Source organism: Leptodactylus fuscus, chromosome 4 (genome assembly GCF_031893055.1).
Source record: "Leptodactylus fuscus isolate aLepFus1 chromosome 4, aLepFus1.hap2, whole genome shotgun sequence".
Classification (NCBI taxonomy): Eukaryota; Metazoa; Chordata; class Amphibia; order Anura; family Leptodactylidae; genus Leptodactylus; species Leptodactylus fuscus.
In genome coordinates, this window is record NC_134268.1 from 40,132,034 (window position 1) to 40,420,391 (window position 288,358).

Below are 288,358 nucleotides of genomic sequence, written 5' to 3' on the forward strand. Positions count from 1 at the left end.
GTAGGTGCAGGGACGCTGTGATCATAGGCGTAAAGTAGGTGCAGGGACGCTGTAATCATAGGGGTAAAGTAGGTGCAGGGACGCTGCAATCATAGGCGTAAAGTAGGTGCAGGGACGCTGTAATCATAGGGGTAAAGTAGGTGCAGGGACGCTGTAATCATAGGGGTAAAGTAGGTGCAGGGACGTTGTAATCATAGGCGTAAAGTAGGTGCAGGGACGCTGTAATCATAGGGGTAAAGTAGGTGCAGGGACGCTGCAATCATAGGCATAAAGTAGGTGCAGGGACGCTGCAATCATAGGCGTAAAGTAGGTGCAGGGACGCTGCAATCATAGGCGTAAAGTAGGTGCAGGGACGCTGTAATCATAGGGGTAAAGTAGGTGCAGGGACGCTGCAATCATAGGCGTAAAGTAGTTGCAGGCACGCTGTAATCATAGGGGTAAAGTAGGTGCAGGGACGTTGTAATCATAGGCGTAAAGTAGGTGCAGGGACGCTGTAATCATAGGCGTAAAGTAGGTGCAGGCACGCTGTAATCATAGGGGTAAAGTAGGTGCAGGGACGTTGTAATCATAGGCGTAAAGTAGGTGCAGGGACGCTGTAATCATAGGGGTAAAGTAGGTGCAGGGACGCTGTAATCATAGGGGTAAAGTAGGTGCAGGGACGCTGTAATCATAGGCGTAAAGTAGGTGCAGGGACGCTGTAATCATAGGCGTAAAGTAGGTGCAGGGACAATGTAATCATAGGGGTAAAGTAGGTGCAGGGACGTTGTAATCATAGGCGTAAAGTAGGTGCAGGGACGCTGTAATCATAGGCGTAAAGTAGGTGCAGGCACGCTGTAATCATAGGGGTAAAGTAGGTGCAGGGACGTTGTAATCATAGGCGTAAAGTAGGTGCAGGGACGCTGTAATCATAGGGGTAAAGTAGGTGCAGGGACGCTGTAATCATAGGGGTAAAGTAGGTGCAGGGACGCTGTAATCATAGGCGTAAAGTAGGTGCAGGGACGCTGTAATCATAGGCGTAAAGTAGGTGCAGGGACAATGTAATCATAGGCGTAAAGTAGGTGCAGGGACGTTGTAATCATAGGCGTAAAGTAGGTGCAGGGACGCTGTGATCATAGGGGTAAAGTAGGTGCAGGGACGCTGTAATCATAGGCGTAAAGTAGGTGCAGGGACGCTGTAATCATAGGGGTAAAGTAGGTGCAGGGACGCTGTAATCATAGGGGTAAAGTATGTGCAGGGACGCTGTAATCATAGGGGTAAAGTAGGTGCAGGGACGCTGTAATCATAGGGGTAAAGTAGGTGCAGGGACGCTGTGATCATAGGGGTAAAGTAGGTGCAGGGACGCTGCAATCATAGGCGTAAAGTAGGTGCAGGGACGCTGTAATCATAGGGGTAAAGTAGGTGCAGGGACGCTATGATCATAGGCGTAAAGTAGGTGCAGGGACGCTGCAATCATAGGCGTAAAGTAGGTGCAGGGACGCTGTAATCATAGGGGTAAAGTAGGTGCAGGGACGCTGTAATCATAGGCGTAAAGTAGGTGCAGGGACGCTGTAATCATAGGGGTAAAGTAGGTGCAGGGACGCTGTAATCATAGGGGTAAAGTAGGTGCAGGGACGCTGTAATCATAGGCGTAAAGTAGGTGCAGGGACGCTGTAATCATAGGGGTAAAGTAGGTGCAGGGACGCTATGATCATAGGCGTAAAGTAGGTGCAGGGACGCTGCAATCATAGGCGTAAAGTAGGTGCAGGGACGCTGTAATCATAGGGGTAAAGTAGGTGCAGGGACGCTGTAATCATAGGCGTAAAGTAGGTGCAGGGACGCTGTAATCATAGGGGTAAAGTAGGTGCAGGGACGCTGTAATCATAGGGGTAAAGTAGGTGCAGGGACGTTGTAATCATAGGCGTAAAGTAGGTGCAGGGACGCTGTAATCATAGGGGTAAAGTAGGTGCAGGGACGCTGTAATCATAGGGGTAAAGTAGGTGCAGGGACGCTGCAATCATAGGCATAAAGTAGGTGCAGGGACGCTGCAATCATAGGCGTAAAGTAGGTGCAGGGACGCTGCAATCATAGGCGTAAAGTAGGTGCAGGGACGCTGTAATTATAGGGGTAAAGTAGGTGCAGGGACGCTGCAATCATAGGCGTAAAGTAGGTGCAGGGACGCTGTAATCATAGGGGTAAAGTAGGTGCAGGGACGCTGCAATCATAGGGGTAAAGTAGGTGCAGGGACGCTGCAATCATAGGCGTAAAGTAGGTGCAGGGACGTTGTAATCATAGGCGTAAAGTAGGTGCAGGGACGCTGTAATCATAGGCGTAAAGTAGGTGTAGGGACGCTGTAATCATAGGCGTAAAGTAGGTGCAGGCACGCTGTAATCATAGGGGTAAAGTAGGTGCAGGGACGTTGTAATCATAGGCGTAAAGTAGGTGCAGGGACGCTGTAATCATAGGGGTAAAGTAGGTGCAGGGACGCTGTAATCATAGGGGTAAAGTAGGTGCAGGGACGCTGTAATCATAGGCGTAAAGTAGGTGCAGGGACACTGTAATCATAGGCGTAAAGTAGGTGCAGGGACAATGTAATCATAGGCGTAAAATAGGTGCAGGGACGTTGTAATCATAGGCGTAAAGTAGGTGCAGGGACGCTGTGATCATAGGGGTAAAGTAGGTGCAGGGACGCTGTAATCATAGGCGTAAAGTAGGTGCAGGGACGCTGTAATCATAGGGGTAAAGTAGGTGCAGGGACGCTGTAATCATAGGGGTAAAGTATGTGCAGGGACGCTGTAATCATAGGGGTAAAGTAGGTGCAGGGACGCTGTAATCATAGGGGTAAAGTAGGTGCAGGGACGCTGCAATCATAGGGGTAAAGTAGGTGCAGGGACGCTGTGATCATAGGCGTAAAGTAGGTGCAGGGACGCTGTAATCATAGGGGTAAAGTAGGTGCAGGGACGCTGCAATCATAGGGGTAAAGTAGGTGCAGGGACGCTGTAATCATAGGCATAAAGTAGGTGCAGGGACGCTGTAATCATAGGGGTAAAGTATGTGCAGGGACGCTGTAATCATAGGGGTAAAGTAGGTGCAGGGACAATGTAATCATAGGCGTAAAGTAGGTGCAGGGACGCTGTAATCATAGGCGTAAAGTAGGTGCAGGGACGCTGTGATCATAGGGGTAAAGTAGGTGCAGGGACGCTGTGATCATAGGCATAAAGTAGGTGCAGGGACGCTGCAATCATAGGGGTAAAGTAGGTGCAGGGACGCTGTAATCATAGGGGTAAAGTAGGTGCAGGGACGCTGTAATCATAGGGGTAAAGTAGGTGCAGGGACGCTGCAATCATAGGGGTAAAGTAGGTGCAGGGACGCTGTAATCATAGGGGTAAAGTAGGTGCAGGGACGCTGTAATCATAGGGGTAAAGTAGGTGCAGGGACGCTGCAATCATAGGGGTAAAGTAGGTGCAGGGACGCTGTAATCATAGGCGTAAAGTAGGTGCAGGGACGCTGTAATCATAGGGGTAAAGTAGGTGCAGGGACGCTGTAATCATAGGCGTAAAGTAGGTGCAGGGACGCTGTAATCATAGGGGTAAAGTAGGTGCAGGGACGCTGTAATCATAGGGGTAAAGTAGGTGCAGGGACGCTGTAATCATAGGGGTAAAGTAGGTGCAGGGACGCTGCAATCATAGGGGTAAAGTAGGTGCAGGGACGCTGTAATCATAGGCGTAAAGTAGGTGCAGGGACGCTGTAATCATAGGGGTAAAGTAGGTGCAGGGACGCTGTAATCATAGGGGTAAAGTAGGTGCAGGGACGCTGTGATCATAGGCGTAAAGTAGGTGGCTGCTTCAAAAACTATCTCTACAGAATTGTTAAGTGGCACTTTATTATTTGGCACAGTGGTCACAGTGAAGATTGCAGGATATAGTACTTTTATTTAAAAAAAAATATGACATGAAATATTTTTAAACATATCAAAAATTATTTTTTACCAAAAAACTTGATTTGCAAAATAGTTGATTTTCTGGTAACACATTCCCTTTAAAAGAAGTTATATAAATTAGAAAAAAGGGATTTGCTCCTCTTCTCTTCAGAAATAGCGCCTGTTCATGGGCTGTATCTGGTATTACAGCTGAGAGCTATTTACGGTGGTTTAAGACAAGGACATGATGTGGAGGAACTCCTGTCTGGTGCGATATCATACCCAGCCCCCCAGGCAGTGCATCAGGTATAATGCTAGGAGTAGTACTATATTTATTATAAAAAAGATATGTTTTGCTATTATTCCTAGTGGAACCTCTGATGCGAATGTGAACAAAGCCCAATATACAGGTAAGAGTGAGAGTAGGACATGTGTTAGGGTGTTGCTACATTACTTTTTCTAGTCGTGCTCTTATATAGGGCCATATGGTTGATGCACTGGGGTAGAACAACTGCTTTTACAGCCCTTTTATTCAAGTGGCCACACTGAGCTAATGCAGTTTATCTTCTATTCATGTGAATGGAACTCGCACTGCAGTACCTGAGCTCAGCCACTACACAGTGTACAGAGCTGTGTGTTCCAGATCCATGCACTGCATATTTGCTGCTTATATAACCTGATTGATCGGTGTATCTCGCCCACGCTGATCTGATATTGATGACCTATCCTAAAGATAGATCATCAATATCACAATCCTGGAAAATCTTAGAATAGATTATCAATATCACAATCCTAGAAAAACCCTTCAATTTTGGAGTAGGCTCCTGGGAGTGAATATATTCTGAGACCTTGTCTGCATAGTATTTCAGCATATTTGCTCATCTCTGGGTATACACAAGAGCACACAGGTGTTTTTTTTATGGCACAGGACGTCTCTGGGAAACTGTGATGAGGAGCGATTGTCAGACCAGGGTAGAAGTTGTGCGGCACGTTTTCTACCGCTACATACTAACTATTACATAAAGCTATGTATTCCAAGGAGAGGTCATTTCACAATCTGCTATGGGGCACAGAAATGTCTATCTATGCCCCTGGCTGCCCCACAGCTCTGATTTCTAGTGGTTTACCAACTTACAGTATAATGGTTTGTATGCAATAAAGGGAGTCTGCCAGCAGAGCCCAGTATAAGATAAGATAATCCTTTAATAGTCCCACAGTGGGGAAATTTCAGCGTGTTACAGCAGCATAGTAATACAGATACAGGATAATACACAGTAATATATTACAGACGTAGACACACATATGCTGAGAAGAGAAGATATACTAGGTATTCTGCCACAGATGCATGTTAGAGAAATCTCTGAAGATGTGAGATTGTAATTCCCGTATGTAAGCTAATGGCAGATAGCAGAACGCGCTGACATTTCATTCCCTGCGTTCCCAGGTTGCATGTGGAGAGATGCAATGGAGTTGCTTCAGGTAGTTTATTTGTCTTTACCTTGAGAGATGATATGCCATACGGTCAAAACACAATTCCTTTCTCAGTTCTACAAGATGGTTGCTCAGTGGTTACAGACTGAATAACACATATCCAGGAAGAAGATGCAACAAGAAGGGAGGAGTAACAGAAACAGAGAATTATGGGAGAAAACTACTTAAAGAGCCCTTCACACATTATCAATGTCTATGCACCAGCATTGCACAAGATATGAAACACACTGTATGAAAGTCAAACAATCAAGCATGAATGATACAATATGAACAAGAATCATTACTTCAGCAATACCCCTGCTGTAACAGCATACTCCCCGTCTGAAATCCTTGGATTTCACTACTTAACATAAATGTCCATCTGGTATATTCTGGAACCCTGAAAGACAAAATGCAAAAACAAGGAAAAATAACAATAACTGTGAACATGTATTCAGGAACAGTTGAAAATATTGAATGCGTCAAATGCACGGTATATCGCTGTTCCTGGGATAGTCCAGTGACGAGTCAACTGAGTCAATGTACTTGCAATGTTCTTTGCTTGACTCATTCCTCGACAGGTAACAGGAGGACAGTCTCAGATACAGGTCTGATGAATGTCTTGGAGTCACCTTGTCGTGTGATGGTTACTTCCACCTTACGGACTCTACCATCCTCGCTGGGAAAGATTTTTGAGATGAGTCCCATAGGCCATGCATTTCTTTCCACTTTCTGGTCCTTCATCAAAACGACATCTCCCACCTGTAAGTTAGGTTTAACCTGCTGCCACTTTCTTCGTCCTTGAAGAAGAGCCAAATACTCCTTTTTCCATCTGCTCCAGAAGCAATTGGCCAGATGCTGAACGTGTTTCCACTGTTTCCGATAGATGTTTCCAGATGAAAGTTCTTCAGGTGGACTAGGAACAGATCCGAGCTTCTGAGTGAGGAGAGTCGCTGGAGTAAGAATAGCAGGAGAATCCGGGTCCACAGATACGGGAACAAGAGGTCTAGAATTGACAATAGCGGAGACCTCGGTTAGGAAGGTAGTTAAAGTCTCATGGGTGAGCCTAGAGAAGTTTGAGTCCATAAGCATACAGTCCAGTATTTTACGGGTAATGCCTATCATCCTTTCCCATGATCCGCCCATATGAGATGCATGAGGAGGGTTAAAGATCCATGTACAACCGTTGTCGGCCAAGTAGTTCTGAACTGGCTCAGAGTTGATTTGCAGTTCTCTGCAAGCTCCTGTGAAGTTGGTTCCACAGTCGGATCTCAATTGCTTTACTGGTCCTCTGATGGCAAGAAAACGTCTTAAAGCATTGATAAAACTCGAAGTGTCCATGGATTCTATAACTTCAATGTGTATGGCGCGTACACTCATGCATGTAAATAACACTGCCCATCGTTTGCTCTCAGCATGACCACCTCTGGTTCTACGAGCAGAGACTGTCCATGGCCCAAAAACATCCAGACCAACGTAGGTAAATGGTGGCTCAGTGCTGGTCCTGTCAGCTGGCAGGTCAGACATTTGCTGTTGCTGCAACTTTCCTTTAGACTTGCGACATAGCACACAGTAGTGAATTAATCGAGCAATCTGCCTTTTTGCACCTACTATCCACAGGCCTGCAGCTCTTAAAGCTCCCTCAGTGAAATGTCTGCCCTGATGCTTGACTTTCTCATGATAATGCCGTATGAGCAATGTAGTAACATGGTGGTGAGCAGGAATAATGAGAGGATTCTTTTCAAATGTCTCTAACTCGGCCTTGTTCAGGCGACCACCTACCCTTAGCATACCATGTTCGTCAATCACTGGCTTTAAGTTGACAATAGGGCTGTTTTTAGGAATGTCCAGTTTGTCACGGAGACATTTCAGTTCCATGTGAAAGGCACTCTGCTGTACATTACGTATCACTAACTTCTCACTTAGTGTAATATCTTCTGCAGAGAGGGGCTTGTGACAGATGTGCCAACCACGACATTCAGAGTTATCGTTCTTGGTGTGAAAACACTGTGCAATGTGAACTAACCTTGCGATGGTGCGTACAAGCTTCAGCCATCTAGAAAAGCGTTCAAAGCGGTGACAGTCAAGGCCGGACCTCCTTACAGACCTGGTGATGAGGGTACTCACTTCAGGACGAATCTCAGGATCATTGTCAGGATCTTGAAGATTGAAGACGTCTTGACCAGATGTTTCTTTTCCTTCGTTCAGCAAGAATTCTGGACCTGTTAACCAAGAGGATTTAGCAAAGGCACTGACCGATGATGGTCTGGTGGCACAATCTGCAGGGTTGAGATGAGATGGAACATAGTGCCACTGCTCAGGTTTAGAGGATTTCCTAATCCTTTCAACGCGGTTACTAACATAGACGTAGAAGCGTTTTGTCTGGTTGTTTATGTAACCCAGGACAACCTTGCTGTCTGTATAGAATTGAACATCGTCCACATGAATGTCCAGCTCATACTGTATAAAATCTGCGATCTCTACAGCCAGTACAGCGCCACAAAGTTCAAGCCTCGGGATCGTATGTTCAGGTTTAGGGGCTAGTTTAGCTTTCCCAAACAGAAATCCAACATGAGCTTTAGTGCGGTTGTCGATTACCTTCAAGTAGGCAACAGCTGCGATAGCCTCAGTCGATGCATCCGAGAATATGTGGACTTCCCTTCTCTGGCTTGTGGTGAGAGATGCTGGAGTGTAGCAACGTGGTATGTGAGTTCTGTCCAAGGCATGTAGGGATTCTTTCCAGGACTCCCACTTTGGCTGCTTGTCATGTGGCAGTGGAGCATCCCAGTCCTCAATCGTCTCTGAGAGCTGCCTAAGTAGGAATTTGCCCTGTACAGTCAATGGTGCTACAAATCCCAGTGGATCATACAGGCTATTCACCACTGAGAGAACTCCACGCTTAGTGAACGGCTTGTCTGCACAATTAACCTGGAAGCCAAGAGAATCGTTTAACAAGTCCCATCTCAAACCCAGACTTCTCTGCACCGGAGGATCGTCTATGCCTAGGTTTAAGTCTCTGAATTCTGTGGCATGATCGCTGGGCTGGAAAGCTTTCATGACAGCAATACTGTTGGAGGCTATTTTATGCAACCTCAGACAGGCTCTGGACAGCATACCTTGAGTCCTTCTCAGCAAGTCTATGGCTTCCTCAGCAGTGGGCAAGGACTTGAGTGCGTCGTCCACGTAGAAGTCTTTTTCAACAAAGTGACGAGCATCCTTTCCAAATTCTGATTCACCATCAGAAGCAGTCCTTCGTAGGCCATATGTTGCAACCGCAGGTGAAGGACTGTTGCCGAACACGTGCACTCTCATGCGGTATTCAATCATTTCCTTGTTGGTATCACTGTCTCTGTGCCACAGAAACCTCAGGTAATTCCGGTGGTCTTCTCGTACAATAAAACAATGGAACATTTGCTCAATGTCAGCTGTAATGGCAACTGGCTCCTTTCTGAATCTCATTAGCACCCCTACCAGGTTGTTGGTCAGGTTTGGACCCGTGAGGAGAACGTCATTCAGAGATACGCCATGATGTTTGGCACTTGAGTCGAATACCACCCTGATCTGCTTGGGTTTTCGTGGGTGATATACTCCAAAAGAAGGAAGATACCAGCATTCTTCATGCTCTTGCAGAGGTGGAGCTGGCTCTGCGTGATTGTTACGGAAAATCCTTTCCATGAATGCCACAAAGTGATCTTTCATCTCAGGCTTGTTTCTCAGCGTACGTTGCAAGGAGATGAATCTCGATAATGCTTGTTCCCGGTTGTCAGGAAGTCTGGCCCTCCCAGTCCGAAAGGGTAAAGGTGCAACCCAATGGTTAGATTGATCTTTGAAGCATTCACTGTCCATTATTTTGATAAAGTCTTTATCTTCCATGGATAAAGCTACTCTGTTGTCGTCTTGTGTTATGTGAAACACTGTGGCTCCTAAGTCGTCATAAGGTGTAGGGACGATGTCTGGTGCCCTTTTTAAGTTAGGAAGATGCTCCTTTGCCTCATAGTGATGAAGGCATGGCTTGAAGTAGGTTGTGCGTCCATTGTTGAGCACAAAGGTTTTAAAGGAGTTCACTTGAGATGACATGAGACTCTTATCCTGACATACATTGCCAATGATTACCCAACCTAAGTCAAGTCTTTGTGCATATGGGGCATCATGTGGACCATTGCATTGTTGACGTACCTTATGTACTCTGAGAATGTCTCTTCCGAGCAAGAGCAGGATGTCAGCATTCACGTCCATAGGAGGAATCTCCTTAGCCAGGTGTCTCAAGTGGGAATGATGATATGCAGCTTCCGGCGTAGGAATTTCTTCCCTATCATCAGGCATCTGGTCACATTCAATTAACGTTGGTAGGGATATGTGAATATTCCTGTTAATTGGAGAGATAACGTATCCAGTGGCTCTCCTGCCAGAAGTCTCTATGCGACCAGAACAAGTGTTAAGAGTGTATGGTATTGCTTCTCCTTCTATACCGAAGATCGTGAAGAACTTAGGCTTTGCTAGAGACCTGTTGCTTTGTTCATCTATTATGGCATACATCCTGATGGCCTTTTCAGATTGCCCTTCTGGGTAGACATTCACCAAGCACACCTTGGCACAGCACTTGGGACCGTTGTCCTTGCCACATACTTCCATGCAGGAGGAGGAGACAGTGGTAGTAGCTGAAATTTGAGCCGATGGCTCCCCGCCATGCGCAGTGACGGCTTTAGATGCTGCTTGAGGATGTGAGTTGTCAGATGAAGAGGTAGGATGCATGGCTGCGACATGTTTGTCGCTACTGCATTCAGTACACTTGATGACAGCCTTACAGTCTTTAGCAAAATGTTTTGAAGAAGCACAACACTTGTAACACACTCCTAGCTCCTTGAGCATGTCTCTGCGTTCTTGCAAAGTCTTTGCCCTAAGTCCTCTACACTCTTTCAGGGGATGAGGCCTTTTGTGGATAGGGCACGTACTATTAGGGTCTTTATCTTTAAGGACAGGAGTGTCCTGTTTGGTGGTGCAGGGTGCAGCGATTGGGACGTCTGTCTTCCTAACAGATACTGTTCCCCTTAAGTCTCTACGTTTGCTTGTTTCATACCTTGAACATGATGATGAAGCTGGTAGAGAGGATTCTGTGAAGTCAAAGCTGGGATCATTCTTTTTCTGAGCTTGGTCACTGATAAATCTGGAAAAATAAGAGAAAGGAGGGAAGGACACATTGTGGTCTCTTTTATATCTGGAACCTAGGTCGGCCCATTTTTCTTGCATGCCATATGGTAGTTTGGATACCACTGGATTAACACCATGAGATGTGTCAAGGTAACTCAGACCTGACAGACGTGGGTCCATTTTGGCTAACTCTAATTCCTTTAGTAGGTCGCTCAGATCTTGAAGCTTGCGGTTGTCCTTGTTGGTGATTTTTGGGAACATATGAAGTCTCTTAAATAAGGCACTTTCTATAGCTTCAGAACTGCCATAAGTCTGTTCAAGTCTCTCCCATGCCGCAGCAAGACCTTCCTCTGAGTGGCCCACATGAACTGCTCTCAATGTCTTTATACGTTCTGCAGAATCTGGGCCTAACCAGTTAACAAGCAAGTCAAGTTTTTCTTTGGCAGTGAGGTTAAGATCACTGATCACTGCTTCAAAGGTGGATTTCCAGGCTCTATAATTCTCAGCATGGTCATCGAACTTTGAGAGACTATTGTTTATCAGCTCCCTGCGTATCATATATCTGGCAAAGTCCGACATGTCTGATCTCCCACCTCGTGTCACCAGATTACCTTGTGATATCCCTGGGGCGTATAGATTCTCTGGCATATGGGGCCGAGATGAATCGGGGTGAAATGATGTAGCATAAGGGTTAAGCTGTGGTTTAGTTTCTGGAGGATCTGCATGTGTGATGCTGGAAATTACCTTGCTCTGGATAGGTGGCATCATCTGATGCTTCACAGGTACAGCCTTGTAGTCGGTTTGGAGTGGTGCTGGTGCATGTAACTTAGTAGGCGGTGCAGGAGATGATTGCTTCAGCACATAATTGGCAGTGCGGTCAGCTGGGTCTTCCACTTCTGCAGGGATGGAGCAGTCTAGGTCGGCGTCTTGATCTAATGCTTGTTCAAGAACCTTTAGCTTGGCTAAGGCAGCTGCTTCCTCCCTTTCCATTTGGAGAATTTTTAGTTGAGCTTCTGTCTCTGCTTCCTTCTTCGCCATTTCAGCTTTTGCCTCTGCTTGCCTTTGCGCCATTTCTGCTTCCTTCTTCGCCATTTCAGCTTTTGCCTCTGCTTGCCTTTGCGCCATTTCTGCTTCCTTCTCAGCAAAGGACCGTCTGACACTGGCCTCCTCTGCGTCAGCACGGATCTCAATAAGCTTATCGTGTAATGCTGACCTTCTGGAACGAGAGGATCTGGAGGATGACAGCGTATGTTTGGATGAAGTAGACCGATGGGACCTTACTTCTTGTAGGTGTGCGATGCGGAGTTCTGCCTTATCTCTGGCGTTTTTCACTGCGGCATCTTTCGTTTGGAATAGGTTCTCCCTCTCAGTTAGCTCTGCTATAGCATCATCAAAATCAGCGTTACTCAGGAATGTGACGTATTTTGCAGACAGTCGCTGATGGCGTTCATAGGCGGCAGATAAGCGGTTTAGTGTGGTGACCAATTTTGCTGCGTCACTGTCATGGCATGAGAGCGCTTCTATATAGTGTTCAGTTCTTCGCCATAATTCATCAAGATTATCACAGAACTCTTCTTTAGTTATTTCAAAGTTCTCTCTAATCTTTTGCGTGGGTTTACTGACACGTTTTAATCGCTCAATTTGTACATCCTGAAACATGGAGTCTGTTTCCTGCACATCTGAGTCCCTGATAGCAGGATGCACTGTCCCAGATGCAGTGACAGGGGAATCCACATAGCTCCTTGTGGACATGGTGCCTTTGTGTGGAAAATGTCAATAAAGATGGCGCTGCCCCTTATTTCACTGTGGTGAGGAGAACATGTGCTCAAGATGGAGGACAGCTTTGAGCTCACCTGCAGGCTGTGTGGCGTGCTGCAGATTATGCTGTATTCTCACTGTGCTTGCTTGCAGGCTGTCTGTAGATCCTGCAGGAGCTGCAGATATAGCTTGTTTTAACTAGAAAGTTGTGTTTTGACTATTCTGCCACAGATGCATGTTAGAGAAATCTCTGAAGATGTGAGATTGTAATTCCCGTATGTAAGCTAATGGCAGATAGCAGAACGCGCTGACATTTCATTCCCTGCGTTCCCAGGTTGCATGTGGAGAGATGCAATGGAGTTGCTTCAGGTAGTTTATTTGTCTTTACCTTGAGAGATGATATGCCATACGGTCAAAACACAATTCCTTTCTCAGTTCTACAAGATGGTTGCTCAGTGGTTACAGACTGAATAACACATATCCAGGAAGAAGATGCAACAAGAAGGGAGGAGTAACAGAAACAGAGAATTATGGGAGAAAACTACTTAAAGAGCCCTTCACACATTATCAATGTCTATGCACCAGCATTGCACAAGATATGAAACACACTGTATGAAAGTCAAACAATCAAGCATGAATGATACAATATGAACAAGAATCATTACTTCAGCAATACCCCTGCTGTAACAGCATACTAGGAGTCCATAGCAGCTAAGGAACAGAAGAGAAAGAAGGAAGACTTCATGGTCATCGTCATAATCATTAGTTCTCTGTACGGAGTGATCTTCGCTTGGTCTGATGTAGATTATACAGCCTGGTCACGGTTGGAAGGAAAGACCTGCGATAGCTCCTTCTCACACTTGGGGTGAAGCAGACGGTCACTTACAGTGCTGCCAAGTCCCATCAAGGTCTCATACATGGGGTGGGATTTGTTCTCCCGCATGGAGGTCACCACGGACAGTATCCCTCTGTCACCCACCACCTGTACTGGGTCCAGGGGGCTCCCCAGGACAGAGCTGACCCTCCTGATCAGCCTGTCAAGTCTATTTCTGTCCCTGGTTGATATACTGCTCCCCCAGCAGGCCACACCGAAAAAGATGGCTGAAGCAACCACAGAGTTGAAAAAGGCCCTAAGAAGTGTCCCCTGGACTCCGAAGGCCCTCAGCCTCCTGAGCAGGTAGAGTCTGCTGTGGCCCTTTCTGTGCAGCGCCTCCAGGTGATCAGCCCAGTCCAGCTTATTATTGAGGAGCAACCCAGATACTTATAGGTCCTGACTATCTCAATACATGTCCCTTGGATCTCCACCGAAGTCGGAGGACTTCTCCATTTACTAAAGTCCACCACCATCTCCTTGGTCTTCCCAGCATTAATCCTGAGGTGGTTCTGCTGGCACCATTCAACAAAGTCCCGGTTTAAGTCTCTGCAGATAAGGTTAGTGTCACCAAAACCCAGTATATCAACCCAGCCCTGCAGATAGATAGGTTAGGATCTGCTCTAATGGTGCTTTCTTCTTGTGAATCGCTGCCTCTGTTGTTGTTGTTGTTGTTGTTGTTGTTAAGCACAGTGAATATTCACTGCGCTTAACCCCTTGGTGTTCGGCCGCTTACACGCATTCCTATGGGATCGAGGTATTCGATCAAATACTATTCGCTCATCTCTACCTGCCATAGCTACCAGATCTACCCTGTAATATACAGCAGAAACCTGGAGCCAAAATCCCTGATCAGAGTCCATTCTTATTGCAGGCATTGCTCAGTGAGAACTACCCCAAAGTATACAAAAATTCCCCCTACCTTTGCAATAATAAGCTGGCTCCCACGTGGTGAGATCATAGGAGGCAACCTGTTCCTCTGACAGCCAGGAGCCTTATGAAGGCTCCCACGCTTTTCATCTGAATATTACTATTGAGGCTTCACTACAACCAGCCTCAATAGTTAATGTAGGGGGCTATGAAGTAGTAAAAAAAAAATTGTTTTGAAAAATATTTTTTTAAAAAAACAATACAAAAAATCCACAAAATTCTCTAGAATACACATAAAACTAAAAATACACTGTGAAACACATACACATTAGTTATCCCATGTCTGAAAATGCCCGTCTACAAGCTCATGGAAATATTTTTCCCATGTTTTTTATGTTTCTTTCCTCTCCCGGTCCACCAATCAAGCTATAATGATAGCAGCGGTAGCGGCTGTCACCGGGCCCCTAATGTCCCGGGCCCTGTGGCAGCTGCCTCTGCTGCTACGGCGGTAGTTACGCCACTGCACTTTGCTTCTATTCTATTCATTGACATATCTGCATTAAACATGAGTTCTTACTATTATAAAGAGCCGTTTTCTAACATAATGGATACATGTAAATATTGCAGCAAGACAGATGGAAATTGAATCGACTACAGACTTCTATTATCAATAACTGTGCCCGAGACGTATTTGATAGATTAGGCAGCAGCTGAAGTGTCTTTGTATAAGCTACAATTAGATTCCTGTCCCACAGCAATGCATTTGCTTATACAAGGTCATTTCTCCTTGCAGAAGTAGATAAAAGCCTTTATGTGATTGATCTTTGTTCCGCTTTGTTCATGGATTTGAAACTGTGTCATTATTTTTCAATATATACCATAGGATACATTATAATGAACATTCAGCATGCAGAACGAGTCAAGATGTAAAAGATGTGACAGCGGCACCTTCCTAGAATCGGCAAAGGATGAAAACTTTTGTGGTGTCATATTCCGGTATAGGGTTCAACTTCTGAAAGTAGCATATACAGTGCAGTCACATCTCAATACCCAGGATCCACAGTATATAACAATATTCTCACCGCATATACAGGAGGGTTCAAAAAAATAGTAGTGCGTTATAGAAATGCACACAATTATTATAATAACTTTTGTTTGCGTAGGAAATCCTATACATTCAATAATATAACACAATGTAGCCACTCTGTGATAACGCTTTACAGAAAGTTAAAAAAGGAAAGTTCTGATGTTCTCATCATTGCCATGTTGGATCATCCATTGCAAGGACATTTCTTCTTCGACATAGGGGAACATGATCTCCTCTAGTATTTTGATATATGCAGTGTTATCCATAATCCCTCATATATGATAAATGGCTCCATACCATGGTATGAGAAACATCCCCAAATCATGACTTTTGCCCCACCATTCTCTACTGTTTCCACAGCGCACCTCGGCTTGAATACAAAGCTCAGGGATTATCTGACTTACTATCTAAAGCCAAAAGACCCAAAAAGAATCATTTTGCTTTCACAATCCAAAACAATCCACAATCCATCGATCTCTTTAGGCCAGTCATTCAATTCCTATGCAAATTTTAATTTATATCAGGACATGTTTTGTTTTTTGCTTTTTGGTGGTAAGTTCTTGGTAGTAACTTACCTTCACATTGTTATCTTCTGCTTATAGCAGTACTCACTGGTAACTTCAGATCTTCTTCTGGTTGTAGAAATACTCACTGGTAACTTCAGATCTTCTTATAGCAGTACTCACTGGTAACTTCAGATCTTATTGTAGCAGTACTCACTGGTAACTTCAGATCTTCTTATAGCAGTACTCACTGGTAACTTCAGATCTTATTGTAGCAGTACTCACTAGTAACTTCAGATCTTCTTCTGCTTGTAGAAATACTCACTGGTAACTTCAGATCTTCTTATAGCAGTACTCACTGGTAACTTCAGATCTTATTGTAGCAGTACTCACTAGTAACTTCAGATCTTCTTCTGCTTGTAGAAATACTCACTGGTAACTTCAGATCTTCTTATAGCAGTACTCACTGGTAACTTCAGATCTTATTGTAGCAGTACTCACTGGTAACTTCAGATCTTCTTGTAGCAGTACTCACTGGTAACTTCAGATCTTCTTGTAGCAGTACTCACTGGTAACTTCAGATCTTCTTCTTCTTCTTGTAGCAGTACTCACTGGTAATTTCAGATCTTCTGCTTGTAGAAATACTCACTGGTAACTTCAGATCTTCTTATAGCAGTACTCACTGGTAACTTCAGATCTTATTGTAGCAGTACTCACTGGTAACTTCAGATCTTCTTGTAGCAGTACTCACTGGTAACTTCAGATCTTATTGTAGCAGTACTCACTGGTAACTTCAGATCTTATTATAGCAGTACTCACTGGTAACTTCAGATCTTATTGTAGCAGTACTCACTGGTAACTTCAGATCTTCTTGTAGCAGTACTCACTGGTAACTTCAGATCTTCTTGTAGCAGTACTCACTGGTAACTTCAGATCTTCTTGTAGCAGTACTCACTGGTAACTTCAGATCTTATTATAGCAGTACTCACTGGTAACTTCAGATCTTATTATAGCAGTACTCACTGGTAACTTCAGATCTTATTGTAGCAGTACTCACTGGTAACTTCAGATCTTCTTGTAGCAGTACTCACTGGTAACTTCAGATCTTCTTGTAGCAGTACTCACTGGTAACTTCAGATCTTCTTGTAGCAGTACTCACTGGTAACTTCAGATCTTCTTGTAGCAGTACTCACTGGTAACTTCAGATCTTCTTGTAGAAATACTCACTGGTAACTTCAGATCTTCTTCTTCTTCTTGTAGCAGTACTCACTGGTAAGTTCATATCTTCTTCTGGTTGTAGCAGTACTCACTAGTAACTTCAGATCTTCTTCTGCTTGTAGAAATACTCACTGGTAACTTCAGATCTTCTTATAGCAGTACTCACTGGTAACTTCAGATCTTCTTGTAGCAGTACTCACTGGTAACTTCAGATCTTCTTGTAGCAGTACTCACTGGTAACTTCAGATCTTCTTCTTCTTCTTGTAGCAGTACTCACTGGTAAGTTCAGATCTTCTGCTTGTAGAAATACTCACTGGTAACTTCAGATCTTCTTATAGCAGTACTCACTGGTAACTTCAGATCTTATTGTAGCAGTACTCACTGGTAACTTCAGATCTTCTTGTAGCAGTACTCACTGGTAACTTCAGATCTTATTGTAGCAGTACTCACTGGTAACTTCAGATCTTATTGTAGCAGTACTCACTGGTAACTTCAGATCTTCTTGTAGCAGTGCTCACTGGTAACTTCAGATCTTCTTGTAGCAGTACTCACTGGTAACTTCAGATCTTCTTGTAGCAGTACTCACTGGTAACTTCAGATCTTCTTGTAGCAGTACTCACTGGTAACTTCAGATCTTCTTGTAGCAGTACTCACTGGTAACTTCAGATCTTCTTCTTCTTCTTGTAGCAGTACTCACTGGTAAGTTCATATCTTCTTCTGGTTGTAGCAGTACTCACTGGTAACTTCAGATCTTCTTCTGCTTGTAGAAATACTCACTGGTAACTTCAGATCTTCTTATAGCAGTACTCACTGGTAACTTCAGATCTTATTGTAGCAGTACTCACTGGTAACTTCATATCTTCTTGTAGCAGTACTCACTGGTAACTTCAGATCTTATTGTAGCAGTACTCACTGGTAACTTCAGATCTTCTTGTAGCAGTACTCACTGGTAACTTCAGATCTTCTTGTAGCAGTACTCACTGGTAACTTCAGATCTTCTTGTAGCAGTACTCACTGGTAACTTCAGATCTTCTTGTAGCAGTACTCACTGGTAACTTCAGATCTTCTTGTAGAAATACTCACTGGTAACTTCAGATCTTCTTCTTCTTGTAGCAGTACTCACTGGTAAGTTCATATCTTCTTCTGGTTGTAGCAGTACTCACTGGTAACTTCAGATCTTCTTCTGCTTGTAGAAATACTCACTGGTAACTTCAGATCTTCTTATAGCAGTACTCACTGGTAACTTCAGATCTTCTTGTAGCAGTACTCACTGGTAACTTCAGATCTTCTTGTAGCAGTACTCACTGGTAACTTCAGATCTTCTTCTTCTTCTTGTAGCAGTACTCACTGGTAAGTTCAGATCTTCTTCTGCTTGTAGAAATACTCACTGGTAACTTCAGATCTTCTTATAGCAGTACTCACTGGTAACTTCAGATCTTATTGTAGCAGTACTCACTGGTAACTTCAGATCTTATTGTAGCAGTACTCACTGGTAACTTCAGATCTTCTTGTAGCAGTGCTCACTGGTAACTTCAGATCTTCTTGTAGCAGTACTCACTGGTAACTTCAGATCTTCTTGTAGCAGTACTCACTGGTAACTTCAGATCTTCTTGTAGCAGTACTCACTGGTAACATCAGATCTTCTTGTAGCAGTACTCACTGGTAACTTCAGATCTTCTTCTTCTTCTTGTAGCAGTACTCACTGGTAAGTTCATATCTTCTTCTGGTTGTAGCAGTACTCACTGGTAACTTCAGATCTTCTTCTGCTTGTAGAAATACTCACTGGTAACTTCAGATCTTCTTATAGCAGTACTCACTGGTAACTTCAGATCTTATTGTAGCAGTACTCACTGGTAACTTCATATCTTCTTGTAGCAGTACTCACTGGTAACTTCAGATCTTCTTCTTCTAGCAGTACTCACTAGTAACTTCATATCTTCTTCTGGTTGTAGCAGTACTCACTGGTAACTTCAGGTCTTCTTCTTCTTGTTGCAGTACTCACTGGTAACCTCAGATCTTCTTCTTCTTGTAGCAGTACTCACTAGTAACTTCAGCTCTTCTTCTGGTTGTAGAAGTACTCACTGTTAATCTCAGATCTTCTTCTTCTTGTTGCAGTACTCACTGGTAACTTCAGATCTTCTTCTAGCAGTACTCACTGGTAACCTCAGATCTTCTTCTTCTTGTTGCAGTACTCACTGGTAACTTCAGATCTTCTTCTAGCAGTACTCACTAGTAACTTCAGATCTTCTTCTTCTTGTAGCAGTACTCACTAGTAACTTCAGATCTTCTTCTGCTTGTAGCAGTACTCACTGGTAACTTCAGATCTTCTTCTGCTTGTAGCAGTACTCACTAGTAACTTCAGATCTTCTTCTTCTTGTAGCAGTACTCACTAGTAACTTCAGATCTTCTTCTTGTAGCAGTACTCACTAGTAACTTCAGATCTTCTTCTGGTTGTAGCAGTACTCACTAGTAACTTCAGATCTTCTTCTTCTTGTAGCAGTACTCACTAGTAACTTCAGATCTTCTTCTTGTAGCAGTACTCACTAGTAACTTCAGATCTTCTTCTGGTTGTAGCAGTACTCACTGGTAACCTCAGAGATCTTCTTCTTCTTGTTGTAGTACTCACTGGTAACCTCAGATCTTCTTTTATCTTTCTGGACATGAACATTGGCTGAGTATTTGTGTTCTGTGATCCATTTGAACCAGTTCCTTCTGCATCTTTCAGGTATTGGTACCACTTCAAACCATCTGAGATAATCTTAGCGGAGCAGTCTACAATTTCCTGCACTTCTCTGTATCTTTTTCTCCTTTCATCAGACCCATATATGGAACAAGCTCCTCCCCCCATTATTTAGGAAGGAAATGTACTATAATCATGTGCAATATTTACCACCCTCCTACCTTAAATATTGGTCAAAATTGACCCTTGTCATTCCACAGAAGAAGTAAATTCACATATTTAACACCTCACTGCTATTATTTTGAACAAGCCCATATCATGCATGTCCATATTATTGGCTGTATTGTTTCTCTGCTATCTACTACACTTACAAATAAATTGTTTGCTATGTAGAACTATCACTTCTAACAAAAGCATTTCTCAGGTTACTGATGTTGGACTGCTATTTTTTATGGGAAATGCGAACTTACTATACTTTTTATTAAATAGATTTTTAAAAAAAACCTTTTTGGCACCCCTAGGGCAGGTATACATAGGCAGACCATGGTTCTCCAGCTATTCTGACCTCTCCTCGCCCTTCCTTTACTACAGCAGTTAGGCGTAGCACTCATCTGCCAACCATTGTGCCCTAAGCCCTGATACATTACAGGAGCGGCAGCAGGGATGGGCAATATTCCTTGGTGTCTGAAAAGTCCTTTGCAGGAATCAGAGAAAATTGCCGATCCCGATGCCCCTGCTGTAATGTATCAAAGTTTAGAGGGGAGCTCTTCTCCTAACCACTGTTAATGTACATTCTTTGTGGGGGCATGAAGGATCACAATGTGAGTGGGTACCAATAGCTCATTACAATGTGCAGAGGCCTCTAATGGGGTATTGTATGGGCTATACTACTGCCCTATGCTCCCCACACAGTATAATAGTGGATTATGTAGATAATCTGTTTTGCCTTAGTCATAACAGCAGCACAATGTGGGGTATTTCTGCTCCCGTGTGCCAGTAGGACAAGTGGAATTTTTAATCAGCAATTAATTAATTAGCCTGACTAGGCCCTATAAGAGGGCACAGAGACTCACAGAGAACGCATGTCAATGCGCTGTTTCTTCAAGATATGAGTGATGGAATCCATAATGCCTTTAAGGAATCTTCCTGCAAAGAAGCAAAGAACCCTTAGACAAAAGAAGGGTCGTGCAGCACGGTCAAAGAAAAAGAAAAAAACTCACTATTAAATCTTTTACCCAGACAATAACATCACGGGTAGAAATGTTATCAGGAGGTGGGCCTCTGCAGGACCGGCAGCGGGCCCATTCATAGCCTGTGGCAAAAGAAAGATACTAAAATATCCAATTGTTTTTTTTTTTCTTGGTGAGAAAAAAAACTTACCATCAGGCAGGGGAGTCTTGCAATCAGTGCAGGCCTGATGTCTCCTCTTAGAGGAAGACTTCTGTCTTCTATGATCTTCCAGAGGAGGGGTAGAAGAGGACATGCTCACAGCCACTCAGTCTACGGAAAAAGAAACTCATAAGAGCCTGACCATAGGAATAAATCAATAGCAAGACCAATGTACTTACGGAAGAGGCCACCAGCGCTTAAATAGCAGAGCTGAAGTTCCACAAGAAGCTCAAGCAGTGCAGATACACCCAATGCAGGCTAATGCCAATAAGCCCCAATAGTGACTAGTAAGGCCCAGAGCTCTGGGCAAACCAGCCTCTTAAAGGCTTGACCCGGAAGAGGCGTGGCTACCCGCTGCCAAAGTACCTGCACATCAAAATATAAAGACCCAAATAAAAGACTGAGGCCCCCAAAACCCCTGCCCATAGAAAAAATCCAGGCTGAAAAAGACAGGGAATAGGAGGATACGACCCCCGCCCAGAGGGAAACGTCCAGCTAGGAGCCAGAAGTAGGCATTTAACCAAGGCCGCAGCATGGCTAGCCCAGCTGACAGGAGCTAGGCCGCATCGGAAGCGGGCATCAGCCGGAGACGGAGGCCGCGAGCACACGGCCCTAAGTAAGTAAGCGGCGGACAGGCCACAAAAACACAGCCGGCCACAGATAGGTACCCGGCACTAGGCCTCGAGCGCAGCCAGCTGTACAAGCGCGGCCAGACGCAAATTGGCGGCAGCAAGCCACAAGCGCAGTCGGCCACAGACTGGCGCCAAGTCGCGACCAGAAAGGCGGCACCGCAAGCGCAGCCAGCCTCGAGACAGGCGGCGCCAGGCCGCACTGGTGGCACCTCAGCAGGCTGCAAGGGCTGCCAGTCACCACCAGTGGCAGCCGTAAATTGGCGACACCAGGCCACTAGCATGGCCAGCCGCAACCAGCGGCCAAAGTAAAAAACGGCCGGTACAAAAACAGGCCGTAACGTAACGGCCGAGGACCTGGAGCCAGGTCGCATTCACCCCTGAAAGGACGGCAAAAGAACCATCCACTCAGGGAGAACAACTAAAACTCTATCTTCTACTCCACAGTAGAATAAAAAAGAAACAGACTGGGACCTCGTACACAGGCACGAGGAAGAGGTAAGAACCCCAAAACCCGGTTAAAGGAGGTCCTCCGCACCTGTCCTACAGACACAGGACAGAAAAAAACACACGCGGGGGAGGTCCCTGTGCCCTCTTATAGGGCCTAGTCAGGCAAATTAATTCTGCCTGTCCTACCAGCACACAGGGGCAGAAATACCCCACATTGTGCTGCTGGTATGACGACAGGGAATGATCCTTAGTGCCCACCACTATATTATATTGTATATTGTGCTCCCTCACCACATTTGACGCCCAGGGAAGGCTACACATGATGTAAACCTGGGGCGCATCTTATAGTCAGATGTATCTTAACATCCGAAAAAATATGGTGTTCAGATGTGTTCAGCTTGGACCTTCACCTCATGGTGGACCTTTATGAAAGGTAGTTGAGTACCCTTGTCCCAGGGCTTTGGGATCTGTGATAGTTTGAGAGCTCATACAATATACTACGATACTTCTGCATTGCAGTATATTGTCTATATACTAAATGTCTATGACAACAGGCCTGGGAGCTTTCAATAGGTTATATAATCGATCTGTGCCCCCTATACGACATTGCCCCCCTATCAGCCACCATGTATTGTAATAGCTGAGATGACACAGTTAAAATTGACTGCGGAATATAACCACTACCATATTGCACAGAGGATGTCCCCAAGGGGTTAACCATGCCACACTTATATCAGTAAAAGTCCCCAGAAGGTGGTAGATTTAGATTTTCCTTTTCCTTCTACATGTTATTTTTCTTGAGATTAAATGACAGCGGGATCCATATAATGCAGCGGCTTCCACAAGGTCATATCCGATGGCGAGAACAGATAAAAGCTCCCCGTGTATGTGACGGATCCTCCTAATGTCCTGGTCATATATTTCCATCTGTGTCATTACTCTTCATTACATTCCCTAGGACATATAATAAGCTACATTCAGATTTTAATGAAAATGCAACATGTAGAAAAGTGAAGATGTGACCGTGAAGTGACAGCCGCGCCTGGAGAAAGTGGCCAACGTGAAGAAGGAATAAGTAGAGAAAAATAGACAGTGCTAAAGGAAACGGCAGATAATAATAATACATGTTATTTATATAGCGCCAACATATTCCGCAGCGCTGTACAATTTGTAGGGTTCAAATACAGACAGAAAGATGCATTACAAAGATATAGTCATTTCACACAATGGGACTGAGGGCCCTGCTCGCAAGAGCTTACAATCTATGAGGTAGAGGGGGTGACACAAGAGGTAGCAGGGGCGGCATCGGAGGTAGCATTGCTTATACAGAGGTCAGACAGTTCTGTAATAGAGGTGACTGTCATTACACAAACATAAAACTTTATGAGCCGTCACCAGTTGTGTCCTGTAACATGTGGATGGTGCCTGGACATATAAAGTTATCCTGAGATGACATCATATCATGTGGGGAAATGTAGGAGCGGGGACAGAGGAGGGTTAAATTTTGGGTATTCTAATTATAGTATGGAAGGGTTTACGTTAAAAATTGTGATAGGCTTGTCTGAAAAGATGTGTCTTTAGTTTGCATTTGAAACTGTAGAAATTGGGAGTTAATCTGATTGTCCGGGGTAGAGCATTCCAGAGAAGTGGTGCAGCTCGGGAGAAGTCTTGTATACGAGCGTGGGAGGTTCTGATAATAGAGGATGTAAGTGTTAGGTCATTGAGTGAACGGAGAACACGGGTTGGGCGGTAGACAGAGATGAGGGATGAAATGTAGGGAGGTGCAGCATTATGGAGAGCCTTGTGGGTGAGAGTGATAACTTTATATTTTATTCTATAATGAATAGGCAGCCAATGTAGTGACTGGCACAGACCAGAGGCATCGCTGTAGCGTCTAGCCTGATAGATGAGCCTGGCCGCTGCATTCAGAATAGATTGTAGAGGGGAGAGTTTAGTGAGGGGAAGACCGATTAGTAAGGAGTTACAGTAGTCAAGGCGAGAATGAATCAGAGAGACAATAAGTGTCTTTAATGTATCTCTGGTGAGGAAAGGGCGTATTCTGGAGATGTTTTTGAGATGGAGGTGACATGAACGTGCGAGTGATTCAATATGAGGGGTGAAGGAAAGGTATGCGTCAAACATGACCCCGAGGCAGCGAGCATACTGCCTAGGAGTTATAGTAAGGCCTGAGACTGCAATATATCAGGGACAGATCTATTAGATGGTGGAAACAGTAGTAGTTCAGTCTTGGAGAGATTTAGTTTCAGATAGAGCGAAGACATATTAGAGACAGCAGAGAGACAGTCACTGGTGTTCTGTATGAGTGCAGGGGTGATGTCACGGGAAGATGTGTATAATTGGGTGTCATCAGCATAAAGATGGTATCGGAAGCCAAATCTGGCAATGGTTTGTCCAATGGGGGCTGTGTAGAGAGAAAAGAGCAGGGGGCCTAGGACTGAGCCCTGAGGAACCCCAACAGCAAGGGAAAGAGGGGAGGAAACAGCCTGCAAATGATACACTGAAAGTGCGGTCTGAGAGATAAGAGGAGAGCCAGGAGAGCGCAGTGTCGTTGAGGCCGACTGAGCGGAGCATAGTGAGGAGGAGTTGATGGTCAACAGTGTCAAAAGCTGCAGAGAGGTCCAGAAGAATAAGAAGAGAGAAGTCACCATTGGATTTAGCCATTAGGAGATCATTGGAGACTTTTGTGAGAGCCGTGTCAGTAGATTGCAGAGTGCGGAAACCAGATTGTAAGGGGTCAAGCAGAGAGTTAGCAGAGGGATAGTGGATTAAACAAGAATAGACCAGGCGTTCCAAGAGTTTAGAGATGAAGGGGAGGTTAGAGATGGGTTGATAGTTAACAGCACAGGATGGGTCCAGGGAGGGGTTTTTCAATAGTGGAGTTATAACAGCATTCTTGAAGGAGGATGGGAAGATTCCAGAAGAGAGAGAGAGGTTAAATATTTTAGTAAGGTAAGTCGTGACAGCAGGCGACAGAGATTGGAGAAGGTGTGAGGGGAAGGGGTCACTACTGCAGGTTGTAGGGCGAGATGAAGAAAGTAGCTGGGAGACTTCCTCTTCTGTAACAGGTTCAAAAGATGAGAATGGACAGTCTGAAGTGCGGTTGGTGAGGGGATCAGTACTATGGTAGGTGATGGGATCAATGCCACCTGGGGCTTGGGCAGTTATTTCCTGATGGATATTATCAATTCTATCATGGAAATACGTGGCCAGGTCATCAGCACTAAAGTCTGTGAATGGCGTCTGCACCTTGGGTGTGAGTAAGGAGTGAAAAGTTTCAAAAAGCCTTTTAGGGTTGCTGGAGAGAGAAGAGATGAGGGCGGTGGTCTTGTTTGACGAGGTAAAGGGCAGAACTATATGTTTTAAGCATAAACTTGAAGTGGAGGAAATCTGCAGGTGAATGTGATTTTCTCCAGAGACGTTCGGCACACCTAGAGCACCGCTGAAGAAATTGTGTCTGTGGCGTGTGCCAGGGTTGCTGCCTCCTATGTGGGACTTTACGAGTGGAGGGGGGAACCACCTCATCCAATGCATTTTTAAGGGTTTCATTATAGTGACTGGTGGCCAGATTAGGACAGGAGATTGAAGAGATGGGGGACAGAGAGGACTGTAGAGTATCTGAGAGGTGCTGGGTGTCAATAGCACGCAAATTCCTATATGTGTGATGGGTAGGGGTGATCTGAGAGAAGGAGATTATTACTGATGTCTACCTGCTGTGCAGGGTCTAGGATGGTAACATCCACCTTATCTGTATAACACAGGGAGTCAAACAGACGGAAATGCACTATCTGTGTCCATAAGTGACCAGGCAGCTCCATACATTCCTCTTACTTTATACTGCAACATTGCTTGTTCTGGTAAGACGATTAGTAAAAACAGTCACTCCCGGACCTTGAACTCCAGGGAAGGGGGGGGGGGGGTTCAAAGGTCCCTCTGTCACGTGAAATATATCACTATATCATAAAGTAGATAGGGGCCCAGTAGATTTGCAGTGGGGCCCAGAAGCTTTGAGTTAACCCTGTGCAGAGTGCCAAGGGGTCTTACAAAAATCATACCTGTAAGGTTCACATCATGTTTTTGATGTACATATACCTCACCCGTTTATCAGATCTGTTATTTTTTTAATTATAAAATGGATGCAAGCCAGTCTTCATTCACTACAAATTGGGGCAGATTTATGAAGATGGTCTTAAAGTAAAACTGACTAAGGTTAGGTTCACACTATTATTTAGGTCATGGGAAGAATATGCAAATCTGTCTTCCATGGTGAAATTAGGAAGTCAGAAGCTGCCTCGTTGTTGCAAACCAATAGAGGGCACTCACTGGAATGTGCAAGCCTGTCTTCCCTGATGTAGTTAGGATGACAGAATTCCAGTGAAATAACCCAATAAAGGTTGCTCCCTTTAGTATCATGCCCGACCTTCCAAGAGGCCTTTATTTTGCAATGACGCTGGGATTATTACCAGGTATAGTCTCTCAATCGAGGACAGCTGTTTCGATGTACTTGCATCTCATCAGCTCAATGTAGAGAGGACTATAACCTGGTAGAGGTGAGAGGCTTAGACAGGGTTAAGGGGATATTGTCACTCCTTAGGGAGAGACCACCATATAGGTGTGTGGAGATTTATTAAGCCTTTAGCACTCCACTTTGCAAGGAACCATGGGAAGCATATGCAAATCTGTCTTCCATGATGTAATTAGGAAGTCAGAAGCTGCCTCATTGTTGCAAACCAATAGAGGGTGCTCACTGGAATGTGCACGCCTGTCTTCCCTGATGTAGTTAGGATGACAGAATTCCAGTGAAATAACCCAATAAAGGCTGCTCCCTTTAGCATCATGCTCGACCTTCCAAGAGGCACTCACACTAGTATTTAGGTCAGTGAGAGAGCCGGACTACAATACAGCGGTTATACACCTTTGACTTTAAAAGGGTCCATCGAGTGTCCGCCATTTGATTTCATTACAGGAAACAATTGCATGGTAGTGCACACTTTTCCATCCAGTACAAAAAGTAAATGGAGACGCTATGTGTGCTGTGGCAAATTTAGTTCCACCCACTTGTACATTGACATCCATTTTTCCATGTCCCTCCACACAGTATAATCCTCCTACAGTCACCCTAACATTATATGGCCCCACATTATAATGTTCCCCTCTAATTGCCCCACAGTATTAAGTCCCTCTCCTCACGCCTCAGTTTAAACTGGCTGAAACTAGAGGGAGACATGAAACTGGGGCAGCTGGAGGTAGAATTTCCTCTTGCAGTTGTCCCCAGTTTAATGTGACCCTCCATCTGACTCCCCAGTTTAATGTCCACTCCTCAATCTGTCCCCAGTTTAATGTCCTCCTTCATATGCCACAAATTTGATGTCCCTCCTTCATCTTTCACCAACTTAATGCTCCCCTACATCTTCCCCCAGTTTAATTGCCCCCTCCATCTACCACCAGCTTAATGTCCCCTTTATCTTCACCAATTTAATTGCCCCCTTCATCTGCCTTCAGTTTAATTGCCCTCTACATCTACCCCCAGTTCCCCCCTCTTGCTCACACATGCTGTCTCTTCTCTCCGTACCTTCCTTCAGTCTCCGTTCTCAGCAGCTTCCTCTTTCTGACACCACATTGTCCTGTAGTATACAGAATAGCTCCTGGAAGTAACACTGACTGACCCATAGAACCACCATAATGTGGGAAGCACACTATTATCTAAAATTGTGCAGTAGATGTCGGCGATGAGTTTACAATGGTCCCAGTCCATACCAGGAGAAACACCCCCAGACCATAACTCACCTCCGCATAACTTTACTGGGTGTCCAAATACTTATTGGTAGACAGTGTATACGCATATGGCAATGTATGGATCTATACACACAAGGCACTGTATGGATCTATACACATAAGGCACTGTATGGATCTATACACACAGGGCACTGTATGGATTTATACACACAAGCCCATGTCCCTTAGTAAGCCCAGCACACAGTATTATGTCCCATAGTGGCCCCTGCACACAGTATTATGTCCCATAGTGGCCCCTGCACACAGTTTTATGTCCCATAGTGGCCCCTGCACACAGTATTATGTCCCATAGTGGCCCCTGCACACAGTATTATGTCCCATAGTGGCCCCTGCACACAGTATTATGTCCCATAGTGGCCCCTGCACACAGTATTATGTCCCATAGTGGCCCCTGCACACAGTATTATGTCCCATAGTGGCCCCTGCACACAGTATTAATCCCAATAGTGGCCCCTGCACACAGTATTAACTCAATAGTGGCCCCTGCACACAGTATTAACCCCAATAGTGGGCCCTGCACACAGTATTAACCCCAATAGTGGCCCCTGCACACAGTATTATGTCCCTCTGTGGACACCCATAAACAATTATTATACTCTGTGGTCTTTTCAGACCCCAGAGTATAATAATAGGAGACCCGGGGAATAAGAACATTAAAATAAAACACAGTTACTTACCTGTCTCCCGGCTCCTATGCTGTCGCCCGTGCTCACGTCCTTCTTTAATGACGTCGGACGTCACATGACCCGGGAAGCATGTCGGGTTCATGTGACGTCAGAAAAAGTAGGGCGGAGGCCTGGCCAGGATCGCGGAGAGGTAAGTAACAGTTTTTTTTATGTTCCCTTACCTCTCCGGTCCGCCAATCATTATACTCGGGGGTCTGCAAAGACCCCTGAGTATAATGATAGTGTTTGTGGGGCCCGCAGTGTCACTTGCCAATCCCGGCCCAGCCAGGATCGGCAAGTGAATAGGGCCCGTAACAGCCTATTGAAAAAAAAACGCAGCGGTAGCGGCTGTCACCGGGCCCCCTAATGGCCCAGGCCCTGTGGCAGCCGCCTCTGTGGTAGTTACGCCACTGCACACAAGGCACTGTATGTGTAAGGATTGGAGTCAGGGTCAGGCAGTGCAAAGTGACACAGCTGGGAAAGCAACACTGTGCAACTAATGACAAAAGGGGTCGTAGGCCCTGCAGCTATAACTGCGTTTCCTGGCGGTGGTTTAGGTCTGGTTGGACAGTTTCTCAGAATATGTCCAGGCTAGCCGCAATACAGACACAGAGCGTTTTCTAGGCGATACTTTCTCCTGGAGGCGGATGTGGACCCCAATATCATTGGTTCTTCTTCAGGAATAGAACAAGAGGTAGGGACAGCAGAAGGAGGTATAGGTTCCGAAAGGACAGAGCAGGATTTAGCTGAGGACCCAGGTTTGCTTAATTTCTCTCTACGCCTTTCCCTAAGCCTCCTATCAATAGAAATAGCCAAGGACATAAAGTCTCCTAGATTTTCAGGGACTGGATGACTTACTCGAGCATCTTTTACAGAATCAGATAAGCCTTGTCTAAAAAGGGTTAACAAAGGTCTGTCTGTCCACCCTGACTGAGAGCTCCACTGATGAAACTCCGTACAATAGTCCTCGGCAGTTCTAACTCCCTGCTGAATAGACAACAGATGGGACTCGGCCAAGGCAACTCTATTAGGGTCATCATAAATCTGACCTAATGTTTGAAAAAACTTATTTAATGAATTCCATTCAGGAGCTCCAGCAGGTAGAGCCAAGGCCCAGTCTTGTGGTGACCCTCGTAGAAGGGACACCACCAGCGCCACCTGCTCTGCTTCAGAAGAAAGGAAATTAAAACGAAAAAATAAATGGCAAGATTCCCGAAATGTTCGGAATCTGTCTGGTTTACCGTCAAAACGGTCAGGCAAGAGCATTTTAGGATCCTGACGAGTATTCAATGTGGGAAAAACTGGTGATTGAATAGAAGAACCTGCAGCGGCTGATGCTGGATCAGGCAAAGCCTCCAGACGCTGCGAGACTTGGTTAATTAACCCAGCCATGCCCTGCACCTGCCTTGACAGTTCGTCCAGTCGGTCAGTTACGGAGCGTTCGGCATCCATACTAAACCGCCGGGCAGTCTGCCTAGGGTAAGGGCCAGCCATTATGTAAGGATTGGAGTCAGGGTCAGGCAGTGCAAAGTGACACAGCTGGGAAAGCAACACTGTGCAACTAATGACAAAAGGGGTCGTAGGCCCTGCGGCTATGACTATGCTGTAGTATCTGACATGAGGCAGACCAATGCACTTCCTAATTGAAGTGCGCCTACCACGACTCCTTACACTTCTATCCCGGCGGCTAGGATAAGGGGAGAGGAGGCCCTGAAAGTCCTAGGGACTGGAGTCACGGGGTCACACCTAAACAGAAAGCACAGTGTAACTGCAATGCAAAACAAAAGACTAAACAGCATGGAACCAGGGAGGACCACAAGTCCCAGCAAGACACAGAAGAGAAGGCGAGGTCAGACGAGCAAGAGGTCAAGCCAGGAGATATAATAAAGGTACCAAATCAAAAGACAAGGGAGAGTCAAAAATACAAGCTGGGTCTAAAAACCAAGAGACATATGGAAAACAAACAGACAGGGAATCAGACTGAGCAGGGGGACCAGGAAACACAAAGTGAATGGCTGGCAAGGATCCATGCCTGGGTGGGGTTTAAATAGCAGCAGAAAAACACACCTGATGGCTAATGACATGGAGACTGAAGGCAAGGAAAAGATTAACCCTTAATGACCTAAGCACACCCAATAGAACTCCTAACACGTCTCCCAGGGAAACGCCACGCAGCAAGGAGACCGCGGCGACTCCGTATCCTGACAGTATGGATCTATACACACAAGGCACTGTATGGATCTATACACATATTTTCCATCCTCACCTCTGACCATCATTACCCATTGGTATACGAGTCTCATATTAATGTTACTTTCCTAAAAATACGTTCATTCATATCCATCCTTCTTATGTACCTAGCAGATATGGAGGTGCTGTTGTAGTTTGGTGTACTGAGGACATCTAGTGTTCATTTATAGTTACTGCATAGACATTCATTACAACAGCTGCTCCAATCACAGCAATTACATGCTGCATAGCATACGACAAAATCTATTACAAGCCATCTCTAGAATGTGTGAGTTTTCTTCCCCAGTCTACTGCACTCGCTGGTCACACACAAGCTCGGTGTTTTGGCTTTTAACACTTCTTTATGACCTATGAAAGATAAATTCAATTTTCTCCAAACTCCTCTTTGCTGCGGTGTAGAGACTGGGGGGAGAAAGGTAGAGCAGGGTCCCCCATTTCAGAGAACGTACCCTGCTGATACAGAACTCATCGCCTATCCAGTGGATAAGCCATAGTTGCCTCTGACAAGGGGGGTAATTTTTTCTTATTGCCCAGAGACTGATTTACAGACACCACCACCGCCGCCTGCTCCTCCCTCTGATCACTACAGGTCATAGAGCATGCCCACAACACTCTAGCTGAGGATCTACGTCCACCACCATGTCAAAACCCTAAGGGATAAGCGACTATGTAAATCCTGTGTGTCCATTTACTGACACGTGATGAATCCAGTGGTCGGTAAAGTGGTCCTTAGAAGTCAAGGAATATATTTCTGCCATATTTCTCTTTTGCTCAGGTGCCTGATGTAAAGAAAACCTATTCAGGTACTGCCACCCATCTTTCTCCCAACCCCCCTCCCCCCCCAGATTGCAAATGATAGAGCCCCTTTAAAGGGATAAGAGGCAGAGATTGCTTTTATTTGGTCTGTACGTCAGTTTATTGCACATACACCATATATCCTACTTGAAGGCACAATAGCTTGAGTAATGGAATATATGTTGTGACTCTACAATCCTATTATACTGAAAGATACAGTCATATAATGTATTCAAGCATGGCTTCATATACAGATCACGAAGATCAAATCTACAGTCCATGTATAGAATTAGGTTAAAAGGGACCGTTCACCACCTCCAACCATCTAACTTATTAAATCAATCAATTATTAGCCGCCCCGCCACTGATTCTGGTACAGTTGTAATTTTCCCTCTAGCTCCCACCATGACAGAGCAATCAATGCTGTTAGTTTTGGTGCCTGATGTGCTATATAGACTCTGTACTGTCAGGAGGGCGGTGTCAGGCAGGATCAGACAAGGGGTGTGATACTGAGCCCTTACTCTGGCTGCCTCTGATTGGAGCTCTGAATCACACCCCTTTGTCTACTCTGGCCTGATACCGCCCACCTGACAATACAGAGCCTAAGAAATATATCAGGCACCAAAACTAACAGCACTTATTGCTCTGGAATGGTGGGGGCTAGAGAGAAAATTCCTGCTGTATCGGGATCAGTGGAGTGGATCCTATTGACAGATGCTGAGAATTGGGGTTGGTGGCGGTGGTGAAAGGTCCTCTTTAGCTGCAGTCATTGCACAATGTATTCTGTGTGATTAAGTTGTATTAGACTCCATATTACTGTATAGGGGTGAAAACTACCATCAGGAGACTATGAGACTTGAGGGAATGGATTTTTTTGGTTTTTGTTAGCCTCTTTTTCGTTGGGTTTTTGTGGCTTTTGAAGGTCTGAACAGGGCTCTGCTTTACCATTTTCCCTAAAAACAGTTAAAATCTGAACAGGTCTCTCAGGCTTAATAGGGTCATTTGTCAAACACGTCTGGGATAGGTAACTTTATGTTTTTGGCACAATTTTGTAAAGGTGAATGTATTTGTTGGCACAGTATGATCCTGCATGATGGCAGTGCCCGGGCATGATAAGGCCGACTATAAGTGGATGTCAATGGGAGGGTCAGGGGGACATTATTGGTGAATAGAACGTTATTTCCACGTTTTCAATGGGGCAGATTTATTAATAATTTATACACTTTTGTGGTGTTAGAATATTGGGTTGGCAACTTTTCATAAGACTCTTGGCCCTTTCGGTACGGGCTCCACCACATGTATCATCATCTGAAATTTACAGCAGCTACAAGCGGGTGATTCGGTTATATTCAGCATTGAAATATATGGCGCCCCTCCATACCACAGAACCAAGGATACAACTCCCCTATTCTCCCGGTTCGATGGGAGTCTCAGCAGTTGGACCCCCACTAATCTGAGAATGATTCCCTATCCTATGGACAGGAGATCACTTCTTAAAATAGGAATACCCCTTTTAAACTAATAAAGGCCCCATAATAATGGAAACTGCCTTCTCGCTAAGGAAAAGCACCCGAGAGAGAACGCGAGTTTACCTCAGTGCAAGTACAGAATTGTGGTCCCGGACATATTCCCGTATTACACAGTGCTAGCATCTCGGATATAAGGCCGTGCAGGCAAAGTATTTGGAATCAGATCTATCTATAAACCTGAAACTGACAATATACATAACATACAATATTACAATAATCCAGTATGAGTAATAAAACAAAGGAACAGCTTGTGCACACAATATCATGGGGGTAGAAAATGGAGCTCTGGACTATAACAACCAAGCGGATGACAACGTCTGGCTTCTTAAAGCATAACTGGACTTTAGGACAACTTCTGATTTTCTGACATTTAACAATTAATAAATTCTGTAATATATTTTATTAACAGATTTTGGCTCCTTTGTGTGAAGTCCGGCATTTCTCTATTCTTACCCTTGATTCTGTATTGAGAGCTGTTCCTGTTTCTCACTGTGTACGGTATATACAGGCTCTTGTAAGGAAACTGAGTCTGGGAGGGGGGCACTTCATATAGACATATTTAGGCATTATCAAGCCTTAGAAGGAGAATCCCATCTGTCATAGGACACTAAGGTTGCAGTTCTACCTGTATTAGGTCCGGAGATATCCTTTAAAAACTGTCAGGATTGTGTGTATATATACAGTATATATATATATATATATATATATATATATATATATATACGCAGCTACAGCAGTTCCAAATCCCAACGATGCTTTCCACCCGTGATATCTCTGAAAATTATATAAGTAATGCGATCTTGGTGTCTTCTACAATATGAGAATCTCCTCTTTCATATGACACCAAAAACATTGTTGTAGGTTTTTTAATGCCCAAGATATAACTTTCTGCCCAAGCTTCCCTGCATGGCACAAGAGCCCGTCCCTCCGTACACTTAGTGAAAGCAATGTAAAGGAACTAAAAATTCCCAGAAAGGAGCCAAAATTTGTTATATTATTATATTATGAAATGCAATGGTGACAGAAAATCAAAAGTTGTCAGAAAGTTCAGTAAGTGCTTGCTGGGATTGTATCTGATAGATGTTGATTTGTCTTACAGAACCCCCAAAGATCAGCAGTTTCAACACATTGCAGAGCTTGGGTGAATTTCACTGAATACCAAGCACAGAGCCGTACATTGCACACAGGCTGTGCTTGGTATTACAGCTCATTCCCATTCAGTTGAATGGGACTGAGCTGCAACTGTACCATGTGATCTATGAATGTTACACTACATGGCCTGTGACGTTAAAGCCACACTCACCTGAACACGGCTGCCGAGTCAAGCTGCTGATCTGTGGGGTCCTAGATATTGGACCCGTATAGAAATAAAGATGGGTTATCAATATTTAGCTTCTAGAAAGCTCCTTTAAAGGGATTGTCCGGACTTAATTCTTTTTATTAGAGATGAGCGAGTACTGTTCAGATCAGCCGATCCGAACAGCACGCTCCATAGAAATGAATGGATGCACCTGGTACTTCCGCTTTGACGGCGGCCGGCCGCTTAACCCCCCGTGTGCCGGCTACGTCCATTCATTTCTATGCGAGCGTGCTGTTTGGATCGGCTGATCCGAACAGTACTCGCTCATCTCTACTTTTTATGGCCTATCCTCAAGGTAAAACCATGATTGACAACCGACTCTCGGCAACCATCCGGACTCAGTATGGAGCCGGAATCAGAAAGCTTCATCCATTGTCTGGCAGCCCAGCATCTTTACTGCAGCTCAGCTCCCATTCCCAGGTCGGACATGGGAAGTGGCTCTTTACAGCTGATCAGTCTGGGGGCCAGGTGAGGATAGGCCATAGGAAAAAATAAGCCCAGACTACCCCTTTAAAATTGGACAATGTAGTAATGTGACGGATTTTCAGGACCAACTACTCCAGTTTTCCCCTGTACTACATTTATACAGTCCGTGTAGTTATTCGGCTCTCGCTGCAGCACATTCTGGGAGTTGTAGTTCTCCCTAACCTTCACCTTTACCTTGATATCACCTCATTTTCCACTATGGATAGTGAAGGACTATAAATTGTGCAGCAGACAGTCGGAGACAGTTTAGACTCATCCCAGAATTAAGAGGGGCCTCTTGGGTTTTCCGTTTTCTGTTGGACTGTCTAGTTCAATATACGTTGAAATGATAAACCATGGGAGATGAATAAAGATCTATCCAATTACAGTCCCATATTATACACAGCATTTCCCAGATGTACTACAGATCCATCTCCGTGTCTTTCATATAATAAGCCTGTCACCGCCGATGACCCGCCAGCTCCAGTAAGGCACATTAGCTGTCATAAGAAGGATAAAAACAAGTCCGCAGGATTGTGACAGTCGGCAGATTTGGCAGATAAGTAAAACTTCTACTTGGAACTTTCTGAGGCATATTACTATAAGGAGACATTATATACAGAAGGGTATAAAGGTGTCATCTGCTGACTAAGGGCACCGTGGGGGTCTTCATTTAGTAGCGGGATCATTTGGCGGTTTTAGTTTGTATGTGCCAAAATAGGAGACAACTTGTTGTGGGACCTCGGCCAAGACGCTTTGTGCAAGGGCCTCCTTAGGAGCCTAAGACGAGAAGACAAGGAAAAGGATTTAAAGCAATGAACATAAGACAAGTGTATACACAGTGCATAGTGACCCATACAAGGACAGATAGACTCAGGCTGACCTTAAAGGGGTTGTCCAGGATAGTTTATTACTGCGGCAAGAAGCTGGGGAAGGTGGAAAAAAATTTGAAAACGTACCTGTCCCTGGGCGTCACCTGTGAAGTCCACGAGTGACGTCCCTTTCCTTAGGCTGCTGATTGGCGGTCACTTCCGCTGGAAAATCCCTGGGGCACCACAGTGGACCATACAGCGGTCAGAGACACTGAAGAATTAGGGACAGGCAAGTAACCTCCTGCCACAATGATAAAATATCCTGGACCACTCCTTTAAAAGAGTCGTCCCGTTTATGGACACTTATCCCATACCACAGGATGGCAGGACAGGTGATAAGTGTCTGATCATTGGGGGCCCCATTGCAGGGTCTACCAGTGATCAGGACGACGGGGGAGTGAAAGTATAGTCACACAAGCACAAGGAGGGCTTACAGGATCTTAGGGGTGATTGGACCCCAAAGATGGGATACTTATCCCCTTGTGCTCTGTATAGGGGATAAGTGTCCATAATGGGACAACACCTTTAAGGCTAAAGCCACAAAGTGCGGAAAAGCTCCATTTTTATTGCAGGTTTATGTTGTGTTTCCTTTATGAGTTAAGTCAAAAGTGTCCTCAAAAGGAATGGAAACGATAAAGGAAAAAAAAGTTAAAGTAAAGCGAATGAGTTTTTTTTTAATATCTTTTTTTGCATTTTCCCCATAGACTTATAGGGGAGACAAAAATGAAAATGTAGTATTACTGCAAAAAAAGCAGGAAAAAAGATGCAAGTGTATTACGGTGTTCTGTTTCTGCTTCATTTCCATAATGTATGGCCTCAGCCAAAAGATTTTTCCAGTGCATCAAAATTAGATACAAAAGGGCTACATAATATACATTACATAACACAAGGTTACTCATCTCTGCCCATCCCCCTGCTTCTGTAGTCTACATGGTCCCGAGCTCCCTGACCTGCACCATTTTCTACTGTCTCCAGACACACAGGACGTACTTGGAGATGGTCATTTGAGCCAGGTCATTGGCTGGTAAGGCTGAGAGAGAATCATGGAGCATTACCTAGGAGTCAGGAGACAGCAGGGACCTAAGTAGCAAGTAAATCAGGGCAGCAGGGGATAAGAAGAGGGGAGTAAACTTTTGTTATGTTATGTTAATGTGGCCACTAGAAAACCACTTTAAAGAGGACCTTTCCCCACCTATAACAAATCAAGCTCTTTACGTCATTTAACAGCTGTAGCTCCACTGATTCCAGAATTTTTTCTTTAGTCCCCATCATTCCTGAGCAATCAATGCTGTTAGTTTTGGTGCCTGATATACTATTTGGGCGGTGTCAGGCAGCAGCAGACAAGGGGTGTGACTCTGAGCTCTGACACTGGCTTCCTCTGATTGGAGCTCAGAGCCACGCCCCCTGCCTGACACCGCCCTTCTGACATTATAGCGCTAAATAGAACACCAGGCACCAAAACTAACTACACTTGTCGCTCAGGAATGGTAGGGGTTAGAGAGAAAGTTCCAACTGTGCTGGAATCAGTGGAGGAGAGCCTATTAATAGATGCTAAGAACTGGAGGGGGAGGTGGTGAAAGATCCTCTTTAAGAAAAATAAATAGTATTACAACCTTAATCTATTCCTTTAGCTGTCAGTGAATGAAAACCGTTTGTTCTGTATCCAGTGGCAGCAAAAAAACAGGCGCTATACTATAGAAACTGGATCCAGAAGTCAAAGATGTATCAAGATGGAAGCATTTGGTCTCACGCAGGTATTAGAGACCTTCTGGGTTTATGGAGCAGTAATATAGCACCTGATGACATGTAGGGGGTCTCTAACGTACCTGCATGATCCCCAACTTTTTTTTATTTATAACAGATTTTCCATTTCAATGAGAGTACTGAACATTGCCAAAATACAGAACTTGGTTATGTCTGGTGCTCCCATTGAAATGAATGGTGCCGAGGAGTGCATTCTGAATCAACCTCGTTCTCAGAATAGATGGGGGTCTCAATGAGTGCTCAATGATACATCATTATCGTGGTATAAACCCCTTTACATTGAATTTTGCTGCATTTTCGTTAGTAAATCTGCCTCAATGTTCAATAGAAACATGCCACCTGACATATGGCGCTGTAAAAAGCACTATACAGTAGCACACAGGGGCCCTGCCATGGGGGGATTTTGTGTCAACCCTAATATTATTTAAAAAATATATCCATATAATCTCTGTCAATATACAGACCTGTGTGAAATTCCTGAAAGGCACAAATTGTACAATGTCTCTTATGGCCGTCTCCCCACTAGGTGATCGCAGGGCTCCGTTGTCTCCATCCAAAAATTCCATGGCACTGAAGTCAGCTCCTCCAACCCCGACTATAATGATGGACATCGGGAGTTTGGCAGCGTTGACGATGGCTTGTCGAGTCTGATCCAGATCTGTTATGACCCCATCAGTTATGATCATGAGCACATAGTATTGCTGTGAAATACAGAAGGACTTATGTGTTACTTACTGAAATTTTCGAAAATCTGGTAGAATAATACAGTATGTAGATTATAGATATATGAGAAGAAGCCACCACTATAAGAGAGCATATAGAAGTACAGAAGACCCAGAATCTTCAGAATTGCCAAACCCATCTATGACCCGATAAAGACGGACACTGGCGGACCCAATTGACTATAATGGGCTCAGCCGGGGGTCCGTGCAGGACTGTTCTCTCTGTCGATATTTTCTGCAGTGGAATCTCCAACGGATGTGAACTTAGCCGAAGAGTGACATAACATACAGGGCTTATGTGAATGAATAGCGATGTTACGACACTTACCGATGCAGTCTGTTGTTGTGCGGCAGCCGCAGCAAATCTGGCCACATGGTTAATGATTGGAGAAAAGTTGGTGGGTCCGTATAGTTTTACTTGAGGGAGACATTTGCGATATGCATCTACGATTCCCTCGATACCTATGATTACAACATAAGGCAGTATAGTAAATAAAAGATGTATGAGAAGACATTATATAATGCAACATTAAAGGGAATGTGCCAGCAGAAAATGGTCTACTTCAAACAAGGTTTTATATTAAACATATTCTTAAAGGGATAGATATACGTGTTATGATAAATATATGCCTGAATAGACTTTAAAAAGGCTATACAGGTGCTGCTGTTAGTGTGTAAAAAGACCCCTCTGTTTTTGTTTCTTACCTCGTAAATCGATATGCAAATGAGCTGGATTGTGCACGGTTTCTGCTTCTGGACGCCCACCGCTCTTCCTTGTGTCTCCAAGCCCCCCTCCTCCTGCTAATTCACCGCCTCCATTGTCGGTGGTTTCTAATGAAATAACGCGCATGTGCAGTAGCTCTCCCTCCGGCGCCAGCTCGCAATGTTCTCCTTGGTAAAATGGGGCTGGTGCATGCGCAGTAGCGCACCGGAGGGAGCGCTACTGCGCACACGCGTTATTTCAATAGAAACCGCCAACGAGGGATGCGGTGAATTAACAGGAGGATGGAAGCTTGGAGGCACAAGGAAGAGCAGTGGGCATCCAGAAGCTATGATGTTAAGGGGTGCACGAAACGCCCACTGTGCACAATCAAGCTCATTTGCATATCGATTTCCAAGGTAAGAAAAAAAATGGGGGGTCTTTTTACACACTATTAGCAGCACCTGTATAGCCTTTATAAAGTCTATTCAGGCACATCTTTATCATAACACGTATATCTAGTGATAGAGCCCCTTTAAGAATTCTTGATTTTATATATATATATATATATATATATATATATATATATATATATATATATATATACTGTATATATACTCGAGTATAAGCCAAATTTGTCAGCACAGTTTTTATGCTGAAAAAGCCCCCCTCCGCTTATACTCAAGTCAAGCAAAAAAAAAAATTTTTTTTACATTTTTTTTTGGGGGGGAGGGGGGGTCTATGACCAGCCACAATAGCAATGTATAGAATCTCCCATAAAATAGTGGAAAAAAAGAAGCTTTCAAAAAAATATAATAAAAAAATAAAGTAAATAAAAGTTCTAAATCCCTCCTTTCCCTAGAATACATATAAAAGTAGAAAATGACTGTGACACACAAACACATTAGGTATCCCTGTGTCTGACAGTGCCCGGTCTACTGAATATAGGGGATCTGCAGTGCTCCTGTTTCGTCAGGAAGGGGTTAATAAAGCACTGCAGATACCGTATATTCAGCCAGGTTGAATTCCAAGTGGGAGGAGGGGGGGGAAACCTCAGTCCTCAAGCTCAGGGAAGGGGCAGACAGACAACCAAAACACCCCCTCTCCTTTCCCAGCACCCAGCAACTACTGCGCCATAAAACTCCGACCAGTTTAATTTTTGTAATTTTCCAGTAGCTGCTGCATTTCCCCCCTAGGCTTATACTCGAGTCAATAAGTTTTCCCAGTTTTTGCTTATTGCTACATGTCCATGGCGCAACGATTGTTTAATTGATGCAAATAAACTTACCATACCCTTAGCAAATTCAATGTGTGCAGCAGCATTTTTACATTATTTGCTGTTGGATCGAAGGATCCTTTCTGCTAGCACCACGCTATATATTACCCCTGAATGTGCGGCACCAATGCTTTCTATATATCTTAGGCTTATACTCGAGTCAATAAGTTTTCCTAGTTTTTTGTGGTAAAATTAGGGGCCTCAGCTTATATTTGGGTCGGCTTATACTTGAGTATATACAGTATATGTATTTTAAATGTATTTATTTATTTACATTGTCCATGTAACTTTTAAAAACAAAGTACTATACCCTGCAATTTCCACTCTGCTCTCTAAACCTAATAGTAGACTGATACTTGTCATTTCTATAGGGCTTTTCTTTTCAGCAATCACTTCATTTATATCACAGACAGTCTTACAATAGAAGATAACCTCATCTACAGATAACATCCCTGAGCTATCATTACACCCATGTCTGACTATACATAATGTTACCGTTTATCTATTCGCCCTCCCTGCACAGCTCAGTTAGCTGACTCCAGACTTTTGTCATGTCTATGTTGTAAGATGGCCAACCCCATAAAGATGTACAGAAAACAGAATAAAAAAAATAAACACATTTACAATCTGAAAATAAAAAGAGTAAATTATAACCTGATATATTTCACTTAGTAAATATATTAAAACAATGGCGACACATTCCCTTTAAAGAGGTTGTCCAGTGAAATATTTATATATTTTCCAACAGCTGAAAATTGCAAAAAACAACAATAAAAAGAGTCATAGCGACCTAATCCCTCGTCACTCTCAAGCAGACACGTTCCAGGCTCCTCACCGGTCTCTACCTGGCTCTAGCGCGGATGTGTCAACATGACATGGAACTGCAGCAGTGACCTCAGCATGTCACCACTACAGCCAGGGACGTGGCGCGGTCACATGATGTGAAGATACATCGTTACTGTGCTAGATAACACTGGTGGGGGACCAGGAAGCATTACACAAGAGAGGAAGGGGTTAATGAAGAGAATCGGACTTCAATTGCTTGGTTTTTATAGCGTTGTAAACCGTGCCATATCCCTAAAGGACGTTCTATTGTAAGATCTTACTGCAGAGCACCGCTGTGGCTATGGAGTCAGGGCCATGTTTGTATTAGCCACTAGATGGCTCCAGCAAGTGCTGACGTGGTATCGCTCATATAGGTCTTACAGTCATATGCTATATATACTGTAAGTCATATATAAGTCATATAGCCTAGGTCCTATAGGGGCAGAAGCCAAAGTTGCAAAAACCAGAATACAGTATACACTAAGAAACGTGGCCCAGTCCTGAAGTGGGTAACTAAATACAGCTTGGTTGAAGGAAAACTATACGGAGCGGCTCTTCCCCGGCAGCCATGCAGAAGCCTATGAGGGCCACATACACCCCTGGCCAACCAGTCTCCTCTAGGGTTGAGAGATCGGGTTCAGAAAAGATCGGATCCCGATCAGCGATCGAGCAAATTTCACGATCGCGATCGGCTGGAAAATGATCGGAAATTGGATTTTAAAATTGTTCCTGAAATCTCAAGATCGGCTCAAGCCTAGTCTCCACCAATGAGTGTGTAACCGTGTTTTGGATTAGCACAGACCCCATTGTACAGTCTCTTACCGGCACAGAATGGATTTGCTGGGTTAAAATTGATTGGGAATTCGTGTGAAACCTGAAATAGAAAAATACAACAAAAATATAGATAAGTAAAGGCTATCTACTCGAGAGGTAACATGCACACATCTGGGACAAACCAACAAGTACAGAGAAAACTACCATTACAAGGCTCTGCGCCCTGCCCCCGGGGGGGGGCAACTAGAGGTAACACAGGCCATATTAGTGTGGTGGGTTTTATTTAGGTTAGGGGTACTAGTGAATTTCACTTTTAAAGTCTGGTCATATGAGGAGGGGGTTTAGTATTGATACACAGGTGCAGAAAACAGATAGTGGGAACTAGAAGGTCTGCTGTATGGTAATGTCTGGCATCCAGTTGAATATTATGGGAGAAATTTGTCAACCCATCCATGCCAGATTTTGGATGTATGTGGGTGATAATGTGAATGTGGGGAGAGCAGGGCGGGGATAGCTTGGCCCAAAATATTTATAATATCTCTTTCCGGAAAACTGGTGAGCATTATATAGGAAACCTACGCCGACTTCTGAGTGGCATAGATCTCCTTTCTGGTTCGGAGACTGTCAACAGTGACTGCTTAAAATCACCAGAGGAAAAAATGCTCCAAATCCAACTTTTTTATCCAGTGGTTTTAGTTTATAAAATCAAAAATTTGACAAATTTATAGTCTTTATTGTCTAAGGGTCTGCCAGACATGTCCTCATTGCCCATAGTCAAAGGGGTCGGTGTGTCCGTTGTTCTAGTCCTCTGCCAGACCAGAACAACGGACACCCCGGCACAGATGTGAACAGAGCTCAAGTTGCTTTTCCATGTCTTGGACCATGAGGTACACTCTTCGCTTTTTGAGACAAATTGTTTCATTTTGCACCATGACCCTCACCTGTCCACTTGGTGGTATCTGAGCGCCAAAGCCAAAGGCCGGGAACATTTTATCACTAAGAACAAAAGAAAAAAAAATAATGATAAATTAGAGGATAGTCGTAGTATAAAGGTATTACTAAAACAGATGCTCTTAGGCCAGGTTCACACTAGCGCCGTGCTCTCAGTCATTCGTTTCCGATGGTGGACTCGAACAACGGAGAGCCAGACCGCTATATCTGGGGATATATCTATACACCCGTACACGTGGCTGACAAGGTTAGATGCTGTAAATGTGGGCAGGTACAGTATATATATATATATATATATATATATATATATATATACAGTACTGTAACTTAGGAAAAACGGGCAAAACGCACTTGAAAGACAGGACACAAAAACTGGTCTCCAAAGTGCTGAGAGTTGATTTTACCCAGATCTAGACTTCCTATTGACTATAAAGGAGAGCGACGGTCCATGTGCAACCACCTCTACACTGCCATAGGGGTATAATGTATAGTGTGACCCTTATACACAGTCCAGTCATATTAATGTGACCGCCGCCTACTTTTGACGTCAACGTTAAATAACCAATGGCAGAAGGCACGTGTCATCAGCCATCTGGGTACACTCATCATTGTGGAAGGCACGATGGATCAGCACAAGTATGCATCTATCCTTGTGGACCATGTTTATCCCTACATGCGAAATGGTTTTCCTCAGGATGATGGCATCTACCAGCAGGACAATGCGACGTGTCATAAAGCTCACAGTGTACGTGCGTGGTTCGAGGAGCACCAGGATCAGTTTTACCGTACTCCCTTGGCCAGCAAATTCCCAGGACTTGAACCCAATCGAGAATCTGTGGGACACCTCGATCGGGTTGTTCACGCCGTGGATGCTTAACTGCATAACCTAGCGACCTGGAGTCGGCATGGCTCAACATCCCAGAGAACATCATCACAACATCCCCTCTCTTCCTGCACGTCTCCCAGCGGTCCGCTCTGCCAAAGGGGGTTATTCTGGATTTTGAGAGGTGGTCACATTAACGTGACTGGACTGTGTATAAGGTAAAGGGTCACCGTCCATAATGTAACCACTGTCTCTCAGTTTCCGATCCCAGATCTTTAGTGATGCGGCTACCACTACGTGTGAACATATGCTTACTGACTATAATTGTTGACGCCATCATTTCTATTTCAGATCTGTCAGTAAGAATCTGGGTAGAACATCTGTTCTGGTCTGTGATAAAAGCGAGCGATTCTACAGTATCTGGGCCGTGCTATTATTTATCTCTTATGGGAACAATACGACATTGTTATGTAACTCTTGGATAGAAGTCTTTGTATCACTAAGTAGCTTTCACAGTAATATTGTTCAACATTATGCTATTTATCTCGCCCCCACACATCCTCACTTATTCCTTTACGAAAGACAAAACAAAGAAATGCAGAAGAAAGATATTCACTTACCTATCGTAATCCTGAATAACCAAGCCCACCGACCAGATGGCATGCAGGTACTCATTGACTCCATTGGGACTGATGTAGTGCAGAGAATCTGGTGACCTAGGATCTCCGTTTGAGCCCGTAAAGTCAATTCCAACCTATTGTAACCATAGTAAATATAAGTCAAAGGCCGCATGTCAGACATAACAGGGTGGAAAGCACTTAGGGACATTGAGCTACTGAACCAAAGGGCATGTGACCCCCTCTTCCCATGATTTTGGGGGTCTTAGTGATGGGACCCAAAGTGATGAGACACCCATCAGCTCTCCTGCCTAGTTGTGATTATGGGACAACCCCATTAAATTCCCCCTATATCAATAAAGTTATGATGGATTGTAAAGGAAGAGGCGAGCACATCAGACGGTCACTGGATATGAACAAAATCAGAGATTACTGGGTTACAGATTAATAACATGTAGGACTCAAGACACCCAGCACCCCACCGATCAGCTCTTCCCTGCAGTCATTAGCTGTGGAACTAATCATAGAGATTGGAGCTGAAGCTCAGCGCTGCCCCTCTGTACAGTGGCTGGACTGGGTTACTACAGCTCAGTTCCCATTCATATTTTGCTGTACAACGTTTCGAAGGCATTAAAAGTAAAGACATATAAATTTGCAGAGAACTTTTTTTTAGAAAATATTTCAAGATGGCCATGGTGTCATTCATTTCACATACTTACAACAAAGTTCATCTGACATCCTCCCATAATGTAGTCAAGGAATGTGTACTCTACTGTAATCTAAAAAAGAAAAACCAGTGCAAATTAAAGGACAAGTTACTGAGATACCTGAAGGTTAAACACTAGAGGAGAAGGTCTTTAAAGGATATGGACCGTACCTATAGTTACCTGTAGGGTCCATTCACACGGAGTAACATGCCGCGTGATGTGGCACGTAAACGGCGTGTGAGACTTTGTGTGCCGTAAAAGCTCCCATTGATTTCAATGGGAGCCTGGATCGTATACGCTGCGTTATTTTGCGGTTGTGATTTTGCGGCCGCAAAATAACGCGGCGTAAACGATCCAGGCTCACATTGAAATCAATGGGAGCTTTTACGGAGCGCAAAGTCTCACACGCCGTATACGTGCCACATCACGCAGCACGTTACTCTGTGTGAATGGACCCTTAGACTAAAAAAAAATGCATTTTCAGTTTAAAACCTGCTCCTATTTTCATGATGATTCCCATCTAGGTTTATCCCTCTACGTAATATATACTACATGTGAGGTCTGTGTGTCCAGGATGATGCGGCCTTCACTAGCTCAAATATATCTACTATATAGACAGCCCATGAGGGATCTCCTCTCTGTCAACCTGACAGACACTGATGCTGAAGAGTGAGATCCCCGACCCCTGATGAGTATGCTGTCCACTGACTATCAAGTGCCTTCCTTCTGTTTGTGTTAATCATACTGAGTTTTCTGGCGCAGATTCTGATGTGAAATTTGCGTCAGAATCCACGTAGAAAAAAAGCCTCCCATTGAAGTCAATGGAATGGACCCTTACGCATACAGCCTTGTATTTGTGGTTTTCTCCCTATATTTAGCATGTGTGATCTGCCCTCCCTGAAGACTTGGATGCTATCGAGGCTCATGGTGCAGAATTATGAAAAAGTATTTAACAAAACTGTCTTTTTTGTTCAGAGCAACCAATCACAGCACAGCTTTCATTTTTCAAAAACACTATAAGGCCGGTCTTACACGACCGTATTGAATGTACGGTCTGCAAGTTGCTGATCAGACGTCCGTGTCCTGCCGCACTCGCCCATAGAGTTCTATGGGTGAGTCCGTGCAGTGCCGCAATTCACGGTCATTACGGACATGTTGTATAAATTGCGGACCACAGTTGCGGCCCAGCCACACCACGGATAAAATATCTGGTGGTGTGAGAGGCCGCATTGAATATAATGTGTCTGCAAATGGTCCGCAATTGAAAACCCTCAATTGCGGACCATTTGCGGACTTATATTACCGCCGTGTAAGACTAGCCTAAGACTGGACAACATTCCTTTCACCCAGTTCCAAAGCTGTCAGATTTCCAGAATCCCCTGAGCTTTGCCAAGAGTCAGGGGAATTTTGTGACACAGCTAATTGTCTTCCCAAATAGATAAACCTTAATCTACCAACCTGGCAAACTTTTACACTGACTACACCTGAGTTTCTGTAGCTTTTCTTCTTCTGCTTCTTTTTTTCATTTATGCAGTCAAATTCCACCTGCAAATAAAAAAAAAAAACCCTCATGTAATTTGCATTGCATATCTACAGTTTTTTAGGAAAGCACCTGGAAGAGAAGAAAATAAAAAGAAATAACAGCTGACGCTGGGTTCACACCTGCGTTCTGGTCTCCGTTCTGTGGTTTCCATCTTCTGCATGCAAGAAGACGGAAACCACAGACCGGGTCCGGCTGTGTGCGCTGGTGAGCGTTTTATGCTCTCTGCTGCGAAACCGTTTTTTTTAAACCGGACACAAAGTACTGCATGTCAGACTCTGTATCCGGATTTTAAAAAACGGTTTCGCGGCGGAGAGCATAAAACGCTCACCGGCACTCACGGCCGGACAGCTTTCAAACCCATTCAAATGAGTTGGTGAGAAAGACTCCTGCAGGTTTCCGTCTCCTGCCTCTGTTTTGTACAGGAAACGGAAACCTGCAGAACGGAGACCGGGCGCAGATGTGAACGAGCCCTAAACTGTTTACACTAAGGTTCTGTTCACACTGTATTTGCTGTGAACTCTGTCGTTCTGGTCTGTTGTAAGAACGGAAGAACGGATTAAAGATTTAAGACAGATCCATTGAATGATGGATAATAACAGATCTCAAGGGCCTCATTGACTGTAATGGGGTCCATTGAGTATGCACTGTTTTCAGTGTTACATCTTTGGATGAAAAAATTGCACTAGCAGGACTTTTTCATCTGTGATTGTAGCTTTACCACAAACACTATTATATTAAGTTAATATAATTATTCATATTACATTACACGTGGCACTAGCACACGGGTACAGTTGAAACTTTTTCTTTAGTGCCCACCGTTCCTGAGCAATCAATGCTGTTATTATTGGTGCCTGATATATAATTTAGTCCCTGTACTGGGTCAGTGTCAGGCAGGAGCAGACAAGGGGTGTGAGTCTGAGCTCTGACACTGGCTGCCTCCGATTGGAGCTCAGAGTCACACCCCCTGCCTGTCACTGCCCTTCTGACATTATAGAGCTTACATAGCACATCAGGCACCAAAACTACCTGCACTTTTTTTTTTCAGGAACGGTGGGGGCTAGAGAGAAAATTCCTACTGCGCTGGAATCAGTGGAGCGGCGACTTTTAACAGATACTAAGAACTGGAATTAGTGGAGGAGGTGAAAGGTCCTCTTTAACAGCTAAACATATGGAGTTGTCACCTGAATACTGAGTTGACTCCAGAAAGGAGTTGTTAAAAGGGACACAAACTTTCAAAATACAATTTCAGAATTTTTTATTTTGCATTTGTTTTTTTGACCTAATCATATTGTATAACTAATATAGTATACAGACCAACATCTATATACTGTACATTAACATCACTCCAAAAAACAAAACATAAATACTAACCGGGGGGATGACTAAAGTATATAGACTAGCTGATCGCTGGGGATTACTTACTGGCATTGAGCGTTCGGCTTCCTTCAGTTTGGACATGGTAGTCTGGAAGATTCCAATGAGGTCATGGGAGCCATCATTGTCATAGTCGTAACATTCAACCTGACACACAGCAAACATCAGGAAACAAGGATTAAAGCACAAAAAAACCCCTTTACATTCTACATACATACTGTTGTACCATCATCTATATGACAATTCTAAATAGTAAATTAAACCCTAGTTAAAAAGATAGAAGTCCATATTAAAACCATCTTTTGACACATTGATCCTCATGTTCAGACCACCATGGATTCCTTAGAAGGATATTAATAGCTGAGGCCTCTTCATTGCTTACCAACCACAGTGCCGTACATTGTATAGTGGCTGTGCCTGGTACTTCAGCTCAGCCCCATTCATTCCAATGGGACTGAGCTGCAGCATAGCCATGTGATTAATGGATATAACGGCACTGGCCTGAGAAAAGAAAGAGTTTACCGATCCAATATTGTTGGCCTATCCTAAGAATAGCTTATAAATATAACAGCCCCAGGAATCCCTTTAAGAAAGCTGAATTACTTTATAGAGTACTGTATATAGTTTGAATGGATTTGGGCACCTTAAAGTTCAGGGTCAACACAGGTGTAAAGATGGCCATATTCCTTAGATAGCTGTTGGCTGAACAAATCTTACCGCCGAATCCCCTCCATACACATAGAGGCGTAACTTGAAGTTTTTTGGCTCCAATGAAAACTCTGTAATGGGGCCCCTAACTACCTTGTGTAATTTCAAAAAGTGGTATATTTTATGGGTCAGGGTTCATTGAGGTCCTTGCTGAATCCAGGGCCTGGTAAAAACTGCTACCTCAGCACTCCCTATAGCTAAATCCTTGCATACACATGCACCCTTGGCGCTAACAGATCTACGTGTGTAACGAATAGGGAGGGAATTAGGGCATGTTCACACTACTGTTGCTGTTATCCATCGTAGCCATGGACATTAATGATAGCCAAGAGACAGGCATAGATGGAGCCCCTCCATCTTTTCCCATTGACTAGAACAATGTTTCCCAACTGGGTGGCTGGAACAATCTGGGGCTACCGGGGGACATTCTTACTTGCCTAGGGGCCACTAGAGAGAACTACTACTTGTCTGAGGGCCACTAGGGATATTATTAGGTCATTATGTGTCTGAGGACCACAGGCCAGCATAACTGTGTGTTGGGCCACTGGGCAGTATACTATGGCGGGGCTACTAATGGAGCTTGGCGGTGGTAAAAGGTGAGATTTGTGTATGTGTTGAGCAGAAAGTATAGAATGCTGTAGCTTTGAGGGTGCAATTCACATGGGGAAGTTGTGATGTAGTTACAATTTCATCAAAACTGCAACACAATAATACATATAGGTTTGATGTGATTTTTGGTGAGACTTTCTATATTTACAACTGGAACAAATGTTTGTTCCTGATGTAAATTAAAAAACTAAGCTAAAAAAACATGGATGGATGACAGCAATGGACATTAATAAAGATAACTTGAACCCGCTCTTCAGACATTGCAGGAAACTTCCTTCTTATTGAAGGAACATTGGATTGGGCATGTTCAAATGTCAGGCTGCCTAACTCTGACCCAACTGAGTAATAAAATGCAGGTGAAAGAAGATTTCAGGGTCAGAAATTCACCCATAAGAATCTTAATTCAGTAACTTGGAATCTCTGGCCGTCAGCCAACATTCCTTTATGACTTTCAGTATCCACTAGGTCAAAGGTGGTCTGGAAGAGGTACTGTATCTCACTGAAAGAGGCAGAGGGGTAAGGAAACATACTTTTGCTTTTTTGGAGGCCAAGGGTAAGAAGTTGATCTGATCTGAGCTACATGCTGAAAACATCTGCCCTATTTACAATATACAAAGATGGAGTTTAGGAAACAAAAGTGATATTGCAGCACAGAGAAGACAGTATGAAAGGAGAATATTGTGTTATCTCAGCATGAAAGAAACCTATAATGTTAGTCACTACACACAGAAAACTCCTGGAACGTTCTAATATGTTTCCGTACAAACCCACATCAATATCAGATATCCAGAACAGTGGTGTAACTAGGAATGGCGAGGCCCAGTGGCAAACTTTTGACATGGGCCCCCCTCCCGACCGACACCGACGCACTCTATTATGCCCCATAGTGGCCCCTGCACACAGTATTATGTCCCTCAGTAGCCCCTCCACACAGTATTATGCCCCATAGTGGCCCCTGCACACAGTATTATCCCCCATAGTGGCCCCTCCACACAGTATTATCCCCCATAGTGGCCCCTGCACATAGTATTATCCCCCATAGTGGCCCCTGCACACAGTATTATCCCCCATAGTGGCCCCTGCACACAGTATTATCCCCCATAGTGGCCCCTGCACATAGTATTATCCCCCATAGTGGCCCCTGCACACAGTATTATCCCCCATAGTGGCCCCTGCACACAGTATTATGCCCCATAGTGGCCCCTGCACACAGTATTATCCTCCATAGTGGCCCCTGCACATAGTATTATCCCCCATAGTGGCCCCTGCACACAGTATTATCCCCCATAGTGGCCCCTGCACACAGTATTATCCCCCATAGTGGCCCCTGCACACAGTATTATCCCCCATAGTGTCCCCTGCACACAGTATTATCCCCCATAGTGGCCCCTTCACACAGTATTATCCCCCATAGTGGCCCCTGCACATAGTATTATGCCCCATAGTGGCCCCTGCACACAGTATTATGTCCCATAGTGGCCCCTGCACATAGTATTATCCCCCATAGTGGCCCCTCCACACAGTATTATCCCCCATAGTGGCCCCTTCACACAGTATTATCCCCCATAGTGGCCCCTTCACACAGTATTATCCCCCATAGTGGCCCTGCACACAGTATTTTACCCCATAGTGGCCCCTGCACACAGTATTCTACCCCATAGTGGCTCCTGCACACAGTATTATCCCCCATAGTGGCCCCTGCACACAGTATTTTACCCCATAGTGGCCCCTGCAGACAGTATTATCCCCCATAGTGGCCCCTGCACATAGTATTATCCCCCATAGTGGCCCCTGCACACAGTATTATGCCCCATAGTGGCCCCTGCACACAGTATTTTACCCCATAGTGGCCCCTGCAGACAGTATTATCCCCCATAGTGGCTCCTGCACACAGTATTATCCCCCATAGTGGCCCCTGCACACAGTACTATGTCCCACTGTGGACACCCATAAATAATTATTTTACTCTGGGGTCTTTTCAGACCCCAGAGTATAATAATCGGAGACCCAGCGGGAGAAAAACATTAAAAAATCTCTGTTACTCACTCCGAAAAGACCTCCAAGTATAATGATAGCAGCAGTAGCGGCTGTCACCAGGCCCTTGATGTCCCAGGCCCTGTGGCAGCTGCCTTTGCTGCTACGGTGGTAGTTACGCCACTGATCCAGAAGTGAAACCTGTGTCCTAACCATGTGCTGTTACTATGAGAGAAGTCTGATACACCTGCAGCATTTACCACAGATTGGCACAGGTTCAGAATTGTCCTTTTTGGAGTCACAGTTGTTGCGGGAGTTTAAGGGTACATGCACAAAATCGGGGTTTGCATGCAGGAAATCCACACCGAAATCCGCATATACAGTACTATGTAAAGGTTTTAGGAAGATGTGGAAAAAATGATGCAAAGCAGGAATGCTTTCAGAAATAGAAGGGTTAATGGTTTATTTCTGACATTTACCAAAATTAAGTGAATGAAGAAAGGAGAAATGTAAATACCATCAATATTTAGTGTGACCTCTGCCCTTCGGAGGAGGAGTCCTGGGAGTGATGGTACGGCCCCCGCAGAGCCCTGATTACAACATCATGCAGTCTGTCTGGGATTACATGAAGAGACAGAAGGATTGGAGCAAGCCTACATCCACAGAAGATCTGTGCTTAGTTCTCCAAGATGGCGGGAACATCCTCTCTGCCGAGTTCCTTCAAAACCTGTTTGTACGTACCGAGAAGAACTGATGGAAGGCAAAGGGCTAAATATTGATGGGCTTTAGATCTGTCTTTTGTTCATTTATTTTGCATTTTGTTTAAATTATTAACACTTCTACTTTTGAAAGCCTTCTTAATTTGCAGCATTGTTTCCACATCCGCCTAAAACTTGCACACCACTGTTTATGCATGGAAACCTACATGGAAAATCTACTAAAACTGGCGCAGGTTTTGGTGTAGATTTTCATACATGTATTTTAACAGGCCAATTTCCATGAGGAAAAAAGTGCATGAGAAATAGAATTTCAGACACAATAACAACATCATGGCTGGGTTACTGACAAGTCCCAGACCATAGAAAGTTCCAACATACACTGTCATATCCACCGATAACAATAATAGATTACACCGCTAAGATGGTTAGAGAAAATCTGTAAAACTCTGAAAAATTTCTCATTATTTCTATGTACAAAAATATTTCTCTTTTGTCCACAAATAACATATGGTATGTTCATGGGAAAACCCTTTAATTTCTCATCTTATAAACCGATGCTGTGTACAGTAAGATGTAATATATGGCCCACAGTTATCTACCTATTTTAGACTTGATGATCATAGTAACTCACCCGAATAGGCTTGTCCATATCCCCGTTACAGAGAGCCTGAAGTGGTATCTTGAAGGGTCTCCACACAGGATTCAGATTGTTTTTAATGACCTAGAAAATACAGAGAATATTCACATGACATGTAGGAACAGCCAATACTTCAAATGTATATTTACAGAAATACATATACCCATATATACTCGAGTATAAGCCCACCCAAATATAAGCCGAGGACCCTAATTTTACCACAAAAAACTGGGAAAACTTATTGACTCGAGTATAAGCCTGGGGGGGGGCGGGGCTGAATTCCCCACTTGGAATTCAGCCTGGCTGAATATAGGGTATCTGCAGTGCTCCTATTAACCCCTTCCCGACGGAACAGGAGCACTGCAGATCCCCTATATTCAGTAGACCGGGCACTGTCAGACACAGGGATACCTAATGTGTGTGTGTTTCACAGTCATTTTCTACTTTTATATGTATTCTAGGGAAAGGAGGGATTTAGAACTTTTATTTATTTTATTTTTTTATATTTTTTTAAAGTTTTTTTGTACTATTTTATGGGAGATTCTATACATTACTATTGTGGCTGGCACGTTGCGGAAACACAGCTTTTTTTGTTGCAGTTTTTAGAGCCAAAGTCAGGAGTGTATTGAGCAGAAGGTAGAAGTATAAGAGCTTCCTATGTATTTCCCATTCCTTTTTTAGCCACTCCTAGGTTTGGCTCAAAAAAACCACAGCAAAATCTGCAATAAAAGAAACTGCGTTTCCGCAACCTGGGGCCTTAGCCGTAGTATGTAATAGGATAGACCAAAGGCTTTATAATATACTGATCCTTACCTCCGTCCTGTGGACCATCTGCCACCTTCCATCTTCAGTTTGCCTGTGAAATTCCAAGTAAGGATCTGATTTTCCAAATAAATCCTGCAAAAGAAAACAATATATTCAAAATGATAATACTAGTTTCACACCGTCCATTGCTCTGATCCTACAGCGGACATTAAACATGCCAGATTGATGGCACTAGAGGGCAGAAGGTAAGTAAGGGAGAGGGGGGCCAGATTGCACATGTGGAAAGGGGCGGGAGGGTAACTGGGGTCACGGGTAGGTGGTGGTGAGGTAGATGTAGGAGGTGACTGTGATCTCTAAAGGGGGGGAATTGGAGGAGGGTGAGGGGTAAGGGGAGGGCCGGGGGCATGGGTGGGGGGAAAGGGGAGGGCCAGAAGTGCAGCAGTGGGGACATGGGGTCCCGGCCCTCGATGCTGTGGGAGGGCCCAGCACCGGCCGCAAGGAAAAGGCCGTGGGGGGCGATGGACCGCGCTGCAGGTGGTTCGCACAAGGGTGAGGGGACAGCGGACGAAGTCGCGGGTTATAGTTAGTTTTTAATATCTCAATATATCATATTTTTTTACTTGCTTCATTTCCACAACAAATTTGTTTCACATCCACATGTAACATTTTGGGAATGCAAATATTACCCTAAGCATTGTAAAGGGAGATATCTGCAAGGAGAATCTAGTGAAAAAATATAAGTTAATTTATATGTGTAATATTTCTGCAGCGTGTATGTGTTCTGCGACTGATAATACACTATGAATGCAGTCATTTTTACCTTCCTGCTTATTTTTATCATCATACATTGGACCCCAGTGTTAGCCAATGTCTGTAGGCAGTCAGTCAGTGTGGCTCAAGATCAGGAGACAAATGGAGACACTAACCATTACAATATCACCTCATTCACACGATGACTGTGTGCCAGCCATTGTATTAACAGCCCCATAGACATCAATGGATCTATTCATATAACAGCCCATGTGAACGATCTGAAAACAAGTAGAAGATGCTATTTCTAGGCCCGATTTTGCAGATCCCTCAATATCCCTCATACTTATAACCGTTGCAACCACACTAGGCAAACTATTCAGCTTAGCGCTGATGTCCGGGACCCTTCCCCACGTTAACTTGCATTATAATGTACTATCGCATTATTCAATACCTTATTGTCCAGTTTTCTTGCTTCAACTTCAAACTGCGCCACTCTGTTATCTTTCAATTCTTCTGCAAATATCTAGAAAGTAAGTTACAGCAGTCAGTAATGTGGTATATTTCTTATTCCATAAATTCATTGAATCTACGGTAAGGCCAGGAAGACAATGAGTGATATCACAGCGAGTTATCTGCTGTAAATTCACCTTGTTGGGCTTTACAGTTGCACATGGCAGATAGGATATAACCAAACGTTATCCACCTGCAGTGCAAAGTGGTATGAAGTAAAAACCTGATGCATGTCAACTATTGCTGCAGGTTTTACCCATAGATTTCAACCTGTGCAATGCATCATTTTGTACTAGGTAAAATGGGGTGTAATAGGGTATCCGGGAATAAAGGAGAATCAGAACTAGCAGGCACTGTACAAACTGCTTGCAGTACTTCTCATGCAGACACCACGCGGTATCGCACAGACCCCATTATAGTCTATGGGGTCCTTGTGCTTTCATTGCTCACCGGTTTTTAAAACGTTCGGTAATCCGTTCAGGGGGTCCCCGAATTGAATACCGAACGTAGATGTGAACCGGGCCGTATTGATATTGTATAATTAATTTGATAAGTAATTTGTTACATATTTACTTCCTTAGCAATTCAATCACTGGCTTTGTAATGAATTAGACAGACTGTACCGTAATGGATCCTTTTCCTGCTGGTCTCCCATTTTTCAAAACGAGAGGTTTGGTCAGTTTCTTACTGGAGACAATCTTTAAAGAAAAAAAAAACATTTTTTTTTTTTTTTTTTTAGAAAAAGGCTATAATTTTTATATTTTTCACAACAACATTAAAAATCAAAATACCAATAAATATTGTTCTATGTGCCCTGAGGACTGCCATATATGCTATAAGCTTATAGCAATGCACTGGGCCATTATACATGCAGCTAGGATTTTACTATTTTATGTCATTTTTTTATTATTTATTTATTTTCAATAGATTGTGAGCCCCGTATATCAGCATGTCTTTGTAGAATGGGGGGAAATCCACACAAACACGGGGAGAACATACAAACTCCTTGCAGATGTTGTTCCTGGCGGGATTCGAGCCCAGGACTGCAGCACTGCAGTGCTAACAACTGAGCCACCATGTTGCCCCCTATTTTATGTAATTTTTGTTAAATTTCATGTGCAAAAATTAGCAGTTTGACTAAAACTATGTTTCTAATAATGTGTGGGACTGGGAACGTTACAGAGGCTCCCTCCCCTCCCAACTCCATAAGGGTCCATTCACACAGAGATTTTTAGCGAGGAAAAAATCCGCTTCAGGAATTAGGAAATGTTTTTTTCCTCCAGCACAGTGTATGGACCTTGAAAAAAACCGCTAGCGTTTTTTCCACGAGGTTTTTGCAAATTCCGCGGCCAAATCAGCTATGAGGATTTTTCGCCTCCCATTGACGGCGTTGGTTTTTGCAGGCGAATCCGCCTGAAGGAAGCTTTTTTTTCGCTAGCATAAAAAAATCCACTAGTGGAAAAAAAAAGCTAGCAGAACCAATAGAACTCTTTTTTTCACGTCGATTCTGATAAGGATTCAGCACCAAAATCCTTTCCAAAAAACTCATGCGCGGGCATGCGCAGTCAGCTCTGCCCAGGCCCAATGCCTAAGCAGAGTGAATTCAGGGCCAGAAGAGGACGCGGGAACACTGCGCAGGGAGAAGACTTCTAAAGGTAAGAGAAGAACCAGCGTTGATTGGCAATGTATAGCATTCTGCCAATCAACGCTGGTTCTGCATCGAATCCTAACTTCGAGCAGCTAGTAGTGTTCGATCGAATACGAGTATTTCGAATACCGTAGTATTCGATCGAACACCTACTCGATTGAACACTGCTCGCTCATCTCTACTGATCACCATGATGACGTTTAGTATGGATGAAAGTGACTCACTTGTCCCAGCGTACACTCAAACTCTCCCAAGAAGTCGTCATCGCTCAGATCAATGGTTTTATTGTCAATGTCGTAGATCCCAAACTTTAGCTTCTGGACTATCTCAAAGTAGTAGTCAATTAGAAACCTTTTGCCGAACTTGGGGTTTAGACAATTCTTAATTCTTTCTGTGCGACCAACCTGTCAGAAATACCGTAAAGAGAGAGAAATCTGTAAGGTAGATATACATTATATACTACGACATGCCAATATGGGGTTAATGTATTTTCTACTATTATTCTTTTTTTCTAATTTTTTTTTATTTTTATTTTTTTGAAGAGCTAAGGGTATATTCACACCGCACAATTTGGCGTTGATTTTGAGGCGGATTCAGCCTCGAATCTGCCTCTCATTGTTTTTTAATGGAAGGCAGATCTTGAAACAGGGCGCTGAAAAAATAAGTGTCTTGCTTGATCTTGAGTCGACTCTGTGGCTAGCCCTTAGAATTATGTTTACACCAGAAAATGGCAAAATAAAGTTGCCATTTTTGGCACCCAGGCTATTAGCACCCATGTGAGGGGGCCTGGCCTCCAGGGGCCCTGCAAATTTATCCTATTTCACACCAAAAACTGGCATTAGTTCTAGCTCAGATGTATGCCAGGTATCACGTGGCAAAGATTTCATTTCGAGATGCCCAATTCATTCCCAGGCATATGCTTCATAATGAACTAGTTACATCTCACTCCCGCCGCGCACAGTATATCAGTAATATATCCCCCTGTGTATCTCTGGCGGGACAAACCATCAGACTGATAAAGCAGGAGCATGCGCTAACTATTAAACATAAAGAAATAACATCCTTGTAATAACCATATAAACAATGACTCAGAATGTACGACAAAAATCCCAGGAAGAAGATAATAAATCAACATAAAATGGATTGTCCGGCCTTGTATAAACAGCGCTCAAACCTCTCGCAAAGCAGAAGAGTTTTACAGTTTATGAAATGTTATCTTGGGGATAGATTATAAAATACATAAAAAATAGTGAAGTAAAAATATCTAGTTAAAGGAGAAGTCCATAAAAAATTATCTTCTATCAGGTAATAGATATGTTAGGAGATCACATTTGTGGAGTTCTTGAGTGCAAGCGGTAATTTGGATTGGGAGTCATTTGGGGTTACTGGAATAGCCCCCTTAGAATAAGGCCTAGTTCACATCTGCGTTCGTTAATCTACTACTACTACTGAACGCATTGACAAGCGGTCTGCAGTGAAAGCACACGGACCCCATAGACTATAATGGGGTCCGAGTCTCCGCACAAGTCATGCGGACAGGAAAGTAGATTGTGAAGTAATTTTCTGTCCGCATGTTCCGTGCGGACACTGCATGTAAAGCACACAGACCCCATTATAGTCTATGGGGTCCATGTGCTTTCACTGCTCACCGCTTGTCAATGCGCTTGTTAGTCTGTTCAGGGGGGATCCCCATGCGGACTCCCTGAATGGATTACCGAAAGCAGATGTGAACCAGGTCTAGACCCCATATAGCGGGCTGCAGAAAAAAAGCATTACAGGAAAAACCACAGTGGGTAACATATGGTGTTTTTTCCCGCACCTCTTCTCACAGAAAGTCCACAGAGGTTTCCTCTGCAGATTTTCTGCTTCCGTTATACCTATAGTGAAACCGCCGGTGATTCCGTAGGTACAATTGACATGCTGCGATTTCCAAAACTGCAATGGTTTTGGAAAACGCAGCATGTCTGCTGTGCGTATTTTTCGGCAGTGTGTGGATGGGATTACCTTGGACATTGCAACGTTATACTTTGGTCAATGAAGTCCTGATATGTCCACCACTGACCTGAAGACCACTGAGGTTACCAAGCTTTCAGACTCAATACCAAAAACATCAAATATTTCATATAGTAATGCAGTACCTCAAACCATTGCTGCCCACTTGAGTTCATGAGGAGGACACATAACGGATCTGATTTGGACCCGACATCTAAATCTAGGAGATTGTCACAGGAAATACTCAGCTCCACTTTGGTTACACATTGTGCGGCCATTTGCAATTCTGAAATAAAAGAGAAGATGGTTAGAGAGGAATATTCACTCTGCAATCTATATATACCTAGTACTGCAGTCATAGGACCCGAAACAGGCTGATAGTCTTGTGGTAGCAATCTTTTTCCTGTAAAAGTGCATCTTGGCCAGAAATGGTCGCCAACATTTGTCCAACTATTAAAAATCAAAAGACATCCACTACTGATCAGCTTACAACCTACAGTATTTACCAAGCACAGTGTCGAGAAAAAGCCTAGATTTACAAAATGAACCCAAACTTTGCAAACAAGAAAGAAATATTGTGACTTTTTCTGCCAAAAATAAGAATTTTGCAGCTTTTTCAAGAGTGGGAACCATGACATGTAGCTGAACTACAAAGAGATCGCTTTCGCCAAGTGAACCACAAATCCTGATGGACTACAGACATCCTTGTTACCTCAGATTTATAGCGAGGGGCGTTCCAAGGGAGAATAGGCGAGTGACCATCCTACAAATCATTTACCAATATACTGGAATAGAAGTCATTGTCCTGTGTAATAGTGGAACAATCTCTAAATCTCATCCACCATGTTAATAGTTAACAAGTGGTTATTAAATCCAGGGCCGCTGGGGATACATTTGGGACCACAGTTCATGATTTTACCAAGGCGTTTGGAAATTACTTGCTATTTATGGATCATTAATTTCCTCTTTAGTCTGTGAATTTTAAGGGGTTTCCCATCCCTGGAGATGTAAAGCGGCGTTCACACTACCGCTGCTGTCCGCCCGACGGTTTTCGTCGTAAACCCCGGGGGAAACTGGACAGGGGACCGCCAGCAAGCTGTCCCTTGTCTGGTTTCCCTGGGGTTTACAATGGAAACCCTGAGGCGGACAGCGGCGGTAGTGTGAACCCAATCTAAGGGGGCATTCACACGGAGTAACGCCGGGCGTGTATCACAGCCGTACACGCCGGCATTACGGCAGACTGCCGAACACTTCCCATTCACTTCAATGGGAGCGCTTGTAACAGCGGTGTTTATGAGCGCTCCCATTGAAGTGAATGGGAAGTGTTCGGCAGTCCGCCGTAGCGCCGGCGTGTATGGCTGTGATACACGCCCGGCGTTACTCCGTGTGAATGCCCCCTAAGGGTAAAAGTGCCTAAGGGCAGGTTCACATCTGCACCCGGGGTCTCCGTTTTGCAGGTTTCCATTTCCTGCCTGAAACTGGACAGGAGACGGAAACCTGCCGGCATTTTTCAAACCCACTGAAATGAATGGATTTGGATAGTGTCCGGCCGTGAGCGCCGGTGAGAGTTTAGTGCTCTCCACGGCGAAACTGTTTTTTTTTAACCGGACACAAAGTCGGACATTTGTGTCCAGTTAAAAAAAAATGGTTTCACCGCGGAGAGCATAAAAGGCTCACCGGCGCTCATGGCTGGACACTGTCTGCCAGGTTTCCATCTTCTGTCGGCAGAAGGCAGAAACCTGAAAATGGAAATTGTGCCCTGGTGTGAACCCAGCGTAATAGGTATATGTTAAAATAACAGAGGGTTATACACCCTTTGACAAAATTGCCCAGGTCTGTGTTTCGCTCCATTTTTGGTGTCCCACACAGGAAATCATCCGAGATGCCCACCTGATATGCAGGATCAGGGACCCCACCATAGGCAGTGACTGGCTGATTGAGAAACTCAAGGAAACGGAGCTCAGTGTGAACCCAGACAACCTGTGGACCAGACAAACAGGAGATTGTGGAGGTGTGCGCAACCATTTGTTATTTAATATGCCACTTCTAGGGATGGAAAACCCCTTTAACGTCTCCTTTAGGCTTCATTCAGATGGCCATATTTCAGGGTCCATATTATGGCTGCAAATCCTGTCTCGACCATGGGACTGATGAGCCAAAGGTACAGCACACTAGAGCCCTATAATGCTGCCAGTTCACACACACAGTCAGGTTTGGATATGAAGTAGTATTACGGACCCAAAAATACAGTTACATTACAGCTGTCTGAATGAGGTCTTACTAAGAGTATATATGGCTATTACTACATTTTTAATCATTGAGGTGAGCCTACATACTAGATAGATTTAGACTGAAAACGCCTTTGACTGGAGCCATCAATGTGTGATCTATTGGGGTCTGATACCTGAACCAGATCATCTGTTCCAGCAATCTCCAGAGGCTATAAGCTGCTAAGGACGAGCGGCATGTGCACCGTTGCTCATATTCAAGTAACAGGAGCGGCACAGCATAGTGGTGGTTCCAGTGAACTGAGCCATCAGTCCCATACAAATATATGATCATCTATGTAATGCATAGACATCTCTGTCCTGCCAGCTCTACATCTTGGCTCCTACAGAGTGGGGGTCTCCCATTGCAGGGATCATATGGATTAGACCAGAGGTCCTCAAACTTTTTAAATAGTGGGCCGGAGGCAGAGCAAATCGCACAGACATCGGGAGCGGTGCCCTCCAATAGATAAAGTGAAGTGCGCTCCATGGCCTGGCCCGAGCTCCCCAGGAACTTCATTATAAATGCACGCCTGCCGGCGTTGTCGGCGGGGCCAGACAGAAGTGCTTGGCGGGCTGCATGTGGCCCTCGGGCCGCAGTTTGAGGACCCCTGGATTAGACAGTCCTAAAAGAATAATAATTGGGTGTCTGACAACTGGGAATTTATCCCCTGTTGTGAATTCAATCTGACCACAGCCAGGCTGAATTTAGTCATGCCGTGCACAACTGAACACATCCATGCCACCATTTACTTCAATGGTTCAGCACTTGGCTATCTCCGACACTTCCGTTAAAGCGAATGGGAACGTGGATATGTCCCATCCTGCACAGGCACACCTACATGCAGTCAGGCTGACCCTTCGTTCACATCTGCGTTTGGTAATCCATTCGGGGAGTCCGCATGGGGACCTTCCGAACGGAATACCAAATGCAATTGCAAGAGCTGTGCAGTGAAAGCACACGGACCCAATAGACTATAATGGGGCCCGTGTGTTTGCTGCGCGCTGCCCACATGAATCGGGAGGGGAAAGTAGATTGTGAAGTACTTTCCTGTCTGCATGTTCTGTGCGGAGATCTGACGGCAAGCACATGGACCCCATTATAGTCTATGGGGTCCATGTGCTTTTACTACACACTGATTGAAATTGCATTTTATATTCCGTTTGGGGGGGCCCCCATGCGGACTCCCCGAACGGATTACCAAACGCAGATGTGAACCAACCCTGAATTGTCAATGTAGTGAAAACACCTCCTGTTCATAGGATCGATGAGGGGGTCTCAGCAGTAAGACCCCCACTAAAGAGCTGTTTCTCCTTTCTCCTATGGATAGAAGATACTTTTCATGACATAACCCCTTTAGATCTCTTACAAGGTTCTCTCTGCCTTTTTTGGGTGCTATTATGCACTAATACTGTAAGTGAAGGGCCATTTCTTTGGAAAACTGAACACTAAATTACGTATTTGCGCCCGTAGATTAAAGCACAGCTTTTGTGTAATATATCCGCACCACACCCTGTATATTGGATTGCTGCTCCATTATTATTATTGTCTGGCTGAGATAGGTTTTTCATGTCAGTACATAAAAGCATAAATCATTGCAGCGCCGCGTTCATCCATTACTATCTATTACCCTTCTCTATAATTAACACTATCGCAGCGCCACAGGCTCCAATTTTCATCTGGCAAGATATACAGGTAGTCAGGAGGAAGCGATACGGTAAGCCAAATCATTGTGCCGAAATTATAGTAAGAGCTTTGGCTCTATTCACACATCTGAGTGTCATCTGAGTATGTCGAGTGTCCTACAGTCTGATGGATGCAGTTCAGTTTAAAGGGCCAAAGTAATTGTTCCTTTGGTATTGATATGTTGTCATTGAGTTCCTTGTTGTATTCCCGATGTACGCTGCATTCTGTACAGGATTCGTTTGGTTATGTGTGATAACATAATATGGATAGAAATAATACAAAAAAGTGACCGTCCCTTTAACGTGTTTTCTGGGTATATCCATAGATGCCCATCCATAGGTACAGTTGAAATATAAGATACTATACAAAACTCCACCCGCATGCATGATTTTACTGTATTATTGTGAAATTATTGATGGCCACATGTGAGCTAGGGTTAAACCGATTGGTTAGATTGCCCCATGTAGGGATCACAATGTACTTTTTTTTGCTCCTATCAGTATGTCTTCGTAGAATGGTAGGAAATCCATGCAAACATGGAGAACATACAAACTCCTTGCAGATGTTGTTCCGGGCAGGATTCAAACCCAGGACTCGAGCGCTGCAAGGCTGCAGTGATAACCACTGAGCCACCGTGTTGCCCCTTACGCACATGTCCCTTTTTGACAGACCGTTCAATTGCTGTAAAAAAAAGCCCACATGTTCTATCACTGGGTCCATTTACACGGAGGAAGTTGGTGCTGATTCTGGCTCAAAATCTGCGTCAGAATCAGCACTGAAAAATAAGCCTCCCATTGACTTCAATGGGTTCCGTTTTCAGCACGAAACCCATTGAAATCAATGGGGGGAAAAGCCTCCCATTGATTTCAATGGATTTTGCCCGGAAAGTCAATGAAGTCAATGGGAGTCTTTTTTTTTTAGGGCTGATTCTGACGCGGATTCCAAGCCAGAATTAGCGCCAACTTCCTCCATGTGAATGGACCCTTTGTCTGCTTTGAAGGACAGAAAAGAAGTGTGAATTCATGCAAAGACGTTCATGGGTTTTGAAAGGGTCATGTGAATTTGAGCAAAAAATGGACCATACATCTGTGCACCCCCTTGTTTCCCTAGCTAGCCTGTGGACTACTAGCCATACCTAACTAACTACCCCCCACCCCACGATATGTACCTGCCTTCCTGTCCTAGGGATCACTTTCTTCTGTGTCACCGCCTCCTTCTTCACTTCACATCTGCCGCCACCTGTGCAATAGAGCCAGAGTGTCGGCAGAAGTGAAGGAAGTGACGTTTTGTGCCCAGAAGATCAGGACTTGAAGACAGGTAAGTATGATGGGCGGGGGGTAGTATCGGTGACCTTCTGATGTTTAGTTTATTGTTAAATTATCATTTTATCCCAGACAACCACTTTAATAAAAGGTAAATACTCCTCAAACGAAAACCTATGTCAGCCAGAACTCTGATATATCATATAAAACAATTATTTCAATGATATGTGCGAGGCAGACATGGTTACAACATAAAATATCTGCTAGCACATGCAGGGCCCCGTGGGATCACTGCTAGGACCCTTCACCACTACTTTATATTCTGTCCCCAGGGTAAAGCATAGTAAACCAGTAACACAGCGAGGTATGTCAGGCTCACCTGAATGGAACGCCTTTTTTCTCCTGAAAATTTGTGCACAAGCACTTTGGTACCTCTGGTCTCCCGTCCTCCTGATTACTGGGAGATCTGGCGATTGGTCATTTAAATCCCTGTCCTATGGATGGGTGATAATTGTCCACAGTGCAAATCCTTTAAGTACTACGGTCTTAAGCACACGATTGTCTAGGCCGGGGGGGAGAAAATGTACGATTTTACAGTGGAATGCATTCAGCTTATATAATCTGCACCTCACTGAACTCATTAGGGGGCGCTGTTCTCATGCCAAGGAGCAGGATAGGACCTGCTCCATAATTATTGGGATGAGGCTTCATATCGCCGCCCCAATCGGGAGAGCATCTGCCTGCACACTCGGTTGTGTGCATGCAGCTGAAGAGACAGTTACGTGAAAAAGTAGTGAATGCGCAACTTCACAGACAGCAAAGATCTGAAAAGCTAGTTCATGGGATTTTATTATGCAGACCAAGAATCCATGTAAAACAGCTGGCCCTTGTGCAGCTCGATTCTAGTCTTTTGGATTTAGGGAGTATAAATGGTTCTCTGAATAGGACCTTAGGAGGGTACAGCAGTTGGTTATTGGTACAGCAGTTGGGCGAGGGTACAGCAGTTGGATGGTGATACAATAGTTGGTCGGGGGTACAACAGTTAGTCGGGGGTACAGCAGTTGGTCATTGGTACAGTAGTTGGTCGGGGTACAGTAGTTGATCAGGGGTACAGCAGTTGGTCATTGGTACAGCAGGTGGATGGTAGTACAGCAGTTGGATGGTGATACAATAGTTGGTCGGGGGTACAGCAGTTGGTCTGGGGTACAGTAGTTGATCAGGGGTACAGCAGATGGTCATTGGTAAAGCAGTTGGTCGGGGGTACAGTAGTTGGTCATTGGTACAGCAGTTGGACGGTGGTACAGCAGTTGGATGGTGATACAATAGTTGGTTGGGGGGTACAGCAGTTGGTCTGGGGTACAGTAGTTGATCAGGGGTACAGCAGATGGTCATTGGTACAGCAGTTAGTCGGGGTACAGCATATGGTCATTGGTACAGCAGTTGGTCGGTGCTGCAGAAGTCGGTTGGTGGTGCAGCAGTTGGTCATTGGTACAACAGTTGGTCATTGGTACAACAGTTGGTCATTGGTACAGTAGTTGGCACAGTAAGAGGCAGTTTACATGAATAGGAAATAGCATGTGATCCACTTTTCCATCACCTTCTGAGCACTACTTGTTATTACACCACATGTCACAATAGTTGTGTAATAATTGTTTATAGCCGGTTACAGGGCAGGTAATCTGAGTACAATGACTTGGCTGTTACACACTGCCATCTCCTGACTAAAATGGCAACATTTTATTGCATAAAAGAAGTGGAAAAGGTGATGAAATAATTATAACATCTCAGGGCCAAATATGGAGTCAGTGATAGAGACATGCCAATAATCTATGATCATGGGCATAGAAAGAACAGTAGTTCTGTACCACAGGGGTAGCCCATTCATGAGGAGGCGGCATGGGGGACTCTGAGTCCCCGGTTCTCCTGATCACTGGGGGACCTGATGGACCCAATTCTCCAATAGTTTGTGGATAAAAGTGTCCTTAATGGCACAACCCCTTTATCATTCTGCATGCCTGGGTTTTATTTATGTGCATTATTACAAATACTCCTTGACTAAAAAAATACTCCTCAAAAATGATAAGAGGAGTATTGTTACACTGCTGGAAAAAAACTGTAATGCAACCTCTGGCCCTAAGGTATCCATGCCGCTGACATTCTACATCGTAATGCTATTGTTCTCACTGGGGTGTATAGCCTTGGTGTATGTCAAGCTATTTCTTAAAAGGTCGTTCAAGCCAAAGAAACATTCAAGTGCTAAAATGATCTCCTATAGAGGAGAGGAGTGATGTTTGACTCACCAACTGGTGCTCCGGGTATGTATGAAGAACCCCCTGTGGTCCTATCCAGAGGGCTGAACGGTACTGATGTCTTATATGATGATGAGGCAAGAGATATAGCTATAGGGAATACAGATGTACCCGGGCCCTGGTGCATGACGGGCTCCATGGCCACTCTACCACATAATACGACACCTTCTTATGACACATGCTATGTGGGGAAGCGGTGACAGACTGCAGGTCCAGAAGCTTTACCTAATACCTGTAGCTGAGAAGGTGACTAATCCTCTCCGACCACATTTCTACATAACTACGTAGGCAGATTTATAGTTAATATGATTAAGAAAAGCTGGATGAAAACTCCCCTAAGGGTAAGTCTACACAAGGCGGATTGGAAGAATCCATTCATTTCAAAGGGTCTTGCTAAAAAACGACACCACAGAAATCCACGGCACTGACAACCCTATTCAGGTGACAGCAAAAATACACCAAGTCTGCGGGGTGTGAAAATACGTTCCGAGTATGTTTACATGGAGGAATTTGGTGCATGTGAGGTGTATTCAGTAGAGATGAGCGAACACTAAAATGTTCGAGGTTCGAAATTCGATTCGAACAGCCGCTCAATGTTCGTGTGTTCGAACGGGTTTCGAACCCCATTATAGTCTATGGGGAACAGATACTCGTTAAGGGGGAAACCCAAATCCGTGTCTGGAGGGTCACCAAGTCCACTATGACACCCCAGGAAATGATGCCAACACCTCTGGAATGACACTGGGACAGCAGGGGAAGCATGCCTGGGGGCATCTAACACACCAAAGACCCTCTATTACCCCAACATCACTGCCTAACAACTACACACTTTCCACATTCAAAAAAACCTCTATCAAAGTGGGAAAATACCTGGAAACCTTCTTTACTCCCCAAATGGATGGACACAAACCCCAATTTAAGCTCAACAAACAGTAACAACCACCCCTTTAAATCACGTTCCCCATGACAACCACAAATGGAATAGGCAATGGGAATTCCAAAAGCCCTCACCCTTAACTGTCATTTTGAGTGTGTGTGTGTGTGTGTGTGTGTGTGTGTGTGTGTGTGTGTGTGTGTGTGTGTGTGTGATGTGGTAAGACCTTCCAAAATTCACTTTTCTAGCCCTTAACATGAGCCCTTCCAAACAAAGTTACATGACCTTAAGCTGAGCTACCAGCAGAGATTGAGGCCCTTGGCATGAGTAGAGCCTTGCACCAGCAGTGTTTTTGGCACTTAGGGTGAGTTGAGCCTTGTACCAGCGTGTGTCCCTTAACATCAGGCGGGCCCTAAGTTCTGCGCTTTGCACAAAAGTTCCACATTAACTAGGCTGAATGGTACAAAGATTAGTAGGCCCGAGAACCAGGAACAGGTCTTGCAATGGCTGTCGGATAACGCTTAAAGCACATTGTCCACCAGCCAGTCAGCCTCTACCTCCTCTTACCCAACAGTCTTGTCCTCCTTCCACCCAAAATTCCCAATCTTCTCAGAACAATAACCCCAACTGTCCCTGCTCCCCAGAGCTGTTCTCCCTTCCTTTGACTGTACCGCAACCTGCCCCTCCATTTCGCGATTCCACGGACCTAACAGACGAGTATCTGTGTCCAGATGCTCAAACACTAGAGTCTCCTCCATTCCATCTCCGGTCGATTTGGTGGCGGATGACCAGCAACCCACCCTCATCGACGACGATGAGACGCAGTTGCTGTCAGGGCAGCCAGTTGACATGCGCATTGTGCAGGAGGAGGAGGCGAGACAGGAGTTGGAAGAGGAGGTGGTGGACGACGAGGACACCGACCCCACCTGGACAAGGCAGATGTCAAGCTGGGAAAGTAGTGTGGATGTTGAGGCAGGTGCAGCACCAAAAAGGGTAGCTAGAGGCAGAGACATGTCCAGAGGCAGAGGTCAGCTGCTTTGCCGAAGCCAGGCCAGACCCGGAATGTCCGAAGATGTTCCCTTTTGTACCCAGCCCAGAAAAACTCCCCCATCGAGGGCACGTTTCTTGAAGGTGTAGAGTTTTTTCAAGGAATGCGCCGAGGACAGATATAGTGTCGTCTACACAATTTGCCTCTCGAAATCGAGTAGGGGCCCTGAGAAGAGCAACCTGTCCACCACTTCAATGCACCGTCATTTGGAATCCAAGCAATGGAATCAGTGGCAGGCAGCAACGGCAGGACAAACGTCGCCCGCCGTTCATGCCACTGCCTCTGCTCACAGTGCTGGCGATGCACTCCAGAGGACGAGCCAGGACATCACTTCATCTGCCTCCGCCACTTTGTTGACTTCTCCCTCATCCTCCCCTGTTTCTGTCTTATCTCCTTCTCCTGCACCATCAAAGGCACCATCAGGCGCTTCTTTACAACAACCCACCATCTCTCATACATTGGAGCGCCGGCAGAAATACACCGCTAACCACCCACCCACGCAAGCCTAGAACGCCAACATCGCTAAACTGCTGGCCCAGGAGAGGTTGGCGTTCCGGCTTGTTGAAACTCCCGCCTTCCCGGACCTGATGGCAACTGTGGCACCTCACTATGCCGTCCCTAGCCGTCTCAACTTCTCCCGGTGTGGCGTCCCCGCCTTGCACCAGCACGTGTCACTCAACATCAGGTGGGCCCTTAGTTCCGCGCTTTGCTGCAAGGTCCACTTGACCACCGACACTTGGACAAGCGCCTGTGGTCAGGGATGCTGCAGTGCTTATCTTTAATGACAGGCAGGGTGAATGTGGTGGAGTCTGTTCCCCGGGTGCAAACTGGGGTGGCCTATCTCCTCTCCCAGGCCAAAATTCATGGCAGGAGTAGACTGAAACCCTACGACGCTGCAACCTCCACCACAGCTACTAGCGGCAAACGCTAAAACACTGGTGTGGGGAGACGTCAGCAGGCGGTGCTGAAGCTCATCAGCTTGGGGGACAGACAGCACAGTGCCTCCGAGGTCAGGGATGCCATCCTGGCTGAGATGGCATTTTTTTTTCCCTGCTACACCTGGGGCCTGGCATTTTTGCGCCTGTGATAATGGCTGGAACCTGGTAGCAGATCTGGAGCTTGCCAGACTCAAACACGGTCCACGCATGGCCCACGTTTTCCAACTTGTTGGTGCCATGTTTCTTTGAAACCTACACCATTGTGCCTGATATACAGGTCAAAGTGGGGCCATTTTCGTAAGTGAGAACTAGCCTCTGCTAGGCAGAAAACATTCAGAGCACACTCCTCTCATCTTCGCACCGTTGGCTGGCGGAGGAAGACGAGGGGGTTGGAGTGGCATCTGATGTCCCTATCCCACACGAGGCTAGAGGGTGCACTTCAGTGCATCCCATTGCTTCACCACAAATGGTGTGAAGGGGAGTGGAAAATGGAGGAAATGGAGAGTGACCCTTACAGTTGGGGCCAGCAAAGGCATGCCAAGTAACACACTGGCACACATGGCTGACTTCATCTTGGGTTGCTTTTCAACACATATTTCACATCATGAAGAACAAATAATACTGGATTTTTTCAAGCCTCGAACCCCGGTCTAGGTCTAATGTCTGTTCCTTTCTTATATTAGGGGAGAGGGAAAAAAAATTACTTCAGTGATACGTTTAGCGTACATAGACTGACTATTAATGTGTATCCCACTTAGTGTTGTTAGGGTTACACACCGTCACAACCTGGCTAAAGCTTCTATAGCTGTTAATAAAGTCAACATAACTTTACGGTATCCAAAAAGACAGCTGGTACCGACAGAGAGCAAGACAAATGTCACCCAAAGCTGTGAGCTCTGAACACCCACAGTGACTTTGGCGTCATCATCATTATAAGGGAGTGGGTGGTAATAAATAACTTGGCAGTGCCTAAAACCCAAAAAGCTTATACAACTATATTTACATTAAGATACACAAATGAAACTTTTCAGTAGCATGTCATGAGACAAGCTGATAAGCTCTTCCTTTGTGCAGTGCTATTTGAAAGTTAAACGCTGCCTTTATTTTAATTCTGGAGAAGGTGCAGACATTAGATTTAGAACATGTTGTCTTCATTGTCCAAATCCTCTATATAGGTAACGCGTTTTTCGGGCCGAGCTGTCTGGGAACGAGCTGGTGCAGCACTGACAACCTGGGTGAATATGGCAAGAGCCTGAGATGTAGGGTGAATGAATCCCCAAATTATTTGTGGAATTCCCAGTGAGACAATGGCACTGTATACCAGTATTAAAAATTGTGGGTGCACATAACCCCCATATATTCTTTGAATTCCCAGTCAGACAATGGCACTATATACCAGTATTAAAAATTGTGGGTGCACATAACCCCCATATATTCTTTGAATTCCCACTCAGACAATGGCACTGTATAGCAGTATTAAAAATTGTGGGTGCACGTAACCCCCATATATTCTTTGAATTCCCAGTCAGACAATGGCACTATATACCAGTATTAAAAATTGTGGGTGCACATAACCCCCATATATTCTTTGAATTCCCAGTCAGACAATGGCACTGTATACCAGTATTAAAAATTGTGGGTGCACATAACCCCCATATATTCTTTGAATTCCCAGTCAGACAATGGCACTGTATACCAGTATTAAAAATTGTGGGTGCACGTAACCCCCATATATTCTTTGAATTCCCAGTCAGACAATGGCACTGTATAGCAGTATTAAAAATTGTGGGTGCACGTAACCCCCATATATTCTTTGAATTCCCAGTCAGACAATGGCACTGTATACCAGTATTAAAAATTGTGGGTGCACATAACCCCCATATATTCTTTGAATTCCCAGTCAGACAATGGCACTGTATACCAGTAGTAAAAATTGTGGGTGCACATAACCCCCATATATTCTTTGAATTCCCAGTCAGACAATGGCACTGTATACCAGTAGTAAAAATTGTGGGTGCACATAACCCCCATATATTCTTTGAATTCCCAGTCAGACAATGGAACTGTATAGCAGTAGCAAAAATTGTGGGTGCACGTCACCCCAATATATTCTTTGAATTCCCAGTTAGACAATGGCACTGTATACCAGTAGTAAAAATTGTGGGTGCACATAACCCCCATATATTCTTTGAATTCCCAGTCAGACAATGGCACTGTATACCAGTATTAAAAATTGTGGGTGCACATAACCCCCATATATTCTTTGAATTCCCAGTCAGACAATGGCACTGTATACCAGTATTAAAAATTGTGGGTGCACGTAACCCCCATATATTCTTTGAATTCCCAGTCAGACAATGGCACTGTATAGCAGTATTAAAAATTGTGGGTGCACGTAACCCCCATATATTCTTTGAATTCCCAGTCAGACAATGGCACTGTATACCAGTAGTAAAAATTGTGGGTGCACATAACCCCCATATATTCTTTGAATTCCCAGTCAGACAATGGAACTGTATAGCAGTAGCAAAAATTGTGGGTGCACGTCACCCCAATATATTCTTTGAATTCCCAGTTAGACAATGGCACTGTATACCAGTAGTAAAAATTGTGGGTGCACATAACCCCCATATATTCTTTGAATTCCCAGTCAGACAATGGCACTGTATACCAGTATTAAAAATTGTGGGTGCACATAACCCCCATATATTCTTTGAATTCCCAGTCAGACAATGGCACTGTATACCAGTATTAAAAATTGTGGGTGCACGTAACCCCCATATATTCTTTGAATTCCCAGTCAGACAATGGCACTGTATAGCAGTATTAAAAATTGTGGGTGCACGTAACCCCCATATATTCTTTGAATTCCCAGTCAGACAATGGCACTGTATAGCAGTATTAAAAATTGTGGGTGCACGTAACCCCCATATATTCTTTGAATTCCCAGTCAGACAATGGCACTGTATACCAGTATTAAAAATTGTGGGTGCACATAACCCCCATATATTCTTTGAATTCCCAGTCAGACAATGGCACTGTATACCAGTAGTAAAAATTGTGGGTGCACATAACCCCCATATATTCTTTGAATTCCCAGTCAGACAATGGAACTGTATAGCAGTAGCAAAAATTGTGGGTGCACGTCACCCCAATATATTCTTTGAATTCCCAGTTAGACAATGGCACTGTATACCAGTAGTAAAAATTGTGGGTGCACATAACCCCCATATATTCTTTGAATTCCCAGTCAGACAATGGCACTGTATACCAGTATTAAAAATTGTGGGTGCACATAACCCCCATATATTCTTTGAATTCCCAGTCAGACAATGGCACTGTATACCAGTATTAAAAATTGTGGGTGCACGTAACCCCCATATATTCTTTGAATTCCCAGTCAGACAATGGCACTGTATAGCAGTATTAAAAATTGTGGGTGCACGTAACCCCCATATATTCTTTGAATTCCCAGTCAGACAATGGCACTGTATACCAGTATTAAAAATTGTGGGTGCACATAACCCCCATATATTCTTTGAATTCCCAGTCAGACAATGGCACTGTATACCAGTAGTAAAAATTGTGGGTGCACATAACCCCCATATATTCTTTGAATTCCCAGTCAGACAATGGAACTGTATAGCAGTAGCAAAAATTGTGGGTGCACGTCACCCCAATATATTCTTTGAATTCCCAGTTAGACAATGGCACTGTATACCAGTAGTAAAAATTGTGGGTGCACATAACCCCCATATATTCTTTGAATTCCCAGTCAGACAATGGCACTGTATACCAGTATTAAAAATTGTGGGTGCACATAACCCCCATATATTCTTTGAATTCCCAGTCAGACAATGGCACTGTATACCAGTATTAAAAATTGTGGGTGCACATAACCCCCATATATTCTTTGAATTCCCAGTGAGACAATGGAACTGTATAGCAGTAGCAAAAATTGTGGGTGCACGTCACCCCAATATATTCTTTGAATTCCCAGTTAGACAATGGCACTGTATACCAGTAGTAAAAATTGTGGGTGCACATAACCCCCATATATTCTTTGAATTCCCAGTCAGACAATGGCACTGTATACCAGTATTAAAAATTGTGGGTGCACATAACCCCCATATATTCTTTGAATTCCCAGTCAGACAATGGCACTGTATACCAGTATTAAAAATTGTGGGTGCACGTAACCCCCATATATTCTTTGAATTCCCAGTCAGACAATGGCACTGTATACCAGTATTAAAAATTGTGGGTGCACATAACCCCCATATATTCTTTGAATTCCCAGTCAGACAATGGCACTGTATACCAGTATTAAAAATTGTGGGTGCACGTAACCCCCATATATTCTTTGAATTCCCAGTCAGACAATGGCACTATATACCAGTATTAAAAATTGTGGGTGCACATAACCCCCATATATTCTTTGAATTCCCAGTCAGACAATGGCACTGTATACCAGTATTAAAAATTGTGGGTGCACATAACCCCCATATATTCTTTGAATTCCCAGTGAGACAATGGAACTGTATAGCAGTAGCAAAAATTGTGGGTGCACGTCACCCCAATATATTCTTTGAATTCCCAGTTAGACAATGGCACTGTATACCAGTAGTAAAAATTGTGGGTGCACATAACCCCCATATATTCTTTGAATTCCCAGTCAGACAATGGCACTGTATACCAGTATTAAAAATTGTGGGTGCACATAACCCCCATATATTCTTTGAATTCCCAGTCAGACAATGGCACTGTATACCAGTATTAAAAATTGTGGGTGCACATAACCCCCATATATTCTTTGAATTCCCAGTGAGACAATGGAACTGTATAGCAGTAGCAAAAATTGTGGGTGCACGTCACCCCAATATATTCTTTGAATTCCCAGTTAGACAATGGCACTGTATACCAGTAGTAAAAATTGTGGGTGCACATAACCCCCATATATTCTTTGAATTCCCAGTCAGACAATGGCACTGTATACCAGTATTAAAAATTGTGGGTGCACATAACCCCCATATATTCTTTGAATTCCCAGTCAGACAATGGCACTGTATACCAGTATTAAAAATTGTGGGTGCACATAACCCCCATATATTCTTTGAATTCCCAGTCAGACAATGGCACTGTATACCAGTATTAAAAATTGTGGGTGCACGTAACCCCCATATATTCTTTGAATTCCCAGTCAGACAATGGCACTGTATAGCAGTATTAAAAATTGTGGGTGCACGTAACCCCCATATATTCTTTGAATTCCCAGTCAGACAATGGCACTGTATACCAGTATTAAAAATTGTGGGTGCACATAACCCCCATATATTCTTTGAATTCCCAGTCAGACAATGGCACTGTATACCAGTATTAAAAATTGTGGGTGCACATAACCCCCATATATTCTTTGAATTCCCAGTCAGACAATGGCACTGTATACCAGTATTAAAAATTGTGGGTGCACATAACCCCCATATATTCTTTGAATTCCCAGTGAGACAATGGAACTGTATAGCAGTAGCAAAAATTGTGGGTGCACGTCACCCCAATATATTCTTTGAATTCCCAGTCAGACAATGGCACTGTATACCAGTATTAAAAATTGTGGGTGCACATAACCCCCATATATTCTTTGAATTCCCAGTCAGACAATGGCACTGTATAGCAGTATTAAAAATTGTGGGTGCACGTAACCCCCATATATTCTTTGAATTCCCAGTCAGACAATGGCACTATATACCAGTATTAAAAATTGTGGGTGCACATAACCCCCATATATTCTTTGAATTCCCAGTCAGACAATGGCACTGTATAGCAGTATTAAAAATTGTGGGTGCACATAACCCCCATATATTCTTTGAATTCCCAGTGAGACAATGGCACTGTATACCAGTAGCAAAAATTGTGGGTGTATATAGCCCCAATTCTATTGCTAGGGGACTTGCAGGGTATTTCTGAGGTGAAGGTGGGGGGGCACACCGTTGGAACGGGGATTTGGGGTGTATATATGGGGTATACGGGAATACACTGTCAGTGTGTTCCATTCAGGATCCTGGGAAAGCTGGGTTGCGGCGATTGAGCCCGTCAGTGCCACGTTACACTGACAAGCTTCTCCCTGGAATTGAAGTTATATGTAAGCCCAATATATTCTTTGAATTCCCAGTGAGACAATGGCACTATATGGCAGTAGCAAAAATAGTGGGTGTATATAGCCCCAATTCTATTGCTAGGGGACTTGCAGGGTATTTCTGGGGTGAAGGTGGGGGGGCACACCGTTGGAACGGGTATCGGGGGTATATATCGGGTATACGGGAATACACTGACAGTGTATTCCATTCAGGATCCTGGGAAAGCTGGGTTGCGGCGATTGAGCCCGTCAGTGCCACGTTACACTGACAAGCTTCTCCCTGGAATTTAGCTCTTATAAGAGCTGTTGGTTGTCTTCTCCTTCCTATCCTAGCCTGTCCCTGCCTACCCAGAATCTAACCCCTAGCTAACTGGACGGAAACCTCCGTCCTCGGTGAATTGCAAGCTCAGAATGACGCGAAGCTGGGCGGCGCTGTTCTTTTAAATTAGAGGTCACATGTTTTCGGCAGCCAATGGGTTTTGCCTACTTTTTTCAACGTCACCGGTGTCGTAGTTCCTGTCCCACCTACCCTGCGCTGTTATTGGAGCAAAAAAGGCGCCAGGGAAGGTGGGAGGGGAATCGAGTAATGGCGCACTTTACCACGCGGTGTTCGATTCGATTCGAACATGCCGAACAGCCTAATATCCGATCGAACATGAGTTCGATAGAACACTGTTCGCTCATCTCTAGTATTCAGCCTCAAAATCTGCTTCAAATTATGGCTGAAAAAAGAAGCGTCCTCCTGGATCCTGTTGAGAATTCCATAGCACAAAACACAAGGTTCACATTCATTATGTACCCAATTCGCAATGGAGTGGAGTTGGGCAGTACACGCACCGCTCCATACATTCCAATGGAGTACTGTTGGCCAACCATGATGGAAGATGAAAGTCTCCATTCACTTGGTCAGTTGGGGTCTGATTGCTCATAGATAGGGGATAACTGGCCTTGGTAGGAAAACCCCTTTGCAGCGTACCTAAACTTTTAGGCAACTTGGTTTTGCTGTACTTGAATCTATTGAGTGATCCGTGAAATAGGGCGTGTTCTATTTTTGGGTGAATTTTTCACAAGTTCCAGTTTAAAAAAACAGACATATGAATAGGACCATAGGATTACATAGGAGTTTAGTGTAACTGTGTGGCGGACCATGACCTTTATTCCACCGACGTGTGAATAAGACATCAACATGTATCCTGATCACAAACGGGCAGAATGGAGGACTCGGTGCCAGCTGGTTAAACAATCACATCACGTGCACTAAATCCTGGAGATGTATCTTATAGGAGTATATAGGGGCGCACAATTGTATTACACAGTTCTATGAGAATAGTTTATTACCCCGCAGACTGAAGATCACCAACGTGTCTGCATTATCATGTATACGGGTAAAAATTTCTATGACAATGACATAGTGATATAGAAATCTGACAAGTAGGCGGCGACCTCCGCAGCACTCACATGACAATATGGACACAAATCTCCCCATGGAATAAGTGAGTCAGAATTACCCCAATACTCAGGTGGTTTTGAAACACTTTCTAAATTCCTGAAGTGAGTCACATAACTAAGTGACAGAACAACTTTCCATGAGAGCGTCACACGAGGCTCTGACTTATCGGCTACATGGTGTGTCACTACTTATTGCTTACTATACAGATGAAGGGATTACTTATGGTCACAACCCCCCCGGTGAGACCGTGGTGTGCCGTAATTTACCTTCATCAGGTTACCTTTTAATAATATGTTCACCTTTGACTACCATGTCACACTTTACATATAGAGGAGGCTTTCTGCACATGGAAAAGATGTGTGAACAGAGTCAGAATGCTACAAAACTGAAATAGATTAAGTTTCCATATCATGGAGCCGGTGTGTGCTGTCATAAGGTGAATCCATACAGAAACAAGGATTTCTTAAAGGACTTTTCAGGGCCTAGGATAGTCATCACTTGAAGACCAGTAATTGTCTGATACCTGGGACACCCGCAGACCAGTGGTAGCTTCTGCTTCACAAGACAAGTAGTGAGCCGCAGCCGAAAAACACAGCGTAGCGTCTTTCACAAAAACTCTGTAGAGTTTTCCTCTGCAGACTTTTTGCCTCCATTATACCCATACAAAAAGCACTGGAATTTCCATAGGTATAACTTCTGCGATGTACGAAAATGGGAGTGTTTTTGAAATCAGAGCATTTCCACCGCAGATTTTTTTCTGCAATTTGTGTATGGGATTAGCCTATAAAATAAATATATTACATGTACACATGTCCCAACGTATCTGAACTCTAAACATCTAATATGGTGAATGCTCTTGCGAATCCCATGCCCACTTGGCGGTAAAGACTGCAGCGCGGACACACTGCGATTTCCAAAAACAGCGAGGTTTTGGAAATCACAGCATGTCAATTATATCTACGGAAACGCCAGCGGCGTCCCCGTAGATAAATTGTAACAGAAAGTCTGCGGAGGAAAACTCCACAAACATTCTGTTTAAAGCGCTGCGGGAAGAACTGCAATGCGTTCCTGCCGCGGTTTTTCCCGCCACAGTTTTTCCCGTAATGCTTTATAGGGTCGTCCCGTAGAGGTTAATCTAATGTGTATGGGCATCTTTAGCACATATGGGTGACATCCGGTCATCACATCAGACAAAAATTGTGACAAATCTACAAATCATGATGGACAATAGTTTGGCTTATAGTGGAGGATCTGATGTGGAGGGTCCGGCAATGTGTCATGGTCTCCATTTGCAACAGAAACCAAGAAGCAGAAGTGAACAGAGTCTTGAAAGGATAAAGATTTGGATCTCTTTCATTCTTATATCAATGTAGATGTCACTATCTGAAGATTCTCGTTTCCCGATAATTGTGTTTATCTGTTTTCTGCTAAAAATTTGATTGCTCATATCCGGGCGCACTCTCACTTTGTAGTTCTCCAGGGCGTATTTTAATAGGACCAGATAAGAATGCTCACTGGGTATATTATAATGGCCTCAGGAATAGCACCAGCGAAAAATACAGCATATTCGTTTTAGCTGTGCAAGCAAGAAAAAAGCAAAATAAAATGGAGCAAAAACTCAATGAAAATTCCTGCAGGAAAAAAAACAAAATGTGTTTTTGCTGCAGTTTTTTCCATAGTGTTTTTAGCTGCATATTACTAAGTGGGGTCTAATTCTAAGGGCTGTTCACACGGGCACAGAGGGGGCAGATTATGACGTGAAATACACATCATAATCCGCCCCCTCGCAATGGTGGTCTATGGAGACCGCTAGCGTTCGTTTTTCCGCTTGTGATTTTTTTCCGCTAGCGGAAAAAAGAAGTGACATGACCTTTCCTGAGGCGGATTCCGCCTCAGGAAGTCAATACAAGTGAATGGGAGGCAGAAACCGCGTCGCAACGTGGTTTTTTACAGTCCATTCACTGTCCGAGAGGGAAAAACCGCCTGGCGTTTTCTGAAGCGTTTTTTTTTTTTTTTACCAAAAAACACCTCAAGATCCAAAAACTGCTTCCTAATTAGGAAGCGTTTTTTTCCGGACCAAATTACACCACACGGTATTCACGTGTGAACTAAGCCTTAAGGCCCCCAGTAGCTTTTGAACACTATCTAACACCTATCGCACAATATAGATCACCAGTACCTGCCGGGTGGATCCCGCACGGTTCAGATGATCTACTAGAAGCTACTGCACAGGATGGGTCCGGAAGAACCTCTGTTCCTTAGACAGGGGTCACATCTGCATCGGGAGACTCTGCCAAAAATCGGCAGAGAAAAAAATCCTGTATGGAAGTCTTCCTTCTCTGCCACTTTCAGTGTCACAATGATGGCCACTCGATGGACCCCATTATAGTCAATGGGGTTTGCGAGGCTCTGTGTATAACCTGTTTTAGTAGTCCACCTCTCCAGTGTTGTGGTCCCATGACAGACACGAACAAAAGAGGGCAAACATTAGTGTGAACCGAGCATCACCTGACTAGGAGCCGATCTGTTTGTGGACCTTTAGGGGCCAGGATCAGCTAGTCAGTGCGGGGTCCCACTGTTGGACCCCCATCGACTGCATAGTGATAATCTATCCAGTATGGAAAAAAGCCTATTGCATCTGGTAGACATTTATAGTGATAACCCTATAAATAACATATGGACGGCCACATATGACTGTAGATAATGCACGTTGGATAAACTTTGGCCCTTTACAAAGCACATCCAAACTTTGCAATTTGCTTTTTATGTAAATCCTATATAAGAAGATGTATACACAGTAACCTTACTATCAGCCTATATATATATATATAAGGACAGAGAGTGAACTTTATGGACCTGCACCTATATACAGTATAACAGTATTCTCCATGTAACTGTAATAATATGGACACAACATTCACCTGCCCATGAAAAACTTGTTTATGTGTATACAGCGAGAAGAATAGGCCAAACCTTAAGTCAACAATTCTCTAGCCAAGCCCGGTATTAAATACTGTATACATGGAATAAGTATATACATGCATACGTATATACGCCCACGTGCAAACTACAGTATGTAAGTGTAATGCTATGGCAGTATATACATTAGCCGTAGTCAGAACTTTCTCGAGCACTGGGGCCTTACCCCTTTAGCTGTACCCACCCAGATGACCATGTAGGTACCCCCCACCCTCCAACGTATGTAGCCCATGTACTGTATATAAGAGCCAGACCCGAGACAGCCAGAAGGCACCCACCTCCGTATGTCAGCGGCCACTGGGCGACGTCTCCCTCTGACTTTCTGTAATGTGTGTGATGTGTTGTGAGCTGAGGTAAATCTTCTCCTCCCTTTCTCCCTCCCTCCATATTCCCCTCCCTGCACCCTCAGGCCTATGACAGGATTTCCTACACACATAGTAGAGAGGAGGGGTAACGTGCTGTGCAGCCTGGCTGACATGACTAGCATAGGTCCGGGCTCACACAGCCTTGTATCTGGTTTGTCTGCTACAGATAATACATGTAAAACAAGGAGGCATCAAGATTGTTATCGCCTCATGTTCACATTACTGACATAGTACACAGGGTTGGCGCTGGAGTGGTGGGCATATTGGTCTTTACCACCCATAGTTTTTATTGTATTACATCTACTTCTTTGTATTATACATGGTCAGAGTAGATAGAAATGTCTGCAACAATGTAAGTGATAACTCTTATAATCCTCTGGATAAGGCCTCGGGGACAGACCTGTCCTGTCAGCACACTGGGTCCGTGTGCTATCTGCGAAAAACAAGGATAGCACACGGATCTCGCCCACGGTCATCTGCAAGGGGCTGCAATACTGCAATACTTCTGTACTGAAGTATATGGTTTTCCACCTCCGGCAACTTGTCTCAAATCCCAGAAGCAATGTAGTAGGCACAGCTACTGTATCTACTACATCGATGCACTATGCTATTAAAGCACTGAACATTAACTAGACACAATGTGATAGTATAGTGGGTCCTTGGTTTTAATCTGACCAAGACTACCGTATATACTCGAGCATAAGCCGAATTTTTCAGCTCAGTTTTTGTGCTGAACCCCCCCCCCCCCCCCCCCCACACACACACACCATACTCGAGTCAGCAAAAAAAAATATATATATATGTTTATTTTTTTTTTATTTTTTTTTTTAGGAGGGGGGGGTCTATGACCAGCCACAATATCAATGTATAGAATCTCCCATAAAATAGTGGTAAAGAAAAAAAAAAGAAGATGTAAAAAGAATAAAAGTTCTAAATCATCCCTTTCCCTAGAATACATATAAAAGTAGAAAATGACTGTGACCCACATACACATTAGGTATCCCTGTGTCTGACAGCGCCCGGTCTGCTGAATATAGGGGATCTGCAGTGCTCCTGTTCCGTCGGGAAGGGGTTAATAGGAGCACTGCAGATCCCCTATATACAGCCAGGCTGAATTCCAAGTGGGGGGAAGAAAAACCCCAGTCCTCAAGCTCAGGGAAGGGGCAGACAGACAACCAAAACACCCCCTCCCCTTCCCCAGCACCCAGCAACTACTGCACCCAAAAACTCCCACCATTTTAATTTTTGAAATTTCCCAGTAGCTGCTGCATTTCCCCCCTCGGCTTATACTCGAGTCAATAAGTTTTCCCAGTTTTTTGTGGTAAAATTAGGGGCCTCGGCTTATATTCGGGTCGGCTTATACTCAAGTATATACGGTAACAATTTAAATAGGAATCTACCACCAGGAGTAAACATCCTAAACTAGACATATAATGAGAAATCTTAGGATCTGACATTGCTTTCCTTTTCTAAATTCGGCCCTACGTTCCTAAGTAATTTGTATAAAAGTTATAATGTGAATGAGCTGTCTGCTGCACCGAGGGTGTCTCTAGTGCTCCGGGCTGCTCACGTCCCCTTCAAAGTGACTGGTTACAATGTTGCTGTAAATGGCAGAATGACTGGGCCAGGCAGAGGTTCTGAAGTCTCATCTGTCCTCGTGCTCTTGTGGCCGCGCATGGATTTTCATTATAGGCGCATGTGCAGAACCACTACTTACTCTTCAAACAGGAGCGGGAGTAGTGAGCATGCAGGGATAATGAAAATTATTGGGCCCCTCATATATCTTGAGAAAAGGGGCCCAGCGGGGTCCCTACAACCAAGTAGAGAATGAATAAATGTGCTGCTTTCTCCAGACACCTTTATGGGAATCACAGAAACCACCAAGTTCATTTTGGAAAGAAATGCGAGGCCAAGAGATGCGGCCCATATCCTTCACACATCTACGAGGTATCCTGAGGGGTAAATCACGCTGTGTCACAGATTCATTCTGCTACTTGGATTTTTGTTGCAGGTTATCATGTACAGTCCTATGAAAAAGTTTGGGCACCCCTATTAATCTTAATCATTTTTTGTTCTAAATATTTTGGTGTTTGCAACAGCCATTTCAGTTTGATATATCTAATAACTGATGGACACAGTAATATTTCAGGATTGAAATGAGGTTTATTGTACTAACAGAAGATGTGCAATATGCATTAAACCAAAATTTGACCGGTGCAAAAGTATGGGCACCCTTATCATTTTATTGATTTGAATTCCCCTAACTACTTTTTACTGACTTACTGAAGCACAAAATTGGTTTTGTAACCTCAGTGAGCTTTGAACTTCATAGCCAGATGTATCCAATCATAAGAAAAGGTATTTAAGGTGGCCAATTGCAAGTTGATCTCCTATTTGAATCTCCTCTGAAGAGTGGCATCATGGGCTACTCAAAACAACTCTCAAATGATCTGAAAACAAAGATTGTTCAACATAGTTGTTCAGGGGAAGGATACAAAAAGTTGTCTCAGAGATTGAACCTGTCAGTTTCCACTGTGAGGAACATAGTAAGGAAATGGAAGACCACAGGGACAGTTCTTGTTAAGCCCAGAAGTGGCAGGCCAAGAAAAATATCAGAAAGGCGGAGAAGAAGAATGGTGAGAACAGTCAAGGACAATCCACAGACCACCTCCAAAGAGCTGCAGCATCATCTTGCTGCAGATGGTGTCACTGTGCATCGGTCAACTATACAGCGCACTTTGCACAAATAGAAGCTGTATGGGAGAGTGATGAGAAAGAAGCCGTTTCTGCACGTACGCCACAAATAGAGTTGCCTGAGGTATGAAAAAGCACATTTGGACAAGGCAGCTTCATTTTGGAAACAAAAATTGAGTTGTTTGGTTATAAAAAAAGGCGTTATGCATGGCGTCCAAAAAGAAACAGCATTCCAAGAAAAACACATGCTACCCACTGTAAAATTTGGTGGAGGTTCCATCATGCTTTGGGGCTGTGTGGCCAATGCCGGCATCGGGAATCTTGTTAAAGTTGAGGGTCGCATGGATTCCACTCAGTATCAGCAGATTCTTGAGAATAATGTTCAAGAATCAGTGACGAAGTTGAAGTTACGCCGGGGATGGATATTTCAGCAAGACAATGATCCAAAACACCGCTCCAAATCCTCAGGCATTCATGCAGAGGAACAATTACAATGTTCTGGAATGGCCATCCCAGTCCCCAGACCTGAATATCATTGAACATCTGTGGGATGATTTGAAGCGGGCTGTCCATGCTCGGCGACCATCTACCTTAACTGAACTTGAATTGTTTGTCCAAAATACCTTTATCCAGGATCCAGGAACTGATTAAAAGCTACAGGAAGCGACTAGAGGCTGTTATCTTTGCAAAAGGAGGATCTACTAAATATTAATGTCACTTTTCTGTTGAGGTGCCCATACTTTTGCACCGGTCAAATTTTGGTTTAATGCATATTGCACATTTTCTGTTAGTACAATAAACCTCATTTCAATCCTGAAATATTACTGTGTCCATCAGTTATTAGATATATCAAACTGAAACTTTATATCAAACTGATATATCAAACTTTTTCATAGGACTGTAGATGTCAACAGAAATGTGAATTTGACACACATGCGACATTTCAACAATTTGACTTTTTTTTTATTTTTTACAGCCAACCATAAAAAAGTTGCAGGATAGTAAATCACACAAAAGTTTTAATCGCGCCAAATGTCTACAACTTCCTGTTACTGTGTGGTCTTTGCCTAAAGGTCAAGTGGCAACCAAGATGACTGATGGCCCTTTCCTGATTCTGATGTGCCAGATTGGGTGTAAAATGGGCTGCACAACAACGCAGCATGTCCTGCCCAGGTATTGTTTATGGGGGCAACACCAGCAGTGACCTCAGAAGTGATGTGACGTTTAAGGTGCATTGGTTGCAGCTTTTGTAAACCCTGCACCACTTTTCCGAAAAGGGGATGTGGCACGTGTGTAAATGATGCAGACACTACTTAAACTTAATTTTATTGCTTGTGTCACTAAGACCGTATATATTGTTTTATGTGTTTCCCCTTTTATATCGTATGTTTTGCAGCTTCCCTAAAGTTTCAGATGTTTTTCCCGGTTCATTTCATTGTGTTCTGGCTGTCATTCTGACTTAGATGACTTGGATCATCCCTGGGCAATCACTGGCCACTGGGTTAGAGGTGGAGACTGTGCCGTAACACATACGAAGGAAGCGGAGGATGGGAGTAGTTTTCTGTCCGACTTTTCAAGTGGACAGAAAAACCCGACATGTAGGTTTTTCTGTCCGCTTGAAAAATCGGACATCTTTACATGCGGACAGTGAAGGAAGGGCACGGAGTGCAAAAGAACGCACCCGATCGCCATTTAAATGAATGACAGGTGTCACGGACACAGCTAGTGTCCGTTCCTAATGTCCGTGCGAGATTTTGAACGGACACTAGGAGCGGACACTACCTGTCAGACACAGACGGTAGTGTGAACACCCCCTTAGAGAACCTGTGAGGTCAATTTGGGACAAGTGATCTAACAGGAAAATACTGCACACGGTGTTTCAAGTTCTCATTGCATTATATACAGTAATATTATATTTTGCTGACCTTAAGCCAATAATTTAGATGGAAAAATCCTTTTATGAACGGACCAAATTGTGGATAAATTGTATTCCTTCTAAAATGAATAGTGTAACATATGGAAATACCTTTAAATGGGTTGTCCAGAAAAAATGATTTTTCTCTGGAGATCGAGGAAGGTGAAAAATAAACAAAAAACATACTCCCCTATCCCTGGTGATCCGGTGTCCTCCGCTTCTGCTTCTCCCCGGGGCTTTTTCGTGGAAGCTCCTGCTGAAGTCAAACGTAGCAAAATCTGCAACAAAAAAAGCAGGTTTTCTGTAACCTGGGTTTTCCGGTAACCTGTTGTTTCCAGGATGCCAGCATGTGTTGTTCAAGGTTGATCATCAGCCATGAGATGTGGAGATAATATAATATATGTCTTCCTACAAGATAAAGATCACGCTCACAAGTCCTTCCCCATACATCAATGGCAAGTTCAACAAGTGGATCTTCGGGAACAAAAGATATCAGATAGTTGAGACAATGATTGACAGGCACATACTGTATGTACAAGCTACAGGGTGACAAAATCAGCTAAAAACACAGGGCAAGTTCTATATATATATATATATATATATATATATATATATAAAAACAACAACACCGCAGAAATCCCAGCATTACCTGAAGACATTGAGCCAGGATCATTTCCTCAAGACACTCATCACATGGACTATACCATGCAGAGAGGTGATAAGACCATCCTCATGTGGGGTAAACCGATATGACCCATAATGACACTGGTGCAACCCATAAGGGTCAGTTCACACGTGAAAACCGCCTAGCTTATTTGTGCGAGGTAAAAAACCTCGAGGAGTTTTTTTGACGCTGTTTTTTGCATTCCGCGCGGTTTTTGACGAGGTTTTTGACGCGGTTTTCGCTAGCAGTTTTCGCTAGGGTTTTTTTTTCCTATATGTGCTATAGAAACTGCAGGCGAAAACCGCGCGTTTTTTTGCAAAAAACCACGCGGTTTTTTTGCAAAAAACCACGCGGTTTTGTGTGCAAAAAACCGGTTTTTTACCGCGCGGTTTTCGCCTCCCATTCACTTCTATGCAATTCTTCAGGCGTTTTCCGCCTGAAGAAAGGTCATGTCGCTTCTTCAGGCGGAAAACGCTAGGAGGAAAAAAAAAGCTAGTGGTCTACATAGACCACCATGTTAAAGGAGAGGTTTTTGAAGCGAATTCCGCTGTCAAAAACCTCCCCTTTGCCCACGTGTGAACTAGCCCTAAGAGTGCTGAGGCCCAATTGCAAGCCCCAGAAGACATGAAGTCATTCACGACACCCAAAGACTTGCTCCAGAACCCAGATAAGGTGAGTAACATTGTTGTTATATTTAATCACCCCCCCCCCCCCAGACCTCCATCCATTGTACACTGGGGGGTGAAGTAACTTCAATGTTACATTACACTGCATGGGACATTCTTAAAGGGATTGTATAGAATTGGACAAACTCTGGAGGGGCCCAGGGTGAGAGTAAAAAATACTGACTTGTCACAGCCTGTTCGGTCCCAGACTGTGAGTCGTATCCCAAAAGTCCTGTATCCCCCAATCACCCCCTCACTCACATACGTCACTGATCCCTCTCTTGAAGTACTTTTTTTTTTTAACCACTTCATTACCAGGCCAATATTCCCGGTTCAGGACGAGGTACATTTTCGGTTTTTCCCATATATGCGGTTTTGAGGGCTATAACATTTTTTTCAGGTGGGGGGTGGAGTTGACTTTCCCTGTAACTGGGTCATATACACAGCCCTGCAGTTAGATAGGTTCGGGTCACTTCTTCTGTTGGCGAGATATCACCCTTTTGTCAATATGCAAATGAGCTCTTTGGCGCAAAGAAGGCGTTGTCATTGCTCCAAAGAGCTCATTTGCAGATTAACAAAAACAGCGATATCTCAGCAATGGAGGAAGGGGACCAAACGCTTCCTGATTTAGGTGACCCTAACCTATCTATGGTGGCGTAGGTTCTTCAAAGGCCTCAGCCACCCCCTCACAGCTGAGGGTTTGCTACAGTTGTATCTAGATTAGACAATTCCTTTGTGGACTTTATATATTGCCTGCACTCATACACATTCATATGCAGGGGACAGCTCTGTACCTCTCCCCTCTGCCTGTGAGCTGCCCTTCCTTCCTGTTCCTGCACACACTAGCTCGGGTGGGGGACACTGCTAAGTGCATGGGAGGGAAACTTTTGGGTTTAGGGAGAAATAACATGAACTTTCCTCTCTCTAGAGCGCCCTCTAGCGCCCCGGCTTCGCCACAGCCCTCCACAGCATAGCTCAGTTCCTGGAACCTGCCACGTGACCGTGACGTCACCCAAGGTCCTATAAGTCATGAGAGCAGTGTTTACCTAGCAGTGCAGGTGACAGAGCGGTGAGAGCGGGATGGCTGCAGCGGGGGCGCGGAGCTCACTACTGGCCTGGATACAGCGGCTACGGGGCGGCCATGTCACTGGGCTGAGGGGCGGGAGCGGCTCCCGGTATATCAGGTCCCATGTAAGTGCCTGGTCTGTGCCGTGTACTCTGCTTATTAGTTACATCCCTGAGCCAAACTACAACTCCCAGCGTGCCCTGAGGACCAAGCACTGCGCGGGAATGCTGGGAGTTGTAGTTTCAAGTGCAAGAGGGATATTAACCCTTTAACGTGTCAATACTCCCCAACTTATTTTACTACTATAGTTCTATGGCCATGGGGGGCTTATTCTACTTGGCACCATTTTGAGGTACATAGAGGGTTTATTGAATAATAGTAAAATAAAATTATTTTTGGACAATGTAAAGTGACCAAATTACATTTATTTGCACATTGCGGTATTTTTTATCGCCATTCGCTGTACGGGATAATTAACTATTTTTGGATCTTTCAGACTTCATGGGGAAACCTAGTATGATTCTTTTACATTATGCATTTTTTTTTTTAGATTTCTATTTACTTATTTTTAATTTTTAATTCTTTATTTATTTTAAACTTTCTTTCCATTACATTTTGATTGCAGCATCTGAGGGGTTAAGCTGTCTTTGTATTTTCTGTCATCCGGCAGCTAGACCCGGATCCCGGAGACCTAGAAGTCACGCCGCAGGCACTGCATTAACTATACGCTGTGTGTGATGTAATAGTATGGAGCAGGAAGGGGTTAATGTCATAGGGCTGCATATAGTGCATTAACTGTAGGCTGTTGGGACTTATTCCTGGGACTTGTAGTTCTGCGGTTCTTTGTCGTCTATTGCTTATGCAATATAGAAGACATTGCACGTTTCGGGAGACGGGTTGTTTCTGCAGAAATATCCATTGGACTACACAGTATACAGGTGACTTCATATGGGGAAGGGGCTGCAGGGAGACATGGCTAATGTGTTTCATATACTGTGACTCCGCATGCCACATCCTGGAGAGCCCCTCAGGCTGACAAGTCGCGCTGCCTTAGGGAGATGATGTTGCTGCGATTATCCTATAGAAACATTCCCTGTTCTGTCACATGACAGCGATGTGCCCGTGTACAGGTGTATAAACATACAGGACAGGTCAGTGCACACAGGATCAATGATGGCGACTGTGACATGTGATGATCTTTATTTCAGTTGCCTATTATTGAAAAACACGTAAGGCCCGGTACACATCTGCATCCTGGGATTCTGGTTCCCTGTCCGCATGAAAAATGCAGAGAGAAAAGTCCTGTAAGCAGCACTTTTCTCTCCGTATTTTTCGTGTGGAAACCACATAGACCCCGTTTTAGGTAACACGTACGTGTCAGAATGAGCGCCGCGTTACATCGTTGAAGTGATTGTGATCTGTAGTAACTAGGTCTGGCCATTATACAGAGAACAGAGCTGCCTGCTTCCTGCACCATTCTCTGTGTATCCGCTGCAGAGGAGAACACCAGTCTGATAGTGATAACCTATCCCTAGGACTGGTCATCACTGCTTTTATGTTGGAAAGTCCCTTAAATCCTCTGTACGGCTGAATTGTTGAGTTGTTGTCTCAGATTTTTCTGACTAGTCCCATCCAGTTTCCTACTTGCCAAGGATGTGGTAGAATATCATTCCCTTATGTGGTTATTCCCGCTGGTCTGTATACATAGTGACCAGTCAATGTGCAGTTCACTGACTTGTAGGGCATTGTACATGGCTTTTCTAGCATCGAGAAATGTAGCGCCCAAACTCATCGTAATCCATAAATCCAAACACAGGTCCAACACAGGATCAGAATCTTTAGGCTCACGGCACATGGGCAGATGTTGTGTGGAAAATTCAGACTGTCTATTGCCAACATATCACGGGTTCTGGAGTCTGGACTCCTTGCAAGATTGTAATCTTATGACCCTGGGAGTCCATTCCTGGCAGCTCTACTGTTCTGTATGGTATATAGTGTTAGAACTGCAAGGGCAGGGACTCCCAGCGTCATACACCCCTGTGATGTTTTAAAGGGGTTGTCCCATCACAAGGATCCTATCTATACTACTAGTTAATGTGGATTTAAGACTTTTCCTAAATACACTGCTTCAGCAAAACTGCTTTGTTTGTCCACTATCTTAATTTATTCACTTCATTGTTGACACTGCGTTTCTATGGCACTTGGGATTATCTGCTCAAATGAGGTAGCTGCCTGCTCTCAGGGGGGAGGGGCTAAGTGCACGGGAGCGTGCACATATATATATATTTCTGTAGGTCATAATCATCCTAATCGCCGTATAACCCAAGTGTCTTCTATTTCTTCCTGCCATAGGTTCTAAAGGAAAGCGCCTTATTGCAGAAGGGTCTCGTGTTGTCATCCTTGTCTTTACTTGCCATTGGCTCTTATAGATGGAAGAACAGACAAGCCGTAGTGTATGCCAGTATTAAAGGTGCCCCTTTCATTTATTATTGTTCTGTTATGTTCTTCATATGGGGTTATTAAAGGTGAAGTGTTTGTTTTTAATGTAGTAGCTACTTCTTTTATTTTTAATAACTTCTTGTGACGGCCATATTGGAGGCATATACTTACTCCCTGTATTGTGTGTGTGTGTGTGTTAATGGGACCTGAAGTGGATGTGAGCAGAGGTCGCACTAAGGCCTGTACAGCTGGAGGGACTATATTTAATGTATTCCTATAGACCTCAGAACAAGACTCATAGGAATACATTGAGAAACAAATTTCCCTCAGTGAATAACGCAATGTCCTGCGGCAGTAGGGTCACTATTAGTACAGCATTTACACAACTAGTAAGTGTAACCCTTACACCACCACACTCACCCAACAATGTAGAAAAGACGGAGACCAAAAAAAATGTCCTGCTTCTGAGGCCAGTCTTTACTACTTGGAGTGGGGAAGGTGATAACGTCCGGTGTCAGACACACTATATTGGGCTGTTTGTACCGCAGGCCATGATATTATCTGACTCCGAACCTGCTGTGCATTTATTCACCCAGGGGACTTATTAATCTTTAAGTGACTTGAGTGTGGGTATATTCACACTGCCGGCTTAGAAGATTTTTGAGACGTTTTCAGCCTCCTAATCTATGACAAAGGATCCCATGTAGAGAATTGCAGCTTCATAAAACGCAATGAAAACGTGCTGTGCTGTTTCTACAACGTTTTTCATTCAGTTTCTTGTTGCGTTTTTCCTTCACCTATGTAATTTTAGCTGCAGAGGTATGTGGTATAATCTTACTCTCCAATCCTTGTAGCTCAGATGTAGAGTTGAGTTTGCATGTTCATGCTAGAGTATTGAGCCAATATGTGTCACATGTATATAACCCCTTTACTATACTAGTCACATAGGCCACCAGCAGTGCGAAAGTTGTTTCTTTTACCCTCTAATAATCATGAGATGGGGGCCACACGGTGGCTCAGTGGTTAGCACTGCAGCCTTGCAGCGCTGGAGTCCTGGTGTTCAAATCCCGCCAAGGGCAAAAAACCATCTGCAAGGAGTTTGTATGTTCTCCCCGTGTTTGCATGGATTTCCATCCCATATTCCAAAGATATACTGATAGGGAAAAATGTACATTGTGAGCTCTATGTGGGGCTCACAATCTACATTTAAAAAAAAAAAAATAAAAAATAAAAAATAATAATCATGAGATTACTCCCCCAATACTGTCTCAGGGCCCCTTCACACGGCGTAAGTGCGCCGCTCATTTAGACCCGTATACATGTGTCCAAGCGCGGCGCTTCAAAACAGAGCCTATTGATTTCAATGGGAAGTGCGCGTATATCGGCATATACGCACGCTTCCCATTGAAATCAATGGGCTCTGTTTTGAAGCGCCATGCTCGGACACGTGTATACGTGTCTAAATGTTGCGGCGTGCTTACGCCTTGTCAAGGGGCCAACTGTCTGCACACTAAAGCTGACAAGCGATCTAAAGCAAAATATTAGCTTATTGCGTCTGGTGCAGTTGTCAATATAAAAGATGGAATATTTTCCGATTTTTCTGTTTCTTTTCTAAACACGGATCACACAAATGTAAAAATGTGAATAAAACATAAGCCTCATAGTAACTCTCCTCTAGGCTCACTCATACAGCTGTATTTCTGGTTTATATTTCCATCCATTGTGTACCCCCACCAAACAGGACTGGAACCCGACAATCCATGTACTTAGAACCTATTCTGTGGGTCCCAAAAATGAGACCCACTAATGTGGCCATATAAATAAGTCTCACATCTTGTCTAGGCATAATACTGTCTTATAGTGAATGAACCAATTTACCGAAGTAGCCAGGACTAATTGCAGCATACTGTCTCTTTTCTATTGAAGTTGATGACGTGAAGGAGCAAGCGGATTATCTATATGGCAGTGGAGAGACGGAGAAGTTGTATGAGTTTCTGAGCCAGTACGGGGACAGGTAATGTGGGCACCATGTCAGGATTTGTAATACTGCATCCACACCGCCAATAATATAGCAGGTGGAGAGCAGAAAGAACTAGGGCAAGAGCGATTGTGACCGTAATTCATCACCATTTTATCTGGACTACGCGCTTTTTAGCTTCTTAGAGTATTTCTTGGATGAACCTCACAAGGTTCGTGCCTGCTGGTTTCATTTTCAATCCAAAACTGCTATTATTTACTTCAAGGTCTCTTTAGACTCCAGCGTATAGTGAGTAAAGGTCGAGGGGAGGTGATAAAACATTAAAAAACAGTTTTGCTCATTTTCTCTGGGCTCCAGTGATGCTCCTGATCCTCTTTAAGCCTCCTGACCGATGCCCAGAAACACTGAGGCCTGTGATTGGGACTCAGCATTCATGTGGGCCATGCAGCATTGTGACACTTGCATCTTTGCGACATCATTCAGGAGGCCTGAAAAGGAGGAAGAAGACCAGGTCAGAGGGAGGAATTGCTGTATGTAGTGATGGTAATGTACACTATGTGATCAAAAGTATCCAGACACCCCCAAAAACATACACTTTTCATATTAGGTGCACTGTGCTGCCACCTACTGCCAGGTATTCCATAATCAGCGACCACAGTAGACATTAGACATCGTGAGAGAGCAGAATGGGGCACTCCGCTGAACTCACGGACTTCGAACGTGGTCAGGTGATTGGGTGCCACACATCACACAGGTCAATGCCAAACGACGCCTCGCTTGGTGTAAGGAGCGTAAACATTGGACGATTGAACAGTGGAAAAACGTTGTGTGGAGTGACGAATCACGGTACACAATGTGGCGATCCGATGGCAGGGTGTGGGTATGGTGAATGCCTGGTGAACGTCATCTGCCAGCGTGTGTAGTGCCAACAGTAAAATTCGGAGGTGGAGGTGTTATGGTGTGGTGGTGTTTTCATGGAGGAGGCTTGCACCCCTTGTTGTTTTGCGTGGCACTATCACAGCACAGGCCTACATTGATGTATTAAACACCTTCTTGCTTCCCACTGTTGAAGAGCAATTCGGGGATGGCGATTGCATCTTACAACACGATGGAGCACCTGTTCATACTGCACAGCCTGTGGCGGAGTGGTTACACCACAATAACATCTCTGTAATGGACTGGCCTGCACAGAGTCCTGACTTGAATCCTATAGAACACCTTTGGGATGTTTTGGAATGCCGACTTCGTGCCAGGCCTCACCGATCTACATCGCTACCTCTCCTCAGTGCAGCACTCCGTGAAGAATGGGCTGCCATTCCCCAAGAAACCTTCCAGCACCTGACTGAACGTCTGCCTGCGAGAGTGGAAGCCGTCATCAAGGCTAAGGGTGGGCCAACACCATATTGTAGCCAGCATTACCGATAGAGGGCGCCACCAACTTGTAAGTCATTTACAGCCAGGTGTCCGGATACTTTTGATCACATAGTGTATGTGTATAGCTGCTTCATACAAGTTAATGTGGGATATAGATGCAGCTGTATACATATATCTTATAGGCGTACATGGAGCATTTGTGCTAAAATACCATAATAAAGTATATTATAGAGTAGGTTTGTAGTGTGTAACCTGTATGTGAATGGATTGTAATTGATCTCCTTGGAGGATTTCTTGTTGAAATGTTTGGTCGCTTTCATTTCCATACATCATAATCTCTGTCACAGCCATGTAATAAGATACATTATCCATAACTATATCTAGACACAAGCATAGACTAATACCGCCGTCTCTGTCTTCTCAGTAATGATGCTGAAATTCTCTGGAGACTTTCCCGGGCATCTAGAGATCTAGCTCAGCTCAGCAAAACTGCCCCCGAAGACAAGAAACGATTGGTGTATGAATCTCGCGATTTGGCCAAAAAGGCCCTGGAAATAAATGAATCCTGCTTCGCTGCTCATAAGGTCGGTATGCTTGTATGGTTACAGACATGTAAAACCTATGGGAGAAGGTCAGCAAAGAGGTAAAAGATTAGGGCCTTTATAGATGGGAGTGTGTGTGTGTGGGGGGGGGGGTCCCCATATCAAGCCTCTCTCTGAGTGAGACTAGAGAAACATTATAAGGATTGACTTAAAGGGAAAGGGTATTCCTGTCACAAGTTACACCCCCCCCCCCCATATGCACAGATAAGGGGGTAATTTGCCGATGGGTGATGTCTGACCACTGGAACCCCAACAATCATGAAAATTAAAGGTGTTTTGTACCACCTCCATTCAAAATGGGGTACCAACATAATTTCTGGTGTTCAGTGAGGGCCAAAGTCATCTGACCCTATGAACAGCAAGGGTCATAAGATAGGGTTAACTTATTGTGGCTGGAATACCCCTTTAAAATGGTAGTCCAGTCAGTGCTATGTACTTTGAAACAAGTGGCAAGTTGCATTCTTGTAGAGCGAAACTCTTCACATGCTGCAGCATTGACTTGCACAAGCGTTCGTATATGTTATGGTTTTCCAGACCGGTATTATACCCCCCATGTATAACACCATTACTTCCAGATACTTGTAGCAGATTTCCTGACCAGTTTCACTGCAGAAATTTTCACTATGTTATCCAGGTCCTTAGCAGCCAAAAAAAAAAAAAAAAAAGCGCTAAGCCAGTCTGCCCTAATATTTGCATGGATGGATAGATACAAGGTGCGACTTTCTTGATCTGGTCTATATACGATTTCCTTCACAGTGGTATGCCATCTGCCTTAGTGATGTGGGAGATTACGAAGGCATGAAAGTCAAAATTGGAAATGCCTACATTATAAGGGACCACTTTCAGGTATAGTAGACCATGGGGTAGAGGTGAATCTTACTGTAAGATCTATAGCTAGATCTGGCCACAGACACTATAGAATTACTGGCCAAAAGTTGCTTGCCTTATAGTTTTTGGCCCAAATCCCTGCATGTACATATTATGTGTTTGGAGGAGGGGTGGCTTTCTGGCATCATTTAACACGAGAAGAAACCTAATATTGTCAATGTCTTTGATTACAGAGAGCCATAGAGCTGAATCCAAAAGATGCCACCACTATTCATCTTATCGGAGTTTGGTACGTAGAATAATACTCTATGGGTATCCACAGGTAATATCCTCTGTATCGGCTTACCGTGTGGGAAGGAGCATCATTTGGTGCAATAGGCCTTGGTGATTGAGGTTCAGCAGTAGACTTTAATCCCTCATCCACCAAGGACGTCCCTGGGCACGAGGGGCTGTATAGAGAGTGTTCTGGTGCTGAGCCCCCTCCATACGTGACAGATCCCAGCTGTATAAGGAAGGCTCCCATGCTTGTCAGTACTATAGTTCTATTACACACTGCCTTAGACACTGAAGATTGGGGTATCCACATATCTGTGTAGATGAGCCATCTATATACTACATGCTGTATTAACTGCCTTGTATCTTACAGGTGCTATATGTTCGCAGACTTGCCCTGGTACCAGAAAAAAATAGCCTCGGCCTTATTTGCAACTCCCCCCTCCTCAACATTTGATGAGGTAACATTACAAGTCTTATTAAGGTGCCAGGAAAATGGCGACAACCAGTAAAATATTTCTCAGTAGCTGATGTCTAGGCTTATGTTAAAGGGGCTTGTCCAGGGGCACCTGGGGCAAGTGTACCCTGAAAGAAAACCCACAAACCATTTTCTCCACCCCTCTGTTGTCCGCTACCACAGCCCATTTATCGGTTTTGTTGCCCTCCGTTGAACCTTCTCCAGCTCTAGGACGTTTTATGAGCTAAACAACATAATGCAGGTGGGGCCGCACCAATGGTGTATAATGGAGATTATATCCCTGCCCTGTGAGTCCATGCCCCTTTTCTAATACATGACAATATTCTGTTGGCCTTAAAAGCAGCTGACTGACATTACATGTAATCTATGATCTACAAGTACACCCAGATCCTTCTCCACCAGTGACTCTCCCGGCTTTACACACACCCCCCCCCCCCCCCTCCCCGACCGACATGCATTACATGGGAATTTTTACAGAGATGCTGAACTTTACATTTATCCTAATTTGCCATGTGGATGCCCAAACACTCAGTATGTCCAAGTCTGTTTATAACCTACATCCATCCTCCGTTACACTGTGTACAGCTTAGTGACATCTGCAGAATAGAGACAGTGCTATTATTCCCACTCATAACATAGGGCCCATCACTGAAGCCAGGGGTACACCACTTAAAACAGACTAGTCCTTTAATTCAATATAGCTTTATGTTATCTGAAGGGACAGAATAATATTTGTTCTCCTATACACTGGTTAAAGTGAGAGTGTGAGTAATATGCAGCTCCACTTTAACCAGTGATCTCTCTATATCTATGTTGGCTACAGACACATTCTTAGTATTTTGTCATTCTGCCCACTGTTTTTCTTAGCAGTTTATTTTCAGACTACCTGCTAAGTGTAATGTAAGTCAGTCCATGTTGTTTTGCTACATGTTGTATACCTGAGCTTGTTCCTGGGTGTCTCTACAAGAATAAAGTATAGACTAGAGATTAGAATGGATTATATGCACTAAACTCATTCACTTTTTTCTTTTTCAGGCTCTAGTATATTTTGAGATGGCTGAAGAAGGTAATGACATTGCAGCGCTGAGGGCTAGGCGTTGTTTGCATACAATAATAGTTTAAAGGGATTCTACCAATAAAAATTTTTTTTTTTAATTGTGGATCAGACGTCGAAATAGCCTTTTAGAAAGGCTATTCGTCTATTACCTTTAGACGTGGTCTCCGCTGTGCCGTTCCTTAGAAATACCGGTTTTTACCAGTATGCAAATGAGTTATCTCACAGCGATGGGGGCGTCCGCTGCCAGAGAAGAGTCTCCAGAGACGCCTCCTTCTTCATCCGCAGTGTTATCTTCAACGTCTTCTTCCGGCACAGGCTCGTAACTTCTAAGCCTCGGGCCTTGAGCAGAGCAGGCGCACAGGCCACAGGAAAATGGCAACTACCAATACTGTGCAAGCGGCCATTTTCCCGTGGCCTGTGCGCCTGCTCTGCCTGAGGCCTAGAAGTTGCGAGCCTGCACCGGAAGAGGACGCTGCGGACGAAGGAGGCCTCACTGAGACACACCTCTGCCAGCGGTGGGGATGCCCCCATCGCTGTGAGAACTCATTTGCGTACCGGTAAACCGGTATTTCTAAGGAACGGCGCAGCGGAGACCACGTCTAAAGGTAAGAGACGAATAGCCTTTCTAAAGGCTATTCCGCCGTCTTATCCACACACAAAAAAAAAAGTTTTAATGGTAGAATCCCTTTAACATATCTTTACAACTTACCTGAAAGTGTAAAATAACTCGTGTGTTCACAGCGGATGGCTATGCTGCAGACTTTAGGTTCAGACTTGCAGGAGCAAACCTCCACTGGGTTACAAGTAGCAGCTGTCATGTGAATGGGAGTGTGTAAGCAGGAAATTCTGACAGATTTGTAAGGTGGCTTCTACACTTTCCAAAGATGCCTTTTGTATTCTGCATTGCAGTTCCATTTTCACAAGTTTTAGTTGTATGTAAATTAGCTGTAAAAGGCATTAGGGGCGGTGATCTAAAGTGGAAGCGCTCACTCGATCAATGGGGTGGAGGGGGCGGTGTTTAGGGTCAGTTATATATAACAGTGAACTCAGGGAGAAGAAGAAATGTCCCTAAAGCCTTTCAGCTAATTCGCATAAGAATAAAACCCTGATATTCATGAAAATAGCGCTGCATTGCAGAATAAGACAGACTTCTTTGGAAAGTGTAGAAGCCACTCCACAAGGTACTGTCATTAGTTGGATACAGACCTTCCTGCTGACAGACTCCCTTTAACAAATGCCAACTACATCCTGCACAAAGATCAGCTGCGTGTCAAGGTTTTGCTTCAGATTTTTTTTCCCTTTATAATGTGAATCCCACAAAAATCCACATGTAACGCATGCACATGAAATTTTCTTTGAATGGCGTTCTATTTACATCCACTCCTACCACTTCATGGCCAGTTACTCTGTTCACATACACAAAGATATCTAGGGTGCATTCATCCATCCAGTATCATTTATAAGATTGCACATTTCAGCGTTTTCTTCCTAATATATATATATATTTTTCTTCCTTGGTAGTTGACCCCAATTTCTACAGCAAAAACCTCCTTTATTTAGGAAAGACGTTTCTAAAGCTGAAGAATAATGAACAGGCCTTACTGTGGCTGCACAAAGCCAAGGACTATCCTGTGCGGACAGAGGAGGATAAGGAGGTAAGGGGGAGAGGTTCTGTCGTATTGTGGGTAACATTACAACCCCCGTCCTAGCCCAATCTGATCTTTGTTCCTGATGGATGTAAACTGATAAAGTAATAGCATTACGACAAGTGGGAAGAAGGATTAAAGGGGTTTTTCAGACCTAACAATTGATGAGCGGGCCTTCTATATAATGTATAATCAATTAAATATTAGCATTTGGGCAGACGCTGCAGCCACTCCAATACTTGCCAAACACAGCGCTGTACCTTTATGTGGCTGCTGTGCTTGGTATCGCAGCTCATCCCATACAAGTCAATGGGATTATGCTATGATTTGGCCATGTGACTGATTAACGTGTCATCACAGGGTATGTGAAGCAAAAGCAGTGCTGGAACTGAGGACCCCCTCCCAAAGGTAGCTTATCAATCAAAAGGTCTCGGAAAATCTCTTTAGGCTAAAGGACCCACTCAGCAGGCTGCAGTCAGAAAGCAACTGTGGGAAAAATAATGTCCGAAACTCACAAACTCTCCAGCCTTATGTGGACTTTCTGCTTCAATTATACCTATGGAAATGCTGGTGGTTTCCCTATAGGTATAAGTGACATGCTGCGATTTCCAAAAATGTGTCGGTTTTTGAAGTCACAGGATGTCCGCTGCAGATATTTTTCTGCAATGTGCAGGTACTGTAACTTTTTTTTTTTTTTGCCACCGTGGATGCAATGTAGGGCCCCAGCCCTAAAGGGGGTTGTCTGAGATTAGAAGATCTAGAACAGCTCCGTAGGCCGTACCTAAGCCATAGTCACTTGAATTGGGGATTAGGTAGAATACCAGATAGTCTGGAAGCAACAGAGGAGCAGTTTCTGGAAGCAAAAAAATACAAGTTTTCTAATATAGGAAAATATCTTTGATGCCATCATAGTAACTTTTTTTTTTTTCAGGTTTACAAGGAGGCCACAGATATTCTGAAGTCACTGGGTGTAAAAGTCTGATGTTGTGTGCCATTAAAGTTATAGAAAGGATTCATTTTGATCTAATAGGTTTTTTTGCACATACATTTGATGTAATTAAAGCTTGACATTTTTCAATACCACAGGAGTCAACGCCTAGTGTCGCTATAGTATGGCATGAACTATAAAGTGAGATTGTTAGAAAACATGGCAGCTTCTTTATTCCTGCAGAAACTATACTACTATTGTCTATTACAGCCCCATCAACTGATGCAAAACCAGACACAGCCTATAGAGTAGCGCCATCTCTGTAGAAAGATTTTTTTTTTTTCTAGTTTAATAAAAAAAAAAAATCAATCAGATCGTTTTAGCACTACATATACATACAACATGATGGAAGAGTGTGGCTTTCCAGGAGTATGGTCCTATTCTGGAAACATCTGAGTAGGTTGTCCTACCTGTGCCTGTAGTGAGTACTGTTTCTCCAAAAATAAGACCTAGCTTGATTTTTTTTTTTGCAGGCTTGAAAAATAAGCCCTAGTTTTAGTCAGGGCCTCGTGTCACATGAAATCACGGAGATGGAGAATAGGCATACCATAGTTCTCCAGTGTTCTGGACAAGTGTCGCACTACCTCCTGCCATGGCAGGGCAAAATTAGGTCATACACTCATGGCCCGCCTCCTTCCTACCGAGCCCACTTACCAAGTGCCACTACTATACTGTGGGCTTGACTATCTACATGACCAGATACTGTCCTATGAAAAAGTTTGTGCCCCCCTATTAATCTTAATCATTTTTAGTTCTAAATATGTTGGTGTTTGCAGCAGCCATTTCAGGTTGATATATCTAATAACTGATGGACACAGTAACATTTCAGGATTGAAATGAGGTTTATTGTACTAACAAAATGTGCAATATGCATTAAACCAAAATTTGACAGGTGCAAAAGTTTTGGTACCCTTATTTTATTGATTTGAATACTCCTAACTACTTTTTACTGACTTACTGAAGCACAAAATTGGTTTTTTTAACCTCAGTGAGCTTTGAACTTCATAGCCAGGTGTATCCAATCATGAGAAAAGGTATTTAAGGTGGCCAATTGCAAGTTCTCCTATTTGAATCTCCTCTGAAGAGTGGCATCATGGGCTACTCAAAACAACTCTCAAATGATCTGAAAACAAAGATTGTTCAACATAGTTGTTCAGGGGACGGATACAAAAAGTTGTCTCAGATTTAACCTGTCAGTTTCCACTGTGAGGAACATAGTAAGGAAATGGAAGACCACAGGGACAGTTCTTGTTAAGCCCAGAAGTGGCAGGCCAAGAAAAATATCAGAAAGGCAGAGAAGAAGAATGGTGAGAAGTCAAGGACAATCCACAGAGCACCTCCAAAGAGCTGCAGCATCATCTTGCTGCAGATGGTGTCACTGTGCATCGGTCAACAATACAGCGCACTTTGCACAAGGAGAAGCTGTATGGGAGAGTGATGAGAAAAGCAGTTTCTGCAAGCACACCACAAACAGAGTCGCCTGAGGTATGTAAAAGCACATTTGGACCTTCTTGGACAAGAAGGTCCTGTGGACTGATGAAACAAAGATTGAGTTGTTTGGTCATACAAAAAGGCGACAGCATTCCAAGAAAAACACATGCTACCCACTGTAACATTTGGTGGAGGTTCCATCATGCTTTGGGGCTGTGTGGCCAATGCCGACACCGGGAATCTTGTTAAAGTTGAGGGTCGCATGGATTCCACTCAGTATCAGCAGATTCTTGAGAATAATGTTCAAGAATCAGTGACAAAGTTGAAGTTACACCGGGGATGGATATTTCAGCAAGACAATGATCCAAAACACCGCTCCAAATCGACTCAGGCATTCATGCAGAGGAACAATTACAATGTTCTGGAATGGCCATCCCAGTCCCCAGACCTGAATATCATTGAACATCTGTGGGATGATTTGAAGCGGGCTGTCCATGCTCGGCGACCATCAAACTTAACTGAACTTGAATTGTTTTGTAAAGAGGAATGGTCCAAAATACCTTCATCCAGGAACTGATTAAAAGTTACAAGAAGCGACTAGAGGCAAAAGGAGGAGCTACTAAATAGTCACTTTTCTGTTGAGGTGCCCAGACTTTTGCAGCGGTCAAATTTTGGTTTAATGCATATTGCACATTTTCTGTTAGTACAGTAAACCTCATTTCAATCCTGAAATATTACTGTGTCCATCAGTTATTAGATATATCAGACTGAAATGGCTGCTGCAAACACCAAAATATTTAGAACTAAAAATCATTAAAGATTAATAGGGGGGCACAAACTTTTTCATAGGACTGTATCATGTGCCAGCTCACTCCCACAGCTGTGTCACTGCCACAAAGTATTTCGAGAGAGTGCTAGTAAGTTTAAAACCCATTGACACTGCATCATCAATTGTGAATCTATGTTAGGGTTGCAATGCAAGACTCACCCAGAGCGAATTAGAAAAAAAAAAAAAAAATTCTGATCTCCAATGTCTGAAAAATAAGACTTACCCTGAAAATAAGAAATTTTGGAGAGGTTTTGGAGAATTTTTTTTTTTTTATATATATATATATATATATATATATATATATATATATATATATATATGACCCTGTCTTAGTTTTGAAGAAACACAGTAGTAATACAATATGTACGTAAGTACAACTTATTAAAGAGGACTATTCACCACCTCTTGGCATTCTTCAATAGGCAATACTCCAAGGATTCTGATGCAGTTGGAAATTAAACTATATATAGATAGAGATTCTGATCACATGACCTAGGGTCAAAACCTGCCCAGGTCCATCTTCAAAAAGTTGCTATTAGAGAGTTAATTTACACTTCTCAGACAACCAGTTTAATCTGTAATAACATGGGGAAAAATAATCCTATTGTATTCCTGGTAGGCTAGGTGTACATGGCTTTTTTTTTGTTAAGGGTTTTTGCGGTATTAGTGTAGCATGTCTCCACATCGCGAAAATGATTAGACGTGTCTCCACACAATGTGTACCGTAGTACAGTATGTCTCCACATCTTCTAGAAGAACCAGTGAAATCTGTCTAGTGATGACCTTTGACCCTGAACTACACATCTGCTGAGGTAAGTGAAAAAAGGCGGGAAATTTGAATTACAGTGCACAGCTTACACCAGGGGTCTCAAACTCAATTTACCCCAGGGCCACTAGAGGTAGAGTCTGGGCCGCATCAGGTTTTCCCAATTTTTTTTTTTTTCTAAAAGTCGCCATATTCTGACAGCCGTAACTTTTTTATACGTCAGTGTACGGGGATGCATAGGGCGTCTTCTTTTACGGGGCCGGTTGTACTTTTTAGTTCTACCATTTTTGGGAAATGCTATTGCATTGATCACTTGTTATTCAAATTTTTATCAGAATCAAAACAGTGGAAAAAAAAAACAAAAAACGGGGGTTTGGCACTTGTGCCTATTTTTCCCGCTACGGCATTTACCGTACAAGAAAAATATTGTTATAGATTTGTAGAGCGGGCGATTTCAGACACGGGGATACCTAACATGTATATGTTTCACAGTATTTAACTACTTTTATATGTGTTCTAGGGAAAGGGGAGTGATTTGAATTTTTTTTTTTTTTTTTTTTTTTTTTGCATTTATTAGACCCCCAGGGGTGTTGAACCCCAGGGGGTCTGATCACTAATGCAATGCATTACAATGCTAATGCATTGCAAAAAATCATTTGTTTTGCAGGCTGCATAGACCAGGCTGCAAAAGAAAGAGATTGCAGACAACCCGGGGAGCCTTGTAAAGCTTGCCGGAAAAATGGCAGCGCCCATACGCCGCCGGGAAAATGGCTCCTCCGGCGCCTTTGACTGTGGCGCCGCAGGGGTTAATGCCTCCCATCAGTCCTGGGACTGATCAGAGACATTACTGCTTTAAGCAGTAGACAACCGGCGCTAGACACCTGGCGGCTATTGTCCTGAGGGCCGCAGTTGGCCCGCGAGTTTGAGACCCTTGGCTTCCACTAGCTTTACTTCCCTGAGTGAACCTGAGGAGAAAAAGTATATTTTATTAATTTACCACACATTTTGGGCTACCATGCCGCCATGTGTCCCCCCAAGCAAGCCTGCTTTGGAGGTCCCTCATCATTCTCCACATTGCAAAAGTGCAGAGTAGGTATAAATATCAGGCTTACTAACAACGCGATACATGGCTTTGGATCCAAATATTAACGAATTCTGTGAGCTAACGTCGACTGAAGATCTAGCTATTGAATTTGTCAAGCAAAATCGATTACTTCTGTCGGATCAACAGCTTAATCAGCAACAACAACATTGTCTGCTGGGAACCCAAGGTTGCACTGGTGTGGTCTCAGCAGCAAAAAAGGCCTATGGAAATCGAGGAAAAGCATATGATGGTTTTTGGTGCTCCAAGTGTCGGAAATTTCGAGCAGTAAAAAAATGCTATTTTTTAAAAAATTATTTTTAAAGTAAAACACATTTCGAATGTAGAGACATGCTACACTAGAGCAAAAACGTGTGGAGACATGCTACACAAATACCGGTTTTTGCTACTACATAGTACTAATGATAGTGAATGGTGTTGTGCTGACCAGACAGTTGGCAGCAATCCAGTCACAATGGATTCCTACACACCCACATTGGGTAACATTAGGTGCAGTGTGACATTTATGAGCTTTATGTTGAGCAGCCAAAACTTGCCTTGTAGCCTTAGGCCACTTGCACACTACCGTGAGCAAGCTGCTGGCTGTGAATGAATGGCGCGGCTGGCGCAAGGAAGTCATCTGTGTGCTGCCCGGGCTTCATCAGCCCCATTCATTCAATAAATAGGAGCTGACTGCAAAACTGGACAGGAATAGGACTTGTCCTGAGTGTCAGCCCGCATACGAAACAGTCAGAAATGAATAGGTCAGTGCACTATAGCACATGGATGTGTGCAAGGGGCCTTCATTAGTCATTGTGACTAGGCTGTCTTCATGTGCCATACTCACCTATACCCTACAGGTTTCTCTTCAGTCTCATGCCAATGCCACATCTATGAAAGCCTCATATCAGTGGCTTCAGCTGTCACTGGAAAGGAACATGTCATATGCGAGTGACATCCGTGGTCCCTCCTTAGTGTCTCCAGTCACATGACATGTAGGACTTTTGGCAACGTGGAAAGAGACTGAACAGACAAGAGAGTGCTGAGAACAGGGGCTAGTTTGTTTTTTACCGCCATTTACAGATGTTCCCCACGTTGCTGCGACACTTCCTGGCCAACCAAGTTAGCATTGTAGTAAAAAAATATACAGGTTAACAAAAAAAAAAAAACACAACACAGCCACAAATGAGGTTAAAAAAATTTATTCAACTTTTTAAAGGTTTGCATTGTACTTTCGATATCATCCAAGACATTGCTTCCCTGTCTTGTACCTAAAAACTTCCTCGTGGCGACACACCACTTGTTCTCTCGCTAACACTTTCGACGCGAAGGCGCAAATCACGACACGTTGCAAAGCAACGCCGACCGTGATGCCGCCGCTCATATTAAAGGTTAAAGAATCGTGATAAAACTAACCCCGCGCGGCTCCACTCTCGGCCTTGGCTACTTTTTGCTCCATTCGAAATAAAAGATATTGGCTATCACACTGAAAAAAACGAACAAAAAAAAAAAAAAAACAGAACTGTGCGGGTTCTGCCATCTTATAAAGCCAGCAGCAGGTTTTTATTTTCTTGTACACTTAAAAGAAATTTTTTTTTTTTTGCAACTTTTTGTAATTTTTTTCTTCTTCTCTTATTTGGCATTAGCTTTCAACAGCTTTGTTGGCAGCCATGCAATAAACATCTGTGGATAAGATGTCGTAGTAGGTGAACAGCCATTGTTTGCGGGTTGTATTGTACGGAATAAAGCAAGTCCAGGCCTCATCAAATGGCTGTGATGTCTTATAAGACCTCAAACCCTATAAAACTAGAGTCATCGGTACGTACACATAGATATAGAAATTTTAAAATAAAGTTTTCAGTCAGCATTTAAAATTAAAAGTTTTTTCTTTTCTTTCTAGTCAGTCATTTTGGAGGAAAAAAAAATAAATAAAAATAGAAAAAGGCTAAAGTGTTTTGCATATCTATGTGGAAGAACAGAAATCTCTACGCATTAGTATCAGAAAGGTCACTGTACAGACTACACAGCTTATGTACAATTAAGAGTGTGCAATATTACTTGGCTGGGCAGAAAATAGATGTCCATAATAACTCCTCGCTCCTATCTCACACATGGCAGCCGCCATCGCTCATTCTTGGCCAAAGCCTTCTGTTTCTTCGATGGCGAAAAGCAGCTTCTCTTTCAACTGTTCGTAGCTTTTATATGGTGGTAGATCCAAGCGGTTGAAGCTGCAGAGGTGAGAGGTCATATAAAAGGTCAGGATCTATAAGCGGTATATCTGTAGACCCGTTACATTGGTGGGGGCCTGACTAATGAGAACAGGGGTCCTATAACCCCCCGCTCTGCGGGAAGAGTGACCAAACCTCCCCGTGGATGGAGACCAACCCCGTTCCCATTTGCTTCTGGCCATCTCTGTATCTAGTATCGCTGAAAAAGTGAAAAATCACAGGCCAAAATAAACAAATATAAAAAAAACAAAACGTATATACTCGAGTATAAGCCGACTTTTTCAGCACTGTTTTTATGCTGAAAAAGCCTCCCTTTACTTATACTGGAGTCAGGGTCCACAGAGCACAGAGACGCGCAAGGACCTGCATAAATTAAACGAAGGGGGGTCCTTTAGTGCTACTGCTCTGTGATTGGCTTTTCATGTAGGTCATGTGACTGTGATGCCATCAAAGGTTCTGTAGCCACTGGTATGTAACATCTGCAGATAAGTCAGTGGCCAGGATTCATTGTGTCTTATGGAAGATGTCTGTTGTATGGAGGAGAGGAAGCTCCAGTAACGTGACACACAGGGACCTTCCTTTAGTTACTCTGCCTATTAAGGTCAGGCATTTGGGGTTATTCATTTAGTTTCAGTAACTCCATGTGCCTCACATTAATAACAGTTAACTCCATCATGTCCCTCATATTAACCCCTGTGTGCCCCATATAAGTGTTACTAATATGTGAGACACATGAAGGACCTTAATTATGAAGATACCTAATTATTACCTCCATATGTCCCACATATCAGTAACTCTTATGTAAGGCACACAGGGGGTTAATGCGAGGGACATGATGGGGTTAACTGCTATTACTATGATCCCCATGGAGTCACTAAGCTGCAATGCACATGACCAGACTATCTGCAATGGTGGATCCCCCCCTCAGCTTATACTCGAGTCAATAAGCTTTCCCAGTTTTTTGTGGTAAAATTAGGAGCCTCAGCTTATATTCGGGTCGGCTTATACTCGAGTATGTAAGATATATCAAAATAGAGATTATAGATAGATAGACAGACAGACAGAGAATATATACCACAAGCATGTCCTTATGCTGTTGAGATTCAGGACTTCAAACCTGGTGACCCCTGTCCATTTGGCATGTATTATTCTGCCAGAGTGCAACTGAAACAGGGCCCCCCACCCTCTTCCTTCCCAGAGATCACAAGATCAAGCCCAGTATGTGCCCCATTTGATTGGGGGAGTTGTGTTTTCCCAGAATGGCCCTTTTCTATTTATATGGGACTGCCAGATCAATATCCTTATCCCCCCCCCCCCCCCCCCAGATTAGACAGTTACTCCTGACCCTGTGGACCTTCCTCAGACATCAGATGATCCTCACAATTTTGGCCAGACTGTATCTGATGAGTATGGGTGTGTCCCATCTCTCCCCCCTTGACCAGTACTAATCCCATTGGCTCAGGTATATGGATAGCACAACCTGCTTTAGGGTTATGGCAAGACTTCACCTACCATGTGTGACTTCTTGGCAACCATGTTTCCTTCCCAACTTTTTCAATGCAGAATTTCTGAGGACCGTTGCTTCCTGAGGTGAGGATACATTTATATATAAAGACGACATTAAAACTATAAGTCATATTATGGAGTGTTCAGCTGCGTGTCGAACACTTACCCATCAACTCTGCAAATCCACCTAGAGGTAATCTACACGTGCCGGTGACAAACTGCAGCAACCGCAAGCGCACTTCATTGTCCATCTCCTTCACAAACTGCAGGAATAAGAAGTCATTGTCTAATGTGAAAAGGAAAAACTCATGCAGTAGGGCAAGCTGGGACATACGGATTCATAGTGTGAATTACCTGCCAGAACCAGATGATCTGCTTGCTGTTTCTTGTATAGTGGCGGTAGACTGTATTCCGCTGCCAGTCTGATAGATCTACTTCTTGCATGCCGCACAGCATTACCTAAGGAACATGTGCAGGTCTTACAGATCGTGTAATAAAGGAACAAGGACAAAGTAGCTGAAACCTCTCTTTTCTATAGCTATAGCTGGAATACTGTAGTGGGCAAGCAAGTTCATTGTAAAAGTGACATGAAATTATAAGAAACGAAAGATGCAATACATTAGCCTGAACTGGATTTAAAGGGATTTATCAGGAACTACTTATGGATGGCCAGGTGGGGTACAACACCAGGCAACCCCACCGGTCAGCTGACCAAATCACCACTTATACTTTAAAAGCTAGTGACACCATGTTCATTGGTCATATGTCATATATGGGAATCCGTCCCATTCAAGTGATACCAAGCACAGTCACTAGGCAATGGGGCAGATCTATTAAAACTAGCATTTTCTATGCCAGACTTAAAGGGATTCTACCATTAAAATCACATGGGGCGTCCCCAATGCTGCAAGCCGACTGCACATGCCCACAGGCCACAAGAAAATGGCTGCTTACACATACTAAGTAGCCATGGGCATGCGCAGTCTGCTCTGCCCGAGGCCTAGAAGTTTGAACCCAGCTCCGGAAGAAGATGGAGGCGGTGCTGGAGATTTCTCTGGCAGCATTGGGGACACCCCCAGTACTGTTCGAGTGCTGAGGACCGCCCCAGTGCTGTGAGAGAACTCATTTACATACCGACGAAAACCAGGATTTCTACTGAACGGCGGCGTGGAGAAGACATCTAAAGGTAGGAGAATAGCAGCCTTTCTTAAAGAGGACCTTTCACCATATCTGGGCACATGCAGTTCTATATACTGCCAGAAAGATGACAGTGCGCTGAATTCAGCGCACTGTCGGCTTTCCCGATCTGTGCCCGGTGTGAAGAGCTTACGGTCCGGTACCGTAGCGCTTTAGTGTCAGAAGGGCGTTTATGACCATTAGCCAGGAACGCCCTTCTGCCTCGCGGCGCCTATCACGCTGTGCTGTGGAGCAGGGAGGAACGCCCCCTCCCTCCCTGATAATACTCGTCTATGGACGAGCGCTGTGAGCAGAGGGAGGGGCCGTTCCTCCCCGCTTCACAGCACAGCGTGATAGGCGCCGCGAGGCAGAAGGACATCTCTGGCTAACTGTCAGAAACGCCCTTCTGACCATAGAAGAGCTACGGTACCGGGCACAGATCGGGAAAGCCGACAGTGTGCTGAACTCAGTGCACTGTCAGCTTTCCGGCAGTATATAACACTGCATGTGCCCGGATATGGTGAAAGGTCCTCTTTAAGGTTATTCCTACGTGTGAATAAGGAAAAGAAAAAAAAAAAAAAAAAAAAAAAAAAAGTGATTTTAATGGTAGAATCCCTTTAATAAACATCGCCAACAGGCGCAGGGCTGATAGAGGAAACTTCAGCTTTTTCATACTCCGCTCCATACTCATGCGTCAATAGAGATCTCGCCAGTTGGGAACTAGCATAGATTTCTATTATGGCTCACACCAGTTTTAACGAATATGTTGGGCCGAGGAATCCGCAGCCCAGCCCTGTTTTCGCTCCACCACCACAGTGGCATGTGAGGTGCAGAATGGGGATTGTGGTACAGGTATAGGACCTTGCACCTAAAAACTGGCTTAAGTGGGTTGATAAATCCCCCAATGTGTGGTGTTGTGCTCGGCAAGCAGTGAAGAGGCTGCAGCACTAAGGACAAGCAATATTACACCCAGATTATCACAGATTACACAGATATGAGTGTACAGAAAGTTATTGGTTACAGCTCCTACAGCAGTAATACACCACTCATACTGCACGATGCATGCACACAGTGTACAGAGGGCGCATCAATGGAGCTGGGTAGCTATAGGTCTCTCACAGTAATAATACAGATATATAGGTGTACAAGCCAAACCTCTAACTCTTTTTCATCGAAATACTGCAGCCATTGTAGTGGGACTACGGCATTAAAGCCATCAAGAAATGCTTTGGTTTGTTCTTCAACACCTCGCGAAAATCTCCATTCTGCCATCAGCCTAGAAAGAAGGAATAGACATGTCCAGTCCGGAATCATGAGGTCACGTATATACTGCAGAACTAGCCGGCCTGACCGTACATTACTATGACTACAGGGTTATTAGGGCTATACCTATGGGGTGTCATGTCTAGGGTAGGCTTCAAGGGATACTGCCATCTTGATAGATACGGGTTCCTCCTCTGTCTTGAGAACAGGGCCTCAATCATGGCTGCAAGTGAATGCAAAAGGGGTGGTGTAGTCGTTCCAAAAACGGCTAAGCACAAGCGGGTCCTAGAGGAGAGATCCTATATCTATGATGCCAAGATGGGACTACCCAAACAGTATAGAGAGGTTCAATTTAACATGGGGTCAGTTTTTCACTAGTTCAGCAAATTCTGTGCCACTTTACTCCAAGAGGACGAGATGGGGCAGGATCAGATTTATCATTTTCCTCCAGTCTTCTGGGATAATGATGCCAGAAATCTATGTGGGCAAAAAGCTGGTGTGAGATTTCTGTTTAGGTGCTCGGACCCCAGAAGAAGCACCAGGTCATAAATTAGGTGCAAACCCTGGCGGTGCAGGGATCGTCAAAACCAGCCGGTCTTTATAACGCAGCCCCATGGTGTCACACACTAGAGGACATGGCATGGACAATTTTTTGGTTACTCCTGTGCCGCTCTCTTGAAAAGCGGGCATGCATGGGGCACCAGATTTACGATCGTTTGTGACAAATGATCCTTTATGCTGGATATCTATACACGTCTTGTTATATTGGAGTCACATTCTCCACCAGCAATGGATCCATGAAGACTAGCATTGGTAATGTCAGTCTTCCTGAAGATTCTGTGGGGAGGATTGTGTAGATCTGGTATTGTAAGTAATCTCAGGGACACGCCTGGTTAGGAGCTGTACACAGCCTAGTATTCCCAATTGCGCTCACTTACCCAATATATTCCTCCTTGTTCTCCTCAGTAACAAGGATATTGGATCCCCCAGGTTTGAGGTCATGGGATGTGACTTTTCCTAGTATCTCCATATCCACAGAAAAGTACATCTCCAAGTTACATTCTTCAATGTTATTGTCTCTGGAGAGAAGAGAAAGAACATTTTCATAGGAAACATCACTATAGAGAGAAATACTATAGAAATATACCGGAACCCGGGAGAGAGAAAACTGGATACTACAATAGAATCTGCCCCAGGACTTACCGGATCCATATGAGGGAGTTATAGAACTCTGGATCAATAGACTCCAGGTCTTTGATGGTAAGCTTCTTGCTCAACATCCGTTTGTAGAAAGGAAGAGAAAATCCTGTGTCAATGAACTTGCCATGGAACAAAGCCTGGGGAGAAAGAAGCCAGTGACCGGTTATTGCGTGCTATGGACTCCATATTGATTTAAAGTTACTGCTCCGCTTTTATAGTCCTGTTGTAATAAGGTTCAATGTTGTGTATAGATTCCTTATAGCTTTACAGTGGTCAGAGCTTAGTTGTAAGGACACTGAACTCAATCTCCTACAAAAGATAACGTAGTGTCCTGCAGTCACCACTAGAGGGAGATTAGGAAGTTAAAGGGAGTCTGTCACCAAGTCAGATATTCAAAGGGGTGGTGCCATTAGAGTCCCTTATTCCCAGGTGAGTGTGTGGTGGGTCAGAAAGCTGGGTGTTCCAGCGACCAGGAGAATGGGGGCCTGGAAATCCCTGTGAATGAAGCGCCAGTGCACTTGCATGAACGATGATTCAATGGGACTGAATAAGCTCCATGGAACGGACTGGAGCACTGGTCACACAAGCACACTGGCAAGTCATCCCCAGAGAGATGCAAAGTCTCAGTCCTTGTTTTCCTGGTAGCTGAGGGACCAAGTGGTCAGAAACCCAGAGATTTAACACTTCTCTGTGGGTAGAGGCTACGCATCTTAAGGCACAACCCCTTTAAGTCCGCTTCACCACTATCAGGAGAGCTAGTAACACTCAGCATGTCCCACTGTCAATGGGATTTCTTAGTCTTAGGCACAACAACCTCTGTAACATCTGCCAAACGTCACGGTAAAATCTTACCAAAACTTCCTTGTAAATGTCAGGGCTCGTTCACATCTGCGCCCGGTCTCCGTTCTGCAGGTTTCCATTTCCTGCACAAAACAGAGGCAGGAGACGGAAACCTGCAGGACTCTTTCATACCCATTCATTTGAATGGGTTTGAAAGATATCCGGCCGTGAGCGCCAGTGAGCGTTTTATGCTCTCTGCCGCGAAACCGTTTTTTTAAAACCGGACACAGAGTCGGACATGCAGTACTCTGTCCGATTTAAAAAAAAAAAAAAAAAAAAAAAAAAGGTTTCGCGGCGGAGAGCATAAAACGCTCACCAGCGCTCACAGCCGGACCCGGTCTGACAGCTTTCAGTCTTCTGCATGCAGAAGACAAAACCTGAAAACGGAGTCCGGGCGCTAGTGTGAACCCAGAGTCAGGTGTACAAGTAGTGTGCACATGTATGTAATATTCTGGTATTAATGTCTGGTCTATGTACAGCCACCCTGTTGGGTTGTGAATTGCAGACTGACAAAGGTTAAACTAGCATGTAACTATCGTATTAGGGCCCCTTCACACAGAGTAAACGCGCATGTATTTTGGCAAAATACACGTGTAAAAATAAGACTCCCATTGACTTCAATGACATTTTACACGTGTATTTTGACGTGCATTTTGACACGTGTAAACAAAAATGCCATTGAAGTCAATGTGAGTCTGAATTTTACACGTGTATTTTGCCAAAATACACGCGCGTTAACTCCATGTGAAGGGGCCCTAAGGGTGAGTTCACACTGAGTATACGCCAGCTTATTCTGAACGTAAAACACGTATAAAGCAGTTCCATTCATTTCTAGGGGAGCTGGCATACGAGCGCTCCCCATAGAAATGAATGGGCTGCTTTTTTCACTACGAGCACTTGAAGTGAATGGAAAGTGCTCACGTGTACGGCTCGGCATGAGCAGAGCTAGCTGTACACGCGGGCACTTTCCATTCACTTCAATGGGAGCGTTCGTAGTGAAAAAAGCAGCCCATTCATTTCTATGGGGAGCGCTCGTATGCCGGCTCCCATAGAAATGAATGGGAACTGCTTTATACGTGTTTTACGTTCAGAATAAGATGGCGTATACTCAGTGTGAACTCACCCTTAAAGTGTTTTAATGAGAAGTTGTGAATCTTAAATTAAATCTGTACAAAGATCACAGTTTATATGGAGAAAAAAAAAAAAGAAAAAAAGAAAAGCAAGTTAATCTTTTAACCCGGTGGTTTGTTAGTTTCAGCTGTGCTACTGTCCCCTATGAGTCCTCCATGTACAGGTCTATGTGCATAGCACTAATATACTGCAGTATTATCAGAAGGAAACCAGAACTGACCATAGCAATAAAACGGCCAATAAAGCAGAAGTAGGACAAGTGGTCGGGGTTGATAGTGGAGGCCGGGTTGATCTGCAGGCAGTAATTGCTTTTACCGGCGTATTCAAACAAGCAGTACATGGGGTTCAGCACTTCATGTGAGAGGAGGAAAAACCACTCTCTGGAAAAAAAGAACAGGTACAGTCAAAGTCAGTCTCCCTTCTAAGATCGGTTATACAAAGCAGACAAAACTGGCGGCCATCTTAAATTTTAAATGAGCTATTCTAAGGGTGTCAGATACCACTCAATTGAAATTGACTGGGATCTGACACCGGGGCCCCCCGTTCAGGCTGCAACCTATTCAGTACAGACCAAGCACAGAGCCGTACAATTGTACAGAGTCTTTGCTTAGTATTGTAGCTCAGCGCAGTCACTCGAATGGGACTGAGCTGCAAATAGGCCATGTGACAACATATGGACTAAGATGCTGCTGCTGCTTCAAACAGCTGATTCACAAGAGTCCTGGGTCCATTAAAACGTCCTGGAATACCCCTTTAATCACATCTTAAGTCATCTTATTCCCACAAGTGTGTGGAGCCCAACAGACTTCCCATTCTTTGCATTAATCTTGTGCTTTATTAAGGTTATTTATTTTTATTTTTTTCATGTAAATTGTGGGCCCCATATAGGGATCACAATGTACTTTCCCCCCCCCCCCCCCTTATCAGTATGTCTTTGTAGAATGGGAGGAATTCCACGCAAACATGAGGAGAACAAACTCCTTGCAGATGTTGTTCCTAGCAGGATTCAAACCCAGGGCTCCAGCGCTGCAAGGCTGCAGTGCTAACCACTGAGTCACAGTATTGCCCCTATTAAGGTTATTTATAAACACACCCTTTATGTACATATAAGAACATTACCTTGCCAAGCCTCCATAATCTAGACCTTCTTCACCCCTGAACATCACGTATAATCGTCTTCTTAAGTCGTAAGGCTTCAGCGCCATTATCTAGATAGGGGAAAAAAAATACAAAATATGAGACCTTTGCCAACTCACTTTCGTCACCTTCCACGAGTCTCTGCTTTTTATACAGGGAAACCTGAATTCATGAATATTAATAGGTCTTAGCACAATTATCTGTATGTGAAAGGCAATGAAGAAACGGTCACGGCGGCCACGGTGTCCTCTTGGCCCATGTCAGGTGACCAAAACTGGAAGTGAGAAGGACAGCTTGGGGTCCAGTCGAAGCTGTGGAATCGCAGTCAGAGGAGATGGGGGAAAAAAGCAACCAAACTCTAGTATAAGCCGAATTTTTCAGCCCAGTTTTTGTGCTGAAAAAGCCCCCCTCAGCTTATACTTGAGACAGCAAAAAAAAAAAAAAAAAAAAAGTATTTATTTTTTTATGGAGGGGTGACCGGCCACAATATCAATGTATAGAGTCTCCCATAAAACAGTGCAAAAGAAGATTTAAAAAACAAAATTAAATTAAAGTTGTAAATCACTCTCACTTTCCCCAGAATACATATAAAAGTAGAGAATGACTGTGACACAAACACATTAGGTATCCCTGTGTCTGACAGTGCCCGGTCTACTGAATATAGGGGATCTGCAGTGCTCCTGTTCTGTCAGGAAGGGGTTAATAGGAGCACTGCAGATACCCTATATTCAGCCAGACTGAATTCCAAGTGGGGGGAAAAGAAACAGTCCTCAAGCTCAGGGAAGGGGCAGACAGACAACCAAAACACCCCCTCCCCTTCCCCAGCAACTACTGCACCCAAAAACTCCGGCCATTTTAATTTTTGACATTTTCCAGTAGCTGCTGCATTTCCCCCCCTCGGCTTATACTCGAGTCAATAAGTTTTCCCAGTTTTTTGTGGTAAAATTAGGGGCCGCAGTTTATATTCGGGTCGGCTTATACTTGAGTATATACGGTATGACTTCAAAATATAATGCTTGATTTATTGAAATTATATCGCAGAATTTAGGAATTTCATCACTAGTTTTACTAGAGGGGGCTTCACTGCTTCTGTACGAGCTTGGCCGGCCGCCATTTATGAAGGAGTTGAGACATGGAAAACAGAAGAGCTGGAGGCAGTATATTGGGTTACTGGCAACTACACATCCATGTCTACCAGGTAAGTCAACGTATGAAAAACTGAAAGAACTAGGTAAGGGGGCGTTCACACTACCGCCAGTGTACGACGGCTAGTGTTCAATGCTAATGTTCGTGCAAAATCTTGGGTGGACATTAGCATCAGACACTAGCTGTGTCCGTTACATTTTGCATTGATTTAATGTGCGTTCTTTTACAGTCCGTGTGTCCGGTGATCAAGTTTTCATCGTTAGGTGTCTGATCAGTAAAACAAAGAGCGCTGTGCCACTTAGGGCAGGCTCTCACATGCGCCCCGGTCTCCGTTTTGCACAAAGTGTTCGCCGGTGAGCGTCTTCTCCTCTCCGCAGTGAAACCGGGTTTTTGGTTTTTTTTTGTTTTTTTAACTGGAAACAAAGTCGGACATGCAGGACTGTGTGTCCGGTTATAAAAAAAAAAAAAAAAAAAACGAAAAAAAAAACGAAAAAACAAAAAAACAAAAAAAAAAAAAAAAAAAAAAAAAAAAACACACACTGAATGCCGGGTTTCCGTCTTCTGCCGACAGAAAACAGAAACCTGCAAAACAAAGGTATTGCGCTAGTGTGAACCCGCCCTTAGTTTCTGCTCGCTCTCCTTGTATAGATCCATAAAATCCCATAGACCATCCAACACACTCTGGTATCCAGGGATAGCCAAGCAGAGCTAAAAGGGTCCAGGACTCCAGTGCTTTGTCTCTTTCCAAGTGATCAGTGAAGGTCTTGGCACCTGGGCCGATATCACTAGGACATGTCAAAGATTTGTCCCAACGATAGGTACCCTTTACCTCTCAGCTCATAGAAACCTGCAGAGACCGTAAACCTTTTTATAGGTTTTTGCAACAAAAATGTGATCTGAACAGAGCCGTACATGCACACCTTTCACCTCTTACACTAGACCGTGGTTTCAGCTCTGCTACATCCAGTATATTACAAGCAGAGATCATCTGTTCTTTTAAGAGAATAGGTCAGAGATTGATAATCTGCGTCTGCATGTGTGGGATATGTACCAGTATGCTGTATTCTATTTACTATAGCGGGGGTCCCTGGAGGTTAGCCCCCCTCGTACCACTAATACGTACCTGTTGAAAAGAGTCTTCAAACAGCGTCTGTCTGGAAACAGTTATCTTCACATGGCTCGGCAAGGCGTTGGACTGCAAAGAAGTTTAGAAATTAGTAAGCATTTCATGTCTGCAAAGTCTGGGGCAGCCGGCAGAACACACTGCGGAACGGAGAGAAATAAGACGAATGCATCTCCCTAATCACAGCCTGCGCCGACAGATAGGAGGGACCGTTCTGCCGCTGGCGCCAAGCGATTCGTCATGACACAGCCACCTTTAAAAATGATTACCTGACACAAATAACGAAAATGGGCAAGCTTCCACCGAAAACTGCGCTCATAAGCAATCTGCGGGCCCTTAGTCCTGAAAGCGCAAAAGAAATACAAAAATTAGTTTCTTTAAAAAATAAAAAAAAATTAAATGTTATATTTTCTATAAAAGATTGTTGCTTTATTAAAACAGAGGATCTCATCATGACCTGGGTCATGGCAGAAGCGGCATATTGTAGGATGCGGAATATTAGCAATTCTAAAAGAGACAGGCCACCCATCTGCAACTTTTTTTTTTTTTTTTAATTGTTTCAATGTATCTAAAATACAAAATTTAAAATTGAAAGAATTTACAAATTTTTAAAATTCAAGATTTCCTAGTATCCTCTGGGTACCGCAGCTGCTGAAGGATGGGAGGAGAGTGCAGCACCCCTCCTGTTCCAAGTAATGAGAGGTGCTGCAGTTCACCAGAACCACCACTTTTCAGTGGATGGAGCTGCTGTGCTGCTACCAATACTTGGATGGCATCGGCACTGAACGCACCGCCTGTCCATTAGCAATTTACTGCACATGGAGGTTGCTTGAGCAGCTGATCTGTGCAGGGTCTGGGTATCTAACCCAAACAGATCACATACTGATGACCTAATCCTGTGCTAAGGGCATCGGTATGAAAACTCCATTTAGGACCAGAAGACCCTCTTAAAGGGATCCCATCATTGGATACCCTTTTTTTTTCTGACAAACAAGTAGGAATAGCTTTAAGGAAGGCTATTCTTCTCCTACCTTTAGAGGTCTTCTCCGTGTCACTGTTCGGTAGAAATCTGGGTTTTCTTCGGTATGCTAATGAGTTCTCTCACATCACTGGGGGCGTCCCCAATGCTTCGATAGAAATCTCCAGAGACACCTCCATCTTCTTCCGTTCTGGGTTTCAATCTTCTAGGCATGCGCAGTCAGCTCTGCCATCAGGCCTTGGGCAGAGCCGACTGCGCATGCCCGCAACCACAAGAAATTGGCCACTTACACAGTAAGCAGCCATTTTTTTTTATTTTTTTTTTGCGGCCGCTTACACAGTAAGCTGGTGTAAGCGGCCATTTTCTTGTGGCCCGGGCATGCATAGTCGGCTCTGCCCGAGGCCTAGAAGATTGAAATTCAGGATGGAAGACGACACACAGAGAGACCGTCCAGAAGAAGATGGAGGAGTCGCTGGAGATTTCTCTAGCAGCATTGCTGACGCCCCCAGTGCTGCAAGGGAACTCATTTGCACACCGAAGAAAAACCCAGATTTCTTCCGAACGGCAGCGCAGAGAAGACATCTAAAGGTAGGAGAAGAATAACCTTTAAGGCCATTGCTACTTGTTAGAAGAAGAAAAAAAAAAAAAAAAAAAAAAAAAAAAGTTATCCAATGATAGGATCCCTTTAAGGCCAATGTGAAAGTCGCTCCATTTTAAGCATTTTGGAACAAAAAGGTTGCAGAGGTGGACTGTGCCAATAAGTTACATTTTTGTTAGACTTTCTGAACATCACAATTCTTCATCTACCAGAGCACACAAACCCATTCTTAAGCTTTACCCCCACACACGATATTAAAGGCATGTGCGGAATTTATGGCAGATGAGCTTCAACCTAGAACTCAACATCTTGATCCAATCTTCTAGAGCAGTTCAGATCTCTAGGAGACTGTTCAAGATCAAAAGCAGTTTCTTGCACAGGTGGGGTGCAGGACTTTCCCTACAGCAGCCAAATGAACAAGTAGGAGCCTGGACATACAGCAAGAGTCTGCACTGAAGCCAAGGAACATGCAGATTTTTATGCCGACTTTGACCCACACAAAAGCTAGTAAAAAAGCAGGGTAGGAGATTATGGCATGCATGGTGTCAGCTCCAAACATTAAAATGGCATAAAATGTGTTATGATCTCATATAGGTTATAATCCCACAAAATTCCCTCATGTCACAATCTGACCATTACCGCAGTCACACATTGTGGTAGGACATGTAGTTATGTAACACGCTTTGGGAAAGTAACAAGATGGCAGAAAATAGGGGGGTGGAGGTGGCAGTAGAGTGGATTACCCACCTTGCATGCTACTGCAGTGACATTTCTGAACAGTAAGGGGCAATGTGGAGCTTAGGAACAATTGCAATTTTACTTTGGTAATTTATTACGCCAGGTTCACACTAGCATTCAGGTCTCAGTCGTTCAGGTCCGAATGGGGACATGAAAGATGGAGACCTTGCCTGCTTAAAAATTGGTTACCTCATAGACAAGGGATCAGCAACCTTTGGCCGCTGTAAAACTACAACTCCCAGAATGCATACTTGCTCTGCTGTTCTTGGAAATCCCATGGAAGTGAATGGAGCATGCTGGGAGTTGTAGTTTCACAGCAGCTGGAGAGCCGAAGGTTGCTGACCCCTGCCATAGAGAAAAGTCCTCCTTGCAGGACTTCTCTCCACATATTTTTTTTAGGTGGAATCTGTGGCTCCATGTGATGATGTTGCATGGCTACATTAAGTTCAGCAGATCTATTTTTGCCTGACATTTTGCATCACAGTTGTCTGAGCAAAGTTTTACATTCTAGTTGTGTCCCAAGACCTGTTTACAAGGCCTGGGCGCTGACTTGTAGTACTGCTGCCTCCCAACAGGTGGCACTAGAGGCATAACTATTGTGAAAGTGCCATAATGGCGGTACAACCAGAACAGCGAGCAAGCATCCAAAAACTGTATGGAAACCTACAGTATATTTGGATAAGACAAGGATGACTTTCCTCTAGACAAGATTTATACTTGCCAATGACACTTAGGAGTAACTTCTAGATGCACCTCATAAGTTCACCTTGCCATATTTTACTCCATTGTCCTGGTCAGTTATATGGACTCTAATGTAATGACGAATCCAGATGGAGAACCTTCTCCATACACAGTCACCCTTCAATGTTAGAATGAGGGTGCAGATGGAGCACCCTTCTTATTTTTAAAGAGTTTCTCAATCTGTTCCAGATCTATGACTGATCACAACAGCAGACTAAGATACAGTAGTGTGAACCTAACCCAAGTACTGCATTTCAGTAGGTTCTACTGCGCAGCCAAACAGGGGCCCCCAACCTGTCCACATGGTCAAGCCATAAAGCCTGTGTTGTTCAGCATGACGGCCGAGCAAGTGCATTACGTACTTCACACAAGTCTAAGGGAGATGGAGACCCTTGAACAAGAGCCATCTATACCTATAATCCCTCTCAGACTTGCATGTATTGTCCTATGAGAACGCTCAGACATTGTTTTCATACAGATCCTCTAAATGGGGTCAAAATTAGAGATGAGCGAGTACTATTCGAAACTCCCGCTTCGAATAGCACACACCCACAGGAATGAATGGGCGTAGGGGGTTAAGTGGCTGGCCGCCGGCAAAGTCTGCGTGCCAGCTGCTTCCATTCATTCCTATGGGTGCTGGTTATTCGAAATGGCCATTTCGAATAGTACTCTCTGATCTCTAGTGAAAATTATGGGGTCCTCCAGGGTATAGCTGCTAAGTGGTACTCATGGAAAACTGCACATAAAAATCCATTCATCAGGTAACTACAGAGGCTCATTGAGAGTCTCTGGGGTTATGGGATCTGCTCGCAACACTGGCAAACATTGATGAACTGTGAAATAGCCCAAAAATCTTCCAAATCTATCATTGTGGCTCAGAAGGTACGATAAATGTGGCAAATAGATTGCCTGTCTGCGGCATCATTCACACGATAGTGTGCACGGGTCAAGTGGGTGCTGAATTCTTAAAGTAAGACACTTGGATCACATTCTAGCGTCACCTGAGGGCCTTCCGGGGGGGGGCTGAGGATACCTAAAACATGTCTATTGGGCAGCCATTATGAAGCCTTTAGTACAGATAACATGGTCCATAGAGGCCGCAGTGTGGACAGACACGCAGCATACAGCTTATGGCCCTCATCTTGGCAATGGAGCAGGTTCGTGAAAACTGGATATCTATTGGACTTTGTTTCCCACCGCAACCAACCACAGCCTTGCTTTTGTTTTCGATCGTGCTCTAGGAAAATGAAAGCTTGACTGTGATTGGTTACTGTGGGAACAAAAAAAATGGTTTCATAAATCTCCCCCATTGGGCTTCAGTTGTCAAGTAGGCCATTGTTGCCCAAAGCAACCAATCACAGCACAGCTTTCATATTCTCAGCCACTGTGGTAAAATGAAAGCAGAGCTGTGACTGGTTGCTGGGAGCAACAAAGACACTCTTGTACACCCGCTCCAATAACTCTACCCCTACTGAGTTGTTTTTCGCCCCCCAAGCACTGTATTCATATAGAGACATGACATGAGAATGCCAGTGTGAATAAAGCTGTATATCGGATGAGCCAAAGTGAAATAAAACATGATTCACACACTGCAGATGGCGATCTATACATGCTGTATGTATATCCTCCACATGGGCGCCAGAGACCGCTGCCTGTACAATGAGCAGATATACAAGCGCCACATGTGTATTATACAGTTATATAGATATGCAAATCACACATGTAAATAAGCAGTGCGGCCATGTTGGAAGGCCGGGAACACACACGTGACTATGGCAGTGAATGAAGGAATCACGCTGAATACCAAGCAATCAGCGGATTATTATCACTGTGAGGGACAAGATGGCGGCTGGTACAGAAGCTGAAGTTCATTCTCCGACAGTCTATCATTAAGTAATGAATGGTCTGCAGCTGCCATAGTCACTGCTAGGAAGAGACAAAACCACTTGTGCGTTCCTAAGCCCGCTGTTCACACCATTCCCCAGCACGCGCTGTACCGCGCCGCAGAGCTGACTGCTGCTCATGCTTCCCATTACTTACACGGATGACTTTCCAGTCCGGGGGTCATTGAAAGTAGTGGTCTTTGTGTTGTGATCTACAAAGTACTTTACCCCTTCTCGTGTGTACCGAATTTCCCAGCCCTCGGGTAAAGGGTCCTCATTTTGTAAACTGTGGGGAGGGAGCAACCATTAATAAGAAGCCTTTCTAATAACAGCAAGGTTTGACAAATATACACAGATTACGCACTGCCAGTAGTAATGGAAAGAGGATCGCTCAGGTCTCTGACATATCTGATCGCATAGCGCAGATTAACAATTCTTATTGCAATTAACAAGGCTGGAACATCTTTTCTAAAAATTAGGCTGTGTCCTTTTTTCCTCTGTTACTGCTCTGGGAAATATATGAATACATCAATAGCTAAGGCTATGTTCACATCTGCATTGCAGGCTACATCTGGAGACTCCATTGCAGTATATGTGAACAATCGCTGGACCAAAGTCCAATTTTTCCCTCCAGTGGTTTCAGTTTAAAAAAAAAATGTACATCTAGGGGCCACACGGTGGCTCAGTGGTTAGCACTGCAGCTTTGCAGCGCTGGAGTCCTGGTGTTCAAATCCCACCAAGGGCAAAAAACCATCTGCAAGGAGTTTGTATGTTCTCCCGGTGTTTGCATGGATTTCCATCCCATATTCCAAAAAGACATACTGATAGGGGAAAAGATTTGCATTGTGAGCTCTATGTGGGGCTCACAATCTACATTAGAAAGAAAAAAAAAAAAAAAGTACATCTGACAGATAATGGGGTTCATCAGGCACCATAAGAGTCCGCTGTCACAGCGGTCACCCTATCTACACAGCGACATGGATTGGACAATAGAGGATAGGTGACAACCTCAAATCATATACATTCCAGGAGGAATAACAGAGGGTCCTTACAATAAATGCACCAGCACGTATGTACACAAACATGTCAGGAGAGCTGTAGGTCCTCTAACAATGCCAATATACAGCAACCTGCTATATATGCTTAAACTGGGTGTTAGTGGAGTCTGCTTTGGATTTTTTTTTTTTTTTTTTTTTTTTTTTTTTTTTTATTTAAGCCGCCAAGAAAAGGAAACGAAAATGACATAAAAAGTATCCTCCGTTGACAACCCTCCTGGTAACAGCTTGCAATCTGTACTACTAAGGGACAACAAATCCAAATGGGGTCTTGCAGCAAGGATAGGAGATGCAGTAGTTCACATGCCACCAGCATTCGTATGTGCACCCTCTACCCTTTCACAGGGTGAGTCAGTTACACCACTCCAGGAGCCAATATGCCCTTTCCTATTGGGCAAGCCTGTGCCAGGCTCCTGGGATCTGTCCAGCCCCTAGGCACTAGGTTAAGGAAAGGAATGTTAGCTGGTATGGTGGACAGCCAGTAACAGATCTCCTCTAACCAGGCAACATCACATGCATGTTCATAGCAAAAGGAGGAGGAAGTCACACTCCTGGACACAAAGGTAAAGTGCACTTTTACGTGCTGTATTCATAGGGGGGCATTCACACACATTGCACATGACGTGAGCATACCCAACAGGACACAGCTCACAGATTGTGGTATATTATTGAGCCTTATGTGCCAAAAAGGGAAGTAGATGCCCATAGCAATGAATTTTAGTAGTTATAAAATAGAGCAAATCATTGGAGAGAAAAAAAAAAAAAAAAAAAAAAACCTATGAAACCTATTCACTTTGCAATGAAAACTTCAGATCTCTAATTGCTGCTACTTAATGGGAACCATAAAAAAAAAAAAAAAAAAAAAAAATCCCGAACAAACGTCACAAAATCAGATTTCCTCTTCTGTTACCATCCATAAGAGAAGGGCACCATCATATGACCAGGGCAGATTTCTGTGCCCTTCAAAGCATAAAAGCTCCCATTTAACACCAGCAAGCAGAGATCTTGAAGCCAGCGAGGAATTAATATGGATTGTCATGACTGGTAACTAATATTTGGTCTGTCCCAAAAAACCTCCCAGAGGTGACAGGTACTGCATTATTAAAGAATCTCTTCATATACAATCCAACCTCCTCATACGGCCTGGAAGACAAGCTAACCACAAGTCATGTGTACTTTGATAAGGGGAGCAAACCGGGCACCTCAGAGAGCGCTAGTGTTTTGGTTCTGTAAGTGCGCAGCATTGAAGCAAACACCGGGATATCGAAATAAAAGGAAAAGCGTCTCTTCTTGAACATGGAATGAAGCAATGTGATGTGACAGCTCCACCATAGAAGACAATGACAGAAGCAAATAGAGGGGCTTGTCCCTACCCTTGAGTTCGAGGGTCTTCCCACTGGGTAGTTTTCGTGTTGTGATTCACAAAGTACACTCTATCCGTAGAGTCCACTCTTCTTTCTGGAAAACAAATGGTGCCGTGAGTAGTTTTATCAGGCGGCCAGCTTTCAGAGGAATGTAATAATAATGGTGATGTCCTACCCCAGCCTGGTGGTAAAGGGCCCAAGGGATCGTTCTCTGCTGATAACATGGATGCCTGGAATTCAATATGTCACATGTTATTACTAATACAATATACGATATCTCCGGTCTACCAGCTCCAACAGTCTACAATGCAACCAAGTAAAGCTTCATCGGTAGAATAGGAATGAATGCTTGTGTGCGTGTGTGTAAGATACGGCATATCTGACGCTCTGATTAGGAGTTATCTGAGTTTTCATCCATTCTACTGAATGGGCTGAAACGCAAATAGAGAAAGTTATAGGAGCTTTTCCAGTATTCGCCGCTCTTAAATGCGGCACAGACACCTTGCAAAAAAAAAAAAAAAAAAAAAAAAAAAAAAAAAAAATCACACGAATTGCAAAATCTGTCTCCTATTCATTTCAATGGTAAAAAGCTGACTGAAGAATAAGCAGGATACTGTGATTTAGATTATTGCCTCTAAATCAGCTCCAGATTTCAATCAAAATCTGCTCCAAATTCCTCCATGTGAGGTGGAATCCACTGCAAATCCAGCCGTACCAAAATCCATGAATGGGTCTGAATTACCGAGTAGAGGTATCGCTGGTTGAACTGCTGCATAGCTCCCTGGAGTTGATTGCGTTGCGACTGCCACTGCTCAAAATTTCGGACAGACTCCATGGTAGGCCTCTGCCATGTCGTAGTTCTAGTGTTGTGGTCAACATAGTATACCCTACCACGGTCATCAACCCTTCTTTCCCACCTGAAAAGCAAAAAGGAGTTTTTAAAGTTATAAAACTAAATAGAAAAAAAATTAGGCATGCATGCTGCAGAACCTTTTGCCTGTTTAAAGGAGTATTCTGCTTAGATAGGGGAATAACTTGCTGACCTATGGACATCTGACTGCAGAGACCCCTGCTCCTCATGACAACGTGGTTTCATACGCTCAAATTAGTGGCTACTTCCATAGACTTCTGTTGCATGACTGGAAATGCCCAAGTTCTGTACTTGGCTCTCTCCAGCAGTCCCTTGGTGAATGAAGGGAGTGCCAGTGCCGTTCCATTCAGACATTGTACAGCAAGTTGCCATCCCATTGTGTGAAGGGAATACCCCTTTAAGTGAAGGTATCACCGTACAGGACTTGCCAGGTGAGGTTTTTTTTTTTTTTGGTTTTTTTTTTTAAATGTAGATTGTGAGCCCCACATAGAGCTCACAATGTATTGCCAGGTGAGGTTTATAAGGCGCCTGGTTCTCTGGATAATGCAGCACAGACTGCAATCCTGCTGCAAAAGATCTACTGAAATCAATAGGAACCACAATAGGAGTGCTGCCACCATTACATCCGGCACAATGATTCTCTTAAAACCATAGATGCGCTTTGCATATATAAAATATTTAAAAGGGGCTTTACATAAACATCTGGTAACTCAAAAGCAGTGGTCCCATCTTTAAGACTCACAGGATTGCTTAGCACTTCCTATAATCCTGTAGATTTTAATGCGAAGGGCACACACAAGGGTGACGACCTCTCCATTGAATTCCATGAGGACAGAAGCCATCGTAAATAAGTAGCGAGGTCATGTGATCTCTACTCTCCCAGTAAGTGATGGTGTGACGTATTGTTAGAGATGAGCGAGTACTGTTCGGATCAGCCGATCCGAACAGCACTCACGCATTGAAATTAATGGACGTAGCCGGCACGCGGGGGGTTAAGCGGCCGGCGTCAAAGCGGAAGTACCAGGTGCTTCCATTCATTTCAATGCGTGCGTGCTGTTCGGATCGGCTGATCCGAACAGTACTGGCTCATCTCTACGTATTGTCACTTTCGTCATGTCCTCTGGCTACATGACCACACTATTACAGGTATACTAGTACATAGTTTACAACCTTAAACCGTATATAAAGGACTCACCCAGGTGGTAAAGGCTGTGGTCGTTCCCATGTCGTAGTTCTTGTGTTGTGATCAACGTAATAGGTTCTGCCGTGGGGATCCTTTCTCTGCTCCCATCTGCAATGAAAGGGTTAATGGATCGTTAGATTCTGTAAACCAAACATTTAATGAGAAATCTTATACTATAGGAGAAAGTAATCTGTAAGGAGCCCCATATATGACCAAGTGACAAACACCCATGTACAGTGCGATCATAGACCTTGCATGAATCCAAATGCACATGGCTTGATAGTGGAAGCAATGTGGGTGTATATGGTGACAGCCGTGTGTTTTGCAACCTGAAGTGAATTCGTATGAGGTGTCTACGACCATGTTGTACATGACAGGTAAGTGTTGTCATGGGAGTTTCTCTTCACCTTTGTCTGGGCTTGTATTAATAACTATATAAGGTGTAATGTACACATAAGGGTAGGGCTCCTTTATGGCTGCATGGCACTGGTGCTTATATAAGCGGCTACTGCCTCACTGCAAAAGGGGAGACAAAATCACCTGATCACCTCGGGGCCTCCTTCCTAATAGGGCATATGGACAGGAGCTGATCCCAACCCCTTTAAAGAGGACCTGCACACAGACCGGTGAGGTGCTGGATAACACTTATACACATTGGAGGTGCATTTTATGTGCTTGAAATACTTTGATCATGTTCAGGCCATGCACAGCCATAAACTGCAATCTATACTTTGCCAAGGGGGCCAATCAATATTTACTAAGTGCGGCCGCCCCGGGATATTCAGGAGCCCGCTCATTGGCATGGAAGCTGAAGAAGTGGAGACAGGACACAGAAGGGTCAAGTCTTTCCTTAATTCCATGGGTGATTCAAGCCTAGACATATCACTGGGGTTCAAGTGCACCAAAGACTGACACGGTCTCTAATTTAGGAATGTGTTTCAGTGTCACAGGCCCCCTAAACCAATGACAGGTCAGAATGTCTTGTAAGTGGATTTCCCCTTTAACTATCTCATCTTAGAATTGCTGTACATATAATGCGTCCATATAAGAGGACTATATCTTCATACTTTATTATCAATCCACCTCCTGCCTGCTCTGTTATCATTACTCAGAACCTCAAGGCCCATTTTCTTACGGTAGGGATATGTTGCCCATTAACACTGGGGCAAATTTATTCAGACTGGCGTATCGTACCTCCTAATAAATGGCACAGAACAAAAATCTAGGAACTGGAGTAGTTGTGAGTCTACAGCGCCTATGCAGACTGTCATCTCCATTGTTACAGACTACAAACCAATCCTGTGTAGTCTGAAGTTAGTCACCTGTCTGCTACATTTTGCCAATCCACTGAATACATGCCAAAAAGAAAAGAATCAGGATTTGTCTGCAGCCGAGAACCATGCACATACATACACTATGTGATCAAAAGCATCCAGACACCCCAAAAAACATACGTTTTTCATATTAGGTGCACTGTGCTGCCACCTACTGCCAGGTATTCCATAATCAGCGACCACAGTAGACATTAGACATCGTGAGAGAGCAGAATGGGGCGCTCCGCAGAACTCACGGACTTGGAACGTGGTCAGGTGATTGGGTGCCACACATCACGCAGGTCAATGCCAAACGACGCCTCGCTTGGTGTAAGGAGCGTAAATATTGGACGATTGAACAGTGGAAAAACGTTGTGTGGAGTGACGAATCACGGTACACAATGTGGCGATCCGATGGCAGGGTGTGGGTATGGTGAATGCCTGGTGAACGTCATCTGCCAGCGTGTGTAGTGCCAACAGTAAAATTCAGAGGCAGTGGTGTTATGGTGTGGTGGTGTTTTTCATGGAGGGGGCTTGCACCCCTTGTTGTTTTGCGTGGCACTCTCACAGCACAGGCCCACATTGATGTTTTAAACACATTCTTGCTTCCCACTGTTGAAGAGCAATTCGGGGATGGCGATTGCATCTTACAACACGATGGAGCACCTGTTCATACTGCACGGCCTGTGGCGGAGTGGTTACACCACAATAACATCTCTGTAATGGACTGGCCTGCACAGAGTCCTGACTGGAATCCTATAGAACACCTTTGGTATGTTTTGGAATGCCGACTTCGTGCCAGGCCTCACCGACCTACATCGATACCTCTCCTCAGAGCAGCACTCCGTGAAGAATGGGCTGCCATTCCCTAAGAAACCTTCCAGCACCTGATTGTACGTCTGCCTGCGAGAGTGGAAGCCGTCATCAAGGCTAAGTGTGGGCCAACGCCATAGTGAATTCCAGCATTACCGATAGAGGGCGCCACCAACTTATAAGTCATTTACAGCCAGGTGTCCGGATACTTCTGATCACATAGTGTAGATCTGCCAATGTGTTCTATATTGAGTATCAGGACATTTTCAGTCTTTCAATATGACTTGAGGCCTATCGGCTTACATACGCAAACACGGCCACCTAAGAATCTATGTCATAGTATAGCAGGGAATGATGCAAGTCCTGAATGACGTGGAAACCTGAACTTCGAGGGCTCTCCTGGCAGTCTGCCCTACTAAATGCTTGCATTTCCCAATGCTGGAGCACCTTTACTTAGAAAGCTACCTGGTACCATTCCTCTGTTATTGACCCTCAAAATGTATGACTAATTGACAACAGGGTGTCGTTAAGGGGGTGTATTCTACATAGTCTAATACCGGCAGCAGAGATTGGGCAGGGTCATTGTCTATGGGACACAACCACAATGGGCATCACCCAAATATAAACTTCTAGGAGGAATAACTCAACATGGCGATTCCCAAAAAGATGCACTAGAATTATAATTTACAGCTAATATAGATGTATCAGGACAAATACCAGGTGAAAAAAGAATCAGCCTCAGTGAGACACCAGTAGAAGCAAATATACTGAATAATGAAGGGAAGATTGCAGAAAACGTGTGTAGAAACCTAGGTGCTAAGAAATCAATGCTTATACGACATGGTCATAAATAACAGCAGTAAACCAGGATGGTTACAGCAGATCATGGGTTAATGAACAAGATCTTGCAGGATGCAATAAAAAGAGCGACCGCAGGGAAACCTCCTATGACTAGTGAGCGGAGGAGCGCTGCACTGCAGACATTGCTGTAATATCAGTGACAGAGCGCTCTTCTGGGATCATTGACACGTTACAATAGCTCAGCCCTTCAGCGTACCCAGGTGGCAGAGGCTCAGCAGCGCTGCCAGGCTGCTGTCTCACAGGATCCACTGAGGCTGCCACAGACGACTGCCTGGGCTTTGCAGCGTCAGGACTGGAGCTGCCAGCAGCAGGGGATGACACAGAGTCCGTAGCCCTTGCAGGTTCAGGAGCAGTGCTAGTAGTCGGCACGCCGCCTTCAGAAGTGGTACTTGCTGCGGTGTCTGATGTGTTAGTCGTAGAGTCCATGCAATCTGATATGAGGGATCCCGCAGGAGCGGCTGCAGCGTCATGGCAGGACGTGTTATTGGCTTCGGATGCAGCAGCTGTGCCATTAACTGGAAGAGAACAATAGTCCGCATCAGAAATGGAGCAAAATAAATCATCCAGTGTATGTGCAGTCCATCTGGATGTACACCGCAACATGGCAAACACAGCACAATGTGGATTCAATAAGCCTATAAAAGCTGCTTCCTAGCTGGCTGTATGCGAGACGCCTTCTCCTGTGCTAGTCCGCATAAGATGAAGATTTAGGACTTGAGAGGATCAAGCCTAAAGTTAGGCGCTTAAAGGGGTTGTCTGGGACTAAAATACTGAGTGCTGTGGCCGCTTCACTACTGACTAAGAACAGTGCCGTACAGTGTATAGTGGCTGTGCATGGTATTGCAGCGAATAGTATTGAGCTGCAGCATAGTCATGTGACCAAGAGACGTAAAGTCACTGGTCTGAGCTCAATATGATAGTCCCACACAACCACGTTAACCTGTACACATAAGGGCAGAGTTGTCCAAACTCGCCTGTCTTGGCAGCACCAGCCTGATATTTTATGTGCAAGGCGGTGTGTCAATTATACTTGGGTTAAAGAAGGGTCGGGCATGTTACATTTCAACATGCCTAATCCTTTGTTCCTACAAGTAGTCAGTCATTAAAGAGGTTAAGCAGCAGTTTGTTCTTTCCCTATTGAAAACAAACCTACTTAGCCAAGTGTGCATGTGTAAGCAGGTGTAGGGAGGAATAACTGGTAGCGACAGTTACACAGCAACTATAGATTTGATGTTTCGGCCTAATACGAAGTCACAGAAAAGTTCAAAAGACAAGTGCTGTCAGTTTTGGTGCCCGATATACTATTTAGGCTCTGTACTGTCAGGAGGGCGGTGTCAGACAAGGGGTGCGATTCTGAGCTCGGACGCCGGCTGCCTCCGATTTCCTGCCTGGCCCTCTCCTGATCAGAAGTTATGACGACAGCAGAGCGGGATGTGCCACACTATGTCTGTACACCCCACAAAAATGATGGAGATTACAGAAACCGTATGGCACAGCCCGTTTGCCCGATTTCATAATTCCTAGCCTGGTGGTCAGGACATTGGACGCATATTCCCATCACCACCATGACTGGCTAATATGGGGATACCCCTTTAAATGTATAATGACTAGAGATGAGCGAGTACTATTCGAAACTCCAGTTTCGAATAGCACACACCCCTAGGAATGAATGGACGTAGCCGGAACGCAGGGGGTTAAAGGTTGGCAAAGTCTGCGTGCCGGCTGCTTCTATTCATTCCTATGGGTGCGTGCTATTCGAAACGGCCCTTTGGAATAGTACTCGCTCATCTCTAATAATGACGTGTCAGAAACTTTTCCTACAAATCTATATATCAATCTGCTCTATAATGTAACAGATTTAAGGGTTAACTGTGTTCACACCCCATAAGGGCATATGGATCCTTCCCACAGCTTATGTATAAGAGCACAGGGGCCGACAGCTCCATATGTCCCCGCCATGCTGTGATGTCTTTGTACGCTAAGGCCTCGTGCACACATCAGGAAACCCGCATCCCCAGCTCTCTGTAACCACACCAATGTGTGCTAATCCTCATCACATGGGAATGTTAAAGAGCAAGAATTTTAAGCTCGTCGGGGACATATTTTCGTTGTTGGCGACACAAAGGAGCACAGGAAAGCAACTCCCGATGTGTTATGACTGGAACCGTCCCATCATTCCCTTTAACTCTGATTCAGTGGTGTATTTCACTAGGGGAGAACCAAGAACCGAAACAAAAAGAGATGAAAAGAGTTTCCTGTTTGTGCTCCTGATCGGTGGGTGGTTGTGAGTCATGACTGCGGTACAGTAACAGACACATATAGTATATTATATACAGAACAGCCCCCACACCCATCCTTACAGATCCCTATAGAAATAAACCAGCACGCTTCCACTCTATACAGTGAAGCATCTGCCCCTGAATGGGTTAAACGGGGCCAGGCACATAAAAGCTTGACGCTGTAAGCTGAGCCTTTCGAGTTCACAGTCTTGTGACACAGACTTGTCCCGAAGCCAAGATGAGTATATTGCATAACACGTCCCGAAAGCGCTCCATATTCATTTACTACATACGCGGACTCTTCACGGCGCATATCAATGAGACGCCTTCACTCGGCGCGGCTGGACGGGGTAGTCGAGTGTATAAGTGAGGAGTCAGTGCCTACCAGTTCTAGTGCCAGCCTGTGCAGTAAGTGGATTTGGTGCTGGTGTATTTTTGGGTCTGGCTGCAACGTGAGAAGGGGAGCGAGCGCCATCTCCATTTGCCATTTGTGCATTAAAGGCATTCTGCTCGGCGTAACTGGATGTGGTTTCATTAGCTGTCCCGTTGGGAACGTCACTAGAAGATCTTCAAAGGGGATATAAAAGAACAATATTAATTTACATAAAGTGATCCGTAAATAAACAAAGCCGAGCTGCACACGGACGCGGGCTCTAAGTTTACACGCCAGAGGAGACCATTTAAAGGGGTTGTCCCACAACACCTAGCCGCAGAATAATAAGCCTCTAATCGCTGAGTGGTCCCGCCACTGGGATCCATGTGGATCACAACAATGGGGTTCACCTTGTCCCCCACTTTAACTGGGTGACCGTAAACACATCTATGAGACTGATGAAGATAACCAAGTACTGTACGCCACTATCTCCATCAGTCCTATAGAGTTGCAGTAGACACCAAAGAGTCGGGGCCGTATTCTTAAAGGGGCTTTCCAAGCTCAAAATACTGATTAATTATCCCAAAGATCGGTCACTAAAATCTAAAGCTCTGTGAGGGTCCGACGCCTGGCACCCCCACCGAACAGCTGTTCTCAGCAACTGTTACAGAGAATGGAGCAAGAAGAAGACAGTGCTGTTCTCTGTGTAGTGGCCTAACCAAGTCCCTGCAGCTTAGCTCCTATTCAAATGAATGGAAACTGATCTGCAGTACCTGATCTGACCACAACACAGAACAGAGCCATCTGCTTCCTGCTCCATTCTCTAACAGCTGATCGATGGGGGTGCCGGGTGTCAGATGCCCTCTATTCAGCTATTGATGACCTATGTTTAGGATAGATCATCAATATTTTTAGCAGAGAAAACCAGAAGGACCACCAATGATCAGCGCTTATTACCTACCGGGCAGGTAGTTCATAAGTTGTTATTGTGGGGAAACCTCAACATACATGGCCATTTATGACCCCATTATTTTCTATGTATATAGCGACACAGCGAGTCTTACTGTACCTTCATATGTCTGGAAATTCATACGCTGCACGCTCCATGGCACACTGTATTACAGAGGTATTATTCTCTATTAGAGATGAGCAAACACTGTTCGGATCAGCTGATCCGAACAGCACGCACCCATAGAAATGAATGGAAGCACCTGTGACGCTGACTTTGCCGGCAGCCGGCCGGCGTCACAGGTGCTTCCATTCATTTCTATGGGTGCGTGCTGTTCAGATCGGCTGATCCGAACAGTGTTCGCTCATCTCTATGGGATCAGAAAATCTCAAACAATTGGTGGTGCGGTCATACGAAGGTACAGGGGACTGTGCTGTCAGTATAGTCTCACCCTAAAAATGACTTCCCAGCCACTGGTATGTAAACAAAGACACCACACGGGAAAGCAGACATCACGTAATAATGAAACTGATATGACAAAACTTGCAATGTCCTAATGGTGACAACAAGGTGACAGATATTAGTACTTGTACAAAATGTCACTTCCTTTACATAATTTTAGAACATTCTTCCAACCTGACAAGCCCGGCAGAGAGTGCACATGCTCAGAGTAACACGGCAGACATATTTATAGTATATATAGGGTGCATCGTATTTCCCCAAGACGACACATGCCAAGTTAAAGATATGGAGCAGGTACTGAACAACGGTATACTGCATGTTACATAGCTCTTAGAAAGCAATATACACAGACCTTCACCAGATGTCAGATCCCTATTGATGTAGGGATTGTAAAGAGGGAATATCCTAGCAATGTGCCATCACTAGTGTTGGATATACAACTGAATCTAGTGCCCGATACTACAAGCAGCCGTGACTCCACATACCCTGCTGTAACATCTGGCAGACATTCTCCTCCATTTACACGGATTGCATCTCCGTTTTGCTGGATTTCGACTAGAAATACAAAGAAAAAAAAAAGTGAAAGGTTTATGCGTGTGCACATGCGGCGATGGCGTCTGAGACGAGTATTCGCGCACATTACTTACTGGGTGCTGGGGTGGTGGAATTACATGCTGCAAGGGACTCTGGTTCTACACTCAACCCATCCAAGATGACCGTCAGCTCGCCAGTTTGGACTGTGCCATGCTTGCCTTCTAGTGACAGCTTCAGTTGCTCTTTTACTTTTTCCACTAAAGGGGGGAGAGGGGAAAAAAAAAAAAAAAAGTTACACACATGATACAGCAGTCAGCCCCTCCAGCTTTGACTATAAACATACAGTACATTCGGATTGGCCCAGCAGTGACTATATCCATATAGAGAAGGGAATATAGTGCCTGCCGCTGGCATATCTGGAGGGATTATACACAACCAAACATGTATATCTAATGTGGATGGGTTGCTTTAGACAGACCAAACCCCTTTAGATTCATGTTGAATGAATTTGCCAATTTCAGGGCCGTGAAGGCAAACCCATGGCACAGGTGCCAGAGTTGGCACTCCGAGCCCCCTCTGTGGGCACCCATCTATGGCACAGATTGTACTGTGTGGGGGCCACCATGGAGTAGCGCCCGTGCACTGTCTCCCTGTTTACATCTTGGGAGACAGATTTGCATATCCGTCCCATGATCCCTTGCAGTGGAGTGACTATGGCTGTATAAGTCTCCACTCACCTGAATAGATGGTCTCTCCCTAAGTATAGACGTTATCCCCATAATCCACCAATAAGAACACAATAGTGGAGGTTACAACAACAGGACGTACATGGCTTGTAGCTAACCTAACACCATAACTAAAAGTCGGCCAACCTGCTGAAATAGCAAGACTGGCTGCTGATCTCATGTGTATGGCGGCTTCCCCACCGTCCCATAGTGGCAGATCTTAGGGGAAAAACTATTTGGAATAAGCCAACCCTTGCTGCCTGTAAAATAAGTCCACAGCGGCTTACTCTGGTCTCCCCGTTGAGCAGTTTACGGTGGAAAGTATACAAGTATCTCAAGTGAATGGTCGGCTTTATAGTCTGCTGGGGATCTGAGCAAAACACTATGTATGATCCTGCAGCAGGCTGGGGAGGGAAGGAGTGAAAAATAGAACATGCTTATTGGGATAGGCCTCTGTCTTCTAGGGGTCTGACAAGAACAGGGGTACCAGAGTCTCCTATGTGATGGAGTAGGAGTGTACATGTGTGATCACCACTCCATTCACTGCCATAAAACTGACCATACTGAATTCCTGAATCTCCATCTAGAAGTGAATGGAGTGCTGGCTAAGCATGTACACTACCATGTCATCATATAGGAAATATGAGGACCCCCATTCTCTTCATCACTGAGGATATTACCTCTGTGACCCCTTGGAAAAATCCCTTTAATAAATTTGCTATATAAACATCTATTTCTTTAATTTAATTCATCCAGCCAACAAATTCCCCAAAGTTTATGGACAAACCAACAAAATTTCACACTGCATAAATGAGGAGGCATTTGAGCCAGCGGGGACGTCTTAAACCGCAGTGTCCGCAGCTGAATCTGAGGCAAGATCAGGCAGAACGGATATTTTTAAGAATCCTGCTCCAATCTCTGGTCGGAGGAGGAATCTGGTGAAGATTTTGTGGCGGAACCAGATTCTAAAATCAGTGGCCAATTCCGCAGTGTGAATAGCCCCCCAATACCCGGCTGAATTTCCTGCATCCCCAAGTGTTCCATTGCTCATACCCGGCCATTAAAATCCCACGCCCGCTACTTTCTCAGCAGCTGTCACTTACATTTTCTATTATGCGTTTCCAGCGCTTGCCTCAGGTCCACAACGGTTTTGCCAAGCAAAGCATCAGCTTTCAATGTATGGTGACTCCATACTTTAAATTCAAGTGTAGTTTGTGGGGTTACCTTCCTAGAAATACAATGGAAATAACAATTAGACAATACAATAGGAAGAAGATACATAGAAGACCCCATGTACACGGCATAGGATAGTGGGCAATGATATCACAGATGTACTACACAGGCAGAGGACTGGACTCCACTTGGGACATTTGTGACCTCATATCCTGTATTGCCAGGTCTATCTGCAGCTATAAATAGGTTTGTACCAGCCCTTTAAGTCGTAACTAAACTGTGTGCCTGACAAAGGGGCCCAAGCAGCCTCGAAAATCTTTCCTATTACACTGGACACAACTTTCTAAGTTTTCAAGTGCCTGATATATAACAGTTTCACATGACCCTCCCCCCCCCTCATGTTCTGTTCATTACAAACAATCCCATACATCATACACAGTGTGAAGCTCCCAATAGCGGCAGCAAAGAAAAGAGGAAAGAAACGGGATTCCATAGAAAGGAGCCAAAATTTCTTAACAAAAGTATATTATATATATTTGTGACATTAAAAAAAAGCTGCCAGAAATCACAAGATGTAATCATCTTGGTGGAATTATTAGGTTTGTAGCCATAAAGTCCGGCTCCTTGTAAGACTAAATATGTCAGGAGTGCCCAGTAGCTAGGGGCTAGGTGGGGACTCCTAGAACATGCCCTGGATAACATGCACAGTATCCAAGAAGTGCAGCCACCTGTTCCAGATTCTCAAGAATAGATCTAATTTCTTAGGGGGCGTTCACACTACCGTCAGTGTCCGACAGGTAGTGTCCGCTCCTAGTGTCCGTTCAAAATCTGGCAGGGACATTAGGAGCGGACACTAGCTGTGTCCGTGACACTTGTCATTCATTTAAATGGCGATCGGGTGCGTTCTTTTGCACTCCGTGCCCTTCCTTCACTGTCCGCATGTAAAGATGTCCGACCTTTCAAGCGGACAGAAAAACCCGACATGTCACCTTGTGAATCAGAGCCTCTGTTGCAGACATATCGCCATTCTTGTCATTTTAAACATGAGATCTTTGGAGCACTGAGGGCATGAGCACTTACCTCACTGGAGCATTGACCACGCCCTCATTGTTTCAAAGAGCTCATTTACATATTGGTAAAACCGGCAGTACCTCAGCAACAGAGGCTCTGATATACAGGGGAAAGACACAGATTCAGGTGACCTGTGGGGTTCTAGTGTCAGACACATTCATAAAAATTGAATCCATCAGGAACACTAAACCCCTGGTCCAATTTATGGGTGGTTTAGTGTCCCAAATTCTATATCAAATCCCTCGTGCTGGCAGAGTTTATCAATTAAGCCAGAGACTTACACCTTGGCCCCGGAGTGAAGCCGGGTTGTACGCCCTCAGCTTGCCTGGAGAACTGCGCATGCGCCAGGAGCACCAGAGAGGAGTCTGATGAAAATCATCGGACTCCTCTCCCAGCTCTATAAGGATTTGCGGGTGGTTTAGTGTCCCAAATCGACCCGACAGGTTCCCTTTAACGTTCCTACTATTAGCCCTGTTATTTTTAAAGAGAGTTTCCTTTAAATATCCTAGAAGAATACTTGGACTACAAGGAGAGAGACCCACACACTGCAGAGAAAGCCCCACAACGCTCCCTAAAAATGGCACGTACACAGTTAACTGTTCCTCCCATCTTGGATTGCTGGAACTGCTCGCTTTCGCTGTCTTCTTGGTTTCGCCATCAGCAGCTAGTTCTGTGTAGACGGTTCCAAACCAATTCTTCTTCCTTTTCAGTTTGGCACAAGACACTAAAAAGAAAACAAGTGCAGGCGCTTTAATACTGGGTTACATTGCACATTGGAAGAATACAGAATTCTCCTGTGGCCGGCAATATTCAATTCTTCAACATCACACCTCACATTATGTAGTCATTTACTCGACTCATCACTTCTTAAAGGATCTATCACCTCCCCCAAACATTCAGCTGACAGTGCATACGTCTGGTGTGTAGGTCACACTTGTAAATGTATTGAAACTTTGTAGTCTTATGCAACAGAGGCAGCTGGTGCCTTGGGGGTGGGCCTTAATCCCAGGAGCACCGCCCCTGCTGATCAGTTTGGATGATGTCAGTCAGTGTAAGGATCAACTCACTGTACAGGAGATTATAGGGATCTAAGTGGCAAGTGCAATGTTCCCAGAGCTGAAGGCCCGCCCCCAGTGCACCAGTTGCCTCATTTGCATAAGACTTAAAGTGACATACATAGAGGTATGGGGTCATGCTTAGGGGAGGTGGTAGACAATTTGACAATATAACTTTTGGTCTCATTTTCTACTATGGTATCAGTCATATACGTAAAAGATATTTCTAGCGATATGGAATAACGTGTGCAGCCGAAATCCTTCTAGGCAGCCCTGTAGACTCCGCAATCCAATAAGGTGTTAATAGCCGGAGCGTGCACGGCGCTATTACACTCTTGTATCTGCCTGAGCTTTTAGTGTAAGTCTAAGGGCAGCGTGAACTGTGTTGTAACAAGTCTCCAATGATTCAGTCTCTGCCGGTAGCAGTATAAAGGCAGCTGCCAAGTCAAACAGGGGTGGAGATGGGATCAGGAGTCTGGGAGATAAGGGACTGCCGAGGATCTACTTGTTACCAGTGACGCTACAAAGACGTTCTCGAGAAATCCTGTCTACCATATGGAGTAAATAAAAAAAACGCCTAGAGTGGGTGAGCCTGGAGGGCCTGGCACTTCCATACAGTGCAGCAGACATATGTCAATCCATATGGCAGATCTTCCATAACACGAGATATAAAAGCTCACGTTACAGTACTGTGCTCTATAGTCTTACGTCACGTTCGCACATTCAGGATTTTGTCACATTGAAAGAATCTGGTGACGTCTCTCCGGTGATGTAAATGACTGGGGAATAATCACAACCCCATTCACATGCTATGGAAAAAAATAAATCCTGCACAGAATAATGGAGGGGCGGCACATTTTAGGTTAAGGTCACACAGAGTGAAACCGCTGATGAAGATCTGAATGTCCACAATGACAAAGCTGCCAAAGGCAGGGGCAACATGGTGGCTTGGTGGTTAGCACTGTAGCCTTGCAGCGCTGGAGTCCTGGGTTCGAATCCCGCCAGGAACAACATCTGCAAGGAGTTTGTATGTTCTCCCAGTGTTTGCGTGGATTTCCTCCCCCCAAAAAAAATCTGGCAAATCTGAGGCAGCTAACCCACAGGGGAACGCGGTATACCCCATGGCCTCAGTCTAGATTTTGCATTACTGCCATGGATTCAGATAAGAATAACCAGCAGTGAATTAGGAAATTTAGCCTCAGATTTCTGCCTTCTTTGAAAGATTCAAAGTGGATATGTCCCAACCAGTGTCTAAACATGGCCTTAAAGGGATTGTCCAGGATCTGAACAGTTTTAATACTGACCCATCAACTGTGGACCTAAACCCATCCTAACCAGCTCCCCACCCCGCCACCCATACTCAGCCTGACCTCAGCCAGGTGGTGACAGCACGTCAATGGGCGCACAGTCCATCGCCAGTAACGCCTACATTCAGCCTGGCAAAACTGCAGGAGTTCGAGGTTGTAACATTACCGCCCAACTATAGTCCTGATGGTCCGCAGACAATATGGCTGGTTTGTGATCAAACTTGCACCCAATTTCCTACCAGCGCACCCCCTACACCTATAGCATTGCTGTATCCTTTAGGCCTGATGCATTTTGCCCTCGAGACCTCGCAGTACAATATAAGGACTTCTTACACAACCATACAGTGGAATTTTCTCACTGAAATTATTGATGTATGTAAAGCTTTCCTCAGTCACATGGACAATATAAGAGCGGTATTCTTCTTACCAGAAATAGGACGCCTTTAGGGAATCCCAATAATGTCATGTCATCTCATTTTTGGCACTAAACATAAGACACTTACACGAAATATCCATGAGACCTTGTGACTGATGCTAGGCTGGCCATAGGCTAGCCAACGTGCCAATATAAATATACCTGCACCCACTGGTGAGAGTTGGGTGGAACCGGAGCCAAATTTCAGTCAAACAACAACAAGGCTCTGGTACCAAAATGATGAGAAAGTGGTGGGCAGAGGCGGCCGAATTAGGAAACAGACATCTTGGCTGTGATAAGCGGCGCGGCTAAAGGGTAAGAGGTGATTTTATTTGCAGGATATGAGGCTGCAAAATTTACTGAGGAAATTATGTCACAAACATCTGATTTCCTGAGCGCTCGCTAAATTGTACATTAATCCACGAGATTATTTTTCTAACTTTCTGCAAAAGGATGTCACAGCGGAATATGTGGAACAAAGTTTCCATGTTTGCCCTTGGAGGAATAAAAACCTCTGAAGAGGAGAAGTTTTCAGCCAAGGTCTGGGCAAAGGTCCAATAACGAAACAAGAAAAATAAATAAAAAAAAATCTAAGGTGTGAAACAGGACGTCAAGGGGTTAATGAAAGGATCCCATATTTTTAAAGAGATCCTTCTACCACCCGCCAACATTTTGTAACCTTGAACAGCTGTCATACCACCAATTCCAGCACCGTTAGGCTGTTTTGTGTAGCCCCGACCCCTCCTGAGCAATAGTTCCTGGTAGCTTCAGCACCCAATATGATAGTTAGGCTCTCTACAGTCAGGTGGGCAGTCCTGGTTTGGAGCAAATTGTCAGATGGGTGGTCTCAGGCCATCTGTTCCAAACCAAGACTGCCCACTTGACCGTAGAGAGCCCAATTAGCATATTGGGTGCTAAAACTAACAGCACCGATTGCTCAGGAACAGTCGGGGTCAGAGAAAAAAATTCCAACCTCAACATGATCAGTGTCTATGGAGGATAGAAAGAGTTGAGGTTGGTAGAGATGGTGAAAACTCCTCTATCCTAGGAGAGCACCATGCCACTGAAACGTGATATAAGATATTGAGTGTGGTCTGCAGGATGTAGCACTGCCTGAATAAAGTGGTCTTACAGAGTACCAATTACTTCTGAAACATCATTGACATGGCACCTGAATCCTCAAGGTCAAACCTTTAAAAAAATTTTGACGAGACCACAAAATGAATGAGAAAAAGTAAACAGCCAAGCATTCTGCCCCATCAATGGAGTTCAAGTGCCCTTGGAGAGGTGGGGACAGGAGTGACCAGGCTCACAGATTATATCTAGGAGTCTGTAGATTCTCTGCTCACTTCTTCTAGGACAGCTGATCACACCTGAAGAAGCTCAGCACTCAGCCCTATACATTGGCCCTTTCATTTCAGTGATCAGTGGAGAACCAGCACCCGGACTTACCTTATAAAAAAAAAAAAACTTCTAAACAAGTCACTAAGAAATGTCAGATGTTAAACAGATTTTCAGAGACTATCAAAAGAAAAATGTCCATGTAAACGACTTGCAGAATCCTCACTACAGCCCTTTCAGTACCTTTCACACAGTGATAGAGTTTCAGTTCATTGGCTTTGAGATGTAAAAAGTCACACTTGACCGTCCCAGAGGGCAGGAATGACGAAGGTTAGCAAGGTCGAGTATGGAGGTATGTAGAACAAGACAGCCCCTTCCTCTAATCCAGACCTTCACTATGACAAGTAACACTGTAAACTGTATGTCCAGCAATATATCTGACTGTCAGTAGGGAAGGAAGGAGTATTTCTATTGTAAGACAAGTCGGTCTATTAGTTGGTATTTTTTCCTTTCCACTGGGTTTGGCAAGTACAACAGTAAACTCAATGAACTTCTCTTGTATCAACCACACGATATAGTCATGACAAACACCTCCTGCTTGTGAATATGGAGGCCGGAGAAGTACAGAAAGGCTAAGCCTAAGAGGCCACTTCATATAAGGACTGTACAGAGACCTTTCCCAGAAGATGCTCATATCGGAGGGCCTTTTGACCCGCTAATCCTTTGGAAGAGTCACTAGGGTAAGTTCACATGGAGTTTTTTGGACCGGAACCTGAAGCGGAGGCCACCTCAGGTTCCGGTCCAAAATACAGGTAGCTGCGACTGAATGCAGATGCACTGCACCGGCATCCAGTCAGGCACTCCACTCCGGATTAGGCCCAATGAATGGGCCTAGTCGGGAGAAGGGAGTATCTTCAGGCCGAATCACGAGGCGAAACGGCCTGAAGAATGAGCATCTTGCTTCTTTTTCCAGGAGCTGGAACAAACCTGACCGGCTCCCATTGAAATTAATGGGAGCCGTCTTTTTGCTCAGGATTTTGAGGTGGGTACGGCCTCAAAATCTTGGCCAAAAAAAAAAAACACTCAGTGTGAACTTACCCAAAAAGCGCTTTCCCGTATTTGTTTAGAGCAGCTTCACATGGTGACAATCGGGATTTACTGGCTTGAGGCTCCACTAGAAGCTTCCACCACACATTTAGTTAAACGTTGTCTATCAAAAAGAAGGGCACCATAAATGGAAACCCAATGCACCCCACTACAGATAATGGGATTCATCAGGCACAGTCGGTGTCCATCTTATGGCGGATGTGGCACGGCCATCAGTTTCATAGTCTGGCTCCTATAACTAGGCAGAAGAAATATTAACCCAAGTGTGAACTTAGCCTTACATGCCCAGACTGACTGATGGATTTGTGCCATTGGTCAGTATTTTGCTAAACCTACAACAGATATCAATATTTTGATATCAATAAGGCCCAACCTAGAAAATTCACAGCCATATTGGGTAATACATGGAGCCCAGACTTAGAGCATGAAGGATTTGTCAGGGCTTGGTGTGAATGGTCTTGAGCATGGTCGCCATTCTCGTACAGCGGACAGCACTGACTGTACGGCTTCTTTATAAAGCCACATAACTCCGCTCATGTAACGTTTAATGAGTAATCTGAAGATTAACAGCTCACAATAGGAGCCATTGTTCCAGAACATACAGATCCGTGTAGAAGGATTTGGGTTCATAAAGGCATTAAAATCAATTTAGCTTATTGTTATCATCCTGGAAAACACCCGCTCCATTCCTGAGGTTCCTGAATGTTTGACTAAGACTGGCTTTACATTTACCAACACTCACGTGGAGGGCTGAATGTGACCTTTACTGGCAAACAAGGAGCATATACAGTAATCCTCAGGACCTCTGGAGAAATGGACAAGAACTACGTATACACAGTATGGCCAGAACCGGACCATGGCCGGACAGGTGATAAGTGCCAGACTGTGGGTGTCCGACCACTAGGAGAGTCAAGAAGAGGAACCGGAGCGCCCCTAGATCCTACACTGCAGCTAAGAGGAGCCTAAAATAAGTAGTCAAGCAGCACCCTGCCAATCCAGTCACCATCTATGGCATTGGGAAACCGGCCATCACCAATAACTTGCACCCATTGAAACCCCTCCTAGCCAGGGTCTCGCAGCTGGTCTACATGGGGTGACGAGTAGATTCAGTGGGGTTCCCAGCAGTCAATATAGCTGGGGCATAAATTGTAGCCGACCCTAGTGTATAATCGGTAATGAGACCCCATTCCCACCTTAGGCCATATAGAACATTGGTACAGTTTATGTGGCAAAGGGACCATTAGTGGTCCCTCCCCAAGGCTCAGGGCCCAATAGTGACCACTGCCACTGTACCCCCTACAGCTATGCTACTTCATTTTAGCAGTACAGTGGTTAATAAAGGGTTATTCTGGTCAGATGCATGTAACTCGCACTTTACAAGAGGCAGTCCTGTCAGGGCACACCTATTGCACCAGGGTAGAAGTCCTCCCCATTTAAGAATCAGAATGGAAAGCTGTACTGGTGGACCCAGAGTGTCCATGTAAAAGGTACTGTCACACCATGCTGCTCCCAGCACACACAGTAAATAGATCCATAGACCCCAATCGCTCAATGGGGGTCCTAAATGGCCTCTGCTCGGGTGGTATCTGGTGGGGTAGATCCCAAAGATTACGTCCACCACATAACACATCCACCAAGAGCTGAATAAGCATAAAGGTAAATGGATTCCAAACCCATGGTGTGATTGAAGTCTTACGTGAACGGCCATTCATTGGAGCGTCTACTATGTAATGCTACATGTACAGGGATGTGTTCACCTCAAGTACAACTCCACACAAGCAAGAGTGGTCAACCCGATTTCTGAGGACTTCCTTAAGGATATAATATCTCCATTAATAACTCAAGCTTCACCCTACGAAAAACAGCTTGTTGTGTAATAGCATCGCAGCCAACACCATAACCCTCCTGGACTCATATGGACTAGATTACAAGGCGGACTTCATGAGCCCCTCCATTAGCACCCTCTTCGGGAGGGGTGGGTGGTTTTTCAAGACCTGGATGACAAGCGAGCAGCACCTCAGAGTACTAGAGAATAGCAGAGAAGTTCTAACCACTATATACTAGTACAGGGGTATGGAACGTACGGCTCTCCAGCTGTTGCAAAACTACAACTCCCAGCATGCATACTTGCTCTGCTGTTTCTTGGAACTCCCATGGAAGTGAATGAAGCATGATGGGAGTTGTAGTTTCACAGCAGCTGGAGAGCCGAAGGTTCCCTACCCCTGTACTAGTAGGTTACATATATATCCCCTTCGCCTCCTCTCGCGGTGCCCCTTTAAGCAAACAACTGACCCAGCTAGTGGTAAACATCCCCGTAGATATGTAAAAGTATGTAAAGTGGTAGAATAAAGCCGATGGTCTTACCTGTCACGTGCAGCTGTAAACCTTCATGACTATTTCTATTAGCCGGCCCTGGTGAGGCTGTGGCCATGTCAGGTTACAGGTCAGGCCTATAAAACATAAACCATGATGTTAGTGCGGTCACACTACGGGCAGGTCCGCGCTCTGTATGCCGGCTTACCAGTGGAAAAAAAAAAAAAAAAAATCAGTCATGGGTGACAATGTCAAAGTACAGATGTAATATCAAAGTACAGCAAGCATGGAGGAGTGCTACAGAAACCGCAATAGCATGGGGAGAGGTCAGAGGCAGAAGGTAAGGGGGAAAAGTCACCCTGGGGGGGCCAAAAAGTGTAAGCAATCCTTAACCTGGACTCTACTGGGTTATAGGAATCAGCAATACATGCAATTATGGATGGAAAGCACAGGCACAGTGTTTTAGTCTTATAAAGGAGACAGTCAGCATGTAGGATTCATCCACATCACTGACTAACAGTCCCAGTACAGCTAGCAACTCCAAAAAGGGAGCGATTTGGAAGGGATAAAGCCTTAGACTGCCCTTTTATACCACAATGACTCCTCTAAAAGCTTGTTAGATTAGACGGATTGCCTTAACACAATAATTTTGATGCCCTCCTTACAGGGTATTCCCATGAGATCTGCCGTGTCTGACAGATGGGGGTTCCGTTTCTAGACCCCCATCAATCTCTGGGGGAGGGGGGGGGGGGGCGTGAATGGGTCCGCCAACCTGTCCTGTCTAGAGGTTTGGACACTGGTGAACGCACGTGCGTGCGGCACTCTCCATTAACCAAGCAGTTTCCATGACACCGTATAACAAGTCTCATCCATAGTGTGCACCGACTGACCCGCGGTGCAGATGAGAAATCTACGGCATGTCAACTTAGGCTGAACATTTTCAGAGGAAATCACACAGACCAAAGTCACAATAAAATCCACTAATGTGTCAGCAGCACATGTACAGCTTGCAGGATAAGTCTGAGGCTGAAACGCGCAATGTTAGCAATGTGGACACATCTTATGAGTATCTAGACAAGGGGTATTTTTATTCCCATGGACTTCACCACTTACAGTACAGACCAAAAGTTTGGACACACCTTCTCATTCAAAGAGTTTTCTGTATTTTCATGACTATGAAAAATTGTAGATTCACACTGAAGGCATCAAAACTATGAAGTAACATGTGGAATTATATACTTAACAAAAAAGTGTGAAACTGAAAATCTGTCTTATATTCTCGGTTCTTCAAAGTATCCACCTTTTGCTTTCATTCCTGCTTTGCACACTCTTGGCATTCTCTTCATGAGCTTCAAGAGGTAGTCACCTGAAACGGTCTTCCAACAGTCTTGAAGGAGTTCCCAGAGATGCTTAGCACTTATTGGCCCTTTTGCCTTCACCCTGTGGTCCAGCTCGCCCCAAATCATCTCAATTGGGTTCAGGTCTGGTGACTGTGGAGACCAGGTCATCTGGCGTAGCACCCCATCACTCTCCTTCTTGGTCAGATAGCCCTTACACAGCCTGGAGGTGTTTGGGGTCATTGTCCTGTTGAAAAATAAATGATGGTGCAACTAAACGCAAACCGGATGGGATAGCATGCCGCTGCAAGATGCTGTGGTAGCCATGCTGGTTTCAGTTTTTTGAATAAATCCCCTACAGTGTCACCAGCTTGGCCCCCCCACACCATCACACCTCCTCCTCCATGCTTCACGGTGGGAACCAGGCACATAGAGTCCATCCCATCACCTTTTCTGCGTTGCACAAAGACACAGTGGTTGGAACCAAAAATCTCAATTTGGACTCATCAGACCAAAGCACAGATTTCCACTGGTCTAATGTCCATTCCTCGTGTTCTTTAGCCCAAACAAGTCTCTTGTGCTTGTTGCCTGTCCTTAGCAGTGGTTTTCTAGCAGCTATTTTACCATGAAGGCCTGCGGCTGCACAAAGTCTCCTCATAACAGTTGTTGTAGAGATGTGTCTGCTGCTAGACCTCTGTGTGGAATTGACCTGCTCTCTAATCTGAGTTGCTGTTAACCTGCGATTTCTGAGGCTGGTGACTCGGATGAACTTATCCTCCGCAGCAGAGGTGACTCTTGGTCTTCCTTTCCTGGGGCGGTCCTCATGTGACCCAGTTACTTTGTAGCGCTTGATGGTTTCTGCAACTGCACTTGGGGACAATTTCAAAGTTTTCCCAATTTTTTGGACTGACTGACCTTTATTTCTTAAAGTAATGATGGCCACTCGTTTTTCTTCAGTTAGCTGCTTTTTTCTTGCTATAATACAAATTCTAACAGTCTATTCAGTAGGACTATCAGCTGTGTATCCACCTGACTTCTGCACAACACAACTGATGGTCCCGAAACCATTTATAAGGCAAGAAATCCGACTTATTAAACCTGACAGGGCACACCTGTGAAGTGAAAACCATTTCAGGTGACTACCTCTTGAAGCTCATCAAGAGAATGCCAAGAGTGTGAGAAGCTGGAATCAAAGCAAAAGGTGGCTACTTTGAAGAACCGAGAATATAAGACAGATTGTCAGTTGTTTCACACTTTTTTGTTAAGTATATAATTCCATATGTGGTAATTCATAGTTTTGATGCCTTCAGTGTGAATCTACAATTGTCATAGTCCTGAAAATACAGAAAACTCTTTGAATGAGAAGGTGTGTCCAAACTTTTGGTCTGTATTGTATATTGAAAGGCTGAAATCTGTAAAAGAAATCCACAAAATAACCCAACAGGCTTCAAAAAGGCCCTTAAGACTCACCTATTCAGGAAGGCCTACAACCTCCAATAACACTATCACCGCACCGCCATCTGTACAGTCTCCCCCTCTCCTTCTGTCTCTACCCCCCTTCCCTCATAGATTGTAAGCCCTCGCGGGCAGGGCCCTCTACCCCACCGTGCCAGCCGATCACTGTCAGTATTATATCTACCGGTATATTTTGTGTACTGTATGTATCCCCCAAATGTAAAGCACCATGGAATTAATGGTGCTATATAATAACAACATGCTGAGGATATTAAAATCTGCACACAGAAAATATCCATGCTATGAGATTACTTATTGGTGCATGAATTGCTAAATTTGCACTGAGCTCGTATGTGACTTGTACATGTAGCCTCCAGGTTCTGATCGCAAGCGGTAAATTATCTGCACCGGATGGGTTTGCAGAATCCTACATAGCCAGGTTTACGGTATATACCCCTGATGCCACGTGGGGCAGGATTTGCCAGATAGCATGCACTCCATATGGAAGTATCTGCAAAGCCCTCAGTAAAAGGGAGGCAAATCAGCGTGTAAGGTTCAGACAAGCTATATACTGACCGACAATATCCAGCCCGTTTCGGTGCCATCGGCTGTACAACCCATCGTTCTAAAACGTCTATTAGGCTGAGGCTCACGTTGCAGAAATGCAGTTTTTTTGTTGCAGATTTTGTTGCGTTTTTTTGAGTCAAAGCCAGGAGTGGACTCAGCAGAAGGGAGAAGTATAAGAACTTCCTATATATTTCCCATTCCTTTTATAGTAATTTTTTGCTTTGGCTCAAAAAACTGCAGCAAAATCTGCAACAAAAAAAGCTGCGTTTCCGCAATATGGGGCCTCACCCTTAGATGCAAACCAGGAGCACATTTATTTTAGTAATGGTTTTGTAATAAATAGCTCTAAATAAATCTCCCCCCACCCCCGATTCTTTTCACACAGCCAAAGTAAGGGCTCGTTCACATCTGCACCTGGGGTCTCTGTTACGCAGGTTTCCTGCACGAAACAGGGCAGGAGACGGAAACCTGCAATCATTTTTCAAGCCCATTCATTTGAATGGGTTTGAAAAGTGTCCGGCCATGAGCGCCCGTGAGCGTTTTGTGCTCTGCGGCAAAACTGGGTTTCTTTGGGGGTTTTTTAACCAGACAGTCGGACATGCAGGACTTCATGGCAAAACAATTTTTTTTTTTTTTTTTTTTTTTTTTTAAACCGGACACAGAACATAAAACTCTCACCGTGGCTCACGGCCGGACACTGTCTGACAGGTTTCCGTCTTCTGCCGGCAGAAGACGGAAACCTGAGACGGAGACCCGAACGGTGGTGTGAACCCAGTGTTACATGATAAAATTCTGTCCCTGTGCAGCCCCCACTAGAGGGAGCTCATTGCATAGAGATTGACACAGCTCCGATTTTATCATTTAAATACGAACTTTCATATCCTATATGTTGCGGCATGTTATATACGGCTAAAGCGCTAAACCTGGATGACAAGCCATTTGGTTTATGTCTGTTTTGGTTTGGTTACATTATTAGAAAGGGTCTACTTGCAGTTTTGTTCAGACTTAACATGTCAGAACCTGAGCTGCTATTATATTCTAGGGTCTATGCTGAGGCCCGGGGAAGGGACCAAACCGTGTTACTCACTTCTCCTGGGCTTCCACAGGATCACCTGCTATCTATGGGTCTTCTGATTGACGGCAGGACCACTAATACCTGTGATTGACGTTATGACACTTTACTCTATGTATACCAATGCCACTTGACCCACTGAGGGCCCCCTCACAGGCCGCAGTGGTCCCAGACATCAGACAGAAGACCTGGAGATAGCAGGTAGTTGCGCTGGAGCCCAGGTGAGGTGAGTAACACTGGTTTTTATATCTGATCACTTTGCTTGAGCCTCAGCATAGACCAGAGATTATAATTATTCGGATTCGGCCAGATTTGGTCTGGGAAAAAAAAAAAAAAATTAAATAAATAGATCACCGGGCATGATCTAAATCGCCGTTAATTGTAATCGAGGTAAAATACCCAATTCATTGTGACTTTCATTTAGGTCATAATTGTCCAGCTCGACCTTCCGCTGGAATACTTTTTATTAATGAATTACCTACCAGTCTCAGGGGTCACTGAGAACAAGCAAGATGTTATTTACGTCGTCTAGATACAAGTGGTGGTATCTGAGGCCGGAAAGAAGTATGGCCGCCCCAATATCACCAAATAGTCATGTGTTGTGTACACAGGAATAGGAAATCTTACATGTAGCCCTGAAAGCAAACAAGATCAGCACACGACGTCCAGCAAGGCGGCAGAAGAAAACTAGATTTCCTGAGAACATCGGAAAGTGATGACAAAGCAGAAAAACTGCTTAGACCACAGAACTAGCCGCTCGCTAACCATGTCAAAATCTGAAAGGGGGGGGGGTATAAAACCAATTCACAAACCAAACATACCAAATACTTAGAAAACTGCTGAAATTATCTATACAGGCAGATCCAGTGAAGACTCTACCAATGTAACAGATTGACATCCAACAGCAGGGCTTAAAAAGGATGTACACACAGCAAAAAATAAAAATAAAATTAATTTACATGAAAATTTTGTAGTGGCTTTTGGTAATGATTTATTGTAGATTTTTCAACTACGTTAAAAATTGTAAAATCTGTAGGACATCATCTCAAAGATGACAACATGGACATGTATGGAAGGTCGGATCTCGTGTCGCTTTCCATTCTAACTCACATCCTAGTTTTGATGCCGGTCCAACTTGGCCCAGATTCGCAGAATGGGTCGGCATGACACGGACCGGGGCCACACATGCTTGAGGCGCACATTTGGTGCAAGAAAGGCCCTTGCATCAAACATGCACCTTAATAATATGGACTATAAATGCTTCCCAATGTAATAACCTGTATAGCATTGTGTTTTTCATGTCTTATCGGGCACATGGAGTATGGAGGTGTATATAAATTTCAGGCCATGTTCATGTTAGTTATTAATGTCTGTTGCAGTCATCCATCATAGAGGACAGACAAGACCATTAACAGTGGCAGAGGAACAGTCCCCTCCTTCCGTTCCATTGACTAGTGGAAACATAATGGACACTTTCTTCACACAAGTTTTTTTTACTTTTGCACCTTCTTTGGTTAGAAAAGTAAGGGGTGAATGCAGGAATACACCTGATGGAGGGGTCCCTGTCTGCATCTTTATGGCCACTGCTCTTATCCGGTGACAGATGACAGCAACGGACATTAACAAAGGTAGAGAGTCCACCCTAATAATTCAGTACTTCTGTCCTGATATTCAGTAGTTAATCCTTTTACTCCACCAAGTGTGTTGCTGTGTCTCCTTGAACTGCGCTCCTCCATATTCGCACGTCCCCAAGTAGAGATGACAATGGCCCTCTTAGTATTACGGGTGATGTCACCATGCATGTGTACGCACAAGTGGGATGAATAAGAACACATTGCATAATCATAAAATCAGCCGCTCTGATCGGAGGGGACGGGGGGCTCGGGGTGTCTGCTCCACAGTAACAAACACACAGTTGTTATGAAGTGTTGCAACCTATTTATAACTTTCACTGTGAGCCGAGCTCATGTTCTGGCATTAGTACCAAGATCATATTTATAGCCTGCAGGGGGATGACAGGCTTCATCAGATCCATTAATAAATGATTTAGCATTACAGGGCCGGGAGATTGTCGATGCTGGAGCGGATCTGTACAGCCGGCATAAATTATCCTGCACGGAATAGTTATTGCGTGTGCTGGGACCACCATGAACATCTGGATAAGGGGCTGCATTACCCAATAGAGCAAGCAGAGGGGGCTTTATGCGGTCCCCAGATGTTAATCAGTATATGGCATGACAAAATATGTGGCCCTTAACTGAGGGGTGTAAAACTAAAAGCTAAGGGGGGAGAAACGGGGTTAAAGGAGCGTTTATATAAATTTCATTACATTTCGGTCCTGAATCACATATTCTATTACAAAGCAAGCTGTCTGAAGAGTTAGCGACCATTTAACAGGCCTTTCCACATCCTTCTAATAAAATAAATATATTTATTATTGTTATTTTATTTTTATATTTTCTATATATTTATATTATTATATTACACTGCTCATGCAGCAGCTTATCTCAGCCAAGTCTGTTATCTCTCTGTAAACACTCAGCTAACCCTCAGTGAATGGTGTACATGCATTTGCATATTATCTGATCTGATCCAGGCAGTGCTGACAAACTGACATGGGCAAACACCTTTAATCCAAACTGGCAGTTTGCCAATTTTCAACATGCCTGGAAAAAGAAAATCTAATTTGTCACAAACAAGGAGAGCTATGAAGGAAGCCAGAAGTCAGAGTTCTCCTCAAGCGGAGCTAAGGGGGGGATCATCGACACCAACAACACGTAGTATATTGCGTCATAGCAAGCTGCTGAGATACCAGAACAATCACGGGCACAGCTTGAGGAAGGAGTTCAGCAGCAGGACAGCTTAAGAGCTGCTAAAACACCAGAGCAGGCAAACTATCGACGGCAGTAATTTGCTGAATATAGACGGATCATCGACGCCAACAACCCGCAGATGAAGTCGCGGGCAGAGGTTAGTAATATATAAACCAAAGCAAAGTTGTCACCATAACCAAAAGACATCCATCTGTAGGCAGCCCTTCATCTGTGGCACTGGATGGCTAGCTGTCTGCAGATGGGAGACTTTTCCTTATGGCTCAGCTTCTATCCCAATTCATGTTGCAAGACCTGTTAAAGGGTTGAACATACCCCAACATGTACACGGAGATGGTGTGACTTGCCCAAAAGCTTCTTTTCCCTCCTTTGAAGTTTCCAAGCATCTTGGTACAAGTCCAATATCCTGCTCAGTTAGTGGCAGTCAGCAGGCAGCAATCTGCTGACAGACAAGTGACGGCTAATTTTATTTCACCCTCCAGCACACTGTGGAAATAAGCGATTCCATTCATAACAGTGTATACTGGGCAGCTGTGTGCTGTTAATACATTTGTATAGGTTAAGCCGGGGTGAACATATGCTAATAAATGGGGTCTGGACAAGAAGTAATTGATAAAACAGTTCCAGATCATGATGTGGACTTTTAGTGCCAGCCTAACCCATTGTCACTATGGAGAATGAAGAGACCTTAGCGCAGGGGTAGGGAACGTACGGCTCTCCAGCTGTTGCAAAACTACAACTCCCAGCATGCATACTGGCTCTGCTGTTCTTGGAACTCCCATGGAAGTGAATGGAGCATGATGGGAGTTGTAGTTTCACAGCAGCTGGAGAGCCAAAGGTTCCTGACCCTGCCTTTCCCATACACAGCACCACCTCCGTCTACGCCAAGACATCATCATTACTACACATCTCCATTACAGGGGAAATCTATTCTGCTAAATCACAGAAGTGTCAGAAGTGATCATGGATGGGAACAGGTGACTGTGGGCATTATATGGGCACAAAGGCTGGAATTATCACTGGTAATGTGGAAACCTGTATGACTGGTAATTCATGAGCATTATGGGGGGACGTGGTCAGATGAGAAGCTCCTGTGCAGACCACCAGTGATAAATGTATTGTGAAGAAAAAAAAAAAAAAAAAGCCACACATTGTATGTCACCATCTACCAGGAACTGTGTTCGGGGAACCCGCTCCTCATTGTAGTGATGATCAGATAACAGACAGACATTCTGATACTCCAGAAGAGAGGGAGATCAACATTAACCTTACAAGATGTCACCCCCACCCCTCCACATACTGTGACTGCAATGAATGTTCCCCAGTTCCTATGTTCTTGACTGTATCAGCCTAGTGTCTAGACCCCTAAAAGCACCACAAGAGTAGATTGAAAAGCTAGTTAGAGCCCAGTGTTCTCTCTACACACACCTGACCGGGACAAACTGTGGACAAATGACCCGTAAGGGGTCACTCCTGATGCTTATACTATATACACACACACAACACAGGGCTGGAGCAGATGACTGTTTGGTGGCCAGGCCTTGGTACTGCAACCGAACTCCCAAAGAAGTCAATAGAAGCAGTTGGTGGTCCTTTCAGTGATGGATAACATCCTCTCTCGGACTGATCGCCTTCTACAATCTCTAGTGCCATCTATTGGATGGCTACAAAGAATCCGTATCCACAATCTATAGAAAGTGCTGTACTTAGGCCGTCTCCAGCACTCCCATTGACACAGACAGGGGAGGTGAGAGCTCCAGGATTTCTGAGCTCTTATCTTATTGAATTTGGCTGATAAAGGCTGAGATAGGGAGTCCATTACCTCTGTATGTAATGCAAACTGACTCAAATCCAGCTCTGCTACATCAGCTTCACACTGTGGTAATTAATTTACAACCAATGCCGTGCAAGTAAATCCCCACCCACCTATGTGCCGAGAAAAGCAGGAAGTGAAGAGAGCACAACAGCCTGCAGGTTAGTGAACAAGCGCCATGGGAATACCCCTTTAAGTAGCGTTACAACAAAACTTTGTACATAAGTCAAATCAGAGCGTTATCCATAAAAACCAAGCCAAAGTGCAGAGAGGCAAGAACACCAAAACAGCCCTTCTAGTATAAGTGTCCAACAGGTGGCGGTAGAGAGGCAGCAGGACATAGGACTGTACTGTGTAGTCTAATGGGCAGAAGAGACAGTGGCACAATGGGCAAATGAACAAATTGAGTCTTCAGTAGTTGATGCCTTTTAATGGCCAAGTGAAAAGATGACGACAAATAGCAAGACTGCCAGACTACTTGGATCTCTACATCAGGTATAGACGATATCTAAGGAGGGGTCACATTGTACACAATAGGACGGAGGACACAGTGATGTAAAAGGAAGGCACTAAATGGTTAAAGATATTGGAGCAGTTCCTAGATAAGGAGGGAGAAAGTTTTATCACCCTGACTGGCTGTGACGCCCCCTGCAGACCTGAGGACACAGTAGATAACGTAGAATGATAAATCTAGGAGACAGATTCACCCCTGGTCTGAGCGTGTCAGTGATTATACCGGCAGACCCTCCTGTCTCAGATGTGAAGTTTTCTTTCAATTCCAACATTTTCATGTCATTTGTTTTTTTTTTTGTAGATTGTGAGCCCCATATAGGGATCACAATGTACATTCCCCCCCCCATTAGTATGTCTTTGTAGAGTGGGAGGAAATCCACGCATACACGGGGAGAACATACAAACTCCTTGCAGATGTTTTTCCTGGTGGGATTCAAACCCAGGACTCCAGCGCTGCAAGGCTGCAGTGCTAACCACTGAGCCACTGTGTAGCCCCGTGTCATTTACGTTGTGATTGCGGTTACAGAAACGTTTCGGCACAGGGAGATCTATCTTCTATTTAATGTAAATTAGTAATGTAATGTAATGCCAGCTCATCCTCATGCTAATCACCCGGATCCCAACCAATTACATCATTCCGCTATAGTGAAACACAACTTGCATATTTTAGGACTATTTCAATAACCCAGCACCCATATAGCTTGCACAGACCCCCGCAGGCTTCAGGATTTGCTACTTGTCCTTCCATCATTGTCAGTGAGGACAAGGTTTCCTTATGTAACTACAATATAAACAGAGGAGACAACAACGTACCTGTGTGTACAATACACAAGGAAACCTCTGCTGCACTCACATGGATGCTACATAATGGAAGGTCAATACCTGGAGGATATCAATCCTGGGAGCGGCGCCCCCCTCAGGTGCACAGACAGGACAGGTCAGGGTCTATGGGCTGATATAGGAGATGCAGCACTCACTGTGTCTGTGCGGTCCATGGCAGCAGATCTCTCCAGTACATACACCTCCTCCTCCCTGTAACAGTGACTACGGACACTGCCAGCCATGTGACTCTGATGTCACCACATACAGGGAGGCGGAAGGGACAAACCTACTCACTTGTATAAGTCTGACTGAAACTGCAAGAGGCAGACACCGGTGCTGGGGGATATACCAGATCATTATACATATACAGTATATCTTACAAACGTAGAAGAGCGAACCGAAAACTTCTGCAACTGGTTCCACCGCTACAGTGTGAGATCACAGGAGACTACAGGGAAAGTTATGGAACAATGCTTGTAGGACTGGTCATTGGTCGTTTTCATGGTCTTCTATGAGAAGAATTAACAACGCAGCGGCAGTATAAACCAATATTGAGAGACAGGTTACTGCTTGTATAATGGAAAGTTCTACAATTTTCCAATCTATCAATTCCTTCTGTTTTCTAGATCTCTACTTGCTGCCATTGATTCTGCTCACTGCCAGTGGATAGATGGTCATGTGATATACAGTCCATGGTCATGTGATATACAGGTGCAAAGCTCATTACAAGGCAGATGTCCAATTATTGAGGCTCGTAAAAACAAAACCCCATCTATCCTGTGATCCACACGTGAATCACGTCAATACTAGAGATGAGCGAGTACTATTCGAAACTCCCGTTTCAAATAGCACGCACCCATAGGAATGAATGGAAGTGGCCGTCACGCTGACTTTGCCGGCGGCCGGCCGCTTAACCCCCTGCGTCCATTCATTCCTATGGGTGCGTGCTATTGGAAACAGAAGTTGACTCAATACCTTATAGGCTTATTTCTTTTTTTCTTATGGTAGAGTTGGAAGGGACCTCAAGGGCCATCGGGTCCAACCCCCTGCGAGTGCAGGTTTTCCTAAATCATCCCAGCTATATGTTTATCCAGATTCCGCTTGAAGATTTCCATTGATGGAGCGCCCACCACCTCCCGTGGCAGCCTATTCCACTCTCTCACTACCCTCACTGTCAGAAAGTCCGAAAGGCCATTTCTCACTACTGGCCATGCGACCATTACCACATGACCAGTAATTCGATGTAGCCCATAATTATTCAGTGCCCCACTTAGGCTAGGTTCACATTAGCTTTGTGAGCTCCATCATTTGGGAGCCGGGACGCTAAAACAACTATTGATTATAATAGTTTCTGCCTTTTCAACTTGACAGCAGCGGACAGAAGAAGTCGTCCTCCATGTAGAACTTTTCTTCCCACCAATTATCGGTGGTTTCTGCGACGTCATCTCCAATGGAGACTGCAGCACAGATGTGAACCCAGCGCTGGCACAACAGTCTGTAGCAGTGCCCTAAATGTGCCAGCCATCATCCAACAAATGAGCAAGTCATTGTCAGGCGACGCCATCTTTTACATGGCATTGTCAGTAAGGCTTGGTATAAAGGGACAGGCTGCCAACAATGAAATTGTATGAGGACCCCCACCAGTCTCAGCACAGTGAGCACTATATACATAGGCCCAAGTATCCTTAAAAGATTACAGTACTTCCTCCTGCCTATAGGATCACAAGCAAGATTGCACCAGTTTGTCTCAAAAGGGCCTCCATCTTGTTGCACAGGGGTATTCTGTTATTGTACTCGCATCAGACACTACCAAAATACCGGAAGTCTATAGTGCACTGACAAAAACGTGGTGCACCCACAGTGCATGCCTTCACAAATGCCAAGGCACATATCTGACCATCTCCATATTGGAAAAATGTGGCAGGGGTAATTGGCTTGCAGGCAGCGGTCAAAGAAATTATAATAAAGCAATTAGGGAGGTCCACCAAGCTTAAAGCGTAACTTAAAGAGGACCTTTCATGTTCTCGGGCACATGCGGTTTTATATACATATATATTAGGAACTCAGCGCATCCGCTTTTCCATTACGTGCCACAAGGGAAGCGCTGTCTGCACCTGTACCGATAACTCTTCACTGTCTGAAGGGCGTTCCTGACAGTACGGTGTGTAGCGTTATACTGTGAGGGGACGTTGTTTACCGCTCAGCCATATGACGCCCCACAGTACTAGTCCATGGAAGAGTACTGTTAGGAGGAGGGGGCAAGGGGATTTTGGGAGGGGCTTCCTCACCATCAAGGCTGGACGGTTAGGAACAACCCCTAAGAGTATAGCACTAAACACAGTATTGTCAGGAGGGGCGTTCTCAGCTAGACTCTCAGGAACGCCCTTCAGACAGTGAAGAGCCATCGGTAACAGCGCAGACAGCTCTTCCCGCCAGGGCACATAACGGGAAAGCTTTCTAGCCGTACATAAAGCCACATGTGCCCTAGGACATGAAAGGTCCTCTTTAGAGATGAGCAAGTACTATTCGAAACGGCAGTTTCGAATAGCACGCACCCATAGGAATGAATGGACTCCATTCATTGCTATGGGTGTGTGCTATTCAAAACTGACATTTTGAATACTACTCGCTTATCTCTAGTCCTTAATTTTCGGACAACTTTTGATTTTTTGGCAGCGTCAATAAATTCTGCAATAAACTTTATTAACAAATGTTGGCTCCTTTCTGTGAAGTCCTACATTTTCTCACTCTTTCCCTTTGCTTCTGTATTGAGAGATGTTCCTGCCTCTCACTAGACGTAACTATGGAGTAGGGGCACATCAATCAGTTTATCACGGACGTTATACAATGTATAAACTGGGTTTTGGTGTCATATGAAAGAGGAGATTATCTTCTCTCATATGACACTAAGGGTAGGTTAACATGGCGGAGACCTTTTCAGCCGTGTGAATTCTCCGCGCAGCTAGGCGCGATGGGATGCTGATGCAGTGCACAGGCATCCCGCTCATGATTCGGCCTGAAGGAATGGGCCTAATCGGGAGTGAGTCTTGCCGCAGATGCCACAGCTGTCTTAGCCACAGAATGAAAGGGCATGTGGCTTCTTTTCCCCGAATGAAAGCGAGCGGCTCCCATGGAAAAGAATGGGAGCCATTTTTGCAGGCAGATAACGCATCAAAATCCACCTGCAAAAAAACTCTGTGTGAACTAGCCCTAAGGTTACCTAAGCCAGCTAAATTATTTCAAGAGATAACTGGTTGAAAACTGTTAGTTTAGGATCTCTATATGCAGCTGTAGAATATATACTGCATGACATAAAAATTAGAGATGAGCGAGTACTATTTGAAACTCCATAGGAATGAATGGATGTAGCCGGTACGCAGGGGGGTTAAGCCGACCGCTTCCATTCATTCCTATGGGTGCGTGCTATTCGAAACGGCCGTACTCACTCGCTCTCTAATAAAAATCCTAATCCCGACTGTTTTCAACCAATGATATCTCTGGAAATAATTTTGTTAGCACTGTCATCGGTTTGTACATTTTGAATGTTATATATAATCTTGTGAAGTGACCCTCCCCCACCCTCATTTCCTCTGCATATTACACAGCCCTGTACACCACACACAGTAACATTCAGTGAGAGGCAGGAACAGCTCAATAAAGAAGCAAGGGGACGAGTGAAAAGACAGAGGATTTCACAGCGCTCAAACCGCACTGGGGGCGTCCCCAATGCTGCGCGCGAAATCTCCAGCGCCACTGCCATCTTCTTCTGGAAGGGCATCTTCAAGCGTCTTCTTCCAGCACTGGGGGGGGGGGTCAAACTTCTACGCAAGTTAGCTCGACTGCACATGCGGGCAGCCACTTTCTCAAGCATATGCAATACGCTCCTATAGTTCAATGGAGTACAGAGCGTACTGTGCATGCTCACGTAAGCGGCCACAAAAAAAAAAAAAAAAAAAAAAAAAAAAAAATGGCTGCCCGCATGTGCAGTCGGCTCTGCCTGACGCCTGTTGACAGAGGCCACTTGCACATGCGTCAAAACTTGACCCACAGCACCGGAAGAAGACGTGGAGAGAGGCTGTTCCAGAAGAAGATGGAGGCGGCGCTGGAGAATTCTCTCGCAGCATTGGGGACGCCCCCAGTGCTGGGTACCGATTTCTACCGAACGGCGGCGCGGGAAGACATCTAAAGGTAGGAGACGAATAGCCTTTCTTAAAGCTATTCCTACGTGTTAGGGAGGGGAAGGGAAAAAAAAAAACAAAAAAAAAAAAACGCATTTTAATAATATGATCCCTTTAAAGCGCTATTCTCATCTGCAGAGCAGGAATGACTTGTAAGTCTCCGTACACCTATGTAGGCACACACACTCCCTAATGTGTACGGTTATCCCCTGACCCTGGTCTATAGTCTCTCACTCTGCCAAATTAGCATCCCTGCGCTGCCCCATACAGTGTGGAGGAGGTTCATAAGACGGAAACAGCGCTGTCCATAGCTGGGAATCTGTTTCTTTTGGAATAGAAATACTAATTTGGCAATAAACGCCACATCATGTTAGTAGGCTTTTTAACTGAGTCATGCATGATGTTAAGGGGCCTGTCCCTAGAGGGCAGCATATAGAGGCACTGTTCTCCTAATTACATCCTGGAGAATAGATTTGCATATTTTTACCCTATTCTCATCTGGTACATTTATGGGACATCCACAGGAAAATATGCTATAAACTCCCATGCAAAGTGTACCAGAAAATCCAGTCTGTAGCTCATCCAGCTATCCCTATATAAACCTAGTCAGGAGATCATATTGATGTAGGGTACTGGGAGTTGCTGCCCCATACAGTATATAGCGCAGACAGAGCTGCAAGGAGATATGGACGCCCAATAGCAGTACTATGATGCAAGGAGTCCTATCTACCAACCACATTCAGACCAAAAAATATGGCTGATGTATGAACAAATTTTCTGGTGTAGCATTGCTCCATGTGCATATTAGATATGGGTCCCATCTCTGAAAGAGACCCCGAATATAGAGTAGGCCACACGAGCACAGCTCTCTCCATTCATGGCTATGGGAGTGCAGGAAATACCCAAGCAGGTAGCCGGTCAGTTTTGGGAGCTTATAGACATGAAGGGTAGAACGGTGCCTATAGGGCACATTTATGGCATACCCCCGTGTCAGGTGGGAATACCCCTTTAACTACTTACAGTTACAAGCAGAAATGGCTCGGTAGCAATACAGACTTCTATAATAAAAACCAGTGCTAAGTCTTATTGTAGGATTAGGACTCCCTGTCCCCAGCACATACGTCTCCCCGTATACAGCTTGTGCAGGCACGTAGGCATACAGTACCTGTGTGAGCAGTCCTCTATGCTGCATTGAGCAGGGCCGAGCACTGCAGTGCTGATCCAGCCTGTCTTACCATCTGCCGAAGCTTCAGGCTCTCCATCCTACTCTCAGCATAGACACGTACATTCAAGGGGGAAGAACACAGAAACCCACTACTCTATAGCTTACCGTACCTTACTAACCTGGGACATGCAGAAAACTATTTAATCCAACCTCAGTATCATAGTGCCTGCTAAGGAATAGATTATATAATCTGACTATATATTCTGCAATATTGGAGGGTAATGGAAAAAGGATAAAACCTTGCTTATAAGGCCATTGGTTCTTGTACGGATTGGCACATATTTGTATTTGTGTGACAGAAACAAGTGCCAGGTTATCAGACGTCTGATATCTGATATGTAAGGGTTAACTTGGAATATGACATAATTGGGGGGGGGGGGGGGTTGGACAGTAAAGTACCCTAGTGTGAATGTGCAGTTTCGGAGGAGACCATACTACAACCAGCCTATGGACACGACCATTACTGACAAGATATACATTGTAGGAGGTAACAGGCAGCATCACATACGGTGCGTGACCTACAGGGATGGCGGCACAACTGTAATGGTGTCATGTGTGTACAAAGTACGACATACGAAAACAGGGCTGAAAAAACCCAATGTGAAAGGAGGGATGATGGCAGGATATTCCGCCGCCGTGCCACAAAGCAAGTCCGATAAGGAGCGCTCAGCAGAACTTTACACCACCTTAAATCTGCTGGCAACCTATAGATGGAGCCATTAATAGTTTTTATTTGGAGACCCCTTTAAAGCCTGCACTAAAAGAAGCCGAGAACACGTCCATACACACAGAAGAGACTGCGGAGACAACCGGCTAACAAAGGGAGATATGTGAAATATCCATCTGATATAAAATATGTCTCAGTAGACAAGACTGCAGGTCTACAGCCGCCCGCACCAATCCAATGAGGTCTCATGACGGGGGAAGTCATGTTGGACTCCAAGATTGGCATATAATAAATTTCGGAGCAAATGAATAAAATCAAATAACTCGCCACCATATGTATATCTATACGAGACTACTCTGCAAGACCCAGACAACACAAGTATGCATCATGTACCACGAGTTGCGTCTGAACAATCACCTCCCGGCACATTGCAATGACACTTCAGCGAGTCATTTATTCCAGAGAAGTTCTGAAACCCGTCAGAGTTTTCCACCATTATTACAGCAGATCTTCCTGGCTGATCTCACATGACTGACTGTACCCAGAACACGCTACATGTATGAAGCTAATGGAGGACTGACGTGTCCCTTGTGCAGCCTTGGCTTGGCTTTATTTTACTTGCAGCTCCTTGTATTACTGTTCTTTACATGCAGCGAATCTGTGGGCAAACTACATTTCCCATGATTCATCTACTGCCCTCACTCTGTGTACCCCTCCCTTCTCCGCAACCCCCTCCAAAAGTGACAGGTCAGTCTTACATTTGAGATCACATAATGTTGTGATGTTTCATTAGCAAGCCCACTCCCCCTGTGAGCAGCAAACAGAGAGAGCAGGCAGATGAATCCTGGGAAATGTAGTTTGTTCACATATTCACTGCATGTATAAAACAGGGATACAATGAGCTACAAGTAAAATAAAGCCAAGCGAAGGCTGCACAAGGGACACGTCAGTCCTCCATTAGCTTCATGCATGTAGCGTGTCCTGGGTACAGACAGTCAAGCGAGATCAGCCAGGAAGATCTGCTATAATAATGGGTCAATGTGGTCATGTCCCCTTTGGATGAGAAGCATCGGTGCTCCCATTCACTGCAATAAGAGCACTGAAGATGGTGGAAGTAGAGTCCTCACCTACCTCTGGCAATCCCATTGAAGTGAGTGGAGATGGAATACATCCTGTCCAGCCTAAAAAAAAACCTAAAATTTGAAGATCCCCACTGATCAGCTACTTATCCTCAGCCTTATGGATAAAGGATAAAACATGCTTTGTGATCTGACGCCTTTACTGATAACTACATTGGAAGTCACCTGCATCATTGGAACAAATGGCTATAAGTTGAGCAATAACTTATTTGGGTCTGTTACCCATACAACAGGTCGGCCACCCGGGCTACCCTGCGTTCTGTATCAGATTCACTAGTCTTGTAATGTAGCATGAAGCCGCAGACAACAAGTGACCAGCTTGTTTGTTTACCGCGATTTTCGCTGCTTCAGCACTTTTCCTGGCACTATACATAGGACGTCCGCCCTCGTTTCAGCTGCGAACATATGGCGCATCTCTGGGAATACAATAACTGGGAACGCCGCCCATTCAATTGTACTGACAAAAACAAACAACTTAAGAAGTAAAAACACAGATCTCAGGAGGACGGGCCTGAAACCGAGTGTTCTTCAATGACAAGTGCAGGGGACGGGGTCGTAATGACAAGAGACTGTAATGGGGGCGCTCTGAGAAGGTTCATAGTCACTTCCACATGCAGATTTACAGGCGTTAGATATTTTCTAGCAAAGTCATAGGGCCTCATATCTATTTAAGAAAATGGCAGCAGTGGGAAGGCGCCACCTCCGTTTCCTCCATATGGTCCTGCCTTTATACTACCTATAGAAAGCAACTGAACGCATAGACCAAGTCCATGGTAGCCATTATTAAGGACTGGTTGCCTGCTCTAGCTCCATATGGAGGGGTCCAGACGTGGTATTCCAGGCTATTAGAGTATAGGGAAATAAGACCAGTTCTTATAAAGGATTTCAGACCACACAAGCGTTCGCAGCGGGAGAACAGACGATAGAACAATAGCCAAATACTAACATGCTAAGGCTAATGTCACACCATGCACACTAGGAAAGCTCTGGGTACATATGGTTAACAGATCCTAAGACACCCCCCCCCCCCCCCCCCCCGCAATACCACGCCTGGAGGCCAAAAGAGTCTCTGGTATCTGTAGTATGGGCTCTGCTAGTCCGTACAGCTGTATACATTCATACCACAGGTTATACATTGGTTTTTAATCTATGAACGTCTGGAGTGCCGAGGCCAGAGCTCCATCTTATTGGATTTAAACTAAACGTGATCAATCATCTTGACTTATAGAAGGGTCTCTTAGGCTTGCAGAATTTTATTCTGCAGACTGCCAGAAAGACCCCCTACCCCAGGACAAAAACCATCACAGACTAGATCTATGCAATGCAAACAAACCCAAATATAGGTCCCACCTGAGTCATGACCTACATAATGCACAAGCCACCAAACAGATGTAGTCGTGGAAATGTGCATGGCAAAGAGTTCCCCTGAATGCCCATATAAATGGAGTGGTGGTGGGCATGGGCATTCAGGTTTTATCAGGACCCTAGACGTTAATATGCACCAGAGCTCCAGTCACATTTAGCACTCAGAGACCTCCATTTTCTAAGCATAGGGAATAAAAGATAGTGAGAATCTCCTTAAGGCCTTGACCAAGATTTGGCACCACCCATGGTGTGGTCATAGTATGTCGTTCAATCCCTGTTTCCTATCCATTGCTGAAAGCCATGAGGCTCACATGACAACTGAGGTCAATGGCTCCAGTGGTCGATAGACCGGTCAACCGTTCTATAACTGGGGCCACGAACTGGACTCAATGGTCATGAAAGTCATGGCTTCTGCCGCTACAAGCCCAGGCACAAGATGGAAACTGGGCAAGTGGGACAGGCGAGCATGCATAGGATAGGAAGGGAAACTTGGTTTAGGATTTGTGGAATATAAGGAGCCTCAATACTGTATAAGAAATAGTATCACACCAAAAAAGCTGCAAGACGACCGTCACGGGACACGAAGTAGCCCAACTGTAATGAATGGCGCAGATCCAGGATTGTCTGTGTGTGGGAATGTGGTTCTCTTAAGAAAATGCTAAATTTCTCAAGAGACGATCTCAGAATCCTTGGAAAATGAACACAAAGAAAAAAAAAAAAAAGTGTAAGGCTACATTCACTCGACGAGATACAAAAACATCCATTTATCTCAGCCATCTTTCACCAGATACATTTGAGCGTAGGGAGGGAACCGCGAAGACAGAAATGAAACTTTACCTATATGGACTGTCCGCTTTTTGTATCCGTCCTCACACTCTAATCCCCTCCTCCTAAACGTCAGTGTAATTTGAAGTCTGGGTTGCAGTCTGCCTTGCTAACAAGATGGATTCAGCAGAGATTTCAGAGTGAATGTCAGTTTTAAAGAAAAGGGGAGCTGGAAATGACTGATAAGTGGAAAAGTAAAGTAACTTTCACTTCTAAGAGGTCTTACAAAGTTTCTGATACTTGGTTGTACTTTTTATTCATCCAAAATTTGTTAGTTAGTGACCTGGACATGGTGGAAAAGATTCCAAGGCATTTAAGGTCAGAATAACCTTTGTAAGGGGAGCGTGCAAGGATGAACGCCAGGATATTAGGGTTGGACAAAACAGCACAGACAGAATGAAGGGCTTTTATAGAAATTAACAGGAATCCGTCCAAAATGTTAAGAGTTAGGACATTTTCTGTTACCTTGTTACTGCCCTGCTTTATCATACAACTATAAGAGGAAAGTGTTGCTACCACATCTATACTGCCTGGTATCATATAGGAACTTTCACAACCTCTGATTCCAGCACAGTTGGAATTTTTTGTCAAGCCCACACCGTTCCTGAGTAATTGGTGTGGTTAGTTTTAGCACCCAATAGGTTAGTTATGCTCTACCTTCAGATGGGCGGTCCTAAGCTGGAGCAGACAGACAAGGACCACCTATCTGATTAATGATTAGTGTATTGGTTGGTCTGGAATGGTGGGGGCCAGAGGATAAAAAAAAAAAAAAAAAAAAAAAAAAAAAGATTCCAACTGTGCCAGAACCCGTGAATGGCACGGAGCAGCAATACCAAGCTTGATACAAACACTACAGAATGTTTAAACAGATTGTCTGATAGGATTGCTGGAAGTCATGACCCCCCCCCCCCCCATGACCTGATACTGATCACCCATCCTAGGGATAGGTCATTAATGTAGTCTCAAGCCCAAAGTGTGATGAATGGCCCAGAGTTATGTTTTTTTTCACTGCCTTCTCAGATATATTTCCCTTTTGCCCTGTCAATTTACTCGACCTGATTGGCAAGATGCCAGAGATAGTGTCCAATTGTCCAAGCCTAATTCCTCCCTGGAGGTAGCATGGCTCATCCCTTTGTTTCAACCTGGGCACAGCATTGTCATGATTGTGCCAACTTCGTTATTCTTAGCAGGGGGTGTCTGGGATCAGTGGACTGAGAGCCTTGCTATCACCTTTTAGCAGACAAGCTGACTCCATAGGAGACTTTCAAAGAGTTATGACCGTATATAGTCATACTGGGACAAGGTGAGGGGGAGAGCTGCCCACCTTGCTGACCTCATCATGGGAGGGGGCTGAGTGGAGATATATTGTCACACATGACAAGACCCCAGGTTCTTGTTGTTCTTCCTGGACTGCTGGGATGTGTCACGAAGTGCTGTGATGCTGTAGAAGCTAATCCCTTGGACTAAAGTCTCTATTGCCTATGGAGATACCACGCACCCTGGACTATTCTGCTAATGGGGTAGTCAAACCCTTACCACCTAAGGATTACTTATGGACTCTAAAGGACTGTGCCCTATATTTCATGAGGTGAACTCCGGAGACCCAACTGGGTATTATAATTCTGTTTCTAATCTTTTATCTTACTGCACTGTAACATACCTTTCTGTAACCATATAAGCTTGTATCCGCTAGCATATATCTCTATATATGTTGGTTGTCTAGTATCGACCTTCTTGGGTTAATAAATATAGGATAATATGAGACGAGCCTTCTAAAGCTTTATAAGACCCGGTCCCTCTCTCAGGGTGAGAGCAGACGGTAAAAGTAAGAAGGTGATCGCAGTTTTGCCCGTGGCAAAGCCAGGTAGGCCAGAGGTTGGGTCAAAGTGGCTGTGGCTTGGAGAGATCCTTCACACACAGGAAGAGGGGTATTACAACAAGGACAATCATAAAGGTGATGGGCATCACACCATTGGCATTTTTTTTTTTTGCAGATGGTCCTTTAAGTTGCCCATAAAGCTGAAGTGCGACATGTAGAGCGGCACCTTGTGGAGTTCCCATGAGACCAATCTCTGGTATCCGCAGGTTCTCGTGTAATGAATTCCCCCACACAGCAAGCGGCCGGTTAGGACATCTGCAGCAAAATGATCTGCATATAATTACAGTCATTTAACAAGTGGCCGCGCTCTACTCCATCGCGGTATTAATGATGACACCATTACATGCTTTGGCCGCTTTCCCAGTCTTGGTCATTGACAATTAGGAAACCAAGATAACAAATAGTGCTGATCGGGAGTTTCCTGGGTTCAAAGGCTCGGATGTCACCAGGATTTATTACCGACCCCCGGGATGTTAAACTGAGAATATTGTGTTTGCTCCTCACACTTCTGTGCTTTAGTTATTTCCCAGGTATCCATGTTTCTGATCCATCTCCCCATATATGTGTGTTTGCCCTTCCGAGCTTGCATATGCTCTGAGTAGAGGGGAGGGGACAAGCGACGCTGCCAAACATGTCCGTTAGCGACTTATCTGACATCTAACAGTACAATATGTCTCCTCGCCCAAAATTTGCCATCAGGGTAGTGCCCCCCCCATACTGGTCAACACGTATACGATATCATCCAAGTGGGCAGACCTGACCTGTATCTGTAGTGTTCCCTGCCCCATACAGGAGGCGCTGCAGCTTATCTTAGGTTCACAATAGATCTTGCTCTGCATTGTTTGAGTCCGACCGCGGACCAAAACAACAGAGGCGGACTGCTAAAACAACGGTTACATGGAACCTGGCAGACCCCATTGACTATAATGGGGTCTGTTGGGTGTCAGTCGTGAATGTAGCATTATTAAGTCACTAGGTCATTACTGACTTATAATGAAGCTGTCAAGGTTGGGGGGAGGGCACATCTGCACCCATCTCTGTTTGAAGACTATTGCAGCACTTGCAGAAATTCCTGGGAAACAAAGTGCTGCAAGTCCAACTTTGTCTTGTGGGTTCAATGGGGTTCAATGGGGCTCACTGGTCACTCTTGAGGTCTGTTATTTTAGTGGTCCATGTGTCTGTTATGTCCTTCAAGGGACCAGGACAACAGACAGGGGTGCACCATAGCGTAATAAGTCTTTTCATGCCCTATCCACCTGTGAGCTTTAGGGGGCAGCACAGATTCAGTTTACAGTGCTGGGTGATGGCTGTCCATGAGGGGGCGCACTTGCCTGTTCTAATGGTGGAAGCAGATGGAAAGAACATCTTGTGCACGTCACTGAGTATATACCAGTGTGAGAAGTGATTTACACTACCCTGAGCAGATGTCACTGAGCACGCTCAGATTTCATACATAGAGTCTACGAGAGCTGACCCCGCACTAAAGGTTACCCTGGACGTCCATGCTGAGGGAACTGAAGATCACATCACAGAAAGTACCCAAGTGAGCGGCACTACTGCCAGTGTGAATACACGCGGAGGGTCTTGTCATAGAAAGCTACAGAGAAATGCATCTAATTTCACTCACATGAAGAACCAGACGTATTTATCAATAAGTCTGATTTAGGTAGAAAGGTCATACAACAGAAATTTTAAAATGGGTTTCATATACCCTAAAGGCCTGTTCACACAAGCAAATAAGTTAGAGAAATCAGACAAGTATTTTGGACACAGTCAGGGAGAAGACAATGGATCCCCAATACAGTCAATGGAGTCCCTTGGGATGAATTGTTGGCCATCATAAGACTGGACTGTCTTTACGGTTTAATCCATCCTTCTAATTCTTCACAAGAAGAAAGGATCAGACAATACCAATGTGAACACACCCCAAGCAATAGTATCCATTTCTCTCCCACCTCACTCTAGTCTTCACCATTGGGGTTGGCCTACATGGCTGCAAGTATGGATGTGTCCATATACACCAAGTCACCACCAATCTGGTCCTCCCCATTGGGGTTTGCTTACATGGGTGCCCTAGTGTGTGTCCATATACACCCAGTCACCACCAATCTGGTCCTCTCCATTGGGGTTTGCTTAGATGGCTGCCCTACTGTGTGTCCATATACACCCAGTCACCACCAATCTGGTCCTCCCCATTGGGGGTTTGCTTACATGGGTGTCCTACTACTTATATACATACACAATACCCATTGTAGCCAATTTCTGGCATCAGTCACAGGTATAACCCGTGTAGCCAGTATTGACCACACTGACATGGTTTATATGGGCACAACACCGCAGCAGTCACAAAGTGGCCATCACCTGGGCAGGACCAGAGTAGAGGCGCTATAAGCAGTGGGGGAGAAAATGGGTAATTTTATATATAAAACCACTTTAAATTCCATAAATCTGATAAAACCTGAAACGGCAAACAGAGCAAAGACGTCCTCTAAACCAGAGCCACAGCGGTAAAACGTTTAACACTTTATTCCCTGCTTTCTTCCTATACCCTATAACATTTATTGTGTCCATGTGAATTCCTGCAGACAAGGACGCATTATAGGCCATCTGTAAGGAAGTGAGCCGACAAGGATGCTGAAGTGGATGCTATTACTGCACGTCTGTCAGCACTGCATGTGGGGATATGACAGTGTGCACACACGCTTCACAACACTGCAGTACTCCACCGAGGAAAGAGCTAGAGCCGGGTAAATGTCACAACTGCAATCTGTCAGCGCCTGGCGATATACCCGCAGCCGGATGAGAGGGGCACAAAGTGCTGGAGTAATACTGTGTGCAAGGCAATCATTGGCCCATTCATGGATGCTTGTACGGTTGGATTCACCGACTCCCTTGGACGGTTTCAGTATAAAAACCAGCAAAAAAAAAAAAAAAAACCAAAAACCCCATTATAGTCTATGAGGTCTCTGGGTAACCTTTTTTTTTTTTTTTTTTTTTTTTTTTTAAATCGGACAGGGTCTCAGTCATACGGATCTGCATGGGGGCCTGACAGATGGAGTCCCTGTCTGCATAAAAAGTGTGAACCCAAAATTACAGGTCTTAAAGGGTTATTCCCACATTGACACGACTTACGGGAACAGCTGAGCGCTGGACAATCTCTACACATAGCAGACCCCATTCACTGCTATAGAAGTTATATGAACCGCTAAGTAGTGCCGCTCTACATCAGTCCTGTAAGTCCTGCCCAAGGGGTCGGGACTTGGAACAGGAATTCCCATGTCAAGATGGGGTGTCAGACAACAAAATGATTGGGCATGTTCAGATCCATCAGCCCAATACTTTTCACTGAAATCTGTACACCACAGATACCAGATGAACCCAGAGATGGGACTTTATTTCGTCAACAGCAAATTCGGCATCCCCTCGTTCTACAAGTTTCCCTGTCCACCCCTTGGATACACCATGATGCTCCAGGACCAAGAAGGGGGCGCTGTATAAATATAAATGTCGCCGCAGTGTCACACCCTGGTACAACCTACATTAGATTTCCAGGTCTTCTCAGCTTACAGGTATTTCCATCATGGACTTCGCCATGTCCAATGGTGTGGAGCGTGCAGGCGAGCCGGCCAGGTTCTCTCATACAGCGGAGATCTGCATTGCTTTCTAATAACTGTGCGCACGCCAGTCAGTCATCTCCAGAACGGCGGCTTATCACGGATACGAAGCGTTTATATAGAAGTGGGGTTACACATCCAATCCAACATTTAATTAACTTCTCCTTTTTCTCTTAGGAATGGTTTCCTAGAAATCCGTGGCAGAAAATGATTTACTACATCTGAGGAACAAAACCCTGACTACATTACGGGAAGACGCCTGCAGGCAGCAGACAGAAGACTCTACGCCAAAACACGTCCAAGACTGACACCGGGTAATGGAGAGACATGACGTGCTAACTACAACTCCCAGCATGCCCCTGAGGTCAAAGGCCGTAATGTTGTGCCATCTGTATACCTATAGCGCAGACCCTGTATTCACCACCTACATCAGATCAGTATGGCAGAGATATAGGACATGGGTAACAACTGATTACAGAGGACAGGCTGTCTGACAGACCGGTTAATAGGGATACAGCTCCCTACCGACAGCTACATAGTTCACGAAAATGCAAAGTGTGAATAAAGTGGTCCAATACCTGGATTCAGCACAGATCAGCTGTCTGGAAGGGGGAACAACTCCTATTTGAGTAACTAGCATGTGCCAGCGACTTTGTCCGCAGATTGGCGGCACCCCCCGCCCCCCCTTTTCTGCGGCGGCCCAGCCTGACCCTGCGTTCCTTTTCCGCGCCACCCTCTCCTGCCGTAACCACGGCCCCCACCCCCAACTCCCGCGGCTCCCCCTGTATCCTCTACCTCGACTCCCCACACTTATCTCTCCCCGGAACCCTACCCCCTTGATCCCTGCTCCCACCGCACACATTCCTCCCGCAGTGCCCCCCCACCCCCTGGAACCCCCTCATGCGGACTTTCCCCGCACGGTATGCCGCCCTGCAGGCCCCTGGTTTTCTCTCATCCGCATGCCCCCCTGGGTGCAGCATATACAGGCCAGACTGTGCCAGGTAGCAGCGCTTCCGCCCTGTAGTGTAGTCACCAAACATGTGCAGCTGATGGGGTCCGCGCACGGCTGCCTGTCCCTAAGTAAGGCTGCATGTCAGCGGCTCTCACATGTTGCCGCCATATTCTTTTTTCACCCTGGCCGATGGCTCCACCCACACATCAGCCAATCAGTACGCCCGGCGATGACATCATGTCAGGTCATTGAATTTGGCAGGAGCAGAACTTTTCCGGTCACGGTCAGCCAGCCCGGGAGTGTAGACGAAAAGTAAGTAGCCTATGTTTCAATCCCACTGCCAATGTATGTGTATAGAAAATTGCAGGCAAATCCGTGCAGGTGTGTGGCAGTGATTGAGGAACAAAATTATTATTATTATATAATAATATAATAGTAGGAAGGATAGGATATCCCAGAAACCATTGCCATGCAGTAGACATGGCTGGAAATGAGAATATGGGGGTAAGCAATGAGCAAACCGGCACAAGACAACGGTTTATGCCAAGAAGTTTGCCGAAATAGAGTGTCCAACCCCCTGATCGTTCTAACCCAGGCCACGAAAGTGGGCTCCTCGATTCAGACTTCATTAAACAGGTGGGAACGACATCCAATAGACCTTAATAGGATAGGTTATGGATGTGTCACTATTGTCCAAGAAGGGAACATCCCTTTAATTTGCTTCCCATGAGATTTGGATCTCAGATTGAGCGTCACAGGGGTGAGGGTGTGATTGGCACCTGTATTCATAGGTCAAAGTATCAAAGAGTAACACTATATATTAAAAAAAACCCTATCAACACTATAAGTATCTGTTTATGACACTTTTCCGGACTTGGGCGATACCCAGACACCATTGGCAGCTCCTTGTTAGGCAGTCTGAGGGTACGACCTGCTTTACATAGCGGAGACTAGCAAATGTCATCATATTAGATGTGACAGCAGGATGGCAATGATAGACAGTCCTCAGCATGCCAGGACCAAGGGTAGACCGTGTATTCCTAATAGACTAATCCATAAGGGAATGGCATCACATCATAGGGATACAAAAATTATATCCTACTAAGCTTATAAATGTGAACGTATGGATGTTTGTTTGTTCCTCAATCACGCAAAAAACAGCTGAACGGATTTGTCTGAAATTTGTCACATACATAGATAGGAACCCTGATTATAACATAGGCTACTTTTTATGCCGGTCACTTCACGACCGCTATGAACGAATTTATGTTCAGACTACACTAAAGGACCCTTGACGTCATCACAGGTCCTTGAGCCGTTCTCGGATAGGATCACGCTGTTGTGTGGGCAGAGCTACACGCTATTTAGTGGGCGGCGTTATATAGAATGAAACCGGACACTGTAAAAGCTGCAGAAAATGGAGGTCAGAAGAGTAGAGAACATGCAGGTTGTGTGGGTGCAAGAGGAGTATATCGGGTGTAGACTGTGTGAGGACAACGGGGGAATGTGGTGTTTAGCCTCTGATGGGGGAGGGGGTAGAACTGTGGCAAATTTCAGCAACATTCCTTTCTAACACAGAAGCTGCTCAGACACTTACATAACCAAACCCCTGTAATCCACATTGCGGGATGTAGCAGAGCTTAGGCAGCGCTGTAGCACACCTCTATAGGCTCTCCATATGTGGAGATGTACATACAGCCGGGTATGCGGCGCATATACAGCGATGTAGCAGGGCCGAGACACGGGAGCAGGCGGATCATCCACAACAGCAATTAGCTACATATAGCGGATCAGCGCCAACAACAACACGCAGACGAAGTCGCAGGCAGATGCTAGTAATTCTATAAATTATACTATATGGGCCCAATGTGAACTACAGGGTACCTGACACAAAAAAAAAAAAAAAAAATTATGAAATATCTTGTGGATTTGAGAATAAGTATAAGAGATTCAGCCTCCACTTCTGGGAGTCTCCAACCTCCTGCCACATCCAAGCAAAGAATGAATATAGAAGTCTGCAAGTCTCTATGGTCAGGTCTATGGGAGTCACAAAGACAGCAGGTAAGGGTGTCCGACTGCTTTTGTGAGCCCTACAGAAGTAAATCAGAAGAGGTGCGAAACTTGCAACACCTTGCCATTCATTGTCTACATGGAAGTGGCCATCAACGGTCGCCTCAGCAGGCTAGTTGGGGGACTTTGTTGCCTACATAGAAGCAAGTTCCAGAAGTGGGACCGGCACCTACCAGCCATTTAAGGCATATCCTGGAGACAAGCCGCAGACGGTAAAATGCAATATTACAATATGCAATGTATACAGACAGTTATCGTGCATTGCCACCTTGGTCCCTATAGCTTTGGCTGGAGTGTTCCTTTAACGGTTAGGTACATTCATTACTATAATTACACAATGTAATGACTCTTCGTAGGTATTCACATTAATATGACTATTTATACTGTACACGACCACCCCTTTAACCTCTATGTAGAAGACTAAGCAGACAGGTACGCAGCCGGGGACAGATTGTGTGGATACAAGATGCTGGAACCGCTTCTAAAGTGATCCCCCGAACACCCATGCTACAATAACAATGTATAAGGAGATCGATAAAGGGTTAAAAAGTGCTATAAACAACCTGCAGCCTCGTGTCATGGCGATGGTTAATACACGGGTGCAATGATGAAATCGCGTGTCATTGGGGAAGGACTACAAGGAATTACCTGAGACCTAGAGTCACTGCGGTACATCTGTAGTGCCGCACTATGACCGGGCCGGGTCAGAGCCAGAACAGCATCAGACATACTAAAGGGACTATGGGGACCCCCTGGAAGGAAACCAAACCCGCATTAAAGTGTCAGTTACCTTAGGAAAGCAACAGACCCCATAGACTATAATGGGTTCCGCGTGGTTGTCACCCGAAAAAGGAGAGATATGCAGAGAGGCAAACAGAACGCCCACACGGAGAATGGGTGCAGATATGAACCAAGGCCATGACACCAACCCTCTCCACCCCACCCACCAAATATAACGAAGCAGACGTCCAGCACTAGAAGGCCCATGAGTGTAGTGGTTTGCACCATGCGGTCTGAAGTTACAGATGGTACACGCACCCATTTCTGTGACCTCACACATCCATAGTTTTTACAGATCATTGTCCAAGCGGTAAAAACCATACAAGAAATACGGTATGTAGCAGGTCCTATTCCTGCGGCACAGATTTGCTCATACAAGTGTTGTGGATTTGTAATGGTGGATGACATATTGATGCAAGGCGGCCATTTTTTTTTTTTTGCAGCCAGTGAAGGCCTCGCTAGTCATGTGCACGTAACCTGAGGATCTACGGTGTACAGATGTAGTTCACTTGCACTTTGCTCTTTATCTTCCCTTACACAAATTTTCCTAAAACAAAAACAAAAATCCAAGGGTCAACACCCCTGAGGCCTCCTATCCTCTGCCTCGTCAGACATCCAAGTGCCGACAGATGTATTACCCAACCATCACATATCCGCCTCACTGAACCAGTCTTCATTATGAAGTATTAAATGGGGTTATAGGGTAGGGGTCCCACTTCGCTGCCCAAATGTGCCGGGGGATCCGAACGACAGAGGGAATCGGCTAAGACAGCAGACACCCATGGACACCATAGACTATAATGAGGCCCGTCAGGTGTCCAATCAATTTCCGCCATTTTTATACTGAAACGAGAGAAAAGTTCTTTTAAGACGCCAACACGGATATGAGCATAACTTGTGAAGGCAATACAAGGAATGGCCACAAAACAGCAAAAGTGCCTACACCCCTCCATTGACATCCCTGCTGGTAAGGTTTACATGGCCGCAGAGTTGCTGTGCCGTATACTCTATGCGATGGCTGCGGAAAATCACCAATGTCAGGCCAGTTGTGGAAAAAAGTTAGCAATTTGGACTTCAAAAAAATGAAACTAATATTTTTAAATTTTAGATTACCATTTTAGATTTAGATGTATAGTTTGTTACATATTTACTATGATAGGAAGTCAATCATTGACTTTTTAATGAATGCAAGCTTCTTTTTATCCCTTCAGTCTGACCCTGACCGTTTATGAAGAAGACTGTCAGGTTGGAGGGGGGGGGGGGAACTACAGAGTAACCCAACTCTATCAGCCCTGGCAGGGGGGAACGGAGTGACCCCGAAGACTATAGAAGACTATCAGGGGGTGTTCCCAGTGATGATGCTTCGATTTAAGACCATCCCATTGATTGGGCAGAGATATTGGTACTAACACTAAGACCGCCATTATCTCTGGCATTGCGGTGTATCCAAGCAAAGCTCACAGTGCACTGAACTTAGTATGTAACATACTGGGGGCAGCCTCGGCCTACTCGCTCCTCCTGGCAGTGGCCGACATCTCTCACAGTCCCCTTACTCCGTGATGTCACGAGAGTGATATCGGTCACACCCAGGAGGTGTGAATAGGCTGAAGCGTCCCCCCACCCACCATGATCACTTATGGTGACTTTCATACATTTATATCTTCACTTTGCTGTATCAGAAAAGTTACAGAAGGGTCAGCAATGGGAAAGCAAGTACTTTATCCTACACACGATGGAGCCAGTATATAGAGGAAAAACCAGCTGACAATCCATTTTTAGTGGGACATGTCTTTCACCTGACCCCACTGGCTTAGACAAGCTCTCCTACCTCTTGTATAGCCTTCAGCCTCATTGGAGAATATGAGCCCCCTCATAAGTTCCAACCTTAAAGCAGCACAAGAAGTGGAGTAAAGGCAAAGTATTCCTCACAAGCATCACTCGTCGTTGCGCATGAGGTTATTTAGGAGGTCCAGGTATCCAAACTCAAGGCACGTGTGATCCAATAGGCACCAGTAGTGTGGTTATAGGGTCAGAGGAATTATATGGGGCCCAAAAATAAATAAAAAAATTGTAGACTAGTACAATAGATGGCACTTGACAATAAGAGAGGTGGTGCAGCCTATATTTAACAGGGTTTTATCCCTTGAACACTGGATAGGGCACAAGTCTGATGGCTGGAGGTACCACCATTGGGAACCCCAATGATCACGAGAACTGAGGGGAGGGGGTCAGCACATACATGCTGTTGCTCCATGGGATAAGAAATTATATTAGAGATTGGTAACCTTTGCCATCCTGTAGACTTGAATGGAGCAGTGCAAGTGTAACTACGGCTCCAGTCATACAGCTCCTTGTTATCAGTGGACTGAGCCACAATGCGATCCCCAGCAACCAAACACCCCTACCCTAGGAGCTTCAGGGTGGCATGAGATATGGGAGAATGTAGTATGACCCGCTCTGGGCAGAGAGCTTTATTAGACCCCATGCACATTGGGCAATCTTAAAAAGAAAATTAAAAAAAGCCCCCCCCCCCCCCCCCCAGTCTGTTCATTGATGGGAACCCAATCCAATGTCAGAAGACTGGGAGACCCTTCATCATACTGATCTATTAAGATGCATTAGCTAGGAGATTGATCCTGGAGTCAACTGAACCAAACCCAGTCAGAAGACTGCGACTCCTCCATCACTGTGATCTCTGAGCAGCATCAGGAGATGTATACACTAAACGGCAGGGGTTTTTTGTACTTAAAGGGATTCTACCATTAAAATACGTTTTTTTTTCTAGTTAACACATTGGAATAGCCTTAAGAAAGGCTATTCATCTCCTACCTTCATCAGTCACCTCCGGCCCGCCGTTCAGTAGAAATACCGTTTTTTTACCGGTATGAAATGAGTTCTCTCTCTTAAAAAAAAGGCCGCTGGCTGGCCTGTGCACTCGGCTCTTGCCTGCATCCCGATGGCAGAACAGCCTGCGCAGGCGCCTGAATGTGACCCCAGCTGGAAGAAGACCGCAGAAGAGGTGGTTGCAGAAGAAGATTGAGGCGTCGCTGGAGAGCGTTCTCTGGCAGCATTGGGGACACCCTGAGTGCCATTTGAGCGCTAGGGCCCGCCCCCAGTGCTGTGAGAGAACTCATCTGCATACAGACGAAAACCAAGATTTATACCAAATGGTGGTGCAGAGAACATCTAAAAGGTAGGAGAAGAATAGCCTTTCTTATGGCTTTTCCTACGTGTGATCTACAAACATGGATTTTAAATGGTAGAATCGTTATAAAGCCATCTGCAAGGTGCTCATTTTATTTATTTATTTGTATGTATTGGGAAAAGTGGTTGTAGAAGGAGGACATGTCCTTTAAGCAAACTCATAAGCCAGACAGTGACATCTGCAACACCTCAACAAATTATACATTTACATATATATATATATATATATATATATATATATATATATATATATATATATATATATATATACACACACACACTGGGGCAAAAAAGTATTTAGTCAGTCACCAATAGTGCAAGTTCCACCACTTAAAAAGATGAGAGGCGTCTGTAATTTACATCATAGGTAGACCTCAACAATGAGAGACAAAATGAGAAAACAAATCCAGAAAATCACATTGTCTGATTTTGTAAGAATTTATTTGCAAATTATGGTGGAAAATAAGTATTTGGTCAGTAACAAAATTTCATCTCAATACTTTGTTCTATATCCTTTGTTGGCAATGACAGAGGTCAAACGTTTTCTGTAAGTCTTCACAAGGTTGGCACACACTGTTAGTATGTTGGCCCATTCCTCCATGCAGATCTCCTCTAGAGCAGTGATGTTTTTAAGTGGTGGAACTTGCATTATTGGTGACTGACTAAATACTTTTTTGCCCCACTGTATATCTGACATTGCTTCCTAAAAGAAAACACTTCTAAGACGGCGTACATAAGACCATTTTACAGCAAAACACTAACGGGAGGCGTTTTCTTAAGATCGATGTGAGAGTTATTACCAGGGCAGCAAGAACATTACATACAGAAGAACTCCGATCTGGCAGGAAGTCTAAAAAGAGGACAAAGAGGAAGCAACGAACAGGTAAGAAGATCAGAGACACCTAGAAGAGACGAGGCAGGAAATGCATCAGCCAGCCCCATAACCGGCTGCAGACGTAAATATGACAGCCATGTGACCTGGCATAGACACATACATGGACAGCCACGTGACTGGGCAAAAATGTCTACATGGCGAGCCCTCTGACCTGGCATAAACATATACACAGTGAGCCAGTGAGCAGACGCAAACTTATACCCTGTATCGGCTCCGCCATTGGGCCTCGGGCAGAGCCGACTGCGCTTGCCTGCTGCCACAAGAAAATGGCTGCTTAAACAGTAAGCTGCCATTTTCTTGGGGTCGCTTACCCAGAAAACTGGTGTAAATGGCCATTTTCTTGTGGCCGTGGGCATGCGCAGTTGCCTGATGGCAGAGCAGACTGTGCATGCCTAGATGGTTGAAACCCAGGACGGAAGACGACACAGGGAGAGGGCGTTCCAGAAGAAGATGGAGGCGTCGCTGAAGATGATGAAGTCACAAAATTCCTTGCAGTTGTAGGTTGTGTTTTTAACTAGAGATGAGCGAGTACTGTTCAGATCAGCCGATCCGAACAGCACGCTCCATAGAAATGAATGGAAGCACCTGGTAATTCCGCTTTGACGGCGGCCGGCCACGTCCATTCATTTCTATGCGAGCATGCTGTTCGGATCGGCTGATCCGAACAGTACTCGCTCATCTCTAATTTTAACCTGTTGGACCATTTGCTCAGGTAGTTGTTCACAAAGTAGTGAACCTCACCCCATCCTTGCCTGTGAACAACTGAGCCATTCAGGGACATTCCCTTTATACCCAATCATGACACTCACCCATTTCCAATTAACCTGTTCACCTCTGGAAGCTGCAAACAGGGGTTTGGTTGCCCCCGTCCCAGCTTTTTTGAACTATGTTGCAGGCATCAAATTCAAAGTGAGTGAATATTTGCAAAAAACAATAACTTTTATCCATTTGAACATTAAAGATCTTGCCTTTGTCGTGTATTCAATTGATTATAGGAAAAGGATTTGCAAATCATATTCTGTTTTTAATTTATGTTTTACACAATGTCCCAACGTCATTGGATTTGGGTGTTGTACATAACAAAACTTGCGACCTGTCACATGTATCTATAACAAGCTCTGCAACCTGGAAGACAAGTATATACCACAAATACTACGACTTGGCAGACACACAAACTGTGCCCTTGCACCCACGTATACAGTATGAGCCCTGGCATACGCGTATACAGTATGAGCCCTGTGACCTGGCATACAGGTATATATAACCAGTCCTGTGACCTGGCATACAGGTATACAGTATGAGCCCTGTGACCTGGCATACAGGTATACAGTATGAGCCCTGTGACCTGGCATACAGGTATACAGTATGAGCCCTGTGCCCTGGCATACGCGTATACAGTATGAGCCCTGTGACCTGGCATACGCGTATACAGTATGAGCCCTGTGACCTGGCATACGCGTATACATAACCATCCCTAAAGCCTGGTATAGATGTAAATACAACAAGCTCTACAACCTGGCATACACATAAGCAAACCCTTTGACCAGACACAGATTTAGACAAGTCCTGTGCCCTGGCATACCCGCATACAGCATGAGCCCTGTGCCCTGGCATACCCGTATACCGCATGAGCCCTGTGCCCTGGCATACCCGTATACAGCATGAGCCCTGTGCCCTGGCATACACGTATACAGCATGAGCCCTGTGCCCTGGCATACACGTATACAGCATGAGCCCTGTGCCCTGGCATACACGTATACAGCATGAGCCCTGTGCCCTGGCATACACGTATACAGCATGAGCCCTGTGCCCTGGCATACACGTATACAGCATGAGCCCTGTGCCCTGGCATACACGTATACAGCATGAGCCCTGTGCCCTGGCATACACGTATACAGCATGAGCCCTGTGCCCTGGCATACACGTATACAGCATGAGCCCTGTGCCCTGGCATACACGTATACAGCATGAGCCCTGTGCCCTGGCATACACGTATACAGCATGAGCCCTGTGCCCTGGCATACACGTATACAGCATGAGCCCTGTGCCCTGGCATACACGTATACAGCATGAGCCCTGTGCCCTGGCATACACGTATACAGCATGAGCCCTGTGCCCTGGCATACACGTATACAGCATGAGCCCTGTGCCCTGGCATACACGTATACAGCATGAGCCCTGTGCCCTGGCATACACGTATACAGCATGAGCCCTGTGCCCTGGCATACACGTATACAGCATGAGCCCTGTGCCCTGGCATACACGTATACAGCATGAGCCCTGTGCCCTGGCATACACGTATACAGCATGAGCCCTGTGCCCTGGCATACACGTATACAGCATGAGCCCTGTGCCCTGGCATACACGTATACAGCATGAGCCCTGTGCCCTGGCATACACGTATACAGCATGAGCCCTGTGCCCTGGCATACACGTATACAGCATGAGCCCTGTGCCCTGGCATACACGTATACAGCATGAGCCCTGTGCCCTGGCATACACGTATACAGCATGAGCCCTGTGCCCTGGCATACACGTATACAGCATGAGCCCTGTGCCCTGGCATACACGTATACAGCATGAGCCCTGTGCCCTGGCATACACGTATACAGCATGAGCCCTGTGCCCTGGCATACACGTATACAGCATGAGCCCTGTGCCCTGGCATACACGTATACAGCATGAGCCCTGTGCCCTGGCATACACGTATACAGCATGAGCCCTGTGCCCTGGCATACACGTATACAGCATGAGCCCTGTGCCCTGGCATACACGTATACCGCATGAGCCCTGTGCCCTGGCATACACGTATACCGCATGAGCCCTGTGCCCTGGCATACACGTATACCGCATGAGCCCTGTGCCCTGGCATACACGTATACAGCATGAGCCCTGTGCCCTGGCATACACGTATACAGCATGAGCCCTGTGCCCTGGCATACACGTATACAGCATGAGCCCTGTGCCCTGGCATACACGTATACAGCATGAGCCCTGTGCCCTGGCATACACGTATACAGCATGAGCCCTGTGCCCTGGCATACACGTATACAGCATGAGCCCTGTGCCCTGGCATACACGTATACAGCATGAGCCCTGTGCCCTGGCATACACGTATACAGCATGAGCCCTGTGCCCTGGCATACACGTATACAGTATGAGCCCTGTGCCCTGGCATACACGTATACAGTATGAGCCCTGTGCCCTGGCATACACGTATACAGTATGAGCCCTGTGCCCTGGCATACACGTATACAGTATGAGCCCTGTGCCCTGGCATACACGTATACAGTATGAGCCCTGTGACCTGGCATAGCCCTGTACAGCACAAGCCACAGAAGTAAGACATGTCTGCCACAACTAGTCTGTATGGGGCCCCACATCCTGGCACCCTGAATCACAAGCCCACACAATTTCTGCACTACAAAGTGTTAGGCTTTGTTTGTCTGCGGCACAGACAGTCCAGCGAGACAACCAGACCGAGAGGAGAAGGGGGGCAAATGTACAGAGGAAGCAAAGAAAAATCCCAGCAAGAGCCTACAAGGAGGGGCTGACAGGCAGCAAAGCCAGGAGGACACATCAAAGGGGGACGCAACAAAGGACGAGGAGATCCGGACCCCGGCCCTACACATTACACAGAGGGGCCCTGCACACAGGCACCAGGAGCACACAGCAGCGACTTTAATATGCCCCACACAGAAGTGCCACAGTGGAGTTTAGGGTATGGCTTGGTTGCTTTATAAATGCTGCCCCTACCCAAAACATACCCACTGGTATAGGGGAAGATCACCCCATGGCAGCCTCCCAGTCACTATACCAGGGCCTCTGCCACCTTCACCCAGTCACTATACCAGGGCCTCTGCCACCTTCACCCAGTCACTATACCAGGGCCTCTGCCACCTTCACCCAGTCACTATACCAGGGCCTCTGCCACCTTCACCCAGTCACTATACCAGGGCCTCTGCCACCTTTACCATAGTTACACTTTTACAACTACATTATAGAAGTGCCACGGACATAAGTAACACTGAATCCTGCCATACAGTACGCTTGGTATATTAGTTGCCATCTTCATACAAGTCCAATGACACAGTGTGGGGTCTGCAGGGCATCAACACAGGGGGTATTAATAGGTTAGGTAATGGGAACATGTGGAGACTGAGAACCAGGTGGCAAACACAGACCGTAAGAAGTGACAAAGGGTCAAGAGATGGCACAATGTGGGCACCAGTCAGGCAGCATCTATGACAGGAAAGGGCCAGACTGTGATAGACAAGGGGCACGGGTCAGGTGGACACAGATAGGAGGTAGTGGGCAAGGGACAGTAGAAGCAGCAGGCACAAGTGGTGGGCACAGGTCAGGTAGTGGCAAAGGATCCAGGCACTTGTCAGCCTGCTGGCAACAGTCCAATAGCATCAGTGGTGGCAGGTAGAGAACAGGTAGTGTAACAGGTGACAGCATGGCAAACACAAACACAGGTGGGAGGTGCTGGGCGAGGGTCTGGGCACCACATGTAACAGGCACAAGTCAAAGAGTGACAGACAGTGGGTAAAGGTTGTAGCCAAGGGTGACACAGGCCAGTAGGGGGCAGGCACAGGACTAGTAGTGGCAGGCAGTATACAAACAGCTCAGTAGGGGGCAGGCACAGGTCTGGCAGTGACAAGCACAGGACTAGTAGTGACAGGTCAGTAGGGGGCAGGCACAGGACTAGTAGTGACAGGCAGTATACACACACAAGTCAGTAAGGGGCAGGCACAGGACTAGTAGTATACACACAGGTCAGTAGGGGGCAGGCACAGGTCTGGCAGTGACAGGTCAGTAGGGGGCAGGCACAGGACTAGTAGTATACACACAGGTCAGTAGGGGGCAGGCACAGGTCTGGCAGTGACAGGTCAGTAGGGGGCAGGCACAGGACTAGTAGTATACACACAGGTCAGTAGGGGGCAGGCACAGGACTAGTAGGGGGCAGGCACAGGACTAGTAGTATACACACAGGTCAGTAGGGGGCAGGCACAGGTCAGTAGGGGGCAGGCACAGGACTAGTAGTATACACACAGGTCAGTAGGGGGAAGGCACAGGACTAGTAGTATACACACAGGTCAGTAGGGGGAAGGCACAGGACTAGTAGTATACACACAGGTCAGTAGGGGGAAGGCACAGGACTAGTAGTATACACACAGGTCAGTAGGGGGAAGGCACAGGACTAGTAGTATACACACAGGTCAGTAGGGGGCAGGCACAGGTCCGGCAGTGACAGGTCAGTAGGGGGCAGGCACAGGACTAGTAGGGGGCAGGCACAGGACTAGTAGTATACACACAGGTCAGTAGGGGGCAGGCACAGGTCTGGCAGTGACAGGTCAGTAGGGGGCAGGCACAGGGCTGGAAGTGACAGGCAGTATACACACAGGTCAGTAGGGGGCAGGCACAGGACTAGTAGTGACAGGTCAGTATACACACAGGTCAGTAGGGGGCAGGCACAAGTCTGGCAGTGACAGGTCAGTAGGGGGCAGGCACAGGACTAGTAGTGGCAGGCAGTACACACACAGGTCAGTAGGGGCAGGCACAGGTCTGGCAGTGACAGGTCAGTAGGGGGCAGGCACAGGACTAGTCGGGGGCAGGCACAGGACTAGTAGTATACACACAGGTCAGTAGGGGGCAGGCACAGGTCTGGCAGTGACAGGTCAGTATTGGGCAGGCACAGGACTAGTAGTATACACACAGGTCAGTAGGGGGCAGGCACAGGTCTGGCAGTGACAGGTCAGTAGGGGGCAGGCACAGGACTAGTAGTATACACACAGGTCAGTAGGGGGCAGGCACAGGACTAGTAGTATACACACAGGTCAGTAGGGGGCAGGCACAGGTCCGGCAGTGACAGGTCAGTAGGGGGCAGGCACAGGACTAGTAGGGGGCAGGCACAGGACTAGTAGTAGACACACAGGTCAGTAGGGGGCAGGCACAGGACTAGTAGTATACACACAGGTCAGTAGAGGGCAGGCACAGGTCTGGCAGTGACAGGTCAGTAGGGGGCAGGCACAGGGCTAGTAGTGGCAGGCAGTATACACACAGGTCAGTAGGGGGCAGGCACAGGGCTAGTAGTGGCAGGCAGTATACACACAGGTCAGTAGGGGGCAGGCACAGGGCTAGTAGTGGCAGGCAGTATACACACAGGTCAGTAGTGGCAGGCAGTATACACACAGGTCAGTAGGGGGCAGGCACAGGGCTAGTAGTGGCAGGCAGTATACACACAGGTCAGTAGGGGGCAGGCACAGGGCTAGTAGTGACAGGCAGTATACACACAGGTCAGTAGGGGGCAGGCACAGGGCTAGTAGTGGCAGGCAGTATACACACAGGTCAGTAGGGGGCAGGCACAGGGCTAGTAGTGGCAGGCAGTATACACACAGGTCAGTAGGGGGCAGGCACAGGTCTGGCAGTGACACAGGCAGGAGACATATGGAAGGCAGCAGTAAGAGCCCTGATACCCGGAGCCTGTGTATTACTGGCAGATCCCCGCAGTCTGGAGGCTTTACAAAGGGTGTGAGAGTCCCTGAGGGGAGACAGCCATACACAAGATGGACTGGCACAGCCGTACACTGACAATCACCGCATGAAGCATCACGTACCGGGAAGATGTCCCGTCCTCGGCCTCCCCTAGCCGGGCCGTCCTGCTCTTCACCCCGTTGCCGTCCGCCTCACACTCTCCCCTCTCCCAGCACCGCTGCGGCCATCACAGAGCTCCGCCTCAGTCCCCGCCCCTAACACGTCTCACAAGGAACCGCCCACATCTCGTCACCTCCCGCTGTCCTATAAGAACTGCCGCAATCTGAGGGGTGTGGCCCAAGTGTGTGACGTCAGTGCCGGTACTCTAAGTAGAGGGTCGGAGTGGTCGGTGGCCGGAGGTGGTGACGGGGCGCAGTCACTTGTGTGCACAGCGGGCACTGCTACATCACCTCAGGCAGCGCCACTTGTCACACCTTCCCCTCTACACTTCTTATGCTTCTAAGGGCATGTTCACATGGAGTTTTTTGCAGGTTGAAGAAATCTTCAGGAATACGGAAACGTTTCTTGATGCAGTTGTTTTTTCACGTATTTTATTATGTGGGTTTTTTTGCGTTTTTTATGTGGTTTCTTGAGGTTGGGCCCCACATTGCTTTTTTTGTCTCCGATTTACCCTAGGATCACACTGGCGTTCCGCTTTCTTTTCTTTGGGTCCCAAAAAATGGAAATCTCATCCTCTTAAAGCAGTTACCTGCGAACCCCATAGAGTATAATGGGGTCTGCCGGGTTGTTGTCCCAAAAATGCAGAGTAAATGGTCTTGCTTGTAAAGAGAAAGAAATTACAATTTTTTGCACAAAAACTCAACTAACGCACAATTTTTTATTATTTTTTTTTTTAACTTTTTCATGCCTTTGGATGTGGAAGGTGCAGAAATCGGCCCCAAAGTCCACCCTTTATTGTATTTCCTATGACTGCAGAGGGTGCGCCTCAATTATGACAAGGCGCACCCCTCCTCACAAATCAGGTGCACCCTTCACACTGAAATCTATGCAAATGGGCAAACTACGAGAATATAAGGGCTCGTTCACACGGGCACAGAGGGGGCGGATTATGGCGTGTAATCCACGTCATAATCCGCCCCCTCACAATGGTGGTCTATGTAGACAGCCAGGCTACTTTTTTCCCAAAAAAAGCGGGCTTCCAGTTCTTCAGGCGGCTTCCGCGGCCCGTTGAGCCGCAGCATCCGCCTGGCAGCAGCAACCTCCACTATCGGTCCATACATTTGAGCCTTCTCTGGAGGGGGACGCCACGACAGTCGTGGTAGGCGGGTTTTGACCCGAGAGTGACGCGGAGAGCCAAAATCTGCCCTACCGCCCCCTGTGGGAACTAAGCCTTTGGTTATTTATCAAACAGCAAAGGCCATAAATATAAAATCACATTGCCAGGATTGCTGATTACTTGTCAATTCATCTACCCAAATTTAGAAGAAAAAAAAAAATTTTTAGAAGTAAAACATAACAAAGTGTATAAATTCATATTAATAATAAATATGTACTCATCTAGCGCCAAGATATTCTGCATCTCTTTACAAATCAGAATTCGCCATATTTGTACAGACCCAAAGAATAACATGAATATTTTTAATATTTTTACAGCACTGTAAATGCTGTGTAAATTAAACCCAAAAAATAATGTCTGAATTTTTTTTTATTCTTGACCCCAAAAATAATTTTTCTTCACAGTTTAACACGCTGGAAGCTGAGACAGCGCCACCTACTGGATCCAATCTTCTACTGTCAACTGTACAGTAGCTGTAAGTCAGTTTTTGAAGCCCCCGAGGCCCGATTCACATCTGCACATGGGTTTCCGTTTGGGAAGTTCACTTGCCCCCCCCCAACCCGAACAGAAACCTAATCCGCATTAAAAAAAAGTGGTTACCTATGGAAACCGGCAGACCCCATAGACTATAATGGGGTCCATGTGGTTTCTGTTTGGTTTACGCACCATTCTGTTCCCGGAGAAGGGAACGGAATAGCCGGAACACAGATGTGAAGCGGGTCTAAGCTGTCAAGATGGAGATGGGCTTCAGCAATGCTCACGTTCTGTGGTTGTGTGCACCTCACAACCAGGAGAATATAATAGGCCTCATTGCCATGACTGAACCTATGAGCTTCTGACAAGGTTCAGGATCCAGGGGTGAAGCTATAGGGGTCCAGACCCTGGAGCCTCTGCCACGGGCCACATAAAATATGCCACTGTTCTAAATGGCACACAGTAGGTAGAGGCCCCATTATTAAGGCCTAGTTTACATCTGCGTCAGTAATCCATTCGGGGGAGTCTGCATGAGGACCCCCCCCCAAACGGACTAACAACGGCATTTGCAAGCGGTGTGCAGTGAAAGCACACGGACCCCATAGACTATAATGAGGTCCGTGTGCTTTCCGTGAGATCTCCGTAGGGAACATGTGGGCAGGAAAATACTTTACAATCTACTTTCCTATCCACATGACTCGTGCGGAGATCTCGCAGCAAGCACACGGACTCCATTATAGTCTATGGGGTCCGTGTGCTTTCACTGCACACCGCTTGCCGATGCGTTCGATAGTCCGGGGGGTCCCTATGTGACACCTCGAACGGATTAATAAACGCAGATGTGAATCAAGGGTAGGTCTGCATTGGGGCCCAGGAGCTTCATGTTAGGTCTCAGCCTGTGCCTGATACAATACCTATAATACACACATTTTAATAAAAATACCGTTGGTATTCACCTTGCAAATACATGAAGCCAGGCTTACAAATAAATACAAAATACCAAGGACATTTCAGGGACAAATCTTTCCAAGGACCTTTATTTCATGGAATTCAAGGACAGTTGGCAGCTTGTTTGCTGTGGGATGAGTGATACCATATGATCAAATTAGAAACTGGTGCGGTGCCCAAATATCCCCCTAATACAGCATAGAGTCACCAGGCAGGTGAGTTGTTTCTGCATCAGACCCCGTCTGTTATACCAATGACTGTTACAGGCCCAGATGTAGGAGTATATACAGGTATATACAGCTACCGCCACTATTACTATTATACAGCCAGGGTAATACATTATCACAATACACTATCATTGCTCAGGTCTTGGCTTTACTTGTTTATTGACCTGTAAAAACTCTTATAAAAGGAGATAACATTCATATCCTTGTTTGCCCAAAGAATCACTCACCTGTTAACTCGGATCTGGAGAAACTTACATGAACTCGCTGCTCTATATTATCATTATTATGTCATAAAATCGACTTTATTCATTGACGTGCATGTAAAAATATGGTGTACCTGCACTTAGTGATGTCAGAACTAGCCGTATCCTCGTTTATACACAGGTATGTGACTCTATATACTGTAGTCTGGGACAAATTGCTTGTGAGAGGGTCTCATGTAACTAAAGTTATATGTGCCTGCGGTGCGAGACATAATGGCTGCCCTACTTGTGATTTACAGGAAAGAAGAGCAATGTTCAGTGATTCATTTTTTGTGGTCTGGAGATGATCGTTATCGAAGAATTTGTGCAAAGTGTGGAGAAAGTGTTTTCTAATGAAGACGTGTGTATAAAGGGATAGAGAAGTTCAAGGAAGGTTGAAGAAGGAGGAACCGACTCCCATCCTTGTCCATGACTGATCACATTGAGCATGCACGTGAACTGATTCTGTTGGATAGATTATGTGAAAGAAACCCTATGATCAGCGCCACCTATAGGGCAAATGGTGCCTATGGTAACAGGGGCCCCCTCTACTGACCCAGATTGAGTGGGACACTCCCGTATTTCTGGTGCCGTTCTGCTGTTCCAGGTGACAGGCAGCGATTTAAAGGGATCGGCTTGCCTTAGGCCCCAAGCCTAGAAGTTAGAAGCCACCACTGGAAGAAGACGTGATGAAGACCTCGTTCCAGAAGAAGACGGAGAGTTCTCTGGCAGCATTGGGGACGCCCCCAGTGCTGTTTGAGTGCTAGAGCCCGCCCCCAGTGCTGTGAGAGAACTCATTTACATACCGGCAAAAACTAGGATTCCTACGGAACGGCGGCGGGGAGAAGACAACGAAAGGTAGGAGAAGAATAGCCTTTTTTAAGACTATTCCGACGTATTAATGATAAAAAAATGTGATTTAATGATAGGATCCTTTTAAACTCTATCTGCATCCTAAGGTGGCAGATAAAGTTGAATATAGTGGGATTTTTTTGGGATTCATCACCCACAAACCACTATTTTGCTCTGAGTCTCTTCAGATGAATCAATCACCTAAAGAATATACAGTATGTGAGATTTGCCCAGCAGTTTCAGACTGAACCTGAGACTCCAGACAATAAGTGAAGGCCCAGGTTACGCTAGGTTCAATGATCCCATAGATTATAATCTCTAGGACTTTTCTTTCTGCCGATTTTAGACAGATTCTGTGATGGTGGAGACTCCAATGCTAGTGTGAATCCAGCCTTAGATAAGTAAAAATAACAAACACTGTGACTCATCTCTCCTGTGCTCTATTGTAAGATCCATTGCAAGTCCCCACCTTCTTCAGGCCTCTTCTAGCTGAGAGCATCATAACATTAGCGTTCTACGTGACTAGAGAAGAAGGGGACTAGGAGAAGAAGGGGACTAGCACCAGATGTCACAACAGAGACCACGAGAGGTGAGTAAGACTGTTTGCTATGTTTACTCACCTCCCCTGAGCCTCCACTTATTATACAATGGGATCTGACCGCAGATACAATAAAAACAGTTCGGACTGAACAAGTAAACTTCGCAGATGTTTGCAACATGAATTTTGTGAGATTCTCCCAACACTGGCTGTTTTTTTCCTCTAAAAACATAAAGATAACTGGTATTAAAGACCAACAACTTTCCCCTGACTTCAGCCATCCGAGAAGATTTGGGAAACCCTTATAGACATTAGAACCGAATATTGGGTTCTGCCAACAGTAATCTACACGCCGACCCCGCTCAACTTCTGTCAGAAACTTTTCAATGGGTTTTATCCTTTCTTTTTTGCTATAAGATATCTATCTATCCGTCTATCTGCAAATAAGAGAGTCAGTTCTGGAAATAGCTTTTTAGTATTCTACAGTGATATCTATATCTTCCAACTGGACGGAGTTCACCAAGGGACGTGATTTCCCATGTCAGACTCGCGGATACAAAGCTGACTGACAAGATAATTATACAACGTCTAACAGCCCTGGGGGACCAGGAAGATTTATTGGTCACTTAGGTATCGGAACTGAATCACCTTAGCAAATGTATAACCTTAAGGAACGTCTTATCTAATTATATTATGTCAAGTACATTGAGGAAACGTGTTATTATTTACATATGCGTCCTATATCCTTATTATATATCCTGGAATGACCAGAGTAGGTATAACGTAACTCGGGCCTCGTTCACATCTGCGTCGGTAGTCCGAATGGGGACTTCCCCCAAATGGACTACCGAACTCATTGGCAAGCAGTGTGCAGTGAAAGCACGCAGATCCCCCTAATCCAGGGGTGGGCAATTAATTATCCCATGGGGCCGCATGAGAAATTGAAACGGTTCTAGAGGGCTATGCGCGCTGTATCAAATTTATCTCCACCCACTTCTATGTTGACTCCGCCCATTCTCAATCATTTTCCCATGTGCCCCCACACAGTATAATCCTCCTACAGTCACCCTAACATTATACACCCTCACATTATAATGTTTCCCTCCAAATGTCCCACAGTATTAAGTCCCTCTCCTCGTGCCCCAGTTTAAAATGGGGGAAACTAGAGGGGATATTAAACTGGGGCAGCTGGAGGGGGACATTAAACTGGGGCAGCTGGAGGGGATATTAAACTGGGGTCAAGTAGAGGCAGACATGTTCCCCTCCAGCTACCCCTCCACGGTTTAATATTCTCCTCCAGCTGCCCCAGTTTAATGTCACCATCTGCCTCCCAGTTGAATGTCGCCCCTTCATCTGTCTTCAACTTAACTGCCCCCTATATCTGCCCCCAGTTCCCTCCTCTTACTCACACATACTGTCTCTTCTGTCCTTATCCTCCTTCAGTCTCCATTCCCGGCAGCTTGTTCTTTCTGTGTAACAGCAACCACACTGTCCCATGTGGCTCCGCCCACTAACGAGTCTTCGCCTATCCTATCACTGATCCTTTAGTAAACTTACCATTTGACATCTACTTTTATTCCACAAGCTATTGCGGGCCGGACAGAACCAGTCAGAGGGCCGGATGTGGCTCGCAAGCCTACATTGCCCAGGTCTGCCCTAGACTATAATGGGGTCCGTGTGCTTGCTGCGAGATCTCCGCACGGAACATGCGAACAGAAAAGTACTTCACAATCTACTTTCCTGCATGATTTGTGCGGGCAGCGCAAAGAGAGCGCACGGACCCCATTATAGTCTATAGTGCTTTCACTGCAAATCGCTTGCAAATGCGTTCGGTAGTCCATTCAGGGGGTCCCCATGTGGACTTCCCGAACGGATTACCAAACGTAGATGCGAACCAAGGTTCAATGTACAATGCAAGACAAAGTTGAAAGTCATTTTGTTTACAATTTTGTTTTGATCATTTTACAGCGTCACAATGTCTATCAGTAATCCACATTGATCAAGATCCATTACATCACTTACACTACTTATTACATCACAGTATCAATTACTGCGAGTGTCGATAAAACTTTGTCTTATAACTTTATCGACATTCACAGTAATTGATAAAGGGTATTCTCTGATGTGACCCATTGGATCGGTGTGTAACGGGTGTGAAGTGAGACTTGTACACATTTGTATGACAATGGATTGTAGTCATATAATCATAATGAGGGAATCGATTAAAGGGGCTCTATCAGCAAAATTATGCTGTATGAGCCCCACATATGTGTGAATAGCCTTTAAAAAGTCTATTCAGGCACCGCTAATCTTATTTTAAACCCCCCCACCATTTTAAAATAAAACTATAAAAACATATATGTAAATCATACCTTAGCGTGCACCCTGGGCGGTGATGCACGATCCGACGTCATCTTCTGGCACGCCTTCCTCTTCTTTCTTCTTCTTTCAGCGACGCCCTCCAGTCCCGGCTTCATCATCATCTTCTTCCGGCAGTTCAAATCCAATTGGATCAAATCTGGCACGTGCGCACTGCCATTGAGAAAAATGGCGCCGGAGGGGGCGCTACTGCGCAGGCGCCGGATTTCAACCAATCGTATTTGAACCGCAGGAAGAAGATGACGATGAAGCCGAGGAAGAGCTAGGACCGGAGGGCGTCGCTGAAAGAAGAGGAAGGCGTGCCAGAAGATGACGTCGGATCGTGAATCACCGCCCAGCGTGCACGCTAAGGTATGATTTACATATATGTTTTTATAGTTTTATTTTAAAACGGGCGGGGGGTTTAAAATAAGATGCCTGAATAGACTTTTTAAAGGCTATTCACGCATATGTGGGGCTCATACAGCAAAATTTTGCTGCTAGAGCCCCTTTAAAGGGATTACCTGGGCAGTTCAACTCACCTGAGTTACTCCAGCATTTTCTACATACTAAACCCAGGGGCTCTGATCTGACTCTGACTCTAGGTCACCTGATTGGAACCAGCCCTCAACCCCAAGGTTATGCCCGCCCCCTCCTAAAAAAAATGATACCCACCAAACCTATTTTCGGTTACATGATGCAGCGCCTTTAAGTTTCAGGTTTATACGGGCAAAAAAGTGCAGAGTTTGTGCGGCATGGCTGTACATGGAATTATGGGACTTTTTTATTGTTTCTTAAGAATTTTAAGAGTATCTATAAGGTCATGTTCACACTATTGTCCCCCATCCATTGTTTTCACGTAAAAACTAATGCAACATGCCGTATATTATCATCTTTTCTTTTTATTTAACCTGTTGTCTGCCCTAAGGTAAGTTTTTAGAAATGCTGAAAACCTCTTTATCTATCTTTAGCCTTCATTTATGAATTGTAATCACTAGCCATAGGCCACCATTTTATTGCATAGATTTTATTGCCAAGGACTATGACACAGAAAAGAAGGCTAATTATATTATACTATGACTGATCAGATTATAGATTACAGAAGTGTTTGTATAAACTGTACACATATAATATTCATAGGGTGGAGGCTCAGACTGTCTCATCTCCTCTGTTATTCCTCCTCTGACGTCTGCCCTCTTTATAGACATTAGCACCTTCTTCACCGGTCTACATAGGCTCCGTTCCCACGGAGTAACACGCCACTCATTCAGACATGTATACACGTGTCAGAGTGTGAGCGCTCAAAACAGATCCCATTCATTTCAATGTGTGTCGGTTTACGGGCGCTACATATTGAAATCAATGGGAGGCTTTTGAACCCATTGATTTCAATATGTAGCGTGCATAAGCCGGCACACATTGAAGTGAATGGGATCTGTTTTGAGCACTCACACTCTGACACGTGTATACGTGTCTGAATGCGTGGCGCGTTACTCCGTGGGAACGGAGCCTTAGTTTTAACTTCAGGGATATTTTTCCCTCTTTCCTTCTAGGAGACTGAACAAGCGAGTTGCCCCTTCTCTCAGCATCTAAAATCTTCATGGTAACCATATCCAATTTCCTTTTGGCTGAGAAGTCTGCAATTGCCTGTTAGTCATGCCGCATTTGCCACTAGGCACCCAAGGGTGGGACCAGAGAAAGAAAATAAAGAAGGTAGCTGCCTCCCTTAAGAATGTGCAGTGGAACTCTGCCTCCATGCCTTGGCATTGCTTATGAGTGGCTGCCCACTGCTATACAAACATATATAACCCCCCGGCTGGCACGCGGGGGGTTAAGCGGCCGCTGGCAAAGTCTGCCTGCCGCCGCTTTCAATAAGATATAATGCGCACCGGACTGCGGCTTATAGTCCGGTGCGCCTTATATATGAACCGAGACGGACTATAAGGCGCTCATGGGCAATGCGGCTTATAGTCCAGTGCGCCTTATAGTCCGTAAAATACGGTATTTAAGGTGGCCAATTGCAAGTTGTTCTACTATTTGAATCTCCTATGAAGAGTGGCATCATGGGCTACTCAAAACAACTCTCAAATGATCTGAAAACAAAGATTGTTCAACATAGTTGTTCAGCGGAAGGATACAAAAAGCTGTCTCAGAGATTTAACCTGTCAGTTTCCACTGTGAGGAACATAGTAAGGAAATGGAAGACCACAGGGACAGTTCTTGTTAAGCCCAGAAGTGGCAGGCCAAGAAAAATATCAGAAAGGCAGAGAAGAAGAATGGTGAGAACAGTCAAGGACAATCCACAGACCACCTCCAAAGAGCTGCAGCATCATCTTGCTGCAGATGGTGTCACTGTGCATCGGTCAACTATACAGCACACTTTGCACAAATAGAAGCTGTATGGGAGAGTGATGAGAAAGAAGCCGTTTCTGCACGTACGCCACAAATAGAGTTGCCTGAGGTATGCAAAAGCACATTTGGACAAGGCAGCTTCATTTTGGAAACAAAAATTGAGTTGTTTGGTTATAAAAAATGCCTTATGCATGGCGTCAAAAAAGAAACAGCATTCCAAGAAAAACACATGCTACCCACTGTAAAATTTGGTGGAGGTTACATCATGCTTTGGGGCTGTGTGGCCAATGCCGGCGCCGGGAATCTTGTTAAAGTTGAGGGTCGCATGGATTCCACTCAGTATCAGCAGATTCTTGAGAATAATGTTCAAGAATCAGTGACGAAGTTGAAGTTACGCCGGGGATGGATATTTCAGCAAGACAATGATCCAAAACACCGCTCCAAATCCTCAGGCATTCATGCAGAGGAACAAGTACAATGTTCTGGAATGGCCATCCCAGTCCCCAGACCTGAATATCATTGAACATCTGTGGGATGATTTGAAGCGGGCTGTCCATGCTCGGCGACCATCTAACTTAACTGAACTTGAATTGTTTGTCCAAAATACCTTTATCCAGGATCCAGGAACTGATTAAAAGCTACAGGAAGCGACTAGAGGCTGTTATCTTTGCAAAAGGAGGATGTACTAAATATTAATGTCACTTTTCTGTTGAGGTGCCCATACTTTTGCACCGGTCAAATTTTGGTTTAATGCATATTGCGCATTTTCTGTTAGTACAATAAACCTCATTTCAATCCTGAAATATTACTGTGTCCATCAGTTATTAGATATATCAAACTGAAATGGCTGTTGCAAATACCAAAATATTTAGAACTAAAAATGATTAAGATTAATAGCGGTGCCCAAACTTTTTCATAGGACTGTACCTATATTATACACCAAAAAGTATTCAGTCTAGGATGTATTCTATATAATAGTGATGGCGAACCTTTTAGAGACTGAGTGCCCAAACTGCAACCCAAAACCCACTAATTTATCACAAAATGCCAACACGGCAATTTAACCCTAACAATGTGCAGCTCCACAATTGCAGAAAGTTACAGACCTGCAAAATATGGTCATACGAATGGGGCTTTATAGAGCTTTCTACTCCCAATACTGTGCAAGCGGCCATTTTCTCGTGGCCTGTGCGCATGCGCAGTCTGCAGAAAGAAGAGTAGCTTAATATGCAAAAACATTTAGTGCAAAAATATGACACAAAATACGCCAGCTACTAGTGGTGTAAAGATAGACAAATATGTCTAAAAATTCCCCAAATTTGTCTTCCAACATGAAATATTTTTATATTTTTGGTGCTTCTTTAGACAATCTAGTCTAGTCTAAGTATTACACAACATTAGTAAACGTGCACCAGTTTCTTGACTTATTTTTGTGAGATATACCATTGGAATCCATCACTTCTTATAGACACATTCTGTAAATACAGATGCGTTATATGAACATTCCTGCTATACAATAAAGCCCTGCACAGCCTCATCACAGCAAGTTATAGGAGCTCACAAACCAGCCAGAGCAGCTCAGGTCCTGATAGGAGGTTTTGTTTAACTGGATTATTCTATGTGATATCTGGAAACGCCTTGACAAACTGTCCTTGTGTGATAACTCGGAAGATAGAAATGTTATCATACAAACAATTGTGAGCGAACTATAATTACAATCATAATAAGGCCGGGAGCAGGGAAATAATCTAGTTCTAAACTGATAGGGCCTGTCCTGCAATTTCATTCCATTTTGGCACAGATTGTAACACCAAGATCCGATATAGGGAAGAGAAGTACTCACCATGGTGTGACACAACTGTAACGCAAGCTCATGTACTGTAGTTAGAGGTTTGACTGCATTATGTCTTATTATCACTACAATTACTGTATCTTGTATGGTTTGTCCAAGAATTGGGTTAACCCAAGTGGAGGCCGGAAGAAGTGTGAAATAAAATAATAAAATAAAAGTATAAAATAAATCATATTCACCTGTCTCCAGTACTCTGTTGTCCACTGACTGTATCTGTTCAGGCTGGTGCTGGGACCTCAATGATGGAAGTCCTGTGCATTGCATGACCGCTGAGACCAATCACTGGCCTCAGTGATCGCGAGAGAGGGACCCATGATGTTACACCCACTAGGTTTAATCAGTAATATTATATTTTAAGATTGTAGGAATAAACCAGAGTACTCAGAGCATGCCCTTGCAAAATTGAGGAGAACGTACAGGTAACCCCTGCTAGGGGTAAAGTAACAGCAGTAGGCAACACTGTACAGACACCCTGGATTACCTATCCCAGCCCCACCGGCTTCTCTGTGCCCCTGCCACCTAGGGGAGGAGCTGCAGAGGATTGGAGGAGAAGGGGATTGTGGGTCAAGGAAGAGCAGGAAGGAGATGAGGGGACCGCATGGTTGGGAGAGCAGAGAGTCCAGCACCTGCACACACAGGGCAGAGCTCCAGGGACAGTCCTGCCAGCACAGCAGCTAAGACCAGGAGTAGAGGTCACCCTACAGCTAGACAGCTCTACAACTTTGTTCTGGAGAGACCCCTTGTCTCATCACACAGGGACTTGCTGCAGAGCCAAGGAGAATTCTGGAAGTGGATGCACCTATGTGTCTGGGAGTTGTGAGCAGCCACCGCTGAACTGTGTTATAGAGTTGTGGGAATTATTTCTGAGGACAGTAATCCTAAGTGCACCTACGGTTCCAGCAAGCGCGGCTTGGACTGAGTTATTTATGTTGCTGCAGCTTTATTAGGGGAGATTTGGTACATGCAGCTAGCTATGTGGAGTGTGTGTGCCAACGTATCTGTGTGAGAGAATTATGTTCTATGTGTGGGTCATTGTACATTAACCCTGTGTTCCCCAGAGTTTAGAGTATTAGGGGATCCACTTATACTATTATATCTGCCAGGCCTGGCATGCATTTATAGCTCATGGTTACAAAGGTGCAACCGCTGGATAGCTTTTGTGCTATATTATATGCTATCTTACCTTTCTACTTTTGCAATTTGCTCTCCTGAGCACACTCCTATTTATTTCTATCCCAATAAATATTCCCCGGTTATTTTACCCCTACTTCTGTGAGTTTGTACTAAGCTTAGGCAGGGGTTTCCCGAATCAACCCCTGGCAGAAGAGGACAATCCTCCTGCCTTCCTACAGAGCTCCGAGAAAGATTCAGGTGGAGGCACTGCTCCATAGCGAATTTAAAGATACACACACCCTTCCTATAGAGTGAGGTCTGAATGGGTGTTACATACACATTAACTGAACAGAATTAAAGAGGACTAGAGATGAGCAAGTACTATTCGAAATGGTAGTTTCGAATAGCACGCTCCCATAAGAATGAATGGGAGCGGCTGGCGCACAAGAGGCTAAGCAGCAGGACGCCGGCTGCGTCCATTCATTCCTATGGGAGCGTGCTATTCAAAACTGTTGTTTCGAATAGTACTCACGCATCTCTAAAGAAGACCTTTCACCACCTCCACCAATTCTAGTTCTTAGCATCTGTCAATAGTTGCTGCTCCACTGATTCCAGCACAGTTGGAATTTTCTCTCTAGCCCCCACCATTCCTGAAAAACAAGCGCAGTTAGTTTTGGTGCCTGATGTGCTATTTAAGCTCTGTAATGTCAGAAGGGGCAGTGTCGGACAGGGGGCATGACTCAGAGCTCCAATCAGAGGCAGCCAGTGTCAGAGCTCAGGATCACACCCCTTGTCTACACCTGCCTGGCAGTACAGAGCCTAAATAGTATATCAGGCACCAAAACTAACAGCAGTGATTGCTCAGGAATGGTGGGGGCTAGAGAAAAAAAATCTGTGCCAGAATCAATGGAGAGGCAACTATTAATATTAATTTATATAAATAGCTGGACTTGTTAGAGGTCGTGAAAGGTCATCTTTAAAGAGAAGCTACCTTTCATGATTAATCTCACAGGAATGGTGGGCTTTGTTTAGGTATTCTGGTTTCTGAAAATAATTATATCTGAATAATGAAAAATATATAACTTATAGCAATTGTATTTTTTTTATATTGCAAGACCTCTGCTTGTTGTCATTCTATTCTATAGGATCTTTACTTGTCCAGTAGATACAAATCTGATCTAGTCTAGTGATAGACACGCAGAAAGAAGGGGCTCCTATTACCTTTCCATTTAGTGAATGAAAGGTGAATGAAGAAATGAATGAAGCCACATCTGCGTCCTGCCGCTACTCAGTTGACATCTTGATGAACAAGCTTTCTAGGTAATTATAGGAAGAGGAGTCAACGCAGCAGGAAAATATCATAGGCTGGACTCGAAAGACATCAATCGTATGTCCTGCAGGACAGGTAAAGTCGATTCATAGCTGCTGCCAAGTTTACATTCTCAGAAATATCACCTGTCACCTATACTTAGAGGCATACTGGTGCCAGGGCTGCCATTTTAAAACTACCTTATTTTGCGACATACCAATTCTGTATTACATTTCCCTTTATTTAGCACCCTTACAAGGCTTAATCAGATTCTATTTGCAGGTACAATCTGCTACGTGTGACAGCGCCTATAGAGAGCCAACACCATTTATAAGAGCCCTCCTAATAAATCCTCAGGGCTTTTTCACGTTGCGTTTTTGGCCTCCCTTGCCGGGATACGTTGGTAACCAGTCAGAATCAGCTGTCAACTTATCCCTGCATGAAGAACTGGCCATTAAAAAAAAGGGGGGGCCTGCAGTTCTCCGTGCAGGGATAAGTGGGTCGCTGATTGTGACTGGTTACCAATGTATCCCGGCAAGGGAGGCCAAAAACGCAATGTGAACACTCCTTTAAAGTGAAAGTCCCACCCCCAAACAGGCTGCTATGCTAGTAGCATAGCAGCCTACATCATTATTAATACAAAGCACACATACCTTTGGAGGTATTGTGTGCTTTGTATTTCTCCAGCTAAAAACTTATATATTATATATTATTGCCAAAGTTCCCTCTCCGCAGTGCGGCACACCCGATGCCCCAACAATCCCCCAAAAAAATTTAGCCCCACCCACTGTTATGTTGACTCCGCCAATTCTCATTAATTTTTCATGTGTCCGCACACAGTATAATCCTCCTACAGTCACCTGTACATTATATGTCCCCCCTCTATCTCTCCCGCAGCTTCATATACACCCTTCATCTGCCCCCAGTTTCATGTCTCCTCCATCTCTGCCCCCAGATTTATGTCCGCCCATACATTTCTGCCCCCAGTTTCATGTCCCCCCCTCCATCTCTACCCCCAGTTTCATGTCCCCTCCATCTCTGTCCCCAGTTTCATGTCCCCCATCTCTACCCCCACATTCATGCCCCCCATCTCTGCCCCCAGATTCATGTCCCCCATCTCTACCCCCACATTCATGCCCCCATCTCTGCCCCCAGATTCATGTCCCCTCCATCTCTGCCCCCAGATTCATGTCCCCTCCATCTCTGCCCCCAGATTCACGTCCCCTCCATCTCTGCCCCCATATTCATGTCCCCTCCATCTCTGCCCCCAGATTCATGTCCCTCCATCTCTGCCCCCAGATTCATGTCCCCTCCATCTCTGCCCCCAGTGTCATGCCGTCCTCTCCATCTCTGCCCCCAGATTCATGTCCCCACATCTCTGCCCCCAGTGTCATGTCCCCCCATCTCTGCTCCCAGTGTCATGCCGTCCTCTCCATCTCTGCCCCCAGTGTCATGCCGTCCTCTCCATCTCTGCCCCCAGTGTCATGCCGTCCTCTCCTTCATCTGCCCCCAGTTTCACGTTCCACCTCAGCGTACACAACATTACACTTACCTTCTCCTCGTTCCCCCGCTGCACTCTGCGCGCCTCTCTCTCACTGGCGCACAGTTGTAGATGCGATGTGACATCATCACATCGCGTCTACAAGCCAGTAGCGGCGGCGGCGGCTGTGTCAGCTCCTCGCTTCAGCCGCATATGTGTCAGTGAGAGAGGCGCGCAGCAGCGAAGCGAGGAGCTGACCTGTGTCAGCTCCTCGCTTCGCCGCTGCCGCCGGCTACTGGCTTCTAGACGCGATGTGTTCAGCGAGAGAGGCACGCAGCGGCGAAGCGAGGAGCTGACCTGTGTCAGCTCCTTGCTTCAGCCGCGTATGTCTTCAACTCAGATCTGCGTCCTCTGGATGCAGATCTGAGTTGAAATAGGACATACAATGACTGCTGCGGGCGCCAGGGGGCCGGCACACGGTGGCGGGCCAAAACCGGGCCCCCCCCATTTTTCAATTTGGCCGGGCCCCTGACGCCAGTAGCAGTAGTACTGGCCTATCGGCGGCCCTGACTGGTGCCAGGCTAAGTCATGCTTATTCCTTGTGCTATTGAGAATTTGACTTAAAGGAAGTGATAGCCTCCTATTGTTCAAATGCAACATTACCTACATCACAGCTTAAAGGGAGTTTGTCAGGTTCACCTTAATAGGAGCAGAAACATAACCTTTGTGAAGTAATGCAGAGATAGAGATATATAAATCAGCCAGCAAGTGCCCAAAGGGTGGGACCTGTTTACCAGATTTAGCTACAGATGGCTGCAAGTGCTCCAGCTCTCCTCTGGAATGGCCACCTAACGCTGTGATTAATACACTGTCTACCAATAAGTATTTGGACACCCATGCAAATGAAGATATCTGCGGTCGTGATGGACGTCACACCTTCTGCCGTTAAATAGGAAACAGCATTGGCATTAGTCACATGCAAGATGCCACGAAGTGCAGAGTTGTCCGATTTTGAGAAAGGGGTAATTGTGGGGTACCACAGAAATGGTCGATCCTTAAGGGACGTAGCAAGCGAACTGAATTACCCAAAATCAACAGTGGCCTATGTGATTACGAAGTGGAAGGTGAGCGGTGATTGATGGAATGTGTCCCGAGCAGGCAGACCCCCGAAACTGGGAGATAGAGACCGACAAGTGCTGGCCAAAGAAACCGCACCCAACCGATGGCTCACATACACCAGGAGTGTCACCAGGCACCCGGGAGTATTGTGTCCCTCAATCCTATCTGTAAGGAAGCATCTGCTGGGTTCTACCAACTATTGGATAGGAATAAATGTTGTTTTTCTACTCTACCACAAGTGTCCACATACTTATTGGTAGACAGTGTATAACCAGTCTCTGCCTGTGTTGTGGCTATCTTTGTACAAATAAACTCCGCCTCCAGTGCACATACATACTGTTTTGCATATTCATAAAAACATGGTTATCTCTGCATTGCTTCCTTAGCTTTTGGCCACAATGGTATGTTTCTGCTCCTATTAAAAGCACCTAAATTGTACTCTTATTGGTTTTGGAGGCATTTTGGACCCGATACACTCCCTTATTGATAACCAGGGGTCTTTTAACCAAGTCTTGTTGGAACATATGACATATGTCACCTGTCTCCACTAACATGGATGTCTGACAAAGCATATGTGTATATTTTAGATGTGAAAAGTTAAAAAAAAACTCCTTTATGAGATCTAACACGCCATATCCTTCTTTCACCCGACATCTGCCATTGGGGGGCATTTGGCCCAGTCTGGCCAAAACTAGTGAGTTTGTCTACTAGCTATTTCACCTTCTGAGGATGAGTTCACACCTGCACTCGGTTTCTGTTCAGGGATTCCGTTCCTCATTTCAGTTGAAAAATACACATTTTTTAGGTGGAAACCCAGTGAACCCCATTATAGCCTATGAAGTCTGTGGGTTTCCACGGAAAACTGCTTTTTAAGTGGATTAGGTTTCCATTTTTTGGGTCCCCATAGAACAGAAACCTGACCGCAGGTGTGAACCTTTGTATTGATGTGAATTAATTCCCTTACAGAGCTGGCAGTCACGTTACTAGCTGGTATTTGCTGAATTTACATTGACATAAGGGGGGGGGGGCTGAAAGAATTGTTAAACCACTTAGTGCAACTGATGAACATTTTCATTACCTGTGTGATATATGGCCGAGTCTCCTCCAACAACTTGTGGCTTTCAGTAATGCCGAGTGCCAAGTCCTACATTACTGAGAATAATAGCCAGAAGCGCTCGACCTGCATAAAACTGCGCATAAAATCAATATTAAAATAAGCATTTAATGGGCAGCTTAGTACAAAAGCCAATTAAAGGGGCTGTCTAAGGGTATGTTCACATGGTGGAAAATGGCTTCCTCGTGTGAACATACCATGCGGCCAGCCGTGACGGAATACCAATACAGTGCACCAGCATCCCATCACAGCATCCGCTCTGGTTTAGGCCCAAATGAATGAGGGAGTCTCAGGCCGCAGATGCCTCGGCTGATTCAGCCGCGGAATCCAGGGGTAGAAGGGGCATCTCGCTTCTTTTTTCTGCTACTAGCTAGCAGAAAAAAGAAGCGAGCAGCTCCCTTTGAAGTCAATGGGGACCGTTTTTGGCAGCAGATTCTGCGTCATAATCCGTTGTCAAAAAACTGCGTGTGAACAGACCCTTAGATTTGGAGAAACCTATAAAGCGGCCAGGGTAAAGTAAAAGAAAAAAAATGGCCTCAGTGATCACCTGGCATCGCAAACCTAGCATGGAATGGGAAGTATCTGGGTGTGCTCCTCAATAATAAGCTGGACTGGGCTGATCACCTGGAGGTGCTGCACAGAAAGGGTCACAGCAGACTCTACCTGCTCAGGAGGCTGAGGGCCTTCGGAGTCCAGGGGCCACTTCTTAGGGCCTTCTTCAACTCTGTGGTTGCTTCAGCCATCTTTTTCAGTGTGGCCTGCTGGGGGGAGCAGTATATCAAGCAGGGACAGAAATAGACTTGACAGGCTGATCAGGAGGGCCAGCTCTGTCCTGGGGAGCCCCCCGGACCCAGTACAGGTGGTGGGTAACAGAAGGACACTGTCCGTGGTGACCTCCATGCGGGAGAACAAATCCCACCCCATGTATGAGACCTTGATGGGACTTAGCAGCACTGTAAGTGACCGTCTGCTTCACCCCAAGTGTGAGAAGGAGCGCTATCGTAAGTCCTTCCTTCCAACCGCGACCAGGCTGTATAATCTACATCAGACCAAGCGAAGATCACTCAGAGAACTAATGATTATGAAGTCTTCCTTCTTTCTCTTCCGTTCCTTAGCTGCTATGGACTCCTAGTATATCTTCTCTTCTCAGCATATGTGTGTCTACGTCTGTATTATATTACTATGTATTATCCTGTATCTGTATTACTATGCTGCTGTAACATACTGAAATTTCCCCACTGTGGGACGATTAAAGGATTATCTTATCTTATCTTATTTGGGCTAGCACACTGTGACCTCTTCACTGCAAACTAAGCACAGTGCCATACATTATATAGTGGCTATAGTTGGTATTGCAGCTCAGCTTCACTCACTTGAATGAGACTGAGCTGCAAACAGGCTGTGTGAAGTGGTACTCATGGAGTCAGGGATGTTTTAAGACATTGGTGGGCACTGTTCAAAGGGTTTAACAGTGGGCCCTCCACATTATTTATTGTCACCTTCACTTGCACCCACACAATATTGTGTCCCCTCAAGTAGCCCCCATATAATGCCACCTCAGTGACCAATCAATATATTACATATAAAAAGATGAGAAATACTCACCTAACCCTGTTCCCACGGAGTTGTCTGCTGGATCTGGGCCCTGCTTGCTGCAAGTATCATCAGATGAAGATTATATAGAGTCAATAGCTCCGCGTCCCACTGTTGTATTCAACTTTATCTGCATCCTAAGGATGCAAATAGAGTTGAACCCATTACTCACTGCCAGGACAGCACAGGTAAGGCAGGACTGCTCCAGTCAATCCTAGTAGGCTGAGGGGGCGCCCATTAGATTAGGACCCAGTGCACATGCGCTGTTTTCCCTATGGTTAAAACAGTCATGCATAGATTGCCACTGTCACTTGAAACAGCTGATCTGTGGGGGTCCCAGGTATCGATCTTCTGATGATCTTTGACTGATGACCTGTCCGATCTATATACCATCAGTCTTATAAGCCCCTTAAATACATTATTAGCCCAAAGACACTTTTTTCTTGTTGCTATTTTTACTTTTTCTTCTGTCTCTGCTGGTGGAATAAATTGATAGAAATAAAATGACTTTAGGGTGTGTTCTGTGACTTCTTTCATCAGTTTAATTGATTTGCAAAAATAACACACAAATGGCGCCATCTAGTGATGAAAATAAGATTACATCATATATAACAACATTGCGAAATAGGCAAGACAATCCCATTACTTATGCATTTTATGATAAAATTAATGAAAGTTTGATCAGGCCTTATTATTGTTCATTAGATATGTAATGTTACACAACGCAAAAGAATACAAAGGATTAATTAATCTGGAAATAATACATTATAGCATCGCCATGTCTATATGGTGCAGGCAGAACTAGCCCCGGATGTGTCCCTTGGGTCCAGCAGTTGGCTCACGGTTTACCTCATTAACAAGGGTAGGACAAGCTTAGTGAGGTCATCTTGGGACATCCAAGACCAAAGGGCCATGCTTGGTGGTGGTGGTGTAGCTGGGTGACCCCAGGAGAGGTGACAACAAAAAAATAAAACTCCCGTCCCTCACCTCTTTTGTCTCTCCTTGCAGCATCCTATGATCTGCGTCTTCCTCCTTCAGGCCTGTGACGTCACAGAAGAGCACAAGAGCCAGTGTCACCGTGAGGCCTGTTATTAGGTCTCAGCATCGACATGAGCTCACCAAGCGTCATGAGGCCAATCACAGGCCTCAGCGGTGACCTGGGTGCAAAATGTCATAGAGGAGGAAGACACAGATCACCGGACTTTTCATTCTGATATTTTCTGGATGATGATTCCTACACGAAACTGCATTTCTCCAAATGGATGTGATGTGGACGGTGCCCTTCACACTAGAGAAGCAAAATCTTCCTTTAAAGCTAAGGTCCCACAGCAAAAAAGCATTACGGGGAAAACTGCAGGGGGCAATATATTGCGGTTCTTCCTGCAAAACTTTGCACAGAAAGTTCACAGAGATTTCCATTGCAGACCTTCGGCTTCTATGATATCTATAGGGTGTATTTTACCGCCAGGTGGGGATGGGATTTGCTAGTACCTGTAGGGACTAATCGCTGCCCATGTGCGAACTTGAAATGCCAATGATCTAAGATGTGTGATAACTGTCCTATGTGAACTGCTTTGTACTGCTTTGAAGACCATAACCTGTGAGTTGTGTGTTTGATTCCTTGGCTTAACTTTTAGGGTGACTTGTTCACCCATTATGTACGCTGGCATAGCTGGGGGTGCAGTGACTGACCATTACACTCATGTCCAAAATCAGGAGTATTTTGAAGCAGGTTCAGCATTATTTCTGCCTCAAACTTTGCTCTAAGTCCAATTAAGAGAATATAATAACCAGTCATGAATGAAGCCATTCTACAACTAAAAAGATATTATTTTATATATTATAACCTTCTTGCTTAGTATTATGAAGCATAACACATTCTGCCATGTACTAGATCCGGATGAATAAAACATATTCTAGATAATGTTACAGAAGCTTCAGCAACAGATATTTGGGATTTTTTTTCAATTTCCTAATGTTCATAAATATTACAATAATACATATGATACGCTAACCCACAACATGCTGGATGAGTGAACGGATTACAGAATTGGGATGTAGTTGTTGATTTTAGTTCGGTGCCTTTGAGAGATGCATTCTGCGATCCACACGACATTGCGACATTCCTGCTCCTTTAACTTAATGTAGGCGTAAAAGACCCCAAAGTGGAACTGGTTGTTAAACGCCAGAACGTTCATTTTCACCTGGAGACAAAGAAGATACTAAAGTGACATCTGCAAATCATCACGTATAGAGCCCAGTTAGAGGAGAAGAACCCCGGGACGAGACAAAGAATGTGAAATAGAGAATCTGATATGACCTTTTCACGGCGCAGAAAACACACGGACCCCGTTATAGCCTATAGGGTCCATGTGGTTCTTATCTAACTTTTTAATGCACTTGGTATTCCTTTTGGGGGTCCCCAAGCGGACTCCCCGAACAGAATACCGAACACAGAAGTGAAACAGGCCTGATGGAAATCTTGCAGAGTGTTTGTCACATGTGACATCGGCCTTCTGGTGAGTCAGGCACAAACAAGATGCCATAAGTCAGTTTAGAGGATATCGTCACTCCATAAGGAGAGACCACCATATAGGTGTGTGGAGTCTTTTAAGCCATGAGCGCTCCACTGCAAAAGAACATGGGAAGAATATGCAAATCTGACTTCCATGATGTAATTAGGATGCCAGTGCCTCAAGTATGCACACCAATAGAGGGCGCTGACTGAGAATGTGCAAGTCTGTCTTCCATGATGTAATTAGGAAGACAGAGTCTCACTCAAACACACCAATAGAGGGCGCTCACTGAGAATGTGCAAGTCTTTCTTCCATGATGTAATTAGGAAGACAGAGTCTCAGTCAAGACATCCAATAGAGGGCGCTCCCTTTAACATCATGCCAACCTTCTCAGAGGCCTTTGTTTGCAATGATGTCGGGATTATACCAGGTACAGTCTTCTCTCAGCCAAGGACAGCCGTTTCAATGTATTTGCATCTCATCAGCTTGGCGCAGAGAGGACTGATCTGGCAGAGGTGAGAGACTTAGACAGGGTTAAGTCAGTTTAGTAAGTGCAGATATACTATTTTATATCTCCTACCTCATGTTCGAAGAACTTGTCTTCTAATGTCTTTTCTCCGGTTCCAGTTCCAACTCCTTCGAACAACGCTCTGTACTGCTGCAAAACATAACACAAAACAGAAGATGTTAGGACGGGCGCCATTATTGTTTTATTAAAAGACTTACCAGAGCTGGTTTCAGACACAGCATAACCTTTCCCTGTATGAGTGTTCACACAAGGCTAGCTATTACTGTATAGGACCGCCCACTGGACTCCTAAGTCCAAAGCTAGCAGAGATTTAGATCAATAAATATCAAAATACACTGAATCTTGTCCCAAAAACTTTTTCAGCTCCTCCTAGTATGCCGCCTGCATCAGACTGTATGTACCGTGTGCCAGGTTTGCATTAAACATTGAGATGTAGGAGATTACTAGTTTTCACATATTTTATGGCAGGTGGCAATGTAAATATTGATGTTACACTAATGTTTCATTGGCTTTGATTGCAACAATTTCTAATCACATATTGATAAAAATTATAACTGTGTCCATAGCCCACATACATGAAGCATTATGAGTGTACATACAGCATAGTATTCTGCTATGTTCTTCACTTGGTCATAGTCCTCCGCATTGGCGAGTAGTCGCAACCCTTCTGGGAACAGCTTGCCACAGGTTGGGTACAAGGTCTCTCTGTCCTCTTTGTTAAGCTCAGTGCCAAATGAATTGATGGTGATGATAAATGCCCGTCTGTCCGCTTCAAACTACAAAAGGGAGTGACACAGTTATATATGGCGGCTGCCAGCTGCTATATAGCAATGTCATGCTCCTTTACTATGCTTATAACATATGAAATGCATATTCAAAATGGAACTTTTATTCCACATTTTAGGACAGAAAGTGGAGCCACGGAAGTTGGAGGAAAACCACGTAGACAAGGGCAAAACATACAAACTCCTGCCCATTACTCCAATACTGTAAGGCAACACTGAGCCACTGTGCTGCCCATGTCTAAATACTGGTGTACATGCGAGGCATCTCTGGCGCATCTAATTTGGGCTCAAATTTTTTTGACACGCAAGTGTGTGATTGTCAAAAAATGGGAACGTGGCTTGAATGAACCAAGATGTACCAAAAATGTGCCAAAATAGTGTTAAAAAATTATGGGACAAAGTAAGGGAAATAAGGCTGGGTTCTTGGTTTCCGTCCTTCAGGTCTGCTCAGTGGTGTAACTAGGAATGGTGAGGCCCCTTAGCGAACTTTTGACATGCCCCCCCCCCCCATAACCGACGCCAAAGACCCCGATCACCCCCCGCCCATTCCTGCGTTCTCTATTATGCCTCATAGTGGCCGCTGCACATACTATTATGCCCATTGTGGCCCTTGCACATACTATTATACCCCATAGTGGCCCCTGCACATGCTTTTATGCCCATTGTGGCCCCTGCACATACTATTATGCCCATTGTGGCCCCTGCACATACCATTATGCCCCATAGTGGAACCTGCACACAGTATTATGCCCCATTGTGGCCCCTGCACACAGTACTATGCCCCACTGTGAACACCCATGTACAATTATTATACTCTGGGGTCTTTTCAGACCCCAAAGTATAATAATCAGAGCCCCAGGGGGGGATACCAACATAAAAAACACTGTTACTTACCTATTCCTGGCTCTGCTGCAGTCTTCAGTGGTGTCGGCCATCTTCAATGATGTCCGGATGTCACATGACCCGAGACACAGGCCCAGGTCATGTGACGTCAGGGATGTCACACAACTAGGCCTGAAGCCTGTCTGGAACCTGGAAAGGTAAGTGACGTGTTTATTATGTTCCTCTACCTTTCTGGGGCCTCTGATCATTATATTTTCGGGGGTCTGAAAAGACCCGCTAGTATAATAATAGTGTTTGTAGGGCCCGCGGCGTCACATACCGGTCCTGGCCCCTGCCAGGATTGGTAAGTAAATAGTAACTCCAGCCGGTAACGGCCTATTAAGAAAAAAAAAACGCAGTGGTAACGGCTGTCGCAGGGCCCCCTAATGTCCCGGGCCCTGTGGCAGCCGCTATCCCGGTACGCAACTGGGTCGGCTTGAAGACCTGAAGGACGGGAACCCTGTCTGCTTAAAAAAAAGTGGTTACCCGCGGAAACCTGCGAACCCCATAAACAATTTAAGCAGAACTTTGGGTGGGTTCGCCAAATGCTAGTGTGAACCTAGTGCAAAGGGTGGCATAAATGAGGTCGAAAGATACGAAAGGTTTATCATCCAGCATCAGTCACTGTGATAAATCTGGTGTATTCTCATGCTGCCAAAATATTAGTAAATCTGGGCCATTATGTCTTATTCACAAGCAGCGGTATGTCTTACGGTGTCCTGTACCATAACTTCTCATTACATAAACTTTACAAGTATCTAAAATTAATAATAAAATAAAAATTTCACCATTTTATACCTGAAGAATTTCGCACATTATTTCTTCCGTCGTTCCTCCTAGAGATTTGCAGAAGTTGTAGAAAGCCTCAAGATATGACTAGTAGAGAAAACAGATATAAGCAATAGAAAGCAGAGAACGGCTGCATAAAATAGTTGTAATCTCTATGTTTATAGCTGGACACGTTGTGAAAGTGAATGCGATTTTGGTTACTCTCATCCAGAGAAAAGAGAAAATCTCTAAAACTTTGCAAAATTTTTAATTATTTATATCTGCAAAAATGTTCAAATTTTAATATTTTTTGCCCCCCCCCCCCAGTTATTACAATATTTCCAGTTTACAAATGGAGACATGTTCACTTTAAAGTTGAAGCATCTATAACAACACATCTTGTATAATCATTGTCCTAGTAACCTATATATGGAAAAATCAGACGTATTGACCGGTAAACATGTCTTCTCCAGATATGGCAGTACCTTATATAGCTTGTTCCGCATAACTTCAATATTCATCTCATCCATGTCATTTTCTGACAAGCAATCTTGGAAAAATTCAGCTAGAGATAAAAAAAAATTTAAAATTAGACATAATGCTTCAGATCAGCAATGAGAAGACTTTAAAATGGGCTATAAATAAGTTCTAATTTCCAAATACAAGAGACATATATATATATATATATATATATATATATATATATATATATATATATATATATATATATATATATACTAGAGGGAGGACCCGGCTTTGCACGGGTATATTACATTTTATGTTTGTGTAGTAGCCCCATAAGAATTGTCCAGTTTTGCACTGGTGTATTTTGTATGTGGTTTGTGTGTATGTCCATAAGCGTCATGTGATTACCGTATTTTTCGGACTATAAGACGCACTTTTTTTCCCCAAAATTTGGGGGGAAAAGAAGGGTGCGTCTTATAGTCTGAATGTGGCGCCTGGCACCCGCCGTAATAGAGAGACTGATGCCGGCAAGGGATAGATGCAGGTGCCGGGGCCTGAGACATCGCTGCGCTCCTCTGCCCTGCGGCCCCTTCTCCCCCTATAAAGTTGCAGGCCGGCTCCTGCGCGGCGATATCGCAGGAGCCGACCTGTTCGGGTGACAGCCGGGAGCCTAATGAGGCTCCCAGGCCTGTCACTGCTATATTAGCAACAAAACAGTAAAAAAAAAAAAAAAAGCTTTAAAAATATATAATAAAAATATGAAATAAATAAAAAGTTCTAAATCACCTCCTGTCCCTAGAATATATATATAAAAGTAGAAAATCATGTCATAAACCACCGGGGTTTTTTTTTCATTACAAGGTGATCTGAGCAATAGATATTCCCCAAAATGGTATAACTAAAAAGTACTTCTGGCCCCGCAAAAAAAAAACACTCTATGCGTCCCCGTACAGCTGCAGGGTCACCTGTCAATGTGGCCTTGCAGCTGTTGCAAAACTACAACTCCCATATATTAAATATTTTACCATTTTTTGCTTAAAATTTTTTTTTCCCTATTTTCCTCCTCTAAAACCTGGGTGCGTCTTATAGTCCAAAAAATACGGTATGTGTATCTCATTTTGGATATCAGTGAAAAACCTGTCAACAGTTGTTATGGATACCTGGAGTAAAGCTGTATCTAATCCTTCCCCATGCAGTACTGTGTTAGGCGCAAGTATCTAATCCTAGTTGGTGTGGTACTGTGTGCAGATGTGTGTATCTAATCCTCCTCCGTGTGGCATTGTGTGAAGAGGCACGTATCTAATCCTCCGGTAAATGAAACTGTGTGCAGACGTGCATATCTAATCTTAAGGCATGTGGTACTATGTGCAGACGTGTGTATCTAATCCTCTAGCGTGTGGTACTGTGTGCAGACAGGTGTATCTAATCCCTGGCATGTGGTACTGTGTGCAGATGCATGTATCTAATCCTCCAAAGTGTGGTACTGTGTTCAGACACATGTATCTAATCCTCCCCTGTGTGGTATTGTGTGAAGAGGCGTGGATCTAATCCTTCGGCGTGTGGAACTGTTTGTAGATGGGCGTATCTAATCCTATGGCATGTGGTACTGTGTGTAGACGCGCGTATCTAATCCTCCCCCTTGTGATACTGTGTGCTGAGACGCGTATCTAATTCTCTGGCTTGTGGTACTGTGTGAAGAGGCATGCATCTAATCCTCCAAAGTGTGGTACTGTGTTCTAATCCATAAATATGTGCGCGCATATACAGGGTAGGGCGCATAAATATGTGCGCGCATCAATATGTGCGCGCATATACAGGGTAGGGCACATAAATATGTGCGCGCATAAATATGTGCGCACAGATACAGGGTAGGGCGCATAAATATGTGCATGCATAAATATGTGCACGCATAAATATATATGTGCGCGCATACAGGTTAGGGCGCATATATATGTGCACGCATAAATATGTGCGAGCATAAATATGTGCGCGCATATACAGGGTAGGGCGCATAAATATGTGCGCACATATTTATGCGCCCACATATTTATGCGCACTACCCTGTATATGCACGCACATATTTATGCGCGCACATATTTATGCGCCCTACCTACCTGCATAAATATGCACGCGCATATACAGGGTAGGGCGCATAATTATGTGCGCGCATATACAGGGTAGGGCGCATAAATATGTGCGCGCATAAATATGTGCGCGCATAAAAATGTGCGCACATATACAGAGTAGGGTGCATAAATATGTGCGCGCATAAATATGTGCATGCATATACAGGGTAGTGCGCATTTACAGGGTAGGGCGCATAAATATGTGCACGCATATACAGGGTAGGGCGCATAAATATGTGCATGCATAAATATGAGCACGCATAAATATATATGTGCGCGCATACAGGTTAGGGCGCATATATATGTGCGCGCATAAATATGTGTGCGCGTATTTCAGGGTAGGGCGCATATTCAGGGTAGGGCGCATATATATGTGCGCGCATAAATATGTGTACGCATAAATATGTGCGTGCATAAATATGTACGCGCATATACAGGGTAAAGCGCATAAATATGTGCGCGCATAAATATGTGCTCGCATATACAGGGTAAGGCGCATAAATATGTGCACGCATAAATATGTGCGCGCATATACAGGGTAGTGCGCATAAATTTGTGCGCACATATATATATGTGCGCACATAAATATGCACACGCATATACAGGGTAGGGCGCATATATGTGCGCACATAAATATGTGCGCGGATGAATATGTGCGCGCATATACAGGGTAGGGCGCATAAATATGTGCGCGCATAAATATGTGTGCGCGTATACAGGGTAGGGCGCATATTCAGAGTAGGGCGCATATATATGTGCGCACATAAATATGTGCGCGCATAAATATGTGCGCACATAAATATGTGCGTGCATGTACAGGGTAGTGCGCATAAATATGTGCGCGCATAAATATGCGCGTGCATATACAGGGTAGGGCGCATAAATATGTGCGCACATATACAGCGTAGAGCACATAAATATGTGCGCATATACAGTGTAGTGCGCATAAATATGTGCACGCAAAAATATGTGCATGCATATACAGGGTAGGGCGCATAAATATGTGCGCGCATAAATATGTGCACGCATATACAGGGTAGGGCGCATAAATATGTATGCGCATATACAGGGTAGGGCACATAAATAGGTGCGCGCATAAATAGGTGCGCGCATAAATAGGTGCGCGCATATACAGGGTAGGGCGCATAAATATGTGCGCGCATAAATATGTGCGCACATATACAGAGTAGGGTGCATAAATATGTGCGCGCATAAATATGTGCATGCATATACAGGGTAGTGCGCATTTACAGGGTAGGGCGCATAAATATGTGCACGCATATACAGGGTAGGGCGCATAAATATGTGCATGCATAAATATGTGCACGCATAAATATATATATGCGCGCATACAGGTTAGGGCGCATATATATGTGCGCGCATAAATATGTGTGCGCGTATTTCAGGGTAGGGCGCATATTCAGGGTAGGGCGCATATATACGTGCGCGCATAAATATGTGCGAGCATAAATATGTGTACGCATAAATATGTGCGTGCATAAATATGTACGCGCATATACAGGGTAAAGCGCATAAATATGTGCGCGCATAAATATGTGCTCGCATATTCAGGGTTGGGCGCATAAATATGTGCACGCATAAATATGTGCACGCATAAAAATGTGCGCACATATACAGAGTAGGGCACATAAATATGTGCGCGCATAAATATAAATGTGCGCGCATACAGGGTAGGGCGCATATATATGTGCGCGCATAAATATGTGTGCGCGTATACAGGGTAGGGCGCATATTCAGGGTAGGGCGCATATATATGTGCGCACATAAATATGTGCGCGCATAAATATGTGCGCACATAAAAATGTGCACACATATACAGAGTAGGGCGCATAAATATGTGCGCGCATAAATATGTGCGTGCATGTACAGGGTAGTGCGCATAAATATGTGCGCGCATAAATATGCGCGTGCATATACAGGGTAGGGCGCATAAATATGTGCGCGCATATACAGCGTAGAGCACATAAATATGTGCGCATATACAGTGTAGTGCGCATAAATATGTGCACGCAAAAATATGTGCATGCATATACAGGGTAGGGCGCATAAATATGTGCGCGCATAAATATGTGCACGCATATACAGGGTAGGGCGCATAAATATGTGCGCGCATATGCAGGGTAGGGCGCATAAATATGTGCGCGCATAAATATGTGCGCACAAAAATATGTGCGCGCATATACAGCATAGGGCACATAAATATGTGTGCATATACAGGGTAGTGCGCATAAATTTGTGCGCGCATATATATATGTGCGCGCATAAATATGCACACGCATATACAGGGTAGGGCGCATATATGTGCGCACATAAATATGTGCGCGCATATACAGGGTAGGGCGCATAAATATGTGCGCGCATAAATATGTGCGCACATAAATATGTGCGCTCATATACAGGGTAGGGCACATAAATATGTGCGCGCATAAATGTGTGCGCGCATAAATATGTGCACGCATGTACAGGGTAGGGCGCATATACAGGGTAGGGCGCATATTCAGGGTAGGGCGCATATATATGTGCGCACATAAATATGTGCGCGCATAAAAATGTGCGCACATATACAGAGTAGGGCGCATAAATATGTGCGCGCATAAATATAAATGTGCGCGCATACAGGGTAGGGCGCATATATATGTGCGCGCATAAATATGTGTGCGCGTATACAGGGTAGGGCGCATATTCAGGGTAGGGCACATATATATATGCGCGCATAAATATGTGCGCGCATAAAAATGTGAGCACATATACAGAGTAGGGCGCATAAATATGTGCGCGCATAAATATGTGCGTGCATGTACAGGGTAGTGCGCATAAATATGCGCGCATATACAGGGTAGGGCGCATAAATATGTGCGCGCATATACAGCATAGGGCACATCAATATGTGCGCGTATACAGGGTAGTGCGCATAAATATGTGCACGCAAAAATATGTGCGTGCATATACAGGGTAGGGCGCATAAATATGTGCGCGCATAAATATGTGCACGCATATACAGGGTAGGGCGCATAAATATGTGCGCGCATATACAGGGTAGGGCGCATAAATATGTGCACGCATAAATATATATGTGCGTGCATACAGGTTAGGGCGCATATATATGTGCGCGCATAAATATGTGTGTGCGTATTCAGGGTAGGGCGCATATTCACGGTAGGGCGCATATATATGTGCGCGCATAAATATGTGCGAGCATAAACATGTGTACGCATAAATATGTGCGCGCATAAATATGTACGCGCATATACAGGGTAAAGCGCATAAATATGGGCGTGCATAAATAAGTGCGTGCATAAATATGTGCGCGCATATACAGGGTAAGGCGCATAAATATGTGCGCGCATAAATATGTGCGCGCATATACAGGGTAGTGCGCATAAATTTGTGCACGCATAAATATGTGCGCATAAATATGCACACGCATATACAGGGTAGGGCGCATAAATATGTGCGCGCATAAATATGTGCGCGCATAAATGTGTGCGCGCATAAATATGTGCACGCATAAATATGTGCACGCATGTACAGGGTAATGCGCATATACAGGGTAGGGCGCATATTCAGGGTAGGGCGCATATATATGTGCGCGCATAAATATGTGCACGCATAAAAATGTGTGCACATATACAGAGTAGGGCGCATAAATATGTGCGCATATAAACATAAATGTGCGCGCATACAGGGTAGGGCGCATATATATGTGCGCGCATAAATATGTGTGCGCGTATACAGGGTAGGGCGCATATTCAGGGTAGGGCGCATAAATATGTGCGCGCATATACAGCGTAGAGCACATAAATATGTGCGCATATACAGTGTAGTGCGCATAAATATGTGCACGCAAAAATATGTGCATGCATATACAGGGTAGGGCGCATAAATATGTGCGCGCATAAATATGTGCACGCATATACAGGGTAGGGCGCATAAATATGTGCGCGTATATACGGGGTAGGGCGCATAAATATGTGCGCGCATAAATATGTGCGCACAAAAATATGTGCGCGCATATACAGCATAGGGCACATAAATATGTGTGCATATACAGGGTAGTGCGCATAAATATGTGCGCGCAAAAATATGTGCGTGCATATACAGGGTAGGGCGCATAAATATGTGCGCACATAAATATGTGCGCGCATATACAGGGTAGGGCGCATAAATATGTGCGCGTAAAAATATGTGCACGCATATACAGCATAGGGCGCATAAATATGTGCGCGCATATACAGGGTAGGGAGCATAAATATGTGCGCGCATAAATATGTGCGCGCATAAATATGTGCGCTCATAAATATGTGCGCGCATATACAGTGTTGGGCACATATATGTGCGTGCATAAATATGTGCGCGCATATACAGGGTTGGGCACATATATGTGCGTGCATAAATATGCGCATGCTAGAGGGAGGACCCGGCTTCTCACGGGTATATTACATGTTATGTTTGTGTAGTGGCCCCATAAGAATTGTCCAGTTTTGCACTGGTGTATTTTGTATGTGGTTTGTGTGTATGTCCATAAGCGTCATGTGATTATGTGTATCTCATTTTGGATATCAGTGAAAAACCTGTGATCAGTTGTTATGGATACCTGGAGTAAAGCTGTATCTAATCCTTCCCCATGCAGTACTGTGTTTAGACGCAAGTATCTAATCCTTGTTGGTGTGGTACTCTGTGCAGATGTGTGTATCTAATCCTCCCCCGTGTGGCATTGTGAGAAGAGGCACGTATCTATCTAATCTTAAGGCATGTGGTACTATGTGCAGACGCGTGCATCTAATCCTCTAGCGTGTGGTACTGTGTGCAGACAGGTGTATCTAATCCCTGGTGTGAGGTACTGTGTGCAGATGCACGTATCTAATCCTCCCCCGTGTGGTACTGTGTGCTGAGACGCGTATCTAATTATCTGGCATGTGGTACTGTGTGCAGATGCATGTATCTAATCCTCCAAAGTGTGGTACTGTGTTCAGACACATGTATCTAATCCTCCCCTGTGTGGTATTGTGTGAAGAGGCGCGGATCTAATCCTTCTGCGTGTGGAACTGTGTGTAGACGCGCGTATCTAATCCTACAGCATGTGGTACTGTGTGCAGACGCGTGTATCTAATCCTATGGCGTGTACAACTGTGTGCAGACACGCGTATCTAATCCTCTGCAGTGTGGAACTGTATGTAGACGCGTGTATCTAATCCTACGGCATGTGGTACTCTGTGCAGACGTGTGTATCTAATCCTATGGCGTGTACAACTGTGTGAAGACACGTGTATCTAATCCTCCCCTGTGTGGTATTGTGTGAAGAGGCGCGTATCTAATCCTATGGCGTGTGGAACTGTGTGTAGACGCATGTATCCAATCCCCCGGCATGTGGCACTGTGTGCAGACGTGCGTATCTAATCCTATGGCATGTGGTACTGTGTGTAGACGCACGTATCTAATCCTCCCCCATGTGGTACTGTGTGCAGACGCGCGTATCTAATCCTCCCCCGTGTGATACTGTGTGCGGAAATGCGTATCTAATTTTCTGGCTTGTGGTACAGTGTGCAGAGGCATGTATCTAATCCTCCAAAGTGTGGTACTGTGTGCACACACACGTATCTAATCCTCCCTTGTGTGGTATTGTGTGAAGAGGTGCGTATCTAAACCTACAGCATGTGGAACTGTGTGTAGACGCGCGTATCTAATCCTACGTCTGTGTGCAGACGCATGTATCTAATCCTCCCTGTGTGGTACTGTGTCCTGAGACGTGTATGTAATTCTCTGGCTTGTGGTACTGTGTGCAGAGGCATGTATCTAATCCTCCAAAGTGTGGTACTGTGTGCAGACACATGTATCTAATCCTCCCCTGTGTGGTATTGTGTGAAGAGGTGCGTATCTAATCCTACGGCATGTGGAACTGTGTGTAGACGCGCGTATCTAATCCTACGTCTGTGTGCAGACGCATGTATCTAATCCTCCCTGTGTGGTACTGTGTCCTGAGACGTGTATGTAATTCTCTGGCTTGTGGTACTGTGTGCAGAGGCATGTATCTAATCCTCCAAAGTGTGGTACTGTGTGCAGACACATGTATCTAATCCTCCCCTGTGTGGTATTGTGTGAAGAGGCGCGTATCTAATCCTACGGCATCTGGAACTGTGTGTCGATGTGCAAATCTTATGCTCTGGTGTGTGGAACTGTGTACAGATGCGTGTATCCAATCCTTTGGCATGTGGTACTGTGTGCAGACGCATGTATCCAATCCCCCGGCGTGTGGTACTTTGTGCAGACACGTGTATCTAATCCTTCGGCATGTGGAACTGTGTACAGAAGCGCATATTTAATCCTCTGGTTTGTGGGACTGTGTGCAGACGCGTGTATCTAATCCTCTGGCGTGTGATACTGTGTGCTGATCTGTGTATCTAATCCTCTGATGCGTGTATCTCAGTTTGGATATCAGTGTTGTATTGTGCATGTGGAGTGACCATGTGTATTGCAGTTGGAATATGAGTGAATGACTTGCAGGTTTGTATTGGCTAAGGGGGGGGGGCACTGTATTTGGAATGCTGTATCTCAGCAACAGTACGTCCGAGCGAGTTGGAGTCTCGTCTTAAACCTTCCCGGATACCTGAAGTATCTCTGTACCAAATTTGGTGAAGATCGGTCCAGTCGTTTGGTTCGCATTAGAGCACAGACAGACAGACAGACAGACAAGAATTCATTTTTATAAGATAGGGAGAGAGATGGAGAGATATATATATATACTAGCTGGTACCCGTGACTTGGTCTGCGGTGATTGTAGAAGTGGGTATATACAGGCGCGGGTAAGGTTTTCGTCCTGTGTATAAGGTATGGGATATGAAATAGTAACTTTGTATCTTGTTTTTGCTGTAATTCAGAGAATACGTGAGACTTTTGTGTTGAAGTTACTTTGTATTTGAGCCGCTATATATACAGTGTTGTGAGAAACTTTACATAGTGACTTTGGGACAGAAGTATTTGAAGTTAACCCTTTCCCACCAATGGCATTTTTTGATTTTTGTTTTTGACTCCCCTCCCTCTAAACCCCATAACTTTTTTATTTCTCCGCTCCCAGAGCCATATGAGGTCTTAATTTTTGCGGGACAAATTTTTCTTCATGATGCCACCATTATTTATTCTATATAATGTACTGGGAAGCAGGGAAAAAAATTCAGAATGGGGGGGATTTGAAGAAAAAATGCATTTCTGCGACTTTCTTACGGGCTTTGGTTTTACGGCGTTCACTGTGCAACCAAAATGACCTGTCCCCTGTATTCTGTGTTTTGTTACGATTCCGGGGATACCAAATTTATATGGTTGTATTTACATTTTGACCCCTTAAAAAAAATCCAAAACTGTATTAAAAAATTATTTTTTGAAAAGTTGCCATATTCCGACAGCCGTAACTTTTTATACGTGCGTGTACGGGGATGTATAGGGCGTCTTTTTTTCCGGGGCCGAGTGTACTTTGTAGTTCTACCATTTTCGGGAAATGTTATTGCTTTGATCACTTTTTATTCAAATTTTTATCAGAATCAAAACAATGAAAAAATGGCGGTTTGGCACTTTTGACCAATTTTCCTGCTACAGCGTTTACCGAACAGGAAAAATATTTGTATAGCTTTGTAGAGCGGGCGATTTCAGAAGTGGGGATATCTAACGTATGTGTTTCACAGTTTTTAACTACTTTTATATGTGTTCTAGGGAAAGGGGGGTGATTTGAATTTTTAATACTTTTTATTTATTTTTTTTATATTTTTTTACTTTTTTTAAAAAAAAAAATTTTTTTTGCATTTATTAGACCTCCTAGGGGTATTGACATGGGTGGGCGGTGTCGCGGATTGTCAGAGCGGTGGGGGTCGGCAAACATGGCTGCTCTGGAGCGTTAAAGAGCGCCTCCTGGAGTATCGTTAAGGTGAGGGGCAAAGTGGTAAAGTCTATGTATATGTGATTGTGTGGGGTTAGGGGCGAGGCTGCAGAGGACAATAGGAATTTTGTGGCTTGCTATGGTCCAAAGTGTGTGAGATTGCAGAGATGGTGGTGTGAGTTTGGGGTTTGTGGGGGTCCTGGGAAAAACGTATGTGCGCTATTGTGACGAAAAGTAGCCTATTTTTTAATCGGGTGTATTAACTATGTTTGTGGAAAATTTCAGCCAAATCGGTGGAGCGGTTTTTCCGTGATTGAGGAACAAACATCCGAACATGCAAACATCCAAACACACAAACCCACAAACTCACAAACTTTCACATTTATAATATTAATAGGATATATATATATATATATATATATATATATATATATATATATATATATATATATATATATATATATATATATATATATATATATATATATATATATATATCGTATTTTTCGGACTATAAGACGCACTTTTTTTCCTCCCAATATGGGAGGAAAATGTGTGTGCGTCTTATAGTCCGAATGCAGCGTGTGCAGCGTCTGTGTCCCGTCTGTGTGAATCAAAAGGAGAGCAGCACGGTGCCTGCCTGCTCTGCCCCTCCTTCCCTGTCTGTGTCGCGTCTTTGCAGGAGCGAGATCTGAGAAGCAGGGAAGTAGGGGCGGGCCAGACAGGTGAAGGAAGCGTGGTTTCAAGCTTGCCGAGAAAACCACGCCTCCTTCTCCCGTCTGGCCCGCCCCTCCTTCACTGCCTCTCAGATCTGGCTCTGGCAATGAAACCACACAGACAGGGAAGGAGGGGCGGGCCAAACGGGAGGAGGAGGCGTGGTTTTCTCGGCAAGCTTGAAACCACGCCTCCTTCACCCGTCTGGCCCGCCCCTACTTCCCTGTCTGTGTGGCTTCATTGCCGGAGCAAGATGTGAGAGGCAGTGAAGGAGGGACGAGCCGGACGGGTGAAAGAGGCATGTTTTCAAGTTTGCTTAGAAAACCACACCTCCTTCACCCTTCTGGCCCGCCCCTTTTTCTCTTCTTGCATAGCTTCACTGCAGGGTGTCTCTTTCCATCCATGGATGAGATAGATTAGATATAGATAGATAGACAGAAAGACAGACAGACACAGACAGACAGACAGATAGACGGATAGATAGATAGATAGATAGATAGATAGATAGATAGATAGATAGATAGATAGATAGATAGATAGATAGATATTGGTGAAATATTATATTATTAGGTTATTAAATATTTCACCAATTTTTTTTCCTTAAATTTTTTTTTTTTCCCCTATTTTCCTCCTCTAAAACCTTAGTGCGTCTTATGGTCCGAAAAATACGGTATATATTATCACTGTAAGACTCCATTCACATCTGTGCGAAGTCTCCGTCACAGAGTCTGTTAGAAATCACCAAAGGAAAACATCCTGCAAGCTCCATTTTTTCCATCTGGTAATTCCAATAAAAAACAGTGCACAACCCATGGACACCATTACAGTCAAAGGGGTCCCTCGGGATCCATTTGTAGCTGGTATTTCTGAGATCTATTGCTGTCCAATTTTCCAGTCTCTGGGTCCTACGTTTGATTGGAAAGCGCAGATCTAAATGCTATATATACACAGTACAGACCAAAAGTTTGGACACACCTTTTCATTCAAAGAGTTTTCTGTATTTTCATGACTATGACAATTGTAGAGTCACACTGAAGGCATCAAAACTATGAATTACCACATGTGGAATTATATACTTAACAAAAAAGTGTGAAACAACTGAACATATGTCTTATATTCTATGTTCTTCAAAGTAGCCACCTTTTGCTTTGATTCCTGCTGCAACACCAGCACTGTAAACAGTGGAAGAGTCAGTGTCGGCAACCCCAGGCGACGATTGTCCTGCGTTTGCTCTCTCCCACTGAGCCCAGGGCTTGCCTTCCAAATGACAGCACACGCAAAAGGTGGTGATGTTGCTCTTTTCAGAGCCCCTACTCAGTTTCGACTTGCAAAGTGTGCAAACTGCACTAAATTTTTCATGGAACTGGTGACACTAGGCACCTCAGTGGCGGTAGTTTGGCCAGGGGGTGACGCTAGCCTCCTGTGTGACAATGAGATCATCTGCCACTTCGTCATCCTCCTCTTCCCCATCAATATACGCTGTGAAGCGGATAGGAGTGTGCACTGACTATCCTGCTGGTAGGTTCTGCTCCTATGCCCGACTCCTCAGCGTACAATGCGTTATCCCTGACAGCGAGGAGGGATTCTTGCATCACACACAGGAGCGGGATTGTTACACTCACGAGTGCGTCGTCTTGGTGGACTCCTCAAAGACATGAGGAGATCTCGCATAAGTCTGGCAACATGGGCGAGTTTTGCATGAGTGGCTAGTACATGGAAAATCTTTGGCCTTTCTGCCTCTGGACATGTCTCTGCCTTTATCCACCTTTTTAGCTTGCCTCCACATCTACACTGCTTTTGTCCCTAGACATCACCCCAGTCCATGCCTCTGCCTCTAGCCACCTTTTTTCCTGCTTAGCTCGCCTCCACATCTACACTGCTTTCCCCGCTATACATCACCCCTGTCAATTTAGGGTCAGTGGCCTCGTTGTCCACCAACTCCTCTTCCAATTGCTCACTCTCCTCTTACTGCAAACCGCATATGACAACAGCCTGCCCTGATGGCAACTGTGTCTTATCATCATCACTAAGGACAGATAATGCTGGTTGCTGGTCCACAACCACTAAATCGCCAGGTGAAGGAGGATGCTCCAGTGTTTGGGCATCAGTACACACAAACTCGTCTGGTAGCTCCTGTGATTTGGGAAGTGGTTCAACAGAAAAGGACCCGAAAAGAGATCCTGGGAGGTGGCAAGGGTGGGATGACTTTGTTGGGAAGATTACCCAAGTTGGGAGGAAGGAGGGTCAGACTGTTGGGTATGAACACGACTGCAGGTAGTGGCTGACTGGCTGGTGGAAAAGCAGCTGGAAGCATTATCCGATAGCCATTGTAACACCTGTTCCTGGTGCTCGGGCCTGGTCTGTATTGTACCCTGCACCCTGCTTAACGCAGCTGTCATATCAGGAATTGTGATGAGCGCATGCTAATGTTTCTTGTCCAGTGGAAAGGATGGGATAGGATTTCACATAAGTCTGCCACCCATGGAAACTCATGGTTCAGAAACTGAGGGAGCTGACTTTGATGAACCCTTGGGTTTTGGAGATGGAACTCCATGAAAGGTCTCTGCTGCTCACACACCCTGCTCAACATATGGTATCTAGGGTTTCAGCGTGTGGTGACCTTGCAGCCGGTGCTTCGGGTAGATGTAGGTATTGCTGGAGTGTATTGAGTCTAGCAGCAGCTACTGTAGACTTGCCAAAGTGGGCGCACAAGCGCCGCATTTTAACAAGTAGCTTGTGTAGATTGGGGTACGTTGTTAGAAACCGTTGCACCAATAAGTTGAAAACGAGGGCCAGGCATGGATCGTGTTGTATGCTGGCAGGCTCCAGAGCCACTACCAGGTTCCGTCCATTATCACACACGCCAAAAATGCCTGGCCCCAGGTGCAGCTGGGAAAAAACATTGCCATATCATCCAGGATGGCATCCCTGACCTCGGAGGCAGTGTGCTGTCTGTCCCCCAAGCTGATGAGCTTCAGCATGTCCTGCTGACGTCTCCCCACGCCAGTGTTGCAGCGTTTCCAGCTTGTAGCTTTACAAGAGAAGGAGGCGGCGGAGAAGGAGGAGGGTGGTGTTTCAGCACTCCTGCCACGAATATTGGACGGGGAGACAAGGCAGGCCGCCACAGTTTGCGACCCAGTCCCAGCCTCAACTACATTCAGCCAGTGTGCCGTGATTGAGATGTAGCGTCCCTGCCCGCATGAACTTTTCCACGCGTCGGTGGTCAAGTGGAACTTTGTACAAAGCGCAGAACTTTGGGCCCACCTGATGTTACGGGACACACGCTGGTGCAAGGCTCAACTCACCGTAAGGGCAAAAAACTGCTGGTGCAAGGCTGAAGTCTCATGAAAGGCTTCAATCTCTGCTGGTAGCTCAGGTTATGGGCCTCTAACTTAATTTGTAAGGGCTCATGTTAAGGGCCTTAAAAGTGAATTGGGGAAGGTCTTACCACATCACACACACACATCCACAATGATATCAGGGTGGGTACTGTTGGATTTCCCATTGCCTATTCCATCTGTGGTTGTCATGGGCAATGTATTTAAAGGGGTGCTTGATAATGTTTCTTTAGCTTAAATTTGGGTTTCTGTCCATCCAATTGGGGAGGAAAGAAGGTTTCCAGGTATTTTGCCACTTTGATAGAGGTTTTTTTGAGTGTAGAAAGTGTGTAGTTGATAGGCTGTGATGTAGGGGTAATACAGGGTCTTTGGTGTGTTAGATGCCCCCAGACATGCTTCCCCTGCTGTCCCAGTTGCATTGCAGAGGTGTTGGCATCATTTGTTGAGGTGTCATAGTGGACTTGGTGACCCTCCTGAGTCGAATGGTGGGTTCCCCTGAAACAAAGCATTTTTCCCCATAGACTATAACGGGGTTCGATATTCATTCGAATAGTCGAATATTGAGCGGCTATTCGAAACGAATATCGAATATTTTACTGTTCGCTCATCTCTAATATTCATCACTAAAATAAAAAACAATAGAAAAAATTGATGGGATCTGTCGGGTCTAGCAGAGTAATGTAGATGCATCAGTGCTTAGCTGCAATGGAGACAGCTGTTATGGGACACGTGTGGTGTTGTGGAAACTCTTTCACCCGTTCTGTGACCTTTGACAGGAATTTTTTGACAGGGTTTCCACAAGCACAAACATTGACAGTCACAGGCACACAGACACTCAAGTGCAAATACCAAAGGGGAATCTTGTATCTAGAGGGAATCCTTGAAGTCTGTTTTTCCAGAGTTTGTGTTGCCATAAGTTGTGCCATAATTATCACACACTGCACACTTTCTCAGAAAAACAGGGCCTGGCCTATATGTGCCCCAATGTGGCAAAAAATGTGTTGTAAAATTCTGGTGACAAACTTAGGCCAGGTTTCATCTTAGGCTTCATTGGAGACTCCGACACATTATCCTCTGAAAAACAGAGAAGTCCTGCACGGAGAACTTTTCTCTCCGCTGGTTTCAGTATGAAAAAAAATGATGACGGAGACCCGGCATATTCCCATTATAGTCTACGGGGTTCACAAGTGTCCGTGGGTAATTGCTGTTTTAGTGGACGGGATTTGCATTTGATAAATCTGATCAAAATTTATGACGTTTCCTGAAGATATTCCATATAAAAATAAATCCTGGAAAGTTAGTCTCGTATACGCCGCGTTATTTTGCGGCCGTGATTTTGCAGCCGCAAAATAACGCGGCGTATATGATCCAGGCTCCCATTGAAATCAATGGGAGCATATACGGCGCTCAAAATCTCACACGGCATATACGTGGCAGGTCACGCGGAACGTTACTCCGTGTGAATGCACCCTAACCTCGCATTTTTTTTCCTACGGTTATTCAAATATTTTTTTTATTGTTATGTTGTTTTTATTTTTCCATGTTTTTCTTTATTTTAATATCCAAGAAAATGTAAACAAAAAAGGGAGGGGAAATGTGTTTGTTTTTCATGTTTTTTTTTGTTATTAATAGCTCAATGTGCAGCTAAAAATGCAGATAGTTTCTCTCTCCTTTAAGATAATTTTTGCTTAGGTGACAATTATTGTTGTATTGCTAGGAGTGGGGCTAGAGCCTATGATGTGGGCATGACAGTGGTAGTTTTTTCTTTTTTACCTTTTTTTTGTGTTCTTATTTGTTTATTACTATTTATTATTTTTACATATTGTGTCCTTTCATAAGGTCATATTAGAACTTTGGAGGGACTAACAGTCCTGATACATTGGCCCCAGTTACAAGAGGAATGCAGCCTCCTATCACGTACTGTACAGCTGATCAGGGCCCCATCAGCCCATGCAGTTCCTGGCCCTCAGATTATTACATAACCACGGTGCAAGAAGCGAAGCCACGTCATGATTGCTCCATAACTGTGTACTTAGTGCTTATTGAGTGTTGTGTAAACAGAGATCTGGGATTACAATAAACCATCCCCTCCTTCCCTATAGGAGGATCGGCCATCGTAACAGCCAATTCCCCACTTAACTTTGCAAGGACATATATATATATCCTCTTACAGGATTAAGATTGGACTACCCAAACCTCTACTGCTCTGGAAGTTGTTAAAGATGGGACTATAGATATCTTATGTTATCATAAACTTCCACAAGTAGGCAAAGAACACAAATACTCTTTTGTATTTTTTTTTATGTAGATTGTGAGCCCCATGTAGTGATCTCAATGTACATTTTTTTCTTCCTATCAGTATGTCTTTGTAGTATGGGAGGATATCCACGCAAACATGGGGAGAACATACAAGCTCCTTGCAGATGTTGTTCCTGGCAGGATTCGAACCCAGGACTCCAGCACTGCAAGGCTGCAGTGCTAACTACTGAGCCAACATGTTACCCCTCAAATACTCATTTGTATTTGTTACTATCTTCTAAAGAGAACCTTTCAGCACCTCCACCAATTCAGGTTCTTAGTATTAGCACCAATTTCAGCACAGTTGGAATTTTCTCTCTAGTCCCCACCATTCCCGAGCAACAAGTGCAGGTAGTTTGGTGCCTGATGTGATGTTAAGCTCTGTAATGTCAGGTGGGCGGTGTCAGGCAGGGGGCGTGATTTAGAACTCCAATCAGAGGCAACCAGTGTCAGAGCTTGGAATCACATCCCTTGTCTGCTCCTGCCTGACACTGACCTTCTGGCAGTACAGAGACTAAATACACCAAAAGACACCAAAACCAACAGCATTGATTGCTCAGGAATGGTGGAGCCTAAAGAAAAATTTCAATTGTGCCAGAATTCATGAAGCAGCAGCTATTAATTGATGTAAAGAGCTAGAATTGTTGGAGGTGAAGCTAAATTATTTTTAGGCAGCATGTGTATTCTTTATTATCCCACCCACTCAGCTCCGCACCTCCCATGAGGCGACCTGAAGCGACTGCTTCAGGCGGCGCTATGCCGGGCCCCCGGGGGGGGGCGGCATTTTTGCTGACCTAAGCCAGTCCAGGACAAGCTGTCCTGGACTGGCTTAGCGTCACCGTCTCGGAAGCCCGGGACACGGGAAGCGAGCGGTGGATTGGGGAGGCCACTGGAGCAGCGCTGCTCCACTGGCCTCCCCTCACGCTCAAGCAGAGAGCAGATCCTCTCCCTGCCTGCTAACGCCTCCCCGTCCACTCCACCCCGCCCTTTCGCTCTTCCCCGCCCCCTCTTGACCGCCCCCTCCTACGGGGGAAGGGGGGGGGGCTTTCTGTCGTCTTCCTCAGGCGGCATAAAAGCTAGGTTCACCCCTGCACCCACTATGCTGCAACTGTAAATCCCCCAGTCTAAACACTGGTAAATTTACAATGGCTAAACTGTAGAGATTTTCCCCGGTGTATCTCTGGTCTTATAATAACTTTAAATTTCTTATTATATATTATAAACTTAGCAATAAATTGTACAAACCAAGAGGGGTGTCCACTATGATTGCATTGAATAGTTCGGCAGGAGTCTGAGCAATGTTGACCGCTTCCATCTGCTCGAAGCTGCCCAGGGGGTGGCACTTAGGAACCAGTTCAGAAATAGGTCTCTGGTGTAACGTCCCTGTGATCAGTAGGATGATGTTATCAATCATGTAGCTGTACCTGCAGATAATAAAGGATACAGAATGTATACACTTAAGCGTCAACATGTAAAGAAAAATAATCAATTATATTCTGTATGAAAGTCCTATATTACATATTACTAGGAGGAGTGTGCCTGGGGACATGGGCATAACAATTTAGCATTGGGTGCCATTGCAAAACATTATCACCATGATCATACTGAAAAGTATCTCTGATTATTTTTCCCGATCGCTTTGTACAAAGCACCCAATGAGCACTGTGTTATCAGAGCAACCATGATGCGGCCCGAACAGTCCAAGAGGACCCAGATCCACTGGGCTAACGTATCAGCCCCGATTACAGGGGAAAGCAGCACAAAAAAAGCGTTAAAATGCCTCCTGCAGGGCTAATGCACACATAGATAGATCACTGTGTACCCTGTGACATCACAACACATGAAGAAAGTCGTTATAATGATGTCATGGTGTTACAATATCCCAGTAAAGTATTGGAGGTGCATTCAGTTTTCCACCTCCATTCATCATGTATAGTTATCACTAGTTGCCTCCTAGGCCTCAGTGGAGATAGGCCCCCTTAGTTGGTGGGCCCCATAACAGCTGGTACTTACTCCCATGCATAGATGGTTTCAAGGGTACAAAAGCACAGAACAAGAAAATGGAATATCTATGCAATTAAAAAAAATATTCTATTGATGGAAATTATATCATATTTATAATTTGTCGTAACATCTCAGTATTGACCCATGCCAGTTCTTCATTGCTAAGATATGCCATCTCTTTAATATAGGTGCAGGTCCGACCTCTGGCACACGCACCAATCCTGAGAATAAAGGAGACTAGTTAGGACTGTATGCTTGAGTGTCAGGGCCAAATTAGGATTGGTTGGGGAAAGGAGGGTACAAATCCCTTCTGACCTCTCCACAGTCACTTATAGAAGAAGTGTCTGCACATGTATGGTACTTTTTCATTGAAACATAAGGGAGCAAGTTGAACCAACAACTTCAATAGACTTTAAAAGGGAGAGCTATACACATGCAAGGTTCTCGGTTGGAACAGATTGCTAAAAAGTGGTGGACTTCCAGAAGGTGGAGTAGACCCCAGATGTGCATTCCTTATAATTCAGTCATACTGAAGGTATATGGTTGAGAAAGTCTATATCTTCTAGACCAGGGGTAGGGAACCTTTGGCTCTCCAGCTGCTGTGAAACTACAACTCCCATCATGCTCCATTCACTTCCATGGGAGTTCCCAGAACAGCAGAGCCAGTATGCATGCTGGGAGTTGTAGTTTTGCAACAGCTGGAGAGCCGTACGTTCCCTACCCCTGTTCTAGACCATTCAGTGGATCTGCTACTTACGTAATAAAATTTAAAAACGTGGCAAGTGGTTCGAAGGCGTGGTTCCTGAAGTAGAGGAATTCAGTCATGAGCTTTTCCTTCAGCTTTCCATCGATTGTAGATACTGTGAGTTGTCCGGTCTCATTCGCCAGGAAGTGTCCATAGTCTGTGGACTGTAAATGTAACTTCAAGTCTACAATGGTAAAATATGGAAATGTATCAGATGCCAAAGGACATACGCACTGTAGATACATATAAATAATAAAAAAAAGGAATAATTTCCGGATCTAAATTATTGTTTGAGAAATTACATATGCAAAAAATTTATTCACACGTTCCCAAAATTTTTTTTGCTTTTTTCACTTTTACCTTATTTTTTTGTACGTCAAAAAGTCAGAAAACAACTTTTGAGGACTTGTCTATTACTTTATTTAATGCTATGTATGTGATAGTAGTCTCACTTAGGCCTGGTTCATATCTGCATTTTGGGAGTCCGCTTGGGGACCCCCCAAACAGAATACTGAATGCAATGTCTGTAGGTTTTTTTTTACCCTGCGATCAGAGCTATTTTAACCATAGAGCCAAAGGTGAAGTTGCACTATGGGTGCAGGAGTCCCATCATCTGCCCTGGATCGAGCGGGACAGTCCCACATTTCAGGGGCTGTCCTGCTATTCCAGGCAGTAATTTCAACTCTATCTGTTTTTTGCTATTTTTTTTTTTTTAATGCAGATTGTGAGCCCCATATAGGGATCACAATGTACTTTTTCTTTCTATCAGTATGTCTTTGTAGAATGAGAGGAAATCCACGCAAACACAGGGAGAACATACAAACTCCTTGCAAATGTTGTTCCTGGCGGGATTCGAACTCAGGACTCCAGCGCTGCAATGCTACCCACTGAGCCACCATGTTGCCCCTATATCAACTCTATCTGTGTCCTTAGGATACAGATAGAAGTTGAATACAATAGAGAAGCACAGAATTCAGCGAAAAATGGTGTAAAGTATATAAAGAATTAAAACAAAGGAATGATTTAAAAATTTATTAAAAAAATGAATGCAGGTTCACACTAATGCTGGGCTCTATATTGTTAAGGTCAGGATTTACACACAGAGCCTGGTGTCTCAGGTGTCCGCCATTTTGAAATTGAAGCGGCATAAATAAAAGTCCACTGTGTAGGATTTGTTTCCTTGCCGATTTTTGGTAGTCTCTACGATGGAGTCTCCGATGCGGATGTGAACCGAGCCTTAGAATGTTATAATATATATTATTATATTTGTCCTGTCTTTCTGGTATTTTTTACCCTGTGCCCCCTGTGTCATGCTGTGGGGTGGTGAAGAAGGGACAGCACAAAGCTACAAAATGTGGGAGAAATAGTGGAATAAAGCAGATAAAGTATCTAAATGTATCTAATGTATAAAACTTCAAAGAATGTAAAATCTACAAATGTTACAGTATAACTTGTTAGGCCTAGTTCACATCTGTGTTCGGTATTCCATTCGGAGAATCGGCATGGGGACCCCCCCAAACGAAATACCAAATGCATTGAAAAGCGGTGAGCTTATGAAAGCACACGGACCCCACAGACTATAATGGGGTCCGTGTGTTTTCCATGTGGTGTCTGCACTGAACATGCAGAGACAAAAGTTCTTCATGAACTACTTTCCTCTCCACTTGAATTGTGCAGACACTGCGTTAAAAAAAACCACACAGACCCCATTATAGTCTGTGGGGTTCATGTGCTCTCACTGCTTGTCAATGTGTTCGGTATTCCGTTCAGGAGGTCCCCAAGCGGACTCCCCAAATGGAATAACCGGGTCTGAAACTTTTCACATTTAGGTAAGCCAGCCCCCTTTTCTGTCCCCATATCTGCCATGATTTGGAGGGGCTTTAGCTAAAGAATTGAGCCACAAAGCCATTCCCCTATATCACATGACTGGTCTTACACCATCCACTAGAGAGGGGGCGCTCTTTGCTAGGACCAGCATGGAGGTGCCAGGATATCCTGAGAATGTTGCAGCTTCTGTAATACTATATTAGTACGTTTTATGAAATATTTCCTAAAAATCTAAATACCTTTTTTTCTATCCTTAGACAATCACTTTAAAGCAATAAAATATTTCCAGATAAAATGGATTTAAAAAAATAAAACAAATATAAATCTTTAGGGAAATGTTAAAGCTAACCACAAAGAGATGCGCAATGTCGAGCATTAGGAAAAACAATGCTAGAATTTCCAGTTAATGAATGTTTCATGAAAGACGTCTTATTGTTTCTAATCTTAGTGAGCACATGACAAGGACTGTGACTTATTGACTCATTTCTTCTTTCTCTGACATCCAGTTCCCAGTACTTTGCTTGACTTATTCCTGATGACTGTTAGTGTGCACAGTGCTATAAATACAGCAGAATGCAGACTGTTATCCCTGGAAACATTCATTTCTTTTGATAATTATCTGTCGACCTCAAAGAGCAAGTTAAGGCTAGGTTCACATGCAAGGGAAAATCCAGCGCAGAAACCACCAAGGATCGGTGCAGAGAAAAGTCCTGCACGGAGGATGGGGTCAGTGGGGTGTCTGTTTTATACAGGAAACAGTGGACACTTGATGGACACTCAATGGACCCCATTATAATTTCTTGTTCATGGTTAACCACTTTTTAAGCAGACAGGTTCTCCATCTTTAAGAGCAGACCCGAACAATGGAGAGCCGAGCTCTAGTGTGAACCTACCCGAAAGACACCCAGCAGTCCCCATTATAACCTATGGTGTCCAGGGGTAACTGCTGGCTTAGTGATCTGGGTCTCCATCGTTCGGGCCTGCCGGTGGATTCAGAGAGCTTAGTGCAGGTGTGAATTTAGCCTAAGCCACTTCTTTATTTCAAAGCCAAAACTGTGTGCGTAACCGATTGCAGGGAGATATGAATGGGATGGTCCTGTGCATTTCCAACCTCATGCTCCATTCAAACTTGGGTGCAAAACATCCCAGTTCTCATGATCGGTGGGTGTCCCATAGCAAGTTGCCCCCTATCCTGTCCGAACCTCTGCCTGCCCCTGGCCTGTGGACCTAAGTTGCCCATCCTGACCTTTTATCCCTGTTTATGACCTTGTTGCCTACTAGAGATCTTCAGCCCATACTTGACCACTCTTGTACCCAACACCTTAGTGCTTCGTATCATTGTCTCTCCAGCCCTAGGTCAGCCGCTAGAGGTAGTGACTAGTGACCTAGTTGTCTCCCCTCAGTGAAGTCCATATCCCCATACGGGGGCTAAAAGGTAACTCCTAGGAAGGCTTCTTAGACCCCACCTTAGGTGGTACAGTGAATACAAAACCCACAGCCTGTAACAAATATCATAGTTACAGAGTAGATGAGGTTGGATGAAGACATGAGTCCATCAAGTCCAAACTATAACCCTACAATCCCCTACAGTGTTGATCCAGGGGAAGGCAATAAAAAACCCCAATTGCCCCATTTCAGGGGAAAAAATTCCTTCCCAACTCCAAGTCAGTTATTCATTGGAGATTTCAGAAGTCTGAACCACGTCCAGTAGCTGCTTGTCAGACTCTTATAAAAGATGATAATAACAATCACTAAACTAAGCACAAACTTCTCCAACTTTAATAGTCAGGGACACATGGACACTCTACCAACTCGTTCTTGTTGCATTAGCAAGATAATAATATACATAAAGGCAACCCATATCTATGTGGCCCCTGGAGATAGAGATTCAGGGCCACTTTAGTAGATTAGAAGGTCCCCTGTCAAAATATTCCTAAGTGGGAAAGTTACCTAATTCTGTTCCCATGGATTTGCCTGCTGCCTCCGGCTGTAGTGACGTTTGCGGCTCGGTGGTCACTGCTCCTCCATCCAGCAGGCATCATCAGCCGGAAACTAAGGCTCCACCATTGTGTTCAACCCTATCTGTGTGGTAAGGGCACAAACAGAATTGAAAACTGTATCCACGACCCTGGAACACTGGGCTAGCCCCTGACTATTCTGCTCGATCTGGTTCAGCAGAGGGGTACTCCATTACCATAGGGCCCGATGCAGATGCACCTTTTAAGCCATGATTAAAGAGCATCTACAGAGGCCCAGGTCAACCTCATCCCTAATTTAAATGGTGGTGAGACCTTGTTTTGGTGCTATGAATCAGCCCAAGAATCACCAAATGGAAAGTGGACAAATAGAATTACATCACAGGGAATAGTCATGGAGATCAGTCTAGATCCTAGCTTAAAGACCCCAAACATTACTATATTATAATATATTATGGGATGAATCAGATGATAGTTATGGATGATTCAGCTATGTGTTGGAGTCTCCATAGCAGACTTCTTCGCAGATTATGCTGAAAATCAGTGGAGAAAAGTCCTACATTCATGGCGGAAGACTGGTGGTCTATGGGGTCCGCGGGGAAGCTCTTTTTAGGCGGACAGGGTCTCCATCTTTCAGGTTCCCATGCTGACCCAAACGAGACCTGAGTGATAGTGTGAACCTAGTTAAAGGGGCTGTGCCATTAAGGACACTTATCCCCCTACTACTGGGGATAAGTGTCTGATTGCTGGGGGCCACAGTGGTCAGGAGAAGAAGAGACTGAAAGTCCCACTTGTGAATGGAGCCCCAGTGCACTTGTGTGATTAGTTCTCCCTCCACTTCTATGGGGTTGCTGTGACTGTAATCTCTGGCAGGTCAAGCTCCCAGCTATTGGACACTTATCTCCTGTCCTGTGGAAAGGGGACAAATATCCGTAATAGAGGGGGCCACACGGTGGCTCAGTGGTTAGCACTGCAGTCTTGCAGCGCTGGAGTCCTGGTGTTCAAATCCTGCCAAGGGCAAAAAACCATCTGCAAGGAGTTTGTATGTTCTCCCTGTGTTTCCATGGATTTCCATCCCATATTCCAAAGACATACTGATAGGGAAAAATGTACATTGTGAGCTCTATGTGGGGCTCACAATCCACATTTAAAAAAAAAAAATATATATCCGTAATGGCACAACCCCTTTAAGGGGGGACATTGGCTTTAACATGAAACAGTCACTTTGGAAATGCCATCTGATCTGCAGGTAGTATGTTATAGAGCAGGAGGAACTGAGCAGATTGATATATTTGGAGAAATAGTCCTGATGGTACGGCCCCCGCAGAGCTCAGGTCATAATATCATCCAGTCTGTCTGAGATTACATGAAGAGACAGAAGGATTGGCTCAAACCTACATCCACAGAAGATCTGTGCTTAGTTCTTCAAGATGTCTGGAACAACCTCCCTGCCAAGTTCCTTCAAAAACTGTCTGCAAGTACGGAGAAGAACTGATGGAAGGCAAAGCGCATAGGCCACACCAACTATTGATGGGATTTAGATTTTTTTCATTTCATTCATTTAATTTTGAATAAACTCTTATCACTTTTATATTTGGCAGAATTTTTAATTTACAGTATTTTTTCTCCACCTGTCTGAAACTTTTTTTAATGCGGTAGATTTATTTAAAAAGTTCCAGTAGAATGTGTCATTTATCTCTCTGTTCATTCTGATCTTAGGAGTCCAGTGGGCGGTCCTACTCAGTGACTCACAGTTTTTTTTTAGAAGTTATACAGGTCCAGACATGAGGTTAAGAGTTCTCTTCTCACTACAAATTCTTAGAAACTTAGCTTACAATATAACTCGATGTCTCAAGATGAACAGTTATCACTTAGTAAACTGAGACTTGACTAGCAGAGACTTTCCAACCAAATAAATGTCAGTCATCTCAGCACGCCTAGATGAGCTTCTTAAGATATTTCCAAACCATACCGAATGGTACCAGCAGAAACTGCCTCGGCTGTAAGAAATATTTGTCCTGTAATCAAGGGCGGCGTGCCAGCCAACTTAGGACCCTGTTGTCAAAACACAGGAAAGGTCGTGCTGCTTGAGATGCCTGGGAGTAGTGATAGAGCTGATGCACAAGGTTCTGTGTCATTAAGCTGGGACATTACATGACAGATACAGATAGAAAGAGAGATAGAAATATAGAAAGATAGGTAGATAGATAGATAGATAGATAGATAGATAGATAGATAGATAGATAGATAGATAGATGATAGATAGATAGAAACTATAAATAGGAAATGAAAAAAATGGCAGCACTCCAATATTTAGAAAAAGTGTGGATTTATTCCAAGCAGCGACGTTTTGGTTCTTATCTGAAGCTTTCTCAGATAAGAACCGAAACGTCGCTGCTTGGAATAAACCCACACTTTTTCTAAATATTGGAGTGCTGCCATTTTTTCCATTTCCTATATAAAGTTGAAGATTAGCCACCTTCCAGTTTGGCTTTGCACCCGGTTTGTATGCTGTGCTGCTTCTGCATTTTTTTCTACTAGATACTATAGATAGATAGATACTATAGATAGATACTGTAGAAAGAGATACTGTAAATAGATTGCCATAAATAGATACTCTAGATAGATCGTCCCTTTTGTTTCTAGTATTAGAAAACATTTAAAGCGGTTTTATGACCCTAAATCAATTATTAATACTAGTGACCTGTCCATATTATAGATCTTCAGTATATGATCTTTGGGGGTCCAACGGGAGGACCATGCACAGATGAACTAATGCAGCAACTTCTGAGTGCTGGGAGCATGTGCTGCACTTCCCCAGAATTAAGGCTATAGGTTGGATGGTGCCCAGTGCAGTATTTGGCACCCAGAGGCTGCTGGAGTAGCTGATCTGTGTAGAGTTCTGGTGTCGGCCCCTGCACATATTATATACTGATGATCTGTCCTGTGGTTAAGCCATCAGTATGAAAAATTGATTTAGGATCGGAAAAGGCCTTTAGGTTTATGGACCCCCCCACCAATGTTACCTCCCACTGCAGATAGCGTTTTAGGCTAAGGCCCCATGGGACGACTCATAGCTATAAAGTACTGCGGGAAAAACCTCAGTGGACTTTCTGTTTCAATTATATGTATGGGAAAACCTATGGCGTTTCCGTAGATATAATTAACATGCTGCGATTTCCAAAACCTCTTCGGTTTTGGAAATCGTGGCGTGTCCGCGCCTCAGTTTTTACCTCAAAGTGGGCATGGGATTCGCATGAATCCCATCCACTTTACAGTTACTGTAAAACACCGCAACGAACATGACATCATTGGCGCTGGCATTGGAAGAGTTCGCTTCAAATAGCTGAATGACATTGGTCCCAAGTGTCAGATCCTCATCAATTACATTCTAAGAAGCATAACTATATAAGACCTGGAAACTCCTTATAAAACTTGAAATGGATGATCGTGTGGATGAGTAATATCAATATAAAGTCATATAACATAATAGTATATAAAGTGTATAAACTGTACAGAGTCGTCTTTCTACCCGTTTACAGGTTAACACCAAATAAAATGTGTTAAAATAATGATATTGTTCCATTCTGACGTGATATGGTTGTAACATTGAGACACCACTCAGGATTAGATACAGCTCATAATAATAAATCCAAGTCACAATGATTCATCCTGCGTCTTCCTGTTTTAGGTTACTTCCTATTCAGTTTACAGTGTGAGCCCATTATATGACACAAGGGCACCTTGGAGGCCTTAAAGGGATTTTCCATGCTAATTGATGACCTATCCTTTGGATAGGTCATCAATTAAAAATCAGTAGGGATCAGACACCTGGGCCCCTGGCTGATCAGCATTTGAAGAGGTAGTGACATTCAAGGGAGCGCTGCAGCTGTTTCTGTACAGCGCCATCATTTGCACAATGGCTGTGCTTGATACTGCAGCTCAGCCCATTCACCTAAATGGGACTGAGCTGTCATCAGGCTGATGAATGTGATCCGTGGTTGTCTCCAAGGTCACAGATCTTCAACTGATGATCTATTGTGTGAATTGATAGGTATACTTTTTCAGTTGGACTTAGGGAGGTGTATACCGTGGGCAGGTCTCTTCCTATATCTTAATTGAAAGAGCAATATCAATCACAATCTGCTTTGGCAGCAATGATAAAGGGGGTGCCATCCAATGGATACTGCCCCCTCTGGATAAAACTATCACTTCTCTAAAATGTGGCAGTACTTTCAAGGAAAAGACAGATTCATGGGCCAGTCATTGGACTGGGGTAACATCAATGTACTGACAGTTTCTCGTCAATATTTTATATTGGGGACACAAATGTATGTGCAGTGCCTCCAAACAGGGAGCTATGTCTATAGTGTCCTGGTAACCCTGCCAGACAGCGCGATGGGGGCATTCACACGGAGTAAACGCCAGCTTATTCTGAACGTAATAAACACGTTCAGAATCAGCGGCGTATAAAGCAGTTCCATTCATTTCTATGGGAGCCGGCATACGAGCGCTCCCCATAGAAATGAATGGGCTGCTTTTTTCACTACGAGCACTGCCATTAAAGTGAATGGAAAGTGCCCGCGTGTACGGCTAGCCAGCGTCGCACCTCCCATGAGGCGACCTGAAGCGAGCGCTTCAGGCGGCGCTATGCCAGGGCCTCAGGGAGGGCGGCATTTTTGCTAACCTAAGCTAGTCCAGGACAAGCTGTCCTGGACTGGCTTAGCACGGAGCGGTGGTTTGGGGAGGCCACTGGAGCAGCGCTGCTCCAGCAGCCTCCCCGCACGCTCAGGCAGAGCGCAGGCAGTCTCCGGGCCTGCTCTCTGCCGGCGAACGGCGCTAAGCCCCGCCCCTCCCATAAGCCACACCCCTCCACTAAGCCACACCCCGCTCCGCCCCCTCCCCCGGCGGGGGGCGGCTTTCTGCACTTCGCCTCGGGCGGCGAAAGGGGCAGGTTCACCCCTGCGGCTAGCTCTGCTCATTCCGAGCCGTACTCCCGAGCACTTCCCATTCACTTCAATGGCAGTGCTCGTAGTGAAAAAAGCAGCCCATTCATTTCTATGGGGAGCGCTCGTATGCCGGCTCCCATAGAAATGAATGGAACTGCTTTATACGCTGCTGATTCTGAACTTGTTTTACGTTCAGAACTAGCTGGCGTTTACTCCGTGTGAATGCACCCTATAAGTGTATTTGGTTCATAAAACTTGGAGTGTAAGTAGCCTTGGTCCCTCATGTTTAGGGTATGTTCACACGGTGGAATTTGCTGAGGATTCGGGGCTGGACTTTGCCCCAAAATCTGCGGCAGATACTGCCTGGAATCTGTCTCCGTTGTTTTCAATGGGAGACAGAGATTGCAACACGATGCAGAAAAAATAAGCGTACAGCTCAGTCTTTCCCCGGATTCCGTGGTTCGAGGCTCCCTGCTGGTTAGACCCATTTATTTGCCCTGCATCAACATCCGGCGACGTCTCAGACTCCCAGAAGAGCCGGCAAATATTCTTCATCTGGGAACTCTCTGTTCTTATACCCCAGACACTTTATGTACCAAATACTTCATGTTCCCAGAAAGGGGCATGGCTGGCACATGTTGTGATTGGATTGCAAAGGGGCGATAACATGTTCTCAAAATGGGCATAGTCTTGTGGGGAATCAGAATATCAGCACAATACTTTTCAAAGCAAGTATGGAGTCTGCTATGTATAGTAGCAATAAGTGACCTGGAGTGGGTACAAAGGCCTGTGTCTCTGCGGGCAGTCAGGCATGAAAAACTATGCGGCGTGACCTCTCCGGGCTTGAGCACTTCCCAGTGCAGAATGCTAGAGTCTTTCTTCCTTGTTGTACAATCTCAACATTTTATGTCAAATTAAAAATGCCACAAAAACACTAACCCAGATTTACTAATAATGAGACAATGTAAACTGAGAATCCGCCAGCTTTATCATAGTGATGAATAATACACATAGATTGTAAGCTCTTGTGGGCAGGGCCCTCTACCCCACTGTGCCAGTCGGTCACTGTTAGTATTATATTTGTTTTGTATATTTTGTGTACTGTATGTAAACCCTCAAATGTAAAGCACCATGGAATTAGTATAATAATGTGCAGCACCATGGAATTAATCTAATAATGTACATCACCATGGCATTAATATAATAATGTACAGGGTCGCTGATCTCGGTAATTAATCTCTAGTTTAGTGATTCGCCTGTCTGTTGTTCTGATCCTCCCATGAACTGAGACAACAGACATGCGAAACCAGTGTGAACTTAGCATGGACTCCTTCACATCTGCGCCCGGTCTCTGTTCATACAGGTTTCCGTTTCTTGCACAAAACTGAGCAGGAGATGGAAACCTGCAGGACTCTTTCAAACTCATTCATTTGAACGGACTCCGGGCGCTAATGTGAACCTAACATGTATATCGTTATGACAAGTCGCATCCAAATAATCTCTACAACCATAAAATATTTACCCTCTAAGGTTTCGCATTGTGACAGGTTGATGTAGTCTCCGGCCTTCAGGATTCCTCCCTTAAATCCTCGGACTAATCCCTCCAGATAGCCGTTGTCCACATTAAAATAGAACTCAGAACTCATGGCGTCCTTGTTCCTCGTTGCGTGGGTCACACACACTGATCTGCTCTCACAGGCTGTAATTTCCAGTGTGACACACAATAACCACCGGGTTCCTGTTTCATTACTTTTAAAGCCGTTCCCTATTGTTTATTATGCAAACAGCAGTCCAAGAACTGCAACAAACTAGCCGGAGGACAAAAATGTACCGCCTGGATCATCTATAGGCCGACTCCGACACCTAGTGCAGTATAGCCCTGTCTACTGTATAACATAATACACCTGCTGCATGGAGAGATTACTAATAGAAGGAGTATTGGCTTATACAGAGATGGGTCAGCTCATAACATAGCTGCATGCAGGCATGGGGAAACCCCAAGACCTTCGTAACACCTCATGTAAGATTATGGTATATTGGACATATTAAATGATATAACTATGGTACCACCTCCACCTGGGATATTCAGCTGCCACCACCACGTTACAGAGCACATTACAGGAATAAACATCATACCTTTATTACCGTATGTATCTATTTTTTGTAGATTTGGAGAAAAACAACTTTGAAGTATTATGCAAATGAGGCACTTGGTGCACTGGGGGTGGGATTTCAGCTCAAGTAGGATTGGTGATGTCATGAGGGAGGATCAAGCAGATCCGCAGTATCCACCAGGAACAATAGCCTCTTATTAACTAATAATGAACACTCAAACAACCATGTGGGGGTCAGTCACAGCTTTATTAATAACTTACCGTAACTACATATGTAGAACCTTGTTCACCATAAGATTCAGACGACATAACGTGTCACCGAATGCCAGGCCACCACCACCACGGTGCGCATGTACCGACTGGTCCATCAGGTGACATGTCTGGTGCTTGTCCCTTCCGTCGAAAGGGGACAAGGTCTGATGTGACACCTAAAACATAAAATTTATAACTACAAATAAATAACAGTAAATCAATAAACTAAAGGGGCGAACGATTCATTAGAAGGGGACAGAGCTGTGAACAAGCCATGTGAATTTGATGTCACATAATTGGTGTAGCGGAGGCCGTGTCCGTCTCAAAATCCTGACCAAAAAGAAGGCTCCCTTCGAAATCAGTTCTTTTAGCCGGTCAGTCCCGGAAAGAGAAGTGACATACTCATTCTTTCAGGTGCATTTGCCTCACGACATCCGCCTGAAGACACTCCCTCCCGACTAGGCCCTAATCTGGAGCGCAGTGCGTGACTGGATGCCGATGCAGTGCACCAGCATCCAGTTGCAGCTACCCGTATTTTGGACCGGAACCTGAGGCGGCCTCCGTTTCAGGTTCCAGTCCAAAAAATCCAAGAACTTACCTTAAAATATAACGTGGCATAGATATATGGTGTACACTTCCACGGCCTAGTAAAATATAACATAACATAGATATATGGTATACACTTACACGGCCTAGTAGAATATAACATAACATAGATATATGGTATACACTTACATGGCCTAGTAGAATATAACATAACATAGATATATGGTATACACTTACGCGGCCTAGTAAAATATAACATAGCATAGATATATGGTATACACTTACACGGCCTACTAGAATATAACATAACATAGATATATGGTATACACTTACACGGCCTAGTAAAATATAACATAACATAGACATACCTCCCAACTTTTGAAGAACCGAAAGAGGGACAAAATGTGCGGCGCGCGTAGCGTACCGCTGCAAATTTAGCCCCGCCCACTTTTGTGTTGACTCCGCCCACTCGTTAATTTTTCATGTGCCCGCACACAGTATAATCCTCCTACAGTCACCCGTAAATTATATGTCCCCCCTCTATCTCTCCCCCAGTTTCATATACACCCTTCATCTGCCTCCAGTTTCATGTCCCTCTTCCATCTCTGCCCCCAGATTAATGTCCCTCCATCTCTGCCCCCAGATTCATGTCCTCTCCATCTCTGCCCCCAGATTCATGTCCTCTCCATCTCTGCCCTCAGATTCATGTCCTCTCCATCTCTGCCCCCAGAGTCATGTCCCCACATCTCTGCCCCCAGATTCATGTCCCCCATCTCTGCCCCCAGATTCATGTCCTCTCCATCTCTGCCCCAGATTCATGTCCCTCCATCTTTGCCCCCAAATTCATGTCCTCCCCATCTCTGCCCCCAGATTCATGTCCCCCATCTCTGCCCCCAGTTTCATGTCCACTCCATCTCTGCCCCCAGATTCATGTCCCTCCATATCTGCCCCCAGATTCATGTCCCCACATCTCTGCCCCCAGATTCATGTCCTCTCCATCTCTGCCCCCAGTGTCATGCCGTCTTCTCCATCTCTGCCCCCAGTGTCATGCCGTCCTCTCCTTCATCTGCCCCCAGATTCACGTTCCACCTCCACATTAAACTTACCTTCTCCTCCGCTCCCTCGCCGCTCTCTGCCGGCCTCTCTCACTAACACATGTGGTTGAAGGAAGGAGCTGACACAGGTCAGCTCCTCGCTTCGCCGCTGCCCGCCTCTCTCCCTGACATATGCGGCTGAAGCTGCTCGCGTGCTCGCTTCGCCGCTGCGTCTCTCTCTCGCTGACACATGCGGCTGAAGCGAGGAGCTGACCTGTGTCAGCTCCTCGCTTCGCCGCTGCCGCCGGCTCCTGGCTTGTACATCGCGTCTACAAGCCAGGAGCCGGCGACAGCAGAAGCGAGGAGCTGACACAGGTCAGCTCCTCGCTTCAGCCACATGTGTCAGCGAGAGAGAGACACAGCGGCGAAGCGAGCACGCGAGCTGCTTCAGCCGCATGTGTCAGGGAGAGAGGCGGGCAGCGGCGAAGCGAGGAGCTGACCTGTGTCAGCTCCTTGCTTCAGCCGCATATGTGTTCAACTCAGATCTGCGTCCTCTGGACGCAGATCTGAGTTGAAATCGGGACATACCTCCCTCCAACCGGGACCGCGGGACATGTCACCCAAATCGTGACTGTCCCGCGGAAATCGGGACGGTTGGGAGGTATGCATAGATATATGGTATACACTTACACGGCCTAGTAAAATATAACATAACATAGATATATGGTATACACTTACATGGCCTAGTAGAATATAACATAACATAGATATACGGTATACACTTACATACACTTACACGGCCTAGTAAAATATAACATAACATAGATATATGGTATACACTTACACGGCCTAGTAGAATATAACATAACATAACATAGATATATGGTATACACTTACACGGCCTAGTAAAATATAACATAACATAGATATATGGTATACACTTACATGGCCTAGTAGAATATAACATAACATAGATATACGGTATACACTTACATACACTTACACGGCCTAGTAAAATATAACATAACATAGATATATGGTATACACTTACACGGCCTAGTAGAATATAACATAACATAACATAGATATATGGTATACACTTACACGGTCTAGTAGAATATCACATAACATAGATATATGGTATACACTTACACGGCCTAGTAAAATATAACATAACATAGATATATGGTATACACTTACACAGCCTAGTAGAATATCACATAACATAGATATATGGTATACACTTACACGGTCTAGTAGAATATCACATAACATAGATATATGGTATACACTTACACGGCCTAGTAAAATATAACATAACATAGATATATGGTATACACTTACACGGCCTAGTAAAATATAACATAACATAGATATATGGTATACACTTACACGGCCTAGTAAAATATAACATAACATAGATATATGGTATACATTTACACGGCCTAGTAGAATATAACATAACATAGATATATGGTATACACTTACACGGCCTAGTAAAATATAACATAACATAGATATATGGTATACACTTACATGGCCTACTAGAATATAACATAACATAGATATATGGTATACACTTACATACACTTACACGGCCTAGTAAAATATAACATAACATAGATATATGGTATACACTTACATACACTTACACGGCCTAGTAAACTCCTTCAATAGCATTGGACAGAATGCTTTTATGGCCGACATCTATTCCCCCCAACCTATATACATACATAGTCAGGGGATACAAAGCATATACAAATGGTGTTGGAAAAAATGAAGTGAAAAAATAACATATAGGAATAAAAACGCAAAGAAAGGACACATTCGAAAACCTTAAAAAAATCAAGAAGTCAAGAAGAATAGCAAAACCAGCCGGGCCAGCTCTGTTGATACTGCCGGCCTGCTGTTTGTTGACTGTTTTCAGTAGCCTGTCAAGTGCAGGCAGTGTAAACAGCAGACATGTGAACTGCGCCCTGCGTCTTGTTGGGGGTCATGAGATTAGATAAGTGGGAGCTACAGTTGGGGGTGTGATGGATGGTGGAGTACCGGATAGGGTCATCAGGGGTACATGTAGAGTTTACGTTATTGTACATACACAAGTAAAATGACTTGGTAACTAAATAAAAAGTGGTTAGAAATGTGTCGCACGCACGCCGCTTCCTCCCCGCACCAATTATCACTTCTCTGCGAGGATACACAACTCTGTTTGTTGAGTCATGAAGTGAGACCGAATGTAATGAACTACCAGCTAATTCCGAGAAAGAAAAGCCAAAAATATTCCAAGTGACATAAAAGCAGGTCAAACATTTCTGAGCTTTCACGCTGGCAGGATAAGTTACTGTGATTTCATTTTACAATGGTTCCTTGTCATGTACATGTTGATCCTAAGGGCAAGACAGACGCCAAAAAAGTGTCCTTATTATATCTGCTGAACAGGCATAGATCAGTATATAATGCAACCTGCTTTTTCCTATACAGTTGACCAAATTTTTTTGTTTTTATATGGAACCCTATGGATGACGTATACTACTCTGTGGTTTACAACTTCAAAGCCTTACATAGGGAGAGTTCCTGGTGTATGCAAGGAACATGAAGCATAAATAGGTTTGGAGCCATAGTTGAATGTAATATATTTATTCTTTTTATAATTTTTATCTAGGGGGCGCTATTTTTAGTGTAATATAATTAACATATTTTTTTTAAAAACTAGCAGGATGACTTCACTTCCATTTTACCATAGAGGTATTAGAGCCGGATTGATATGACAAGGAGCATTGTATCATCTAGTACTAGTTTTTACCAGGGTCTTCCAGTGTGCCCTGGGCCATTGTGTACTCACATGTTTACATCCCTATAGGACCCCTCCCCATTATTTGTTCCTCCAGATGAGTGTGATTAGTTTGTTTCCATTCACTTTAGGATTTAACCCTTAGGAGCCTGTAGGCGGTGTAGCTCGCAGGTAAATTTTTGCTATTGATGGTATAATTATTGACCATATAACCCTTAGCACATATGGATGGAGCGGAGACTGCTACAGTAACTCATACTACATAGTGTACAGCCAGAAGCAGCTGCCCTTTTATTGAAGGGTTTTTTCCTTGACACAGGTCTCTTGTCTGTTGTCTAAAAGCCAACCCTGTTTGGTCGGTATTTAATTTTAAGAAAACTTTCTCAGTCAAGCAGAAAGTACCATTTGGAATGAATAGAATCTCCTTTGTTTCCTATATCAAGACTATGGCACTGTTTCACCAATTGACTTAAATTGGCCATCCACATTAGATCGGAGTAGGCCACCGCAACTACAACTCCCATCAGGCATGCTTGCTCTGCTGTTCTGAAAACCCTCATTTAAATGAATGGAGCATGCTGGGAGTTGTAGTTTCTCAGGAGTGGAAGTTCTGACACCAGTTGACCCCTGCATTAGATAAATAAGATAAGATAATCATTTAATATTCCCACAGTGGGGAAATTTCATTATGTTACAGCAGCATAGTAATACAGATACAGGATAATACACAGTAATATATTACAGACATAAGCACATATATGCTGAGAAGAGAAGATATACTAGGAGTCCATAGCAGCTAAGGAAGAGAAGAAAGAGAGAAGGAAGACTTCAGAATCATTTAGTTTTCTGTGCGGAGTGATTTTTGCTTGGTCTGATGTAGATTATACAGCCTGATCACGGTTGGAAAGAAGGACCTCTGATAGCTCCTTCTCACACTTGGGGTGAAGCAGACGGTCACTTACAGTGCTACCAAGAGCCATCAGGGTCCCATACATGGGGTGGGATTTATTCTCCCACATGGAGGTCACCACAGACAGTGTCCTTCTGTCACCCACCACCTGTACTGGGTCCAGGGGGCTCCCCAGGACAGAGCTGGCCCTTCTGATCATCCTGTCAAGTCTATTTCTGTCCCTGGTTGATATACTGCTCCCCCAGCAGGCCACATCGAAAAAGATGGCTGAAGCAAGCACAAAGTTGAAAAAGGCCCTAAGAAGTGGCCCCTGGACTCCGAAGGCCCTCAGCCTCCTGAGCAGGTAGAGTCTGCTGTGGCCCTTTCTGTGCAGTGCCTCCAGGTGATCAGCCCAGTCCAGTTTATTATTGAGGAGCACGCCCAGATACTCATAGGTCCTGACTATCTCAATACATGTTCCTTGGATCTCCACCGGGGTCGGAGTACTTCTCCGTTTACTAAAGTCCACCACCATCTCCTTGGTCTTCCCAGCATTAATCCTGAGCTGGTTCTGCTGGCACCATTCAACAAAATCCCGGTTTAAGTCTCTGTATTCCCTATCGTCGCCATCAGTGATAAGGCCTACTATAGCAGAGTCATCGGAGTACTTCTGTAAGTAACAGCTGGATGAGTTGTGCCTAAAGTCAGCAGTGTACAGTGTGAAGAGAAATGGGGCAAGAACTGTACCTTGTGGTGCCCCCGTACTACAGATCACAGTGTCAGACACACAGTCCCGGGCTCTCACATACTGAGGGCGGTTTGTCAGGTAGTTTAGGATCCAGTTGGACAGGTGATGGTCCACACCACCAAGGTTCAGCTTCTCCCTCAGTAGCCCTGGCTGAATGGTGTTGAACGCACTGGAGAAATCAAAGAACATTATTCTCACAGTGTTCCCTGGTTTCTCCAGGTGAGAGAGAGCTTATGAAGAAGGTGGATGATGGCGTCATCTACCGCAATGCCCGGCCGATAGGCAAACTGGTGGGGATCCAGAGTGGAGCACACTAGAGGACGTAGGTGTGTCAGGACCAGTCTCTCTAGGACCTTCATCAGGTGGGATGTCAATGCTACGGGTCGGTAGTCATTGTAGCTCCTCGAGTTGTGTTTCTTTGGGACTGGTACCACGCAAGATGTTTTCCACACTTGAGGTACCACTCCCAGCTTTAGTCTCATATTGTACATGTGTGTAATAACACCACACAGCTGGACTCGGGTTTGGATGGGTTTGAGCTTGGCCGATCCCTTTTTTTTTTAGGTAAAATAAGGCTCCGTCAGATGTGTCTGAAAACAAGTTATTCCCCTCTCCCTATTCATAAAACATGCACACTCAGCCAAGCCTAGCGCATGCATGTGTGCAGAGAATGGTAGGGATAGCTGTCAATCAAATGGAGAAAAAAAATTGGTAAATTGGTCTGGTTGGCTACAAAAAGTTCTATGAAATAGAGGTGCACATCATGTAAAAATTATAACTGGTGCAACACAAGTCCTGTCGGAAAAAAGTTGTCTAGGTTAGATTGGTTCTGCTAGGCTGCCTCCCCCAGTTACATGACTATGTCACACACTATGTACTCAGCCATTCAATGTTGTCATGGGCAGTGTGTAGGAGGAGCTGATAAAGCTGCTCAGGAGAAGCTCTGTCTTTTTGTCTTAGGTATCTCGATGTGTGATGGGTCCCATTCTTCTGGTTTTACTCCTTTTGCTCCTATCTTCCTGAGATGGGTTGCATAGTCAGCAGTAAGGTGCTCCCCGAGCCCATGGAACCCCCTCTCAAGAAGAACCCCTACTACGTCAAGCTGATCCGTGCAATGGTCCCCGTACAATTTTGTAGTGAGCCGGTAAAATGCAAGGCAGAATTTTGGGGGCTGCAAGAAGAACCGAAAAGAGATCGGGACATTGAGGAAAAAAAAAATCAAGTAGCCCGATACCGTGCAAAATTTGACCCCCGAGTTACAGCCAGGTAAGTTGTTTTTTATTGTGTATGAGTTGTCTGCATTACATGTCAAGCTGGCTGTGGATAGATCTTTATTTTCATTTACTTTGTGCCAAATTTTTAAGCAAACCCAACCTAGATGCCAAGATGCAGCACAATGCACCAGAGACATCATGTAACTACCTTCTCCCTACAGCGTATTCTTAATATTGATGATTATGGATGCTGCAGCTATATCTTAGATACTTGAAAGGGATACTACTATAGTACCCACAACTGGAGTTATCAAGAACATGGTAGGTGACCACCCCACCATCCAGCATGTAAACAATATTGGGAACTGCGTGGTCTGGGAAATGGTTGATCTGTGGGGTCCTAACAGTCTAAGAGATCAGTAGAGGTCCAGCACTCAGCACACACTTCTGATCAGTTGTTTGAAGGGACCGTGGTGCTTTTGCGAGAGCCATGACCCCTTCACTATTTACATTGCACAGTATCTATTTTATAGTAACTGTGCAATGTAATTACAGCCTTTAATAATAGTACATGGCTGCTATAAAACAGATGGTGTATGATATGAGTAGTTAAGGGGCCACACACAGTGTAATATGTTCCCCAAACCCCCCTACAGTATAATATTCTCCATAGTGGCCCCCAAACAGTATAAAATGCTCCACAGTGGCCCTCACACTGCATAATATGTTCCATAGTGGCCCCTACACAGTATAATATGCTGCACAGTGGCCCCTACACAGTATAATATGCTGCACAGTGGCCCCTCACACAGTATAATATGCTCCACAGTGGCTCCACACGTTATAATATGCTCTCCTCTGTGGCTACACAGAGTATAAAAGAGTCCCGCTTGAGCACTGTAAGGCGAACCCCACGAAATTCAACAAATAATAAAAATCACACTTAGATTCACCTTGCCTCACCTCTCTTGGGCATCCTGACTCTTTCCAGCATCTTTTTCAGTCCTCTTTATTCTGCAACTGAGGTCACTGCTGGGGCCTGTGATTGGGCCTCAGCAGTCACATGGGGCGCACTGAGGATAGGCCATCAATTTTAGATCTGCGGGGGCCGAGCACAGACACCGAGACAGTGCGGGAGAGAAGCGCTGCTCACTTGCCATGCAAACTATAGTGGCGAGTGTCGGTACTGCAGCGCTGAAGTACATACACTCACCGCCACAACTTGTACAGTTTTAGGGTGCTATCCGGTTTATGAGATTAGTGGCCTATCTTCAGGATAGGCCATCACATTAGATTTGTGGGGTCTGACACCTGGGACCTCTGCAGAACTAATATTGATGGCCTATCCTAAAGAGTGGCCATAAGTCTTAGAAACCGAATAACCTCTTTACACTTCACAGAAAATCCAGGTATAAATCAACCAGAACCTTCTGATCCATAAGCAAAGTGGAAAATTCATACCAGAAATTCCAGAATTCACACCACACCTCCTCTATCTATGGTAGCACCTTCTCTATATGTTTTGCGGAAGGACAAGCAAGCGGACATACAGTAGCACAATAAATGGTGAAAAAGCTCTGTGAGCCTAAAGCCCCCTGCAGAAAATCACTGCCAAAAATTCTATGGAAAAGTCCGCACCAGAAAGGCTTTTCTCTGCAGCATTTTTCACAGAAAGTCCATTGGGTTTTCCTTTGCAGACTTTCTGCTTCTATGATATCTATACTATAGGAATGATGGACATGGTGCGATTTGCAAAAACAGTCACATTTTCGAAACCGTAGTACTTCTGCTTGGGATTTTTTTCTGCAATGTGTGGATGGGATTAGCCAGAATCCCATTCACTTTACAGTTAATGTAGAACGCTGCTTGTTCGCAAAGTGGGGCTCCGAACTTAAGGTCTTCTTCATAGTCACAAATGGCAATAAAATTGATGCAATTGATTCACAACCTTCCTGAGCTCAGCCTTTCATTATCCGCCTTCCTCTGGGACATAACCTCTTATGTGTAGTGAAGGTTTCGATGGGTCTGATCATTGACTACAAATACGAGGTTATGGCCCAGAAAAAGCCAGACTAAAGGCAAAACTAGAGTCTTGAGACTTCAGGAAAGACTTGATTTTGTGTCACTCATGCATCAACTTTATTACTTTTTATGGGTATTTTTACAGAGATGTTTATCCAGTTGTTAGTTGATGGCATTATGTTCTCTTGCTCGTCTTTCCCCTTAACTGAAAAGAAGATGCTACATTGTAGGGGGTGTGGTTCTTAAAGGTGTTGTCCAAAAATTAGAAATTATGGTGTATCCATAGAATAGGCTATCAATATCTGTTCACGGGAGGCCAACAGACATGATTCAGCTGTTTGCACCATTTCCAGTGCCCATACTATACGCAACATAAGACTGGAAGAAGTTGGCTCCAGTTTATGAAGAAACACAAAGGGGTAAGCAAACCATAATATATTTTATATTGTAGAATCTTCACAGGAGCCCCCTTTTGCTTTGACATCTCTGCACACTCTTGGCCTTCTCTCCATTAACTTCATGAGGTTGTCACTTTTAAAGGTTTTCAGTTAGAGGTGTTGTGTTACCATTAGTTAATTTATGCAATTTATTGACTTAATAATGTGATTGAGACCATCAGTTGTGTTGTAAACAGCATTGGTCTATAGTTCAATACAGTGTTTAACTGTATATAACCACTGTTCTAATACACATTATAGTAAGAAACAAGAAACTAATGTATCAAATGTCCAAAAAGTAAGAAATAGATAAGGATATCATAAATCTATCAAGATTTTAAGTTTATTTTAATTTAAATTATAAGGTTACTGTAAGGGAATTGCAATAGGAGCAATTCCCCAGCACCTGCTGTAAACCCTGGGAAAGGGGCGCAAGAGAAGGGAGCCCTAAATTGAACCCTCCACACTGTCCCTTCCTGCTTACCTAGTCCTATCCTATGTAATAGGCGGCAACTTGGAGACGGGCCCTTCCTATATACGTGACACACAAAACGCCGACAACACAAACAACAAAGGGAGGTCAGCTAGCCAGGGGTCAGTAACAATCGAGCAATGCAGTGTCAAAAACGATATCCAAAGAGTAGTCAATAGGGAAAGCCAGAGGTCAAGAATCAGAATACAAGAATAAACAGCGAGAGAAAAACCAGCACGCACGAAGCAATAGCAAGCACCAATGTGAATGAGAGCCAAGAATAAATAGGAAGGCCAGCTGTCAATCACAGGGCAAGACTAAATTTAACTATTAGAGGAGCCGAGGGAAATGAAGGTGAAGGCAGACGGGTGTGGTGGAAAATCAATTACCAAGGTGATGGAATAGGACAGTGTTCAGACAGTGCAACCAAAAACTCTAAGCAAGGAATCAAACTGCACACGCCTCCTGCACCGCAGCATGTGAGCAGAGGGCGGCGCAGTGACCTGAGCAGGCAGAGACGTTACAGTTACATTCAGATGCTTTTCAGTGTATGGAGGAATCTGTGAAAACAGAAAGAAAATTGGACATGACCTATATTCTGACGGTTAGTTACAATGAACTGTCAAAATAATGGTCATATGAATAGTCCCCATTCACTGACATTGAATTAGTTAATGTGTTAATCGTTTGAATTTTGGATTGCCAAAAGGAACCATGTGACCCATTTCTAGGAACATTTTAATGATGCTGTTAAACAGTTTTTTGGAATTATAAGGTATAAACTTACTATTTACCAGTTTTATCTACCGGTAAATTCTATATTTCTCAAAATTCCTTTAAAATGACTACATGTTAAAGAGGGCCGGCTTTAGACAAAATTGCTTACTTCCTATTCTGTTAGGTTAATGGTGCCATACCAGTAGTCCCAGAAATCTTAATATTTATCAGAACCTGGTCTGGTTGCTTAATATAATGGATAGACAATGCAGTCAACCACTCTTTTCCAGGACATGCAACAATCAGCCAAAACAGTAAAACCACTGAATATAATCGATTATCTCATTGCAAGGGGCCTTGTTAAACAGCGGGAAATATTAGCAAATGAAAATTCAGTTTTGTACATAGATATATTCTGAGCAGGAACAACGGGTAGAGTTATAGAGCTGAATGAGTTTGGCAAGGGCCACCTTGTAATGGTTAGATGAATGGGGTAAGATATCTTCAGACTGGCATGGGTTTCGAGTTTGGAGTGCTTAATACCTTCCAGAAGAAGGTCCAAGGAAGGATGTATACTTCAAGTTGCAATTCTGAATCCTTATATTGTGTTATCTGCATCATAACCAGGGTAGGACTGACCCACTCCAATACCATTTGAGCCTCTGGTGGGCCCAAGCTTATAACAGACTCCAAAGGTCTAGCAGATTTGACCTAATTTTGGATCCAAAATATAATTCATTCACACTTATTGTACCTTATTCATCGTATATCCTATCTGTGTGATGATTGCACTAAAACTGAAGTTTTCAATGTATAAAATTAGTGAACCTTGACAATACTTTTCTGCAGTGAGCCAAAGGAACCCGCATCCCTCACTGTTCTCATCTCCAAAAACCCACTTTTAGTTAACTTCTATAACAACATTTCATACATTATAACCTTCCTTTTAGATCTTTGTTTGTAAGGGCTCCCATTGTCATGTATGGACCATCCCAGCATGTGACGTAAGGGGTTAATTCACTCCACTCACTCAATCCTGCACTCACAACTGCCTACAAATTGACAGTAAATCCCACCCCAACACAATCCACGTATGTCAGATACATGCGTCCACCACCTACTCATTTTAGGATAGTAGCAAACCCACTTACATATGCAAACGTCTCTCGCAGGGTCCATTCCCACGGAGTAAACGCGTGCTCGTTTTGGCAAAATACACGTGACTAATACACGCAACGTGTATTTTGCCATGTTTTTTTTACACATGTAAAAAAATGTCATTGAAGTCAATGGGAGTCTTATTTTTACACGTGTATTCTTTGCACGTGTATTTTGCCAAATGAGCGCGCCTTTACGCCGTGTGAATGGACCCTAACAGTCAGATGGCATGCGCACTTTAAAAAGCAATGGATCCATAGAGCATATCTGGACCACCATTAGATTGAATGCTGTAATAGTAAAAGGTTCAGTGTTTGTATGAAAAAGGCAAACAGATGATGTAGACAAGCAAAACAGTTTGTAAAATAAAAAGGAGAAAAAAAGAAAAAAAAGAAAAACCATACAAATTCCATTAAGCTAGTTAGAATGATGGCCAGCACCCAAAAGTGGGACAAAGTTTTTCAGTTTTTGTAAAGATAGGCCCCTGGCTCATGTTTCAAAAACAACACTCCCCCCTCTATGTTTCTTTATTAAGCTTCACCCCCCTTTCTTTATAAGATGGAGGTTGCAATATTTCTTCTTTGCCAGGGATCGCTGAGTTCTCCTAGACTCCCCCCCCTTTCTCTGATACAAGATACAAATGAGCCTTATTAGCATTACCAAAGAATGAAACATTTGGTGTTGCCAAAGCAGAAAAGGGGATTGGGGGTTGGGGTTGGGGGTGGTGGAGGGGAATGGATACGGGGTCTGGGGCTTGGGGTTTGAGTGTCTTTAGGGTCTCATTGTTTTTGTTTGGGGCATGCGGGTATCAGTGGGTATGGGATAAACAAGTGATGGGGTCACTTAGTGGTGTTCAGGTGGTGGGTGGGGTTTAATAGTTTCTGGGGGGTGGGGGGTTTGATAGTCCATGCGTCTCATCTTCCTCTTGTTTGGTGACTTGTGCGTCTGGCCGTGTATAGCCCCCTCTATCATGGCTGGCTGACTTTCTCTAGTAACAGCCGTCAGTTAAAGCCATAAGCCCTATTTGTCAGGTCTGCCCAATTCTTTCCTTATAGAGGGCATCAAGGAATATAAGGATTGGACATGTTGAATTTCAATGTCTGATCTTTTGATTGAAGGCAAATTCTTTGACTGCCCATTAGGGTTGCAAGTCAAAAACAATCCACACTTCATCCAGACATATACGTATGTGCTCCCTGTGAACTTGGAGGAATTTTTGATGCTGTATATTTTATGTCCAGTCATACAGTGATATAAAGACGTCTTAGGTCAGTTAACTGAGACCTTTTCTTCATTCTGTTGTGAAATCGCAGATCCGTGAAGGATTTTGAGTGATGACATAAAAGATATTTCATTGCTTTGCATTGGGTTGTGCAAGTCCAGACAAGTAATCCTGTCGCGCACATCTCGGTCTATATATAGCCTTATATTATGTAAATTATTCTTACTGCTTTGCATAGTTTATGTTAATTAACTATATAAGTAATTGTGTTTAATTAATTCAGCAAAAATCTAAGAATAGAAATAGATATTCATGGATCTCCCCTCCCCCTTTCTTGAAATTCTTTAACATTGGTCCTGTAGGGATTATACGTCTTATAGGTCACATCTGTCTGGTTAAATGTCAATTATATCCTAGTGCCAATGGCCATCTCACCTACTAATAATAGGAACCAACAGTGATTTCATATACAAAAATATCTTTGGTTATACCTTCATATGGTTTTTTAATCAAAAATTTGGAATAAATAATTTTTGACCCACCATTGGAGGTTTGGGTTCTTAACTGGGATGTAGAAGATCTTGGAACCTGATTTTACAGTTCCTTACGCTAGGTTCATGCCTGGACTCAGGTATCTTTTCATGGGTCCGCTTGGGGAAAAACAGAAACCCAATCTGCTTACAAAGTGGCTACCCATGCAAAGACTATAATGGGGTCCGTCACAAAAATGCATAGAGAAAAGTCCTGGTTTTTGCCATGGTATTTTCACCTCAGTGAAATCGCAGCATTTTCACAACGTGAGGTCCCAACCTTAGATGGAGATTTTCCCATCTTGGAAAGACTGTAAAGCATCTCATCATTTGTAAAGGCTGTACCTTGAATTTAATAAAGAGGCATTGTCAACTGCACAGACACAATTTGATCTGCAGGGATTCGATACCTGGGACCCCCACAAATGACCAGTACTGAGGTCTCGGCAAGTGGAGGTACTGCAGCGCTGACCCATTAATCTCTATGGGGCAATGCTGTAGTACTTACACTCACTCGCTCTCCTGTGCTGTCTCGGTACCGGTGATCTAGGGGGGTCCCGGTTGTTGGGACCTTAGATCCAATATTGAAGGTTTATCCAAACGATAGACCATCAATCATAGAAACCAGATAACCTCTTTAAAGGGATTCAACCATTGAAATGAATTTTTTTTGGGATCACACATCGGAATAGCCTTTAGAAAGGCTATTCGTCTCTTACCTTTAGACGTGGTCTCCGCTGTGCCGTTCCTTAGAAATACCGTTTTTTACTGGTATGCAAATTAGTTCTCTCCCAGCGATGGGGGCGGGTCCCAGCGCTGAAAATGCAATGGGGGCATCCCCACTGCGGTTCGAGAACACGCTCCAGCGACGCCTCTATCTTCAGCTGGATCCTCCCCTTCTTTCGTCATCTTCCTTCTGCGTCACCTCCGATGCCTGCACAGTTGGCTCTGCCAGTGAGACACCAGCAGAGCCGAGTTCGGATGCCGGCCGGCGGCTATTTTTGGGAGGCCGCTCCTCTATTGAACTACAAGAGCATGAGCGGTCTCCCAAAAATGGCCGCCAGCCGGCATGCGCAGTTGGATCTACTAGTATCTCACTGGCAGAGCCAACTGCGCAGGCGTTGGAGGTGACGCAGAAGGAAGACAACAAAAGAAGGAGAGGATCCAGCCGAAGATAGAGGCATCACTGGAGCATGTTCTCGAGCAGCAGTGGGGATGGACGTCCCCATCGCATTTTCAGCGCTGGGGCCCGCCCCCATCGCTGCAAGAGAATTAATTTGCATACCGGTAAAAACCAGTATTTCTAAGGAACGGCGCAGACCATGTCTAAAGGTAAGAGACGAATAGCCTTTCTAAAGGCTATTCTGCCGTGAGATCACCAACAAAATTCATTTCAATGGTAGAATCCCTTTAAAGCTAACTTTGTGGAAGATGGCAGCTTCCACCACTTTCCAATTGCAAAATACAATTGGATGGTGATTTAAAGGGTTTTTCCAGGCTATATCCATGTAGTGTACACTGGTGGTTCTGACTTGATTCTTTTGTCTTTCAGATACGATATCAAGGCTCTTATTGGGAGGGGAAGTTTCAGCAGAGTGGTAAGAGTTGAACACAGGGCTACGCGACAACCATTTGCCATCAAAATGATTGAAACAAGAGCCAAAGAAGGCAAAGAAGTCTGTGAATCCGAGCTCAACATCCTCAGGAGAGTCAGCCATCATAACATCATCCAACTCATCGAAGTCTTCGAGGCTCACGACCGAGTCTACATGGTGATGGAACTAGCCACAGGTGGAGAACTGACCGACAGAATTATTGCTAAAGGATCATTCACTGAACGAGACGCAACCAAGGTGCTTCAGATGGTCTTAGATGGTATAAACTACCTCCATGGACTTGGAATTACACACAGAGATCTAAAACCAGAGAATCTTCTCTATTACCATCCCGGGGCTGACTCAAAGATATTAGTGACCGATTTTGGCTTGGCAAACTCTGGTAACAAAGGAGGAGACTGGTCAATGAGAACCATATGTGGGACTCCTGAATACATTGCACCTGAGATTATTCTGAGAAAACCTTATAGTAACGCAGTGGACATGTGGGCTCTTGGAGTCATCACTTATATTGTACTAAGTGGATCTATGCCCTTCGAAGATGAAAACCGAACAAGACTTTACCGGCTGATCCTTAAGGGCAAATACAGTTACATAAGTGATGTAAGTATACAGGGTGTGTGGAGACGGTCTGTACAACTCAATATACCTGTACAGTTATTGCACCTCTAAGGAAAATGTGCACAAATTCCGGTATAATTTGCACCAAAAAACTGTCTAACATTGCTTTCGCAAAATTTCTCAAGTGCTTCGACACTTTTTAGACATGTTTCAAACTTTCATGAAAAAACAATGTAGTTTCTTTCCAAAGACTTATTGGAAAGTAGGCAACACGGTACCCCAAAACATGCCAAAATTGTGGTGCTTTTTTGTCATAAGCTAAGCCAACTAATAAGTACTGTAAAGTTAGACTAGGTTCTGGGGTTCATATCACTCCTTAAGGAGAGATCACCTTTTCAGGCATATGGAGTCTTACAAAAGCCCTTTTCACTCCACTGGGGGATTATGGGAAAAAAATGCAAATCTGTTTTCCAAGATGTAAATAGGAAAACTGATTTGCATTTTTTTTCCCATAATCCCCCAGTGGAGCGAAAAAGGCTTTTGTAAGATGCCAAACACCTGTGAAGGTGATCTCTCCTTAAGGAGTGATATTATCCCCAGAACCTGGTCTAGAAGTCTCTCATCTCTGCCAAATCAGTTTTCCCTACGCTGTGCTGAGGAGGTCCAACCAGATTGAAACAGCGCTGTCCACAGCTGGGATTCTGATTTGGCTAATCCCTGCAACATAGCTTTAAAGGCTTGTTGAAAAAGTCGGGCATCATGTTTAACCACTTCAGTACCGGGCCAATTTGTGGTCCGGGACCAGACACATTTTCGGGTTTTTTTGTATGTGCGGTTTTGAGGGCTGTAACATTTTTCCCGTATGTCACAGTCAACTAATTTTTGCGTATTTTTTTCAGGGACACATACAGCTTTATTTTTATGTTGTTTTTATTTTCAAATGTGTTTTAATTTTTTTTATATCCGGGAAAACATAAACAAAATAGGAGGGAAATTGTGTCTGGTTTTCAATTTATTATTATTTTTTTTATTTAATAACACAAAGTGTCACTGAAAAACTTTATAATATAGTTTTTCCTCTCCGTTACAGTAATTTTTATTTTGTATGGTGTCGTCGGGGGTGGGGCTATAACCTTTAATAATGGCGTTTTATTAGCGTATTATTATTTTTTTATTATTATTTTATTTACATTTTTTAAAAAAACTTTTTTATTTTTTTTCAGATTGTGTCCCTATAAGGTGATAAGAGACCATTGGAGACATCTGATCACTTTTTTTTGTACTGGAGGCTTATTTCTCCTATAACTGGGGCTGTTACATTTAGCCTCAGTTACAGGAGAAATACAGCCTCCTGCACACTGTATACACAGCTTACTGAGCTGATCTGGGTCCTGAAGGACCCAGCAGCTCTTGCAAGATGCTGCTCCCGGCGGATCACGTGACCGCCGGGTCAGAGGGCGGCTGAATTATGGCTGCGTCCATAGCCATGTATACAGCGCTCATTGAGCGCAGTATACACAGCGATCGAGATGGAAGGGGAGGTAATAAATCTTCCCTGCTATCTCTCTGGGAGCTCCGGCTGAAGTTTTAGATCTCTGTGCAGCTACTGTTTTCTGACTGGACGTACTGGTGCGTCCTGTCAGAACTAGGCAACCACTTCCCAGATGTATGTAGTCTATGGGCAGTCCGGAAGTGGTTAAGGGGGTTACCCCTACAGGGCAGCAAGCAGAGGCCCTGTTTTCCTATTTACATCTTGGAAAACAGATTTGCATTTTTTTCCCAAATTTATACTAGACAGTCAAAACATAAGCCATTTTTATCAAGCAGAATGATAGCTGTCTAGTCTAAATTTGCACTGTGTAATGCTTAGACTTGGGTGGGATTTCTTAAGACCATCTCAATTTGTGTTGGTCTTAATGTCCCCTATACCTGCAGTGGGTGCTGATAATTCATGATGAGAGAATTAGGCATAGTTCCTGGTGTCCTTGCATTTTAGCACAAATCCATGCCATTCCCTTGTTAGCTTAGATTTTACCTTTACTTACTCCAATTTTGGGATGTAAATCTTGATGGCAATTATGGAGATTTTTATTATCATATTTCTATTATACTCTAAAAATAATAATAGTACTCTAAAAAGATATGTAGATTTGTTCAGGAGGGCGACTCTTCAATCAATGCAAATGAAATCTATAGTGTTGGTGAGTATTCTCATATGGTGCCGTATGTGATATGCTGTATGGTGCTATACTGCAGAGATAGGCAACCCTCGGCACCCCAGATGTTGTAAAACTACAACTCCCAGCATGCACACTTGCTTCGCTGTTCTTGATGTGAATGGAGCATGTTGGGAGTTGTAGTTTCACAGCAGCTGGAGTGCCGACATTTGCTGACCCCTGCTATCTTGTATGTTGGCACAGTAGGAGATTCTATAAAATTCACTGTAGAAGGATTAGGCCAGTGGTACAGATGTCTATTGGCAATGTTAGCACAGTTAGAGAAATTATTGCTATGTACTGTATGTATTGCACCCCTCAAGTTATGCCCCTGGTAACCTCATAAGTGCAGACGCTATACACACAGGGAAACCCAGGTCAGAAAATTTGGTATGTACATTGGCTGGATTTCCCGGCCCAATCCCAGCCAGGAGACTCAGACTCCTTGTATAACAGTAATCTATGATGCTGAGAGTCCTTGCCTCCTTGCTGCTTTGCTCTATATACTATAGACCAGGGGTGCCCAATACGTCGATCGCGATCTACCGGTCGATTGGAATGGACGTATGGGTCGATCGCGGGATGCAGCCAGGGATCTCTGGTGTCTGCTTGTTCACAGTGCAGGCTGAGAGTTGACTTTCAGCCTGCGCTGTGAACAAGCACTCCGGACACTTTCAGGCCGGGAAGCAGCAGCTCCGGGGGATGACGCACTCCCCGCTCTTAGGGATGGAGGGGGCCAGGGTGCTGCTTGTTCACAGCGCAGGCTGAGAGTCATCTACGTACACTGGCAGGCAGGGCTGCCGCAGCCTGCCAGTGTCCAGAGATAACTCTCAGCCTGCGCTGTGAACAAGCAGGCAGCAGGGATCCCTGGGCGGCCACAGAACGCCGCTGTCTCCTGCTTTCACGCTCTGCCTGGCCCCACCCACAGACATGCCCCGCCCAACCCACATGCCTGCCCCACCCCCGCCCACAGGGCCGCCCCGCCCACAAGAAGTGGGTAGTAGATCTTTAGACTTGGTCATGTTATAAAGTAGCTCACATGCTGAAAAAGTGTGAGCACCCCTGCTATAGACAGTACAATACTGCGAGGGAACAGGCAGGAAATTGCTCCAAGTACCATAGACCAAGGAGTCCTGGTCCGCTGACAAGATTTGGGCAGGGAATTTTGGCTGATGTACAGACCAGTTTTCCCTGTCATGGGTTCCCCTTTGTGCACGTGGCCTTATGGAGGTATATATTTGGAAGTCTGCTGGTAACACTAGGTTCACACTAGAGCAGTGGTTCTTAACCTTGTTTGAGGTACCGAGCCCACCAATTTCATCTGCACATTCACCGAACCCTTCTTTAGTGATAAATCAAATATGATTTTTTTCCAAATTCAAGACATAGGTATATGTTTTTTTTTTACTGGTACACAAAATGAACCGTACATAGGGCCTAGGGTTCGATCGAACCCTGGTTAAGAACCACTGCACTAGAGTTACCCCTCTGTCATTCATGTCCGTCGAGGAACCCTAGCTACGGGGGGTGCATCGCTAAAACAGTATTACACCCAGAGTCCGACAGACCCCATTGACTATAATGGAGTCCATCTGGTGTCCGTCATTAGAATAATAATATTATAATTCTGAAACCGGTGAAAGAAAAGGTTCTCTATGTAGGACTTTTTTGTCCACCGATTTTAGGCGGACATTGTGATAGACACACTTTTGTGAACCCAGCCTTATGGAGGTTATATCAATGCATGCTGGTTATCTAGAACTGCGCGTGCTTGGACTTTTGGAGTGTGTCTTCTGGTAGGTATAAGGGGGCAGCACACAAAATTATGGATATCAATTTGCACCTTTCTTCCAGACCGTGCACTTTTCATAGGCCGCATTTCCTTCACTCGCCCCTTCACTCACCAGGGCAGTAACTCCTGAGTCTGATGCTTAACCTTCTGGTACTGCACATAGGAAATGTTCATAGACCAAGTCAGTCCTGGAGGCCTATGTGGAGTCTGGAGATCTGCCACGAGTCTAGGAGTCCAGAAGGTCTCTCCTTTTTACTAGGAATTTTGGAAGTGTTGGCGAGTGCGGAGTGTCGGTATGTTGAGATATACGGCAGTATTAATATACTGCTTGTATGTGCAATGTAATATAGAGTTTTTTATGTCTGGTTAAATAGACATATTGCTATATATGCCGAGATGAAAAAGACAGTTACTGATATCCAACTCATAACTGCATTTAGTTGGCAATATATAGTGTTAATAATAAAGAACCGTATTGTGTATCACATTATAGGCTACACAGTTCCATATGGGCTGCTGTATCACAGATACATGGCATCCAATGGCGTATTCTGTATACCTCAATATTTTGAGGTAAGTCCCATTGCAATACAGTACCACTGAGGTATTATAGGGGTACAGCGATGCACATATCCATCAGATACAAGGGATCCCCATTCTTGTAATCACTGGGGGTCCCAGCAGTCTATAACATCCATTATCTTGTGGATATGGGATAAGTTGTCTTTGTGGATAAAACCCCTTTGATCTGAAGTGGCCAATCTCTACATATAGTAGGACAGTAATATCCCTTTAAGCTGCAGGTATCTTTAGGATAAGATGGAGCCTCACGGATGGGCAAGTTTGTTGCTTTCTTTTCACTTGAGTTACTTTTTGGTATTTTAATGAACTGTTAATGAAGTGTGCTGTTATACGAAAACCTCACGTAATCCTAAACGTTCAGCATTACGTAAATGTCATATACTAACCTATAGCCCAATAATACAACATTTGTGGAGGGTCCAGACTGAGGTGGGGGTATTTTTTTTAAAGAGGACTTGTCACGTTTCTAACATGTCTGTTAGGCCCAGTTCACATCTGCGTTTGGTATTCCGTTAGGTGAGTCCGCTTGGGGACCTCCCGAAGGGAAACCTATACGGATTAAAAAGTGGTTAGCTAAGAAACCACATGGACCCCATAAACTATAATGGGGTCCGTGTGGTTTCCACTCGAAACGTGCTGCTTGCAATACTTTTCTCTCTGCATAATTCGTGTGAAAACCACACGGACCCCATTATAGTATATGGGGTCCATGTGGTTTCTTAGATAACTGCTTTTTAATACGTATAGGTTTCCACTCGGGGGGTCCCCAAGTGGACTTCACAAATGGAATACAGAGAGCAGATATGAACCAGGCCTTATAGTAATGTTCGAGGAACTGGTTAGTAACAAGTTGGGTAACTTACGAATTTCCCAAAACAAATTTCATGAGGTTTTCTTCCTGCGAATCCAGCAAAATTGATGTTTGCTCTCTGCAATCTCTTCAGGAGTCAGAGTATAATAAACTGAGGCATTCTAGTTTTCCTCATAGGTAATCCACCATCTTGTCCGGCTACCGGGTATCCAATGAAGGGGGGCTAACAGTTCCTCTTTAACTAGTTGTCAGACACTCCTATGATGGTGATGATGTGGATATTGATTATGGGTAGCCCTTTTCTAATTTTTAGTATGGGAACCCATGATCATGTCTTACAGATCAGTCACCTGTACACTTGAGTTCTGTAATCCATAGTACATGTCAATGTGAAGCTACTGATTCAAAGGTGCCTTAAAGAGGTCCTTTCATGTCCTCGGTCATATGCGGTTTTACATGCCGCTAGAAAGCCGACAGTACGCTGCGGCTAATCCAGCGCTCTTCAACTCTTCACTGTCATCCCCGAAAATAAGACAGTGTCTTATATTAATTATTCTCTATAGTGTCTTATTCTCTTCTGAAATATATGACCTGTCTTATTTTCAGGGGATGTCTTATACAACGGCTGGAGCTGGGGACAATCAGCAGTCATGCCGGCGCTTCCTTAGTGGAGCGCCGCCATGACTGCCGGTTGTAGGTGGTCCAGGAGGTGAAGAGGGGGGATGTCTTATTTTCGGGAAACAGGGTAAGGGCATTCCTGACAGTCTGACTAGGAACGCCCCTGACAGTATTGTCCATAGATCTTTACTGTGAAGGGGCGTTCCTTACCACCCAGCCATAACGCTAAGCGGTGAGGAACCCCCCTCCTCCTGACAGTATTCATCTATAGATGAGTACTGGGGGGGGGGATTCCCATTTATATCAATGGAAGTTATTAGGCAGAAGACGGAATCCGCGTCAAAATCCTGCTCAAAAAAACACCTTCCATTCACTTCAATGGGAGCCAGTCATTTCTTCAGGCGGAATCAGCCGTGGACATCCGCCTCGTGACACTCCCTCCTGACTAGGCCCATTCATTTGGGCCTGATCCGGAGCGGAATGCCACGACTGGATGCCGGTACACTGTATGCACTCCACTGGCATCTAGTCACGACTAGCCGTTTTTTGGACCGGATTCTGAGGTGGCCTCAGCCAAAAAACTCCCATTTGCTCCTGTGTGAACCCAACCTTATTCTCCCCTTCCTCTTATCTTATCTAAATTTTCCCATCTATTGCCAGCATATGGCTAGATTCACACATACAGTTTTTGGTGCAGTTTGTTACGGTATATACTTTATTGAGCCAAATATAAGAATGGATGCAAAAATTATTAAAGGGGTCAAGTAACCGCTGAGGTCATACAGCAAATGGCATGCGATGTCACTACCTCTGTCATCTCGGGTCTCTTCCTGAGGCCGCTGATTGGCCTCAGCAGTCATGTGAAAAAGTAAGTGAACCCTTCCGAATTTCCTGAATTTCTAGATTGATTACTATTAAAATATGGTTTGATTCTTTTCTTCACTTGCAAAGTCCTTAACTTTCAATAAAACAACAGATCACCAAATCTATAAGGACCTGACCAATAAAAGGAAGATATTATTTAACCTGTACATGAAAGAAACTATGAGTTTTCCACCAAAAAAACAGCCCTCACACAGTTCCATAGATGGAAATGGAAAACTTATGAGGCTATAAAGGCTATGTGTTTTTGTAAAAGCAAAGGCTGCCTCAGAATCAGGTCCAAAAAACAGCTAGCCGCGACTGGTTGCCGGTATCCAGTCACGGCATTTCGCTCCGGATTAGGCCCAAATGAATGGGCCTAGTTGGGAGCGAGTGTCGCGGCAAGAAAGGGCAGGTCGCTCCTTTTTTTTCACGAGCGGCACAAAACTGCTAGTGGAAAAAAGAAATGAATGGCTCTCAATGAAGTCAATGGGAGGTGTTTTTTGGAGCCAGATTCTGCGTCAAAATCGGGTCCAAAAGACCCTGTGTGAACTAACTCTAACTGCGCCTTATGAATGAACATGCCCACCACCGCTTCATTCACATGGATCACTCAGGAAACTTATAAGTCCCCATAGTCTTATTTTCTGGGAATCCCAGTGGTTGGACCCCATCTATGGGATCTCATTTGATTGAGGGATAAGTGTCTATGGTAGAACAAACCCTTCAATAATCTGTTCCTCCCCTTTTAGGCACATCTGGGTCCTCCACCAAAATTTCCAGCTGCTACACATAAGAGGAACAATGTTGAGGAAGAGTTTTGGACCATTCCTGCCTGTAAATATGGTTCAGCTCATCGATATTTCTGGCATGCCTTGTGTGCACTTCCCTCTTCAGGCCATGCCAGGGCATCTTAATCCATTTAAGGCCAGGATTCTGTCTTGGCAATGCCAAAATGCAGATCTTCTATCTTCTTGTTACTTTGTGACCCTCCCCTATTAGCTCCTACGTATTTGCTAGACAGGGTCTGTTTTAGCATCTTCGTGTCCTATATTTAATTACATTAACATTTAAGTATTGTGAAATCTTAAGAAATCTTTCTGGTTTCAGTTTTTTATTGTTATATTCGCCTCCTCATTTCACAAGGTCTAAGATACTTTCATGGTAACTAGCGTAATGCAAATGGAAATTCACTGAAATGTAACCTATGCTCTGTCCTTTTAGATAAGCATCTCTTCACTGTGACATAGATGAATAATCCAAGTCTTCAGTGATCACGCATGATATTATTTATAGGTAGTTTGTTAATACTTGAAACAAGTATATATCTCATATCTGTCCAAGGCTGGTCTTAGTGGTGGGGCAAACTAGGACACTGCCAGGACCTCCATCCCCATAGGGGGAGAGTGCACGTCTCAGCTGTATCCACATCCTCAGGGTGAAATTAAAATTTGTGGTGGTGCATGGGATCATTCGCCTCATGCACACTTGGAAGTCCAGGCTGTAAAATCTGATCCATATACTGTATCAACTGGACTTCTGAGCCAGAACCCATTCAGGAGACCGGGAACCCTTGCATTAGTGATCTCTGATGATAAGAGTCCTTGTCTGCTTGCAGTTCTACTCTTGGTAATATATACTGTACAGGACAGTAAAGCCACAAGGAAGAACTTCTAGCATCATATTGCAACATATTGCAAGGAACTCCCATATCCATATCCCATATCCAGTCCAGATTCCATTATGTACATGGAGCTATAGACTCCCTGCCATTCTCTAGGATGCTATAGGATCGCAGCCTACAAGACAACAGTGTCCCATTATAAATGATGTGGTGATGTCGCTACTAGAGCCTATTTTAGATACACAATGGTAAGGCTACGTTTTTTTTTGCCAAAATTAGGACTGCAACATGCAGACTTTGTGCCAGTCTCTTGAACTAAAATTGGTCCACTATAGAGTTCTATGGTGAGATACAGTAAGTAGAACTATAGGTTTGTGTCCAGACAATTAAATATGGGTGCAACATCTAGGAAAGCTGTAAAGGAGTTAGCAAAATGATAAAATTGTAAGGGAACTGTATGGAGCCGTAAAGCTCACTGCCAAACAGGTATAGGGTGGTGGAAGCCTCCACAAAATGGTTCGATGGTTCTCTAAATGGGCATTACCTAGTTTTCCCTATTGGCCGCCCCTTTGGCACCATTCAACATGCAGTTTTTGTATGCTATGACCTGATGCCCTGTAGTCATACCTGTTGGAAAACTTTAATACAAAAGGGAAGATTTCCCACATCTTCGGTTTCTTCTGTCCAGGCTGAGTGTTCATCCATACCATTCTGGAGCAGAACCTTTTTGTATCTAAAGGCTAGCATTGTGAAGTCCAAGATCTTTCAATGTTTCTTCTATTAAGATGTCCAGAAACATAAGACTAAGGTTGGCCAAAGGTCTGATTTCAGAGGCTCCAGCTGACCATCTACTTGTGCATTGAATATTCAGCCAATGTTTGTCTGGCCTATATTGAGGGACTTGGGAAGAATAGCTGTAAGGTGTGTGACCACCATTAGATTCTGATAGATCCATTGTAAAGGTATATTGATCATTTTTATTAATATTACTAAATTATATAACATGATTTACTACTATTTTCCAAAAACTAAAGATATCATTGTTTCCTTCCAGCCATGGCCAAGTGTTTCAAATCTTGCCAAGGACTTTATAGACCGCTTGCTCACTGTAGATTGCCGTGACCGGTTATCAGCCAGCGATGCCATACAACACCCATGGATCAAAACTATGGCGGCCTCATCATCCATGAAGAATCTTCACAGGTCAATCTCACAAAATCTGAGAAGAAGAGTCTCATCTCGGTGTCAGAGCACCAATTCGGAGCAGTCCATGAGGTCCGGTAACTCCAACAAGTCCAGGAGGATGAAGGAGATTATGGAGCGCAATATACGTTACCATGCACATCTTATCAGCAGTGAGGCCTCGCAATGAGCAGTTCACACAATGTTATACCTCTTCCACATGTTTTTTATTGATACGTCTAGTTTACTTTTCACTCATAGACTTTGTATATGAAAACTCAACACATTGATGAGAACCTCCAAAACACAATAGTCCTGTCCTTGTCACATATGTTGCTGAATTACCCCTGTAAATAATGTGATACTGAACAATGTATATTTACTACTTGGATGGCACTACATGTGTGTTCTAGGTGGGTGGGAGATGGGGAAATATGTTCTATATTATCCAAGGTGTTATATTTTAGACTTGAACGTGTGGGGCTTGTCCGAAAGATTTAGATTTTATAGTATTAAGCATCTGGTTGGTGGATGTCTAACCATGGGACCCCACCAATAATGAGAAAAGGGGTCCAATGGAGTGACGGCCAAACATACACACTGCAGCTCCATTCAGATGTCTATAGGAGGGCCCAAAATACAGTAGTCCCATAAAGCTTGAATGGAGCTTTCTCCAGCAGTCTTCTAGAGGCACATATGCTTGACCGCCACTCCATTCAAACAAGGGACTCAGGACTCCAAAGAAGTTGGACCCCAGTGATCAGCTGTCCTATCGATAGGTTTAAATCTTGGGACAACCTCTTTAAAGAGGACCTTTCACCGCCTCAAACTCTTCGCATCTTTCAATAACTGATTCCGGAACCGTTGGAATTTTTCCTTCAACCTCAACTGTTCACAAATAATCATTGTTGTTAATTTCGGCACCTAATATGATAATTGGACTATAGAGACTAAGTAGAATATTGTGGGCTGAAACTAACTAAAATGATTGCTCAGGAATGGTGGGGGCTTTAGAAAAAAAATCACTGGAATCGGTGGAGCTGCATCTATTGAAAGATGCAAAGAGTTGGAGTTGGTGAAAGGTCCTCTTTCAAGATAAGAGTATTTGGTGATTTCTTTATGTTTTGTTTTTACATGTATAACTTATTGTTGTACTTTTTTTCTTGTTTTCTGATAATTCTTTTTAAAATCAGCTGGAAAGTTAAGTCTCGTATTTGTGATATTTTAATATGTTAATTTAATAATAATTGTTTCTCCTCTGCCTGGAACCAAAGCAGTACCCCATACTAATTCCATGCCATGTAACCTCCTAGATGTTCATATTTTCTAAGTACAACCATCTAGAAGTGCCTGCTTCTATAAGAGCTTCTTTCATATTTCCCATTCCTTTTGAAGCCATTCTTGGCTTTGGTTCAAAAAAATGCAGCAATTTCTGCAAGAAAAAAAGTAGTGGGGCCTTAGTCTAAATCTAATTTTGGTCACTGCCAATCAGGACCTGTCAAATATCAGGAGGTGGCATTGGGTGGTAGTGACCACTGGAAAGTCTGGGTGAACTATCAACATGACCATGGACAGTTTGCACAAACAACTAATCTGCATAGATAGTTAGGCTCTACGTTGCAGAAACGCTGCTTTTTTTGTTGTTGTGGTTTTTTGAGTCAAAGTCATGAGTGAGCTGAACAGAAGGTAGAAGTATAAGGGCTTCCTATATATTTCCCATTCCCTTTTAAGCCACTGTTGGTTTAAAAACCGCAGCAAAATCTGCAACAAAAAAAAGCTGCATTTCTGCAACTTGGGCCTTAGCCTAAAAGTAGATTTTCTCATCATCAACATAATGTTCACTTTGCCCCTACAACAGCATATAACTGATTAAGATGTGATAATGGTGGTGGTAGATTCCCTTTACATATACAGTACAGACCAAAAGTTTGGACACACCTTCTCATTCAAAGAGTTTTCTGTATTTTCATGACTATGACAATTGTAGATTCACACTGAAGGCATCAAAACTATGAATTACCACATGTGGAATGATATACTTAACAAAAAAGTGTGACACAACTGAAAATATGTCTTATATTCTCGGTTCTTCATAGTAGCCTCCTTTTGCTTTTATTCCGGCTTTGCACACTCTTGGCATTCTCTTGATGAGCTTCAAGAGGTAGTCACCAGAAATGGTCTTGAAGGAGTTCCCAGAGATGCTTACCACTTTTTGGCCCTTTTGTCTTCACTCTGCAGTCCAGCTTACCCCAAACCATCTCGATTGGGTTCAGGTCTGGTGACTGTGGAGGCCAGGTCATCTGGCGTAGCACCCCGTCACTCTCCTTCTTGGTCAAATAGTCCTTACACAGCCTGGAGGTGTCCTGTTGAAAAATAAATGATGGTCCAACTAAATGCAAACCGGATGGAATAGCATGCCGCTGCAAGATGCTGTGGTAGCCATGCTTGTTCAGTATGCCTTTAATTTTGAATAAATCTCCAACAATGTCACCAGCAAAGCCCCCCCACACCATCACACCTCCTCCTCCATGCTTCATGGGAACCAGGTATGTAGAGTCCATCCGTTCACCTTTTCTGTGTCGCAAAAAAACACGGTGGTTGGAACCAAAGATCTCAAATTTGGACTCATCAGACCAAAGCACAGATTTACACTGGTCTAATGTCCATTCCTTGTGTTCTTTAGCCTAAACAAGTCTCTTCTGCTTGTTGCCTGTCCTTAGCAGTGGTTTTCTAGCAGCTATTTTGCCATAAAGGCCGGCTGAACAAAGTCTCCTCTTAAGGCTAAGTTCACACAGGAGTCACTCTCGGGTCAAAACCCACATGCCACGACTGTTGCGATCGCGGCTCCCCTCCTGGAGTTGACTCAAATGAATGGGCTGACCTCGGAGGTTGCTGCCGCCAGGCGGACGCCGTGGCTCAGCGAGCCGCAGAATCCGCCTGAAGAAAGGGCAGCCCGCTTCTTTTTTGCTGCCGCTCATGGTAAAAAGCAGCCTGGCAGTCTCCATAGACCACCATTGTGAGGGGCGGATTATGACGTGGATTACGCGCCATAATCCGCTCCCTCTGTGCCCATGTGAACGGGCCCTAACGGTTGTTGTAGAGATGTAGCAAAAAGTTGTGGAGTCCAGCAACCAGGTTAAAATGTCAAAAAACTTTAATGATTACTATTTAAAAATATTGACGTCCAACAAGACAACAAACCATACCCCGGCAATATAAGGATAAGCAGTACTGGCTGACGCGTTTCGGAATTTAGCGTTCCTTAGTCATAGCCTGACTAAGGCTATGTACTGCTTATCGGAGGCTGGTGACTTGGATGAACTTATCCTCTGCAGCAGAGGTGACTCTTGGTCTTCCTTTCCTGGGGTGGTCCTCATGTGATCCAGTTTCTTTTTAGTGCTTGATGGTTTTTGCAACTGCACTTGGGGACACTTTCAAAGTTTTCCCAATTTTTCGGACTGACTGACCTTCATTTCTTAAAGTAATGATGGCCACTCGTTTTTCTTTACTTAGAATTTGTATTATGGCAAGAAAAAAAGCAGCTAACAGTCTATTCAGTAGGACTATCAGCTGTGTATCCACCCGACTTCTGCACAACACAACTGATGGTCCCAACCCCATTTATAAGGCAAGAAATCCCACTTATTAAACCTGACAGGGCACACCTGTGAAGTGAAAAAAACATTTCCGGTGACTACTTCTTGAAGCTCATCAAGAGAATGCCAAGAGTGTGCAAAGCAGGAATCAAAGCAAAAGGTGGCTACTTTGAAGAACCTAGAGTATAAGATATATCTTCAGTTGTTTCACACTTTTCTGTTAAGTATATAATTCCACATGTGGTAATTCATAGTTTTGATGCCTTCAGTGTGACTCTACAAATGTCATAGTCCTGAAAATACAGACAACTCTTTGAATGAGAAGGTGTGTCCAAACTTTTCAGTGAGTATGACTTTAGTTAGTTATTTCTTTGAATCGGAAAATTCATAGGATCCTTCTCTTCAGTTGAGTCATGTGATGTAATGGTGACCCCCCCCCCCCCCAAACGGTGGCGTGACCATGCTTTTGGTCTGTACTGTAGACCTTACTGTACGTAGTAGAAAATAGGCATCAGAACAGCCCAAATCATCCCTATTATTGGTATTTTTTGTATATATCGTAGATAGAAAGTTTTTATAGGTTTTGTGCCTGTTTTTAAGTTCACCTGACAAATATATTTTTGTGGGATTAAGATTTCATTTTTTAGACATAGTATTCATTTTCTATTGTTTCAAATTGATTTTATTCAATAATACATTGGAAGGCAGATATGTCCATTGGTATTAGTACAGTATACAATCTAGGCTGGTTTAGTTTCTAGCAGAGTCTTCGTACCCATCCTAGATCCTCTCCCTAAAATAGAAAATCCCACTGGGATACCCATTATCCTAGTGAAGGCCCAGTCATTATTCTAGGCCTCCAGCTCCGTCACTTACAATGACACATTGTGCATATGATAGTAAAGGCTAAACCCTTATGTATTAAATAATGTATACATGAGCTACACTGACAGGTTGTGAGTGGTATTGGTATTAATGGGAAACGTCTTCCTAGGTCTATGTATGCTAAGGATTCCCGGCCCTAGAGGGAGCAAGCCAGGCTTGAAATGCCTCCCAAACCAATTGCAGTGCTGTCTAATAGGAGCAGAAAATAAGAAGTGTCTGATAGAGGTTTAGGAAAGAAAAATTAGGAAAAAATATTCCATATTAATTTAGCCTTCCCTGGTAGACCAATGGGGTAGAGGGGGTTAAAGTCACTAAATTTATGCTAGGGAAAATAATGGAGGTTATTGGCCACAAGGGGAATACATACAAAAAGCCTCATTAGTGGCCTCCATATGGTGTAACGTCCTATTGGTGCCTCCACGCACTGATGGAACGTTATAGTTTGTTATGGACACTAATGGAGCATTATAGTCTGTGGTGGGCGCTAAGAACCATTATACTGTATAGGGTGGGGGGCATGAATGTTCTATTGGTGGCATTGTGCTCCTGAGTGACCCCACACAGAATTGTCTGATCACACACTGTGGTTGGCTGAAACACTCTCCTCCCAATGGTTGTCCTTTACAATAGTACTAATGCATATAATAGCGGCAGCGTAAGGGACAGCAGTTGGGAGAAGAGTCACTATCATTATTAATGGGCGGGAGGCAGCTGGTGGCCATGCGTCATGTTCAAACCACTATGGAGATGGCAGCTTCCTCTCTGCTGTCCAGCGCCGATCTGACAGATTGGTGTGACACAGGGAGGTAGAGGGTTGCACAACTCTGCCATTGAATGGTGGTGGTCAGGGGGAAGTCTGTAACTGGACCTGTTGGACCTCTCCGAACTTTGTACTGTAAGACGCAGGCGCTTTTTCGCAAGGTTGCTAACAAGTACAGCTTATAGCCCAAAAATACATCACTCTTGAATTCACAAACCGCGGTTTTCTTGCATAGGGGATAATATTGAGACTCATGTTCGGAGCAAGGCTTTTACTGAATACTGTATGTGCCACAAGCCCTGATCCGCACCTCACCTACCACATTGTGCAAATGAGGATGGGACGGAATAGGGAACGGGGTCAGCCAAGGCCTAAGTTATAATGGCAATCTACACCTACTCCTACCTGGCATAGATTTCTACTCTGGCTCATGGATGTCCGATAGATTTATGAACAGCCCACAGCCTCTTCATAGATCTCTTGTTCCCTACACTGTGTAATGGTCATGCTGGGTAACTACAGCTCAGCTTCTATTCAAGTGTGAAGAACTGAATGCAAAGAATTGATTTACAGCGATATGCTCATGATCCAAGGACAAACTCACAGCATGTCCTATTTTGGGTTATTTTGCAGTCCGAATAGTCCATGTCAATGTGCAATGGATGTACTTGGGCTACACAATACCAACATACAGTCCTGCACGTGACTTGCAGAGGCACCAGGGACAATAAGCCTTAAGGGATAGGTAATTCATCACTGTTGCAAGTGAGGGGCCGGCGGAGACTCGGAGACTGGGCATCTCCTATTTTGCATTAACAGTCACAATTGTTAGAATTGATGCATCTTTGCTCACTTTAGCTCTCCTCCTCCTGTGTGTTCCAGGGCAATACAATTGAACTATTGTACCTACAGATATAAAAATAGCCGAAGATGATACAAAGCAACGTGTACAAAGACAAGAAAGGGTTGTTATCAATGCAGCTTTTACAAGGGAGAAACCATTGCTAGAAGGAGCACATTATATTACTTGTACATGTATATAGAGAACACCCTTTATTATCTCACTGCCTTTGTATCCTTAGATTTATTATATATAAGTGTATTACATTGGTGAGTATATAGACAGTAACAGGCAGGAGCCTTTTATGGAAGATTTAAAGGGAGTCTATCACTAGAACCCATCATATCAATCCAGCCTTGCAGATAGATAGGTTAGGGTCACCGAGACAGTGATTCACATGGGGAAAACACAGTTTGCTTCAGGTGACCTTAACCTATCTATCTGTAGGAGCGGGTGGATATTGCTGGGTTCTGGTAATAGACTCCCTTTAATGGTGTAGCTGTATTACAGATTTTGCTTTGTGGTCCAGGATCTTCAAGTTATGACTCTGCATGTGCTGAAACTGCTGGGATTGTTTCTAAAGATTAGGGCAAATTCGGGAAAGTTACTGACTGGGTTATTGGCCAAGTGGATGTGACTGTGACCCCTATAGCTACACCCCAGATCTAACTCATGTTAGAAAACTCACTGGACATGCTTCAGTTACTACTTTACAGATAATCTTTAGCAGTGGTGTGTAATGGCGGTTTAGAAGGAAAAGATTTTTAAAGTGACACTCCAACAATTTTTTTTGGCTTAGCGGCATAGTCATGAATGTAAATTCCAAATCTATTAGTGATGCTGTCACCCATGTCTAGTACCTGCACCCATGTCTAGTACCTGTGTCCATGTTTAGTACCTGCACCTATATCTAGTATCTGAACCCATTTCTAGTACCTGCACCCATGTCTAATACCTGGTTCCATGATTAGTACCTGCACCTATGTCTAGTACCTGTGTCCATGTCTAGTACCTGTGCCCATGATTAGTACCTGCAACCATGTCTAATACCTGTACCGATGTCTACTACCTGTACCGATGTCTACTACCTGTACCCATGTCTAGTACCTGCACCCATGTCTAGTACCTGTGTCCATGTTTAGTACCTGCGCCTATATCTAGTATCTGAACCCATTTCTAGTACCTGCACCCATGTCTAATACCTGGTTCCATGATTAGTACCTGCACCTATGTCTAGTACCTGTGTCCATGTCTAGTACCTGTGCCCATGATTAGTACCTGCAACCATGTCTAATACCTGTACCGATGTCTACTACCTGTACCGATGTCTACTACCTGTACCCATGTCTAGTACCTGTGCCCATGATTAGTACCTGCACCTATGTGTATTTCTATAATTCTATTTACCGCCCAGGACCTAACACGTTGAGGATGATGTCACCTCAGATCCTGCACCAACTACTACTGACAACACAAGAGAAGGTAATGGGGTATGGTGATCTGACTGTGATAGAGTAACTATGGGCAGTATGGCAGTATGTGACAGAGGGGTATTATAGGGGGAAGAATATATGTGGTGAGTAGAGAGAAGGCGCAGGGAGGTATTATGACAAAAGGGTAGAAAAATAGGGGGTTCGGGTTTTGATGAATTTGAGGTCACATGGTCCCTCTCAATAGTCTGTGCAGGCAGCACAGAGAGACCTTTTGTTACACAGCAATCCATACTGAAAAAAAGAGGTCGCTCTGTGATCATGTGACCTAATGAATAAGGTGAAAGCGGGATAAGTAAGGACACTGTGAGAAGACAACTATTACTATTGAGGGGGTGGTCTTTTGGACAATATAATGAGTGGAAAAAACACCAGAGCGTCCCTTTAAAACAGAGAAAAAAGTGTGAATCTGCGAATTAGAAGCTTGTATTCTGCTAATGAGAAATATGCTAATAGGTAAATGTGTCCCTCACAGATACTCGTATTACTAAATTAACCCTAAAGAGAATGAGGAAAACAAGTAGAACTTAAACTATAGTGAGGGGGTCCCATACTCTTCTCTATGCGTATCCAGAGAACCTGATACATCTATTCATTATACAGATATAAACCATTGACTAGAACGCCAGGCTGAATAAATACTTGCATCTTTGTATCATTCCTTTGTATTCCAACCAGACATATATGAGTAAATTGACAACTGGGTGTATTCATCCCCCTTGTCTACAGACACACTGTGCCCTGTACAGGTGCCGGCAGAAACAGACAGTATAGGGACACCTTGACAAGGAGGGTAATAATGCTCAGTTTGTGTGTTAGGACCTCGTTCAGATCTATGCAGTTATTGGCCCCTACGGCTGGCTATGCATACAGAGCTGCAAGTGTCTGCACAAATACAATCTTTAAGAGATTGTTTGGTCCAGTATTTGAACATTAAGTGGTGGCTCAGTGGTTAGTACTACAGCCTTGCAGCGCTGGAGTCCTGGGTTCAAATCCTGCCAATAACAATATCTGCAATGAGTTTGTATGTTCTCCCTGTATTTGTGTGGGTTTCCTCCCATACTTCAAGGACATACTCATAGGGAATATAGATTGTGAGCCCTATATGGGACAGTAACTGTCAATGTCTGTAAAGCGCTGCGGAATATGAAGGTGCTCCAAAAAAAAAAAAAAAGATTCTTAGGTAACCACTTTTTAATGTGTATAGGTTTCCGTTTGGGGGGGTCTTCAAGCAGATCTTGATCCAATCCTGGGGTTTCCATAATTCCAAAATCTTTCAATGGAGTTGTGTGTTATATTACAGGGCACCATGGTCCAGTTGTGGATCCATAGACCTAATTTCACTGAGTCCTGCAGCGGCTGGACTGCAATCTGTTTCAGCCTTGTTAGTCTTCTTGAAGGCGACTTCTGGAGAAATCAAAAGACTAAACCTAAAAAATCATAGCTAAGAAACCCTCCATATAAAGCCTATGAATAGACGCATCGATCACGACACTTCTATCACTAATCCTGTTTTGATCCTAAATACAGCATTTCCTCTTTTCAGCCACTAGATGGCGATAAACACTCACAATGTGGATGAAGCCATAATAAATAAGAGGGGGACAAGTAGGACAATGGTGGTTGTGCGAAACAATGTCCATGTCATGTGAATGAGAAGAGCATATCTGGAAGAACGCCAATAACCCAACAGTATTCTGAAAATCACAGTCGGAGGAGTCTGCCGGCCATGGTCACAGCTTTCCTTTGTTGTTTCCCAGCACAGACTCACGCTGCCCTCAATATTCTGTATTTATAGCTCATACAATGAAGAAGTTATCGGAGGAAGTTCCTTATAAAAATAGTTGTTGACCCAAAAGCCCTCTTCTCTGTGGGAAGTTCAGGAGAAGGACGTCTAAAGTTCACCAGGAGTTTCAGTTACTTGCAGCACAATGGCCGCGCCATCGGGATGTGACGGATCTTGTGTCACTGAGAATTCTTTGAATCGACCTCTCCATGACGGAAATTCTCAAGTGTATTAGTTTTTGTGTCCTTCCTGACCAGGGCGAGTGACTATGTAACATAACCGCTGTTCTTTCTTACATACAGATATAGCAGAGGCGAATATGTTACTTATTCTGCGCCTTGACAATTCACATAGGATAAGTTAGTGATGGCAATGTGTGTGGCGCCATGTTTAATCTGTTAATAAATGTCATATATCCGGTTTCGCCATTACTTGAATTCCCCCGGATTTCCAGGAATGTAATATTCATGACCTGTCCTTAAAATAGACCATTAATGTATAATTGGGGAGGTCTGGCATGTGGAACCTCTCCCGATCAGTCTTTGTAGAACCTGCAGCACTTGGACGAGCTCCACTTTCCCTTGTCAAGCCATTGACATCATGTCTTTTGGTCACATGACCATGCTGCACCTCTGTCCCATTCAAATGGATGGGGATGAACTGCAATACCAAGCACAGCCACTATACATGGTTGGCAATGTGCTTTATAAGGACCGAAGAGGTCACAGCACTTGTTCAAACTCTGAAGCCCTTTCAATTAGCTGATCGGTGAGGGTCCCGGGTGTCAGATCTCCATCAATCTGATACTAATGACCAGTCCTACAGACAGATGATCAATATGATGTTCCTCTGTTACTCCTGCTAGAAATCACAGGCCCCAATGGTAACCTGGAGACGACATCAGGGTAAGAGGTGGAGGACACCGAGGACACCATGAGAAAGTGATTGGACGCTGTAGCGGAACCCAGAAAGGAGCGTATAAGGTATTAGGCCGGGGCCCCACCGGAGACGCTGCGGGAATAATCACAACATTTTACAGTGCAAGCGAGGGGGATGGGATTCATCCAGAGAATAATAATTGGAGGCCAGGGAAGGTGCAGAAAAGCAAAAAAACCTACTTAGGCTAAGGCCATTGTGACTTTGCAAATCGCAGCATGTCAATTATATCTACGGAAACGCCGGTGACTTTCCCGTAGATATAATAAGAAGAGAAAGTTCGCGGCGGAAAACTTTGTGAACTTTCTCTTCAAAGCGCTACGGAAAGAACCGCAATGAGATCACGCAGCGGCTTTTTCCGCAGCGCTTTAGCGCTGCGATTACGGCCCGTGGGGCCTTAGCCTAAGTAGGTTTTTTTTTGCTTTTCTGCACCTTCCCTGGCCTCCGCAAAATTACGGGCGCAAAATAACGCGGCATATACGCTCGTAACTCCCATTGAAATCAATAGGATCTTTTTGAGCGCGCAAAATGCTGACACGCGTATACGTGCCAGCTTGCGCTCCATTTTACACTCTTAGAGGTCATTGACAAGGTCAAGAAATGTCAAGTCTGTTTGATAAATATAATGCCAGCACCAACAGGAGGTTTTAGGACCTTCATACTCCACAACACAATAGGTGCTCTATAGTCCCATGAAGAACCTCAAATAACACAGTGAGCTGTGCCAAATAACAAACTCAGGGCTCGTTCACATCTGCGTCGTCGGTCCTTATTGCAGGTTTCCGTTTCCTGCATAAAACAGATGCAGGAGACGGAAGCCTGCAGGAGACTTTCTCACCCATTCATTTGAATGGGTGAGAAAGCTGTCCGGCCGTGCGCGGCAGTGAGCGTTTTGCGCTCTCCGCCGCGAAACCGGGTTTTATAATCCGGACACAGAGTCGGACATGCACTACTCTGTGTCCGGATAAAAAAATCCGGTTTCGCGGCGGAGAGCGCAAAACGCTCACCGCCGCGCACGGCCGGACCCGGTCTGTGGTTTCCGTCTTCTGGCATGCAGAAGACGGAAACCACAGAACGGAGACCCCAGACGCAGGTGTGAACCCAGCGTCAGCTCTGCTACTTGTGTCCTGTTACCATGAATTGAGAACCTCTTTGAAATGACTAAAGCAGATCTGTCTCTGAATATGAATATCTTTTAGGTGGGGAACAAAGACGATCTTACAAGACTTTGTCTCCATCCAATATATATATATATATATATATATATATATATATATATATATATATTATCATAAAAAAGGGGGTGGACAAACGTATTGGCACTGTTTGAAAAATAATGTGATGCATCTCTAATTTGTGTAATTAACAGCACCTGTTACTTACCTGAGGCACCTAACAGGTGGTGGAAATAACTAAATCACACTTGCAGCCAGTTGAAATGGATTAAAGTTGACTCAACCTCTGTCCTGTGTCCTTGTGTGTACCACATTGAGCATGGAGAAAAGAAAGACCAAAGAACTGTCTGAGGACTTGAGAAGCAAAATTGTGAGGAAGCATGAGCAATCTCAAGGCTACAAGTCCATCTCCAAAGACCTGAATGTTCCTGTGTCTACCGTGCGCAGTGTCATCAAGAAGTATAAAGCCCATGGCCCTGTGGCTAACCTCCCTAGATGTGGACGGAAAAGAAAAATTGACGAGAGATTTCAACGCAAGATCGTGCGGACGGTGGATAAAGAACCTCGACTAACATCCAAACAAGTTCAAGCTGCCCTGCAGTCCGAGGGTACAACAGTGTCAACCCGTACTATCCGTCGTCGTCTGAATGAAAAGGGACTGTATGGTAGGAGACCCAGGAAGACCCCACTTCTTACCCAGAGACATAAAAAAGCCAGGCTGGAGTTTGCCAAAACTTACCTGAGAAAGCCAAAAACGTTTTGGAAGAATGTTCTCTGGTCAGATGAGACAAAAGTAGGAAAAGGCATCAACATAGAGTTTACAGGAAAAATAAAGAGGCCTTCAAAGAAAAGAAGACGGTCCCTACAGTCAAACATGGTGGAGGTTCCCTGATGTTTTGGGGTTGCTTTGCTGCCTCTGGCACTGGACTGCTTGACCGTGTACATGGCATTATGAAGTCTGAAGATGACCAACACATTGTGCAGCATAATGTAGGGCCAGTGTGAGAAAGCTGGGTCTCCCTTAGGGTGCATTCACACTGAGTAAACGTTAGCTTATTCTGAACGTAAAACACGTTCAGAATAAGCGGCGTCTAAAGCAGCTCCATTCATTTCTATGGGAGCGGGGACACGAGCGCTCCCCATAGAAATGAATGGGCTGCTTCTTTCACTCCGTGCAGTCCCATTGAAGTGAATGGGGAGTGCCGGCGTGTACGCTCCGGCATGAGCAGAGCTTGCCGTATACGCCGGCACTCCCCATTCACTTCAATGGGACTGCACGGAGTGAAAGAAGCAGCCCATTCATTTCTATGGGGAGCGCTCGTGTCCCCGCTCCCATAGAAATGAATGGAGCTGCTTTAGACGCCGCTTATTCTGAACGTGTTTTACGTTCAGAATAAGCTAGCGTTTACTCAGTGTGAATTCACCCTTAGAGGTCATGGGGCTTCCAGCAGGACAATGACCCAAAACACACTTCAGGTCAGCACTAGAAAATGGTTTGCGAGAAAGCCCTGGAGACTTGTAAAGTGGCAGCAATGAGTCCAGCCCTGAATCCCATAGAACACCTGTGGGGGAGAGATCTCTTGATGGCAGTTTGGAGAAGGCCCCCTTCACATCTCAGGGGGGACCTGGAGCAGTTTGCCAAAGAAGAATGGTCTAAAATTCCAGCAGAGCCTTGTAAGAAACTCATTGATGGTTACCGGAAGCGGTTGTTCACAGTTATTTTGTGCAGTGGCGTAACTAGGAATGGCGGGGCCCCGTGGCGAACTTTTGACATGGGGCCCCCCCGACACCGAAGATCTCGACCGAGTCCCTCCTACGCATTCCTGCACGCTCTATTATGACCAATGGTGTCCCCTGCACACAGTATTATGTCCCATAGTGGCCCCTGCACACAGTATTATACCCCATAGTGGCCCCTGCACACAGTATTATGTCCCATAGTGGCCCCTGCACACAGTATTATCCCTCATAGTGGCCCCTGCACACAGTATTATGTCCCTTAGTGGCTCCTGCATACAGTATTATGTCCCATAGTGGCCCCTGCACACAGTATTATGTCCCATAGTGGCCCCTGCACACAGTATTATGTCCCATAGTGGCCCCTGCACACAGTATTATGTCCCATAGTGGCCCCTGCACACAATATTATGTCCCATAGTGGCCCCTGCACACAGTATTATGTCCCATAGTGGCCCCTGCACACAGTATTATGTCCCATAGTGGACCCTGCACACAGTAGTATGTCCCATAGTGGCCCCTGCACACAGTATTATCCCCCATAGTGGCCCCTGCACACAGTATTATGTCCCTTAGTGGCTCCTGCACACAGTATTATGTCCCATAGTGGCCCCTGCACACAGTATTATGTCCCATAGTGGCCCCTGCACACAGTATTATGACCAATAGTGTCCCCTGCACACAATATTATGTCCCATAGTGGCCCCTGCACACAGTATTATGACCAATAGTGTCCCCTGCACACAGTATTATGTCCCATAGTGGCTCCTGCACACAGTATTATGTCCCATAGTGGCCCCTGCACACAGTATTATGTCCCATAGTGGCCCCTGCACACAGTATTATACCCCATAGTGGCCCCTGCACACAGTATTATGTCCCATAGTGGCCCCTGCACACAGTATTATCCCTCATAGTGGCCCCTGCACACAGTATTATGTCCCTTAGTGGCTCCTGCATACAGTATTATGTCCTATAGTGGCCCCTGCACACAGTATTATGTCCCATAGTAGCCCCTGCACACAGTATTATGTCCCATAGTGGCCCCTGCACACAGTATTATGTCCCATAGTGGCCCCTGCACACAGTATTATGTCCCATAGTGGACCCTGCACACAGTATTATGTCCCATAGTGGCCCCTGCACACAGTATTATGTCCCATAGTGGACCCTGCACACAGTAGTATGTCCCATAGTGGCCCCTGCACACAGTATTATCCCCCATAGTGGCCCCTGCACACAGTATTATGTCCCTTAGTGGCTCCTGCACACAGTATTATGTCCCATAGTGGCCCCTGCACACAGTATTATGTCCCATAGTGGCCCCTGCACACAGTATTATGTCCCATAGTGGCCCCTGCACACAGTATTATGACCAATAGTGTCCCCTGCACACAATATTATGTCCCATAGTGGCCCCTGCACACAGTATTATGACCAATAGTGGCCCCTGCACACAGTATTATGTCCCATAGTGGCCCCTGCACACAGTATTATGTCCCATAGTGGACCCTGCACACAGTATTATGTCCCATAGTGGCCTCTGCACACAGTATTATGTCCCATAGTGGCCCCTGCACACAGTATTATGTCCCATAGTGGTCCCTGCACACAGTATTATGTCCCATAGTGGCCCCTGCACACAGTATTATGTCCCATAGTGGCCCCTGCACACAGTATTATGTCCCATAGTGGACCCTGCACACAGTAGTATGTCCCATAGTGGGCCCTGCACACAGTATTATCCCCCATAGTGGCCCCTGCACACAGTATTATGTCCCATAGTGGCCCCTGCACACAGTATTATGTCCCATAGTGGTCCCTGCACACAGTATTATGTCCCTTAGTGGCCCCTGTACACAGTATTATGTCCCATAGTGGCCCCTGCACACAGTATTGTGTCCCATAGTGGCCCCTGCACACAGTATTATGTTCCATAGTGGCCCCTGCACACAGTATTATGTCCCATAGTGGCCCCTGCACACAGTATTATGTCCCATAGTGGCCCCTACAGGACTAAATACTGTCACGTCACCCGCTGACCGCTATACCAGGACAATTGTGGCTAAAAAATCTGGTCCTGTGCATTACAATTTAGTAACTCCATGTGCCTCATATTAATAGCAGTTAACCCTATCATGTCCCTCACATTAACCCCTGTGTGCCTCACATAAGAGTTACTGTTATGTGAGAGACATGGAGGTAATAATAATAAAGTATCTTCATTATTATTACACCCATATGTCTCACATATCAGTAACTCTTATGGTGAGGCACACAGGGGTTAATGTGAGGGACATGATAGGGTTAACTGCTATTAATATGAGGCACATGGAGTTACTAAAACAAAAGTAATCACCCCAAATGCCTGATAGTAATAAGTAACCCCAGTATGTACCTGTTACCTGTTTTCTTTCTTTAGTTTCATTTTCCTTCTTCCTTTCTTCTTCCTTTTCTCCTCTGATGTGCAGGATGGCAGGAGCTCGGCAGGGATAAGCCCCGCCTCCTGGGCTCTCCTCAGCCCTCTCATTGGTGGGCAGAGGACAGGCAGAGAAAGGGAGGGGGGAGAGAAGGGGAGCGTCCTGAAGCGCTGAGAGGAGCCAGACCTGCAGCTCCTGTGTGTCAGCCGTTGCTGCAGCTTCGGGGCCCCCTGTTGATGGAAAGTATTCCACCAACAGGGGGCCCCGATCATTATACACGGGGGTCCAAAAAGACCTCCGAGAATAATGATAGCAGCGGTAGCAGCTGTCACCGGGCCCCTAATGTCCCGGGCCCTGTGGCAGCTGCCTCTGCTGCCTCCGTGGTAGTTACGCCACTGATTTTGTGTAAAGGTTGTGCTACCAAGTATTAGACTGAGGGGGCCAATACTTTTGTCCGGCCCATTTTTGGAGTTTTGTGTAAAATGATCAATGATTTGACTTTTTTTCATTCTCTTTTGTGTATTTTCATTGCAAGCAAAATAAATGAAGATATTAATACCAAAGAGTTTGTGCTTGCAATCATTTTCTGGAAGAACAAGAGTATGATCTGACAGAACTGCAGGGGGGCCAATACTTTTGGCCAACACTGTACATGCAGAGGATTAGATAGTGCAGACTTGTCGGCGACTTATTTGCTGCATTGTACAATAGCAGCAACATGGATGAGATCTATATAAATCTCGCACCATAATCTGACCTGATTTGCAGTATATCTTGTACCAACCCCGTGTCCGCTTATGCTGCAGGTCATTCTGAGCATTGTTTGTTGGGGAGTAGATCAGGAAAATCCTGAAATGGTTTATGAGCAGCAGACACTTATCCTATGTGGAAGTATCTGCAATCTGTACAGAAGACTAGGTGCTGGGATGTCGGCAGTTTACCAATATATTCTCTCTATAAATTGTCTTCCTGAGTCTCATTATGAAACACCAAGCCTTGGTAGCCTGAATATTATTGGGTTATTTCACTGGAATCTTGTCTTAAGACAGGCTTGCACATTCCAGTGAGCGCCCTCTATTGGTTTGCAACAATGAGGCAGCAACTGTCTTCCTAATTACATCATGGAAGGCAGATTTGCATATTCTTCCCATGAATATGGCCACTAACAAAGGGTCATGTGATGCTGCAGCACCCACCGCCATATCCTATATAATGCACTTTGTGTTTCTAAATGTGATCTCAGAGTTTGCCTCTGCGGACACTCTGCGCCTATTATTACGTATACAGAAATCGACAGTGTTTCCGCCAGTATAATTGACATGCTATACAGTGTGTGTATGGATTAGCCAGAATCCCCTCCACTTTTCAGGTACTGTGAAACGCTTCTTTTTCGGCTGTGGCCAAAACGCGTTTTTGCAATGTGGGGCCCTGGCTTTAAAGACCTTAGGTACACTGCAATAAATACCAGTAGGCAGAGCAGTAGAGCGAATTACCAATATGACTGTATATTAGGTACAATATTTCTACATTTGAGGCCCTACTTTTACTTTTGCCCTGGGCCCCACTTTGTCTAAAACCGGCCCTGGGCCTAAGGAACCAGATGTCAATGGGAACTAAGCATCAGTAATACAGGGCGCAGAACCACCTGCATCTGACTCCATGCACTGTATAGTACAGGATCCAATGCATCCCCAAACAATGGACCCCTGTCTTTCCCCTATTAATCAGATATCTTTAGGATAGGTCATAAGAAAAAAATCTGGACTAAAATGACAGATCCACTTCAATGTGTACATTTATATTTTATATGTTTGTGCTCATAAAATGAGCATGTAATACATTGTATGACAGGCAGGTGGTAGAGTTCCTCCATTCCTTCACTGACTGGTTGTCATTGAATATTCAAGGGTATATATATATATATATATATATATATATATATATATATATATATATATAATCTAATGTACAATATGCATGTATAATTTTTTTTTTTTTAAGGCTTCCTATTATATCTCGCTGCTGGAACCCCCGAATATCTGCAGAGCAGGAAATGTTGAAGCTCCCTGCAGCGCCATCACTGGGAAAATGAAGCATTACTCAGGAATCACTGAGCCATTGGTAAATTCATTGCTGGCTTCTCAACATAGACAAATGCTCTTTGCAGCTGCTGTATGGCTAGGAGATTCTCCCGCATTCTACAATGCTTGTACCTGATGATAAACTGATCAGAGGGTCTCCGACCTCTAGGACCCCCAGCAAACAGCTGTAAACTTTGGGCAATGAATGTTCAATTTGAGAAAATGAAGCATCATACGGATCTCATTATAGTCAATGGCCTGTATGTAATGTATGGTTGTACTGGTTTTCAGAGACAGTGATACTCTGCACATCCTGCAGGTTCCTGGATGGAGGAGAAGTTGCCAACAGTCCCAAAAATGTCTGTCCTGTTGTTTTTTGCATTTTTCCAATAGGTATCGGTGAATATTTTGCTCAGCAATCCCTAGTTCTGCACAGGCTCGTCCATGCTATAATGTGCGGTTCCAGGCAGCTCTGTATATTACGTCTGGACACTGAACAACATGGGGATGTCATATACAATACAATATACTGCCCCTTTAGGGTAAGTCCACATGGAGAAATTTGCAAACCATCAACAGATTCCGCCAAGATTTTGCCTCCATTGTCTTCAGTGAGGCAGAGATCGTAGCAGGATTCTGAAAAAATAAGTGTCTTGCTCGATCTGGCACCAGATTGCAGTTCAAGACTCCCTACTGATCAGGCCCATTCATTTGCGGCTAGACCACGGCTGGAAAACGGAATTCATCTTCATTTTCTGCCACGTCAACTTACCCTTATTGTCCACCACAGTTAATTAGCCGTCTACTGGTGCTCAAACAGTATACTGCCCCTTTTTGAACCCCACACAGTATATTGCCCCCTTACTACCCCCTACACAGTACATTGGCCATCTACTGGTGTCCATGCAGTATATTGCCCCTTTTTGACCTCCACAGAGTATATTGTCCCTTTACCACCCCCACACAGTACATTGGCCATCTACTGGTGTCCATGGAGTATATTGCCCCTTTTTGACCCCAACATAGTATATTGCCTCTTTACAACCCCTCCCCCCGCCCCCAGTACATTGGTCATTTACTGGTGCCCACTCAGAATATTGCCCCTTTATAGGCCCCCACTTAGTAAATTGTATACTTCATTGAACCCCACTGAGTATATTGCCCATTTACTGGCCCCCACACAATATACTGCCACACAGTGGCACATTAGTCCACCAACTACTGACCCCTTCTCCTGTCCTACCTCCTCTTTGCCTCCAACCTGGTGCTACATATTAAATCCAGATACTGAATAATGTCTGGATGTGAGATCTTCAGCTTTGGGACACAATGTGCAGTGCCCTCTGGAGCCGAAGCAGAGGTGGCCAGGAAGGATCGGGGATCAGTGTTTCAATATACCCTAGGTCATTACCTGTTAAAGGGGCTCTATCAGCAAAATTATGCTGTATGAGCCCCACATATGCGTGAATAGCCTTTAAAAAGGCTATTCAGGCAGCACTAATCTAATTTTAAACCCCCCGCCTGTTTTCAAATAAAACTATAAAAACATATACAGTCCTATGAAAAAGTTTGGGCACCCCTATTAATCTTAATCATTTTTTGTTCTAAATATTTTGGTGTTTGCAGCAGCCATTTCAGTTTGATATATCTAATAACTGATGGACACAGTAATATTTCAGGATTGAAATGAGGTTTATTGTACTAACAGAAAATGTGCAATATGCATTAAACCAAAATTTGACCGGTGCAAAAGTATGGGCACCCTTATCATTTTATTGATTTGAATTCCCCTAACTACTTTTTACTGACTTACTGAAGCACAAAATTGGTTTTGTAACCTCAGTGAGCTTTGAACTTCATAGCCAGATGTATCCAATCATAAGAAAAGGTATTTAAGGTGGCCAATTGCAAGTTGATCTCCTATTTGAATCTCCTCTGAAGAGTGGCATCATGGGCTACTCAAAACAACTCTCAAATGATCTGAAAACAAAGATTGTTCAACATAGTTGTTCAGGGGAAGGATACAAAAAGTTGTCTCAGAGATTTAACCTGTCAGTTTCCACTGTGAGGAACATAGTAAGGAAATGGAAGACCACAGGGACAGTTCTTGTTAAGCCCAGAAGTGGCAGGCCAAGAAAAATATCAGAAAGGCAGAGCAGAAGAATGGTGAGAACAGTCAAGGACAATCCACAGACCACCTCCAAAGAGCTGCAGCATCATCTTGCTGCAGATGGTGTCACTGTGCATCAGTCAGCAATACAGCGCACTTTGCACAAATAGAAGCTGTATGGGAGAGTGATGAGAAAGAAGCCGTTTCTGCACGTACGCCACAAATAGAGTTGCCTGAGGTATGAAAAAGCACATTTGGACAAGGCAGCTTCATTTTGGAAACAAAAATTGAGTTGTTTGGTTATAAAAAAAGGCATTATGCATGGCGTCCAAAAAGAAACAGCATTCCAAGAAAAACACATGCTACCCACTGTAAAATTTGGTGGAGGTTCCATCATGCTTTGGGGCTGTGTGGCCAATGCCGGCATCGGGAATCTTGTTAAAGTTGAGAGTCGCATGGATTCCACTCAGTATCAGCAGATTCTTGAGAATAATGTTCAAGAATCAGTGACAAAGTTGAAGTTACGCCGGGGATGGATATTTCAGCAAGACAATGATCCAAAACACCGCTCCAAATCCTCAGGCATTCATGCAGAGGAACAATTACAATGTTCTGGAATGGCCATCCCAGTCCCCAGACCTGAATATCATTGAACATCTGTGGGATGATTTGAAGCGGGCTGTCCATGCTCGGCGACCATCTAACTTAACTGAACTTGAATTGTTTGTCCAAAATACCTTTATCCAGGATCCAGGAACTGATTAAAAGCTACAGGAAGTGACTAGAGGCTGTTATCTTTGCAAAAGGAGGATCTACTAAATATTAATGTCACTTTTCTGTTGAGGTGCCCATACTTTTGCACCGGTCAAATTTTGGTTTAATGCATATTGCACATTTTCTGTTAGTACAATAAACCTCATTTCAATCCTGAAATATTACTGTGTCCATCAGTTATTAGATATATTAAACTGAAATGGCTGCTGCAAACACCAAAATATTTAGAACTAAAAATGATTAAGATTAATAGGGGTGCCCAAACTTTTTCATAGGACTGTATGTAAATCATACCTTTGCATGCGCGCTTGGCGGTCGTGCACGATCCGACGTCATCTTCGGTCCCTCCTTCCTCTTCTTTCTTCTTCCAGCGACATCCTCCTGTCCTGGCTCTTCTCCACCTTCATCTTCTGTTCTTCCGGTGGGTTGTGTTCAAATCCCACGCATGCGCAGTAGCGCTCCCTCCGGAGCACTACTGCGCACGCGCCGACACCATTTTTGTTGTAGTTCTAAGTATCCCTTAGAATTACGCAAGCATGCGTAGTACGCTCGCGAAATTCTTTACTTTGGAAGAAAAGAAGATGAAGGCGGAGAAGAGCCAGGACAGGAGGACGTTGCTGGAAGAAGAAAGAAGAGGAAGGCAGGACCGAAGATGACGTCGGATCGTGTACGACGTCATCATGCAAAGGTATGATTTACATATATTTTTACATATTTTTATAGTTTTATTTGAAAATGGGTGGGGGGTTTAAAATATGATTACCGATGCCTGAATAGTCTTTTTTAAAGGCTATTCACGCATATGTGGGGCTCATACAGCATAATTTTGCAGATAGAGCCCCTTTAAAATAATCCAATAACCGATTAAAAAAAAAATCATACTGCAGTCCACCTTGTATGAACTGGGTTGTATCTGCTCTTGTTCCACTTCCACAGTAGTGTCAACCAGCTTACTCACAACACTGGGGGGAATGTATTAGGCCTGGCGTTTCCTAAGCCAGTCTTTATACCCTGTATGCCTAAATTATCAACCCCTCTTAAACAGTAAGGTCCAATTTCTGTCCTCCATGTTACAGAAACTCAAATATACACCAAATAGGAGCTGTAATCTATGCTAGTTTCTTACAATCTTTGTGGCATTGGATGGCGGTACATTAGGTATGTGACCTACTTTAAGTTTACAACCACTTAAAGTTTTCCAGTCGTCTCTGTATATATTGCTGGGATTATTCACTTAGAGGAATGTGGAGTCTGATTCTAGTGGACACGTATTCTCTGTGTTATTGGTAGATACCAATCTTCTCTATAAAACTGCTTTCCTACATAACAGAGTCTTATATAAATAGATACGAGGTGTCTCCTGGGAGGACGGAGAACTCTGTCCTGTGAGTTTAAACTTTGAAATTGGATGAAACGCGTTGTTAAAAAATATCCGGCAAGGCAGCGCCTGACTGTTTCACCAGGGACAATATTCCAGTGAACATCGCAGTTTTAAGTTATGAGCCTCTGGGTATAACATGTAAACCTTACCAGTCATCTTATCTAAATTAAGGCTCTATTAAGACAACCGTGATGCAAGACGGCCATGAAAAAGGTCAATTTTTTATGTTCGTTTTATATTTGCGGGGCACCTGATTTCACAGATCCTTCATAGATTTGAATCTGGACTGTATATCACATGACCATGGACTGTACATCACATGACTATGGACTGTACATCACATGACTATGGACTGTATATCACATGACCATGGACTGTATATCACATGACCATGGACTGTATGTCACATGACTATGGGCTGTACATCACATGACAACGCTCTGTATATCACATGATTATGGACTGTATATCACATGACTATGGACTGTACATCACATGACCATGGACTGTATATCACATGACTATGGACTGTACATCATATGACTATGGACTGTATATCACATGACCATGGACTGTATATCACATGACCATGGACTGTACATCATATGACTATGGACTGTATATCACATGACAACGCTCTGTATATCACATGACCATGGACTGTATATCACATGATTATGGACTGTACATCACATGACTATGGACTGTACATCACATGACAATGCTCTGTATATCACATGACTATGGACTGTATTTCACATGACCATGGACTGTATATCACATGACTATGGACTGTATATCACATGACTATGGACTGTATATCACATGACAATCGAATCCACTGGAAGTTAGCAGAATGAATGACAGCAAGCAGAGATCTAGAAAAACATGAGGAATTGATACAGAAAGTATATTGGAAAATTGTCCAACTTTTTATTATACAAACAATACAATTTTTCTCTCACTATTGGCCTGAGAATGACCAACCCCTGTATTGAATTTCCCCCCATAGTATGGCAGCACACAGCTCTGTAGTAGTCAGTATAGCATACAGGACCTGAGATGCAGCGACCACACTCTATACAATGTGTATTTGACTCCTGATATCAGCTGATCAGTGGGGGGTGGATAGCGGATAGGTAATCGATAACAAAATCTCAACAATCCCTTTTAATGCAGCTGATCGATTTTCCACACTGAGGCATGTACCAACAATGACGAAAGGTCAACCAATGATCCTACAGGTTTCATTCAAAGAAAGGCAAGTAAACCTATGAGATAGTAATTGCCTCATATTTAATGGGGGGTCCAACTAATTTTTATTGATGCGCTATCAGGATGTGTCATCCATAGGAGATCAGTGTGTGTGGGGGGGGTCTGTATGTAGGAGGCGCGAATACAAGCTCCATGACCTTTTCTATACTGTCTTGTCTGTCTACCATACAAGTGAATAGAATGAAACTGTAATGATAACGCACAGCCCCTATAAAACAGACGGCATGCGATGTAAATAATGAAAAAGTCATGGGGTGTGTATGAGATCCGCAGCCACTTTTAACAGCTGATCAGTGGGGTCCTGGGTGTCAGAGCCCACAATCTCTTATTGTAGACAATGGGTGAGCCTTGTAAGATTTGTTTCTTGAATATTCATGAAGTTTTCCTGCAAGTTTCATAAAAGTGTTACTGGGCTTAAGTGTTCTGGGGTCTCAACCTAGTAGTGGTGTTTGGGTGGCAATTAGAAATGGGCGAATTGGATCGTAACAGACCGGATTTGACCCCAATATTCCAAATTGTTTGGTTTTTAACAAAAACTTACACTTTGGGATTTGTCTTGGATGAATTAAAATGGCCACTGCGGCATGTATAGACGTCATGATGCCCATTTAATTGTGTGCCCATTTCACCTCGTTGGTGACCCCGAGTGCTCATTGTCACCAAAGGGTTCAGAAACTGATTGCCAGACGCTGAAGCCCCAAAATAGGCCATCACCTGTAATACTAAGGGGTCTGAAGAGACCCCAGATTATAATAATTTAACTTCTGTGTTCTCTCCCAACAAGTTTGGACTGAAGTGAACTTCTGAAGTTCACCCATCTCTAGTGGCAATCCCCAAAAATCTTAGGTTCAAACTGGTTCGCTCATCTCTATTGATGACCCATCCTAATACTAGGTCACCAATAGTAAATCAGGGAGACCCCTTTAAAGGGGTTGTCCCACGACGCATACTTACCCGTCTTCATTCCTCTAAAATCTTCTGTCTTCCGGCTTTGTCTCGTCATTGGTGGGCGGGGTCACATATGCAAAGCCAAGCGGCGAGATGCCGCCGGCCCTGCGTGCGCACTCATACACCAGTCTACCCTTCACAATGCGAATACAGACCCGACACCCTGCGGGTCTGTATTAGCATTGTGAAGGCTAGACTGGTGTATGAGCGTGCACGCAGGGCCGGCGGCATCTCGCTGCTTGGCTTTGCATATGTGACCCCGGAGCGGAACAGCATCGCTTCTGCCGCTGCTGTCTTCATGCAGGGCAGAAGCATAGCGATGTGCCTGTGCCGGCGTCTAACAGTCCCCAGCATCCGCCTATTACAGCGGATGCCGGGGAGTTAGACGCCGGCACAGGTGAAGCCAGCAACATCGCTATGTGCCTGCCCTGCATGAAGCCAGCAGCGGCAGAAGCGATGCTGTTATTCCGCTCCTCCGCCCCCTCGCCCCGGAATAGCAGCATCGCTTCTGCCGCTGCTGTCTTCATGCAGGGCAGGCACATAGCGATGTTGCTGGCTTCACCTGTCCCCCAAAGGGTAAACTACCCCCCCCCCCTCCAGGCTCGCTCCCGTGTACTTAGCCCCTCCTCCCTCCCCCCTGAGAGCAGGCTGAAACATCACTTGACTCAGGTCAGGGCTGTGGCCACAAAAAAATGAATAAAGTGAGATAGTGGCCAAACAAAGCAGTTTTGCTGAAGCAATGTATTTAGGAAAAGTCTTACATTCACATTTACAAGCATTATAGATAGGATCCTTGTGACGGGACAACCCCTTTAACTGGCCTGATACAGTTTGTAGTATCTTCTTAAATCCTGGCAGCCATGTTTGATCAGTATTGATAATAAGACTCCTAAAGTAGTCTGCGGACAGTGAGCTCTCCGGTATGGAGTACAGCCGGTTGTAGAGTTAATGTGAACTCAGGTTTATGGAGTGTTATTAAATCCCGTTGTCCCTTTAGGTTATTGATTTCTTGTCAGCAATGAAATTATTTTACATTCCAGTGCTTTGCCCCGGGCATCCTGGCTCGTGCAGCCAAGCTCTTTTATATAACAAGGCTGAGCACTTGCAGTCATTTTGATTTGCGTTTCATTATAAGTGGCTGAATTAGGAGGCCGCATTCCTAAAAATATTAACAGGATTATACCGAGGGATGACAAACCCGACCTAATCCTCCTGGAAGAACCAGGCCCTCTCTGCTTCATAATGAGGGGTATTAGAATAGAATGCCAGTCACTGCGCTATGTCGTCTATC

At 44.5% G+C, this 288,358-nt stretch overlaps 5 protein-coding genes across 8 annotated transcripts; 2 read left to right on the forward strand and 3 right to left on the reverse strand.

Moving 5' to 3' along the window:
• Positions 1–31,614: 31,614 nt before the first annotated feature.
• CPNE3 (copine 3) lies at positions 31,615–79,414 on the reverse strand. The gene is made up of 16 exons (XM_075270353.1): positions 79,335–79,414; positions 58,256–58,395; positions 56,342–56,521; positions 55,093–55,167; positions 54,411–54,482; positions 53,255–53,338; positions 52,436–52,525; positions 47,843–47,941; positions 46,336–46,422; positions 44,890–44,949; positions 44,174–44,307; positions 42,721–42,775; positions 41,828–41,879; positions 38,533–38,666; positions 37,947–38,183; positions 31,615–35,626 (listed from the first exon to the last, which is right to left on the reverse strand). Exons 2-16 carry the CDS (start codon positions 58,385–58,387, stop codon positions 35,516–35,518), a joined length of 1,602 nt encoding a protein of 533 aa, XP_075126454.1. The 5' UTR covers positions 58,388–58,395; positions 79,335–79,414; the 3' UTR covers positions 31,615–35,515.
• Positions 79,415–86,371: 6,957 nt separating this feature from the next.
• On the forward strand, positions 86,372–98,225 carry RMDN1 (regulator of microtubule dynamics 1). The gene is made up of 10 exons (XM_075270356.1): positions 86,372–86,550; positions 88,778–88,895; positions 90,791–90,878; positions 92,641–92,800; positions 93,575–93,664; positions 93,880–93,935; positions 94,293–94,380; positions 95,433–95,463; positions 96,976–97,109; positions 98,032–98,225. The coding sequence occupies exons 1-10, from the start codon at positions 86,440–86,442 to the stop codon at positions 98,080–98,082; spliced, it is 927 nt and encodes a 308-aa protein (XP_075126457.1). The 5' UTR covers positions 86,372–86,439; the 3' UTR covers positions 98,083–98,225.
• Positions 98,226–103,381: 5,156 nt separating this feature from the next.
• Positions 103,382–182,395, reverse strand: WWP1 (WW domain containing E3 ubiquitin protein ligase 1). 4 transcript variants are annotated; one of them, XM_075270349.1, is made up of 24 exons: positions 182,272–182,395; positions 142,500–142,585; positions 135,499–135,634; positions 133,770–133,894; positions 132,055–132,198; positions 131,893–131,962; positions 130,009–130,190; positions 127,541–127,859; positions 124,370–124,465; positions 123,046–123,220; positions 122,479–122,533; positions 122,313–122,397; positions 120,042–120,170; positions 115,215–115,287; positions 114,946–115,017; positions 112,659–112,747; positions 111,760–111,919; positions 109,572–109,705; positions 109,307–109,447; positions 108,261–108,381; positions 106,284–106,388; positions 106,096–106,192; positions 105,936–106,008; positions 103,382–104,423 (listed from the first exon to the last, which is right to left on the reverse strand). In XM_075270349.1, exons 2-24 carry the CDS (start codon positions 142,564–142,566, stop codon positions 104,324–104,326), a joined length of 2,748 nt encoding a protein of 915 aa, XP_075126450.1. In that variant the 5' UTR covers positions 142,567–142,585; positions 182,272–182,395; the 3' UTR covers positions 103,382–104,323. The 4 variants fall into 4 exon arrangements, with proteins under 4 accessions (XP_075126450.1, XP_075126451.1, XP_075126453.1 ...); XM_075270350.1 differs by lacking the exon at positions 182,272–182,395 and adding an exon at positions 153,014–153,081; XM_075270352.1 differs by lacking the exon at positions 182,272–182,395 and adding an exon at positions 152,919–152,937.
• A 20,681-nt stretch (positions 182,396–203,076) lies between these two features.
• On the reverse strand, positions 203,077–236,509 carry ATP6V0D2 (ATPase H+ transporting V0 subunit d2). Its single transcript, XM_075271956.1, has 8 exons — positions 236,386–236,509; positions 226,124–226,295; positions 224,608–224,786; positions 207,022–207,101; positions 206,567–206,644; positions 204,701–204,877; positions 204,153–204,230; positions 203,077–203,260 (listed from the first exon to the last, which is right to left on the reverse strand). Exons 1-8 carry the CDS (start codon positions 236,507–236,509, stop codon positions 203,099–203,101), a joined length of 1,050 nt encoding a protein of 349 aa, XP_075128057.1. The 3' UTR covers positions 203,077–203,098.
• Positions 236,510–244,261: 7,752 nt separating this feature from the next.
• Positions 244,262–263,062, forward strand: PSKH2 (protein serine kinase H2). Its single transcript, XM_075270354.1, has 3 exons — positions 244,262–244,503; positions 252,562–253,228; positions 262,745–263,062. Exons 1-3 carry the CDS (start codon positions 244,262–244,264, stop codon positions 263,060–263,062), a joined length of 1,227 nt encoding a protein of 408 aa, XP_075126455.1.
• The last annotated feature ends 25,296 nt before the right edge of the window (positions 263,063–288,358 follow it).

Coding starts and splice junctions, on each gene's coding strand:
- WWP1 (XM_075270349.1), bottom strand. CDS start 142,566: ATGGCCACAGCCTCACCAGGGCCGGCTAATAGAAATAGTCATGAAGGT. Junction 131,963..132,054: donor TTCCACCACCCCAGCACCCA/GTAAGTAATGTG, acceptor TTGTATTTCTAG/TCGAAATCCAGCAAAACGGA. Junction 130,191..131,892: donor CTGCCAGATGTTACAGCAGG/GTATGTGGAGTC, acceptor TCCCCTTTGAAG/ATCTTCTAGTGACGTTCCCA.
- RMDN1 (XM_075270356.1), top strand. CDS start 86,440: ATGGCTGCAGCGGGGGCGCGGAGCTCACTACTGGCCTGGATACAGCGG. Junction 94,381..95,432: donor CCTCCTCAACATTTGATGAG/GTAACATTACAA, acceptor TTTCTTTTTCAG/GCTCTAGTATATTTTGAGAT. Junction 97,110..98,031: donor GGACAGAGGAGGATAAGGAG/GTAAGGGGGAGA, acceptor TTTTTTTTTCAG/GTTTACAAGGAGGCCACAGA.
- CPNE3 (XM_075270353.1), bottom strand. CDS start 58,387: ATGGCCGCACAATGTGTAACCAAAGTGGAGCTGAGTATTTCCTGTGAC. Junction 52,526..53,254: donor AGATGGTCCACAGGACGGAG/GTAAGGATCAGT, acceptor TGTATTTTCTAG/GTCATTAAAAACAATCTGAA. Junction 35,627..37,946: donor CTTTCAGGAATTTCACACAG/GTCTGTATATTG, acceptor TTCTCGTCTTAG/GCTCCTAAGGAGGCCCTTGC.
- PSKH2 (XM_075270354.1), top strand. CDS start 244,262: ATGGGTTGCATAGTCAGCAGTAAGGTGCTCCCCGAGCCCATGGAACCC. Junction 244,504..252,561: donor GACCCCCGAGTTACAGCCAG/GTAAGTTGTTTT, acceptor TTTGTCTTTCAG/ATACGATATCAAGGCTCTTA. Junction 253,229..262,744: donor AATACAGTTACATAAGTGAT/GTAAGTATACAG, acceptor GTTTCCTTCCAG/CCATGGCCAAGTGTTTCAAA.
- ATP6V0D2 (XM_075271956.1), bottom strand. CDS start 236,509: ATGAGTTCTGAGTTCTATTTTAATGTGGACAACGGCTATCTGGAGGGA. Junction 224,787..226,123: donor ACGTTTTTAAATTTTATTAC/GTAAGTAGCAGA, acceptor TATTATCTGCAG/GTACAGCTACATGATTGATA. Junction 204,878..206,566: donor TAATGTGCGAAATTCTTCAG/GTATAAAATGGT, acceptor TCCCTTTTGTAG/TTTGAAGCGGACAGACGGGC.